At 40.9% G+C, this 243793-nt stretch overlaps 1 protein-coding gene across 1 annotated transcript; it reads left to right on the top strand.

The window, feature by feature from the left end:
- The first annotated feature begins 108625 nt into the window (after window positions 1-108625).
- Window positions 108626-243535, top strand: ABI3BP (ABI family member 3 binding protein). Its single transcript, XM_063127713.1, has 52 exons — window positions 108626-108689; window positions 110461-110640; window positions 123639-123707; window positions 124982-125114; window positions 130090-130271; window positions 133549-133598; window positions 139367-139418; window positions 141717-141788; window positions 142482-142571; window positions 144280-144357; window positions 144859-144933; window positions 145762-145836; window positions 149605-149676; window positions 149998-150069; window positions 155204-155278; window positions 156902-156979; window positions 158159-158233; window positions 159389-159463; window positions 159857-159931; window positions 161239-161313; window positions 163680-163757; window positions 166499-166579; window positions 170714-170755; window positions 171283-171354; window positions 172779-172826; window positions 174355-174423; window positions 175751-175819; window positions 177689-177757; window positions 180584-180652; window positions 181504-181572; window positions 183076-183123; window positions 184084-184158; window positions 185700-185774; window positions 189777-189854; window positions 192762-192836; window positions 194621-194695; window positions 195114-195188; window positions 197039-197110; window positions 197600-197653; window positions 199236-199301; window positions 201352-201426; window positions 207196-207303; window positions 210066-210176; window positions 214373-214504; window positions 216022-216087; window positions 219410-219622; window positions 221942-222050; window positions 231474-231553; window positions 232110-232139; window positions 235727-235888; window positions 238646-238768; window positions 241747-243535. The coding sequence occupies exons 1-52, from the start codon at window positions 108626-108628 to the stop codon at window positions 241860-241862; spliced, it is 4401 nt and encodes a 1466-aa protein (XP_062983783.1). The 3' UTR covers window positions 241863-243535.
- The last annotated feature ends 258 nt before the right edge of the window (window positions 243536-243793 follow it).

Consider the following 243793-nt stretch of genomic DNA (forward strand, 5'->3'; position numbering starts at 1 on the left):
TAAATTAGGCCCAAGTGTAGTGAAACCTGGCCAAAGTGCAGAGGAAATGACGCTAGTTGTGTGTGGCCGTGCCCACCAGACATCATATGGTTCATAGAGGGCTGAGTGGGGTGTGCGTCATCCACTCCGCACCCAATTTTGGTGCTGCACTCCTGCCTTAAATGGAAAGAGCTGGGAGCCCAGGGAGATCCAGTTCACTGGTGTTTTAAGCAGAGTTGAAACTAGAAGGTGAGAATAAAAAGTTACAACTTTCAATGAAATATGGCCTCCTTTTCTCGATTACATCAATGGTACAGATGTGGCATCCAACTCTGGTTTAACAAATCTTCCTCTGACCACAGTAAATTGAAGGAAACAAGCTCGGTTCAGCATCTACAGAAATCGTGTTTGTGTATTTATTAGAAATGCTGTCTGACTTGTATGTTTTTATATATATATTTAACTTTTTTAACCGCTTTGTTAAATAGAGTTTAATAAAGAATATATATATAGAAACTAGAAGGTGAGAATAAAAAGTTACAACTTTAAATAAGCTCAATTTAAACGAACTCCGATCATGATAGTCTTAACATTTTACTTCAAAAATTCTACACAGGTAAAGGGGACTTTATCCACTCACTGTTGTCAAACCCTAAGGGAATCTAGCTCTCAGCTATTTTATTTTATTTTATTTTATTTTAGAGTATTTGTATACTGCCCTTCAGTTCAGTGGGCCAACTTCCAGGGCAATACCACAAATACACCAGTATTGTGGGGATAGCTGATGGATAACCTATTAATTGACCCTTAAATAGTCTCCCTTAATTGCCCCAATGTCAGTATCAGTTCCTCCATGAAGGGAGGTTTAATTACTGGTTTCTTTCTATTGCTTTTTATTTCCTTTTTAAAAACAGCTCTATTCTTTTTTATTGGTAGGGATGTCTGTCGCTGGGAAATCCAGTTCTTTTTTGGCTTGACAGAGTTCTGCATTATGCATGACTCATTTTGCGGCTGTGAACCAAGTTGCAGGCTGTTCCACGAACTCCAGGAACTTTTTTGCTCATTTGTTTGGAAGGTTCTGCAATTTGCACAAATTTCTGAGCAATTCTTGTAAATTATGGTCGAATTTGCACAAATTACAACAAATGTGTGCAAATTATGCAAATTCAGCCATAATTTGTGCAAACTGCAAAAAGTACAAAATTCCTGGAAAATCCATGAACTGGTCCACTTGCTACAGACTGAGTTGGGTGTTTCAGCAGCAACCAAAACGAAGTCTGGTGGGCGACAGCCTAGAAAAACTCATCTACCTCTACCCCACAAGTGGATTTCTCTGACATCCCCATATATGAGTGCTCAGATTCCCCTTCTGAAATGAGGTCCTGATCTAATTCTGGGGCTCCTGCTGCTGATTTTAAGAGGGGGGAGAGGCATTGGGATAACCCATCACAGATCTCCCATGTGTGGCCCTCACATGCAGCAAGAATCTCTCTAGCTGCTCCTTAGCATCCCCAAAGGCTTGTGGAAAGTGAAAGTCTAACCCACTCCCTTCCCCACAGCCATTGCATGTAGCGGAGGACTCAGCAGAGGGGAGGAATTTGTAGTGACCACAAACACTGGCTGGCTACAAAGGCCAGCCAGCCAAAAAGTGTGGATTCCTGCTGATTTCAGGCACGTAGAAATCAAGGCTTTGAGGATTATATGTTGTGTCATGTGCTTAAAGGCATTGTCTGGGTTTATGAACTTGAAATAAATCTTGTCTTTATTTTGTGTGTCCCGCTTTTTACATAGTTGTGGTTTTGCCATATTCAGCACTTTCTTTTCCAAGCATGGAACAATCAACAATACATTTGACACGTGTGGGTGGATATGAAGAAAACTGATCCACAATTAAAAGTGGGGGGGGGGGCTCTTTTTAAAATATCCCATTGGTTATAAACAATGGTTTTGCCAGGCCATTTCAACTCCTGACAAACTCATAGCAGACTTAAATGTTAATCATACTATGTTGCTTTTTCAGTTCCATAGAGTGGCTATAATTGTACGCCTCTTGTAGGATAGGAAATGAGTGTAATTCAATGTTAGGGTGTGGACCTGCAGCTCAGTAAGTTGAGCACGTGCTTTGTGTGCAGAAGTTCCCAGGTTCGCTTCCCAGCAGTTCCAGCTAAAAGTGTCTCCATCTGAGAGCTGGGGGAGCTGCTGCAAGTTAAAGCAGAAAATACTAGGCTGGATGGACAAACAGTCTTAGTCCGGGTTTGGATGATCAACAAAGGGAACAACAGAATATCTATTGTCTTCCCTGCCCCTGGGCATGTCTACACCTAAGGGTGTAGCGGGAGGGAGGAGGAGGATTACAGACTTACCTACTTCCACAATCCTCCCCCAGCATCTGTACAGCTGCTCGATGTCCTGGAAGGGAAAAGGGATATCATGGGCACCTTTTTAAAAAAAAGAGGAGTCATGCATGCGCAGCGAAAAAGTAAGTAACTTCCAAACTCTGCACTCAAGCCCCCCATCCCAGAGATGGTGAAATTGTTGCCACACACACATACACCCCATGGGCATGGAGCTCCATACCTGTTTGAGGACCTGGGAGGCTGCACCACACCAGCCGTGGACCTTGGGGTTGTCCCAGGATCATGGAAGAACTAGGAAACCCTGAGTTCAATTATCCTGGGGAAAGTCTCTGGTCATCCCTGGTTGACCCTGGGATCCCCTGTGCATCATTTGGATGCACAGGGATGACCTAGAGACAACCCTGGGATAAATGGATGGTGTAGACATGCCCCCCGTGTGACTAGCATTTACCTATGCAAGCCGGTGGGTTGGTGTGTGGCAGGCATGGCTTCTAACCCACCCCACAACCCATGGCTTGATGTAGTGGTTGAGGGGTAGATTAGAAGCCTGAAGTATTCTTTTCTTATTTTGTACTTCTTTGTCTTTTACAAGAAGCATTTACAAGATCACCGCACAAGCCCCAAAGTCTTTTGCTTTTGCTTTCCTCTCTGTGATTTTATAGTCAAATATGTTCATAGTTGTCCCGGGTGCTGTCAATCATTCTTTCATGGATGAGCAAGAAAGCATAATGCTCAGTGGGCTTGATCAGTCTTGGCAACCTGTCCATCTGGATCAGGAGAGACAGGAGACTTTATAAGTCCAGTCGGTACACAGCTGTCTCTCTACCTCACAGTAGGAAGGCTGTTTTGAAGTCAGGTTTGTCTGTGTTGGAGTCTGACGGCAGTGATGAAAATGAGAATGTGCAGGAAAAGTCCCAGGAACTGGAAAAACAAGAACCGTGAAGACAATCTTATTAAAGATGTTTTAACCCCATGTGCACCCATAAAAGAAAAGTGCAGAAGGAAATGTGAATATGTCAGTATATACTTGAAGCAGGTGGTTTGGAGAGGGATAAGCTCCTGGAGGGAACCACAGGTGAGGAAAAATGCTTTAGATATATTTTTTCCTCATACAAACCCCATAAAGGCCTTGTCTGATGGGACCAGGCTCTACAACTGACTCCACAGGAGGGCCTGTAATGGGAGTGATCCAAAGCTCCTGAGTTATGGAGCCAAACCAGATTGAGATAATCTTAGTTTGAGATAATAAATTATTAGGATGATGTAAAGAATAGAGAATTCCTGGCAGTTACACTGAGTGAATCAGCTGTGGTAGTCCAGCAGGATATACCTCCAGATAAAAACTTGTCAGGCCCTTGAATCTACAACTTGGGCCAGGGCCTGAGTTAAAGTGGGCCAGGAACAAGTTCATGAGGGACACTTTTCAGAACTGGCAGGCAGACTGACTGGCAAAGCCCAGGTGATCCTCCGGCTACGGGAAAGTTATCAAGACTTGGCTGCATTGTCTGTGGAACCTCAACTGCTGGATTCAGGCTCCACACAGGTGTTGCTAATATAAATGATTTATTAACACTGTCCAATGCAGTTCCTTGGGAAGACTTTCTAACCAGGGTCCACACAGCATTTTTCCTAGACAAAGGGGGAAGGAGTCTGCTTGGTTGTGCTTGGGGACAGTGCACAGCCGCTCTTTCAGCGTGTTGGCTTATGGCAGCTCGTCTTCCTCTTTTCCCCTTTCAGTAGGGGTCCCGCAAGGCTCGGTGCTTGGCCCGTTGTTGTTTTCCTTATACATGTTGCCCTTGGGTAAGCTTATTCAATCTCACGGCCTCCAATATCATCTGTATGCCGATGATACACAATTATATCTCTCATCTCCGGAACTTTCTCCTGATGTTCACGATCGTATCTCGGCATGCCTTTCAGATATCTCAGCTTGGCTGCTTCATCGTCGTTTGAAACTTAATATGGCAAAGACTGAATTGCTTGTTTTTCCTCCTAAACCTTCCCCTCATCTCTCATTCTCTCTTACTGTCAATGATGTTACGCTTACTCCGGTCAAGGAAGCTCGTAGCCTTGGCTTTATATTTGATTCCTCGCTCTCCTTTATTCCTCATATTGAGGCAGTAGCTAAATCTTGTCGATTTTTCCTGTATAATATTGCCAGGATTCGATCATTTCTGTCTGTCTCTTCTGCCAAGACTCTTGTTCATGCACTGGTTATTTCTCGGTTGGACTACTGCAACCTTCTTCTCACTGGCCTTCCTTCTTCTCACATCAGTCCATTGGTCTCGGTCCACCACTCTGCCGCTAAGATCATCTTCTTGGCTCGCCGCTCTGATCATGTTACTCCACTTCTGAAATCTCTTCATTGGCTTCCATTTCACTTCAGAATCCAATATAAACTTCTTCTGTTGACCTTCAAAGCTTTTCACGGTCTAGCTCCTGCCTATCTCTCCTCTCTCATCTCACACTATTGCCCCGCTCGTGCTCTTCGTTCCTCTGATGCCATGTTTCTCACCTGCCCAAGGGTCTCGACTTCCCTTGCTCGGCTTCGTCCATTTTCTTCTGCTGCCCCTTACGCCTGGAACGCTCTTCCAGAACATTTGAGAACTACAAGTTCAATCGCAGCTTTTAAAGCTCAGCTAAAAACTTTTCTTTTTCCTAAAGCTTTTAAAACCTGATGTTGTTTGGACTCTATACTGTTAGTTTTACCCTACCCTGTGCCTGTTTACCCTACCCAGTGCCTGTTTGCATTCTCTTCCCCTCCTTATTGCTTTACTATGATTTTATTAGAATGTAAGCCTATGCGGCAGGGTCTTGCTATTTACTGTTTTACTCTGTACAGCACCATGTACACTGATGGTGCTATATAAATAAATAATAATAATAATAATAATAATAATAATAATAATAGTAAATTGTAATTGTAATTTTGGAAAATTGGCATCAGCTGGGAACTAGTTCAAGGCAGTATAAGAAAGAAGGTTTATAGCCCAGGTGTACTGAGATACCTGCAAGGAAAGGCTTGAGTGTTTTGATAGGTTCGTTGTAAGAGGGGATTGAGGGATATATGGAGTATTCAGGAATATATACCTTAGAAGTTTAAGGTTGAAATCCTATCAAACCTGAAGATATCCAATCATCCAATACAGGGTGGGAGGAGCGGCAGAAACGATCTTCATCTCCTGGTCCTCCCACCCTGCAGATTTTACTAGATGGGCCTTTTGCCCATCTAGCTGGGGTGCTTCGGAGAGGGTAGGAAGGAGGCTGGAAGAGGCTCAGGAGAGGCAGCCAACGTCGTTCTTTCTGTGCCAGTTGCAAGGGGTGGGGGAATGTATGTAGATCTCCAGCACCCTGTTCCAAGGTCAAAAGTCTGTCTCTGATCTTGGAAAGATTTTATGAGCAATCCTAAGGTCTCTGGGATGCTTTCCGAGGGACCATAAGATTACTCTGTTTTTGATGTTCTTGAGCATTGGCAGAAAGTATGATCTTATAGAGGCTAGACAATTTTTATACAGTTGACAATAATTTAATGGTGGAATAGGGGGAAGGCATGCAAATGTTGCAGAATGCAGATGTTAATGGAGATGTCTGTGGCTGTGCCTAGACTCTGCAACTCTGCCAAGACAGGCCAGCTTTTCTGATTGTCTTCGACAGCTGCACAAGTACCCCTGTTTTTGGCAAACTGTTGACTTGCCAAGTCACTAATTTTGATCTCCCTATTTTTAGTCTCTCTCTTTTTTAGCTGTGATTGTTTTGTATTTTACCTCTATGCCAACCTGAGATCCCAATGATACTTTATTTATTAAAACAAATGTTTTAATAAATAAAATTCTCATATTTTATTGATGTTTTAAGCTGCCCTCTCTCCAAATCTTGCAACCTGCTTTGAGCACTTTTTAGTGGGAAGTCATGGTAAGAATATTTTAAAACCATAATGTCATGTTGAAATCCTAGAAGTTTTCATTCTTCAGTCACACAAATGGATTTCTCTTATTGTCCTTGTCCTACCCACATTCCATTCATCTTAGAAAATGGACTAAATATTTGGATTATGAATGTTCAGGTTAAGGACATTCTAGCTTGTGTTTGAGAGAAGAAAGATTGCAAGAAGGAACACTGGGATGTTTGAAGAGATACCTTGTCATCAAACAACCAGCTGTACCCAAAACTGGGACTATGGTTTTGTGTAAAGAGTAAACACTGGAGACTCTGTTTGTTTAGTTAGTGGTGAATATTTTCTGTAATAGCCGGGAAGGGATTAGTCTGAAGGGGGAATTGTTTTGTCTAGAGGAAAGCATTTATTGGTGTTGAGAATGCTGATTGCTCTTTCTGGGAAAAGAGAAAATCCTTTGCCAATATATAAATTCCTAGTCATGTATGTTCTTAATTTTGGTAAGCCTGTCAATGTATCTTCCTTAGATCAATGAGACATACTCTTATCTATAGTTTGGTAAAAATGTCTTCTTTGGGGAGAGGGCTGGTGTTCTACATTTCCATCACATGATTAGTGTTTCAGTGGGATCGCAAAGTTGATGGATTACATTTCCCAAGAGTGCCTACTGTGATGAATGGGCCAAATCCAATTAGGGCCTTCCAAATGTGGCCAGCCCTGCCGGCCCTAATCTGTAAGCAGCCCTTATCGCTTGCATGACATGATGTTGCGCTTTCAGAGGCAAACCCCAACATGAGAGGAAACATTTGTTTCTGGAAGTGGGGAGATTGCTGGAGCCCGGTCCCTTCCAGAATTGGAATTTATGCATTAGGGTGCATGTGTGTCTCTCTCTGTGTGTATGTATTGGAATGAATAGGAATTTATATATTGGCTTTTCTCTTTTCACAAAAAGAGCAGTCACCAATCAATGCTCTCTTTTAGCCAAAACAATCTGAGGCCTTTTCCACTGAATATAGTGAGTTCTCGGAAAACATGCATACCTTAAGGTACTCTTTCAAGCTGATACAAAGAATTCCGAGTAAAATGCTCAATTTCCATACTCATCTGAAAAAATAAAACTGAATTGACTTTAATACTGTGTGCTTCACAATGACATTTTAAAAGCCTGCTTTCTGCCTTGCAGAAATATCCAACCATGGCTCTTGCATAAGTTCCTGGTAGACAGCTGGTTGGCCACTGATCCAGCATGGCTCTTCTTACGTTCTTAGTCATGTTCCTCAGTCTTGTATGCATCTCCAAGGACTGATTCACACAAGGATTTGTACACCTTTGTTTCTCCCATGAGATTGCTCCCTAACGTGCTCCTTCAAGTGATTAAAAATGCATGTGTGAATAGGCATCGACATATTCACTTTTACAGGATTATGAACACCACCACCACCTCTCTCTCTCTCTCTCTCTCTCTCTCTCTCTCTCTCTCTCTCTCTCTCTCTCTGGCAGAATTGGGAGTGAATCCAAGTTTTGAGCCCTGCTCTAGAAATGTTCCACCAGAACTTCAGAGAAGATTGCAGCATCTGGAATAGATTCCACATTCTCCTCAAAATATATGCAGAGAGACTTCTGTATCAGTGCTGCTTCCTTGTTATAGTCGATCTCATCATAGATGAGGTGATCTCCCATCTTAACTACTAGGCCTTGGGAACATTGGCAGGCAACAATCAGCACACTGGAAGGCTTAGAACAGCCTGGGTGACCATGTAGGCCTTGCCTTGTTTACTCTAAGACAAGGGTGACCAACTTTGGCTTTCCATATGTTTTCGAACACCCCCTTAACTATTGCCTTCCTGGGGCTAATGAGACTTGGGGCCCAACAACATCTGGAGATTCCCCACCCCTGCTCTAAGTAGGGATGGATGTGAAATTTGCTTGGTTCATATTTCAATAAGAACTCACCAAATTCACACAACTGGACCTACACATAAGAAGAGCCATGCTGGATCAGACCAAGGGTCCATCCAATCCAGCAATCGGTTCACATAGTGGCCAACCAGCTGTTGACCAGGAATCCACAAGCAGGACATGCCCATGTTTCCCAGCAATTGGTATAAATAGGCTTACTGCCTCTGATACTGGAGGTAGCCAGTATCAGGACTAGTAGCCATTGATAGCCTTCTCCAGGAATTTATCCACCCTCCCTTTTAAACCCATCCAAATTGGTGTCTAACACTATGGCAGGATCTACATTGCTGCTTTAAAATGGTTTATAACAGTAGTGACAACTGTTGGTGCCCAGGACACACTCCATATACAGTTTTCAAAACATTTTCAAAGTATTGTATCTTGCTTAGTGTAGATCTGGCCTGAATCTTATGGTATAAGAATATGAACCAGAACTGGAACACATTTTGGTGCTGAAATACATACATTTCTGATGTTTGCAATGCAGTTTGCAAATAAAATAAAATAATGCATACGAAACATGCATTTATTTGGAAAAAGTAACACAAATGCTTTATTCACATTCCTTTGTAGGTCAGAAAGCACTGCAAACGTCTGGTGTCCTTGTATTATATATCACATTATATACCATTATACAAGCAGAGCACCTTCAGAAACTACCTTGATTTCATTTCTACGGAAGAATCTGCACATCGTCCCCCAGGCTGATTCTAACTGACAGGCAGTAGGCAGCTGGTTGATTTGCCATGGCTTTCCTTGAACAGCTGCTCCTGCGTTCGTTGTATGGCTCCTGCTTTGCTTCCCAATGGGATTATGCCATTTCATATCCTGGCACCACCACTGCTCCCAGCCCTGCGGGGTCTGATGATCTAGTACCGCAAGGCAGCCAACAGTTGCCTCTTTAGGGCCGTAGAAAAACTCCAAAATGTTCCCATTGGTAGCTTAGCAATACTGTGCAGCTGAGGTAGTGTGAGGCGGAGTCTGTCTGCCTTTCAGCTTCCTTAATTATCTTTCCATGTTTTAGCATTTTCCTAAATTCTATTTTTAAGTCATTTGGGTGACATTTGTTCAGGAACTGGGCCAGCTACTTAGCTCTGTTTGTAGCAGAGGCCTGTTATTTACAGGCAAGGAGCCCATTAATACCCCGAACTTTGACATTATTAGGACTTATGAGGGAGACACAAAGGCCGCCTGCAGTTCCAAAGGTACTTCAGCATGTAACCCATTAGAATCCTGAGAATTTCAGCACCTCTTTGTTCTAAACACGGACCATCCACAAAGTATGTCACCGTTTTAGAGTCCTTTTTCCTCCCCTCCATCAATCTCAAACCTTGCCACAATTTAGCCAGTACAAATAACCCCCTCCTTTGTCAGAACTAGGGCAACCCCTAATCCCCTTGATTCATGACATATTTTATGGATGGGCTCACAATAACATTCGTAGCCATCATGGTGGCTAATGAACATATTATTATTATTATTATTATTATTATTACTACTACTACTACTACTACTATTATTATTATTATTTATTTATATAGCACCATCAATGTACATGGTGCTGTACAGATAACACAGTAAATAGCAAGACCCTGCCGCATAGGCTTACAATCTAATAAGTTGTAGTAAACAATAAAGAGGGAAGGAGAATGCAAACAGGCACAGGGAAGTGTAAACAGGCACAGGGTAGGGCAAAACCAACAGTGTAAAGTCAGAACAAACTCAATATTTGAAGGCTATAGGGAAAAGAAAAGTTTTGAGCTGAGTCTTGAAAGCAGTGATTGAGTTTGTAGTTCTCAAGTGTTCTGGAAGAGCGTTCCAGGCGTAAGGGGCAGCAGAAGAAAAAGGACGAAGCCGAGTAAGGGAAGTGGAGGTCCTTGGGCAGGCGAGAAGCATGGCATCAGAGGAGCGGAGAGCCCGAGCGGGGCGATAGTGTGAGATGAGAGAGGAGAGATAGGCAGGAGCTAGGCAGTGAAGAGCTTTGAAGGTCAGTAGGAGAAGTTTATATTGGATTCTGAAGTGAATTGGAAGCCAATGAAGAGATTTCAGAAGTGGAGTGACATGGTCAGAGCGGCGGGCCAAGAAGATGATCTTAGCGGCAGAGTGGTGGACAGAGACCAGCGGACTGATGTGAGACGAAGGAAGGCCAGAGAGAAGAAGGTTGCAGTAGTCCAACCGAGAGATAACCAGTGCGTGAACGAGAGTCTTGGCAGAAGAGACAGACAAAAATGGTCGAATCCTGGCAATATTATACAGGAAGAAACGACAGGATTTAGCTACTGCCTCGATGTGAGGAGTAAAGGAGAGCGAGGAGTCAAATATAAAGCCAAGACTACGAGCTTCCTTGACCGGAGTAAGCGTGACATCGTTGACAGTAAGGGAGAATGAGAGGTGAGGAGAAGGTTTAGGAGGAAAAACTAGCAATTCAGTCTTTGCCATGTTAAGTTTCAAACGACGATGAAGCAGCCAGGCTGAGATATCTGAAAGACATGCCGAGATACGATCGTGAACATCTGGAGAAAGTTCCGGAGATGAAAGATATAATTGTGTATCATCGGCATACAGGTGATATTGGAGGCCGTGAGATTGAATGAGCTTGCCCAAGGGCAGCATGTATAGAGAGAACAACAACGGGCCAAGCACCGAGCCTTGCGGAACCCCAACTGAAAGGGGAAAAGAGGAGGACGAGCTGCCGTTAGCCGACACGCTGAAAGAGCGACCCTCTAGATAGGAGGCGAACCAGTTATAGACAGAGCCACAGAGTCCAAGGTCGTGGAGGGAATCTAAGAGAAGATCGTGATCAACCGTGTCAAAGGCTGCGGTTAGATCAAGGAGAATAAGAACAGAATAATGGCCTTTAGACTTGGCAGTAAGAAGATCATTGGTGATCTTGGTAAGGGCTGTTTCAGTGGAATGCAAAGGACGGAAGCCAGATTGAAAGGGATCCAGAGCAGAGTTATTAGAGAGAAATACCACCCCAGAGCTGAAGCTCTCTGGGTGGTTTACAAAGATAAAAACATTGAACATTAAAAGCCAATATACAAAATTTAAAATTGTAACAAGCATAAAAACAGACTATGTACCAACTATCCAGGGGTCAGTTAAAAACTCAACATATGCTGTTAAACGTCTGGGAGAAAAGTCTTGACCTAATGGCAAAAAGATAACAATATTGGTGCCGGGCAAGCCTCATCGGGAAGATCATTCCATAGTTGGGGGCCACCACTGAAAAGGCCCTCTCCTTTGTTGCCATCCTGCGAGTTTCCCTCGGAGTAGGACCTTAGATGTTGAGCGTAGTGTACTGGTAGGTTCATGTCGGGAGAGGCGTTCCATCAGGTATTGTGGTCAGAAACAATTAAATAATGGGTCAGAAACAATGAAACTAATACAAAGAGCCACTGTCTTGCTTTACAGCATCCCTGATTTCTATGCTGTTTACCTAGATTTTAAGGGCAGACTCACATTTTTCACATTTGACTGGAACGGTAGCCCTATGTGGGTGTTTGCCTACAACCTGGATATAACTAAAGTGGGGATGAGAGGTATGCAAGACACACACACCATCCCCAAAGATTCCCAGCTGCATCAAAGATCTTCATGCATCAAGCATGAATATTTGAACGTAATACATGTAAGTGCCTTTGTCTGAATACGTTTACAGAGCTGCCGTGATCTGGAATTTGATTCAGAACCCTGTTCCTGATTGCAGACATTCTGTAAGTACATTTACATGAACACAGTTACAAGACCTTATTCAGATGTTTGTGTTCAACATGCAAACATCTTTTGTTGTTGTTATAATTTTTATTAACACAAATTAAAATACATCAACATCACATTAAAACAATCAATCGAAAAGAACACGAAAGAAAAAAAAGAAAACAAAATATTACATAAATTTGCTCAACTATTAACATTTGTAATTTATCATTATTCATAATCAAACAATACAATTGCTCCCCTTCACCCTTTGAGTTCTATTCCTGCTTCCAAAATCTCATTACTTCTTCTGGTGGTGGTTTTCCACTTCCCTTAGAGAACACATATACCAGGAACTGTTTCCAAATTCCCTCAAATTCATTCATATTTGTTATGCCTCTTACTTTTATATTACATGTCAATTTATCATTAATGGCAATATCCCAAATTTCCTTATACCATTCTTCAATACGATAATCTCCTTGAACCTTCCAGTTCCTAGATATAATTAATCTTGCTGCTGTCAGCAAATTTGTTATCAATTCTTTAATTTCTTTATTACACTTTAAATCTCCATATAATGATAGTAATGCCACACTAGGTGTCTCTTCAATCTCCATTCCAACAATTTCTTTTATCTCATTAAACACCATTTTCCACAATTTTTGTACATATTCGCATTCCCACCACATATGTAAATATGTTCCTTTTTCCCCACAACCTCTCCAACAATTTGCTGAATACAGCTTATTTATTTTATTTAATCTCACTGGGGTTAGATACCACCTCCATATAATTTTATAATAATTTTCTTTAATTCTCACCGACATGTTTCTCAACACTTTGTCTCCATATTCCCTCCCAACTCTGTTGCCCTATCTGTACCATCAAATCTGTTTCCCAAACCATCTTCCCCATATTCTCTATTTCCCCCTTCCCAACCAATATTCTATATATTCCACTCATTAAACCTTTTATCCCTTTATTTTCTCCCTTTTCCTTTTACATGCAAAGATCTTCAACCTAGCCATGGACATGGAGATGCTTGTGGGCAGGGCATGTGTGCTCAAACATGTCCCATCCACACTTTAGCCAAACTCAGATTGCAATGTCAGAGATAGAACCTGTGGCGGCTGGGGGCTCCAATTTCAGCTGTGAATCCATTCTTGGTTTTAGTCAGAACCAGCCAGAACTCTAAAGGAGCTATCCAAGGTGCTGAACCCAAAATAAGTTCAAATAGGTTTAAATATTTTTATACTGTAGTTTTAAACTTTTATATTGTGTTTTATTGTTTGAGTTTTATTTTATAGTTTTAATTGTTGTGAACTGCCCAGTTTGGGGGTATTCCTAGACCCAGCTTTGTCACTTATAGGGCCAGGTGGCCTTGATGACCCAGAGTTGGTGCAGAATGTGACCAACAGAATGATGGCTGGAATTAGCCAACTTTATGCATGTAACACCAATGTACTTCTGCCTTCAAGACTGGCCCTGATCAACACAGTTTAGTCTTCCTCTGGAGCCCTCCAGATGATCTGGACTTCAACACCCGTGAGCCCCATGCACTATGGCAATGATTCGGAATGGTAGGAGTTGTACTCCAAAACATCTGCAGTGCACCAGGTTGAGGAAGCCTGGTATAGATTATGTCAAATGTTGTAAATGTGACCTACGCACACAGCATCTGGGGGCCCCTTGCCTTGCTCCATTTCAATAGTGTTCTTACCTACAAGAGTATCAACCAGCTGTTTGGGGTAGGGGTGGAAATGATTCCAAAAAGCCCCCTTTCCCCCTTTCTCCAACAGGTGGGAATCTTCACATACAGCAGCTTCCTGCCGTATTTGTGCTTCAGGCTGGACTCTTGTTTTAAAATATCTTAAGCTGCAGTGAATCTACCTAGTCCCCTGAGACTAATACCAGTCTTTAATTACCATTACTGCTACACAGTTAATGTTTTATTTTGAGGTTGAATTAGTCCCAGATTAACTTCCAGCTGCTGAGCTCTGTTATGCTTGTGTCTGCAAAAGTGAAGGAGCTGTTGCTGCCACATAACTAATCTATATTAAGGTATACATAATGCGCCAAGATCCCTTTTCAGCCTCAGTTTTGATAAATTCAGTAGATTGAATTATTTAGGGCTCCCATCAGGAGGCTTGTTTCTAAACTTTAAGGCTGCAGTTTTATGCACACTTGGAGTCAAATTCTTATTATCTCAATGGGCCTTATTTTTCCCCAAACCATGCTGGGACTGGACTGTAGATCACTTATGGAAACTTCATTTACTTGCACAATTTCCTTAATTTCTGGAACTGAGCAGTGTTCAAACAACAGCATTCCTCATGCTCTATGAAAAGATCAACCCATTTTCTAATTTCTATTTTAAGAACATATGAAGAACCATGCCGGATTAGACCAGAGTCCATCTAGTCTAGCATTCCGTTCACACAGCAGCCAACCAGTTGCCTGTAGGAAACCCAAAAGTAGGACATGAGTGAAATACATGTCCTCTAGCAACTGGTGTACTGGATGTAGCATATAGATGCTAGATGTAGCATATATACATCAGGACTAATAGCCATTGATAGCTGTATCCTCTATGGATGTGTCTACTTTATATTCTTCTCTTCTCTTCTTATATTCTCTTCTCTTCTTATATTCCAAAGAATTGCATTGCTTCATTTTGCCATGGCATTACCCACAAAACTCATACTGAGGTAATAATTGAAAATTATCTCAGCTAAATCACTATTTTTCAAGCTGTAGGTCTATTCACCTACATAGAATCATGGAATAGTAGAGTTAACATTCCAAGGTTAAAAGTACTATCCTATTTTGTTGGAGGTTGGTAAGTCAAGAACACATTCTTTTCAGTCTTTTATCAGACTTTATTATAAGATGTTATGAATTATCACTTAGCTGGCAAGGAATAGTACCAACTCTCAAAGAGGATAGTGAAATAACAAGAGCCCATGGCTGAGGCTGATGATAATTTCTATAGCATTTTCAAAGCTTCACAGTTAGTGAAAGCAAATGAAATAAAGGAAATAGAAAATTAGTTGCCTGTGATACAAATTATTTTAGGATGCAATCATATGTTCATTATGATTAATTAGGAGCAAGTCCCACTGAATCTAGGAGGAGTTATTTCCAAGTAAACATGTGTAGCATTGGGATGTTAGAAGCAGATGTAGAGTGATATTTCTTGATACAGGGGAAATTGTCACAAAATTGTAATGATTTGCTTCATTAAAGGCCAGCTTAGTATTTCCTTCCACTGCTGCTCTCGTAAGTTATTTTTAGGTGAGAATGAGGTGCGAATCGTAAATCTTACATTGTGGGTAGAGGTGTTTGGCCTGGATACCTAGATCGGTATTATTGTTGTCAAATATATGTGTTGTAAAGAGATTTTCAAAATGGGAGGAATGTTTCAGGAAAACCATATTATATGAACACAATGTTTGTTTCAGTCTTTGCCAAGAAGATTTCAGAGTTCTAAATTGGAAATGCAGAAAATTTGAGAGAGGTATGATTTCATTTTATTTAATAGCTGTAATTGACACAACATGAGCAAGTTCCAGAATTATAGTGACATCATTTTTCTTGTTGTGTAGAAGGATACACTAGACACTTCATTAGCTATAGTAGCCTAGTATATCCTTTGCCCTTTCTCAATAAGAAAATGAGCATGGGGCTATCACTGGTCTTCAACTAGTAGGTCACGACCCAGAAGTGGCTCATGAGATCAGTCCAGATGGGTCAGTGCAAAGCTGTTGCCACCATGTTGGACAATTGTGAAATTGTGAAAGTGGGTCTCATGTTGCAGCTTGGGAGTTCAAGGTGGGTCTCAGATCTGGACCAGTTGAAGATTATATACTTATTTCTATGCACATGCTTCTTGTTTCTTGCCTCCCTACCCTAGTGGCTTCCCCTTCCCCTCTTTCTTTAAAAATGTTCGTCATGCTTTGTTGATCCAGTCAAATGCTAGGCATCCTCAGCGGCTCTTTGCGTCCTTCAATTCTCTCCTGAAGCCTAATCCACCATCTCTCCCCGCCTCTCTGTCTGCTAATAACTTTGCCTCTTTTTTCAATGCTAAAATCCAAACTATTCGCTCTGATCTTGCCAGCTCTGCTCATCTTCCAGCTCCTGTTCCTCATCTGTCAGTTCCTCCTGCAAATTTCTCTGCGTTTCCTTCGGTCTCAGCTGATGATCTGTCTACAATACTGCGCTCTTCGAAGCCTTCCACTTGTTCTCGTGATCCGATTCCCTCTCGCGTCTTTATTAACCTTATCCCTGCTATCCTCCCTTCCTTGCTTCATATTATTAATTTTTCTCTGTCCTCTGGTTCATTTCCTTCTGCTTTTAAACATGCTACAGTCTCTCCTATTCTCAAGAACCCTACTCTTGATAGGCTACCTCTGTCTAACTACCGACCTGTCTCTTTGTTGCCGTTTGTTTCAAAGATCCTGGAGCGTGTGGTCTACTCTCGTTGTCTTGATTTTCTTTCTAGTAACTCTGCTCTGGATCCTTTTCAATCTGGATTCCGTCCTTTGCATTCCACTGAAACAGCCCTTACTAAGATTACCAATGATCTTCTTACTGCCAAGTCTAAAGGCCATTATTCCATTCTTATTCTCCTTGATCTAACTGCAGCCTTTGACACGGTTGATCATGATCTTCTTTTAGATTCCCTTCATGACCTTGGATTTTGTGGCTCTGTCTATAACTGGTTTGCCTCCTATCTAGCGGGTCGCTCTTTCAGCGTGTTGGCTAATGGCAGCTCGTCTTCTTCTTTTCCCCTTTCTGTAGGGGTTCTGCAAGGCTCGGTGCTTGGTCCGCTGTTGTTTTCTTTATACATGTTGCCCTTGGGTAATCTTATTCAATCTCATGGCCTCCAATATCATCTGTATGCCGATGATACACAATTATATCTTTCTTCTCCGGATCTTTCTCCTGATGTTCACGATCGTATGTCGGCATGTCTTTCAGATATCTCAGCTTGGTTGCTTCATCGCCGTTTGAAACTTAATATGGCAAAGACTGAATTGCTTGTTTTTCCTCCTAAACCTTCTCCTCATCTCTCATTCTCTCTTACTGTCAATGATGTTACACTTACTCCAGTCAAGGAAGCTCGTAGTCTTGGCTTTATATTTGATTCCTCGCTCTCCTTTATTCCTCATATTGAGGCAGTAGCTAAATCCTGTCGTTTTTTCCTGTATAATATTGCCAGGATTCGATCATTTGTGTCTGTCTCTTCTGCCAAGACTCTTGTTCATGCATTGGTTATTTCTCGGTTGGACTACTGCAACCTTCTTTTCTCTGGCCTTCCTTCTTCTCACATCAGTCCGTTGGTTTCTGTTCACCACTCTGCTGCTAAGATCATCTTCTTGGCTCGCCGCTCTGACCATGTTACTCCACTGCTGAAATCTCTTCATTGGCTTCCAATTCACTCCAGAATCCAATATAAACTTCTCCTGTTGACCTACAAAGCTTTTCACGGTCTAGCTCCTTCCTATCTCTCCTCTCTCATCTCACACTATTGCCCCGCTCGTGCTCTTTGCTCCTCTGATGCCATGTTTCTCGCCTGCCCAAGGGTCTCTACTTCCCTTGCTCAGCTTCGTCCATTTTCTTCTGCTGCCCCTTATGCCTGGAAGGCTCTTCCAGAACATTTGAGAACTACAAGTTCAACCGCAGCTTTTAAAGCTCAGCTAAAAACTTTTCTTTTTCCTAAAGCTTTTAAAACTTGATTTTGTTCTGACTTTATACTGTTAGTTTTACCCTACCCGGTGCCTGTTTACCCTACCCTGTGCCTGTTTGCATTCTCTTCCCCTCCTTATTGTTTTATTATGATTTTATTAGAATGTAAGCCTATGCGGCAGGGTCTTGCTATTTACTGTTTTACTCTGTACAGCACCATGTACATTGATGGTGCTATATAAATTAATAATAATAATAATAATAATAATAATAATAATAATAATAATAATGCTTTGGAAGTGCATGAGAATGTATATATTTGGAATTTCATGAATGTTAGCCTGGGTTTGTTTTTGTATGTTTTTGTGGTTTAAAATTTTTATATATTGTTTTTAAGTGTTTTTAGCCTATGTAAACCACCCAGAGAGCTTCAGCTATGGGGCGGTATACAAATAATAATAATAATAATAATAATAATAATAATAATAATAATAATAATTCAGTTTGGGCAGGTCCTTGTATTACATTTGGTTTTTTTTATTGCTAGTAACAGGAATGCTCTTCCAACTTGGCTTGTCTCTTTACTTTCATTCTTAATATAATAAGAACATCAGTGATCCAAGAAAGTTATAAATGGATACCTTGTTGGGTATGATTTTAAACAGGAGGGTATAAATCATCTATCATCAACATCAATCCGCACTGGATCTGGTTAGTGTCTCCCTTGAATGTATGTGTAAACTATTCTGTTGGCACAATCTTTTGAAAGCTATCTGGAGTCTGAAGAAATGGCAATGCAATATGAATTTGCTGGATAGCAGTTTAAATTATTGGCGCTTGGTTCTTTTGATGTTTATCATCAGCAGTGTGTATCAAAAGCTGTAGCATTCATGAATAATGGCACAATTTTGCTTTAGCTGCTACTTAAAACTTGAAACCTTGAAGATAACATTTTCCTGGACTGCCACTGACTGCAAAAGTTTAGAATACAGCTTTGCAGAATGAAGAGATAATGTTAAAAGGCCAACCATGCAAGCTAATTTGAGTAAGAATTTGTATGACAGCTGCTCACTTGGCTGACATACAAAGGGATTGGACATACAAACATGGACCTTCCGATTTTCTGTAGTGGTTGTTTAGCCCTCCAACAAGCCATGCTTGTGTCGCCTGGGTCCAGATGACACTATAAGGCCTTAGCTAGACCTAAGGTTTATCCCGGCATCGTCCCGGGGTCATCCCTGTTCATGTAAATGACACACAGGTTATCCCAGGAGCAGGCAGGGCAACCCCGGGATGATCCCAGGATAAACCTTAGGTCTAGCTAAGGCCTAAGCCGCAGCTGGGTGGTGATTATGGAAATCATGCTGGCTTGCGCTATGGCTTGTTTAAGCCATGGTGGCTTGTTTTGATAATATGAACAGTCTATGTGTTGCTGTCAAGTGGCAGAGAGCTAGGAAAGTTGTAGACTCCTGAAGAAATGAATGATTCCTGGTGAGCAAGCTTCTTGAGGTTTATCTGTTGCCATTGGGTTGGATGGGGGTATCTTCCATGGTTAGTCTGTGGCTTGCCCTGATTAATGTTGCAACCTGGCAGAGATCAGGATATGTACTAGTAATTTCTACTCCATCTCACTATTTGTATGAAAGGAGATTAATCCATGGAACTGAAAACGCATAACAGAAAGGCTGCTATAAACAACAGGAATAACAGCCACTTACCAGAAGCACTGAGGGAAAGAGAGAGAAAAATGCAGGACACTGATTTAGGAAGGTTGGCAAGACACATTTCTTAACTGTAGAAATAGGAAGACAGCAAAACTAATTCATGAAAATCATACCCTTTTCCTTGCTGGAGGGATTTAAGAGGGGACTAAGGCCGTTGCTAGACCAGGCGTTAGCCCGGTGTGAGGCCCGGTCTCCCTCCTGTGCATCCAGATGTCGCACAGGGGATTCCGGGGTCAGGCCGGGCTAATGCCTCCCTTAAGCCAGGATAAGCGGATTCGCTTATGGCCCGGCTTTTCCGCAGCCCCGGCCTGACCCCTGAGGCCGGGGCTGCGGAAAGTCTAGCAGGGTCTGTGGCTTTTCCCAGCTGCTCGCTCGTGAGTAGCCAGGAGAAGCCACGGACTGGGCACAGCGCTCATAGGAGCGCTGTGCCCATCAGGCCGGGGGGGAATCATGGGGGGGGAGATAGGGGCCAGGGGGAAGGCTGGACCCGGCAGGAGAGGGGGGGAGAAGGACAGGGCATCGGGGAAGGGGGATGGGGGAAAGAAGGACAGGGCATCGGGGAAGGGGGGAGGACGGGCAAGCGAGTGGGCAGGGGGGCATCTGGAATTGTGGTGGGGGAAATCGGGCAGGGGGAGTGGGGGACCCTATATTTATTTATTTTTTAACTTACCTTGTCCAGCAGTGGTGCGCTCCTGCGCACATGGCCCTTTAAGGTTCAAATAAAATGGCGGACTCAACAGGGCTTCCCCTTGCCCCGTCGCATCTTACGTGTGGAAAAGGGCGACGGCGCACGCTAGTTGCAGCGCGCCATCACCCCGACTCCCGGCCGGATTATTCGGCAGGTCTAGCAAGGCCCTAAATGAGCGTGCATTGTGGATGCTTTACTTCTAGATGTTCTCACTACTACAGCATGATCTGTCCAGAAATGTTGTTGTGAGTGAACCTAAAAGAAGGGTGGGTGGGGTAGGGCATCATTGTAGGTAGCCTAATATGTCTGAAGTAATTTAACTGTATGAAGTATTTAATAAAATGGACTTTTGTAACAGTTAACAATATGGGCTTAATGCTTGTAAGTTATCCTAAATCAGTAGTATGCATTGGTCAGAAATACTGGAAGACAAGAGCAACTTTACTTCTTAGTGTGCAGCTGAGGAGAATACCACTTGTGTGCTTTCCCTTTTATTTCCACAAGTAAAAGGGCTAGAGATTTACAACACAATTAGTTAAGTCCCACTGTGTAAAATGGTGTTTACTCCCAGGAAACTGGATATAGGATTTAGGAATGAATGAATGAATTTGTCAATTTCTCATTTTCCCACTCTTAGGTTCTATTCATTTTAAACTTTGAGATTTTTTCTAGTCTCAATTTCAGTTCTTCCAAAAAATTTGAGACTTCCCTTTTTAAAAAAGTGCCCATAAAAATGTACACACATTTTTGTGCTCATTTCTCCTAACACAAACATTTTATATGCATTTTTGCCTAATTTACACTTTTTTTGCAAACACATTTCCTAATACAACCCATTTTGAATATTATTTTCACTAATACGTGTGTTTTTGTGTGCACTATCTCCTAATTTATGCATTTTTGTACACATTGTTTGATTGAAGAACTCCACTGCAAAATGTGGAGGCCTGGATTTCAAAGGTGTACTGAGTTTCAGTTCATATATTGGCTCGAAAGTGCAAAACATGGTGAGTTCGCATTTAAATATGAACCATATTAATTTCTCTCCCATCCCAAATTGGACTGCAGGCTGAATTTTTAAAATTAAAGTTGAACATTCATGGAGGGGCCTGGAATAACGCTCAGAGGAGTTGTCCCCATTTGACTGCAGCCCTGCCTGAAAAGTCTGTATTCCTGAACATAGGGAGCTTTGTAAGTGTATTCAGCCAAACATGCTTACAAAGGCCTTGCACAAATTGCAGGCAGATCTCTAAGAGCAACCAGACATGCAAGGACATGCAAGGAGTGCCAGTTATCGGCTACATGTGTTGCAGGCTAATGCCTGCATAGGGCCCAATTCATTGAACATACCCATTCCCGCTTCCCAAGCCATTCATTTACAAAGGACCATCACAGCATCTATAATTAAAACAATTTGAATAATACCAAGCATTCCCTTTTCATTGACCCTCACTTGTAAATGTAATTGCTTCCCCACTTTTTTCTTTTTCTTTTAACTGTTTCCTTTCCATGAGCAAACAGTAAAACGGAGTATTTCAGTTTGACTATGATTGATGAAAGCAAGGTCCTGGTGGCATATGTGAATTTTTATTTGCACAAAACAACTTTGCATGATGTAAATATTTGTCTTGAAAACGCCTGTGTCCTTTTTCAGCTGAGGCACAGAAACAGAACCATGTGTGTATCAGATTAACTACATATAAGTAGCACAACACTGCTTTCATGTCTTCCCAACCCTCTTCTAGAGTCTAAAAGAACAGCGAATAGTTTGTAAAACAAGCTTGAAAACTGCATATGGTCATGGATGTTGCAAACATCTTGTTGGCTGTTCTGCAACAGGGAGATTGCGAAAGAGGATATTTCATTTTATACTTTTTTGCTCAGATATCATCTTTGCCAACTACCAGTAAAAGCTCAGCATTTTATGAATGGAAATAATGCCCTGTTTATATTTGAGGGTTCCATGCCATTTTGGGGCCAGAGGTTTGGTTTGATTTTTTTTTAAAAAAATGGAGAGACTTCCCAGAACTTTATTTGCTGACATGATCAGTATTTAATTATCGGAAGAACAGGACATATTGTGAGATTTCCAGTGTTTTCCAATTCCGGCCCAATCAGAAATCTAATGGAAACAACCTTATAAATTGGAATTTAATGCTTCTAGTTGAAATCATAATTGAAATGAAAGTAACATTGTATGAATTAGCAACAGAAAAGGAAATCAAACAGTTTTATATGGGCAACATTTTAACATGCATAATAATACTAGGGAGTTCTGTGTACCAGATTAATATAATCTTAAAAACTTAGATTTAAATACTGAATGCAACTGTTTGAGCATTATTATTATGTCTTACTTCTCAGGCCATTGTCTGGGCTCCCAAAGTGGCTCACAGTTCTAAAAACCAAGACAAAAATGTCAAAAAATGACTCTCTCTCAAAGCTCCATCCGACGAGTGTTTTATTGCATGCTCATTACTGGACACTCATGGAGTTTGCTCAGGTCCCTCATATGATGTTGTCTGCCTCCCACCCCTTCTGGCTTTCCTTGCGCAACAAAAAAACCCTCATTAAGTCCGATATATTTTTAAACTCGGAATTGCTGCTCTCTCCTGCTGTGTGCAGGAGAAGCGGCGCCACTAGAACAGCGAAGTCAATGGTCCTCATGCTCGTTCTGTACTTCCTCTTTTGAAAGAGGAAGTAACTGAGCAACGAAGACACAGGCGGAGAAGTGACAGTAGGGAGCGTGTGATAGAGGTTTCACACACATGCAATCCCAAAACATTTAAACTGTGCTTAATTCTGTAAGATTCTAGGTATTGTGTCTTTTTAAAATGTATATCACATAGGCTTGATATGTCAGGACAAATGTATGGGTAGAATGGACTTAAACCCATACAATATTCCAAATAATGACTATACTGTTACACAAACCCCAGTTCTCTAAACAGTGAAAATTAGCTGTGTTTGTCTTCCTTTGGAATGAGGTCACAGGCGGCTTACAAAGTTTGGTAATATTTGCAAAATATTTGTAATATTTGCAAGATATACAGGCTGTTCATTAGTGTAGGTGTATAGCTTAACACTGTAGCAGGCAAGGCCAGTTCCATCTACAGGCGTTCCCTTTTTACTGTGTAAAGGGGTTCCCTTTCTACACAGGCACTTGGGGGCTGTCTATATGCTCTGGAAGCCCCAGGGTGGCTCTGAATCCACACATCAGTTATATGATGCTGCCAGCATTTAAGAGCTACCATTTACCCTGACTTTTCCTACCCGAGCGAGGTCAGAGCTGCTGTTCCCTGTCTGTCCGCACTCGGGCGCTGTGCTGGGGGGGGGGGGAGCATTCCCGGGTGAAAGGCGACCTCTTATTCGTCGCCGGAAGCCATCGGAGGGAGCAGGCCCAGCGAGTGTAATGGCTGCTAAAAAGCCCGCACTGCCTCCCTCTCTGTAAATAACTTGCTGCCACCCTACACCAGTGATAATGTGGAGACAGCCCCTTGGATTACAACATTCCTTAGCAGGAATGGGGAAGAGGCATCCCATTCGGCTATTTGCTGACCATTAAGAGCCACAAGCTGATTATAATAGGTGTGTTTAGGCTAGACCTGTCTGAAAGGTTTCAGGTTCATTAACCCTCTATCTGCGGGCTCATCTACACCAAGCAGGATATTGCACTATGAAAGTGGTATATAAAAAGCAGGAGCCACACTACTGTTTTAAAGCGGTATTGAAGTGCACTGCAGGATCTACACTACTGCTTTATAGTGGTACTGAAGTGCACTGACAACTGTTGGGGGCCAGGACACATCTACACCAAGCAGGCTATAACACTATGAAAGTGGTATGAAAGCGGTATATGGTATGTGTCAATGGGCCCCAACAGCTGTCAATGCACTTCAATACAAGCAGTAGTGTGGCTCCTGCTTTTTGTATATCGCTTTCATAGTGCAATATCCTGCTTGATGTAGATGAGCCCTTCGAAACAAGGCCCACCAAACTGGAAGGGATCGCAGGAGTTCATTTATTTGAATCCCTAACCTTCTGACAATATTATATTACACACAAATGACCTGACACCATTATTTAACAATAGGGTACTACATACTAAAGGATGCACATGACCAAAAGGTAAAAATATCATATTTCCACCTTTTGCAATAACAAACTGTTCCCTGGCTGGATGATAACCTATATCAGACAACAGACTGGGGGAGAGTGTCTCTGTTGGTTGCCTTGGACCACTTGATATCTTTTGATACCAGCCACCATGATATCCCCCTGGGCCTGGCTGGGATGGTACTGGGGGACACTTGTTCTGTCATTTCTATAAGAGCTTGGGGTGGCAGCAAAAGGCCTGGTGGCTGAGATCAATAAAGGACTGGACATGGGCTAAAAACTGAAATGAAATTCAGGCAGGATGGAAATACTATTGATTAGTGAAAGCTAATCCAGGACTAGGGCTTCGTGCATATGTACACAGATATATTATCTCAATGGATAATACTAACATCATTTTGTTGAAAGAGCCATAAAGCTGCAGTCTAGTCCAGCTGCCCCTGTTTTACAATGTTTACTAGTTGTGAATTTTCCTCATTTTACAAAAAAGCACAAATTCCATATGTATGATAATGCTTTACTCTTTACTCAGCTCTTTTCTGCACAGCTGCCACAGAGGCGGGATCTACACTACTGCTGTAAAATGGTTTATAACAGCAGTGACAACTGTACAGTTTTCAAACCGTTTTCAGAGTGTCATATCGTGCTTGGTGTAGGTCTGGCCTAGGTTTCAACCTGTCCTAGAAGGCTGAGCTCTCCTAAAGAAACAGGTGCACAGCTTGGTGAGGCACTTGGATCCAGTTCTGGTTTTGGAAGTCCAGGTGCCAGGAGTGCATTTCCCCAGGTTAAGGTGCTCTAGCTGTGCCTGCCCTGGTGAGACCTAACCTGGGCATAAATGTAGATGCCTTGGAAACATCCAGGTTAGGTTTCTATTCTTTCTATGTAGGGATACCTCTGGAAAATATTTGGAACGTCAAATGGTCCAGAATTCAGTTATGGGAGTTTCTTTTGCTGTTTTTGCTTTTCTTCTCTGTTGCTTTAGTTATTCTGTTATTATTGGTTTTGGGTTGTTGTTGTTGTTGTTGTTGTCGTCGTCGCCGCCGCATAGTCACATAGTTTTGTTCCCTGATTTAGATGTTTATTTCAAACAGAAAAGGAGAATATAAGATTTTATAAACAAATAATCTGGAATTTGGGGTTTATGAAGAATTTTGACTCACTGAAAATGTGGGAAGTATGAAGATTGGTGAAAGAACAGCCATGTTGCAATGCTGACTGTTTTGCTAAGTAAAGCAGCTCTATCCCTTTGGCCACTGAAAATCCCATGAAAGGTTTTCTCTGTCTTCTATGTTTTATCAAAACTTGGCATCAATTATTCACGTTTTTCTCTTGACTAGAAACATTTAAAATGTCAGTTTCCAAGATTTTGCACATGTTTTTAAATTCCACATTAGATGCCGTCTTTAGACCTATTGTGGTGCAATGTAACCATGAGAGAGGTAAAGAAAAAATCTTGTCCCCTCCTGCCACAGTGTTATGAATCAAAAATCACATCAAAATAAACTAGAATCTGTGGGAACTGCCTGGATAATAATCATATCACTTCACATACAAACCAGCACTGTTCCATCCAAAACAGTTAGTCTGTTTCTAGATGATAGAGGGAGAATTTGGATGAAAGAGAGAGAAATGGTGCCTGGCTAGCTTTTGTGGTCATTTATCAAAACTTTCTTGATGGGATTAGTTGCATTTGACAAAATGGGCTTAGGCGAGTTACCAAAGATGAAGATTTGTCCAGTGAGAACCAACGTGAGTAATTATTGCCACATGGAAAGGTGGGTTTTTTTTACTACTGATGCTAAACTTGAAAGTATCTATTGTTTATGTAGTATCCAGCAGACTGACAAGGAAACTGAAGAGCCAAAAAGAGACAAGCTATGAGCAAATATCAGCCAAAGAACAAAACAGTATTTCTTACAATGTTTGGCTTATCTTTGAGAATTCTTTCAGTAAGAAAGGTGCTAAGAACTTGGCCTTCCTGGGAGAGGGTTTGCTGCTCCTGCTGTGAAAACAAAACTAAGACTTTAATTTTTCAGCACTAGCTAAATATTCTTTTATGTGCAATCCATACTAACAGCTGTTGGTGTGTGGGAAGGGGGGAGATCTAGACACCGAAAGCATATTGACCATAGCCCAGAACTTCATGGATGGCTGCAAACTGGGATTTTTGACTCTTGTTTTCAAAGAGCAGTCAATCCGCTGTAGGATGCTGAAAACCAATTACAAATTTTCAAAAGAAGGTGAGTGCATAAATAGGTTATTGGGCATACCTAAAGCAATTCTCTGGATTGTGACCAATAGCTACAATACTTAACCTGAACATGGTACTTGCCAAGAAGTTCATTTACTTCATTTCTATAATCCCGAATAACCAAAGTTCTCAGGGTGGGTTATAAAATAAAGGTTTTTAATACTAAAATAAAGAATAAAATAATAGAATAGTAGAGTAGGAAGGGGCCTATAAGGCCATCGAGTCCAACACCCTGCTCACTGCAGGGATCCACCTTAAAGCATGCCTGACAGATGGCTGTCCAGCTGCATCCAGAATGCAGATTAATACAGAGCCAGTGTAGTGGTTAGAGTGTTGGGCCAGGGCTTGGGAGAAGCGGGTTCTAGTCCTCACTGAGCCATGAAGCTCAGTGGGTGACGTTGGGCCAGTCACTGACTCTGCCTAACCTACCTCACAGGAATTTTGTGAGGATAAAATGGAGAGGAGGAGGAGGAGGAGGATTCACAGACAACTCTCTCACTTCATTTGATGGGGGCCCTTGAAGGAGGGCCTCAGAAGATCTCGGGGTCTGGATAGATCGATACAGGAAGAGTAACTTATCCTTTGGGTAAGTTGGTCTCATGCCATTTAGAGGTTTAAAGATTAATTCCAGCACTTCAAATTTGAATCAGAAATGAACTGGAAGCCAGTATAGATGGCAAAGCATTGGCATAATATGTTCATTATTATGTTGAGACTGAAGGCATAGAGACCCATATAATTTACCCATTTTAACTAGAATTGAATTAAAATTTTCCATCAGTATGAAATTTGAATGTCTGGCAAGTTGCAACAAAAATTACTTGAATTTCTCTCTCCAGCTTAGTGGTTAGAAGAAGAAAGATTGCTATTTGAGTTCTGAACACTTTATCTTGACAGATGGAATGTAAGTTACCCCCCGCCCAAAAAAACCCCATACATATTAACATATCCTCAACCAGAGCCACAGTTTGCTGTGTGAGTAGTTCCACTCCATGAGTGTTTTAATAGGGTTGTTGCCTTGTTCAATCACTAGTAATCAGTAGGAATTCTTTCACCCTGGTTGTTAGAAATAATCATTGTACTATCATTCTACTGGTCTAACAAGCAGCACTAAAGGAGGTTACACAAAAGTGCAAGCAGAAATATTTAAGGGCAGCTAAAGTAGGGTGACCAACTGTCAGGATTTCCCCGGATTTGTCCTGGTTTTTGTTCTTTCTATGGTGTCAGGGGGGATTTTCTATAATTTTCAATAATGTCCTGGAATGACACACCTTCCTCTTTAAGGCTGCCATTAGAATGGCAGGAGGGAATGACATGCTTTCTTGAGGCACATCATTCCCCCACCCCGAGCTCCAATTGAGGTCTTAAAGGGGAAAGTGGGTCATTCGTGGACATTAAAGAAAAGGCCCCAATTGGAGTGGATGGTGGTGGTGCAGAATGAAATCCTTTCCCCTCCTCCACTCCGGTTCTTTAAGGTGGCGGGGAAATAACGTACTTTTTGCAGGACTCAGAAAGCTGCTTCCCCCCACACACACTAGGTGTCCTCTTTTTTGGTTTCCCAAATATGGTCACCCTAAGCTAAAGGGTAAAGATAAACCCAAATAAATGGGTTATGTTTGCATTGTTCATATAAATTACTAATGGTCCTTCTTTACAAAGTAACCTGTATGTGCAATTCCTGGTGTTAATTGATATTGCATGGGTTGTAAGCATAGAACTTGCTGTACAGAATGTTGAACAGAATGTAACAGGACAGGGTTTATATTTAGAAACACTACATTTCAAAAAGTATAAACATTTAAGAAGTTGAAAAAATTGTTTATCCTTGCATGCACTTTCAACTTTAATGAAAGAATTAACTGCTTAACTTGAAACCATTATTAATGTCATCACACACTTTCAATACATAAACGAGAAAGTAAAACTGAAGCAGAAGGAAGTTTTTCAGAAATTTAAAACAATTTTGATACTTAAATTAGGGATGGCAAATTTTCCTCAGCTTGTTTTGGAATTGGTTCAGCATATACGTACATTTTCAGTGCACATTAGAAAAAGCTCTTTTGTTCCCAAGGATTCTCTCCCAGTCCATCACACCAAAATAAATAAACAAAACCAAGTAATACACAGCACCACAACAAAACAGACAACACCCACACCCACAGAGAGGGAGAGAGAGAGAGAGAGAGAGAGAGAGAGAGAGAGAGAGAGAGAGAGAGAGAGAGAGAGAACAAGAACACAAAGGCCGTTTCTACTCCTGCCTTTTTTCCAGGGATCATCCCGGGATCATCCCTGTGCATGCAAATGACACACAGGGGATCTGGGATAATCCTTAGGTGTAGAAAGGGCCAAAGGCAAAATACTTCTCTTCACTTCCCCACTGGGATTCTCCCTACCACCTCCCAGTACCATTTTCTTTTTTCTTGGCAGGTGGGCATACTTCAAAACAAAGGATGGTGCTACAGCTACCCACCACTTTTATTTTCTAAGAATGTTTCTGGGGCTAGGTTAAGTTGACTAATTTGTTCTGTAATTTAGGGTGCAATCCTATGTAGTATTAGACAGGAAAAAGTCCTACAATGTCCTGCATTCCCCAGCTGGGACTTGTAGGTCTTTTTCCTGTCTAAAGCTCCGTAGGTTTGCACCTTTAATCACTGTAATGAGACCTAGTCATGAATATTATGATTCAAGTTCCATTCACTGCCCCCTGCACTCTAGAATCTGGAAGAACCTAGTGTATGAATTAGTTCTAGGATTTTATGGTATCATCTTTGGATTCCTGACATCTTCCATATGCATTCCTCTGAGTTAGATTAGAATTATCATAGTTACAGTTTGTGTGTGTGTGTGTGTACTTCCATGGCTATTTGAAGAAGAGGCTGGGCCTTAAAACAAAATGTTGGAGTGTAGAATGCCAGGTTCAGGTTCTAGCTAGCCATATAACTAGAACCTGAACCGGTTAGATATTCCATTGCATCCCTTCTCTTATGTCCCAAAACTCAACATTCCATGCTCAGACTTTGTTGGGCCATTTTTGGAGTCTGTAAAACTTGGGATTTTCTCAATGTTGCTCTCTTGTAGTTGGTAATGCTTTGCTACATAAGGATCCACATTCAGAGAATTATTTTGCTACTAGTGCATAGGATGGCCTTGGATCAGCATGTCAATTACATGTTTATTTGAGCAGAATAGGAATTCTGCTTCATAAATTCTGCCCTAAGAGAGACTATGCCCCCATGAAACTCTCCCCCAAACTTATCTTGACTACTTCTGTGGCTGTCTGGAAGATGCAGAAGCAAGACAGCAGTTCCCACCTTCCTTGGGACGTAGCTAGGAAGACAGGAAGCATTGCCTAGTTGTTTGATTCCATTGCCAGTAGCAAATGTATTGAAATAAAGTTATTTTAGAGTTGGCATGTAAAGCATGACCTCCCAAGTCAATCCCATCTGTTATTTACGTGGATTTGGGTGGTTATTTATATTGAGTTTATTTTTACTTTCTTATTTTGGCATTCCATGGTCCTCCTTGACTTGTTAATTGTATTTTGTGATGAACCTAACCATGACTTTATAGTTAAGAGAATACAATGAAAGAAACATGTCCCTATAACTAAGATGAGATTTTTATGTATGAACAGGGCATCAGGGAAGCTGCTGAAAAGATAAAATTAGGGGAAGCTGAAGAAATGGGAAAATATGATGGGATTCAGGAAAATATATAGATAGGAAAATAGTTGCAGTGATGACTCTATCATCATCATCATCATCATCATCATCATTATTATTATTATTATTATTATTGAGAAGCCCTTCTTTCAGTCCCACCTTCTTCACAGGCACGCTTGGTGGGAACAAGGGAGGGGGCCTTCTTGGTAGCTGCTCCGGTGCTCTGGAACTCTCTTCCCGGGGAAGCTAGGCTGGCTCCCTCCTTGATGGGCTTTCGGAAGCAGGCTAAAACTTTTTTGTTCAAGCAAGCCTTTGGAGAATAATCCAGCCCTCCATCTATGTTAATGTCTTATAATTTTGTTGTGTATTTTTTAATTGTTTATGGTTTCGTTTCCCTCCCCCTCCCCAATGTATCTTTTAAACTTTGTAAGGCCGCCTTGAGGCCCAGCATTGGGCAAAAGGCGGGATACAAATAAATATATTATTATTATTATTATTATTATTATTATTATTATTATTATTATTATCCTTTCTATAATGCCCCATACCCAAACCTCTCTGGGCAGTATACAAGCTCTTTGGGTGGTTTATGACAGAACATACAGATTAGCTATCTCAATACACAAATAGACTAAGGGCATGTCTACACCAGCCCTATATCCCGGGATTGTTCCTGTGCATCCAAATGCCACACAGGGGATCCTGGGAGCAGGCAGGGATGATCCCTCCATTTTCCTGGGATAACCCTTAGGTGTAGAAAGGGCCTGAGAACACTAGTCCTAGAGCATACGTTCGTTCCTTTTTACTCAGTATTTAAATTAAGCAATAAAAAAAACCCCACCCCTTATTATTGCTAAAACTCAATTACATATTTTGGGGGGTGGGGGAGGGAGAAGGGAGGAACTCCCATAGTGTGGCACTGGAGTGCTAAATCCTTTCCCAGGACTCCATACCTTTCTCTTCCTGCCCCTTTCGTGGATATTACTCATTATAGAAGGTTCGACCATATAACACCTGCTCTGGCCCACTTGCACTGGCTGCCCATATGTTCCCAAGCCCAATTCAAGGTGCTGGTTTTGACCTATAAAGCCTTACACGGCTTGGGACCACAATACCTGAGGGAACGCCTCTCCCGACATGAATATACCCAGTCACTACATTCAACATCTAAGGTCCTCCTCTGGGTGCCTACTCAGAGAGAGGCTCCGAGTGTGGCAACGAGGGACAGGGCCTTTTCGGTGGTGGCCCCCAGACTGTGGAATGATCTCCCTGACAAGGCTCGCCTGGCACCAACACTGCTATCTTTCCGGCGCCAGGTTAAGACTTTCCTCTTTGCCCAGGCATATAGCGGCACATCTTAATCACCCACATGTTTAGTTTTTTTTAATGGTTTTTAATGCTTTATGTGTGTATGTTCTGTGTTTTAAAATTTTAAATTTTGTATACTTGTTTTTATTTCAATTTTGGAATTTCTGTAAACCGCCCAGAGAGCTCTGGCTATGGGGGTAGTATATAAGTGTAATAAATAAATAAATAAAAATTATAAGGAATTTGAAATCTGACACTAACACCGGCCTGGTTTCTCATTCGCTTCAGTGAGGGTGATGGCTGTCTAAAGTAACTGAACTAGCTATTACTTGCTGTCAAGTATTGACGATACACAACTGCAAGAGGAATTAATTCTAAAGGAGAGATCAGATTTTTGGTGTTGTTGTTTCCCTCTCTCCCCCCACCCCCACCCCATTCCTTTTTGGAACTGGAACAATAGAACCCTCTGGGATTGTTCATACATCAAAGTATTGATTTGTCATTCTGAGCTCTCTCTTTTTCTTACTTTCAGGGATTAACATCTCAAATGAGGGGAACATTAGCATTTTGCACTGAGCATTTGTAGATGTATATAGTCTTTGACTTTTGGGAGGCAGGCCAGTTCTAAACACAAGCCAAGTGTAACGTGAAGCCTCTGAATTCTTCTTTAAACATGTTTTCCAGATGAAGATCAACAAGTGAAAAACAACAGTGTAACAATGTTAAAATGATTAGACAAATTCATGGAGGGTCAAAATTATCATGAACTCTGGATACTCTAGACTTTTTGCCTCTTTTTCTCTCCCTTTCTCATTTCTCTGGTGCCTCACTACATCATCAATTGCCCTGCTGCTGTCGCAGCATGACTGCATCCTCTCTCTTTCAATTTCTCTGAGCAAAAAAAAAAGGCATCAGAGAAGGGGCTCTGTCTCCAGTGACTACTATGGTAGGGGAAGCAATAGTTGGGTGCTTGCTTGCAAAGCGGAGAGAAACTTCAGCAAAAGTGACATTGTAGTGAGGCATCAGAGGTGTAAAGGGAGGTTTGTGGGAGCCTCAAGCAGCCAGGGGCATGTCTACATGAAAGGTTTGCCCGGGGGTGGCTTCCCAATAGTGGCAAGTCATCTACATGATGCAACCACCATTGCAAAGCCATCCGGGGGCAAACCCCAGAAACTCTACTAAAAAAAAGTTGGGCACTTACTCCAACTTTTTTGGCAGCAGAGGGTTGTCACAGCCTATGGTGCCCCCTGATTGGTTGCCATGGGCTGGACAGGGAGGGGGCTTGACCTCCAGGAGCTCAGGAGAGCTCTGTGCCCCGTGGTCAATAATAATAATAAAAAACAGTGGGGAGGAGAGGAAAGGGGACTGTTCCTTCTCCCTCTTTTTAAAATTTTATTATCTGTATCTGTGCAGCTGCACAGATACAGATAATAAAAATTAAAAAGGGGGCTGGAAAGGAATGGGCATCCAGAGGGAGGTCAGAGGGAGGAGAGGTGGTTCAGGCACCTGGTGTCCCTCTCCTTGTCCTCCTCTGGCTGCCTCGTTCATGCCCCATCCCTCCTGGTGCTCAGTGCCTCAGGGAAAGTTCGCACTTGTGTTCCTTCCCATGCAGTTGCCAGGAAGGAATGCAAGTGCAGGAGCCAGGCACCTCGTGGTGCCAAAGCACTGCCATCAAGATGGGAGCCAGGATTTAGAGCTAGAGAAGGGGGGGGGGGAGAAAGAGAAACCAAGGCCGGATCTACACTACTGATTTAAAGCGCTTTATAACAGTTTTGAAAACGGTATATGGAGTGTGTCCTGGGCCCCAACAGTTGTCAAAACTGTTATAAAGCACTTTAAAATGCTTTACAGCAGTAGTGTAAATCCTGCCCAAGAAAATTATTGTGAAGAAAAGAGGTGAGGAGACACAGAGTGATGGAATGGGGGGCAGAGTGTAGTCCCCATAGTGTAGTGGGTAGAGGAAAGGAAGATCCAGGAGGAAATGGGGAATGAAAACCAAAACACCATCTGGGAATAGGGGAAGGCTGGAGTGAATATGGATGAGACAATAGCCAGGAGCCCTTCCTTCACTTCATCCTTCCTCTATGAAATATCATATTATAGAATAGATCATCTGTCCATCTATGCTAGTTCCCAACACTTGTTCACACTCTAGTGTGATCAGGAAACATAATCCAGCAAGGATAAGAACAGGATTTGTTCTTAATGGTTAGGATTAAAGGGCACAAGAACTGATTTAGCATTCACCCAGGTGTTCCTCTCAATGCACCTCTATAGTTTTTCACATTTGCTGCTATGGGGAAAATGCACATGCTACCCTCAAGGAGACTTCTAACACTGGATGGCCCCAACTTCACTGAGAGAGATAGGGCTTCTCCACATGGGGCTTTCATCTGGCGATTGAGATTGGTTCCTTATGGACATTTGAGGGTCCTTTACATAACATCATCAACTTCAGGGAAATAACGTGGTAACAAAAAGATCCAATTTCAATCCATTTGTATTTGTCCCATGTAAAGAGGAAGTGCTGCTATAACTATAGCCACTAGAAGGCATTATTTAATGAAGCATATAGAACTCGCAGATAAAGGGGGGAAAGAGGGAAGGGAGCAGAAGTCCTGGTAAAAATCAGGGGATGAAAAACCTCTGTGTGGAGAAGATCATAGAAAGGAGAGCAGTATGAGGAGAAGATCATAGAAAGGAGAGCAGTATGAGGAGAGCACTGAAGATATAACAGACACCTGCTCATTATAATAGTGGACATTTTGCTAGTAATCTGTATTTGCCAAGCCCATCTTGTACTCAAGGAAAATGTTACTTTAAATCTAAAGAAAGATATACTCTTTCTGACAAAACCATAGCATTTCCCCTAATAAAATGTTTCCAGGTGCATCAGAGTGGTAACATTAAACTGTTCAAGAGAAAACAAACAAACAAAATTGAAATAAATAAGTACTTTGGTTCATTATAGATCCCAGTAATATTTTGCTTTTGCTTTTCAGTGTGTAGCTGTGTTCCATTAAACAAAACTCTGTTGGAGAATTTTTATGCATGGGAGAAACTGAAACACAGATGTTAAATGGAATTTGAGATAGTGTAGCTTAGCTGCTGAACAAAACTGCCTCAACCCCCGCCATTGCTCTTTCCAGGAAACTGACTCCTTCTTCATCTCTGCCCGATGAAGGTTCAATGCCATAAATCATAAGGCTGCCAAGAATATTGATTGCTATATTTGCTGTGTTTCCAGCTTAACCCTTTACTAAAATAGGCACTTTATTCTCCCTAATCATATTTTTGGTGCCACCGATGCACACTTCATCTTGATAATACTGATGTTAACATATTATCTATCCAAAAATATCATCACTATTCTTCTGTGAATACATATGTGTGTGTGGCAGGGAGATGTCCCTCAAAGTTATAGTTCTGTAGGACTAGACAGAAACATTATGAGGAGAGAGAAAGAATTTAGAATATGAAGAACTATACATAAAACAAAACTTAAAGGGGAGAATGAGCTGTTATTGTTTTATTTAGAAAATAAACTATCACTATGGTATCAAAACTGGATATGGGTGAGCTTGGAACTGTCCCCCACTTGTCTGCTGGTGAGCAAATCACTGGGAATGCATCCAAGCACAACATGTGGGATAATTCAGCTAAGAATTTATTTCATGGGTAAAAATAACCCTAAAACCACATAATGAAACTTCCACATTGGAAACACCCCAGTTTTTCCAGATTGGTTATAATTGGTTTTTCTAAGGAAAGATGGCTGAGGCAATAATGCAGAATATTTTGATGAGGCACATGGCACTTTTTATAGCAATCTTGGTGAAAAATATTTAATCATATGCCTTTTCCATGTTTCTGAAGCCCATAGACTTCTTCACTCCTGCTGATGGTGTTATGTCAATGAGACTGACTGCCTTCACAACAGGTTGCAAAAATCACCTCAGAAATGAGCGGAAACACTCATTTCCGGATCGGGACAACAAGCATTTCTTCTCCTGTTGGGTTGCTTTTAGAATCACTAAGGGCTTTGCTAGACCTGCCGGGATAAGCCGGCAGGGAGGTGGGGCGACAGCGCGCTGATGTTAGCTTCCAGACACGGGACGTGCAGGGACGTCGGATCCCTGCAGCGTCTGTGTCGTCTCTCCTTCTCCCTATTGGGATCTCCCCCGGCCGATGGGCACAGCGCTCAGCGCTGTGGCCAGTCCGTGGCTTTTTGCGGCTACTCACGAGAAGCAAGTAGCCGCAAAAAGCCACGGAAGTAGCTAGACGTTCCCCAGCCCCTGCCTCAGGGGGAAAGGCGCACCATAAGCGACTTCGCTTATGGCGCGTTAGAGGAGGCTTCAGTGCAGCCTGGAGCCGGATTCCCCTGTGCGTCATGTGGAAGCACAGCAGGGAAACCGGCTCTCAAGGCCTCGTCTAGGAACGCCCTAAATCTCTGTTGCATTAGTAGTTGGTCTTGCTGGCACATGGACCCAATAGGATACTGCCCCTTATACTGAAATAAAATACTGAATGACTTGAAAATAGTAGATAATCCATATTTTATGTTTAAAATGGGGAATATTGCCCTCAAAAATAGAGTATAGGTAGTTAAAATATGTATAACTGAATTGCTAGGTGGAGGAAACATTCTCAGAGCTTGAGGGGAGCTATTGACAGCTGCTAAATAGAGAAAAACACAAATGGTTTATTTTGTTTCTTCCTACTTTGTCCTAGATTATTCAAATGGATAATCCCTAAAATCAGGCATCGCACAGTGGATAGGATGACATCATAATGCTATACAGTCAATCAGATTTGGCTAAGTGATAGCATCTCTGAGGGGAAATGAAAGTAAAGGCATGCAATGTAGATGCATAAATCAACATTTTCACAAGGAATGTAGAAAATAAATACATCCTGAGGTTTTTTTTTCCAGGGGCAGGGGGTGGGGGTTCAGTGCCACTGAGTATTTTAACTTCAGCTCTACTCAAAATGTGTATCTTAACTTCTAAATTACTGTGACAGACTGTAAATTAATTATATTTCAATAAACATTGTTCCACAGATTCATCTGTGGAATCTCACAGAGTTGTTAGCCCTATTCAGGCATTATAAATATGAATAGGTTTAGCACACTGAGAGAGGGAGCACGGTAGATCCCCTCCATCTTAGTGCCATCTTCTACTTGTAGAGGGCGATGTTCTGAAGAGGAGAGCCTCCCATATCTGTGGAGGCTCTACGTGGAATTAAGAACAATGATTTTCCATCATTCTGGATTGCATGGACAGCCTCCACACATACAGGAGTCTCTCCTCTTCAGAAAGTCATCCTCCACAGGTGACGGAACACGCAAAGAAAGCGGCAAGTTTAACACACCCTCTACTCAGTTGATTTTCTTTCTCAGATTTATAATGCCTGAATAGGGCTCTTGTGATGTTTAAATCTGTAGCATTTTTAGACAACACTGGAAAAAGTGAATTGTGCAGCACCAGTTGTCTTATCAGCAAGGTTGGCACTCATTCATCTGAAATGGAGCTCCAAGCTGTACATTGCTCAAAATATTTTTTCAAAAAAATGTCCATGTTTCATGATTACATTCCCTTATAGCACCCAGGAGAACTGCAGGTACTGGGTTGGATCCAGATGTAGTGATACTAGGAGAAGACCCATTGAAATTAGTTATGCCTAATTTAAGTCCCATTGATCTCAATGAGTCTACTCTTAAATATGACTAAATCTGGATGCAGCCATTGTTTGCAGGAAGGATTCTTCGTGTGTATTTTTCATTTGTCCCTCTGGAATTTTCCTAACCATAATGATTATGGCACAGTACAGACAGTTGTCCAAAATTTGCACAAGATAAAGTAATATTTTCCCACACGATTTAGTTTTACTTTTACAGCTAGAAACCACCACAGTTTTTAGTTTCCAGTTATTCTATCCCACACCATCTCCAGCTGTAGATGCCTGAATTGTCCTTCATATAAATTATTCTGAATCTCTCCTGCCTTATCTCATAGAGTATATGTACAGATATGTACTCCAAGTAGCAGTGGGTAAATGGACCTTTAATGCCAGATGTATGTAGTTCATGAGCTGAGAAAACAATGGTAGAAACTCAAAGTGAACAGGAAACCATTTTAAGCTACTTTACTAAACTTAGAGTTAAATAGCAAATGAGAAGTAAATCACAAAATAGGGTAAATTTTAAAGGAACAGTACATTGCAGGATCCAGTTAAGTTTGCCAGCTCTGGCAACTCATTGCAGCAATTTTGGATTGGAGAACACACTCTACTGGTCTGGTTCCAAGTACAAGCAGCCATTGTTCTGTTCTGGCCCTGACAAGGACAGTACAGCATGCTGTGATGTTACACGTCTGACCATACTGAGTTTATGTTTATAACTGTTTTTTCTTGTTGTAGATCTATGGTTTGGTAAGTCTCTACGGTGAGAATGGTGGAGTTGCAGGTGTGTACATGGCTGGCTTCCCATTTGATTGGCTGAGAGTGAGGAGGAGGAGGTGACGTGCGTACTCTATGTTATGCCTGTGTGAGACAAACAGGGATTTGATGTGAGATGGTTTAGATCAAGATAGGATAAGAGAGGGATTAGATGAGATTTGGATTAAATCAGAGATAGGATTTTCGGTTTCAGAACTGAGAGGAGGCGGTCTGTAGTGATTGTGTAAGGATTGTTTGAGAGAGTGATTTTGAAGTATTACGTGTGAGAGAATCTATATTGATAGAACCACTTAAGAGTTACTTGTTTAATGTTTATTATTCAACAACTTATTATTGTAATTAATACAGCTTTCTTTGTTTATAAATTCCTGCGCCTCGTGCTCATGACTCCATAAGGGGGCTTATCGTTTCACAAGACGTGAGACTGATTTTCAATCAATTTTTGCTAAGTCATTTTCCTTTGGCTGAAAGGGTAGTAGTTTGGATGTCTCTATAGCATCCTACTTTTTAATATAGATGTACAGACTGAGTAGGTATTAAGTGGTTCAAAACAAGCACATGCAGCGTTCATGGTTAGGGCTTTGTAAACCACGGTTTACAAATGGGAAGCCAGGAATGTACACAGCCAGGAATGTACACAGCCAGGAATGTACACAGCCAGGAATGTACTCTGTTCTACTCACATAAATTCTCTCCTAACATCACCTTTCCCTTGACATAAGAGTGGTTCAGTTATAGACAGTATCTGCAGTGACTCTAATCATGTTTAATGCTAGGGTTCCCATCTCAACCAAGCTAAGTTAGCTTCAGTCATGGTTAGTATCAAAGCAGAAGTATTTCTCAACCCTAACCACATCTGAACCAAGTTCAGTTTATCCTAAAACTGTCATAGTATTTTTTTTTCAATGACCCTGTTCAGATGACACGATAAGCCACTGTGGTTAAGCATTTTGAGCTAAACATTATGGCTTAGTGTGACATGTGAACCATGACTTACCATGTCGTGTGAACTATTTCTAACCATGGTGGCTACATAACCATGGTTTAAAATGCTCACTGACCATTTGCAGCAAAAAGGTTAGCTGTGTAACCATGACTTAGGGCTGATCTACACCAAGCAGGATATTCCACTATGAAAGTGGTATGAAAGTGGTATATAAAAGGCAGGAGCCACACTACTGCTTTATAGTGGTATTGAAGTGCACTGCAGGATTTACACTACTGCTTCATAGTGGTACTGAAGTGCACTGACAACTGTTGGGGCCCATGACACATCTACACCAAGCAGGATATAACGCTTTGAAAGTGGTATGAAAATGGTATATGCCTTGTGTCATGGGCCCCAACAGTTGTCAGTGCACTTCAGTACCGCTTTAAAACAGTAGTGTGGCTCCTGCCTTTTATATACCACTTTCATACTGCTTTCATAGTGGAATATCCTGCTTGGTGTAGATGAGCCCTTAGTGTGTAGTCTGAACAGGCCCTCTCAGTCCAGACTCCCCAACTCATAGGTGTCCATGCAATTTCCAGGTGCATTCCAAACAGTTTTTGAACAAATGTTGAGATTCTGAATTTGGAAAAATGCTGCTTTTCATCAAAGAATGGCACTTTAATCTGAACTCCAGGAGAAGGTTCCAAAAAGGAGCCTTTGCACATGGGGCACACTTTTAACCCTTGCACAAGTCATATGCCTTAACTGGGCTCTTCTCCAATGTTTCACAAATGAAAATAGGGGGGAATTATTCGTAGAGCATCATCAGATGAGCGTTTTATAGCACGCTCATTACTGGCCACTTATGGATGTTCACGGGTCCTTTTGATGACATTGTCTGCCTTCCGCACATCTCCTCCTCCTCCTCCTCCTCCTCCTCTGTTTTTCACAACAAAATCAGATTTTTTTTTATTGAAACAAAACCTGCTGCCATTTTGTGCTGTGTGCAGGAAAAGTACTGCAATAGAAGTGCCCACTGAATGGTCGGTGTTGCTTCCTCTTTCTTCCCCATGTGATGAAAGAGGTAGCTGCTTGTCCCTATTGTGGGACAGAAAATCAACATTTGTTCCAAAACTGATTGGAATGCAATGGAAATAGCATTGATTAAGTGGTATTTTGTTAATTTACGCACATGAGCAATAGTGACCCAGTTCATAAGTAATGACTACCTATAGTTTGTCAGGAAGCAAGTGAGTGCAATGGTTAATTAATCCATGGTTAGTCAGGACAGTGTAGGAGTGTGCTTTGCTTTGCTTTGTTTCCCCCCTCAATAACCCGGACTTCTGGGTTCCAACATCATGCTGAACAACACAAGAACATGGTGTTCCTGGGTTGTTTTCTCAACCAGATACAAAGAGGAAGTGGTGAGTAGGCATGAGCTAGTGTACGTGCTTGCTCTTGCACAACCCCAACAATCTATGGATTAAACAACCCATGGGTTGTTGATACATGTGAACTGGATCACTATTGCTCATGTGTATAAATCACAAAATATCACTCCAATCACTCAGTCAATTAAATCCTTTAAAAGGCACCTGCAAAATATTCCAAAAAGCAAAATAAGGACAGCAATTCACCAGGGAAAAGCACTATAAAACAAGAACTGTCAATTGTATCTAAAAATAGAAATGTAAACAATAAGGATACCCCACAATTATAAACGCCACAAATATAAAGACCCAATGATATATAACTAGTACATTTTACTAATATATACAATGAGATACATAGATGTTTTAATACATGCAAAACTTAAAGTTCAATATATACAATAGATACTATCAACCTCTACATCATTTTAAAAATTGTATGTATTGAAATGTATGTTTTTATATTAGTTCAATATAGGTACTAGTTAAATAACATTGGGTCTTTGTATTTGATTATCATTTACCAATCTGACATTTGCATAGAACATAATTGTTTAATTTGTTAGTTCAGTTAACAATGTCAAGCTGTAGTGGAAAAACCTGTCATGTGTTTATCCTAACATAATAATGGCTGTATACTGCCTATAGGATGAGAAAAAGGCTCATTTATAAACAGTTTGATTTTGCATCTTTATTAAAATATTTTAAACCAGTTTTTCCATGTAAAAATGATTTTACAGTGCCAAAATCTGAAACACCAATTAGTAGATAACATGTAGATAGCAAAGTAAAACAAAACAAGCGAACAATGATCACAGCAGAAAATGTCCACAGTCTGTATCAAATTTTTCCTCAGAAGCCAAATTTTGGCTGCACATCAAAAAGCTTCATCAGACAGAATGCAAGGCAAATGGTAGTTTAACTGACTTAACTATCTCAGGAGCCCAAAATGTTCTGAGGTAACTCTGAAATAAATAGATTTAAAAATATTCAGTTTCCATAGGCAATCCAAACATTTTTTTTTAAAAAAAAGGTTGTTCATTGATGTGAAAAAATAATATCATTTGTCTCTAATTCCCCACTGAATACAAAGTCTTCCATATTGGCCTCCCCTCTATTTCTCCGACCATCATGGGCAGAGTGAGGCGGAAGGCCCACCTGGGCATGGGCTCTAGATTTTCTGATCTGTGCCCTGAATTTTTAGAACTGTGGGATGGATAAAGGTAGCTGAGATGGCACGGTAAGTTATGTGGGGTGTGGAAATAATTGAGGGTACAGAGAGATCTGTGGATAGGGAAACATGTTCAGGATTATATCAAATGTAGTGTGTATTCCTAAACACTGAGTACTTTCAATGGGATTTTACTCCCAGGTAAATTATTATTATTATTATTATTATTATTATTATTATTATTATTATTATAATACCACCCCACAGCTGAAGCTCTCTTGGTGGTTTACAAAAGTTAAAAACAGTGAACATTAAAAAGAAATATACAAAATTTAAAACCATAAAAAGCATAAAATACAAACAAAAACAGACAATATTCATTTAAAAACAACTATTCTGGGATTAGTTAAAAAACTCAGCATATGCTGTAAATGCTGTTAAATGCCTGGGAGAAGAGAAAAGTCTTGGCCTTGCGCCGAAAAGATAACAATGTTGGCGCCAGGCGAGCCTCGTCGGGGAGATCATTCCATAATTGAGAGGCCACCAATAGCTCTGGCTATTGGGCGGTATAGAAATGTAATAAATAAATAAAATAAAATAAATAAGAAGGAAAGGAAGTCTGTGTCCAAATTGCAGTACTGTGAATGAGGGGTTGGGGAGGGGAATAGAGAGGGAAAAAAGGGTGGCCCGCCCACAATGATGCTGCATCAGAAAAACACCCTTTGACCAGGTCACAGCTAGGTCACAGTCACAACCCTAGGCATACCCAGTATGCAGGATTTATTTCAGGGGACGGAGCACACTACAGTGGAACCATGCAGGAGCAGGGTTTAAGGAAAAAAGACACACTAAAATGACTTTGTGAAAATGCACATTTTTGAGAGGGAAGTTGTGCAGAGTGGTGACGATGCCATGTGTCATGAATGACTGTGGCATGCTCTTTCTCCACACATTGGGCATGTCTAGATGAGGGCTTATTCCGGGGATCACCCTTGGATCATCCCTGTTCGTCCACATGACACACAGGGGATCCCGGGGGCAGGGAGAGATGATGCCTCCCTTTCCCCAGGATAAGTGGGACAGCTTTAATCCTGACTTTTCCCGTGGTCTTGGGATCGTCCCAAGACCGCGGGACGTGTGGGCAGCCATCCCGGTTTCTTCCCAGCTCCTTGCGAGTAAACACGAGGAGCCAGGAACCGGGCATGGGGTACTGACCTCTTCAGGAGCTCTGTGCCCATCGGGGGTGTGGGGAGAAGCGGGATTTTTTTTAAAGCCTACGTTTTCGATGGAGCGCTCAAGCACTCGTTTTTTATTTTAAAAAATCCAAAATGGGGGATGCAACAACCTCTTCCTCCTGGGACGTCACGTGCTGTGTGTGGACTGAGGGGGAGGATCTCACGATCACCATATCGCAAGATCCTACCCCCTCCGCTGGTAGGTCTAACCATGGCCTACATCACCTGTGTAGATTGGCTCCCTGATTCCTGAGGGTCTTTTGAGGTAAGTGTTTAGGGATGTGAGTATGGTTAGATTATATTTCAGTGAAAACTTCTAAGAATATACTTTTTCATTCCTTTTGAATATTTACCAGAAAAAATAACAGTGGAATCAGAACAAACATGTTCCCAGAAGAGCTTGTAAAGGAATACGCTCAGTTACGCTTCCCACCCCCAATTGCATTATGTACAAATGTTGGCTGTCACAAGCAATATCTGATTATAATCAATATGTGCTCTTCAGCTAGCTTAGGTTTTTAAACTTGGGGTTGAAAAAAAGTACATCAAAGAAAGTGACAGTATTCATGTTGACAAAAAAAAAAAAATTAACACTGGCCCCAATCCAAAGAAATCTCACTGGCTTTAAGTTCCATTGAAATAAATGTGATCCATTAGTCAGAACACAACTAATACAAGTCTACTCACGGTATTCCTATTTGGATACTGGGATTTAATGCCCAAATTGAAACAGTCCAACCTGTATTTCTTAGAAAACTACTGGGCCTCCCTTCCTGTGTGGTGAACGCAGCTATTTATATGGAAGTGGGTATTAGATCAGTTGATTGCAAGGCAAGGATCGAGGCCTTTAAATGGTGGCTACGGCTATACTTCCTTGCAGCTCCTGGTAGCTATCTCTTTTTACTGCTCTCAGATTCCTATGTCACTCGTTGGATGAGAGGGATGGAGAAGAAGCTACATAGGCTGTGTTTCTCTGTGGAAGTTGTGGGCAACTATGAGCTCCAGAAGGCCCAATCTCTTGTTGTTCAAAGACTAATAGATCTAGATTTACAGCATTAAAGAACTGCTGCTAACAAATCTTGCTCTCCACTGCTCTACAATAATTTTAATAACTATGGACTCACTGCAGCTTCATATCTGTATGCTTTAACCATTCCCAAGTATAGGAGAGCATTTACCCTTGCTCGCTTTAATGTGTTGCCATCAGCGTTACTAGAAGGACAATTTAGTAAGATCCCAGTTAATGAACAGATATGTCCCTGTGGTTCTGGAGCAATAGAATCTGTTGAACATGTCATTTTGCATTGTAACATGTATGAGGAATGCAGAAAAAAGTTAATCTTTCCTTTATTAACAGCCTTTTCTGGATGTGACCCCACAATGTTGGTATTAATCTGTTTAAGGGTTGTGTCCTCCCATATTACGGAAGGGGTCTCTAAGTTTCTCATGACCTCAATGCAAATAAGAAAAATAACGCAGCAATCCCTCTGAGAAAAGTAACTCACTAAGCTGTATTTTGTTTTTATGTCACTTTTTATCTATCCTTTGCATGTTTTGGTGTTGATTTTGCTGGTCTGCGACCGTAATAAATAACAATTTGGAACTAATACAAGTCCCATTGAATTTTAGCAGGACTCAAATTTAACTATTTCAGGACTGAGTCCATTTTGTTTGAGTATTATTATTTTCAATAACTGTTTTAGTGGGTAATCTTGTGATAGCAAGGTCATCATGAATGTCGAATATATTGTGTTGTACTTATTATCAAAGAGAGAAAAAACATTTACTGTCACAGATGTACGGTAGATGAAATTTCATAGTCCCAGAGGTGTAAGTTTATCACTTTTGGCAATCAGCTGAGTTCTTAGAAGTTATAGGAAGATGTTTATATTGATGTATTTGACTGTCTATACAGAACATTTTAAGCTCTCTGTAAAAATTAATTCTATTTGTTTAGATGTTCAACTATTCCAAAATCATAAGCTAAGGAAGGAAAGATCAGGAAACAAGCTTTTAAAAGCAGGGATGTGAAAATTTATATTATCAATAATTATTTCAAATTGATATTTGTGTGCAAGATTGCAGGTCATTCACTTTCAGATGGAATGATGTATTGGGTATTATATTCTTGGAAAGAATATGGTATCAGGCTTAGAAACAGTGTCTTTTTAATTGGTCTTCTGCTCTGAATCATTTGATCATTGGCAGCTTGGGGTTGAATGTTGCTCATAGGAGTATGCATGCCATGACAGTCATAAAAAAGTTTAAAGGCTAGTTACCCATCACTAAATCCCCTTACATTTTTAGCTTGGCTCACCATTAGTACTGCCATAAAATATTATGTTGATACACTAGAGGATAGGCTTGTCATGTTAACTGTATGTGTATTTTGTTAGAGCAACTTAAATTGGACAGAAGTTGCAACTTGAAATTTATTCATTAAGGGATTTATACCCCACCCTTCATCAAATTGCAAGGGCAGCTTACAAAATGTTAGAATTACAATAAAATGAAGACATTAAAACACAACTCAACAAAAGAACAGGATCCAAAAGAAATAAAACAACCACAAAACAGCATAAAATAATTTACTTTAAAATTGTGAAAATAGAATGGTTTTTATCTGGCCCAAAATGACATCAAAGACACCAGGGGGAGCCTTCCTTGGAAGAAGATTTCACTCGAATGAAGATAAAGGAAGCGCAAAGTTCACACTCAAATCCTATACCTTGGTGCTTTGAAGGCGGAAAGTAAAGAGTTGGATAGATGTTTTTCCATGTTAGAGCAGTTACAGTTACAGTTTATTTACTGTATTTCAGTCATGGACCAGCACAGCAGAAAACATCATCAGCACTAATATTAGAAAACCCCGACAATATGCATACAATAAAATACATCAGCTGTTGATTGCTTTACCTGTAGGAATGGCGCTTTCAGTATGGGGCTTTTAACTCCAGGGCTGACTGGCCAGTTCAAACTGGTGCCTCTGGCCAAATCTATACCAAGTGGGATATGACACTGAAACGGTTTGAAAATTCTACATGGAGTGTGTCCTGGGTCCCAACAGTTGTCACTACCATTATAAACCATTTTACAGCAGTAGTGTAGATCCTGCCTCTGTGGCGGCTGTGCAGAAAAGAGCTCAGTAAAGAGTAAAGCATTATCATACATCTGGAATTCGTGTTTTTTGTAAAATGAGGAAAATCCACAACTAGTAAACATTGTAAAACAGGGGCAGCTGGACTAGACTGCAGCTTTATGGCTCTTTCAACAAAATGATGTTATTATTAACCATTGGGATAATATATCTGTGTACATATGCACAAAGCCATGTGTGACTATAAAGAAATGGTAGTTTTATTTGAACATGAGTTAGTGAAATGATGTATTGGAAATGTACATAATTGGTCCCACACTCCCCTAATTTTTCTTTTGTTTTATTTATCTCAATGTAGTAAAAGTGATTGCAATGTGGGAGGGTAAAATTCATCTCTACTTCATAGGGTTTAATAAACAAGTCCAAGACAAATTGCCAACATCGCATGCATACACAGATTATGGTAAAAGATCTTTGAGAATTGGTAAAAATGCAAGCACACCACCAATATATTATTAGATAAGAGGGAGGGTATTTTAAAAATCCGTCTTAAGTGATTGACAGCCCATCAAGTATAATATAATTTCATTTTATGGAATTATGGAAGTGAAATATATTAGACGAAATTATATGAAAATGAATCAGTGTGCATCTGAAGTAATTTCTATAAAATCTAGGAAAGGAAAGGAACCTCTCGTGCAAGCACTTGAGTCATTGCTGACTCCTAGAGGGATACCTGCTTCCGCTGACGTTTTCTTGGCAGACTTTGTAGCGGGGTGGTTTGCCATTGCCTTCCCCAGTTGTGGCTACCTTTCCCCCAGCTAGCTGGGTACTCATTTTACCGACCTCGGAAGGATGGAAGGCAGAGTCGACCTGAGCCGGCTGCCTGAGAACCAGCTTCCACTGGGATCGAACTCAGGCCGTGGGGAAAGTTTCAGCTGCAGTAACTGCCGCTTATCACTCTGTGCCACATGAAGCTCTTTTATAAAATCTAACTAGGTTTAATAATAATAATAATAATAATAATAATAATAATAATAATAATAATAAATTTATTTCTTCCCTGCCGCTCCATTTTGATCGAGGCAGGGAACAGCATGATAATTTAATAATTAACAACATGATAATTTAATTTAATTTATTTTCTATAAGGGGATAACCACAATTGTATCTGTGTAACTGAAATAATTGCATTTTGCCCTCTGTTTCCCCTTGCCTCCATTTTCCTTGCCTTTCTATGTTTGCCGTCCTTATGTTAGAGCCTTGCTAGACCTACCTTTGAATCTGGCCTTCAGGCGCGGCGAGCCCGTGCTACAATTAGAACGGGCCGTTGTGCCTATCCAGACGTCAGACACAACGGGGAAAGGAAAGCCCCTTTCGCGTCCTGCATTTTTTAAAAACAGTTAAAGGGGCCGTGTGCGTAGGAGCGCACCAAAGAAAAGGTAAGTGTTTTTTTAAAAATAAAGGGTTCCCCGCTCCCCCTGCCTCTGATTCCCCCCCCCACAATGTCTGATGCCCCCTGCTTGCCCCCTGTTCGGCCACTTGCTCACCCTCCTGCTCCCCCGCTCGCTCGCTCGCCTGCTCGCCCCCCCGCTTGCCCACTCACCCGCCCCCTCGCTCAACCCCCCCGCTCACTTGCCCGTTCGCCCGCCACCCCTGCTCGCCATGTCTGATGCCCCCTCCACCACCACCCTGGCCACGATCTCCCCACCCTGGCTCCGCTCTTCCTCCCCCCCATCTCTCCTGCCAGGTTCGCTCTTTCCCCCTTGGCCCCCATCACTCCCCCCCACGATTCCCTCACCACCAGCCCAATGGGCACAGGTCTCGGCTTCTTCTGGCTACTCGCGAGTAAATGAGCAGCCAGGAAAAGCTGCGGAACCAGCTAGACTTTCCGCAGCTCGGGGCTCAGCCCAGGGCTGCAGAAAAACCGGGCCACAAGTGGATCCAGTTATCCCAGGTCAAGGGAGGGTTTAGCCCGGCCTGACCCCGGGATCCCCTGTGCGTCATCTGCACGCACAGCAGGGAGCCCGGGCCTCGCACCAGGCTAAACCCTTGTCTAGGAAGGCCCTTAGTTTATAAATTGTAAGTCCCTTGTGACAGAGACCTGTCTTCTCATACTTTGAAATATACAATCACACAGAGGGTGCTGTATAAATAATAGCAACTTCATACAATTATTTGTGGCTATTATGGCCCAAATTCAGCTGAAGTTTTCATTTTCCACTGAAACCAACTGAACAAGTTAAACTGCAATCCTATGCACACTTACCTGGGAGTATGTGTCATTGAACACAATGGGATTGCTTGCTTAGACATGCCAGTACTTTCAATATTTTACTAGCAAATGGGCCCAGCTTTGCACGGGTTGAAATATCCTTTTGTGTGATACAGCAAAGCCTTCAAGCAAACCTATGCAGCTTTCAAACAGAATTGGATACACTGTGCTCAGCCTACCTGAATGAACCCATGCCTGCTGGCACCCCATTGCATCAGTCATGATGCACCCTTATTAGACCCCCGAGGGAAGAGCATGTCCACTCCATTCCCCTGAAGAGGAGTTGCCCCACAGTGGTGCGAACGCTGTTATAGCTGTATCCCTTTGACCAGATGTAGAAAAGAAGGTAGACCTCTAGACGTTTTGGGCCTCAACTCCCAAAAGCCCCTGCCAGCATGGCCAATGGTCAGGAATGCTGCGAATTGAAGTCCAAAACATCTGGAGCTCTACTTTCTGCCCACATCTGGCTTGGACTACTTCAGACTGCAAAACTATGGGCTGGTTAGTGAAGTCTGCCACCTGGTGACTGAAGATGTTACTACAAGCTTCAAGTACACCGACCCATTAATGTGTTTTAAATACAAAATAACGCTACGATGCACACCCCTAGGTGGTGGTTGTTGCTGTTGTTGTTGTTGATTTTGTATGCATGTCAAGTTTCAGGTGTCTTGCTGGTCTTGAGCTATGTGGCTGGATATCAGACACACATCCTGTTTTATTATTATAAATTTGCTATCATTCGTTTACTCCATTCTGCATTGCACTTAACGGAGAAATACTGTACTTCCCCCAAGTAGTACATTCATTGCTGTTGTTGTCACTGTATGGAACTTGGCTGGATAATCAATATGGGCAGCTATTTGATATTGTTTGTGATACAGTACAAGACAATCTCCCCTGCCCCCCTCCCCCTCCCCCCACCATCCAATACTATTTTGTGACCTTCTGAGCGGCTGGCTTTATAAAAAAAAATATCTTTGGAGATTTCTGTACAACTAGCATAACAACACACATTTTCCCAGATAGTTTTAAAAGTGGCAAACAGTGGCAAGGATTAAATGAACTGGGGGGGAAATAGTTGGAAACTGTATGTTCTTTCACTGTATGTTGTTGATACAGGGATGCATAACTAGCCAGATTTTTTTAAAGGGTGTGCACAGAAGCAGGGCTGTCTGATCCCTCTAGATGTGTGGGATTACAACTCCTATCATTACAGCCAGCAGGGCCATGGGTCACCTGGCTGGGGATAATGGGACTTGTAGTCCCACACTTCTGGAGGACACACGGGGTAGTATCCAATAGGGGCTCTGCACACATGGCCAGCCCCACCAGGCCCCAGTTCAAACCTGCCAGCCCAGGTTCGTGCATGGCCCTGATATAACACTTCTGGGGGTAATTCCCAATGCGAGCAAAAATGCTCATTTCTGTAAAAGGTGCAATCTGCCCCTTCCAGAAACCAGGAAGTCCTATATTGTAGCTTGTGTGCGGTAGGTTCTGCACATGGACTTGGGCTCGCAGGGTGGGGTGCGCATGAGCCAGGGATGGCAAGGCTGGCCGCATGGGGCACAGTCCACTATTGGATACTACCCTAGATGGAGGAAGGCTCATCGACACTATCAAAGCAAGATAGCATAATAGCATGCTGTATTTTCATGGAAAATACAATTGCTGGACTATGGTGCAAAAGAGATCATGTGTAGCCCAGAAGAAGAAGAATCCTCATCCTTTCCATAGAGTACTACTGGTGGAAGAGGTACCTTGGGCCAGCAGCAGAAGGAAACAATCATAAAGGTTCTGAGTTCTGGCAACCAGCAGTTATCTATTTGGGCATTCACAATGGATTTGCAGTATATGTGGCATCTGCAGCCATAGAGGAGAAATGAATGTACTCTACTGTTGATAAATTTGGTTCATTGAGTCTCAATGGTGGGCTGGAAAGGAGTCCACAGGGCTTTGAAATGGACTATATTAGAGTAAGTGGGAGTAAGAATTTGAAGAGGGATTCTCTTGGACAGTCATTACTGTAACCTCAAGTTCTAGGTGTCTTCCCTATAATTTCAGAAGAACATTCTGTTTCTAAATATTAACTGTTTGCTGCTAATTAACATACATATCTATCACTCTGAAAAATAGTATAAAAATGGGCAGTTTGAACTGCTGTTTTGAGATGTAGAGAAACCCTTTTCTTTCTTTCAGACTCAAGAGACTAAATATTTCTTGGATCAAATATAAGATTGCATCAATTTTTTGGATGTGTTCACTGCAGACTCTTTGGAAAGTCCCTGTGTAGATTGCATATTTTTTTCTTTCATTTCACATGATTTTCAGAAAATATATTCAGTTTCTTTGGAATCCAATAATTCTGTTTCACTAGCCACTACCATCAGTGAAGAAAACATAGTATATCTGAATAGTGTAATTTCTACGATCAAGTTTCTATTGCTATTTTCTTTGTGGCAATGCAGACATCACACTAACCCACACTCAGGGTGGCTGTTCATGCAACACGCTAAACCACACTCAGTGGTTGAGTTTGGGTTGTTTTGAACTGTGGGTTGTTTGTTGAACCGTGGGTTAGTGTGTTATCTGAACACAGCATGTTTTCTGCAGAGTGGGTTATTGTGTTGCCTTAATGCAGACAGTGAGGCCTGTTAATCATTAACTGTGGCTTGTTAACTATTCTGAACAACCCATCAACAAACTATTGGTTCTCAAGGTAGCTTGCTCAAGAAAAAAAGTCACACTTCATGATTAACAAGCCACCCTGGATGTGTTCAGACAACACTTTAACCACTTTTCAACAAATAATCCAAGGTTCAAATTGAGTGTGGGTTAGCATGTTATGTTAACAGCTCCATGGTTGAGTGTGGATTGTTGTTGAACCATGGGCTGTTTGTTGAAAAATTGGTTAGCATGTTGTCTGAATATCCACAGGGTGGCTTGTTAACTATGTAGTGTGACTTGTTAACCACCCTGAACAACCCAACAACAAATCATGGATTGTTTGAGAAAATAAGCTGCAGTGCATGCAGGGCCAGCGCCAGACTATTTTGCGTCCTAGGCAGGCACGCCATACTGAAGCTGCCTCCCCCCCCCGCTTCTGGCTTCGGGGGTTGGGGGGCAGGGTGGTGGCTTCAGAATGGCGCACCCAGGTGTGTAGTACTGAAGCCGCCTCCCACACCCGCTCCTGGCTCCGAAGCCAGGACGCTGGGGTTGGGGGGCAGGGAAGAGGCTTTGAAGCAGCGCACCCGGAAGTGGCTTCCGGGCGCGCTGTTCAGAAGCCACCGCCCCTCAACCCCAGCATCCTGGCTTTGAAGCCAGGAGTGGCTTCCGGCCGGGCGCTGGCTTTGAAGCCAGGACGCTGGAGTTGGGGGGCAGCTGGGGTGGCGGCTTTGGAACAGCGCACCCGGAAGCCGCTCTAGGAGAGCAGCTTCTGGGTGCACCATTTGGGGCCCTCCTTTGCTTGGCTCTCTAGGCTGCTGCCTGAGCTGCCTCTATGGCAGCGCCGGCCCTGATTGCATGGTTAACAAGAAACCCTGTGGATATTCAGACAAAACACTAACCTAAAGTTCATCAAACAACCCATGGTTCAACAACCCACACTCAACCACTGAGTGTGAGTTAACGTGTTGACTGAACAGCCCCTTTTAGGAAGAATAATTGAAATATTTACCCTTTCCCTTTCAGATTTTGGTGCTACAACATGTCTACAGCTAGCATTCCCCCTTCTTTTGCCCATATGTATTTATTTCTGGTTGTGTCTGTCCATTAATATTCTTGCCATATGGTCTCCCTATTCTGTCCCTCACTTTATCTGGATGACCTGGCAAGCTTTCTTGGGATACTGAACATGGAATAACGTACAATGTTTTGTCCCTTTTCATTTTCTTTTGCATGGCTTTGATGCTTATGCAACGTAGCTGCTCACAATGATAGGTGGGTGGGTAAATTTACTAAGAACTGTTTTCCTAGAGCATCTGTTTTAGGATGCAGGTTCCCTTGGTTGCCAAAGGAAACTGAAGATCTGAAGATTGCTTTCTTTGATCACTGTCCAAGGTGATGCCACAGGGCAGCATCTAAATGGCAGTTGTTTGAGTCCTAGACACTTGCTACTTGGTTAGGAGTCTGTAGAGAGGGCCAATCAGCTGTCTTCTCGCTATCATGGATTGCAGCTTCAATGAAGTAAAGATCAAAAGATTTAGCTTGGAAGGCGTTCAGAATACAGAATCTGGTTGAATTTTTGGATTTATTTGTATCATCAGGTATTGTTTTATGGATCTTAGTGTATTTCCATGAGCCCACACATGTACTACCATGACATGATAGAACCCAGATATGCATGGGCTGGGGGAAAGAGCCTTGGAAGGGTAGATATATATGACTTTCCTTTGCTGGCTTTGTTGCCTACCCTTGGCCAATGGTAACATAAATGGATTGTGAATCATTCTAAGTGCCATCACCCTTAAAAGATCTTCCAGTGGATTGTGATTCTTGGATGGAAGGGACTGTAATATAAATGTCAATGTTTATTAGTAGTATTTTACTATGTTAATATTTTAACATGTTCTCCAGAAATGTGGTAACAAGCTTGGCATAAACACACACACACACACACACACACACACACACACACACACACACATATGCTTCAAACAGAGTTACATAACAATTTTAGCTCACATGTTAAAAGTTAAAAGGTGTAGAAAATATTTTACTATAAAATATTGTTTTGGATTTGTATCATTTTATGTGATGTGCTTTCTTTTGATACAGGCAAATAACGCAAGAACTGTTAAACATGTGCAGTGCAAAACATTTGTGGCAGTCTCTTGAGAAAAAAGAATGGGAATGAAAACTGAAAGATGGTCAGGAATAACTGCGGAAGAAATGTTGATGCTATCTACTGCATACTTTGGGGATAAAGTAACTTTTCCCCTTTTGGATGAAAGTCTAGAATTTCTGCTTGAAAAGAAGTAGCTTATATAATTATTGTTTTTTTAAAATCCGGGTATGGTTGTTTTTGCTCAAAAATATGTACATGGGGTGAGGGGTGTCCTCTCCATATACAATCTTATCTTGGTTCTACCGCAATGAAGTGCTTTATGCTGCAATGTCTGCAGAAAACATTTTCTAAGCCATGGTAAGTCACAATGGGAGGAGAGCACTTTTGAATAATTTATCTCTTACTCGTATGTACATCCATCATGTCTACTTAGCATCGCCAAGGAAATAATTTCTTTGTGGAAAGAAGTTTGGTCCAACAATCAAATCATCACAGACAATGAGAGACCTTTATAGAATGAAAACCTTCATCCCCATCCTGTCTAACTCTCTGGGTCTTTCTTATTCCTCATCCAATTGAGAGCTTAATTGTCTCAATAGCCATTAACCAAAGTTCCATTTTTATTATTAGGGCACAACCGTATGCATGTTTAGACAGAACAAAGCCCTACAACTTCCAGCATCCCTCAGCCAGCCAGCATATCTGGCTAAGGAATGCTGGGAGTTCTGGACTTTTTTCTTTTTCTTTTTGTCTAAGTATGCATAGGATTGCGCCTTTAGTCAGCTTTCTTCTGCCTGTTGTCTTCAGCTTCTGCAATCCCTTCGTCAGGGTATATTTGGTGGGGGAAATTTATCTGTAACTCATTGCAGAATATTGCATTGGAACAGTACCTTTTCTGAGATTTATTTTGATCCAATGAGCCATACTGTACAATGTCAGAATAAAGATGTGACTCAGCCCAGGAATATTTGCATTCAGTGAATGGGTGGATATAAGGAATGGGATCACGCCCTCCAGCCCCACTCCCAACTTAAATGTATGCCTGTACATTTGCATACGATTGAGGACCCTGCCTTGTCCAGGTTTTCCAACTGTCCATAGAGACTCATCTGTTTGCACAGTTGTAAATGCAGGGTTCATCTTTAACTGAATGCAGGACCCACCTTCAAATGAATGTGCATAATTTTGCAGCAGAACCCGCCATGACAGTCCCATACCCCACACCTGCATTCATTCATTTGATATCTAAGAGGGACTAAACTAATGAATGAACAGAGGCTGGGTGTGGGGACAGGGCGTGTGGTCCCAATTGACCCCTCTAATACTTCCACTGAATACTTGAAAAAGGTTATACACTAGAGTGAAGTTATATCTGTCCCACACTCACATATTTATCTTCTAGAGATCTGGGAAAGAGAACTGAAACTGGATGAGTTCCAGTGCATGCATGAACACACTAGCAATTATTTGTTTAAAAGGCATTTCCAACATCTCCCTGAAAGACAAAATAGGAACAGTGTTTTTCTAGGAGCAGATAGTCAAAATTGGGGACTGTCTGTGTGAAATCGGAAGAGTTAGAGCATATGGATTGGCCTGCTAGTGAGTCATCCTACTTCAGTAATGGAAGGCTGTACGAGCCAAGAAGGAGGCAAACAGGGCGCACCCTACCCCTCCTATCAACAATTGTGAGGCACAGCTGGGTGTGAACTGACCCACCACACACAAAACTCATTCATAGGACAGCATGCCAATAATTTAAGCCTGTGTACACTTTCCTCCAACAACAATTGAACCAATAAAAGAAACACCCATAGCAATTTAGCGCAATAAAAGATAGAGCCGTAAAACCTTTTGCTTGGAGGTATATTTTACTATGAAATATTGTCCTAGAAATGTTATTAAATAATAGCAAAATACAGACATAAAAAGTTGGTATTAATTATAACTTTTGCATGACTTTACTGGATTTTCTATTTGAGTTGCAACATTTAATATTACATGCTATTTTTGAATAATAATAATAAATATTTTTGTCACAATAAATATTAATTTATATTAATAAACCACCCATGAATATGGTCATTTTGCTAAGTTGTATTTGAACTGCAGATAAAATCCCTTTTATCTCCTTTCATCAGTAGAGTTTAATGTGTTTTCATTCCTTTACCTGCAAAGTATTTACTTTAGCTCAAATCAGTAATATCCTTATATTTCTTTGTCTTGCTGTGTTTATGGAAAGTATTTAAAATGTAACAACCAACATTTTGGAAGATTCTCTTTATGAAAATTGTTCCTAATGCCTTAAAATTACTTTGATATTGCCCTCTAGTGTCAGGAAAAACCTGCTTTTTCTAGCCCTGATCCGGGGGGGGAAATGATGCAGTTGTGATTGGACGTTGGAAGTAATGATAATACAATATAATGATAACTGATGTTATAGCTACAGAGGGAATTTGCATGAATGTGGTCATGAAATGGCAAAGTACTGGAAATCAATGTTTAGAAGTGAGTGCATAATTCAATTATCACATATATTCTTCAAAATTTCATCACTATCTCTTTGGCTGGCACATTCCTTTATGCATATGCATTGATTTGGTTAGTGTTATCTCCACCACCTGGCTGTGGGTTGGCAAGGCAGTGGCACTACGTGTTAACGGAGCTTAAGTCTTCCTATATATGTATTCCTATATATGTTATCAGTTGACATTCACAGAAATATTGCCAATGCCTCAAACAATTTTGCCTGCCAGGCATCTAATCATAATTTAGTCATCAGTTATCAGTTGGATGATCACTGTCTGTTGAATGTTAGGGTGGGGGAAAAAAAATCTCTTTCCCCATTTTACTATCCTATTTGCAGGTTGTAAAATTTGGGAGGCCATTTTGGAATTGGAGGAGGTAAAATTTCTCCCCTAGCAGCTGATGGCAGGTGGTGGATGCCGTGATTTTTATTTGTCTTACCCAGCTTTGGCTGCATTTAAGTAGACAGTGTACAGAGGAAGCTGATTAGCTTCCTCTCTGTTAAGGAAACCCATTCTAACTGGTTGCTCCCTAGAGTAGGAAGGGGGACAATGGTAGTGCTGGAGAGGGACCAGTGTGCTGAAGTGACTCACAATGCCTGCATGGCTGGGGGAGCCACACCCAGATTTCCAGCTGTAGCACTGGGCAGAGCTTCCCTTCAGCCGTGCTCTAATGCATAACAGTGGTGTTTTTATTGCATATCTCTAGAGACACTTAATTTTTCTTTTAAACCCCTTTTCCAAAGCAGCATGTTGCCAAGGATGTTAACTCTCACAATTAAAAAAAGCCAAATGGCAAATGACAAAATCAACTCAGCCGGCCACTTTCCGGAAGCATCTTGGCCATCCCTCTTTATGAGAAAGTTGTGCCCATCCTATTTACATATGCTATTTCATGTATTCCCCCACCCCCATCCCATTCTTATGTTTTGGGTTTTGCAAAATGTGATTACCATCTCTAGGCCAGCTGTCTCCAACCTGGTGTCTTCCAGATGTTTTAGACTACAAATTCCAGCATTCCTGATTTCTGACCCTTGTTGGGATTGATGGGAGTTGGAGGATAACCCACCTGGGGGAACTAGGTTGGCACATTCTGCTCTAGGCTTTATATACATTCTTAATAGCACGTTATGTGGGATTAATGGAGAATTGTCAAACCAACTTTTAAAATACCTGGTGAAATGAGGAGCAAGCTGTAAGGTCAAACCTGACTTAGATTATGCCAATTTTATATAATGCAGGGGTTGGGGTTGGGGTTCTTTTCCTGCTCAAGCTTTTCTCCATACAATCCAATTTATATCATGCAGGGGTTCCCATTGGCTATGGGAATGGGGATCTTTTCCTGCTCAAGCTTTTCTCCATACAACCCAGTTCTTCCCCCAATAGGGTTTACTTTTGCCTCAAAGCTTTGTTGGAAGAACAGCTTGGGTGAAGCAATGGCAAAGGGAAAGCAGACAGGAGTGGGGTTCAGGTTCTCCCAACTACCTGGCCATGCTGCACATTAAATTCCCCCCTCCCAGTGTCCTGCATTATGCTGGTTCACACATGTTTTGCATATATCTGTTGCAGGAAAAAAGAAAAGAATCTGAGCAAGAATCAGACGGGCGAATAACGTTTTTGTAGCTTATTGGGAAGAAACCATCTTGGGAAATTGCAAGAGTATGCATTTGCCAGGGCTGGCCCTACCATGAAGTGAGACAATGCAGGTGCAGCAGGTGGTGGAGTATTGGAAGAGTGGCACTCTCCCCCTCTAAAGGGGTGGCCGCTTCTTGGGGCTTTGCTAGACCTGCCGGGATAAGCCGGCAGGGAGGCGGGGCGACAGCGCGCTGATGTTAGCGTGCGCCGCCCGGGCTTCCAGACGCGGGACGCACAGGGACGTCGGATCCCTGCAGCGTCCACCATTTTTAAAAAAAGTTTAAAGGGGCCACGTGCGGCCCGAAGACTGCAGAGAAGGTAAGGGGGTTTTTTTAGTTAACCCCCCCCCATCCACTCCTATGTCATCTCTCCTTCTCCCTCCGTGTGTGTGTGTCTGTGCTGTGTCGTCTCTCCTTCTCCCTCCGTGTGTGTGTGTCTGTGCTGTGTCGTCTCTCCTTCTCCCTCCGTGTGTGTGTGTCTGTGCTGTGTCGTCTCTCCTTCTCCCTCCGTGTGTGTGTGTGTGTCTGTGCTGTGTCGTCTTTCCTTCTCCCTCCGTGTGTGTGTGTCTGTGCTGTGTCGTCTCTCCTTCTCCCTCCGTGTGTGTGTGTGTCTGTGCTGTGTCGTCTCTCCTTCTCCCTCCGTGTGTGTGTGTCTGTGCTGTGTCGTCTCTCCTTCTCCCTCCGTGTGTGTGTGTCTGTGCTGTGTCGTCTCTCCTTCTCCCTCCGTGTGTGTGTGTCTGTGCTGTGTCGTCTCTCCTTCTCCCTCCATGTGTGTGTGTGTCTGTGCTGTGTCGTCTTTCCTTCTCCCTCCGTGTGTGTGTGTCTGTGCTGTGTCGTCTCTCCTTCTCCCTCCGTGTGTGTGTGTCTGTGCTGTGTCGTCTCTCCTTCTCCCTACCAGGATCTCCCCTGGCCGATGGGCACAGCGCTCAGCGCTGTGGCCAGTCCGTGGCTTTTTGCGGCTACTCGCGAGTAAGCGAGTAGCCGCAAAAAGCCACGGAAGTAGCTAGATGTTCCCCAGCCCCTGCCTCAGGCCGGGGCTGGGGAAAAAGCACTCCATAAGCTACTTCGCTTATGGTGCGTTAGAGAAGGCTTCAGTGTGGCCTGGAGCCGGATTCCCCTGTGCGTCATGTGGAAGCACAGCAGGGAAACCGGCTCTCAAGGTGCACTAAGGCCTCGTCTAGGAACGCCCTTGGTCTTGCTGGCCTCCTGCATGGCATGTAGGCAGCTGGCAGGACCAAGAAGCAGCCGCTCACTCACCCACGCACCCCTCTCATGTACCTCCCATCCCTGCCGGCCAGCTGGCTTACTTTTCCTGGTGGTGCCACGTGCACCTGTATTGCCAGTGTGCTGCCTATAAGGTCTTTCTGCCTACAGCAGGCATACAGAGCCTGCATGAAGTTGGGTAATCATGAGAAATCCCAGAAGTTCTGGGTTCTTTTGTGATGATATGCCAGAGGTGCAGGTGCCACAGAAGATAAGCTACCTGGTGGCGACCTGTCTTGGGCCGAGCCTGGCAGTTGCTTTTGAAGAACTAAATCTGATTTAAAGACAAGCACTACTTGCCCCACTGTCTACTTACTTGGTCTTGCTCACTTTGCATAGATTACAGATATACTACGAAGTTGGGAGTGAGTTGGTCATTGCTTTTTGACTGCCTTCTGATTGACTGATTCTCATGTAACTACTTCAGTGGGAAGCTCTTAACATGCAGATTCCATGAAGAACAATGATTTCCACTATAATTCAAAGTTGGGAGTTTATTTATAACCGTTTTCTCCATAAACTGTGTTCATGAGGAACCAACTGCTTGTATTACATATAGTAAACAAACGTGTATTGAAAGATCATGTCTCCTCCAGCACTTTCATCTTACAAGGAAACTGATTCTTTAAAGCTGTTCCCTGAAACTTCCTATTGCTGAAGGAAGTGTGGAGCATGAAATATTGAGTGTTAAGGCTGAACAGAGGAACAAAAACTGGATAGAATACTAAAATGTTTTATAAGCAGTTTAAAAAACTAGGCAGGACACAATACTATTACTTCCTTTCATATACTAGGGTTCCTGCCCCTCATTTTAACAATGCTTCCTATTTAGTATCTGTATCTGTGCAGGAAATTCAAAGGTCATGCAAATCCCAGTGAAACCAGATGATGTGATCTCCAGTAAAAGTGGTCTGATTTGTGTTCCAGATGCAACTGATGTGAAATGGAGATTGGTTTTATCACATTTGCTGTCATCCACTTTTGCTTCTTGTAGAGCAATACAGTAAACATTCTTGGAAATGGCAGTACAGGCAGCTCTGCACTGTGAGGGAATGCCTTGGCATTGCTCTGGCCCTGTTTGCTTACCTGCGGGGAACTCACACCAAGGAAGTTAGGAGAAAGGGCTGCTTGTGGCATGTTGCCATTAATCATGTCTGCATTTCCCACTTCCGGAGGTGGATGAAAGCCATGTTGAGATGCCAGTGATGTGCTTTGCAGGAACTCTGTATAAATATCTCCGCAGGATTTAGTGTGATGCACCGTGGCATTGAGCTTTTTGTACTGCATGTACAATGAACGTTTTAGGAGTGTATGTGTTAGCTATTGCTTCAGGAGGGGAAAAATAGTTTTTCAATTGAAAGCGCATTCAATTATTAGTACATTAAGGGAGAAATCCTATCTAGATGCCCTTCAGCCTTGGCACTTGGAGGCTGAGTGGGAGATTACAGAGGCGATATTTGCCTCTGGCTTCCTCCCTCTCAGCATTTTTGCTAGACGGGCACTTTTGCCCATCTAGCTAAGGCTTTGCAGAGGGGGGAGCTTGTATCTCCAGTCCCCCAGTCCCCTTCATTCTCCACCCACAGAATCTCCCCTTTTCTCTCCAAGATCAGTTTTGCAAGCTTGGAGAGACAGCTGATGTGATTCTTTCCACACTGGCTGTAAAGATGAGAGGTGGAGAGCCTGACTCATGGGTCTGAGGTCCAAGTGCTGTGTCTAACCTTGAATCTAGGAATCTGAACTATCCTATGGCCACCCAGATGTTGTCTTGGGGTCATAGGATTGCTCTCCCTTGTATATGTATAAAGAACATTAATTTAGTAGGATATGGAAGGATATTAGTTAATCCTGGGCCATTTTCTTTTAGTATTTAGCTCTATACAAACTTAACAACATATAACATCTAATCATTATCAACCCCAAGAATTATTTGGAAAGCTTTTTGCTATGTTCAGTGGAGGAATATTCAGAAATGAAGCCCTATATCTATAATAAAGGCTTTAGAATCTAAGAATTAAAATTCTAAATATACACTGGAGGTTTTTTGATATAGTGCCATCCTGCTGTGCCAAAGAATTGTATGAGCAACCTGCAATTGTTTTTTTTTAAAATCCTGTTTTATTTAGGATAAATTAAAGGAAGTGTTTTACACAGCATGTTGTAAGCCAATGGAATTCACTGCAGCAGGAGGTCATGGAATGAATACTCTGCTAGATGGGGCTGAACGCTTTTAATTGCAATATTAGTGCCAAGACTCAACAAACATGTTTTGGAGCATAAGAACATTGCTACATAGACAAAGAACGAACATAAATTTCTCCTGCCTATTTTATGCTCTCTGTAATTGCCTGTGGCCTCTTTTCCGGCTGTTATAGAATCATGTAGAGGATGTGCACATTTCAAAAAGCAGAGCAAGGAAAAGATTAGCATGGCAGAGAAGGAACTAGGTGAGCAAATATTCAAAAGGAGAAAAGCAGTATTCACTACTTCCTGATGAAGATAGGACTGGAAGATCTTAAGGTTTTTGGAGCACTATTATATTAGAAATAGCTGGTGTGGGAACTGAAAGATATATATGGAATGGGGAAAATGGGGAAAGGCTTATTTACATTCTGAAATGTAAAGACTAATGAGGAAAAAATAATGGGGAAAACAGCACTGTAAAAATGTAAATAGCAATTTCTCATGAGAAGATAGTGGAAATGATGCTAGATAAATGAGCCATTAGCAGAGATTAAGGCCACAGCTAAACCTAAGGTTTATCCTGGGATCATCCAGGGTTCGCCCCTGCCTGAGCACTGGATCCTCTGTGTGTCACCTAAATGAACAGGTTTGACCCCTGGATGATCCAGGGATAAACCTTAGGTCTAGCTATGGCCTAAGTTGCCAAAAGACAAGGAATGGTAATCCATTAGGATCATCAAGCCAAGTGTGTGATGAGACATCAGGATCTGATGACAAGGCATGCAAACGTTCACAATGCAAAACAGCTTCAAGTGGTGTAAAAAGCTGGATTCAAATCAAGACTCAGGAACTGTAAAATTACTCATAAAATCTGCAGCCTTTCTTTACCGTCAGTACGCCTGACAATTCCATCTTTCACACTACCTTTGACATAACTTGACTGGCTTTTAGGGTGCTTCCTGATGGAGGGCTCCTAGCACTGCCAATTGAAATGTGTTGTGCTTCTCTTCCATATTTTCCTCCTTAACATTTTATTCTGCTAAGCAGAAAAGAGAGAAAAGCAATGGGAAAACATGGCAGAGACAAAAAAAAATAACATATGACATCTGCCCACTCCCCAACCTTAAAATTCTGTGAATGAAGCAGGGTAATTACGTAAGAGAAGCCTCATCTTCTCTTACGCCCAGAGAGCTTCGGCTATGGGGCAGTATATAAATGTAATAAATAAATAAATAATCTGGAAGCATCCTTGGTGTCACTTTACCTCAAAAGAGCATAACATCATAATGTCTTGGTTCACACAACATGCTAACCCGCCCAGTGTTGAACCATGGGCTGTGCTGTCTGAACGCAGCACATTTTCTGCGTTGTGGGTTATTGTGTGGCCTGAACAGATCACTCTTTTCTGCTGGCTGGGTTATCGTGTTGTCTGAACACAGCACATTTCTGTAACTTTGCTCATTAACCGTGCAGTGTGGCTTGTTAACCACCCTGAACAACCCAACAACAAACCATGAGTTGTCAAGGTGGCTTCTTCAAGAAAAATAAATCACACAGCATGGATAACAAGCCACTCTATGGATGCTGCATTCAGACAACACAATAATGCATGGTGGGTTGGCATGTTGTGTGAACCCACTGAATATCTCCAGTCATTATCTCCTTGTTCTACATTGTTGGGCTTATTTTCTTTAACTTATAATGTATGTGGCACTTGGATCAGATTACGATCAAGAAAGTGGCAATAACTCATATTTAGCATATTATTTATTACATTTCTGTCCTCCAGGCAGTGTATGTAGTGTTCTAGGCACCGAGCAGACCGGTCCTGCTTATCTTCGGCACGGTTACAGCATCATATATCTTTAGATCATGCCATAATAGATGCTAGGCACTTTCCTCTTTGCTACAGCCTCTTTCAGTGCTCCAAAACATACCGTCAACCCCTGGTCACAAGAGGTGGTTATGATTCCACTTCACAGCTTGGGGAAGTATGAATGTGCCAAACAGGTGAAAATCATGGACTGTGCTGGGCAGTATTGCCACATTATCAGTTTGAAAACTTGGCCTCAGCCCCAAAATTCTTGATGTTTCAAAGTCAGAAATCTCATACAAGGGTGAAAGGGGGGAGAATCTTAACCTTCTCCATTATTATTATTATTATTATTATTTATTTATTTATTTATTTATATAGCACCATCAATGTACATGGTGCTGTACAGAGTAAAACAGTAAACAGCAAGGCCCTGCTGCATAGGCTTACAATCTAATATGTACAACCTACATTCCATTATCTTTCTTTTGCAGCAACACTATAAGCACTTTCATCTCACAAAACCGTCATGGATGCCACATTCCTCAACAATTTCCCCTTCTAATCTTACCTCAGCAGCAGGGCTGGCCCATGACATTTTGCTGCCTGAGGCAAAGGACAAGATGGCGCCATCCATTTCATGTACTGAAGCCAGCAGTAATTGCAGTTAAATCTTGCTGCAACACTGGCAATGAGATAGTATCCTCCACCACACAGGGTAATTTAGGGGACAGCAAGCAGGCTTGTTTAGTGAGGCCAGGCCAGGCAATACGTTTCACACAGTTCTGTTTTCCAGGAGAGAGGCATCTCTGAGGGAAGAAACTTAGGAGGAAAGCCCCCTAAGCACCAGCTGCCTGGGGCAGTTGCTTCACTCTGCCCAATTGTAAAGCCAGCCTGGATTGGCCATGGCCACACACCTAAGAATGCGTGAAAAATGTGACATTTTCAAATTCCTATATGAAATGACCTGATCTGTATGTTATGAACCAATGTGTGGATCAAAACTTTGCTATCATCAAATGTCTCATTTCTTTGAATGCTGCAACAAAGTTCTTGGCAATTTACAAGTATCAAAATACACATCAGAATATGTATTCTGAGATGGAAACGGTATACATTTCAACACATGTTATCATATAATTTTGAGTTGAACCATTTTAATAATTCAGATTAATGAAGAAATGGAATGCAATTATGGATAAAAATAATCAAAACTGTCATGAAGTGAAAATAGAGAGATTCATCCATTTTAATTTCCTACACCCACCCAGCCTATTTAAATGAGTACAGGTTTCCCTTTCTACATGACGCAGCTGCCATTGCGAAGCCATCCGGGGGCAAACCCTGGAAACTCCACTCCAAAAAAGTTGGGCACTTACCCTGACTTTTTTTGGCAGCAGAGCCCATGGCGCCCCCTGATTGGTCACCATGGGCAGCCCTGTGCCTGTAAAAGTAAAAAAAAAAAAAACCATAAAAACTTTTAAAGAGGGAAAGTTCACACTTGTGTTCCTTCCCGTGTAGATGCCAGGAAGGAACGCAAGTGTGGGAGCAGGCGCCTTGCAGCGCCAAAGCAGCACTGTAAAGATGGGGGCATGTTCACATTACACCTGTGTCAAAGGAATTGTTCTGACTGTCTATTAGCTATAGAGCCATGTTCAAAGTTACATTGTTGACATAGTGGCCCTGTTTAGATGACATGCTAAACCATGGTAGTTAAGCATTTTGAGCTAAACATCATGACTTAGCTCGTCGTATGAACCATGACTTAGTATGTTGTGTGAACCACTCCTATGGTCACGACGTAACCACGGTTTAAACATGCTCACTAACCATTTGCTGCAAAAGGGTTAGCAGCCTATCCATGGCCAGATCTACACCAAGCAGGATATGACACTTTGAAAATGGTTTGAAAACTGTATATGCAGTGTGTCCTGGGCCCCAACAGTTGTTGTTATCGTTATAAACCATTTTAAATCAGTAGCGTAGATCCTGCCCATGACTTAGTGTGCTGTCTGAACAGGCTTAAACAACTTCGGACCAGGATACTTAGCAAACCTCCTTCCCCTATAAACAACTAACCAACCTTTAAGATCTTCAAAGGAGGCTTTGCTGGTCATTCCATGACAAACAGAATGTTGCCATGAAATATCTCAAAGTTGGGCCTTCTCAGTGGCGGCACCCACTCTCTGGGAAATCCTCCCCTATGCCGTTTGGGATGCAGAAAATGTGGGTGTGTTTTAAAGCCTTCTGAAAATGCACTTGTTCACTCAGATGTTCTCTGGCTTACAATTAATTAATTCGAATTAATCATATTCTGCTCTATCTCAGTGTTCGTTGTATTGCTTTTATTATTGTAGTTGAAATTGTTTTTAGTAGTGTATTTTAAATGTGCATATTAGTATTTATATATAAATCATTTAGAGATATCATTATATTAAGCAGTGCATAAGTATTGTTAATAAATAAATTCAATGAAATAAAATATTCTTCTCATTCAAGTTGCTCTTTGCCACATTAAGGGAAATGTGTGTGTCCAAGAATTCTGACACATACAGTAAGACTGATTTAGTGTGATGCTGTTCTTCTTTGCTCAGGAATAATATATTTGCATAGCATAAGCCCCAACAATGGTGTTATGAAGGAGTCTTCTTTTTTTACTAATGGCCGTTCCCTAGTAACCATGCACATATTCTATGGGAGGCCTAAATCCATGAGTTCTACACCCATTTTACTTCTATCAGTACTAGACTTAGATAAGTAGTTGCTTGGAATAAGGAGATAAAATAATTGATGGGTTCTGCTGTGAATATTTAAATATATTTTATTATTATTATTATCTCTTTCTCACTCATGGTGGTTTTTCTAGATGGACATGACGGGCACTGCCAAGACATGCTGTCTTTTACAGATTCAGGAATTTCCTGACAATTGAGCATGTTTTAAGTATGACTGCTTTCTGGATGTTGGTGTGGATTTATATTGTTGTTGTTGTTGTTGTTGTTGTTAGGTAGCAGATCTGAGGCAATGCTCTTTGGCATCTATATTTTCCTGAAACTTTTCATCCCATCCCATGACAGATTTGTGGCAAACATAAGAAGTCCAACAAATAAGTCACATGCCATCGAGGTCTCATTCTATTTAATGTTTATTTAATCACAAAAGGCCCCAACATATGGGATTTGTAATATATACAGAACAGGAAGTACAGTCAAGTCCATTTTGGAGGAACAGTAGTAGCCACCTGGTGCACATCATGGTCAGCAAACATGACAAATAGAAAACCTCCGTGATATCCAGAATAGACTGAAGCTACATTTTTCATACAAACTAAGTACAATGTATTATATATGATTACATTAGTGTATTATTATTATTATTATTATTATTATTTATTTATATAGCACCATCAATGTACATGGTGCTGTACAGAGTAAAACAGTAAATAGCAAGACTCTGCCGCATAGGCTTACAATCTAATAAAATCATAGTAAAACAATAAGGAGGGGAAGAGAATGCCAACAGGTGCAGGGTAGGGTAGTGAATGGAGGGCAGCACAAGGAGCCCAGTGGACACACCTGGGAGCCTGGATGGGGACCAGAGCATCTGCTGTGTTGCCAATCCCTCTACTAGGGTATCATGTGGCAGAACTAGATGATCACAAGGTACTATTTGTTGTTATTGAGCTTGCCAACTCTTGAAAGACCAAATTCTAATACCCAGGCAGTGCCTTTGGGTGGACCTTGAAAGCGTATGAGCTAGGTCTTTTTTCTTCATTTCTTTCTCTCATCTCTATTTGTTTCTATAGTGTTCTTATTTGTGTAGTTTATTTCCATCCATTCTGTATCAGAGGGTGCCTTTGTTGATCTCAAAGGCACTTTTTCAGAAGTGTTCCATTTGTGGTAACAACCACCCCTCCAACTGATAGACATGCTATTTTGCTGATCCTGTAGGACCTAAGACCATTCTTCCCTTGTTCAGCACCTGCTCCCAAATGGATGGCACTAAAGAACCCAAGGGAGATTCAGGTCATTAGGTCCATGCGCAAAGGGGAGATAAGGGATGACACCTCTCCCAGATGGACCAATGGTTCCCCCCCCCATCATTTTGACTCATACTTAGTTGCTCACCATCTTTTGCTTACATGTCCCTGGAATCAAGGAGTTCTTCTCTTTGGTCTTGGTTATCCAGGGACTGTTTCCACTACAGACAAGACTATGCATCTACTTGGAGTATCTGTGGGATACCATCCACAGGAAACCCCATCAATACCAGTTCTCTCAGCCCCTGTCATACCATCAGGACTGCAGATACCCACAGGATTTCAGTAGATATACCCTGAGGCACAAGTACTGACTTTATTGGTTTCATTTATGTTAGGATGGAAACACTTGCTGCTGTCATAGGAATAGTTTTCACTTTTCACTGTCTAGCTCCTTCCTATCTTTCCTCTCATCTCACACTATTGCCCCGCTCGTGCTCTTCGCTCCTCTGATGCCATGTTTCTCACCTGCCCAATGGTCTCTACTTCCCTTGCTCGGCTTCGTCCATTTTCTTTGGCTGCCCCTTACACCTGGAACGCTCTTCCAGAACATTTGAGAACTACAAGTTCAATCACAGCTTTTAAAGCTCAGCTAAAAACTTTTCTTTTTCCTAAAGCTTTTAAAACTTGATTTTGCTCTGACTTTTATACTGCCTGTTTGGTGCATTCTCTTCCCCTCCTTATTGTTTTATTATGATTTCATTAGAATGTAAGCCTATGCGGTAGGGTCTTGCTATTTATTGTTTTACTCTGTACAGCACCATGTACATTGATGGTGCTATATAAATAAATAATAATAAATAATAATAAAATAAAAATAGTTCTTTTTTCAGCCACAGAGCATCTCACCAGTGTTAATTAAATACCCAGACTGTTTTAACTCCCTTCCTTGATACCATTTACCACACCTGGGAAATTAGCTTCTATTATGGTTACAGCCTCATTGCTGCAGGCTTAAATCTACTTCATTTCCTCCTCCTTCTGCCATCTCATAATTACTGACTGCACACACTTCAGCCATTTTGTCATTACTTACTCTGATCTCTGTCCTGATGTTTTCCGTATTGACCTCGGTACTGATGTCAGTACAGTCTGTGTCCTTGGTACTGAAGCATCCAATTCTGCCTGTATCCAACTCTGTGAGTATCCACTCTTTTCGGTTTTTTTTGCATTGGTTAAGTCATCCTAGAATATGTTGCTCCTTCATTGGGTGCCAATTATAAGTTATTGGACATGGAGTCTCTCTCCCCAGATGTCAGCTGTAGCTCTTCACCTAGAATCAATGTTAGGGACAAGACTCTTCTTTCATCCATTGAGGACAGTCAGTAACTGCTCTGTAGTAATCAAACAGACCCTGTCATTTGTTAAGGACCAGGCATTGGAGCACCAGTTGGAGCACCCATCACCATCACTATATCACCCGTATACAAGTATGACTAATAATAAATAAATATATAGCTAGAGAATTTTGATAGAGTGAGTGTAACAGACAAGCCAACTTCAATACAACTTTCTGCTGCAAGCATCCAACCCTGAATTCCATCATTGTGGACGCCATTTAGGGGAAGTCACAGCCAAAACCTCACTCAGCCCTGCAGATATTTATGGAGACTGCACAAAGACCATGAAGAAGAAAACAGTGGTAATCTGTGCAGTCACACAACCTATGTTCCTTCACACTGCATTTGTCATTTTCACCTGTGCTTCTTTATATCATTGCCGTGGTAGTCTGTTAGGCAATGAGCAGGAAAGCAGGCACCAACCCCATGTGAGTACACACACTGAGAATCGGGGTGGGCTTCCGGCCAAAACTCTTGCCCAACTCTGGAAAGTTCTGAATGTTTCTCTATGCAGGCCCCATTGTTGCACAGGTCACCACTCAAAGAACCCCAGTTACAGGTAAATAACCTTTTTTTCAAGACATGGAATGCTTCTGAAATTCCAGAGATGAGGAGTGTATTTATGCATCAATAAAATGCTGTTCAAAATTAGCCTTGAAACAATCATATATATGATCTCCAGTTTTTGCAGTGAGAGGCAAAAATTGGCCACAGTTCAGTTCACTTACATGACCTTAAATCGCACTGAAAACCATGGAAATTTAGCATGCCTTTGTTTTAACTTGTGGTCACTGGCCATATGATAGTTTGCTATTTCCTATTTTTGTTCATCTTTCATTCAATATTGTGCTTCTGATTAACAGTGGTTGTTTCTCCTCATTTACTACTTAATACAGATGGTTGTATTTGTTACAGGTATTGCTTTGTTTTGTGTCCATATGTCATCCGCACCTGCTAATTCCCCCCTTTTACTGGTCAACATAATTACATCACACCTTTCTCGGTCTTTTATGTGTTCAGAAGCCTGTTTCCACTCATAACTTAATTTTTTCCTAGTATAATTATTTCTACCAACTTCTTAATAAATAGACAATGTGAGTGGTTGTAAGTTAAAATGTCATTCGTCTTAGAGATGGAGTGCTTGTAACAGCAACAGGCAAGAGATTCCTAGTACAATTTATATTGTATTTCCCTTCTCTTTTCCAGTGAAATGGTGTGATGTCATACTGTCTCCTCCCACAGTGTAAACTAAACTCCTGTCAAAGTTTTGCTGCCTCTGTGACAGAGAGAACAGTTCACTTTACTGCAGCTGCATTACCTTGTATGACACTCTCTCCAGCATCTTTAACTGTGCACGTTTGGGTTTGAAAGCATGATATCAAGGCTGGTCTTTCTACTTTTCTGTGGAAATATTGCACTAAACCTTGGAAATGCTCAGAAATTGCCCAGAGGCAAGTAGATGTGATATTTTTATACTTTATTTTTGGGGAAGTGCTTGGTCTTAATGAGACAACCTTGCTTTCAGCATGTATGAAAGTATTAGGACATTGTGTGAGAGAGATGTAATGGGGAAAGGGGCAAAATCACATAAGAGAGAGAGAGGGAGAGAGAGAGGGAGGGAGAGAGGGAGGGAGAAGGAGAAGTTTAAAACTATTTGTATAAACAAACCAAAGGATTAAAATAGCCCTTTTGTCTCAGGATTCAAAAGAGAACATCCATACGGTAGACAAATGAAAAGTAGTTTTATATGTGTTCTTGGGTATGTACTTCTTAGGATAATGTATGATGTGACCACTAGGAAACTGTAAAATGACATTTTTATCATGCATTGGGATAAACATTCTGGTTCCCCATCGCCACCCCACCAAGTACTTATTCTTAATTTCTATTGAAATCCATGTTGGTATGATTCTAAGAGGCAAGAAGTTTACAGACACTGCACTTGATGCCCTCCTCTGCAGTCCAAAAGGAAACATGAAAAACCTGAGGTACCTTCCTTTCCTACCTCAGCCCCCTAAACTTTGATCTGCATTTGGTGCTGTATTTTTAAGCTCTTTGGTTGCTTGGGGCAGGGGGGAAATAACAGAGCAATGTAAAATTAATACCATATTTCTAAATCTAGATCAAGAAGTACTTTGTAACACCTTGGCACTAAAGCAGCACTTCACAACTTTTTGTGTACTTCACATTCTCCTGTTGACTTTGCTGAAATGCTTTGTAAAAGCACACTGTGTGCTTTTTAGATGCACACAGTGTGTGCAGAGAGCTTCAAGTGGGCAATTTATATGAGAGTTCTGTGGAGGTTTTTTTTTTTTAATGTTCAGCTGCTTAGAGGAATGCTAAGTCAAAGAACAGCATCGTTGAAGATGTCTGTATGACATCGCTAAGGTCAAGACAGTAATTATCTTCCACTTGTACCATAATGAATGACTTTCTCTCTGAAACTTTGCATTTTGGAATGTTTATCCCCTACCTCCTAAAACTGAAGTTATGCTCATTATCCTTCAGAATGAAATAGACAGTTGCATGGACTATAGTGTTCCATTATACTAGGAAAGCATTCCTTTGGCATGGAACTATACCTCAAATTGTGAAACCTCAAAGAATTAGAAAAATTAACATAGGTTGACTATTAGCATTACACTCTGGGGTTAAATAGTATGTATATTGTCTGCCTTTGGAACATGGACTATTTCCAAAGCATAAACCTTGCAGATGGTTTTATTTGTTTTTCCTATCCACTTTTGTGGGACTATAGCCATAACTATCCTGAAGTGTGGAATTCTGGCAAAGACAAATGCTTTACATTTTATGCTTCAGTCGGTGGGAATATTCCCCTAGTAGAGTAAAGCAAAACCACAGGTCTATTTCTCAAATTACATTGTAGCAGAAGCCTATGTGTTATTTTTCTTTGGTTTCAAATTAATCTGTCTTTTGCAAATTAATAAACATAGACAGTTACTCCAATAGGTAAAGCTGTAAGATGAGTTTATTCTTATTGGTTCAGTCTGCACATTTGTTGCTGTGTTGGTCATTGGAAGATATTATGAGGGTATATGTCTTTTGTTAAAGGCATAGACCCTCGGAATATGGCTGGAGGTGCATTCTAGAAATAAGATTTGTCTTTTTGATCCACTTTGAACCATAAATAATGCACACTTCCTTCAGTATTGTCTAATCCCATCCACAGGTTTCACATATAAACACTATGTAAGGACTCTAACTGAAGAGAGTACTTCAAAGTCACTTCATAATCCCAGTGAGAGCCTCCTGCCAGATTTATTTTTGGGTAGACTTAACAATTTCAGTGTCTAAACTTTCTCATGCTCACTATGGTCCTAGAGTCCCATTACTCTGTGTTTTCCACTCCAGGATGTGAAATCTTCTTATTTCTGGCCTTATGTCATGAAATTGGATTTCCTTTCCCTGGTACAAGCAAGGAAAGAAAATTTGCTTCCTGCAGCTGTAGGAAAGAAAGCCAACAAGACTCTTTGGATGCCAGTTACTTGTGGACCATTGGAGAAACTGTTCACACAAATATGCTGTTCCTAAAGCAGCAACATGGAGGTTTTGCTTTTTTGAGGTGCTGCCACTTCCACAGGCACCTGACTGAATGTATCTGAGAATGGGAAACATCTGTTTCAAAATATCAGTTCTGGATTTGTCAGCAGAGGAAATACTACTTTCTGTAGGAGTTCTTGGAAAGCTGATTTGATACTTAGAGAAGTGCAGTGGAAAGAGAATTAGTGGTTACAGTCAAGTCACTACATGAAAAACAAATTATACAACAGCAAAAAGCAGGTGTGCAATGATTTGACCGTTATATTTGCATGTGTGTGATTTTGATAGCCTGAGATAGCACATGTATGGTTTGTGACAATATTTGTAGCTGGAAGGCATGGTGGTAGGTGTACTAATTTTTATTCCCTCACTTGGAACTCTTCAAGCGCAAGTGGTTTTCTCAGGGGGATTTAAGAATCAAGACTCCATTGGCCAGATAGTGCCATTCATATTCAGCTGTGAGAGAATCTGTATTTCTAGTATTAGACTGCTAGATACATTGACTGGAAAAATGTTATTCTTGACTTAGCAAGCCATATGAACACACAGTTTCCTGTGAGAATGACAGTTGTGCTAGTGTCATGGACATCTATTGAATAGTGCCTGTCATAATCATTGGATGGTGCCTATAATACCACACAAGTCCTTCAAACACTTAACCATTTTATACTCTACATCACTTTAAAAAAAAAGCTTCTCTTCATTTTTATTTTTATTTTTCTATGTCGTTTTGTCCATTGGTAATACACATGGCTCTAGAAAATGTATAAGAACATCAGAATAGCCATGCTTGATCAGACCAAGGTTCCATTAAGTCCAGCGCTGATCACACAGTGGCCAACTAGCTATTGACCAGGGACCCACAAGCAGGACATGGTGCAACAGCACCCTCCCATCCATGTTCCCAGCAACTGGTGTACATAGGCTTACTGCCTCTGATACTGGAGGTAGCACATCGCCATCAGGACTAGTAGTCATTGATAGCCTTCTCCTCCAGGAATTTATCCAATCTCCTTTTTAAAGCCATCCACACTGGTGGCCATCAATACATCTTGTGGTAGTGAGTGCCAGAGTGCTATACAATGTCATATGTATCTCCCAGTCTCAAGGCTAACATTATACCCTTGTATTCTGCAGGAATGAATCAATTACATGAGCATTCAGAAGGGGAGTGGTACAGCCATTTTAGACATCAAAAACATAATGTCAAACATTTAAAAATGATTTAGGGGGAACGTCCTTCTCAAAGTGGCACAGGAGGGAGAGTGTGTCATAGAACACCTGTGATGTCACAGGCACCAGAGAGTAACTGCCCATGACACTTATGCAACCACCGTGATCAAACTGTGGATAAAAATAATAATAATAAAAGAATTTGAGTATTAACAAAGGAGAAAATGGCATTTTCTTAGCTACAGCAATTTCAGGTTTGAGTACTGGGGAACATTTCCCCACAACAAAGATGCTAAGGAATAAATATATTTGGATTTTGCTGCAAAAATAAAAATACAGTATTTTGGACAACATCCAGACCCCTTTTTCCAGCTGTGTAGGCAGAGTGTGTTCCAAGTGTCAAACCCACCCACCCCAACATGAGAATGCCCTAATATAACATAGGGACCAAAACTGGTAAAAGTAGCATTGTTGATTGTGGGAACACAAAAAAGCACATAGAGAAGGAGCATTGGTGTGAATAGTAATACTAGTTTGTCGCTCAGAAAACAGGTGAGAGAGAAACATAGGCAGAAAAAAGAGAGGGCAATGATTTCCTAAACCAAGATTATGGCAACCAGCTTGATTGATAACTGGCAAATAGAGGGAGAAAATTTGGAGGCAGTGACAGACTTTGTATTTCTGGGCGCAAAGATTACTGCAGACGCTGACTGCAGCCAGGAAATCAGAAGACGTTTACTTCTTGGGAGGAGAGCAATGACAAATCTTGATAAAATAGTTAAGAGCAGAGACACCACACTGACAACAAAGGTCCGCATAGTTAAAGCAATGGTATTCCCCGTAGTAACCTATGGCTGTGAGAGCTGGACCATAAGGAAAGCTGAGCGAAGGAAGATAGATGCTTTTGAACTGTGGTGTTGGAGGAAAATTCTGAGAGTGCCTTGGATGGCAAGAAGATCCAACCAGTCCATACTCCAGGAAATAAAGCCAGACTGCTCACTTGAGGGAATGGTATTAAAGGCAAAACTGAAGTACTTTGGCCACATAATGAGAAGACAGGATACCCTGGAGAAGAGGCTGATGCTAGGGAAAGTGGAAGGCAAAAGGAAGAGGGGCCGACCAAGGGTAAGATGGTTGGATGATATTCTGGTGGTGACAGACTTGACCTTGGGGAAGCTGGGGGTGGCGACAGCCGACAGAAAACTCTGGCGTGGGCTGGTCCATGAAGTCACGAAGAGTCGGATACGACTGAACGAATAAACAACAAAAAAGCCAACATACTACATTAAGCTACATGTTGCCCAAAGTGGTCTCCATCAATGTGAAAGTGTGCATAGCAACAAGCTGAGTGTCACAAAACCGCCATTAATATCTTCTCAGCTTGCTGGTTCAGCATTACATCAGTTTCAGTTGGACCTTTGGTTTCCTACAGATAAATGTGCACATAGCTGCAGGTTGCTTGCTCAAAGTAAGGACGAAGCTATGTTACTTTTTTTCTCTGTGGCATGCATGCAGCCATGCTCACCTGTGTTATACCTTTCCTCATTGTGAGAGACAAGCATAATCTGCCTTTTGATTATTTTCGCATTTAGTACAGTTCTGAATTTTGGAGTTCAGTGTGCAGTTTAGTAAAATAAGCTACACTGCAATCCAATGCATATCTACTCAGAAGTAAGCCACACTGAGTTTAGCATCACAAGGAAGTAAATCCATCTGAACTCAGGGGCACATCCTTCATAGTAAGCACACATAAGCCTGGCCTGTTTGTGACTACTTAAGCTAGTCGTTACTAACTCAGCCCATTGATTTCAGTAGGTCTGCTCTAAGCATGACTACATCTGGATCCAACCCATATTGCAGAGTGGTACTTTCTTTATTCAGTTTCTAATTGAACTAAATACTGAAAGTGACTTGCAAACAAATTAAATATAAAACATCATGAATACATGGAAAAATAAAGAAAACACACTGAAGGTAAAAAAAATTTAAAGACAATAAAAGAAATGTATACACCAATAGCAGCAGGAAAAGGCTCACAGAAACCAAAATGGTTTCTCCATTAGCAGAAACAATAGAGGTGAATAGCCTGGTGGAGTGGGGAGTGACACAGCAGCAGTAAGGGGAAATAGGGTGGGGGCAAGACTCAGGGTTCATCTACACCAAGCCGGATATTCCACTATGAAAGTAGTATGAAAGCAATCTATAAAAGGCAGGAGCCACACTACTGTTTTATAGTGGTATTGAAGTGCACTAACAACTGTTGGGGCCCATGACACATACCATATACTGCTTTCATACCACTTTCATAGTGTTATATCCTGCTTGGTGTGTCTCCTGAGCCCCAACAGTTGTCAGTGCACTTCAGTACCACTAGAAAGCAGTAGTGAAGATCCTGCAGTGCACTTCAATACCACTATGGCCTTAGCTAGACCTAAGGATTATCCCAGCCAAATGGAGGGGTCAACCCTGCCTGCTCCCAGGATCCCCTGTGTGTCATTTGGATGCGCTGGGATAATCCTGGGATATAGGCCTGGTCTAGCCATGGCCTTTAAAGCAGTAGTGTGGCTCCTGCCTTTTATATGCTGCTTTCATACTGGAATATCTTGCTTGGTGTAGATGAGCCCTCAGTAGCAGTGAGGCGGTGGAGGGGGGTGGGAACGCAACACAGCTTTCTCAGCTGGCAGGTCATCTTGCACCAGGGATGGATGAGGATATGATGGAGAAGGTGAGGCCAATAGGTGCAGCAGCCCTGCTCTCCCCATCATGTGGTTCTAATTGTATGAGGAGTGAATGCCCATATACGGTTACACTGAATCTGAAATTATGTTTCCATTACAGTGCAAGCCTATGCATACTTACTCCAAAGTAGGTATCACTGTGTTCAGACGGTCTTAATCGCCATTAAGTATATTTAGGATTGCATGTAACATAGCTGGCTATATTGAATCTGGTGTTTGTTCTACTTACTAAACTGTGTTATACAACATAAATACTCAGTGATGAACTGTTTGTGCATATCTTTTGGGTAGCTTGTGTGATCATCAGCAAATACACTACACTTTCTGTTCCATTAAGTTTTCATTAAACACATTGACCTGGTTTGTAGGACACGACAAACTTCCTGACTGTTAGAGCAGTTGTCACCATTGTTTGTTTCAGGGTGGCTTGTCATGATGTCCAAACCCGGTGTTTTCCTCACTGTGGTTTATTAAACACTGTTGTGTTTCTAAGTCCTCCCACTGTGATGTGAGAAAATAAAGAGGTCTGTTAAGTAATCTACAAAACTTTATTGAGCAAATAAACATCTCTTTACATCTGAAGAGCGTCTAAAGACTAGGAACCTTCTTCTAGGCTAAAACTTGGCTGGCTAAGCAAGACAATTGTCCTTTCAATAAAAGGGAAGTTTTTTTCCCTGAGCTACTTTACTTCAGGGAGGGTTCCTCTGAAGAAGCTTTTGGCGAGAAGCTAGCTGAGCTAATTGCTTCTCGCCTTCTTTTAGCTCCACCAGTTTGAGTTTGTGACAGACTCTGGGATCGGTCAACTCTGAAGTCCCTTCTCCCTTTGAGGAAAGCTGAGTTTCCACAGACTCTGAGTTGTTAGAGTTTTCTCTGATATATTCCGGTGAAGATTCATCCCTGGCAGCTGAAGAGCTTGGGAGAATCTCCTCCCCCGCTTCCTGTGTTGGCTGGTACATTTCTAGTCCTGTTTCTTCTGGTTCATCATCTGATTCCGATTGATCTCTTGAAACTCCTTCCCCCACACTAAGGGGAATAGGCAACCACACACAAGCCGCCCTGAGAACCTATGGCTTGTTTCTGGGTTCTTCAGGGTTGAATGTTTTCATGGTGGCTTTTCATGAACCAGTTCATTGTGGAGTTTGCCCACTTCACAACATCCTGCATCAACCAATGCATGACAGTTTTTCTCTCTCTGCCTGGTTCTTTGTCAGAATCTTATTGACCATGTTTAGACAACATGCTAAGCCAGGTTAGGCCACTAACACTTTTGCAGCAGTTGGTTAGTGAGCATGTTTAAACTGTGGCCATATAGCCACCTTGGTTAGGAATGGTTCATACAACATGCTAAGCCATAATGTTTAGCTCAAAATGACCAGGGTCATTGGCTTTCAGTGAACTAAGAAAATGGCCATTGTTACCTCTCAAAATAATAACATCAAATAAACTACTATGCTGTTTTCAGGTAACTATTGCTATGACTTAGGCATTGCAGACATCAAAAAGTTGTTCCATGAGCATGAATTCCATAAGCTCACATAGCATTATGATCTATAAAATGTTGACTGAGCTATGCCATTTGTTGAACACTTAGGCATGCAACAGTGCCAGCAGTACTCATTAGTCATGCCAGCACACATGCTGAGTTCACTGTCACCAATGCTGCTGCTGCTAGCATCCTCACCATCTGCTACTATGTTTATGTAAGTGCTGCGTGTACTGTGGAGTGAATGTGTAGTGTCGCAGGTGGTTTAAGTTGGCTGTAAGGAGTCAACTTCATTTCATGCTGCCGCACAGATATATTGATAGAAGCAACTTATCAGCTTAGAGACATGGCATTAATCCTTTGTCCCAAAGCAATTTTGAGGATGACAGAAGGAACATACTGGTATTTGTCTCAAAGGAAGGTGACATCCTCCAGACAAATATTCTGTAATATTCTACAGATTCAGAGTGGTGACATGAGCATTGTTTCAGATATAGCTATTAAGGGAGCAATCCTATACACATTTAGACCGAAAACTCCTGCTATTCCCAGCATTTGGCATCCAGCCATGGTGGAGATGAATTCTGGGGGTTGTAGGACTTTTTTTGTTTTTTGTCTAAATGTGCATTAGCATTTGAAAATATGGTGGTGTGGCTACTGGTGATAGGTCAATGACAACTGTTAAAGAGATGGAAAAACTAGCACAAATTATTAAGTGGGATTATATGTAAAATGTGTGGATAACTGAAGTGTTACTAAAGAGCAAAATTTGGCCACCATTTTATGTTTCCCAGCACATTGGCTCAAGCCATTTTCCATTTTTGTCTGCACAAATTAAACATTAACTTTTCCTGCTGAAAACTCTGTTTAATATGGCCACAGGAGTAGGCCCACCCGCTATTCAGCTAATGTAAGACCTCCTGAGATTTAAATGCCCAACCTTTCTCTGTTTCCACTGTAATTTCCACTACTGCTTTATAGCAGTAGTGAAGTGCACTGAAAACTGTTGGGGCAGTATCCACATTCCATATGCCGCTTTCATAGTGTTATAGCCTGCTTTTTAATCCACACTTGTAATTTATTTATTTATTTATTTATTTTATTACATTTATATCCTGCCTTTTTTCCACCTTAAGAAACCCAAGGCAGCATACATAATCCTCCTCCTTTCCATTTTATCCTCACAACAACAACCCTGTGAGGTAGGCTGGGCTGAGAGTCTGTGACTGGCCCAAAGTCACCATGGCTGAGTGGGGACTAGAACCCAGATCTCCCAACTCCCAGTCCAACACCTTAGCCACTATGAATTGACACAAAGGCTGTATCTACACTACTGCTTTAAAATGGTTTATAACAACATTGTTATAAAATGGTTTATAATGGTATTGGCAACTGTTGATGCTCAGGATACATTCCATATACTGTTTTCAAACTGTTTTCAAAATGTTATATGTATAGATCTGGCCAAGGTGTAGATCTGGCCACAGTCTCACTATCAATTAGCTACTGAGAACCCCACAAAGTAAAGGGTGGTTTACAAGAAATGCTGTAAATCCCACTTTAAAATCTATTTCTGGAAAAGCTCTGACTTTTGTCTCCACTACTCTTTTGAGTACTATATGGGAATACGCAGCACACTAGTACAAACTTTATCTTTGGCTAGAGTGCTTATTTGTGCCAGCTGTACTGGACTGACACCGCCTGTTTTCCAGTGCAATATAGCCAGGGTTGTAGTGAGAAATGATTCCCCTATTATTTATTTATTTAGACTATTTATATACTGCTCCCCATTGAAAAATTTCAGAGCGGTGTACAAGGTAAAATGAAAATAAAAACAGAATAAAACAGTTAAAACAAAATTTTAAAGAAGCAAAAATCAGAAATCCAAGGCTGCATGTTAAAGAAAGGCTTCTTGGAATAAAGATGCTTTCAGGAGGCACCGAAAGGAGTACAAGGTCGGAGCCTGCCTGACCTCCAGAGGCAGGGAATTCCACAGGAGGGGCGCCACCACGCTGAAGGCTCTTCCCCTGGTGGATTCCAATCGGAGGATGGATCTAGGTGGAACCACCAGGAGCAGGCCCTCAGATGACCTCAGTGACCGGGCAGGTTGGTAAGGGAGGAGGCGCTCTCTCAGGTATCCTGGTCCCAAGTTGTTTAGGGCTTTGTACACAAGTACAAGAACCTTAAACCTGGCCCGGTAGTGAATAGGCAGCCAGTGAAGTTCCCTCAGCAGAGGAGTTACATGCTGGAAAGGGGCAGCTCCAGACAACAGCTGAGCTGCAGCATTCTGCACTAGCTCCAGCTTCCAGAGCACCTTCAAGGGCAGCCCCACATAGAGCACGTTGCAGTAATCCAATCTTGAGGTTACCAATGCCTGTACCACCATGGCCAAGCTATCCCTGTCCAGGAGAGGCCGTAGTTGGCGAACCAACCGAAGATGGTAAATGAATTACCATAGTACAACATTTGAGCTAAATTAGCCACTAGTATTTCATGCTCCATAAGAGCTTATGTAGTGAACATGAAGATGTGATCTGTAGATGTGTTTAGAGACACATCCCAGAGTGCAGGACACGGAATAATGGGCTCAAGTTGCAAGAAGCCAGATTCCGGCTGGACATCAGGAAAAACTTCCTGACTGTTAGAGCAGTACAACAATGGAACCAGTTACCTAGGGAGGTAGTGGGCTCTTCCACACTAGAAGCATTCAAGAGGCAGCTGGGCAACCATCTGTCAGGGATGCTTTAGGGTGGATTCCTGCATTGAGCAGGGGGTTGAACTCAATGGCCTTATAGCCCCCTTCCAACTTTACTATTCTATTATTCTATGTCCCAACCAAGCATAGAAACAGTAGACTTGCAGAAAAATACTGGGTTTTATTGAATTAATACAAGGTACAAAGACTCCCAACTGCCAAGGCTAGTAAAAAAAAAATTAGAAATGGGGTAGCCTGGAGATAGAGTGGGTTTGATATGTTAGGTTAGGAGGTAAGGGCTCCCTGAACACGGGCTGGCAATGTGGAGGCCCCCAGGCCCCCTGAGTGCACCCGCTGGACCCCTCCACCAAACACCTTCCTTGCCTGTCTGCCTTTTCACCCACTCACTGCCACTTCCCCTTACCTCTTCAGCCAGGAAGCCTCATAATCTGCCAACTTCCTGCTTCCTCAGAAGTGGGCTGGTGGAAGGCCACCATTAACTTGAGGAGTTCCATCTGAATAGGCATGCATCAATGGCACCTTCTGGGACTATGTGGGTTATTGCCAGAGAAGCATTATGCACAGGGACCTGTGAAAACATAGTTACAATGGGAGAAAGAGTAAACTGCCAACAAATTCAGGCAGTTCTCACTGCATTAATTATGCTTAGTCTGCATTGGTGCTTAAACAGTTTTGCCCTCTGAACCAATCGGGAAGGGCAATCTCACTGTGTTGCTGAAGTACAACAAGAAACTTTTGTTAGTACACGTTTTCCAATATACAGAAACATTACCATAAGCAATTTCAAATGAAAACAAATGTTCAAGTTTTTCCACGGTGCCTCATATTTTCATCCTCGGGCTGATCTTACAAGGGTACCACCCAGAGCTCTAATCAACAATACAACACTAACTTGACTGACCTAAAATGGTTTCTGTCTGTGAAAGGATCAGCCAGCAAAGAAGATGGGATGACAGATTTATCTGACATAACTGATGAAAAGTACAAGGCTACTTGAATTAAACCTGGAAGATTACGCAACTTACATGTCTCAGCTTGGTAAATGTTGCAGAATAAATACTATACAGCTAAAAAAAAAGCCCTATAGAAACAAGACTAAGCAAGTTGGTTCTAAGAACACATTTTATGTGCTGCCTTGCACGACAGCCTATTATTCTCTTCTCCTGGATCTTATTTTGTAATGCTGGTAAAGGAAATGTAATCCTTTTGCTTTTGTGGTTGGCATTACAACATGAGTAGATAGATAACCATTCTCTTGTGTATTGTGAATGTTGTATATGGTGGGAAGCAAGATGCTATCTGTGAGTGCAGTGCAAGGCAGTCATGTTTGCACTGGAACCAATAAGCAACAAAATGTAGGTCAACCTTTTCTGACACTTTCCCAAATGACTGCAACCAGCCAGCATTTTAGAATTAACGACAGATGATCAGCCTAGATCAGCCTGTTCATTATCTTCTATTCTCTTTTGTTCCCATAAGGTCCCATTTTTCTTGTCGTTTCATAACCCTTTTGTAGTATAGTTAAAAATATGGAAGGAAACCTTTATTTGTGTTAATAAATTCTGTTATACAAATTTATTTATTATTATTTATTTATAATATTTATATCCTGCCCTATATCATTAAGATCTCAGGGCAGCTATACCACACAGGTATAGCCCCTTTTCATACACTGCCTGTATAAAAAGTGTGTGTGTGTTGGGAAGGGGGGCAGCAGGCTCTTTCCCCTAACGTATGTGTGTTCAGTGTATTGTCTGAAAAGATCTCCGTGTGCATGTACAAATACGTATACATGGAAAACTCTTCTCTGCACATTCAGGAACTCTGGAAAAGCAGAGATCCCGGATGCTCAGAGAAGAGCCTGCTACGTATACAGTTATAAATATGGGGATCCTTTTATAAATATGGGGATCCTTTCAAAAAGTAGAGTGCATGTCAGGACCACCAATGCGATGCTATCTTCATTGTAACACCACCATTATATACATGGATAAAGTATAACAAAGGCTCTTGTGGCAAAACTACCACCATAATTGGTTTAGCTGAAGGAGCTACAGCTTTAAAGCGCTTTATAACAGTTTTGACAACTGTATATGGTGTGTGTCCTGGGCCCCAACAGTTGTCAAAACTGTTATAAAGTGCTTTAAAGCAGTAGTGTAGATCCTGCCCTGGTCATGTTTAAGAAGGGTAATGTCAAAAAGTACTACCTGTGACTCTCTTACTGAAATAACTGTGTGCTGTAGTATCCAACAGTATTCACAGTTCTTAACTGAGGGTATGCTAGGAAATACTGTAAATACTGAGGTTACCATTTTCATTTTGAATTGTAAAATGGGCAGGCTTTGATGATCCAGGTCCAAACCACCAATATTAGGAACATAGGAAGCTGTCTTATATTAAGTCAAACCATCGGTCCATCTAGCCCAGGATTGTCGACACTGACTGCCAGTGGCTCTGCAAGATTTCAAGCAGGAGTTTTCCCTGCCCTACCTGGAGATGCCAGGGACTGAACCTGGTATCTTATGCATGAAAACCAGGTGTTCTACCACTGAGCCACTTCCCCTCCCCATTTATGTAGGCTTTGACTGAAAAGCGCTTCTTCCTGTCAATGGCTGCTGTCCCCAGTTTTCTCTGTCCATTACAAATTGCTTGTTATTTTGACTCTTTCAAAGGGTATGGCTAACTTTAACCAATTCTACATTTATTGCCTCTGTTGCATTAGGCATCATTTGTCCTTAACCTCAACATGTGTCTTCATTTATTTTTGTCCAACAATTCAAACAATTCTAATTTATAGTTGGCTATACTATGACAGTTGTATCCCTTGGTTTTGTTTTGTTTTGCTGAAAGCTTTTTTTGGATAAATTGCCCTATTCAGGCATTTGGATAAGTGGTGAAGCTCAACACTCGAGCAGGAACAGGGCTGCCCTGAAAAGCCCTGCACCCCAATGTCATAACACATCATAGCCCTGGCCATAAGTGTCCATGTGTACTGCACGAATGCCTGTAGTGGGGAGGCCTTCATGCATTCAACTTTGCCCGTGCAGCTTTTCCATGTGATTCAGAAGAACCCTGAATGACTCAGGTTTCAAATTGTATGGAAACCTCCACATGTAGAGATGTATGCATAAAGGCCTCCCTGCCACAAGCGTTCATGCTGTACATATGGACACTCATGGCTAGAGCTATGTTGTGGTGTGACATCAGGGGAGGATCTACTCGGTGTGGCCCCATCCCATCTTGTGCGGTTAAGATTAACACCTGAATAGGGCCATATATACCCTATATTTGTACTCTACACACACACACACACACACACTGGTGGCTATAAGTTAGGAACACAGGAAGCTGCTTTAAACCAAGTCAGACCATTGGTCCATCCAGCCCAGTATTGTCTGACAGCATCTCTCCAGGATTTCAGAGAGGATTCTTTCTGCCCTGCTTGGAGATGCAGGGGACTGAACCTGGGAGATTTTCTGCTCTGCTAGTGAGGCTCAACCATCTCTGTGATAATGAATTCACAGCACAATGCTATGCATTGCGATAATTAATCATACAATCTAAGTCCCTTTGTATTCAGTGGGGCTTACTCCTGGGTAAGTGCACATAGGATTGCAAACAGCCACACATTCGTTCTATAATCAGTATCTTTGTAGTGAACTCATTGTTTATTTTCGTGCTATCCACTTTCCATGTTTATTTTTATTGAAGCCCTTGCTACATTCATGTATATTGGAACATAAGAACTGTTATTCTGAGGTTGAGTTCATCTAACAGAGGATTTTCTTTCTGGCTAAGGATAGTACTGGAGGTTTCAGTGTCATCACGTGATGATGAAGGAATGATTAATCCCCTCTTGTATGTGCTGCATGAAGTATTTATTTTTACTTGTCTTGTGACTGAATACTACATCTGTGAAAATGACCAAGAGCCCCTTTCCCAGCGAGTTTTCAATAAGCAAGAGTTAAACAAATTTCTCTTGTGCAAATATTTCAAAGTACACCAACTAATTTTAAATAAGTAGCAGCCACCTTTCCGCACTGGCCAGCCAGACATTATCAGTGAACCCCACAATTAGGACATGAAGGCGATAGACTGTATTCATAATTCATGGTGGCTAATAGTCATTCAGAAACCTATTCTCCACTGACATCTAATCCTCCTTTAAAGCTATCTAAGCTAGTGGCTGTCACCACGTCTTGTAGCAGTGAATGCTATAAATTCATTAAGTGTTGTGTAGAGAAGGGCTTTCTTTTGTTTGCCCTCCATCTGCTCCCAGTTTTATTGGATGACGAGTGAATTCCAGTGTTATGAGAATGAGAAAAATGTCTTTCAATCCATTTTCTTGACAACATGCATTTTCTATTTTCAAAGCTTTCTATGATTAAAATTGCTCACATTAAATTACCACAGAGATCCAAATGCAGCACCAAAACTTGTGTGTATGACTTACCAGAGTTTTCCGCCAGCTTCTAGGCCACACAACTGTGCCATGTAGTGAATCTACTTTGGACAGGGGCAACGGTGATTCAGGCAAAAAAGCTGCTTGCAACCCTTAGCAAGGAATCCTAAATCCTTGAGTGGGTTCTTCACTTGATAGTGGCAAGTGAGATGTAGGCACCCAGCTCTGCATCACTTGCCTTCCTTGGTATTTATTTATGTAGTAAATGCATACCACAGCACTCTGGGCAGCTCCCAAGAAGTTGAAAAACAATGGCAAAAAAAATCATAAAAATGAAAAAAGCAATAGAAAGAAGAAACAATCAGAACAGATAAAACATCATTAAAATAACCAGTATCAGCTCACTAAAAACCTCTACCCAGCAGGTCAAATGCTTGTCATAATACCTGTAGTCTTAACACAGCGACTGGATTCACACAACACAATAACCCACATTCACTCTTTGAGTATGCGTTGAGTGTGGATTATCAGTGAACTGTGGTTTGTTGTTGAACTGTGGGTTATTGTGTTGTCTGAACCATGGCTTGTTATTCACAAACAACCAGTGGGTTCTCAGAGTGGTTTGTTTGAGAAAAATAAGCTACCTTGTGGAAAATGTGCTGGGTTCAGATGATAACCCATGGCTCAAAAACAACCTACAATTCAATAACAAACCACAGTCAACCCATATTCAACCACTGAGTGTGGATTATCATGTTGCGTGAACCCGTTCAGTTTCTGCCTTGTGTTATTTATTTATTTATTTATTTATTTATTTATTTATTTATTGCATTTCTCTACCACCCAATAGCTGAAGCACTCTGGGCAGTTAACTACTCCTGTGCATGCTGGTCACGTGCCAGGTGATTTCCCTAATTACCCTCACCAAGCGTGGGTTGTCATGATGTCAGAATCCAGTGAGGTGAGCAGCTGGAGTGGTCAACAAACCATCCAGCACCCACAGTGTGTTGTATGATTGCTGGGTGGTTTGTTAACCATCCCAGACACCCACTATCACCGGGTTCAGACATCATGAAATCCATGACTAGTGAGGATAATTAGGGAAATCAGCTGGCATGCAACTGGCATTCACGGGGGTGGTTAACAAGCCACTATGGCTTATTAAACATCTTCGTATTGTGTGAACCAGCACTTAATAAATAAATAAATAAATAAATAAATTTATTATTATTATTATTAATTAAACATGGTTCTGTGAGTTAATTATCATAGGAAATGTTATAGCTCAGTTGCTGAGCATCTATTTTACATGCCCCAAACTCCCGGGTTCAATCCCCTGCCACAATGCCTTCCAAGCAGTGACTCTTTGTAAAGGCCTTGGGCAGAGTAGGTTGAAAAGCTCACCCTCCTAGCACAGACTCTCCTCTGGCACAGTGCCTTCAAGGCAGCAGCTTCTTATAAGGGCCAGAGCTTATGTGGGTGGGGGGGGAGAGAGAATTGAGGGCGGAAGCAGCAGGTGGATCAGCTCACCCTCGATGGGCTTAGCACCATCTCCCAAGTGCCACTTTAGCTGCAGTGGTGCCAACCTGCGTTTGCTCCAGTGAAGTTTAAGCGATGTCTTACTGTCAAGCTGTAATTCAGCTTTTATAACATTGTTCTTTATATAACAAGATAAGTTCATGTTGAGGCTTTTCTTAGTAAGTAGAATTTGGCACGGGATATGGAAAAATGTAACTATTCATTGCTGAGTGAGCTTATGAAATCTCTCATTTTAAGCATATTCTGTTATTCACTATTATTATTATTATTATTATTATTATTATTATTATTATTATTATTTAAGATGCCACACTTTTTTTGATTGAAGGAACTTGTGCTTAGTACCAAAACACAAATAAGAAAATAAACATGAATTTCATGAAATATGCTTGAAGCCATTTACATATGCTCTAGCCAGACTACTTTATTCCATGTCTCATTTCAAATATAAGCAACTAATTTTGAATATTTGTAAAGTAAACTAGCTAGTAAGTAGTCATGAAAAATGCCCCAAACAGTGATGCTTGTCATTTTAGCTTCCTTTAATCAGTGTAGTAATGCACGGTCTCTAGTGGGCTAAAAACTGTTTTCCCATCTTCTATAAGCAACCCCAACCCAGCCATTGGCTATGTTGTTGTGATATTATGAAATGCTCACAAACATCTTCCTAACCACTGAGGGAGGATAGTCAGGCTATGGAAATGTGACAATGAAATCACAATAAGATCCAAATTCTCCACTGAGTTGGGGATGTAGATGGGGACCAAGAAGCCTGTGGATCCAAAGGATCCACGTTTTCTTCATCCCCACCACTGCCAAACTCCAACACATCTCCCCCTCCCACACCATCAGGTCATCCATTAGCATAGCTCGGAGAAATGCATACTTCCTAGAGGCTCTGGAAAGTGTGCATTCTCCTCTGCTGTGTTAACGGCAGCCCTCATTAATGCAGCAGGCTAGTGTGGCTGGGCACCGAGCTCTCACAAGTGTCATGAGTGCTTGGTGGGAGCTCGTGAGGCCTGGTTCATGGGAAAGGACTAGAGTAAGTTCTCACCAAGTTCAGCTGCCCCTACTGCCAAATGACACTGGTTTAGCACCGAAACAGCTTCCTTGGAATTGGGTGGAAATGAGAAGTAGAGTTGGGAGTCATCAGCATACTGGTGGCACCAAACCCTAAAACTCTGGAAAACCTCTCCCAACAGTTTCATGCATATGTTGAATAGCATGGGGGACAAAACTGAACCACGAGGAACTCCATAGGCCAACAGCCAAAGGGTTAAACAGAAGTTCCCAGCAAACCCTGGAGGATCCAACCCTTCAGGAATGAATGGAGCCACTGTAAAACAGTGCCTCCAAGTCCTATCCCAGTGATGTGGCCTAGAAGGATACCATGGTCAATGGTATCGAAAGCAGAACCAACAGGGACACACTCCTTTTGTCCGGTTCCCAGCGTATGTCATCCACCAAGGCAACCAAAGCTGTTTTTGTCCCCTAACCAGGTCTGAAGCCAGATTGAAATGGATCTAGATAATCCATCTCATACAGGGATCCCTGGAGTTGGGAGGCTACCACATGCTCCAATACCTTGTCTAGTAGAAATGGAACATTTATTTATTTATTTATTACATATTTATACTGCCCAACAGCCAAGGCTCTCTGGGCAGTTTACAATTAAAAACACGATATACAAACATTAAGGTTTAAAACTTTAAAAATTTTAAATGTCATATAAAACTAGATGAGTTATAGTCCAAGGAAAGCTTGTCTAAAAAGATATGTTTTCAGGAGGGATTTGAAGGACGGCTCTCCTCACTGGACTGGGCAGACCGGACCGGCTAGCCGAGGCCAACAGAGGCTCCTCGGCGCTGCGGTATTGTTACGTTTAGGGGGGATCTGACTTAGAGGCATTCAGTCATAATCCCACAGATGGTAGCTTCGCCTCATTGGCTCCTCAGCCAAGCACATACACCAAATGTCAGAGAAGGACCACCGTCAAGGTTCTTCATGATGACAGTCTGTTCGTCTTGGAATGATGACAGTCTGTTCGTATTGGAGACCGGCCAGTAATTGTCCAATATGGTGGGGTTCAAGGAGGACTTTTTCAACAGAGGTCTTACCTCTGCCTCTTTCAGGCAGGCCGGAACCCTGCCTTGGTGAAGGGAGGCATTAACCACTCCACGAGGGGGACTCGGCCAGTTCCTCTCTGGCTGCTTTTTTGAGCCAGAAAGGGCAAGGATCTAACACACATGTGGTGGCTCTCACTCTCCAAGGATCCTGTCCTCATCCTCGGGCTATACAAATTGAAAAGTATCCAATAACACTGGATAAGCAGGGGCCAAAGTTACATCCACTGGGTCTGTATCAACTATAGTGTCCAAGTCAAAGCAGATTGCACTATTAATCTTGCTATTTTTCTTTTCCATCCAGATACCAGAAATACATATTATTGTTATCTACAATCCTAAGCATTATGTTGAATTTGAGTTCTGCATTTTTCATACAATAATTTGTATTAACTGCTTTTACCAGATATGTATTCCTTTTAGCAGACATGTTTCTTATGCAGGCCTGGAACCACCCTCTCTCCTCCTGTCCTCTTTTCTCCAGCAGCATATCAAGAGTCCCCTTACTCGAATCACTTTCACAGTCTTTAGGTCCTTGCTGTACCATTCTACAGATTAAAGTGTTATAAGGTTGCACTGTGGGATGAATGGAGAGCAGACAAAAATGGGATGTATGCCAGCATACAATACTTGATATTCAGTAGGTAATATGGTATTATTGGAAATACAAAGAGTGATCAATGAATTGCCCTTGTTGTCCCTCCTCTCCTTTCCCTCTCTCTTTCTGTTGCCTCTTCCCTACTGGCAATGCGTAGGTTGTCAATTTGTCAGAGCAGGGGACGTGTTTTCATTTATGTTACTCTACAAGCCTATTCAGACAACACACTAAGCCTTGGTTAGGTTGCTAACCCTTTTTCAGCAAGTGGTTAGTGAGCATGTATAAATTGTGGTTATTCAGCCACCATGGTTTTAAATCGTTCACACGACACACTAAGTCATGGTTCACATGACATGCTAAGCCATAATGTTTAACTTAAAATGCTTAACCATCATGGCTTAGCGTGTTGTCTGAACAGGGCCTGCGTATATTAATGGTACTATCGAAAATATAATACCAGCAACCATTTATCCTGCCAACTATTCTATCAGTTGTAGCTAAAAGCCTCTGAGTATTTTCCAGTGTAACTCTATTTAAAGCAAGATTCATATCTGATTACTCCCTACTATCCAACGCAACCTGTATCTTGTATGTGAATCAGGAAATAATTTCCTCTCAAAATCTGGAAGAAAACGTTGTCACTCAAATAATTAACTACGTTTGGCCAGATCAATTATTACTTTCTTCAGTTATGGAGTAATAGGTATTTAAGCATCACTGATTATTTTCTACAGTTGCTTCTTGGAGTTAAAGAGGTTTGATGTGTGAATTTTATAAGGATAGATTATATGTTAAAATAGTATCATTGCCTTACAGTAAGGGGCCAGGTCATCAGGATCTTGGGACTCATTTGCTCCAATAACACAAAATGGGTTACGTTTACCCAGCTGTTAAAATCATATGCATTTCAAGCCAGCACTGGCAGAATTCAAATAGATTCAGCATATGTAATTCATGTGAGAGTATATTCAATTGAATGGAGAGGAAGATTAAGTTAAAGTTGTTTTGGGGGTTGGTTTTGTGTTCGTTTGTTTGTTTTGTGTGTGTGTGTGTGTGTGTTTGTAATTACTCTTCTGAAAATATGAAGCCAAAAAAAAAAAGGAATTTATCTTAACATGTGATTAAGAAAATTTATAACCATAGACATGTAATTGTTTTGCCAGTGTACTGCAACATGGAAAAACAGACATAGAAAATAGATCACTACTTTCATTTGAAGCATAATATTATTTCATTCAAGGATTATTGTAATACCACTGATAATTGACAAAGCAAAAGGAACTTGTATTTTGCCAAAAACCATAGGTTTTTTTTCTAGATTTCAACCAGGACATGATACAAATTAAAAATTAATTTTTTTTCAGACACAGTTCAGAGATGTAATTGCTTTATCAGATGAGGTGTGATTGAAAATAGGGTACAATATATCCTGTGATCGTATCATATATCAACCACACTGTAAGTATTATAATGAAAGAAGTGATCTGTATAGAAGCTACCAAACCATTAGTAACTACTAGTATAGCAATCACATTCAGAAACTCTAAGAGTGCAATCCTATGGCCAATAGACACTGTCTAGTGGACCATAGGATTGTTCGGGTTCTGGGATTGTTGAGTTTCTCAGAAACCCCACTCCCTGATCCCTCATAGCTGGTGTGATTCTGACTGCACTGGTTATGCCTCCATGTTCAAAAACAGAGTGCAGAGAGCGCAAAAAGGAGGCAGTGCCAGGGGCAGGGACAACACAAACCGCTTTACGCAGCTTCCTATTGGGTCTCCAGGTCCCTAACCTCCTTCCACCCTGAAGCTGCATCTGGATGGTGAAATCCACACTAGGAAATCCACACTCCCCATGAAGTCACTGACCAATAGGATCATGACTGCCATAAGTCCCCTGCACTTGGGAACAAACCAAGACCCCAGGCCTGGTGGATGGACAGATGGATCTCTGGATCTCCTGAAGCAGAAGAAGCATAATGGAAGGGAAGGGGAGTGCCCATCTTCATTCCATCTCATCTTCTGCACCCACCATAAATGATGCAACTCCCCACTTTTCATTTACAGTCGCCATTGACATTCAATGTAGCAAACTGATCAATTTTAGCACTGTCAATTATTTTGAGACATTTCCTTGCAGTATAAGAAATAAAAGGTTTATAGAAAGTACATGATAAGAACATACGAAAACAAGAAGAGCTGTGCTGGATCAGACCAAGGGTCCATCTAGTCCTCCATCACTCTATTCACACAGTGGCCAAGCAACTGTTGACCAGGATCCCACAAGAAGGACATGTTGCAACAGCACCCTCCCACCCATGTTCCCCGGCAGCTGGTGTTTATAGGCTTACTGCCTCTGATACTGGCGGTAGCATCTATCTATCAAGATTAGTAGCCATTGATAGCTTTCTCCCCCAGGAATTTGTCAATTCCCCTTTTAAAGCCATCCATATTGGTGGCCATCACCACATTTAGTTTAACTAAGCACTGTGTGAAGAAGTACTTCCTTTTATTTGTCCTGAATCTCCCACCAATGAGCTTCATGGAATGGCCCTGGGTTCTAGTATTATAGGGAATGGAGAACAATGTCTCCCTATCCACATTGTCCACAACATGCATTATTTTCTACACCTCCATCATGTCTCCTCTTACTCTCCTTTTTTCCAAGCTAAGTAGTTCTGGAAAATACAAAAATTAAATGAATAGCAGACTAAATGTAAATATACATTAATAAACAACATTCCCTACAACCATACTGTTATACTGTTCTGGCTTTCATTGTGATTCATTTGACTTTGGTGTTATTTCAGCTTCAAATTTTCATGTTTATTAATAGGCTGATTACAATTAGACATTAAATGGTCAGGTTTCTGATCCAGACATTTAGAAAAAATAAAAAAAATAAGTCCTTTTCTGAAGGCACTGCATTTTATACAGTGTGTGTGTCAATATAGGAAAAATAAGTAATTGTGGTCAAATTGTAGCTGAGATTTGTCCTCATTCCAGTAAACGTGCAACCTGTGCTTGTAGTCAGAACAGCGAAGGATTCCTAGACATTGTAACAGGCAATAAATTTTAATAGCTACAACGTCTATGCTTCCCTCTCATTTTCCAGCTACTGGTTAAGTTTCCAAATGTTGCATTATGTGATTTCTTGAACCTGGATCTTAATAAAGAGGGCAAGAGGAGTGGTGAAGGAAAGGGGCATATGGATAAGCACGGTTTGTCACATGCCAGGAAATGAATTAATTATTTGAAAAGGAGGAGCTCTGGGGAAAGAAGATTGAGAGTGAAATGTCATAAAGTAGAAAAGAAACATGTCACTTTTGCCTGCAGTCAGAAATAAGTAGTTCATCAAAATGCTTTCCAAAGCCGCTTTCCAATGGTAAGCGCTCCCAACCATCCATCTTTTCATTAAATCTTCAATGTCAGCATTTTGCCAGATGATCATCTTTCTTCTTTGATTTGGATTTTACTTGCTGTGTCATGTTAAATATTATCATTACGTGATCTTGAGGGAAAAGCCAGGTCTAATTGCAGCAGTGCAATGGCAGAGCAATTAAAGAAACTTTTACTGAGGTGCAGAAATTCTTTGGCTCTGTCTTTGGAAACATAAATTACAGGTGCAGCATGTGTCTCAAGGTGGCACATTGAGGACTGATGAAGTGAAGATTTGCAAAGACTTTGGACCATAAAAACATGGGGATAATAAACATGATTTTGAAAAATAATGGAGAACTCTTAAGAACTGCTTTGAAAGTATGTTACCTAAATACACTAAGGGTCAATTAGGAAACATTTAAAAAAACTTTTATTCATACAGTATATTTCTGCATACAGATATACAAGTACAAATCTTTGCATTATTCATCTAGATGCTTTCCCAGATTAATTTGTTAATTAAGAATGGCTCCATGTGAACCCAGTGCTCTGAGACAATGAGCTTGAATCGCAAGTTATAGATATGCCCATGTTTTTAGTGTACAGTATCTTAGGGTGTATTTGGAGAATTCTAAAGTGATTGCAAACATATGGACATAACTCTGGGGATATGGCATATAGCAAGGATCAGTGATCAAACTAAAATATCATTAAGTTAGACTTAGTCCTAAGGTTGTTTACATAAGGGCTTGCATGCTAAATTGTAGGGGGAGCTATTTCTAGGGATGTATGAGAAATTAGCTTCAGTTCTTTTTCAATCAAGGTTTTATCCATTTTGCACCTTCTGGTCCATACACAGACTTGAACACCATCGGCTGTCAAAGTCCATACATTTCCGTGCCTTCAATATGATTTGCGGACCAATGAAAATGTATTCTACAGCATTCATACATTTGAAAAATGTGGTGAAAAATGCATGCCATTGAAAAATGGGCACAAATATGCTTTAATCAATGGGAGAACAATGCATACGTATCAAATGCATGCAATTGATGTGTACATTTGGAGAAATATGCACAGATTTTCATGCAAAAAAGAGGGGGGAAAGCTCGCAATCTGATACAGACAAGCTGAAGTTGACAAAATTTGGGAAATTTCAGCAAATTCATGCTTTGCTGATTCACAGATTTCAAATGTATCACTCAGCTGTTTATTGTTGTTGTTATTGTTGAATTCAGAGTTGTGAAAAGTGTAATTTATTGTGGCAATACTTAGGAGTAGAGATATTACAGGAGTAAAGTTCCATTATACTCTTTTAAAAAGTTTACATCAAGAATGGCATAATGTACTTGAGTAGTCAGATGAACAAAATCTGATTTGCAATATATTGAGTAGTAAATACAGATTGGGTCTGTTCAGACAACATGCTAAGCCATGGTTAGACCAATAACCATTTTGCAGCAAATAGTTAGTGAGCATGTTTAAACTGTGGTTATGTAGCCACCATGTTTAGGAATGGCTCACATGACAAGCTAAGCCATAATATTTAGCTCAAAATGCTTAACCAGTGTGGCTTAGTGTGTCATCTAAACAGGATCATTCTCTCTTTTCTCTTTTATTTTACTGAGCTAAAAGTTAACATGTAAATTAGAGAGATGGCAATGGATTTAGTCCTGAATTCAAGTGAAGAGATTTCCAAGCAGAGTGGTTAGAACTTCATGAAACTCTCTGCCTAATATATTGGTTTAAAACCTCGTAACACTTAATTCTATATTGTGCTGGTCTTTCTTAATTCCTTTCTGAAATGCTCTTAATCAATGCAATATGCTCCAGCTCCTTAGAGAAAAATTCTCTGTGGCACTTGCTTTTTAATCAACATTTGGAGTTTAGTGTTGGGAACTTTACATGCCGTTCATTTTATTTAACAGAGAACAACAACATGACATGCTCAGGGTCAAACTATGCAGCTGGTATTCTGTATGTGTGATGGATGCTGTGTAGCGAGAAACTGTGCCAAACACTGGTGTTTCATTAGAAGATGAGGCCACGAGCAAGGAGAAAGCTGCTGTTCTTTAATAGTAGAATTTAAACAGGAATCCTTAAAAGGCTTGACTGGCTGGCTGCTGATCCTCCTGTGTACATTGTGCTGTTAAACTATTAGGTACCAGGATTATTACCTCAGCCTGTGCCTGGAAAAGGACTCATATCCTCTACTCCAGTGGTCTTCAACTGGTCCATACTCAAGACCTACCTCGGACTCCCAACCTGCAACATGTGACCCACCTTCACAATTTCACAATGGCCCAATATGGCGGCAACAGCTTAGCCACAACCCATCTGGACTGATCTCGTGAACCACTTTGGGGTCACGACCCACCAGTTGAAGACCACTACTCTACCCCTTGCAATAGCTGCAATTCCTGCTCTGTTCCCAGCATGTGTTATTTGTGTTAGATTCTGATTTGAAAAGCAACATTTTAATAGCTCCTGAACCTGTCACTTGTATCATACTCTTTGGATATTTATTTTATTTTATTTATTTTTTATTTATTACATTTTTATACCGCCCAATAGCCGAAGCTTTCTGGGCGGTTCACAAAAATTAAAACCATCATAAAACAACCAACAAGTTAAAAATACAAATACAAAATACAATATAAAAAGCACAACCAGGATAAAACCACGCAGCAAAATTGATATAAGGTTAAAATACAGAGTTAAAACAGTATAATTTAAATTTAAGTTAAAATTAAGTGTTAAAATACTGAGTGAATAAAAAGGTCTTCAGCTGGCGACGAAAGGAGTACAGTGTAGGCGCCAGGCGGACCTCTCTGGGGAGCTCATTCCACAACCGGGGTGCCACAGCGGAGAAAGCCCTCCTCCTAGTAGCCACCTGCCTCACTTCCTTTGGCAGGGGCTCACGGAGAAGGGCCCCTGTAGATGATCTTAAGGTTTAATTTATTTATTTATTTATTTATTTATTTATTTGCTACTGGTTGCATGCATTCTGGGTGGATGGGGCACCTGGAAATCTAGCATTTGCCAGAAGGGCAAGTACGTGACACTATGTTTGGGCTGACATCTGCAGCGTTAGCCTAGAAAAGGGACAGTCCTTTTGCTAGGAATTTCTGACCGAGCACAGAGCCTGTGTGGATAGTGTTATATTGTTTTGTTGTTTGGTGGCACAGACTTCAATTGAAGGGTGAATTCAGAAGCTCTGTGTTGCTGTTCCGTTTTTCTTTAAGAGAAATAATAAAGCTCTTGACACACTGCCTGCCCAGTGCATCCTCTAAGGCTTCCATGGCAGAGCTGCATGCAGCAGCAAATGTGCTAAATAAGTAATCTTCACATCATGGTTCCCCCACACCAGTTTTGGATATATCATGAACATGTACACATGCTGCTGTTTGCTTCAAATTGTAGCAGTCCAGCCTTCATCTTAACTGTCATGGCCTCCTCATATGATGGACTGGAGACTTCTGAGCCAAATGTCCCTAGGGAACAAGACATTTCAGGGGATCCTGGGGCAATCAAGAAGTCCTCACGAGAGAGTTCAGACCATCCCCCTCAAAAGGTGAAAAGTTCTGCTTCCAAATCAGATGGGGTGTTGATCCACCACCCAGCCAACGAGAACACCAGTGCCTGAAGGTACAAGCTCAGACTATGGCTAGGCAAAGGAGTGCCCACTTGCAAAAACAAAAAGGGGGGGGGAAGGACTCCTCAGGAGAAAGTGACTCCTCATGCATAGTACTCTGGCCAGAGAACTCTAATGTACTGCAGCTGAGCCTGGGTGGGGCTCAGCAGGCCCTAGTGATAAAAGCCTTCAGTGTTTGCCAAGCCAGTACTGGAAACTATGGCTTATCTGCCTTGTGTTCTGTTTTCCTGATCTTGCTTTACATGCTATTGACCTTGGACTCCTGCTTGACTCTCTTTATGGACTGTGTAACATATCTGATCTCTGCCTACTATCTTCACCCCTCCTGACCCCATGGATCTGACTTAATGCCTGTCCTTTGATCTTTGCCTGGTTCATTACCTTGCTTTGTGGTTAGCCCCTTCACTCAGTCTGCTGCAGTCAATGCAGGATAATAGCAAGCAATTTTAATCAAAGCTTGGCTGGGCCATGAGCAGGTAGTGTGTCTGTGTACCAATATTGTTACAGTGGCTATTGCCATAGCTGCTACCTGGATAAGCTGTTTGGATTCAAAATTCTGACTTTTGAAGGAGAGAGTGGTGAATAATGTGGTGATGGATTTCCTACCTTATTTCTGTGAGGAAGACTAGGGGCCTGTTCAGATGCACACAGAGGTAGGCAGGGGAACTACAGAAAAGGGGTGGGTATGCCCACCCCTCCATAGTTGCATCACTTATCTGTGTGGTTTAACCGTGAATCTGGCCATCCTCCTTGCCCTGAATGGCTGCCTGGCAGCCACTATGTTGAGGAAAATGGGGGGTGGGGTGGCCAGTGATGATGGAGAAAGACCATGGCAGCAAGAGCGTCAGCAGAAGTGATGGTCACCCTTGCTTGCAGACTCTATGGTCTCCATAATTTTTTTCTGTTTTTCACTGGAATGAAGCCACAAACCCACAGGGATATCGTCAGATGACATGGGAACCACTATGGAAGCCCACTAACCATCCTTCAGTAGGTGGCTAGTGAGTAAGTGTACTCTGCCCATGGTGGAGAAATCTCCCTTCCACACCACACACCAACCCACCATAGATTACATTTTTAAGCAATCTATGGTGGGTTAGTGTGTCGTCTGAACAGGCCATAGGACTATCAGGGTTGCCTCTCAGGCAATACCTGGTGAGAGCCACAGACTAGTTGACAAAAAGAGAAGAGTGACTGTCAATAGTTGTTAGGAACTGTGAGGTATCTGATGAGGAGGAGTCTGGGGATGAAGAGCCGCAGGCTGGACCCAGTACTAGCATGGCTGGGCAGCAGCCAGCAGAGTTGTCTAAGGTTTAGCTCACTTTCTTCAAGTATCTGCTCAGTTTTTTTGTCTTTTGACTTGTAGTCTGGATTGGTTTAAACAGCCCATTTCCCATGTACTCCATCCTTGACCCAGTGGGATACCCCACAGCTGGGCTGGTATCACAGTATTTCCCAAACCTCTACAAATCTACCTATCCACCCCTGCCAAACTTAGGCGGGATCTACACTGCTGCTTTAAAATGGTTTATAATGGTATTGACAACTCTTGGGGCCCATGACACACTCCATATATCTAGCCACAGTAGTCCATGCACTGGTAATTTCCTGATTAGACTACTGCAATGCACTCTACGTGGGGCTGCCTTCGAAGAGGACTCGGAAGTTGCAGCTGGTGCAAATGCAGCAACTAGACTGCTCACCGGAACATCCTATAAAGACCATATAACACCGGTCTTAAAAGAATTGCATTGGCTGCCTATATGCTTCCACTTGGAATTCAAGGGGTTAGCAATGACATTGAAAGCCCTAATGTCTTGGGACCTCGGTACCCTACAAATGCTTGCCCAAGATGTGAGATCTATTGGAGGAGCCCTCCTTTCTGTTCCACCAACGCAAGACATACATTATGGTGAGTCATGGGAGAGGACTTTCTCTGTTGTGGCACCCCAGTTGTGGAAAACCCTCCGCTTGGAGGCACAACTAGTGACAACACTGGCTTCATTTTGGCGCCAAGTTCAAACATGCCTTTTTATCAAAGCCTTTATTACTTTTTTAAAAAAATCTGACTTAAATTTGTTAACAATTGAATATGTTTTTAGCGGTGTAAATTATTTATGTTTATATTGTTCTGATTTTATCTGTACACCACCCTGAGATTCCAGTGATAATACAAATGTTTTAATAAATAAATAAAAAATAAAAAATAACAGTTTTCAAGCCATTTTCAAAGTGTTCTATCCTGCTTGGTATAGATCTGGCCCTGCCAGCTTTTCAAGATCTATTTGGATTTTCCTGCCTGACTCAAAACATAAAAACAATGTTGAATCAGTCCAAAGGTCTATCTGGTCAAGCATTCTCTTCACAAAGTGATCAACCAGTTGCCTCTGGGAAGACCACAAGTAGAACATGAGTGCAAAAGCAAATTGCATTCCCTAGCAACTGGTCTTCAGAGGCATACTGGCTCTAGTACTGGAGGAAACACATAGCTAGTACATGACTAGTAGCCATACATAGCCTTATGCTCCAAGAATTTGTGTAAAACCCTTTTAAAGCGTTCAAAGTTGGTGGCCATCACTATATCTTGTGGTAGCAAATTCCATAGTTTATCTATTCACTGTGTGTAGAAGCACTTCCTTTTCTCTCTCTTGAAACCCTAACCATTCATCTTCATGGGATGAGCCTGGGTTCAACACTGAGGGAAAGGGAGTTTTTCTCCCTATCCATCTTCTTCTCCGCATGCATAATTTGGGACTTCCTTATCACATCTCCCCATACTCACCTTTTTTTCCTAAGCTAAACAGTCCAAGATGTTGTAAGCTTTCCTCCTATTTAACTATTACATTAGGTTTTGACCTAAAGTGTTCATAAATAAATCCTAACCATGTGGGTAGTATACAACTGTTTGCTAACATAGCTAGCCTGAATACCTACTTTCTGCCATGGACTTTGCCTTCCTTTATGCATATGATTGCATTTCTGAAGTCTAGATGGTAAGAAACATTCTGAAGATGGAATTTAATAAAGCCATCCACCTCTGTATTTTCTCACCATCTGATCAGTTATCAGAATGGTATGGCCCCTATTTGGGCCCTGGCTTTTCCTCCTAACCTTCTGAAAACTGCCAAGTCTAGGATCAAATAATTTATTTCTGGGACTAGTTACACTAAGGTTTCAAGTCAGTGACTGAAATGTACTGTAGCACATGAAATTGAAACCAGACTCATAAAATATAAGTTTTAAGCTACATATAAAACAAGCAGAAGTCACATAAATCAGGCTGTTATTATCCATAATTAGATAACAATTAATCATTATTATTATTATTATTTATTTATATAGCACCATCAATGTACATGGTGCTGTACAGAGTAAAACAGTAAATAGCAAGACCCTGCCGCATAGGCTTACAATCTAATCATCCTTATTTCAGTCAGCTCTCTTCCCATTATACTGAATCCTGTAGAAGTTGTGAACATCTATTTCAATACATGGTAAAAAAAAAGAGAGAGAAAAGAAATCAAAGGAGAATTGCATTCTAATTATTTATATATTTATTATATTTTATTTCTTTATAAAAGAGTTTTTAGCTAGCCTTTCTGGGCACAGCCTTCCCAAGGTGACTAACAGAATTAAAATAGCATAAACAATTACATTTATAATAATTACTCCACCCCAATCTAAAAAGAGCTGTAGTTTAAAATCCCAGCACATCACACTTCAACCACGCATAGGCCATGCCTACACCATGCATATATCCTGGGGTCATCTCTAGGTCATCGCTGTGTGTACAAATGATGCACAGGGGATCCAGGGTCAAGCAGAGACAACCAGAGACTTTCCCCGGGCTAACTGGGACCGCAGATTTCCCATTTTTTCCACAGTCCCGGGACACCCCCGACTGTGGCACGCGATTATGGGTTGTCCCTTCTTCCCCGTGAGCAGTGGGACTCTGGAAATGGGCACAGAGCTGTGCAGGGACAGTCCGTGCCCATTGGGGTGTGGGAGCAGTTTCAAGGGATTTTTGTGTTTTTAAAATAACTTTCTGTGGAGAGCAATTGTGCTCCATTTCCAGGTGGGGGGGATGGCACCCGCAACGTCCCTCTTGATTTCCAGGATGATGCACGGGTGTGTGCATGCAGGGGGACGATCCCAGAAGCTGTAAAGCCCAGGATACTCCCCCCCCTCCCGGAAGGCTCATAGGTGTAGGTGAGCCCATAGACTAAAACAAAGGTCAGTACAGATGGGACCTGTAGCAGGAAGAGCCTGTATGCCCCCCCACACACACACACACAAACTTGCCTGCCCAGTCCCTCTTACTTTCCAGCTCACAGTGGCTCCAGATGCCCCCAACCCACAACCACCAATCTCTCAGGCATCTGCCATGCAGCTGGGATAAGCAAAACAAAAGCCCAGTGAAAGCTGGCATCTGGCTGGAGAAATATGGGAAATGTTGGGGACAGCAAAGGTGAACATGCAGGTTCATGCTATTAAAAGGACCCTTTTCTTCCAGGATGGGCAATGGTAGAGGCAAGAGGCATGGAACTGCCCCATCTCTAAAGCTTGCCAGGACAGTGAATGGGTAAAGCTCCTGGCTTTACCCATTCCTGCATTGAGCAGGGGGGTGGACTCAATGGCCTTGTAGGCCCCTTCCAACTCTGCTATTCTGTGATTCTATGATTCCCATCACAGGGTCAAAGGTACCTTTCTGTGGGAGTATAGTTATGGGGCCACCACTGAAAAGCCCTTGTCTCTGGTACCTGCCAGCCCAATGGACCTTACCAGTGGCCCAGAAAGCAGAGCCTCTAAGGCTGATCTCAGGACCTGGACAGGGTCTCAAACCATTTAAGGCTTGAAACTTTCAGTTTAAAGTGCTGAAAATAAAATTTAAGAGCAGCATTTTCAGCTGAGTTTGGGGGGAAAAAGGCAGCCAGTGCAACAGGTACATTATTTTATTTAGTCATCTTTATTTAATTATTACATTTATATCCAATATTTTTCCTCCTTAAGGAACCCAATGAGGTGTACATAAACCTCCTACCCTCCATTTTATCTACCATTATTGGTGTAATGTAATCTGAACAACTGGCCCTACTAGTAACTGCAATCTGTAGGAGTTTCAGTTTTTAAACTGTCTTTAAAGGCAGCCCCACACAGAACGCATTATAACAGTCTACTCTGGGTGTAACCAGAGCCCATATAACTGAGGCAAGGGTTGCTTTCTCCAGAGAGGGCTACACGTGGTGAACCAGCCTAAGATGGTAAAAGGCACTCCCAGCCACTGATGCTAACTGCACCTCCATATATAGTGTTGATTCTGGGAGCACTCCCAGACTATGTACTTGGCTTTTGCGGGGTGGTGGTGGTGACCCCATCTAAAACTGTTTGCAAACTAGGGATGTGCTCCGCTTCTAATCGGACCGGCGAATTAGAAGCGGAGCGGGGGGCTTCTCCTGCCCTTAAGGCGGAGGCGAAGAGGATTGGGGGACCGGCGGAGCGTGGCGAAGAGGATTGAGGTGAAGGCGGATCCTTCGCCTCGATCCGGAGCTCCGCCGGAAAGGTAAGTGGGGTTTCCCGGGCCCTGCTGCTGTCGTGTCGCCCATGCGGCGACAGCGGCAGGGCCCAGTAAACCCCCCCGCCCTCCTCTCCCTTACCTGCCTCCGTCCGCGGTCCGTCGGCGTCTTCAATTGAGCCCGCGGTTCAACCAGGAAGTCTGGGCCGCTTGCGGCCCAGACTTCCTGGTTGAACCACGGGCTCAATTGAAGACACCGACGGACCGCGGACGGAGGCAGGTAAGGCCCCCCCTCTGCCTTGGTCCCTTACCGGGCTCTGCCGCCGTTGCCGCACGGGCGGTGATGGCGGCAGGGCCCGGTAAACCTCCTGCCCTCCTCTCCTGGCCTTACCTGGCGCCACTCCCCTCCACTGCGGAGCTCCGATTCGGAGCCGGAGCTCCGCGGCGAAGAGGAGCGGAGTATGGGCGGAGCGGCACGTAGCAGAGCAGGCCGATCCGAAATTTTCGGATCAGCCCGCGCGGCGGAGCAGGGGGTCCGTGCACACCCCTATTGCAAATCTCCATCCAGATCAGAAGATATCCCAACTTTCAACACTTTTGTCCTTTCTGAATTAAGCTTCAGCTTGTTTGCTTTTGTGCATTCCAAAACTGCCTCTAGACACCTGTTCAGAATTTCTGCCATCTCCCTGGAATAAGGTGGTTGAAAAGAGAGAGGTATGTCATCCATATACTGATGACATCTAACCCTAATCCAAACCTCTTCTGACAGTTTCCTGTAGCTTTTAAAAAGCATGGGAGAAAAGGTGGAGGTCTGAGGCACTCCGGAGGCCAACAGCCATTAGGTGGAACAAGCTCCCTAATATCACACTCTGGATTTCTTCTTCCAGATAGAACCAGCAGCACCATAACATTGTATCTCTAAGTCCCAGAGAGAAAATCCATAAAGATATCGGAGTCAAGGGTATCAAAACCCGCTGAGAGGCCCAGGAGAATCAACAAGATTGCAATCCTCAGTCCATTCCTGGCTATAAATAAACTAGGCAATTTCTGTCCCAAAACCAGTTTAAAAGCCAGATTGGAAAGGATGTAACTAATTAGTGTTGTCAATACTGCCTGGAGCTGAACAGATAACCATCTACTCTATGACCTTGCTCAAGAGTGGTAAATTCAGTATTGGATGAAACTCGTACAGTACAAAAGTGTCTAAACCTGATTTCTTCAATGAAGACCACATTATTGCCTCCAGAGATCACACATGCCTGAATGTCCACACTTATGTCCTCCAGACACTGGAAGCCGAGCCCTGCCTGATTTTATAACCCAAGGAGGGCAAGATCCTAAGAGAAGTTGCAAGCTTCAATCTCCCAAGCAGCTTGCCTACATCTTGTTAGGTTTTACTCTGGTTGCATTTTATACTGCAGTTTTAAGCCATTATATTTTATATTGTATTTTATGCTGCATTTTTTAAATTTTTGTGAATCACCCAGAGAGCTTTGGCTATTGGGCAGTATAGAAATGTAATAAATAAATATAAATAAACCTTCAGGCTACATAAGTTGAAACGATTCCATCATAACCTGACCAGATGTCCAAGGCCATAGCTAGACCTAAGGTTTATCCCTGGATCGTCCAGGGGTCAAACCTGTTCATCTAGGTGACACACAGGGGATCCAGTGCTCAGGCAGGGGCGAACCCTGGATGATCCCAGGATAAACCTTAGGTCTAGCTGTGGCCCAAGTCAGAACGGATGTGAACAACTTTATCTGGAAACTGTAATGTAAACTAATCACGTTGGGCCTTGTAAATCCAATTTTGAAGCTCTACGTTGGCAGAGGGGATCCTCTGACCCATGGGCTACATGTGGCCTACAGGGCCTCCCCTTCCCACCCACTCCAATCTTCACTCCATTTGTCAGGTGCCTGGCCCTTGGCTTCCTTTGCAGCCAACCATGTTTTTAGTCAATTGCTTTTATTATGCAAACTACAAACAAACAGGCCTTACTACAGACTGTATCCTTATGCAGCAATTGACAACAAGCTTTCCTAGCATGTTTTTCATAATCCAGCAGGCTTCAGGAGCTACTCAGAATAAAGCACCATGAATGAGGGTTGCTGGTTACTGCTGCTAGTTACTCCAGACTCCTCTTCTCAGACTGAGGGGCCTACCAAGTCCTGCCTTCAAGGTGGGTCTTTCCCCAGGGACACCTCTCTTGCTGCAAGTCTCTTGATGTGCCTCCTGACCCTGCATTGCTCCTCCCTTTGCATCTGAATTGTGGGTCTCTTACTCCCACCCCTCCTCCTTTTTGTTAAGAGCCTGCATTCACATGGCTTCAGGGGTGGGCCTGCCTTTTATTGTTCACCACCCCAGAATTGGTGTGGATGTTGAGTGGTATAAAAACGTTGTAAATTAAATAAATAAAATAAAGTTCACACACACACACACACACACACACACACGGCAAAGTAGCTTAAATTAGAATCCCAATGGGATGTTTTTTCCAAGGCTAATTGCTGTGTGAGTGTGAGAGACAGACAGACAGACACCAAATGTGTTTGTGAATGAATAAGTGTAGGTGTACAGATGAGTGGGTGTGTATGTGTGTGTTTATGGAGTTTGCAGCTGCATGTAGATATGAGAAAATGTGGAGTGGTCCCACCTACTTTTGCTTTAGCCTCTTGCACTGCTAGCAGAAGGTATTGGGAGGGTTGGACTTATCAAGGTTCCCCAACCTTTTCCATTTGAAAAAGCTCTGCTGGCCATTTTGCAGATGCAATGGTGACAGAGAAGTAAGTTGACTTCACCTCCATCACAGAGTAGGCCCTAAAATGTGCTCTGGCCTAGGTTTGAGTGTGGTCGCTTCAAGTCTTCTTCCACTGCACTCCAGTCATCAATCTGATTGTCTCACTGACCAGAGCTCTTAAGAATTCAAAGGAGCCAATTACTGGAGCCACAGCTGTGGCTCCACAGCTGATTGCCATATTTTATTGATAGGGCAATCAATAAAATAAAAGTTCTGTAAGGTTAAATGGAAACTGGGGGACTTGTTCTAACATTAATAAAATTGAAAGAGTTTCCCAGAATTTGCATGTACCAGAAAGAAATGTCTATTTTACATGAATTGAGAATTTCAGGAAGGTTGGTTAAAGATTGAGGGAGAAAGGGCAGTTAACAGAAAAAAGAAGGGGGGAAACTCGGCCATGCAAAAGTGTTCCTGAAAACATGTATTGGCAACCACATGGGAATTCATAACATGGCACATTATAGATCTGGGACTGAAAAACCCAGGAAAGTCTGGGTGTATGGAGTGTAAATTGTAAGCAAGCACAATTGCACAACATCATGGCTGATCATGGGGCACGTCACATAAGACATCAGCCCTAGCTTTCAATTCCCTGGCTTTGTGAAGTTTGGAGAAAGACTTATCTTCTGCTCTTTTTAAACTGGCAGGTTTTTGATGATTGAATATGGTTCTGTGATTCGGCCAATGATGAGAATGATCAAATCAATGTCCGGAGTCACTCCCTCATTCCAAGTTCTGGCTAAGGCTTTGGCCTAGTGAAATGTTGAAGTAGCCAAAATATGCAGAAAACTTCACAGAACTGTCATGAGGTATTTTGGCACTGAAGCTTCCAGGCCTTGGTGTCTCTCTTTGCATGCCCCCATCCAATGTTGGCTTTTGAATCCCAGTCAGATAACTTTCATCTGTCCATACTCACAATCACCTATTCTCAGAATCACCTGGTGGTATCCCTCAGACTTTCCCCCTCTGAGGAGAGAGTACAAAGGACACTTTCTTCCTCTTTTCACTCCCTATTCATTTTGAAATGGGGTCTACCTTTTGATTTGACTAATTCATCTTCTCTCCAGTTCTCAGCTGCTCATTTCTCATATTCTCATTTCTCATATTCTCAAACACAGTGGTTAGATCAGTTTGTTTTGAACCTAGAATAATGTTATGAATATGCATATCTCAATGTTTAATGGAGGTATTGAACTTATCTAAACACAGGAAAAACCCCATGCCTTGCCGTGGGTTTCATCTAGGCATGTGCTCAGCTCCGATTAGAAGCGCAGAAGGAGGAACGAATTGGCCTGCTCCGCCTTGCTCAGAGGCGGAGTAGAAGCAGACTGCGGACCCCTAGAAGCAAGGCGAAGAGAAGCGCCCATTTTCGGAGCGCTCCAGTTTCCGCGGTCCGATACGATCGCCATCTTGAAACATTTCGCCCATAGGATTGCATTGTGAAAAAGAAAGGGGGATAACTGTGTTGTTTTTGAAGCTATCTTTCTGAAAATTCTTGTGCCTGGAGAGTAGCGGATGGGGGTCATTTTGAGACTACTCTCAGCTCTCTGCGTGCTGCGGTTCGTGTGCTAGAATTTTTTTAAAAACCAGCGGGAAAATACCTTTTCCGAAGGGCTTAGGGGCAGAGTCAACTCCCGGTCATGATCACATGATCCCAAAGTTGGAGGAGGGGATAGGCAAAACGGGTAACTTGGGATTCTGGGAACTTCTCTTTCTTAGTCTGAACGGACTTTTCCCAGTGTTTTTTAAAACAGTAGCCCCACCAAATGCACAAACACAACCTGAAATCATATACTAAGCCAATAATAAGAGATAGAAACACAGCACTGCTACCCACCCTAACTTTGGGGAACAACTGAAAAGATGTGGTGCAAGGGGATGAGCTCCCCTAGGGCATCCCAAGTGCATGTGCCCCCACTCTCTCCTGTACTTGGAGGGCAATTAGAGCCCTCCAAAGAGAGTAACCCGGTGGAGCAATGCCTATCATGAGTTGAAGTGGGAGCTCTACTCCTCAGCTCTCGTGGTGAAGCAATGGCTTTCATGAGTTGAACTGGTAGCTGCTTCCCCCTCCCCTGGGCACGTCCCCCTATTGCTGGTAAAAGACAGATATAGCCTTTTTTTAAAAGTTCTTCTTGTTGTTTATTCAGCAACACTGCTGCTTTTAATTCCACCCCTCCTTTGTTTATTTATTTATTTATTCCATTTTATATACATTACTGGCTTATCCTTGGCTCACTTCCTTATGCCCCCAGAAATGTCTGCTGCCTGCCTGCCTGCCTTCCCTCTCTCCTCCCCTGCCTGCCTCGCAGGGATGTTGTGTGTGTCTGGCTTTGACTCAGGGGAGAAGTCCTTCCTGCTCTCACTTGGAGTTTTGGAAGTTCCAAATCCATTTTTCAAGTGTGGAAGAAGATTCATATAGGTTTATCTCTACTCCCCAATTCATGGCATGTTGGGATTTCCTTTGAAATGGCCCCATTGAGATGTCTGCAGGTTTAAGCCCCGCCAAAAATCAGGGGATGATGGGACTGCCTTGAGTCTTGGCATGCATGTGCATCCCTGGATAAGCTATCATGGTGGCGAGTTTGAGGTTTTTAACGTGCAAATTGACGGAGCTATCGAAAGGGGTGTGAATGGGGTGTTGGATTTTCATAAATTCCCCAAAAATCAGGGGATGATGGGACTGCCTTGAGTCTGGGCGTGCATGTGTGTCCCTGGATAAGCTATCATGGTGGCGAGTTTGAGGTTTTTAACGTGCAAATTGACGGAGCTATCGAAAGGGGTGTGAATGGGGTGTTGGATTTTCATAAATTCCCCAAAAATCAGGGGATGATGGGACTGCCTTGAGTCTGGGTGTGCATGTGTGTCCCTGGATAAGCTATCATGGTGACGAGTTTGAGGTTTTTATCATGCAAATTGACGGAGCTATCGAAAGGGGTATGAATGGGGTGCCCGATTTTCATAAATTCCCCAAAATTCAGGGGATGATGGGATTGCCTTGAGTCTTGGCGTGTGTGTGTATACCTCTATGAGGTGTCATGGTGCCAAACATGAGGTTTCTAACTTTCACAGAAAAAAAGTTGTATACTTTTTTAGCTTAATGCAAGCCTATGAGGGGGAAACGGAGCTCCGATCCGGATCCGGAGCTCCGCAGCAGAGCGGAGCGGGCATGGGCGGAGCGGGGGCGGAGCGAAGCGGCCCGATCTGCAAATCGCCGATCTGGAAGTGAAGCGGAGCGGGGGTCCGTGCACACCCCTAGTTTCATCCTGGCAGTAATCCCACCGTTGTGATGTGCTCCTTCACACATGACCATATGATTTGTTACCTTCTCAGAAAGGCCCCATTGTGTTTTAATGAGACAGCAATGTCCAGATAATACCACATTATCTGTGTGTGATTTCAAAATTGTGATTTCCAGGGACTAGCGTGGGAGATGTCCTGGCTGTTGACGACATCCTGAAACAAGACCTGCAAATTTCCATGAATGACCAATCATGAGCATGGAATAAATCACTCATTTAGAGAAGCTCATCAAGGTCTTTCCTTCCCCACTTGAAAATGGGTGGGAGAATGGAGCTCAGTTTTTTATTTGAAATCTAAAATTATGTCTTTAATATACGCCAGATTTCATTGTAACATCTCAGTCTTTAAGGGAGATATTGCATTACAAACCAACAAACACAAGACCAAACTCTTGAGTTGAACCAAATGCTTTACAAAATTCAATCACTTATATAGATTGTATTGCTAACTGGCTTGACATACGGTGTTAATTTCCTTCATCCCCAGCGGTACAAGAGAGAAAGCAAAACAGGAGAAATACAAAGAGTGGAAAGCCCCCAAGTCTTAACTACAGCATGAACTTTAGTATGCTAATTTCAGCAGCTATCATGGGAATTGTACAAATGGACTGTTAATGATATATAAACAGTCCAGATGTCCTTTTTGTTGATCACCCTTTCTTTGCTAGCTAACTACTCACAGCTGGTTTTAGAAATAGGAAAGACAAAATTCTCCAGTAATTTCTTCTCAATGAATGCAGACCAGCTCCAGAAAAATGAGTGGGATTTTTTTGCCACTGACCTCAATAAGACATGAACTGAACTTTTCATGTTTCTGTAGCTCTGTGTTTTGGCCATAATATTTTTCTCCACTTGATTTCACATTCTGGTGCAAAGGCAATGCACCTGAATCCACTTATTCTTAGCTAATTGGGGCATCTTCTATAGGAGCAAAGTAGCACTCTTCAAATACTTAAAAGGTTGTCACACAGAGGAGGGCCAGGATCTCTTCTCGATAATCCCAGAATGCAGGACACGGAATAACAGGCTAAAGTTACAGGAAGTCAGATTCTGGCTGGCATCAGGAAAACTTTCTGACTGTTAGAGCAGTACAGCAATGGAACCAGTTACCTAGGGAGGTTGTGGGCTCTCCCACACTGGAGGCATTCAAGAGGCAGCTGGACAACCATCTGTCAGGTATGCTTTAGGGTGGATTCCTGCATTGAGCAGGGGGTTGGACTCGATGGCCTTTAGGCCCCCTCCAACTCTACTATTCTATGATTCTAGTGGTGTGCTTAATGAGGTAATATTAGTATATATGCCACAAACACCTAGCATTAAGTCATCTGGCACTTGTTACTAGCCAATATTGGCTTTCAATTTTACATCTGAAATCTAGAATGGCCAGTTAATAATTAAAAAGAAAAGGTGAGGGACTTATATAAGTTTTACCTATTTTGTGAAACACTGTTTATATATAGTGAAGTAGAAAGCAACGTAGTTGACTATTAGGTTGCTTTCATACTAACACAATAGTCTGACATTGGCATCTTTGTTTATTATTATTTTCCCAGAGAATCTAGGCAGTGTTGTTGCCAGCCCATTTCATCACTGTTTTCTGAGTTGTTCTGTCTCATTGCAGACCAGTTTGTGATCATTTCAATAAATATAAACACAACTGCAGTGCCAATCTGTCCAGAGGCAAAGCACAGTTGAGGCTTTCCAGGATGGCTGTGTCTTTAATTAAGAGTTTCCTGCTTGGCACTTTTCTGTCTTTTACTGCTTCCCATTGAGTACAGCAGTTAGATTATTGATTAACATCCCCTTGATTGCACCTTGAAGAGCCTGGTCTCCTTTCATTGTTCATTTATTTTCTTTGTTATTGTAAAATAAGACTATTTCTCATTTAAAAATGGGAAAGAACAGATTAAGGTCTGCTTAAGTATAGCACAACTTCATTTACATTTAGTTCAGTGAAGTAATGAGTTAGGTTTGTACTAGATTTATAGATTTCTGTAACTGGGATCATTTTTTAACCATCTAATATGAATTAATTATTATTCTCTGGGTCAAGTAGTTTTTCAGTTTGACACAGTTGTAAAGTTCTAATATAAAGGTTTGTGGAAAGAAAGCAGTCTGACATAATTTAAGACCCAATATTTGGTGACATGCCTGAATTGGAACCAAATGCCTTATATGGTTTCGTTAGAAAACTTTCTAATGACTATGTGTGTATGCCTGGATACTGTACAGGAGCCAATAAAACCCATTGCTACACAAAGTAGTAGCTATCTCCTACAGCAAGTATTATAAAATAGTCACCTCTTAAAAGTGGGCTGTTCATAACATCTACAGTTGCTGCTGCCTATCTAGAAATATTTTTGTGCCTTTTTTGCAAGTTAATATTATAGCAGGTTACTCCAGTTTGTATCATGATATATGTAGCTTGTTGCCCAGGTAAGACATATGTGAACAAGCCTCCAAGAGCCTAAAGCTCATGCACTCCCTTTCTCCTCTCCTTTTGTTTTCTATGCCACACAAGGGGATTGAACCTTTCTGCTTTCTATTTTGACCTAATCAAAGTTATCCATGATGTCCAAATCTGACAAAGTGGCTTGTTTAAACTATGGTTTGAGAACAAAGTTTGAAATCAAGGTTTGATCCTGGTTTGTTCTTGTAAGTCAGGTTAGTAAGGCTAGAGTGGAAGTAGGCACCAGCTATTGTTTTTGTTTGTGTTAGATGGCCTTGTGATGGGGGAGAAAACAGCCACCTGGAGCTGGACCAGGTGCCTAGTGCTGTCATTGCCTGCTTCCCTCTTTGTCATATTCGTTCCCATAGGACAGTTGATATTAGATAGTAGAGGGAGAAACCCAGCCAAAGAAGGACCAGGTACCTAACATTGTCTTTCCCTGCCTCCTGTTGCCAAAAAAGCACATCCCTCAGCATCCTGACTCAAAAGTTTCGGTTGAGAAGGTGAATATTACCTGAGTGATCATGTAAGGCCAAATAGGTCACAAGTGTGCACATGCTCTCCACTATTACAGGAATGGAGAATCTCAGGCCTGGACACAATATTCACTCTTCTAGGGTCCCGTCTGGCCCTTCAGGGTTCCCCAGATGGCCATGCCCTCTTTCCTTGACCCCTCTCATTGATCACTTGGTGGTTTCATAGCTTTTGTGCAGTTTCCCCCTTCACCATGGGTGACCTCAGGGACAACTCCAGGCCACAATGCCTGATTCTTAGGAAGGACTTCTCAAGCCAGGTGTCATTTGTATGCATGCAGCACCTGGTAAAATCCCCTTTTCATCACAACAATTAAATCTGCAGGAGCCCTACCAGGTGCTCCATGCATACAAATGACACCTGCTGAAATTCCCTTTTTTAAAATGAAATTATTTATTGATAATGCTCATGTTATGCATTACGAAGATAAGTGCTGAACTCGTGAGTGCATGTGGTTTTACTTCAGAGCCTAAGTTTTCTCAGTATTTTTCTTTCCTACTTTTAGACAACACAGTGACAGTCAGGCTGCAGTCCATTGTCTACTTTCCTGAACTCAACTGGACTCACTTCAGAAAAGACATGTACAGGATTGTGCCATTATGAGATGGATTGAAGTATACCTGTTTCATGACAAGAGTATTGTCCAGAAGAATAATTTATTACCTGCCATTTGGTAATAGCAAGCAGACTCCAATAGTCTGTGGTTTATGTGGCAGTATAGTTTAATTAGAATGAATGTTTATGTAAGGACTAAGCAAGATGGGGTAATGTTACTGAGTATGACAACACTGGCTCTGGATACAGTAATGTGTCAGAATGATAAATAATCTGAATAGCTTAACAATGACCAGATTTCTCAATCAAAGTTTGATGCTTCGAAGCCTGTGTTGCAGTAGTGAGAATATAGTTTTTGAGGCTGGTTGATACTCTTCTGTATTTTACATCTTATATTTTTCCCCTGTTCTCTCCCCTCCACCCACCCACCCCTGCACTTCACAGTTAAGAGACAAAGCCTGAGAGTTCAGATCAATGCAACTGGTGATGCAGTGTGCATGAGATATATTCGACCGAGTCCAAGCACCAAACTGGAAGGCTTCATCTTGGGGTACGGCAGCAGCTCCTTCTCTAACCAGTATATTTCTCTGCCATCAGATGGAAAATCGTACATAACTGAAGTTGGTAAGGCAATTTGTAGAACTGTATTTTGGAGAGATGGTTGTGGGATTTGAAAACATATTTACTTGTTTTCATGAAATTTCAACGGTGGCAGATACTTCTGTATATTCTGAATCATTTCTTTTTTGTTTCTTTGTTTGCATGTTCCTAATTACTAATGTTTTCCAAAGTCACTGAATATGTAAACGAATGAGCCTAATTTGAAACTAATGCAATCAAAATGTTGAACAAGCCATCCAAACAGCGCTTTAATATATAAGGATGCCATGTTATCCAATGGATAAGCCTTTGAAGACAGTCCGGAAGCTGCAGCTTGTGCAAAATGCAGCGGCCAGATTGATAGCTGGAACAGGGAGGTTTGAGCATATAACACCGATTCTGGCCCGCTTGCATTGGCTGCCTATACGGTTCCAAGCCCAATTCAAGGTGCTGGTTTTAACCTATAAAGCCCTACATGGCTTGGGACCGCAATACCTGATGGAACGCCTCTCCTGACCTGAACCTACCCGTACACTGCGCTCAATATCTAAGGTCCTCCTTCGAGTGCCTACTCCAAGGGAAGCTCGGAGGATGGCAACAAGGGAGAGGGCCTTCTTGGTTGTGGCCCCCCGACTGTGGAATGATCTTCCCGATGAGGCTTGCCTGGCACCAACATTGTTATCTTTTCGGCGCCAAGTCAAGACTTTTCTCTTCTCTCAGGCATTTTAACAGTATTTAACAACATTAAGTTTGTTTTTAATGGACCCCAGAATTGTTGTTTTTAAATGGATACTCTTGTTTTTATACTGTTGTTTTTATGTTTATGATGGTTTTTTAAATTTTGTATACTTTTTTTAATGTTTACCATTTTTAACTGTTGTAAACCGCCCAGGGAGCTTCAGCTGTGGGGCGGTATATAAATGTAATAAATAAATAAATATTTGTACATTTGTAAATAGAACTATCAGGTATAGACTTAATCATTAGAAGTGAGTCTAAACTTCTTTTACTGTTCACAGATCTATAATTTCAAGATTAATTTCAGGTAGAAAGAAACCATGGGTTGTTAATCACAAACAACGCAGAGTTCACAATCCAACAACAAACCCATGGGATCTCTTTTCCTGTGTTGTTCATGGTCAACATCCCATAGTTAAACCATAGTGCAGGTTTTGCATGTAACGACAATCCATGATTCAACAAGGTTTGTTTTTATGTTAGTTGTTTTTATGCTTTTCATGCTTTTAATTTTTGTGAACCACCCAGAGGGCTTCGGCTATTGGGCGGTATAAAAATACAATAAATAAATAAATAAATAAATAAATGACACAGTATTCAATGACAACCCGTAGTCTGGGTAATAATAATAATAATAATAATAGTCATTACGTGCACACCAGGCCATTGTGGATGTTTCTGTAGTCACAATGTAGTTGCTCTGCTTCTGTGTATTCTATTCTAACACAATCAAAAAAGGAGATACAACCTAATTTGCTGAAGAAATTAACGTCGTCAGAAGTGTCATTGCATAGTATCTGGTCATTGTTGCCGAAATTCAGGCAAAGGTGATCAAAAGCCAATATATGCGCAGAGGGCAAAATCTGTCACTGAGTTGCCAATATTGAATGTTTTACATTTGGTCTATCTCATCACTAACTTTGGGATTTTATCTACTTGCCTTTCCATTCTATTTACTTTTATCTGAAGTGCAACAAAGAGTTCATGTCTTTAGCAAAAGATATATTGGATCAGGATTTTGGTTGGTAGAAGGAGAGTTCCCTGCCCTGTCTTCCCTCCAGCCCCCCTGAAAATGGTACACATAGGGCCAGGGAATCCTGCTGTATGGGATGAGCTATCATGTGGGGGAAGGTGAGATCCCTGAAAAGCAGGAGGAGGCACCTTCCATGAATGGAAGCCTTTCTTCCACAAAAGATAGGCCCTGGATCAACCCAAAGAAGATAAAATTGACAGAGGTTCATTTCTAAAGGAATGTGAAACAGATGGACGTGGAACTGCCTCTTCATTTATTACAATGGTTTACATAGGATGTTTCACCTACCTGAAGATAATCTCTGCTAAATATACATGTATTCATTTTGCTGGGGGAAGATTTTGGGAAGACAATCCAAACCCCATATGTAAACAAACATAAGATTATTGTGATTAGCAAATGATGTCATAATGTGGAATAATCCAAGGGAGAACAAGGACATGTATCAAGATAATACTTAGAAAAAGCAGAACATAAATTCATAGATAGAAGTCAACAATAAGGAAACAGGATTATGAGTCAACAATAAGGAAACAGGATTGTAAAGTAATATACTAACTTAGTGAAGATACTGAAACGGCAGTAGGCTGGGCCAAAATGTGTTACTAGTGTTTATTTTACTTAACACATGGCTTCCAAGTCTGTTTCTGGCTAGCGTCCTTTTGGATATGCTGGTTTGTGTCCATGGAAACAGGTACAGCTGAGCAAAACTGACCACACCCTCTGTCAGAAAAACAAGGCTTAGATGGGAAAGGGCCATTTGATCAGTACAATGTCACACTTGTGTGTGATTAATTATAAAGTACAATGTTGATTATCATGTAAATTAGTTACATGGACAGTAAATGGGCTCAAGGAAATCTGATTGCTCTAATAATCACTATGTTGCAAAGGGGCTCACTTACTTCTCTTCCCTTGTCTGACTGAAGGCTTAAGCCCAACACCAGGGCCAGATCTTCACCAAGCAGGATATAACACTTTGAAAATGGTATATGAAATTGTCAAAATCATTATAAACTGTTATAAAGCAGTAGTGTAGATCCTGCCCTGAATTGGAATTTGCTTGTGGCACAAAACAGCTTTTACAGCAAAACTTATACTTTTAACAGCCCTTATCCAGACCAACCCCTGACTATACCCAAGAACAATTTGCATGGTGCTTAACTAGAAAAGCCGACTAGGACATGTGAGGCTCCTTGTGATCATCTAGTTCTGCCACATGATACCCTAGTAGAGGGATTGGCAACACAGCAGATGCTCTGGTCCCCATCCAGGCTCCCAGGTGTGTCCACTGGGCTCCTTGTGCTGCCCTCCATTCACTACCCTACCCTGTGCCTGTTTGCATTCTCTTCCCCTCCTTATTGTTTTACTATGATTTTATTAGATTGTAAGCCTATGCAGCAGAGTCTTGCTATTTACTGTTTTACTCTGTACAGCACCATGTACATTGATGGTGCTATATAAATTAATAATAATAATAATAATAATAATAATAATAATAATAATAATAATAATAATAATACAACTGCTCCTGCACCTTTGGAGGGCACCGGTTTGGGGAAGGGCTGCTCTAAACAAACAAAAAAAGAGAAGTAGGTGGCCCTAAGTTGTTCGTCATCAGTTTTCCACAACCCCACAGTCACCTCTGCATATCCTATTCTCCATCCTGTCCTCATGGTTTATCTGCTTTGGGAGAATGAGAATTCCACCTCCACTTTTTGCCTCCTTAGGAAGGATGTGGAGTTAAGGCTTGTGAGCCTTAGCTCCCAATTTCCCTGCCTTTTAGTCCTTTGTTGAAAACTGTAGAGCCTTAATGTTGTTTTGTAAACCGTAGGTTTTTTGTTTAATGAATAATATATTAAATTGGCTTTAGCATGATATGTCAAACTGTCTTCTCTACTAGGAATTACAACATTTTAGACACCTGGTTTCAAAACAAAAATGAAGCAGAAGTACGTCAGAAGTTTAGCAAAGTGCTCACATTTCCTTAAAACTGCTGTGGTTAAACGAATCCGAGCAACAACAATGAAGGTTCGAAACAAGAGATTAAAAAATTACACAACTAGTTTGGAATTAAGTGATCTGTACTCCCTAATCTATCTAGACACAACAAAGCAGCACCTGCTGACCTTTTCAAAACATTTTTGTATGCTTCCATTTTAGAGTTTGTGTGGCCATGCTTCACCAAGACTCAAAACCCATACTGGTATATACAGTATGGATGCACTACATTGCCTGTAATTATGTTTTAAGACATTAAACATTTTAAATAGCTGTAATCCAATGTGCAAAAAGTTTTCCACACATTACTAAGGAATTTACCATGTACAGGTTACTGCATTTGCTAAAGGCTATTGGGTTCGTGGCTAAACTGCTTATTTTCCTGCATTTGAAGATAATAGATTCATTTAAGTTAATAGTGCTATCTCTGTGGTGGAGGTAGGCTGATCTCCCTCTGACAATTCCCCCTTCTCTATGCCCGATCCTTCCTGGGAATGCTCACCCAGGTTGCAGGCCATCTCTGAGACTGCTTTTCACATGCTGCCACCCCCAGCCATTAGCTATATCTAAAGAAAACGTGGAAGGCAGGTACAAACTTTGTTTCCCCCTGCTCTCTAGCTGACTTTGGCTTTTGGAAGGAGGAGAAACCTTGAGGTTAAATAGATAAAACGTTACTTAAAATGCCCCATAAGACTATTTATTTTTACACAATTTTTTTTTAATGTTCCACAAATGCTTATGTCCTACAGTCCAGCTGTTTCTTTAAAATTCTTTCCTCATATATGTCAACATGTCTGCTTAAGGCAGATTACTGTAGGTGAGACACTATGGTTGATGTTCCTTTAGATAAGGAAAACACATGACAGTTTACTAATCCTAAAATCAGCTGTTGGCATACATCAGACCAGCCACAAGGATGTTACTGGCTTGAATAGTTGCCCACAAGTCTGTATCTGACAAATGTTCATAGATGGAGGAACAGCTGGTTCGGAGCTTTCAAATAGCCTCTAGCTATTTTGGGCAACTTTAAATGTACTCATGTGGTGGGCTTCTAAGGCTGCAATGCTTCACACATTTACTGAATAGACGCTTACCATTGCGTTGCACATCTCTTAACCATGTTTTATATCAAACCTGTGAGGGAAACAGTTTTCCTACTTTTAAAAAGAATTTCAGTTCATAACTCTGGGATTGGGATACTTGGCTCCCAATTAAATGTTGTCCTCTAGCACAAAACTAACCAGACTCATAAAATCAAGCTAAACTCTCGGCAGATGGATCTGCAAAATCCTAAAACGACAAAAGAGATTTTAAAAAAACAATCATTTTTTTTAAAAGGAGGGAAACAGCCAAAGTTTAGAACTCACAATCTTCATAAAGAAAGCAGAATACAATTTATAAGTTCAGCAGGATCTCCTGTAATAGAAATAGTTCTACCCTGGTGAGTGAAATAAATATATGATGACAAAAATTAAAAGAAACATGTGCAAATTGTCATTGCATAAAAATTAGAAAGTATTATCATCCTAAGGGAGGAAGTTAGTGGAGCTCAAAGCGAGTTTTCCAAAGTTTCCTCTTGTGTTTATATTTTGGACAGCAGCATGATTGAAACTGATGCCAAAAGGAAAGAGCTGTGCTGACCTTTCAAATGTGATTGAATCAGATAGAAATAGTCCAAACCGTAATGGCAAATTGACACTATTTGGAAAAATAAGTGACCACTTCCAATTTTTAAGGCATTTTTTAAAGGCTTCATGTAGTGTTAATAGCAAAATCTGTGATGATGGTGGATTTGCCACACTTCATCATAGCAACATAGGATTTGTAAACATCCAAAACCACATGGGTGAGGATCCAGAAGATATTAAACAAATCACCTGTCTCCTTGTGGTATAAAATCTATCTATGTAATGCCAGAGTTACTGAATAACTAAGAGTTCATAATGTTCTGGATGGCTAGAAACAAGATACTGAGGGGTATAAAGCGCTATTAAGTGTGTTGGCGGTGGTGGGGGAGAAAATGACATTTGAAAACTTCACAACTGGTTAATCATTCATAAGCAAAATTCAATAAGATGAATTAATAGGGCAATTCTATACATGTCTACTCAGATGTAAGTCCCACGGAATTCAATGGAGCCAATTCCTAGGCAAGTGGGTATAGGGCTGCAGCCTAGCCCGCTTCCCATCCAGCCGGAACGACTTGGGCGGTGGCAGCTTTTGCAGGGGGAAGGGGGGAGAAAGATGCTGCACGTGTAATGGCACATGGGTAGCATGGGGCATGAGCAGGACAGAGCATATAAAGGACTGCCCTGCCAAAGCTTGGACTCTTTTCACTTCTTGGCTTCCACCCTCCCTCCCTTTAACTAGTATGGCATTGGCCAGTCGCTCCCTTTGGAGGGGGGCTGAGTAGGAATTTTACCTGCCATTAATTCATAGTTGTGTACTTTTTTTTTTTTTTTTTTTTTTGCTTACTCCATACTGGAATTACGAGTAGTGGAGGGTGAGTAAATAGGTAGATTGGATTGGATAGACGGGTGTGGGAATTTGCACAATATTACAATAGGGATGGTGAGCACTCCGGCACGTTTGGGTGATTGGCATATCTGGAGGACCTGCTCCTCGGGGGCTGTGCAGCTCTCGTGTCAGGATACAATTTGCCTTTGGGGACCTTCCTGCCTCACCTATTCGGAGCTGTGCAGCACCAGGCGGGGGTGATGCAGCTTCTGGCTTTGGAGAGTGGCTCGCCCATAATGGCAGGCTAGGTGCCTGATGAAAGGATCTAATTGATTCCTGCACTTTCACATGCAGATCCAGGGAGGGGTGAAGTTCCTTTGTTTAAATAAAGAGGCCCTAGTTTATCCCAACCTCTGGTGTCTGTGTCTTTATTCCATGCTTCCTTCTCCACTCACAAAGAGTTAAATTGTGGCATGTTGACCTCCCACTCACCCAGAGTTCATTTATAGGTTGACATCTTCCACCCACTATTCAAATATGGTCAGTATTTAGCAGTCAGAATGACAGCTTTCTTCAAAACCAGTATTTGCATTTCTGAACTTCATACAAAAGGGAGGATCAATATAGTCATTGACAAATTATGATTTATTTAAATTGGCTCAGAGTATCAGATGCTCAGCCAGATGCATTAGATTTAGGGCCAGTAATGAAAATATATCAAGTGATGGGATGTGTGTATTTTCTGCACAGAGTCTTTGAAATTATTGAGAAGAATCAAAAGGAGTTCTCCTCTACTTAGTGGTATGCACTTATTTCTTCATAAAATGAAGCGTTCCTACGTTCTTTTGTTAATTAAATGATAATTGTAGTTTCAAGAAATTGACAACTGAAGTGCATGCTGATGTTATGGCACAGGCATGGCTAACACTGAAAGCAGGAACTCCATACCTCCTCCTGTCTCCCCTGGTAACATCTAGCAATACAAATATGACATCAGCATGTTGTGAGTTTTCTTACCCTCATAACAGGTAGTCAACCAAGTGGGGCAGTAATTAAATCAAAATGCAATGTGAACTGAAAGATTGGCATGATGAAACTGGCCCTGGCCTGGCCCCTCCATTCAGGAGCTGGCCCGGGCCCAACCCTCAACCCACCACCCCTGCCCAGTTTTCTGGTTTCTGCACAGCACTGCCACTCTGGTTCCAACCCTCCTCCAACCCCAGTAGGACCATTTGAATCACTTATAGTGGTGGTGCAAGATGAAAAGGACCAACAGCAGTGTAGTGAAGCAGTGCAGCTGGTCACAGGTCCAGGTCTGTTGGCCCTCATATTTGTGGCACACTGCCTGTGAACTCAGCAACTCAAGGAGTCTGTCAGAGAGCAACAACACTACAGAGTTCAGTCTTTCCCATGCCACCTCCTATTGGGATCAGAGAGCAGCCCTCTATTTGAAGGCTTCCAGAGGAGTGTCCTCTGTTTTGAAGGCATCCTCTGTTTAAAGGGCTGCCCAGTCTGGCCTAAAGATAAAGAACCATCAGGAGGAAGAGCTGGGCCTTGAAACTGCCCATCAACTGCACCTGGACAGCAGACTGAGGTCACTTGGTCATAATCTTTCACATTCTGATGAGATTTACAGTATTTCCCTTTAAATTATAATAATTTCTAAATTTGCATCTATATAAATTAGCATATGCACATTTTATGCAGATTGGTGTGCTGTTTTATCCTCTGTTTGGATGATACATTTCCTGTTTTTTGGCAATCTGTGACCACCCTACCTGTGACTCCGTTTCTGGGGAAGGCCCTGATGGTGAAATATGTATGTCCTTGTTAATGACTCACCTGTTTCTTCAGTACTGCTCATCACATCTCGAAAATGAGCCTGCAAGTGTGCAGGAATCTCATGGAAGAGAAAGTAATACATTTGAGAACATGGTGAAATAAGTCATATGCTGTTTCCTGCCAAGTCTCAACATTGCTGGAGTACAGCGACTTTCCACATGGTATACTGATGGGAAAGATTATGATTAATGTCAGCTTTGGACAAAACTCAAGTGTTTCTTCCAATGTTGTTCAGTGAAACCAAACACTGCAAACAAGGAAGTTTTACTCTGCAAAAGTTGACAAAATGCTGTTTGATGAATTCATTGTTACCATTCTTACAATCCCTTACTGATCTGATCTGAGCACAATTTGAACCATGTCTGTGAGTCCCAGGTGTTAATGGCTTGCTATATAGATAAATTTCTTGTGGTTTTTATGTACCAAAGCACACCCAAAAAAGCGAGGGAAAGAACTGAATGATTCACATCTTTGTGTGAAACAGTGAATTGTGTGCATGTTCCTGCATGCAAGTATATCTATAAGTCCATCTCCTACAAGCAACTTACATAGGTAGGACTAACATAGTGCTGATCACGTATTAGACTGACCAAAGGACAAGCAAGAAGATTCCCTGGGAAACTTCTCCCCTAATATTTATTATTATTGTTACTATTATTTATTTGATTTGATTTGTTAGCCATCCAATTACAAAGAGTTCTCAGGGCAACTTACATAAGGGTGGATTCCTGCATTGAACAGGGGGTTGGACTCGATGGCCTGGTAGGCCCCTTCCAACCCTGCTATTCTATGGTTCTATGAAATACATATAAAAATCCAATAAAATACAGACACAGAAGATCAACATTAAAAGCCGCACAAGGAATCCATTTATAAACCAGTAGAGGCTAAAACGTATCAGGCAGCAAAACCAAAAGATCTAAAAAGCTACACAGAGATCAGGACACATTAAGGTACAAATAGGGCAAGAAATGGTATACAATATGCAAGTCATTAAAGAGAGAAGAAGAAGAAGAAGAAGAAGAAGAAGAAGAAGAAGAAGAAGAAGAAGAAGAAGAAGAAGAAGAAGAAGAAGAAGAAGAAGATTTAACACTCATCATTACTGGTGGAGGGAGGAGAGTGCCAACTGATGTGCTTAGCCTCTAGGAAGCAGAGCCAGATCTACATCAAGCCCAGGTCATCTGGAGGCTAGCGGCTCCTATTTCAGTGAGGTGATGAATCTGCTATAGGTTTCAGTCAGAACCACTCAGAACTCCAAAGGAGCTCTCCGAGGTGTTTCCAAACCATCCCCACCCTAACAACAGATAGTTGTGTGATAGCTGTGAAAGAGAGGAGAACTGCGCTTTAGGCTTTGGCCTACCAGAATCATAGTAGGGTGATCTGAGCTAAGGCACTGTTCCATGTACCATGATTTTTCATGGGTACCTGTTTGTAAGCCATACTATTTAGTCCTAAAATATTAACCAATGTTTAAACCTATACTCCATCCATACAGTTTTGAAATCCACTAGTCAGATTCATGTATTTCTTTGTATGCAATAACAGTTTGTTAAAATGTTCATCCGTTGAGAGGTTTGATGAACCCAAATTTGCACAGCTATAATGGGTTTATTAATGGGATCAGGTATTCAAACTCTTTCATCATGCCATTGCCCCAGATGATGTGAATGAGCGTAAAGTGTATAATGGGTCCCAAACTGTCTAAATATTTGAAAAGGATGGAAAGACTGAAACTCTGGGCATGTCTACTCCATAGAGTGTGGAGAGAGGGATGGGGGAGGATCATGGACTTACCGGCTTCCACAATCCTCCCCCAGCATCTAGATGGCTACGCAATGTCCTAGAATGACATCACAGCCACCTTTTTTTTTTTAGAAAGAGGAAGAAGGAGCATAACTGTGCTCCCCCACAAAAAGTTTAAAAACCCGCACAAACCTGCTCCCCACCCTCAATGGGCATGGACTGCCCCCATGCAGCTCCATGCCCATTTTACGGTACCTGCTATATGTGGGGAGGACCTGGGAGCAGTGACCACACAGCCCGAGCTCTGTGGAAAACTCAGATTTTGTGCAGTTCCCTATATCCCAAGGAAGCCCTTGGTCATTCCAGATTGCCCCCGGGATCCCCTGTGTGTCATTTGGACAGACAGGGACATTCCAGGGACTACCCCGGGATATAGGGCTGGTGTAATCATGCCCTCTAACTCTTCTTAACGGAAGAAATGCATTAAACATAAATACACACACACACACACACATACACACGTACCTCCTCTTTTCAACAACAAAATCTTTTTCTTTCCTAAGCACTGTTTTAATCAGTTTATTATGATCAACACTTGGATGAAGTTAGCTGGTTTTCACTAGAAACATTTCCATGAACTTGTGGCCTCTTACCACATAAGCATGTTTCTTCCAAATCATATCAAATGTACTAAGAATTTGTTAGCTTGTAAGTAAAAATATCAGCCTGTATGGCTTTGGTTTACTTTATTTCATTGTTTCCAACTACAAACAAGATTTCTGAAGAACATGTAAGCTGGTTCTCTGTCAGTACTCCCAGCCAGTGATTTATTCCGATCAAAACATTTGTACTCAGGTTTATATTAGCATCCTCTGTTTATGCAAATGACTACTCTTGTAACAGAATTGTGACACATACACACACACACTAACATGTGGTCCACTCCAAAATATTTGCAACTTGTTAAAGAATGATTAGCTAGCTGATTCACTGCTTAATCTATATTGAAATGGTGCTTCCACAGCAGCTAAATTACACACTATTTTTTAAAGGTTGTAAATTTAGCTTTTTTTCATCCTTCCCTGATTATAGACTTGGAGCAGTCTAATATAGGATCAGTTTTCTTATGGTATTAAGAGATAATCAGAAATGTATGATGTTTTTGTATCAATGTGTTTGCCTCAAAATTTAAAAAATGAAGAAAAAACAGATTACAGGATGTTTTATTTTAGCATGATGAATAAAATGTTTAAGACAAGGTGTTCAGATATTTACTTCTCCAAATGATTTCTAAAAACTGTACAGTATCAAGACTATTACAATGTCTGTGCACCAAGGACAAGCAAGTCCTAGGTTGCAAACTGAGACTACAACTCTCAAATGCAAGAGGAAGATGAATTTCTGCCTCTAGGGGGCATGTCCATGGAAGCAGAGACTGAAACTAATACTGATAGCTATAGGTCAGAAAATGAATCTGATTAAATTTCATGTATATTCATTGAATCTTGGTTCCCCCCCCCCATTTTTCTCAGTTGTTTTTATGGGAATGGGGGCTTTATGTCTTGACACTGGAGGACTAGCAGAGACATAAATAATTTTCTTTGTTACTAATGTTGGTGGTTTCTTCAGTTGTTGTTTTTTAAAATTGTTTTTTGCCTGCTCCTCATAAACTGGCAGAACCAAGTTCAGATGTTCCTAACAGTTCAGGAGCTTGTAGCTCCATTTGTTACCAAAAAAAAGTAAATTAAATTTGTAATAATTGTTTGAATACACTACTTTTAATATACCAAATGTAATAATTTTATGCCGAACCAACTTGGACATAAGTACATTTTATGTTCCTAAAGTAACAAAGTGACTTTCAATCTGTAAAAAGTGCTACGATTGCATTATTTCAATTTTCCCGAAAATTTCCGTCCCCCCCCAAAAAAAATGGGGGAAAATGTTTTTTTCCCCATGGTTTCAAAATTTCTGGAAATTTTACATCTCTAGTGTCTACTACTGGATCTCATCACAGCATAGAGTAAGCAACTGGACCAATTTGGACCAAGGGCAGGGATTCCTACTCAGCCACCATATTAGGTGACCAGCTTTTCCTGCACTGTCAATGATGGGCAGGTGGGTGCCAATCTGCATGGTGAATGCAGCCAGGAAGATGGCACTGGGCTTTAGGGTGGATTCCTGCATTGAGCAGTGTGTTGGACTTGATGGCCTTGTAGGCCCCTTCCAACTCTGCTATTCTATAATTCTATGAACAGTTCAGCATTCCTCACCCATTGGAACTCCCTGCACAAGAATTGAGTGGTCCATACGAGAACATAAGAAGACCCATGGCAGATCAGATCAAGATCCAAGGGTGTGTGTGTGTGTGTGTGTGTGTGTGTGTGTGTGTGCGTATGTAGAGCTAAAGTTCCAAGGGAGCTTTTCTGGTAAAGGTTCATTAAGGGCCCATAATGAACAGAACATCCCAGGCCTCTTTTCTATAACAGCCAAGCATTCCTATAAAATTCTATTAAATGTCAAATAGTGGGATACCATTATAACAATTCTAGTTTTCTTGATAACAAAATTAGAAAATTAAAGGTTAATTGAGACAATGGATCAGTTCCCACATTATAATGCTACCCTTGCAGGATGTAGGTTTCAGAACTGGTCTGTGCATCAGATGTTTGTTTACCATTCTGAGATCACATTCATAACCATAAAGTTTTTGTCCATGGAGGCAAAGGTGGCTTATTTGATACTCCTCCTCTCCATTTCTTCACAACAACCCTGTGAAATACATAAAGCTGAGAGTCAGTGACTGGCCCAAAGTCACCCAGTGAGCTTCATGGCCAAGTAGGGACTGGAACCCAAGTCTCCCCAGTCCAGTCCAACACTCTAAGCACTACATCACACCGACTCTCTGTAAACATGTCAGTAAAGACACCTTCAGGTTTTCAATGAAATATTGGAATAGGACTGCCAGAACTCAGGGTTGGAGAGCTTTACACAAGTAGAAATGCCTTTCCTCTGGCACAAGGCACCTTAGATAAAAAAAACAACAACAATATGTTGGTATGGTCTTGATATATTTTGAAAGTGTATTTAAATAATCCAAAGTAGCCATACCATAGACCATAATAAGATGTGGCATGCACTCTCGATTGTAAACGTGTGTGTTTTTACTTATCAAGTTTTACAAATGGGTCATCCTAATATTTTCCAGATGCAGAGCCAAGATACTTGATTGCTGTGAGGCCAGCACCTGCTGCAAATTACAAGAAACCCTGCTCAGGTAATGTAACAGTGCAAAACATTTTTCCATAAACAGTTGGGAGACACAAACATTTCTCAGTTGAGATGACAGAGCCTGCATTTGGGCAGCAGCTAAACAAAGTGCAATAATAATTCAACTAATTCTTTCTGTATGTCATAAACTCCCTTGAACATTAAGATAGACCCAGGCCGTTTCTACACCTGCCTTTCCCCAGGATCATCCCGGGATCTCCCTGTGTGTCCAAATAACACACAGGGGATCCCAGAAGGGACGATCCCTCCCTTTGCCTGGGATATGGGATAATCCTTAGGTGTAGAAAGAGCCCTATTCAACTTTAAGATACAGCACACATTTTAAGGTTTGGTAACTTGCCCGACCTATTTACACATTTTTAAGGGGGTTGGGCAGTAAAGTATTATGCCCTTTGGAGGAAAAGATAATAGTCAGTTAACTGAAGCTCAACAGTATCTTGCATCTTCTTATGAAGGAACTCTTTATTTTCTGATTGTGAGCCAAAGTGTACAATATGGGCGGTATAGAAATGCAATAAATAAATAAATAAAAGAAAATAAGCAGGAACTTATTTTTCTGTTTTGTAAATTACCTGGGGGAATGAACTAGTCCACTGTGGCTGCAGTGCTGACTTACTGAAGATTCCCACCGAGCTAAATGAAGCCTCATTTGCCTCCCTGTACTAACCTATGGCTTCATGCTGGCAGTGCAAGTGGCTTTAAGAGGAATTGAAGGTCTGTGTAAGTTGATCAGCGCATTAGTAATTTGAATCAAGATGAGAGGAAGGACAGGGTTGGGATATTTCAATTATATTGGGATATGGGGTGCCTGTAGCCTTGCTGTGTTGGATTGTGCCCCTGAAAGTTTAGGTGCTATAGAAATAAATACATGGGTTATAGAAGTTGAAAGGAACAATGTAACTGTTTTGATGCCATTTGAGACTCTTTGCCCAGCACTGTTGCAAATGTAATTACACACCATGAATATTTGTCCTTGGTCTCTATTGCCTTGAAATACAATAGATGTAATCCTTCAAGTCAGACTCAGTTTTACTCTTGGTCTACATAGTAGGTGACCCACTAAGATGACTGCAGCCCACCAGCCATGGATTGTGTTTTGCTAGGTGCTTCACAACACCCCCGTTTATGCAATTTCAGGCAAGGAAGAAAAACAAGAAGTCCGTTGCGCTTTTGTGGATCATACGTTGAGCATGCTCTTGAGCTGAATCTTCTAATATATACAGTTGTATAAATTGAATTTTCCATGCCTTTATTATGCAGGTAAAACGAACAAACCAAAGCCCCTTCAACTGGTAATAGGCACTTTAACTCCAACTTCTGCCTTCTTGTCGTGGGGTATCTTAGTCAACCCAAAGCATGACTGGACAACAATGAATAACTGTGCAAATGGCAGGTAATTCAGTAAAGGCTTTTATCTTGTGAGGATTATGGGATAATGTTTTACTCTTTGGCCTTGAGCCTAAGTTTTTGCTTTATGAATGGAAGGAACGTGCATTCATGGAAGGAGACATGCACTTGTGGAGGCGAAGGGGGCTGCAAAGGGAAGGGGAGACAGAGAAAGTCCCATCACACACAGAACTGTTTAAGCCACACACAACCCTATGCTGTTTAACATATACATGAAGCCGCTGGGGGAGGTTATCCGGAGATGTGGACTGAGGTGTCATCAATATGCGGATGATACCCAGCTCTACCTTTCCTTTTCATCAAACCCAGGTGAGGCAGTGGCTGTTCTGAACCAGTGCCTGGGCACGGTAATGGACTGGATGAGGGCTAACAAACTGAGACTCAATCCAGACAAGACGGAGGTACTGTTAGCGGGTGGTTCATCTGTCCGGCGAGGTGATGTTTGCCCTGTCCTGGATGGGGTTGCACTCCCCCTAAAGGATCGGGTCCATAGTTTGGGGGTGCTCTTGGATCCAGAACTGTCACTTGAGGCACAGGTGAACTCAGTGGCAAAGAGCACCTTTTATCAGCTTAGGCTGATATACCAACTGCGCCCTTATCTGGACAGAGATAGCCTAGCTATAGTTATCCATGCTCTGATAACCTCTCGTTTGGATTACTGCAATGCGTTATAAGTGGGTCTGCCTTTGAAAATGGTCCGGAAACTTCAACTGGTACAAAACAGGGCAGCACGTTTACTAACAGGGACTGGCTGATGAGACCACATTACGCCAGTCCTTTTCCAGCTTCATTGGCTGCCAGTCCAGGTCCGGGCCTGATTCAAAGTGCTGGTATTAATATTTAAAGCCCTAAATGGCTTGGGGCCAGGCTATCTGAAGAAACACCTCCTCCCATATATACCTGCCCGGACCCTAAGGTCATCCTCAGGGGTCCTTCTCCGCGAGCCCCTGCCAAAGGAAGTGAGGCAGGTGGCTACCAGGAGGAGGGCCTTCTCTGCTGCGGCATCCCAGCTGTAGAATGAGCTCCCTAAGGAGGTTTGCTTGGAACCTACATTATATGCTTGCTTTTAGACGCCAGGTGAAGACCTTTTTATTCTCTCAGCATTTTAACAGTCTATAAATAAATTTTAACTTAGTGTTTTATATTTGTAATCTTGCATTGCTGCTGTTTTTATCTGGTTGAGTTTTTATATTGTATTTTATAAATTGTATTTTGTATTATATTGTATTTTATAACAGGTTTTATACTGTTGTTTTATACTTTGAATGTTTTTAATTTTTGTGAACCGCCCAGAGAGCTCCGGCTATTGGGCAGTATAGAAATGTAATAAATAAATAAATAAACAAACAAACAAACAAACTTTTGATTTCACCTGTTTCTGCTATTGCTCTGCGCCTCTGAACTATTTTCCTTCTTTTTTGCTGTCATGGTCCTCAATCTAATTTGCCCATACTATTGCTTCGGTGACTGTGGCATTATCCCACAGTTCTGTTCCCTTAGGTATGTCTGATTTGTATGTCTAGTGAGTGCAGAATGTTGGACTGAGTGGATGTGGCTGATGATGCTGTGAAAGGGGGGAGGAGTATAAATGGGGGAGTCTAAAGCTTGGGAGTTAGTTGGTTGGGAGTTGGGAGTGTCAATTAGCATTGTCAGTGGTGTGGAGAGTGAAAGGAGATAAGATTTTAAGAGATTTAAGATTACTGTTATTAAAACTAGTAGATTAAGCAGGTTAACTTGAAGTAACTAAGATCTGTTAAACAAAAATAAACTTTTTTGTTGTTGTTGTTACCTCAAACCACGTGTCTGCTTGGCTTTATCACCTGCTCTATAGTTACTATCGTAAACACCTTATATATAACCTTCAGCTTATTACATACACTGTAAAACCTTTTCAGATTCTAGCCTTTACCCTCTCATATGAGGGAAAGGTTGTGTTTTACCCTACCCTCAGGTTGTTCAAGTGGTGGCGCTTGGCTTGAGGAGGGTTTGTGTGCGACAAGGCCTGGTGTGTGAGGCCTGTATCATGACAGTGACCCACATGATTTTTGGCAAAGATGTCACAATATTATCTCTGAGATGATAACATAACAGATGCTCAAATCCCCATTGATCACTGCTGCCAAGTAAGTTAGTGTGAGAAAATGAGGGCTAGCAGTTGAGGAATGGGAGAAAGTAATTCTAATAAAGAGTAATAGCTGCGCAAACAAAAGTGCTCAGCAGAAAAAATTTGAATACTTGGCAAGCTTCTTTTTTTTTAAAAAAATAAACTGATCTGCTGTGCCAAATATGCTATTTTTAAATTTTATTTCATTGACATAAGGGAGAATATCAGACATTGCCAAAATTTGGAAATCATTAATGTAACAGTTCTGTATTTTAAGCCTCCTTCCCAAGATACTGTTTTATATAATTCTTAATTGAATTTATCATGTGATGTTTGCCTATGCTCCTTGTTAGGCAGCTGTTCATATGCTCATGTATATATATTGCTATTTCAGCCTATACTTCATATAGTTGTCATAATGCTGTGGGGCTTGATTTTTATCTCAGTATAAATCAGGAAGTACAGCTGAATTAAATGGAGGAATTGGCATAATTCGTAAAGACATTTAAGTTGTCTTCACTTTTTTATACCTGGAGGCCAATCAGTTACTAAAATTATATGATAACAACCAAAATGAGTATCTGTTATTTAATTTGTGTTGATTACATTTGTTCTACAGAAAGATAAGCGGATTAGAAAACTAGGTCATAATTTTAAGGTAGGAAATTCTAAAGAGGATAATGAATTGAAATATATTTGCATCAAGCATAAAAATGAGCTTTAAACAATATCTTCCTGAGAAAAGAATTTATGAGAGCCAGTGTAGTATGGTAGCTAATAGCATCATCAGACGGGTGGATTTTCATGTTTCGCTACCGTCGATATGGCCTCCAGCTGCTGTTCCAGAATAGCAACGGTCTCTTTACATGGGGAGAGAAAGAGGGAGCAGCAATGACCACGTGGCCCATTCATGGCCCATTTATATCATGCTGCTTTTCCTGCACACAGCAGGAAATGGTGGCACATTCCTTTTTTAAAAAAAAAGACGTGATAAAAGGGGTCTATTTTGTAATGGAAAAACAAGCGGAAGGCGCGTGAGAAGTGGACGACGTTGTCTGAAGGACACACTAACATCTGTAATTGGGCAATAGTGAGTATGCAATAAAACACTCATCTGATGATGCTCTAAGATTGGGTTCATACAACACACTAATCCACATTCAATAGTTAAGTGTGGTTGATGAACAATGGGCTTGTCCGAATGCAGTGCATTTTCTGCAGGGTGGCTTATTAACCACACAGTTATTCTCACTCTCTTCCTTTTCTTCTAAGATCCCAGATTGGTGCTTTCATTTTCTGACCAAGGAGAACCACAGAGCTCTTTACTTTGCCTTTCATATTTTCTGTGCAGTTATTCGTCTGCGTATCTAGATGCTATGAATGTGAAGAAATTGAAATTCAATGTTGTATAAGTGGAAGACTGGCTCACACAATGAATCTTTCCCAGCTCTTCTCCCATGTGCAGCCCCTGTATCCTCCCAAGTCCCTCTAGAGGGACTAGTTGGTGGGATCTACCAAATATTATGGGATGTATGTTACAGGACTGCAGTGGGGAGGGGACCACTAAACTTGAGAACCTTGTGTGAGTGCTGCAAGATTCCTCCCACCAATTTGGGACAATTCCCACTCCCAGTGCAGCCTCATAAGGCACAGCACATAAGGTTCATTATCCCCTCACCCTATGGAGGAGCTTTTCTGGAGGAGTATAGATGGGTTCCAGGGGAGGAAGGGAAAAGGCATATCTGTTGCATAAGCTGCCTCCTGCTTGTGCAACACTGGGATTTCACCCTAAATTTTTCACTTCATTGGTTTTGCTGCCAAAATTTCACTTCATTGACTGACCAACATTTTCTACAATTCCCTCCCTGAACAGATTGCTCTATAAATCTCTAATATTCCATACATCTCTCTCAATATCTTGCATATTTGGAAACCAAAGGACACCAGCATCAAATCAATATAATGGTTTCTGTAAATGCTGCTGAATATCACGTCGTAAAGCCTGAATGCTTTTTTACAAAACTTTTAACATACGTCAGGCTTTTCAAAGCTTGTTGTTGATATGGGGAAAAGATGCACAGAATTTATTTGAGAAGTTGATAAATGCATTGTCTACTATATGGTTATGTCCACACTTGCCTCTCTAGTTGCATTTCCTATCATTTTATCCGAGATTGCTATATTTTTCTTCTGCAGCTATTATTTACACAATCCCTACTATAAAGCTAGAATCAATTTGGGAAAAAATGGGAAGAAAATTACCCTCAAGCAAATTGTTTTCATGCTAAAATGCCTATTGATATTGTTTGTGTATATATATATATATATATATATATATATATATATATATATATATATATGCCTTTTATAGATGGTGTTACATTTATGAAGAGTCTACAATTTTGGCAATTGAGTACTTAATGTTATCACCTTAAAACTAATCCAGAAGATGATAAATGTGTTTTGTTTTTTAAGTAGCCTTTGAAATTCAAATTTTGAAAGGTCCTTAAAAGCTAAGTCTGTGATATATTGCTTAGTCATGCCAATTAATAAGTTAATATTCTAGTAGAGTTTAGCATAGTGGCAGTAAGCAACTGATCATTTTACCTACTCAGGAAAGTCCATTTCCAGGACCTCAAGGGAGTCGGAAAGTAACAGAGAATCAAATATTTGCACAGAGAATCCTCAGGATTCCTGTAATAAATTTCAGTTTGCTTTTTGCTTGAAGCCAAGAAGTACAACATTACTTACTATGCTGTTCTTTAAATGAAAGGGGGGAAAGCATTACAGTTCTCTGTAGTTAAATTATCATTATTTTTCTTTGGTCAAAAGTATACATTTGCTTTTTATTGACTAGATTTTATACAGTTCGCTACAGAGAAAAGGAAAAGGATAAGAAGTGGGTTCTTCAGCTTTGCCCAACTACAGAAACCGTGGTGGACAACCTGAAACCTAACACAGTTTACGAATTTGGAGTGAAAGACAATACAGATAACGGGATCTGGAGCAAGAATTTCAATCACAAGATGGCTGTGTCTAGTAAGTAATTTGTAGCCATTTATAACTTTTACTGGTTAAAGGGCCAAGCTAGATGTGATGGGGCAGGCATGCTATTTTATGAATGTGTCTTCCTTTTTTGCTTATAAGAGGTGGGGGGTGTCGTCTATTCTTTACATATGCCTAATCTACACCAAGCAGGATGTAGCACTATGAAAGCAGGATATAGCACTAATCTACACCAAGCAGGATATAGCACCATTGCTTTAAGCAAATTTTCAGCCTGCCTGGCTCACATCCGATATTGGAGCTGACCTGGGATGGGGGTGGGGTGTAGTGGTGGGCAGGAATGCTTGAAGCGGCAGAGAAACATGAGGTAAGGCAGGGAAGTGGAAGGGTTTCATGTAAAGAATGGATCCCTGACAGCTGCTTTATATGAGAACAAGGGAGATAAATGCACAGCTGCCCTACCACATCCAATGGCGACTCTGACATCAGTGGATAGCTTCTTTAGAGTTCTGGATAGCTCCTTGAGAGCTCTGACTGAAACTTGGACTGGCATTACCACCCCGCTGACATTGGAGCCACCAGCCTACACTGGCCACATCTAGCCTGGCCCTAAGTTACTGAAGGAGAAAGGCCATTATACTGGCACATTATGCAGTCATCCAATTTATGAATTTCAGTACCTGCCCTTGACTGTAGCACATGTTGGGAACCAGTAACACTTAGAGCATATTTTTAAAAGTTGTTTTCCACAAATTTAATATCACAGCACACCTCAAAAGACATATGGCCTGCTCTACAGTCTCTTGTCAACCGACTTTTTTCTATACTGTTGTTAATCTACCCTCTGAGGACTTCAGCAAACTCACTGGCTGATTCCATGCTAGCTTTTTTCTTTAGAAAACACCCTTTGTAGTCAGATCACTGCAGTGTATTGTTTCCAGTGCAATGTTCTCCCCTCCCCCATGCAGACTTGATTTCTGGTGTGTGCTGTTGGTGTTGTTTTGTGCAATAAAATGCAGCGCCAACCTGTCTAGTATGAACATGGCACTATTGAAGCTTGATGGGGCTCCTGTACCTTAATTAAAAGTTTCCTGTGTACAGGACCTGCTTGTTTTATTTTTCCTGTTGTTGCCCTACTATCGCTTCCTGTTCCTGTGGTGGCTAAGGGGAAGGCTCTAATCAGTGGTTTCCTTGCATTAATTTTTTTTGCTTACATTTTTATACTTAATAATACTATCTCATCCATCAATTTGTACAGCACTCCTCATATCAAAAGGCTCTCTAACCAGTACTATACCTATAGCCTCTGCAGTGCTGTTACTGCCCATACTATATAATTGGAGAATCCCTGTTTCCACACATTCACCTGAATAAGTAAGGGCCTGAAGGGGCATATTTACTTCAATAGTCACTTCATAAATCTGAGCTATGATTATTACTTCATTTTATTTATGGCATACAAGGTTTTGTGTTTTTTTTAACTCTCATTTTTGAGAAATAAAATGCTTGGCGCATGGAATGGAAAATGTTCATGCCTGTGTGGAATGTTTCCCTGTCATAAGAGAAAATAGGAAGTCCCAATGCATGTAGAATTATGGATTGTAGCCTACTTTATATTTTAAATGTTGATCCCAAGCTTTGGGGATGTTGCAATTGGATAGCAATTTACTTAACATGTGCTAAACTAAAAACAGATCTGTGGACTTAGACCCAGCCAGAAAAGCCAGCCAAGAGATGCCCAGGCATTAACTTTTTCCAAGTCTCATCAAAAGCCTAGTGCAGACATAGCACTCCCCACAGAGTCTATGGGATTGCATGTTGCCTCCGCCAGACTTTCCCCACTTGTGGGCAAATTCCTCCTAATCCATTTTCCCCTTAACCAGAGCTTACAAGCCTGATTTCAACAATGGTTTCAAGCCATAGATAATCATGGTAAACAATGGTGCAGCCATAACCATTAACCACAGTTAGTGCTTTCAAGAGAAGTTTGGGGAGAATTTGTGCATGAGAAGCGAGGCTTTGGTAGAGGAAGCATTTGATTCCAAAGCCCAGTTTTTGCCCTATACCTGTGGTTAGAGATTTGGAGTGTGGGGTCTGCAAGAGACAAAAGTTCCATAGTTTTGGGGGTACCTCTAAGAATACCCATCTTGAAGTTAGGACTTACAGGTACATAAGTACATGATCATAGTTATATGATCAGACCTTTTTGCCTTCGATGCTAAAATGTGATATATGGTTTGTAAATTCTAAATACCACTAGTAGTCAACTTAAAACAATGAAAGGCAAAGGTCTCTTTATTGGGATATAGATGCTTTTGAACTGTGGTGTTGGAGGAAAATTCTGAGAGTGCCTTGGACTGCAAGAAGATCAAACCAGTCCATACTCCAGGAAATAAAGCCAGACTGCTCACTTGAGGTAATGGTATTAGAGGCAAAACTGAAGTACTTTGGCCACATAATGAGAAGACAGGATACCCTGGAGAAGAGGCTGATGCTAGGGAAAGTAGAAGGCAAAAGGAAGAGGGGCCGACCAAGGGCAAGATGGATGGATGATATTCTGGAGGTGACAGACTTGACCTTGGGGGAGCTGGGGGTGGCGACACCTGACAAAAAGCTCTGGCGTGGGCTGGTCCATGAAGTCACAAAGAGTCGGAAGCGACTGAACGAATAAACAACAAAACAACAACAAGTTGTACCTAGAATACTATAAGAAGTCTTCTAGAGCAGTATGTGAGCTCCTGTGACAACAGCATTTTCACTGGTCTAAGTATCTTCACAACCTTGTCAAATAGCTCTAGTCTTGGCAGCTCCTCAGATTTCTGGTCTCAAGAGGCCCAAACACCTAGCGTTGCTTGGCCTTCCCAACCTCTGTTCACTCATGGCCCCGTTATGCTTTCTCCTGGTCACAGGAGATCACAGCCTGGTAAATGAGCTATCTTTAACAAGGTCTGTGGCAACCTGTATGGACATATGGTAATGTCCCTTGTTATAGGTTGCTAGCTTCAAGATGACAATTTGACAAATAGGTGTTAACAAAGAAAAAGCAGCACATATGCTTCAATCAGTCAAAACAAGAGACCCAGATGTGGATATTACAGCCGCTAATTATGTGCACATGTTGTCTCCAAAGCAATTGTGAAAAGTTAAGATTTAAACTTAAGTAGAGGAATAGGAAAATAAATCCTTAACTGTTTGATAGCTAAAAGTCATAAACATTGGGATGCAGTTTGAAAGTATCATACTACATTTGTAAACTGTTATTTTTTCTTTGCATTAAAGAATTCAAAGTAATTCTGCTGTATTTTTATAGTAGGTAAAATAAAAGAAAATGGACAACTCCAGAACAACAGAGTACCACAGGTATGCAATGAAATTTATTTCTCTTGGCTAGTATAATTTATGTACAACTAATACGTCAAATATGGTCAATTTTAATATCAACCACATTAGTGATTGTTATTTTAATATTGTATTGGTTTTATATGCTCTTTTAACTAGTTTTATGTATTATATTGTATTTAATGTTGTTCCCTGCCTTGATCCAGAGCGAGAGGCAGGTAAGAAAAAAATTTATTCTTATTCTTATTCTTATTATTAATCTGAGGGTTTTATTTTAAAAAAAAAAACCCCAATAAAATTGGGCGAATTATGCAAACAATGTTATTAAACATTTTCAAAGAAAGCCATTTCTAATTTCTCCTCAAATTAGAAGAGTACCCAATCCATAGCAATTTCATGCAAAAACTTGATTTAATCAGCCTATCGGCATTTTTATATCAAATCTGTACCGGATGGTAGATGTGAATTCTGGGCAGAGAACAATAATATTTTTGGAGATGAAACACTTCTTTTCTAATTACTTAATTCTTGCACATTTGACATGCAAATATTATCCTCTCAAAATAGGGAACCTCCATTCAGTGCAAGATTACATTTGACTATTGGTAGAAATATTGTTTGGGAGAAAGAAAATCTGATATGTGGCTTTCCTTATCCGCCAACCAATGACCAAGGTCAGACTAGATGGATGTGGAAGTGGATGACTTCGACCATCCCTGTTTCCTTGTTTCTAAAGCAGCGAACTTGGCAGTAAAGGGACCTCCATTATTTTCCTTGCCAACATTCAATCTAGGCTCTCAGAGTGCAATCCAGCACCTATTTTAAGTCAGTGGCAAAATTACCTTTGTAATTTATTTAATATTTATATTAAATAATGCAAATAAACATTTTTTAAAAATCATTGCAAAAGACCTATAGCCTCACAATAGCTTTCCACCTTTATGTAGATGATCTTATACAGGCTGTATCTTGTTGTAAGAAACTTTCCTTCAACCCAAAGCTCTTATCAAATTACTTTGGATTATCTTGTATATAATCAAGCTGCTTGTTCATAAAATGATATAATGTTCAAAATGCAATTAGTGGGCAAGTCCAGGATTCACTCTGGGTCTTTCTGTTCATGTAGGAACATAGTTAAATGACTTTTAAATTAAAATATGAATTCTGATTGTGGGTGAAAGTGTTGCCTTTTGGGGGAAATGAGAGGAGCATTGCTTTCTTTTGGAAATGAGGAAGAATCGTACATCTCACCTTGGATTTGGGGAACCCCATTTTTGTGTATCATAATAATAATATACACAATAATAGATAATATGCTGAAAGAATCAGCTTAATAAATACTTCCCTTTGGGCTCATTTACCTGAAGGAATGTTTATTGGGGAAAGTAAGCAATTCAATAACAGTGACTAGCATAATGGACAAATTTAGTTCTGTCTAATAATGTATGGTATCTCAACAAAATCAAGATTTGAGTTAATCATTGCTAAGCCAATTCTCAGGATATATCTTAGCAAAGGAGATAATAGTTGAGGGCCACCTTTATAACTTTCCTGAGGTCCATTTGGGGCAAGTTTTATAGAGTGTAAAAGTGCCCTAAAATACATCTGGAGTCTTTTGGATCAAACAGCTGGCAGCTAGAGATTGACGAAATGCAGGCACCCTGGCCACATTCTCTTTGCCTTGTTTTGGAATGGTTTTCTACAGAGATCTGTGATGCAACAGCTGCTTAATAATTTGCCAAGATGTTGCTTTGAGCCTTTGAAAGAGTAAGTCATCTGTAGCCTCTGGCCTTGCAGTGTGGTGAGTAGCGTTGTAACAGAAACAGCAAAAGAGCCTTGACCATTCTAGCATTTATTGCGGCAAGAGCTTTCAAAAATCTACTTCATCAGATGGAAGTGTTGTAGCAGTTGGGTCACTATGCAGCTGAAGACTACCAGCTTAGGTAGAGTTGTCATGCAGACACCACACCACAGATGTTCATGCCAAGCCCCACAAAATCTTCTGCATGTGATGTTCTCATCAAGGAACCACTAAATTAGCACCTAAGCTATCAAAGGATCCCCCATTATTCTCAAAATATCAAAATATTTTGAGAATAGTTGTAGTGATTTCCCATCTCTTTTGCCAGGGTTTAAGGAAATGTCATAATCATGAGCCCCCTTTTATTAAAGCCAGAGGATACAGTGGTCACACTGCAGTGATTTAGTTAATTTATAATAGACTAGTAAATAAAGCTTGCATTCTGTAGGCATGGATGCAAATTTTTGGCTCCTACAGTAAATTCCCTCTCCCCTATTCCACTACTGATTCAAGTGTGCAAAAAGGCACAGCCCAACATTCCATCTCATATGCAACTTGGATTGATTAGAACCGGCATGCTGGTTTCTGATGACTGTTTAAATGTTCTGTTTTCGTACTACTGTAGCACTCAGAGTGTTTCTGCGTGTGTGTTGAATTACAGCTTTGTATCTAATGTAGAAGGATGTTAAATTGTTAACCATTTTGGAATATAGTTTAAACCCCCAACTTTGAAGTAAAGAATAACACATGCCCCGTGTTTAGGCTCTTTGTCTAATCACCATATTTTCAATTATTTTCTACTAGATTTCTTTGAGAGTGCCAACAAATATGTAGACAGGGGTGATCCGGTGGACATTGTTTACTTGGACTTCCAAAAGGCCTTTGATAAAGTCCCCCACCAAAGACTCCTGAATAAACTTAGCAGTCATGGAATAAGAGTAGACGTCCTCTTTTGGCTCAGTAACTGGTTAGAGAGAAAGCAGAGAGTAGGAATAAATGGTCAATTCTCCCGATGGAGGGAAGTAAATAGTGGGATCCCACAGAGATTGGTACTGGGACCAATTCTTTTCAACTTGTTCATAAATGATATGGAATTAGGAGTGAACAGTGAAGTGGCCAAGTTTGCTATGACAACAAATTATTTAAGGTTGTTAAAACACAAAGGGATTGGGAAGAGCTCCAAAGGGATCTCTCCAAGCTGGGAGAGTGGGCATCCAAATGGTGGTTCAATGTAAGCAACTGTAAGGTGATGTACGTTGGGGCAAAAACACCCAACTTCAAGTATAACTGAGCTGGTGGTGACCAAACAAGAAAGAGATCTTGAGATTGTGGTGGACAGCGCAATGAAAATGTCCACCCAGTGTACAGCAAACTCCATGTTAGGCATTATAAGAAAAGGAATTGAGACTAAAACAGCTAAACATACTGCCTTTATTCAAATCTATGGTGCAACCTCACTTAGAATACTTTTTACAGTTCTGGTCACCGCACCTAAAACAGGATATTATAGAGCTGGGAAAAGTGCAGAAAAGGGCAACTAAAATGATTAGGGGGCTGGAGCATCTCCCCTATGAGGGAAGGTTACATCAACTAGGATTGTTTAGCTTGGAAAAAAGGAGGCTAAGGGAGACATGATAGAGGTGTACAAAATTTTGCATGGTGTAGAGAATGTGGATAGGGAGACATTTTTCTCCCTCTCTTAAAATACTAGAACCCGGGGTCATCCCATGAAGCTGATTGGTGAGAGATCCAGGACAAATAAAAGGAAGTACTTCTTCACACAGCGCATAGTTAAAATATGGGACCCCTGTGTGTCATTTGCATGCACAGGGATGATCCCAGGACGATCCCTTGAAAAAAGGCAGGTGTAGAAATGGCCTTAGAGTTGAGAGATGAGCGCTGCAATTTTTAGAACTAAGGCCTCACGGAGTCTAAAGCTAGGTTGGTGCATGATTCCTAGGATTGCCAAGTGTGATGTTAGATTATGTCAGAAGAACTGGCTGCCCCTTTGGGAGGAAATTAGATAAGTAAACTAAAAAGGGGAGCAGCTTCCAGCCTTTTTGTACTAAGAATCTTGAAAGATATATTTAACTACCAACTGAGACTCGTAGAAGAGGTGGAGTAAACAATCCCAAGACTGTTGCTCTTTTGTTTCGAATAGATGTTTGGCTTTTATATACACACTTATTTTCTGCTGCAGTTATGCCTATATCACTGGGGAAGAGGTTGTAGCATAAATTTTCTTTCCTGTACTTTAATCATTTTCTAATTTGCTATAGGACCTTTCATACCATGACTGTTTGTTTGTTTTGAATGCCTTTTAGACCTTAACAAAAGTTACTGAAATTCCAAATGTAGTAGATCAAGGCAGGATCTACACTACTGCTTTAAAACAATTTATAACAATAATGACAACTGTTGGGGCCCGGGATGTACTCCATATCCAGTTTTCAAACTGTTTTCAAAGTGACATATTCTGCTTGGTGTAGACCTGCCCTTGAATCACCTCTATCCATATGCATGTTGACCTCAAATAATTACATTAGATTCGTATAGAATTTCTGCCAAGTTCTGCTAGAAGAGGCTGTTTTATTCACATGCCGTACTGGAGGCTTATAATTCTAGGCTTATTTGAAATCAGGCTTTTTGAGTGAGTGATTGAAACATTATAATTCATGCATTGGGATGAATTTGAAGCAAAGGTTTGAACAGGGATTCTGTGTGTGTTCATTTATCAGGAAACCAACTTTATTAGGGTTTCTGATCATGGTGTGGGATTCTAAGCATGTTCAGCTGAGTATAAGGGTCTAAAATCCTTCTTTAGACACTTGTACTTGGTGCATTCTGTGATGTTGAGGGCGGGGCTCCATGCATCCTTCCCCCTCCTTCCTTTAACCCACTTCAATACATCTATAACCCCAGTATATTTCCAGGATGAAAAGAAGGACTTAACAACAATCCTAATTGTTTCATTTAACAATTTCTTGTTAATCTATTCATATATTTCTGTTTCATTGTTCTTCAGATGTATCACCTGAACAGATGAATTTATCTGTGCTCTGCTATGATTATAAAAGAAAATTCTGTCCTTGTATGCTCTTTTCATATTTATAAACTGTCTGATGGTCAAATCCCAGAAGAATAGCTGTTTTTGAATAGCTATGTCCTGGCATCTGCTGAAGTATAATCTTGGTTATGGAATCCCATGACGTAATAAATTTGTTAGTCTTTAAGATGCCATGGGACTCTTTGTTGTTACTTATACCAATTAACCTTAATGCAGGCCTGGACATCCAAGATTTTGATGTGATAAGAATGGCTCCAGGTTTGAGGGGGCCCAGGGAAAGGTATCCTCTGGTGGCACCCTCCTTTGTTGGAGGGCTTGTTGAGCTTAATTGATGGGCAACACCTCTTCAAGAAGCATTGCTACCAATGTTTAGTGGCTGTGTTAAGTGCCATTCAAATTTCCCACAATGCCCTGGGGCAATTTTACAGTGGGGGTATTGTGGGAAATTTTAATTACAGAGCTGCCAGACAGTGCTTAGAGTACTAGGCTGAGGTGAGGAGGGAAGATGACATCTCAGTGTGCTTAAAACTTCAAAGTAACAATCTGTTTCTCTATCTTGCCTAAAACGGGAGGTGGTACTTGGGTATGAACTGTAGTTTTTCTGACCATCCAGCATGTGGACAGTATGCCGATAGCTTCAGTTCCAAGCTGAAGATCCAAGCAGTTCCTTCAGCAGCCAAGATGGGCATGTAGGACATGTATTTATGAAGTACTACGTTTACTTTAACACAGAGAGATAAATGCTGTATAGCTAGATTAAACTAAAGCAGTACTGCTGTTTTTCTGTGCATCTGAAAGCTATGTCTGCTCTTGGGACAAGTGAGTTTTAGACATAAGGAAGTATATTATTGCATTATCAACAAAAATAAGTAATATTATGGACTAGATCCCAATTCTTATATAATGTTTTCCCCATTTCAGTTTATACCAGGAGACTCAAAAGTTCGAATTCCAATCACAGTAATCAAACAAGGTAATTTGTGTGACTTCTCATGCTTGGTATATATAGAATGAAAAACATTTCTTTGCTCATGAAAATAATGTGTCAGTGCAGCTTGGCTAGTTTTGAGGAGGAGGGTGGAACAAAAGAATATGCTTCTGTTAGGGTTGGTAGAAAACTCAAATTTCACCTTCTTGAGCAAATTCACTGGTCTCAATGAATTCCCCTCAGATGCAAGACTAAACTTGTCTTAACTCCTATAGAAGAACTTGTCACCTGTGTAGAAAAGAAAAGAGTAAATGTACCTTATTTTGTCAGTGGTTTGGCAATAAAGAGGGATCCCTGCCCATATTTTGTAGGCAGGAACAGCCCAGCTTATGTTCTTTGGCTGCACAAAATAGAAGGTTTTGCAGATGCATGTCCTGTGCAAAGCAAACAAAGTTACCAGGCATCAATTCTCAACAGTCTTTTTGTTAGTAGAATTTGATGAGGATCTTTGTTTTATATTCAGATTTGTTGCTTCTCTCCCAGTAGGGAGACTGTTTCCCACTTGATCAGAAAGGGTAGTACAGTATTTTGTACATTTTCTAAGAACCCAGTTTTCCACGTCTCCAATGGTATTTCAGAGGCCTGAAGATCTCTTGCCGAAAACTTAAGTTTGAATCTTGGAAAGGTATACCCAAATTGAATTGGAAGGATCTTGTAGCATGATTCATATTCTTATGGGCATCTTACTTCCTGATGGTGAGAGTTCCATCAGTGCTACCTTTGGGAGGAGGAATCATTGGAGTGAACATGTTGCACAGGTTCTTTAGCGGTTTGCTAGTCATTGAGGATCATTTGCCTGTAATTTCCCAAATAAAATATGTGCCTGACAACTTGGTTGCTAACTATTAAGGACCTTTGCACAATTATTCTGGCCCCTACTAATGTCTCATGTCCACCCCCAAGGCTTCTTTGCAGCAATCAGATAGCAACCCCAAAATAATATTTTCATTATTTTCAGTGAGTCTCATCCATCCAACTCTACTCACCAACATAGAAGTGCTCTGTCCTCATTCTTTTCAAATAGTGAAATGACTGCTACTTTATTGATTTTATTTCAGTTTATGTCCTGCCTTTCTGTCATAAAGGGTGCTCAAAGCAGCTTGATGACACCTCCCCTACTAATCCTACCCTTTTTCAGCCCCTCTGCCATCTCTGTTCATGATTTCATGCTGTTAAGTGCCATTTGAGGAAACCAAAAGACTTAGCTGACTTTGTCCATTTTAAATCCATGGCTGCCACCCCCTCCATCATCTTTCTGGGCAAGCAGCATTATTACACCACCTTGATCCATGCCCCATTTAATAATCAACTAATGTCTCTTCACTACTTTGAATGTTCCACTAAGTCCAACCCACCCCCACACTTTCTGCATAGAATTCTGTCTCCTTCAACAAAAAAGCTGAAATTAATTGTTTTAATCCCTTTGCCTAACTATCCCACTGTAAGCCCCCTTTTGATGAGCCCACCACTTCTGTCAATCATTTATTCCTCCCACTCCCTGTTATCTCTTGATGAGATAGTCATGCCTTTGCCTTCACTTAACAAACCCACATATTTCCTTGGCAATATCCACTCTTGACATCTGGCTGTCATGCCCCCTGTCATTATTACACCACATCATAAACCTTTCTCTCTCCTCTAGTTCTTTCCCCATTACATTCAAATACACAACTATTTCCCCGATTCTCAGAAACCCCTCCTTTGGCGCATTCTCTCCCTCTCATGGCAGTTGGAGGGCCAGAATGGACCAAGGGATGGGAGTTCAGTCTTCATTTTCTCAATTTACCACGAAATGGTGTTTGCCCCGCTACCTTGACCTTCTCTTTTTTAACTCTTATTTTGATCCCTGCAATCTGGCTTCTGCTGAAACTAAAATCACCTGTGATCTCTTCACTGTACAATCTAAAGGGCTCTACTCTGTCCCTTACTGACCTTTAGATCTCCCTTTTTGCTAATTTAAGGCCCTTTCTACACCTAATGGAGGGATCATCCCTGCCTGCTCCCGGGATCCCCTGTGCGTCATTTGCATGCACAGGGATGATCCCGGGACGATCCCTGGAAAAAAGGCAGGTGTAGAAACTGCCTAACTTGACAGCACGGTGGTGGTGGTGGTGATGATGATACATCTCACTGGCTCTGATAATGTGTGAGAGAACTTGATTTGTAATTTTGCAACAGCATGGTGGCAATGTTGGTAATGAGACTGTTCAAGACAGTTGCTCTCAACTTATTACATGACAACAGTCCTATTGGTTTCTAAAAGTTCCATTCTTGTTTTCACAGTACTCCAAAATGTCACACATCTGACACAGTCTAAAATTGCAGATAAGTCTCCTTTAGCAGGACCAATACAAGGTGACTAAGAAAATCATAATTCCTGATAAATGCTCTATCTTTTCCTTTCGGCACTTGTCTTTTGAAGTTCTCTTTCCTTTGAATGCATATAATGAGCTGCTTTGAGTCTTACTTACTAGTATTGAATGTGAGAGATGGGGAAAGATATATCTTTATAGATAAAATTATCAGTAAATGTTAATGGAAACCTTGCAGGTAAAAATCAATTATTATTATTATTATTAATAATAATAATAATAATAATAATAATAATAATAATAATAATAAAATAAGCCACTTTTAAATATAAAACCTACTCATGGCAGTGTACAGGGAAAAAACCAAGAAAATACATGCAGGCAATATATATACAATAAAATATAAAATACTAAATTATTATTATTATTATTATTATTATTATTATTATTATTAAGTAGAGACAAGCTTTTAGTTTGAGATACTGACATCTCTTGCAAGTAAGTAAAAACGTTTTCCTTGAGGAAACCTGGTTGAAGCTTTGAGGTGGCCTGTTTTTAAACATTGAATTTTCCATGCTTACAAGATAAAGCTAGTACTTTTATTATGAGTTGTACCTCCATTTCTTCTAATTAATCTATCCCCAACACTAATCCTTTATATTAGTCTTAATTGCAACCTTTAATTTTTTTAAAAAAAACAAATATAACTGAACAGCTCATTTACCTTTATCTGTAGTGCACGTTATCATTCCAGAAAGTGGAATTCCACAGAAACTGCCTCCTCCCTTGACGCTGGATATATCTGAAAAGGCAAAGAAAACATTGGGTAAGCAGAAACAAAGTTACATTGTAAGTGGCAGGATTTCAGGCTGAGCATGTAGGTAAGGCCTGCCCATATGTATTATGGACTGCTACATGTTCGATAATGTCTATGCTTAGCACTGCCAACCCTGATACTACCATATATAGCTAATATCTATGGTTGGCTTGCTAGTCAGAACTTATGCATGTCTAATGCAGATATTTATTTGTCCTGAGCATGTGATTTTATTTTATGTTACAAAACAACAAACACACACAGAGAGAGAGAGAGAGAGAGAGAGAGAGAGATGTAGATGCATCAACATGGAAAGATCAGGAGTTTGTGATTCACCCATTTTTCATCTAATGAGGTTGAGCTGGTATCTCTCTCTACTGATTTCCTACAAGAAAACAAGGAAGTTCCCATTTAAGGCTAGATCTACACTAGTGTGTTTATCAGTAGGGATGCCACAAGTGCCCGGCTGGGTTCAGGAGTCCAGTGGACTCTACTCCACATGTCCACCACCACCCCAGACCCAGTCAGGTGCCATCAGTGGGGCCTTTAAGGCAACCATTGACATGGGAGGAATGTGCACTTTACAGAGGCTCTGGAAAATGCACGATTCCCCCTATTACATCAATGGTGGCCACCACTTACACAGGGAAAAGAAGTGAGAGATTTCGGTGTGTGGGCAGGTGGCTGCCAACCCTCAGAAGAGGCTTGTACAGCCCAGTGGGTGGTGGGGCAAGCACATGCTAAGGTGAGTGCAGGCGGGTTTGCCCAGCCCTATCCTCTCTGAATGGATGCTGGACCGTTTATTTATTTATTCATTTATTTTATTATTGCATTTATATCCTGCCTTTTTTCCACCAAGGAACCCAAGGCAGTGTACATAAACTTATCTTCACAACAACAACCCTGTGAAGTGGGTTGGGCTGAGAGTCTGTGACTGGCCCAACATCACCCAGTGGGCTTCCATGGCTGAGTGGGGACTAGAACCCAGATCTCCTGACTCCCAGTCCGACACTTTAGCCACTACACCACACTGACCATTATGAGCTCATGCCCATATTATGTAGATAATTTGATTTCAAACTGTACAACAATTCTTTTCAAAATAGGACTATAGGCAGACTTGTTAAATTAAAAAAAGACTTCTTGTAAGTCAGTAAGTTATTATTTAATTATCCTACATTTCAAAACACATTTTGACATTATGTGGAAAGGCTACATCTTTTGCTTAAGCTCCAAAACTGATGAGTTGCTGCTGAGGAAGATGAAGTCCAATTGCAGATGAAGTCTAGTTGACTGAAATTTGTGGTTGCATGTGGTGTTCCAGCTCTATTTGTTAATGCTTGCCCTGCACAATTAAACATTCAGGGTTGGTTTGTTTTTCATTTCCTCCGTTAGTATGTGCCTAGGTCCATCTGCCTAGCTTGTATGAAACTTACTTATGATTTAGGTGTATCTGATCTTGTCAAAGTTCTGATCTGGTTAGGAAGGGGTGTTCAGTTGTCTCCAGTTCTGAGACTAAGTGCCACAATAGTGTTTAGAATAGTCATGCTATGTCTTTTATTATTAGAAAAAGGAAGATATGAGATCTTACTTTCCAAAAGTTTCAATCATTTGCTTCTTATCATATTCTTTGCAGGCATAGTAGATAGTTATTTGTGTTTTATTTTACAACAAAAGTCCCATATGTTTAATAAATCCTACTTTATGCCTAATATAGCTAAGAATGAATCTCAAGAATGGCCTTCAGAATCCAAGACAGCAGAACTACAAGAAATTTCTCCACAATCCCAGCCCGGTGATTATTATTTTTGTTTCTAGTGATTTGAGAAAATAGAATTGTACTTATTTTTCTCAGACAGTTTGTTCCCTTAACCTAAAATAAGGGGGGAAGGTTACATTCAGTCATGGGCAGGATTTACACTACTTCTTTAAAATGGTTTATAACAATAGTGACAACTGTGGGGACACAGAACACACTCCATATACAGTTTTCAAGTCGTTTTCAAAGTGTCATATCCTGCTTGGTGTAGATTTGGCCCAGGACTAGTTATTGTTAACTACACCCTTGTCTATGTACAAGGAAAATTGCTTTAGCACAAGGTACTGTGTTTTATGAAGAACTGTACACGTCCTTTCTAGGTTTTACACCATCAAAGGGTACTGATGTTGAATAAAGACCTTATATCTTGAAACCAAGTTTGTTGTGTTCTGTACAACTACCTTAATCTTCTTGACCTAACTTGATTATACCAAGTTATTCTATATTGTTATACTAACTTTTTTTTTAACTCTACAGCTATGACTGAACTAGAATGGGAAAGCAGTAAACCTACAATTCCCAGTATCTCAGAAGAAACAAAGAGTATTCCAGGTAAGAGATGCCCTCTTGTGCTATACTGTACATGTTTAGGTACTGATAGAATGCCATTGTTGATATTTTTCAGGATATTTGCTTTCTAGGGTATAAATCAATTCCTAATGAAAAAATAAATATGTGTCAATCTTATGGGCCACTGTGGGCAAACCAAGTGCTTAGGGAAGGGCAAAGTACTGCTTATCAGCATAACATTACTCAGCATGACCAGTGTTTGATAGCAGTGTATTGTATATCACTTTGGTAAATTCCTTTGTTAAGCAGTAAATACATTTATTAAATAAATAGCACTGCTTTAATCAATTACGATAGAATTGTAGCTGTTATACTGGCAGAATGTAGGGTCATAGGAAAGGAGAATAACTTTTTTTTTTAACTTACTCTGAAATTAAACTGAAATCTTCAAAACCTAGCAATAACTCCTGCATAAATTTGAAAGCTAATAATAACTGCTGTGTACATTTGTGATTCATGAATTTATTTTAAAGTACTCTTGAAATATAATTGCTAACAGCCCAGTCCTATGCCTATTTACTCAAACGTAGGTCCCAGGTAAGCAGTCAGTGATTCTTTAACTGAAATTTTGAAAAAGAAGGGGGCAAAAGTGCATACTTGCTGGGAAAAAGATGTAATCTCTCTCTCTGTGTGTTGTTAACTACATTTTCTTCAGCATATAGATCATGGCCTGTTGGAATAATAAGGCTAGAATACAAAATATTACCTTTTTGAATTTGTTCTCATCACTCTTCCCTAAAGTATGCTTTGCATATGGCCCCAGTGTAATGAATGTGTAAAGAAAGGATGTTAACTCTCTCTTTTTTTTAGCTCACACTGAGAGCGAACTGAAGACTTCAATACCTAGTATAACTCCTATGGCTGAATTGCCACTTGACACACTGGGTAAATACTTTATGGTACTTCCATTGCAGACTTAGGGCTACTGAAGGCTACTTCTGTGGGTGGGTGCATATTGTTTAAAGGCATACAGTTTCTTGTATTCCTGATGGCATAACTGTCATACGATAGATAAGCAAGTAATCGCTGCCATGCCCCCCAAAAAATGTTAATATGAATATATGACCTGTTCCACATATTCACTACTGCAACCTCGGCAGTATGGCCTGTAAAGTAACTCTCTCACTGAATGGTTTAAATATGGTCTTTCTAGTAAGTAAGATGAGTAAATGAACAAGAACATATTTTGATTGAATTAAATGTGAGCAGTAATGGAGGGTTATGTATCTTATGAACAAATGGTCTCTGAAAAGTAAATTCAAAATTATTATTTTGGGATATAGAGGAAAACTTTGGGCATCCAAGTGAAGTCTTGGGTCCTTACATCATTGATTTGTCAATGTTAAGACAATAAAAACAGCCCAATCTATCTTTGGAATGTGCTAAATCCATCATTTTGTTATTACATAGAGTTTATGGTTAAATTAAAGTGTTTAGCATATTAACTCTGACATTCTTGCATGACATTATTTCGTGATCTTCCAGTTACAGCTTTTAAAAAAGAATTCCCATCATGTATGGGGAACCCTTTCAGGCCTTGGGCCAAATTGCAAAATGGGAAATGGCTTGGCAAATGTCTGGGCAAATGTCCATCTGAAGATGAGGCCAAAGGCAAATGAACAGAGACAAATACGATAATTACCATTTTAGATCAATTTAAATGTAAACGGGACAAGGCTTTTGCATATCTACTCAGACGCAAGCACAACTAAATCACTGAGCAGCACTTTCAAATGTCTACTCCCAAGTAAGCAGGTCTCCTGCCTGCAAAGAGCACACTTCAGTGTGCACAGCAGTGCTCCGGTCTGCAAAATGCACAGTTCAAAATGTTTGCAACAGATAGGCTTTGTTCAGTAGACACCTTAAACCACGGCTTTAACTATGGTGAATAAGGCAAAAAGCCTTATTCACTATGGTTGAACCTTGGTTGAAGGTGTCTTCTGAACAGGGCCATAGATTCTACAACAGAAAACTTAAAGGTTAATTGTATTTAAATACTTACTTATCTCCCATCAGTGATCAAAAATAACTTCAAAACAAGAGCAGGATGATCCGTGCGTAAACCAAAAGAACAGGAATCAACACTATTGTTAGTATAGGAATCTAGATTAAAAAAACAAAGAAGAGACTGTGAACTTGAGAGCTACAGTTTTAAGTCTTAGAATATATCACTTAAAGTTGTTTAGAATAGTATGGTATTACACTGAACATAAACAGAAAAGTACAGGGATTAAAAGTGAAACCTATGTTTCTTTTCCCAGCTGACAATGGGCAAGAAAGTGGATTCCAAGAAAATAATATTCCTCTTATGAACAAATTGGCAAAAATTCAAAACACTGGATAACTAAGTTGGCTGTTTCTTGGGCCTTAGCTAGACCTAAGGTTTATCCCGGGATCATCCCAGGGTCGTCCCTGCTTGCTCCAGGGATATCCTATGTGTCATTTACATGAATAGGGACGATCCCGAGATAAACCTTAGGTCTAGCTAAGGCCTCAGTCTCCATGTATTGCTTTGCTTTTAATATTACTAAAAAGGAAAAAAAATCCTGAAATTTTACTTACAAGTATACAGGTTATTCCACAGACAATAAGTTAAACCCATCCACTAAGTTTTCTTTTAGATATCATTTTAATCACAAAATATATTATAAAAGCTTCTGTTTTATGATATAATACTATTAAACAATATCACACACTGCCACTAAAGAGAGAGGATATTGTGAACCTAAAATATACAACAGATCCAAAAAGGTTCATTAATTCATAGAAAAAGAAAGAGAATAATAAAGTTTAAGAGAACTCTGTGTTCATTTTGAAAAAACAACAACCAGTTTCTGGAACCATTAGAAATATACAGTGGTGGCCAAAATTGTGGACACTTTTATGTTTTGCAACTTTGCATGCTTATAGAAAATGTTCTGTTTCACAAAATTCAAATATTTATATATCAATTGAAAGAGAATTTAATGCTGAATTAAATACAAATAACAGAATGCATATATCTGCAGTACAAAAAAACTTATGCCTATTCTAGTCTAAAGACAAACACAGGTGTGATTGAGTGAAGAAGCGGAATGGAATTGCCAACCCTACTGGCCAATCACAGGTCTTTCAATTGATATATAAACATTTGAATTTTGTGAAACAGAACATTTTCTATAAGCATGCAAAGTTGCAAAACATGAAAATTTCAAAAAGTGTCCACAGTTTTGGCCACCACTGTAATTGGCATAAGATACAGAATATATCAGCAAGTTTGCATCTGGAAAAATTGGTATATGGAAATAATCACATATAACCTGATAATTAACACTCTCCAAATTTCTTATTTATAGTTATACTTCCTTATTTTTAATTAAAGTGTTTTTACTCAGCTCTTTAGCCAAAAGAGGCTCTGTGAGCTGCCTATAAAGTTCAATAATAAGACAATTATAGTTATTAGAGAGTCCAGAAGATAATGTGTAAATATTATCACAATCCAAAAGACAATCAAACACACTTAATCTCATTGAAATAAATAATCTAAATCATGATTAGCTATTTTGGATTGTAGCCAAAGTGCTTTTTGAATTTCCTTAAGCAAAATAAATTTTATTTTCTTTAAAATTGACTTACAAGTTCCTTTTCTTCCAGTTCATTGCAGCATGCAAGAGTGTCCTACTCCTTGCTATCCAAAGGGGATGGGATTAACTGTTGCCTTCTAGGAGCTGGGCAAGGCACATCTCCTTTTTGCCTCAGTAGTTGGACAAAGTTGATTAAGCCTGAAGTCCAGTCCAACTAGGGTAAAATTCATTGAAGTGTTATTCACTCAGGGCAAGCATTGTTTTGCATCTGAATGTGAATTCTGAAAGTCAATTGGAGTTATGCCATGGTCTTTACAATCATGCTCTCAACATAGGACAGGTGGCAAGAGTGGACTGTTCATATCTAACATTCTGAAAGTCAATTGGACATCATGCATCTTATAGGCTCAGTTCAGACAACACATTAGTCAATGCAGTGCGAAAACTCCACTCAGTGCTTGAGTTTTTAGGGGATACTCCCCACACAAGATGTTCTAACTCCACCATTGTGTGACTGTGGCCTACCGTGGAGTTGAGTAAAATCCATCACAATGTTTGATTGACAGTTCTTCCACCCTCTCTCCTCCCCCAGCCCTCCTGATCATATTCCATCAGCCATTGCAGCAAAAAACCAATCCCGGTGGCTCTCCTAGAGTGGCACTCGCTCCTTTTGCCACTCTTGTGAGGGAACTCTATAGCCAGTGGGAAAGGTCAACTCAACACAACTGAAAACTCCATGGAGCCCACCACACAATATGCAACAGAATGGTTGTGCAGGAACTCTCCTCTGCCCAGTGTGCATATTCTGCGTGAAGTGTTTTCCCAAAAAAACCCTCCACCATTGCATAGAGTTTTCCCGCCAGACAACACATTTCTCAACGGTGGTGTAAAAACTCCACCACATAAGATTCATCTTGAGTAAACACTTCATTATCTATACTCACAAAACAATTTATCACATAACAGCTAAGTCTTTATTTTCCATCTAAAAATATAGATGAGCCTTAAAAATATTGTAAGTACTTATTTTTCAGGATTTGGAGTATTCATATGTTGGGCTTTTCTTCTTTTCTTTTTTTCCAACTTTTAGCTCCACGCAAGTTTCCAGAATTTCCTATAACTAAAACACCACCTCCACTCCAAATGCCCACAGAAACATTGGGTAATGGTGTTTTTTTCAAAGCTTTCTTTTGATTTCAATTTTACTTTAAGATTTCTTGGAAAGGGTTAGCATTCTTAGAGCATGAGTTTGATAATACAAAGACAGCATTGTGATATTGTGATGGTATTTGCTTTTGTTCTGGTTCTTCATAGGATTAAGTAAATTTAAGGTTCTGCTGATTTCTTTCAAATATTTTTACATTATTTGCAAAATTACTCTCCAGAAGTCCCACTGTACCAATGGACCTTACAAATATTCTTTTTGCAAGATGAATTCTGTACCTATTACCTTTATAAAACACGGTCATTTCTTTTGCTATAGCTTCAAGTGAAATGCAACCAGTTCCCTCAGAACCCCAAACGCCTGCTCCAAAACACACACAGACAAAGCCAGGTAATTATGTCCCATCCACAAAGCTGAATTTGAATAATGCAGTTTGACAATAAAGCCATTTGCTACTTTATTGTCAAATTGCATTATTGTTGAACAACAATAGGCCTACATCCCACAAGTATATATGTATGCAGAGAAACATTATATTAACATGAAGAGACTCTCTCCCATCCTTATAAGCACATTGTGCTGAGAAGTCATACTGGATCCGTTCACACAACAGCCCATGGATTCTTTAAGGGTTGTTGCCCCTTCAAGCAAGCCCTGAGTAGGGCTAGATGAAACACGATTGGCTCCTCAGGTCCTGCTGGCCTGAAGTCTGCAGCACACCTGCTAGGAGTCTGTATTTTCTGTTCTGTTTGTTGATATTCACAATAAAAAAAAAAGTGAGCCTGCACAGTGGTGCTGCAGAACAACAAAGATTAAGCCGAGAGTTCTCTGCACTTGCTAGCTGCCCTGGTTGCATAAGGAGTTGTGAGAGTCCCCTGTTTGAGACACCTATTGCCTTACGTTCTGGATTTGCAAAGAACTATCAAAATCCTATTGTTGCTGTCTGATGGGTCTTGTTACGGTATTACAAGCTGCTTTTTTTTTCTTAGAAGGAAAAGGGATAAGTATTCAGAGCATGCTGGAGAGGACTGAGACATGGTTTAGGAATATATGAGCCAAACTAAACATGATGTTTATTTATTTATCACATTTCTTACACGTGTTTTAACATTGTGCATGTTTACTTATTTACTGTATAGCAGCCAGTGTGGGGCCCATCTAAGTTTGAGACCGTAGTTCACAGGAAGGGGGTTAAGTCTTTCTTCCCATGCTATGAACCCTTCCCTCAGCGTCTCTTTGGCATGCGAGGGAAGCTTCTATTGGTGCAACTTCTCCCAGGGAAAATAGGGCCTGAAGGTGGGCAGCTTTCGTCAGGGAAAGTATTTACCCTCCCATTCCCACATGCCATGGTCCAGCACCAACCACTTGTATGGAGACAAGGTGGATTCCCAGCACTTTCTTCCCCAAATAGGTGATCTGCATTTGTCAAAGATGAAAATACCAACCATATGGCAAGAATCTCTCTTGACTGGGGTCACCAGTTCCTCCTTGCATATGGATGGTACAGTTTATTTTTGGTTACATATTTTGGTGTGCACACACTTTCCAAAGCAAACATTTGCCCGTAAGGTATTCTTAACTAGATTTTCGTAATTGTATCCTTATTCTCTCAATGTCCTTACCTGATTTTGAAATCCACAAATACTGTTATGACATCTGGAGGCAGGCTCATCAGATGTTACTATTTACCTGGCATCTCAGTTAAGTAAATTTTCTTCGGAGGCTTCACTGAAATTTTCCATAGTTTTCTTCTGTAATATTTTTAAGTATTTCAGCTATACCAGGGGGAGATATTTCTTTTTCATTTAGAAACATTCTGGGTGGCCAGTTTATGGTGGGTGTTAAGTTTCTAAAAAGACATCTTTGTTAAATTGGTTATTATATTTTTCACAGGCCTCTGATATCTCTGAATATATATAAATAGAATGTATGCTTCTTCCAAGAGCTATGAATCATGCAACTTTTTCCTTTTAACATCTCCAAGGTTGCTTGTTTTCTTTCTGCTGGCAGGGAATCATTTTTCCAAGTCTGCAAACAAATCCTTTAATTCAATTTACATAAATTAATATGTTTTGTGGGTAGTGTATATTTTTTGTATTACACATGGAACATGAAACTGCGGCTTCCTTCCATGTTTTTAGGATTTCTTCTAGTGCTACTTTTTCATTCACGTGATTTCATCACGTTTTCTTTTTAGATTTTTAAAAAATACAATAGAAGTAATCCTAAACTTGTATGGAAGGAAGAATTAGTTTCCTGATTTATGTACTGTACTTTATTTATTCCCATTTTTTCCTCCAGGTCACTCTTATTATTTCCAAAAGACTTATATCCATGTCTGTTCATTGCTTAAATCCATGCCAGGGCTCATCTACACCAAGTATGATATTCCACTACGAAAGTGATATGAAAGAAGTATATAAAAGGCAGGCACCACACTACTGCTTAATGCACTGCAGGATCTACACTATTGCTTTATGGTGGTACTGAAGTGCACTGACAACTGTTGGGGCCCATGACACATCTACACCAAGCAGGATATAACACTATGAAAGTGGTATGAAAGTGTTATATGGTAGGTGTCAATGGGCCCCAACAGTTGTCAGTGCACTTCAAAACCACTATAAAGCAATAGTGTGGCTCCTGCCTTTTATATACCACTTTCATACTATTTTCATAGTGGAATATCCTGCTTGGTGTAGATGAGCCCCTAGTGTCCTCTACATGTCTTGAACTGCAATTCTTGCAAGCCCCAGCCAGCAGAGCCAATGATCCAGGCTTATGGGAGTTGTAGTCCAAAATATCTGGAGGGTATCAAGTCGCCTATCCCCTGTTTTAATGCTTCCATTTTTGTCACGAGAATAACATGTAGGCCATTGCTAGACCTAAGGTTTATCCCTGGATCATCCAGGGGTCAAACCTGTTCATCTAGGTGACATACAGGGGATCCAGTGCTCAGGCAGGGGTGAACCCTGGATGATCCCAGGATAAACCTTAGGTCTAGTTGTGGCCTTAGTGTATTCCTAGGAGTGAAATTAGTGGTGCTAGACTTGGCCCAAAGACTATTCCTGATGTTTCTTGGACATAATCCAGCAGCATATTTTTTTTCTGTGAAAAAGGAAATGTCAGCAATAGGAAATGTGTATATAGCCACAGAAAATGTCCCTCTAATAGGGAGCCCCTGCACATGGGTTCTGATTACTCTCAAATTAATAAACTTTCAGTAAACATTTAGATACCTGAAACTGGTTAATCCAGAAGTCAGTAAAGCAGATCGTGACATTTTTGCAGTGGTTTGTTTTGCTTTTTATGTATACAAAAAATCAGATCAGGACTGCATTCGTTTATCTTGTCAAAATGTGTTCTTAAGCTTCCTTTGCTTTCTCTATGGAACACATTATGGAATTTCCTATTCATTCATCTGTTCCAGGATACATAGAGAACACACGTATTGTGCAACTCGAATGCTGTGCATGATTTTATGATTTTCTATGTCTTAATTATCTGGAGTTGGTGAACAATATGCAGTTTTCTTTAAAAAAAAATACTTGAACATCCCATCCAGTTTACCTTAGGTGTTTGGAGCTTGCTGGTTGTTGAAAATTTTGTAATGCTCAGAAGATGTAAGCAGGGCTGGTATTGCAGTGCCATAGGGCAAATAAAAAATGAATAAAAAGGCTTGCGTAGATGTAGAAGACTGTTAATACACCGTGTGAATGCTGGCATTAACAAAGAAGATGGTTAGATTCTAAGGCAAAACAACAGACAGCATAAATCCAGAGGACAATATGAAATCAAAGCCTTTAATTGGATGAATAACAAAGATAAGAGGTAACATCTCGTAAGTACAGGTACAGCATTAAAAAATAAGCCAGGTATTTTGCATGGGAACATAGTACTACTCTGTTGGAGCAATACCTGGAACTGAAACACTGGAAATCAGGGTAGGTGTGATAGAGTATCTAGAAAATGGAATAGGCACAATTTATCTGGTTCCTCAGTCAACATTGTAACTCTGAGTAATGCTTAGGGAACATGATAGTAACATGCCAAAAATACATCTCAGGAACTCAGAAATTTTCTTTTGGCTATGCATGAAATATGTACTCAAAGTCTGAAGATGGCCACAGAGTTAATTTGATAATTACAGCTTACTATTTCCAATGGGTCATTATCCTTTAATTCAGTTTCATATGCTATAATTTGACATTCCACTTTGCGGTGAAGAGTATATTCTCAATGAAAAGTTAAAATATTCTTGGGGGTGGGTGTCAGTAGGCAACATTTGTAGCTTGATAAAGAACAGTCGTTTTCAAGACGTGAGCTGCAGTCTTCATGCAAGACACTGGTTAGACCTCCTGGGCCTCACTATCACCATGTAGCAAATGCATTTTGCAGGGCATGATCAGTAGTGATGGGAAAGCTCTTTCAGGAAGCTTGTCAGCTACTACTGTTCTTTTCGTTGAGCAACCCCCTGATAACACCCCTGTAGCCAGCCTTCCTTATTAGGTGGGGCAAATCAATTTCCAGACCCCTCATCATCAACTTTGGATGTTATGTGTAGCAACAAGCACATCACTGAGCCAGTGACCATAAAACTATGAAGTTGTGCATTAAGAAATGAGAGTACTCAAACATAAGCACTCAAGACATTTGGTGTGGGGGGATATATTGGGGGAAAGAACTGAATTAGGTATTGTTTTTCTTGTTCTGTTAATCTTGTAAAAGGCAGAGGGCCAAAATATTGGGCCTATAATTCTTCCCCACACTGTTGCAATGCTCATGCTTCTTCTCTGCTCTCACTGTCAGCACATGTGCAAGAAGAGAACCAGTGTAGTCTAGAAGATGGGAGTTTTGTGAGGAAGGACATGTTACTCCTGCCTAATGCCCACTTGTTGTTATTTTCAGTACAGCATAAAGCAAGTGTTTTATGAGTAGATTCTGATAATTGAAGGCAAGTGAGCATGACATTGCTGAGCTGAAATTAATATCAGTGAGTAGAATATTACTAGCTTTTCTCCACGGAAAGAAGGTTCCTATCAGCGGGACATGGGGGTGGGGGGATTTTCAGTCACTCCTCAGGAGCTGATTGGGTGCATGGGGGGACTGAAAGGAGGGAGAAGGGGGAATGGCTGAAAAATTTCCCTTTTCCCATTCTGCTGATGGACACCTTCTGTCGGAGGAAAACAAGTTGCATTGCACCCAATATGTAAGTTTGAAGAAAAAAGAAGATATTAAAATGCCTTTCCTATCATGGAGAGGTGGCTGTAGTAGTTTTTTTCCTATAAAAATAAATAAAAGAACTGTCTGCTTAGTTTAAGATCCTCAAAGACATTTCCACTGAGATTTTGCAATTTATAAATATATTGAAATTCGTCCAGTTAATCGATTGATCCAGCCTAATCAAAACTTTATTTAACAAACTTGGTTACAGATACAGTTTATACTAGTTACCTCAGACTATAAAATTTAGTTTAGAAAGAAATCGTCATAATTGCAGTTACTATCAATTTATTATTTTTAGTTTACAGCAAAACACAACCTGCTCTTTCAAGCACCACAACATATGATGAGATTGACATATCAGACGTCAAACCAGGTATAGTGCTGTCATCCTATGTGTGCAGCCTTCTACCTATTTACCTCTATTTACCACTGAATTCAGTAAAACTGCTCTTAAGTCAAGACCTCTGAGACCTGCACTTGCCTCTTTCACTTCAATAGAATTTGTGTAGGCAGAGTCTTCTGAGGACTGAATCATATCCGAAACAGAGTGAATCTACCAATCAAAGACTATAGAAAGTAATTCTAATTCTGTGAACTGCCCAGAGAGCTTTGTCTATTGGGCAATGTAGAAATGTAATGATTAAATACATAATAGTTAACTCAGTCCGGGTAGCTCTGCCATATGTCATATAAAGAAAGGAAAGCATGTGGCATAGAGTTTTGTTTTCCTCTTAATATTCTGCATAAGAAATTAAATATAGCTATAGAAAGCAGTGTTTAGAATAATTTTGCTTTTCATTCGAAATTGTGCAAGGCTGATGTAACCTAACATTTTGAAAGAGTACTGGAAATATATGAGATTTTTAGATGAAATGGAAGCAAAGCTTCGCTTGATTCTCCAAGACAGTAATAACAACTTGGATTTGCCACCAAACATTTAGGCCAAATGTTTTAAGCTCCATTGGTGTCAATGAGTATGACATTGATGCCATGATCATATATATGTTTCTACTTCTCTCTCTTCCTTTAAACCCCTCCTCAGATACACCCTTTTCTTCCTGCATCCTTGAGAAGGCGTCTCTGTTGTGTAGACTTCTACTGTTACTTTCTACTGTTAGTTTTACCCTACCCTGTGCCTGCTTACCCTACCCTGTACCTGTTTGCATTCTCTTCCCCTCCTTATTGTTTTACTATGATTTTATTAGATTGTAAGCCTATACGGCAGGGTCTTGCTATTTACTGTTTTACTCTGTACAGCACCATGTACATTGATGGTGCTATATAAATAAATAATAATAATAATAATAATAATAATAATAATCTCCCTACACTTCTCTCCCTCTCCCCCCCCCCCCCGCATCTCTCTTTCTCCTGTTGTTTCTTTAATGTCTGTTATAGACTGTAAATTCCTTGGGGCAGAGATCAGACTATTTAAGACACCATGTAGTTTCTGCATTGTAGACTGATAATTGGTGGTAATTATAATAATAAGCATGTGGTTAACTCTCTTCCATTGAAACAATAAGACTCTAAAGTGCCCAATTTGTTCTTAGTAATAGGCTGATTTGCAGTACAATTTGTTCCTTATGACAATCATACTTGTTACTCTGTACCACTCTAGTTAAATAATGCAACTTTAGCAGCGTTGTTCAAAACTCCTAAAATCCTATGTGTGTTCTACGTGTGGCAATGGTTCAGATAACAAGATTTAATCCAAAACTATGACAGTACAGGGTGGAAGAAACTAAATAGATGATCATAAAGCGGTTGTTCAAATTCACATATAGTAGGAGGAAGGGAGTAGTGTGATTTAAACAGATTACTTTTTCTATAACAGCTACTAAACTAATAAACTAAAAAAAAAATAACACCAGCCAATAGTCAGGGAAACACTTCAGTTTTTCTTACAGTGAAATAAGTTTTCTTCATGCAAATGTTTTTTTCCCCCCAGGATAGCTTTTTTTATGTTTCTTATACTTGTCAACATTTTTCCTAGCAGTAACAAATGAACCCACTCTGGAATTTCTCACACCTAAAACATCTAAACCTCTTGACCAGCCAAGGGCAACACTGGGTAATGTTGTTGTTTTTACTGTGAATGCTCACACTACATTTTATGTTTCATCAGAAACATTTTCATTCCATGTGAATTCATTTCCTCCAGAATATAATCACCATCCTTTCAGTACTGACCATCATCAAACTTCTGGCTTCACCAAAGTCTCTAAACTTTTGTAGGAACGTGGTTCATACTTTTACTTTAAATTTCAGTCATGAAAGCTGCATGGATCATCTTTTTATTATCCTTCACTTTTCACCAAAGTTTATCTACAGCTGTCTTAGTGGAAAATTACCACTTGTCTTTGGAATACTGAGATGTGTTTAAGAAAATTGCAACATGATTTGCATCTCCACCATGTTCATCAGCTGGCTGGTCCATTCTATTCTGAACTCTTCCTTCATAATTGCAAGCTTGTTGCATGTGCTGTTTGTTTAAATTGTTTTTTTTTAATGAATTCTGAAGAATTTTAAACTTAACTTTGTTACTCTTTTCAGCTCCATCTGAAATACCATATATTCCTTTTAAATGGAATCCTTCTGCCACCCCAGAAGGATGGCATGTGAAACCTGGTAATTAAATAATTTATGAATACAGACAGTATTTTCAAAAGTTTTCTGTATTCAATTGTGAAATAACTATTTTCTGTGATCAGTTGAAGCACTTGATTCACTCCCAAAACATTTGTTCTCTTTATTTTTCTCAGGAGCAGCAAAACCTGGATATGAGTTTGGTAGTAAAATGCAGATTGTTGACTGATCTATATTGCAGTCACATGAATCACTTCAGATCAATCACTTTGTTTCATTTAAATTGATTATGAACAGGAAGTAGTTGTGTATAACCTGTTATTGATTAATACATTCAATTCATTTCTAGTTGTTTCCTGCTTTCAGGATCTCAGTAACTAAGAATTTATTTTCTATTGAATATAGATTTGGTATGAATGGAACCCCAATTGATGCTGAATTAGTGGGTCTTTTTGTCAGAGGGAGGGAATACTGATGTCAGCTTCATACATGAGAAATGATGAAAATGTCTTCTTTGTACGATTTAATTATTATTAACCTTTTGTCTTGAGGGTTCCCCCCACACACAATTCAGTCTTTCTGTTTCCATGTTAGATGTTTAAATTTTATCAGCAGTTATATTTGTCTTTTTCTGTTCAGTGTTCGAATTCTTTTATTTTTCTAGCCCCTAATCTACCACCTTTGAAGCAGGATACACCTAAAACATCTAGGATTACTGAACAATTAAAATCTACTCCAGGTAACAGTTATCTCCTGGGCAATATATTTAGCTAACAGAAGCCTGAATAAAATCCCATCCTAGCTAATCCCTGAGAATTTCCTTTAGAAACATCTTAAAATTCATGTAGAACTGAATTTAAGATCAAAACAATTTGCAAAGTTCAGGAGGAACCAAACTTTAGACTAGAAAAATGAGAAACTGAGCAAAAGGGAATGAGATTTCAAACTAGCATTTGTGATTTGTTCCAAACCACACTTTCCCATTGTATCAGAATATGAGAATCTCACTTGACTTTATATAATGTTAACAAACCAGAATATTAAACCAATATATCCTTGATTGTGAGCTACAGTTTGTACATACCACTATGGTTTGAACAGTTTTCTATAGTTGAAATAGATGTGAAATGGGAAACTGCAGTTGGTTCCAAACCACAAAGAGAAGCTTTATATCTCCTCCCTTCATGTGCAAAGGTGAGAGGAAGGGAAGAGGCAAAGTCACAAGATTCCCTGTGGCACATTGTCATCACAACAAACCATGGTTTATGACACATCTGAATTGGATGCTAAATGTGTTGTTCTGAAAATTCTGGGGAAATGCTTCTAACTATTTGTTCCCATGGTTATATATTAGCATGTAAAATTCTATAACTTTCATAAGAATTTTGCAAATTTGCTCTAAACATATTTCTGGTATAGAAAAAAATATTCTTGTAAGGGTTGCAGTAAGATTTTTCACTAAGCTTCAGTTTTGGCATTATATAATTGGCACAATCAATCATTGCATAATTGGCTAAAATATTATCTAAATTATTTTGCTATCAGTAATAGTATTTGTAATGCACTTTTGAGAGTTCAAAGCACTTCACATAGATTATATTAGTAACCCTTACATTAACTTTATAAGGTAGGCCAATATTTATTACCCTGCAGGCAGGAAGGGATGGGTCACCTATTGAGTTAATGGGAAAGAATAGATCAGTATTGTTTTTGCTGTTGTTGGTGATGTTTTTTAAAATAGTTAATTTTACAATTTATTTACAATTTATGTAAAATCTTGTTTCACCTCCACTTTAGCTCATATGATTCTAATTTCCAAGGAAGCAAAAAAAACCAGAACAAAAAACAGTAAGAAACAAAAAACAAAAAGTATAATACAGCCTGTGTCTTTCAGCTCCTCCGGAAACAAAATTTGTTCCTTCTACACCCAAACCTTTTGCCCGTCCCAAAATACCAGAAACAAAACATGGTAATTACATTTCATGCCATTGATTACAATCAACATTATTTTTTAATTCGTGCATTTTATTAAGTTAGCCTGTATGAAAGAAGCTATGTTGTTTCTCTGAGGAAATACAAATCTTTTTTTTTCCTTTTGACTATGTGGCTCTGAGTCTTGTTGTGTTTTACCTCAAAGCTTTCAATGAAAGCAGTTCTAATAACAAAACCATGATCAGAAAGAAAGCATTTCTTTACATTCTTTCCTGTTATGTAGTGATTCTGGATAACAGAATTTTTTAAATAAGCTTTTATGTAGAATTTTTTTAATAAGCTTTTATGTAGAATTTTTTTAATAAGCTTTTATGTAGAAGTGTTTAACTCCCAGATCATTTATTAGTGTCTTTTCCCTCTTTTTCATCAGCAGAAAAAGAACCTCAATGGGAAACCACCACTGCTAACATTTATAAAACCCCTGAACTGCCAAGAACAACACTGGGTAATGGTTAATTAGGATTACATGAAGTTACAGGGGAGCAATCATAATAGTTAAATATCGATTCACATGTCTTCATCATTCCATAGATGGCCATATTGTGGCAAATTGGCCAGATGGCATCAACAGTGGAGGGATTGTGGCACAATTAAATAAGAGCTAGAGGCCCCTGGCTCTGGCTAGAGGATAGAGTTAAGCCTTTACTTCTGTCTGGCTCTCCCGTGCTGCTTATTACCTGCTCTTCCCCTCAGAATTCTAGAGGCAAAATCTAGATATATAATATACTGTGCTGTGCATTAGAGTGGACTTTCTCATACCTTTTACTTGATTTGTAGTTACATCAGCTTAAAACCTGTATTCTGTTAATATATTCTATCATTTTTCTTTGAAGCTAGACATGCTTAATATCCTTAATTGAATATTTCTAACATGAATGTTGAAACGTTCCTTGCAAGCCCCCCAGTATTTGTCTTTCATTGCATCTGTTTGCTGATGTTTGACATTCTTCTTGGCATCTGTTCATTTTTAAACTCCCTCATTCCTCTCTGATTAGTTGGGGATATGACCCCAGCCAATTGGGGATCATGTATGGGTCTTTCAGTCTGAACTGTCTTTGTGTTGAGGCAACATCACAAAACCAATTTAGACTAAGGGGAGGGGAAGATCCACAATACTAGTTCTGTAAACTCAAAGATCCTTCAGGGCGTAATCCTATGCACCCGTACCTGAAACCATGGACTTAGCTAGACCTAAGGTTTATCCCGGGATCGTCCCGGGGTCATCTCTGTTCATGTAAATGACACAGGATATCCTGGGAGCAAGCAGGGACAACCCCAGGACAATCCCAGGATAAACCTTAGGTCTAGCTAAGGCCTAAATCCATTGAAATTAACTGGACTTACTTCTGTATAAGCTTGGATAAGATTTCCCTACAGTCTGTTCTCCTCAAGCAGCAGCCCCTCCATCTCCTTTGGCAGATTATTTTTGAATCTCACAGGAATAGCAAAAGGCTTTTGTGGGGAAGTCAAACAGTAAAAGAAAGAGAAAACCTGCCACAGGCCCATTACAAGTCTGTAGAGTGAACTAAGCAGCATTTTAATCTCTGTCAGTATTTGTTGTCAGTTTGGGATAGTCTTATATAATTTTGGAAATAGGGGCACAAAAACACTTCCATGGAAGGATTTACATTCATTTTAAGGAAGCTCGTACAGGAGCAATTCTCAGTGGATTGTGTTATTTGTGTCTTTATGGTACCAACTAATGTTTTCTTAGACACACAAGAATGATATTTTCATTTTTATTCTTTCCAGCTCCCAGTAAAACAAAAATCCCTGTTTCCAAGCCCCAAATCCTTCCCCATCTGGAAGAGCCAAAGATTGTACCGGGTAATTGCTATGTACTTTCCTACAACTATTTTGTTCCACAGCATGGATCAAGCTTTCTTCTGACTGATTTGGACAAGAATTCCATAAAAACAGAACACATGTTATTCACATATATTGTTTTTCTTATATAATATTAGAACATGTAATATGGTAGCATGCATAATCACAGGTACACTTCCTGGTCAAATTTCTAGGATTAAAAAATGGCTTCTAAACATCCCATAAGATTTCAGTGTCATATCAAAGCTCACATTTCTATCATTTTATCAGTTAAAATCTAGCACTGAAGTGAATTAAATTTACATTATCCAATTTGTTCTTTTAAATTTGACTCAGGTTTGCCAAATAAAGTTAGTAAAATTTGCTTATGTAGGCCAGTCACAATTAGCAATAAATAATAATGGAGATAAACTTCTAACATAGAGTAGAAAGGGACGAATTGAATTTTTTTGTCAAGTCCCAGATGCAGCCCAGAGGCTACCAGTTGGCTATCCATGCTTTAAATGGAATATAGAGGATTTGCCCAAAGTATTTTCTAGTGCATATTGTTAGTTTGGGGGGTTGTTTTAAAGTCTCTCCTATATATGCATATGAAAAGGGGGAAAGCCATCTGGAATTCTGGTCTACTAAGGGCAATATGTGTATAATGCGGATTTGGATTGAGAATACCATATGCTGTGCATATGGTTCCTGGGATTGTCTTTCCATTCAGTGTTACTGTTGTTCATGACTGTTGACTCACACACAGTGCTGAACTGATGCTTGGCACAGTCAGCTTTGATACTATTGATCACCTGTTTGAAAACACTGACTGAAATGCCATGCCTCCCCAGTCCTCTTTTGGTGTCAAAGGAGGAAGATGTAAGGCAGGGTTAGATTCAAAGCACCTTTTACTCCTAAGTAGGTGATCAGTGCCTTGAAAGCTGAGAGCACCTATCAGAAACAGTTCCAAGCCTTCATAAAGGACAGAAACAGAGACAGGCAGTGAGGTACAGGACGTAAAGAGACATTCGCAGTAAAGAGGAACTAAAAATGCAAAATATTGTTTCAAACAGATTCTAAACACACACGGTCTTTCACTCAGAAGTACTATTGTGCTCTGTACAGCATGGCTTCAGAGGTAGCCTCTATAAAGATTAATCAAGGGATTTAAATGAAAGGCTACATATTTGCCTTCTGCAATATAATATTAATATGTTTTATCCTCTTCATATTTTTCTAGAGTTGGGAAAGGTAATAGAAATTCAGTAAGACTGAGAGGTGAAGAGGAAAAAGTGAGCTTTAAAATGATGTGTTGCATTCCACTTAATTAGATGCCATACATCTATTTTTGATTATGAGCAAGAAGTCTCCTAATAGTCAGCTACCCTACAGTATACCCAGCTGTAAATGCAAACTTGATACATTAGCTTGGGGGAGTCAAAAGCAGTTGGACATTATGCTGGTGACATTGTTCCCTTGTGTACTGTTTGCCTTGAGCATTGGACTAGCTTAAATATACCAGATTGACAGGGTGTGTGTCTTAGAACTGATGTTGACAACTGATATATTATTTTTCACTTCCTTCAGATAGTTAATGTACGCTGCATGCTAAATATATCACTCCCCTATTTCTGTTTAGCTAACTTCTAGGATCGTTCCCCCCGCCATTCTAAACAGTATCCTGCAGTGTTGGCCATTGTCTTTCGCCTTTAAAAACTTTTGGAAGTTATACAGCATTTTTGGTTCCATGGATTGCAACCTTTGACTGTTTTCCTTAAGGTGCTCAACTGATGAAAGCTTCATTTCTTCAGTGCTGCTTGTACTCTAATACACCTTTAAGGATAAGGCTGTATGATTCCAGCTATAAAAGGCAACACCTTCTGCTTTTCATTGTTTGCAGTATAATTCAATCACATGGTAGTCTAGTCTAGTTTTGGAAAAGTATAAATTCTACTCCAGATGCATCTAATTAGGAAATTGTCAGCAAATATGCATGTGCTTTCAGTCCCCTAAGAATTCCCCTTGTAGCAAGCCCTGCTATTTTATTTTTTTTACCATATTTGTATACAATCCTTTCTCCAAGATGTTCAGGGTTACATACATCAGATTAAACTATTTTATCCTCATAACAGTCTTGATATGCTGAGATATGCCTAAACCCAATGAATTTGTGTCATAGATGAGCAAGCATTTCAACCCAGTCCTCTCCATTTCAAATACAACGTTACACCATAGTGACATTACACTAGCTGATTATCTTTATGATCAGACAGACAGTCCAGAAATATGCCATTAAAAAAGAACATGCAGTACATTCGTAGTTCTAAAATCCTGAATCCTCTGATTTTCCTTTCTCTGTCTCAAGATAATATCCTTTACTCCAGCAGTTACCAGCAAATTGATTCCAGTTCCAGCCACAACTAAGATTTCCCACAGTATTGGACATCCAGTGGCAACAATGGGTAAAAACTTTTATTTCACCTAGTTGTCACCATCCTGGCTCTTCTTTTAATTTTTTTCTCATTACTACGATGAATCTTTCACCTACTACAAGTGCATTTTATGGCAACACATTCATCATTCGAATTTTAATAGCCTTTTAAATAATAGAATTAGTTAATCATGTTGTAAGAATATGGTTCCAACTTCTACAAGAACTTTTTCAAGTGTCTAGTTTATTATCAATGAAATTCTGGAATACTGAAACATACCTACAATATGGATGCTACAGTACAGGTGTCACATGCTGTCAACTTTTATGGCATGTTGAGACAAAAACAAGAGGATCCATGGGGCTGAGTTTGATGGAGCTAGGCCTATACTTCAGGCCTGTCTCTTCTGAACTGCATTGCTACTTGCTTGCCAGCTAGGTAAAAAGGAGGACAAACCACACCAAGGGTCAGGGAGCCTATATGGTGTACCATAGTCTGCACTAGAAAGGCAGTATCTTAGTTTTCAGTCTTCATCTTTTAGAACCCTTGCCCCCAAAATGTGGGCATATTTGCACTAAAACCAGTTGTAGAACTTCTACTGAGAACAGAATAATTCAAACCAAAGTATTGGAAAAGAGTACCACATGTCTTTAAGAAAAGCTTGATAGTTTAACTTTGCTTCACTGCTAGTAATTACTGTAGATACATCTAGCTAGCATCTGAATCCCACAGTCCTAGTCTTCCTCATACACTGTCCCAGCTGCCAAGGCCTCCAGCCTGTCAGCTTTTATACTTTCACTCATTGCCAGCAAGTGTATCTGGTAAATCTACAGTGAACATTTGTAAGCTGCATACATTGAATTAATTTTATTTTCCAAATAAAACAAACACCAGGATAGTCTGTCTGATTGTATTTGTGTTTTCCTATTACATTCATATGCCTTCTTCAATATTTTTTATTTAAAATATTTAATGGACACAAGGCCATCATAGAAGAATGCTCCAGGATCCAGGAATCTTCCATAATTAGGTTAGAATGTTGATGGTTTGAATCAGATGGTTATTCAAACCAGACTGGCTGAGAAATTGCTGCGACATGGAGGTTAAACAGATTATGCCCCTGAGAAAGTATAAGTGAGCTCTGTGATGTACTGAGTCCTGTTGCTTTAAAAATATTCAGCCCAGATGAGCAGGAAGGGTGTTTTCTTTGGACGGAGGAGTCCAGCCCAAGGAAAGGAGCTTGTAGACGGGGCCATTTTGTTCCGGCTGTCAGTGGAAGAAACAAAGCTGAAACAACCTGCCTCAAAACAATCTTTAGCTTTCTGACATAATATGGCAGACTTGAGAAGATGCTTCATTTTAGGCATGAGCAGTAAAAGCATCTCCCTCCTACTGTGAAGTAAACCTGAGAGTCCTGAGAAAGGGAAAGGCAGAAGAGATTGAATGTTTGCTCAGCATGCTGAAAGGACATGCAGAGAGTAGCTGAGAGGATGGAAACTGCCTTGAGTCTGCACTGAAAGGGCTGAAACTAGATGAAAGGGCTGAAACTATAAGGGCTAAACTAGACGTGTGGGGCAATCAAGACGGGGTGGTGTGGTGGGTTTTGCTCCCTTCCCCCACATGCTCTGTGTAAAGAAGAGACTTCCTAGCTCCACCTTTATGCAGGGACAAGGCATTTGTGTTTATCATACATGTGATTGCCTCACATATGTAGTTAGGTACTAAGGGTGAATGATGCTTGGCATTGAAAAAAATAGTTTGCCTTCTATAACATCTGGCCTCCCCAGAACTAGGCAAATCTGAGACGTGTTTGAATGCCAGGAAAGAGTGGCAAGCTCTGGGTACACCATTTCCACAGCATACCCACCTTTATCCATTTCCTTTACTGCAGTGTCTGATGCAGAAGCCACTAGAATCAATACTCTAAAACAGCCTCTCCAACTTGATACCCTCTTGATGTTTTGGACTATAACCCATTAGCATCAGCCAGTAAAGCTAATGGTCAGGGGATGGGAGTCATAGTCCAAAACATCTGTAGGGCATCAAGTTGGAAGGCTGTTCTAAAAGGTTTTGCTGAATCATTCAGACACCAGTTTCTGCTTTCACCTATTCCCCCCTTCTCCATGGTGCTGTCTAAAGCAGGGTGCTTCACCCTGCCGTATGCCAGGGCAGACCCTGCTTTATGAAGAAAGTCTTCTTTCCTCGTTCCTTTCACCCATTCTCTGTCCTCCTTTGTTTATTTGAGGTTTTTTTATAGAGCTAATGGCCAAATGGGAATGGGCTGGTGGAGCAAATTAACACATTTGGCCAAGGATCTTGCATTCATACATGCAGTTCAACAGCTCAGTTAAACCGAGTGACTGGATTTAAATCAGTGTGGTCCCATTGACCCCAGTAGGACTGTATCAGCTTAAAATTAGTACTTTTACCTTGGTCAGGGATCAGCTTTAAATTTTGTAGAACCAAATGTGAACTCAATAGAATTATTCCTCAAGTACTTAGCTCATCCTTAATATATTTCACCGATCTCTTTTTTGAAACTTACTGTGAATGACATTTCATAATTGCTCATCCCCCCCTTTTCTGCACTGAAGTAAGTTTTCCTGCAGTTTAATTTTCTTCCTTAGCATGCTGTATTGGACTTCTTATTTTATTATTTTCTTCTTTCAGACTATTGATTAAGGCAGTATACCTACCATACAAGATTTTGAGTGTGTGCATTTTTAGGTCAATGGAGTATGAATTAATTCTGGACTGGGACTTTTTTTCAGCTTCTTATGAACCAAGCTCTGTTCCTTCTAAATCTAAAGAATCCAGCTATACCATGCCAGAAGTGCCAGATAGCAAACCTGGTAGAGTAACCTTTAAAAATATATTTTAGTTATTTGTGGTACAATATGAAATTGTCTCTTGATGTTACATTTGTACACTGCATTGAGAACAAACAAATATGAAATCCAGCACTTTTTAATCCATACTTTAAAAACTGTATATGTGTTAGATTTATTTATCCAGTGATGGACCAACCATTGCGGACATCTGAAAGACATACGTTTCATAGAATTGGTTTAGAACACCTCAGACACCATCACACCTGCAACCGCTATTGATGTTGTGTAAGGATTGGTTTCCACTGTTGTAACATTAATCATGCTAGCACATGGACAACATTGGATCTTTTCCTAAATATCCCAATCCAGTGGTTCCCTATGGAGACCCTGATGCACACATGGGGCCTCTTCACACATAATGCTAAGCAACCTTGGGTGTGTTTGGAAGTGAACCATGGTGGCTTCCTGTGTGGCATGGGAAGAAACCCCCACCAATGATAGCTAATTAACCACCCCAGGTAGCCACCTCCAGCAATGGGATTATGAAATCCCAGGGCTGCTTACGGTGTTGTCTATTGGGCTCCCCATGGTTTAAAATGGCAGTTCCACATGAAACCACAGTGACCATAGGGTCAGCTGCCTTGAGTGACTGCCTCTTCTGGCAATGATCTAGGCATCATGGCCAGACTCTATTGTCACTGTTACATAACAACAGAAAGAACAACTAGGAGCGGGACACCAAGGGACTAACTATGATGTGGGGGAAAGTAAGTAAACCAACCGCACCATCAGGTTCCTGGACATGTGACAGGTGCACTCATCATGGTTTGGGTAACGTTCCCTGCTCCACAGTTTCCCTACCCAGCCTTCCCCCAGTTGCATCTGAATAGGGCCGTGAAGTTCCCGCGTGCACAACCAGCTTAAGGCAAACTAGACTTGTCTAAACGTGTCACTTGTGGATGCATACCTTTTTTCCTTTTTTAAAACAATTCATAGTAGGCATAGGGCAATTTTCAATGGAACCTTTCCTTTCTCACTAGAACCCTAACAAAAATTGCCCTTCTGCAACTGCTTTTAGCCCTGCGTGGGAAGCTTTTATGACTGCCAATGGAAGCTTGCCTCCTGGGCATAACAGCAGCATGAGATGGGAAATTTTGTCAGGACTGCAGTGCAGGAGAAAGTCGGTCATTATTACATAAGTTTTAAAAGTTGTTTGCCATATTTTAAGAAGCACAAGTTCAAAAGCCGTTTGGGCATGTGGAATTAGTCTCCGAATTCTTTGGTTCCAGGCCTTATTAAACATACTTACTAGAGCATAAGCCTCACTGAAGACAGTAAACTCACTTCCAAATAAATATGCATAAGACTACACAGTCTTTAAAATGAAGAACACTTGCACCATACTCCACAGAGGTAGCCATAAACATGCTTGAATGATTTGCTCCCCACCACTATGCCCAGCTTCAACTGAAGCAGATCATTTTTCTTCTAAGTTTTCCACAGCACAAGAACTTGCATTTAATAAATCTCATAACTATGTGATTTTTTAAATGGTGTCTAATAAAACCCTATGTGATGGGGTTGTTAGTGACTGTATTGGTGATGGGTGAAGAGATAGTATGGAAAATCATAAGCAGTTGAGTAGCAACCAAAACAGAGAGAAGCTCACACTAATGGATGTCTGAACAAGGCACACAAAGCAGAGGGCAGCTCACAGAGCACCATGCTGGTGCACTGTTAAAAAATGGCCAGCAATGCCCTCCCTAACTATGGGCTTATACTACATGTCTTCTCTAAGGCTGCCTTCAGCATGATGGATCACAAGTTATGCAGGCTTACACTACACCAAACTGGTTCCTAACTTACTATTTGTTTTCAGATTAAATCTTTGGCAAACTATTATATAGAAAGGTATGTTGTCACAATGAATATAGATAATTGGCATTTGAGTTCTACTATGTCTTCTGTTTCCTCACAAGTCGTCACATGTTCATGTTTTGTGTGAATGTATTAACGTGTATAGGATCAATTTTAGTCACGCACATAAGCACTTTCAAACAAAGCCATGACATGAATGGAAATAATGCGTATCAACTTAACTTGAATGAGGCACATTGCTACATAAAATCTGGTATCACAAAAGGGCAAAGAACAGAGTTTGACTGAACAGTAGCATATTTATAGTAGCAGAGATCATTTCTTGCATCTTGACATAGACTCTCTCTGTAGGCAATTGTATCATATAATTGTAAGCTGAAAGTTTTAAATATAATTTTCTCTCATTTCAGTTGGATGATATAATGTTTACACATGTGTGAACAATAGCTGCCTGTTAATCCACAAATATTTATGTAACTGTCTTTTCGTTACAACACATCAGAGAGTTTTTGCAGTCGCCTTATATGTGCAACTAAAGCCTCAACCAAGTTGTGGTATACAGACCATTTTCTTTTCTGTATCCCAGCCCTGTGAATGCCAAATACAGTACCGGGAGAAACAACATACACATTAGGATAAAGCACAACAAACCAATAGACATCAAACTAGATACTGCTAGTACCAGCCACAGACAGACCATTGTGTGCCTGTAGCCCTCTTCACACATTCATTTTTTCCATGTTGAATAAACGCATGAGGAAAGCTTCATCTCAGCCCCTCTGTCATCACATTCATCACCTTGTGTGCATGGAGAGCGGCAGTCTGAACAGGAGAGCCTCTTGTATTCATGGGGCCTCTCCATCCAACAGGGCATCCTCTTGTATCTGTGGGGGCTCTCCATGCAATGAGGAACCCTGATTTTCCAGGGGTCCTCATTGCATGGAGAGCCCCCACAGATACAAGAGGATGCCCTATTCAGACTGTTGCCTTCCACATGTACAGGTCAATGGAGGTGATGTTGGAGGGGGGCTGGGTCTGAAGGCGCTCCTTTCCTCACACGTTCTCACACAGAAGAAGGAACACCTGAAGAGGGCTTATGTACAACATAGAATTATGTACAACCTGATCCAGAACCACTCTTAAAGCTCTGGTGGCACAACTACAGATATTCCATAGAGGCCATCTTAGTCCACTTCCTGTCTGGATTCTTAGCCATCCAGGTCTAATCATTTTGACACTTCATATTTTTAGAACGTGAACAATCATATGTTTTAGCTTAAGAGTGTCAAGCAAGCACAGGCCTGACTTATAGTTAACAGTTTAACTATTTAACCATTTCATCCTTTCCAGGCATACTTGAAAAATGTGGAGGGCAGTTTTGATTGAATAACAGAACAAATCTAGTTCAAATCAAGATAATTAGGATGTATGGGTCTCCCAACGAGATTAATTTCAGTGTTAGGATGAAGAAGGTATTAGATGTTTATGTATTTCTTTAAAATATTTCTAACCTGCCTTTCCCATTGTCAGGAAAACATAAAATTAAAAAATAAATTTTTTTAGACACTGATAATTAGAAAATAGAATGACAACATAAAAAACAACCAGCCACAGCATAGAAGGTGACCTCTATCTCAAGACTGCCTTCAAGGACATGGTTGGGCACCTCTTGAGGGCCCATACCCAAGTAGGGGCCCACTGACAAGAGACCCTTGGAGGGTTCCCCCCCCTTTTTTTTTTACCATTGCAGCCTGCTTGTTTACCTGCTTCTCACTCTGGCCCGGACAATGGTGATGGTGAGAAGGAGGAGCAGTAGATGCTACTGCCTACTGGCTCATTGCCTCCCTGCCTTTCAAGCAAGCAAGTGCTAGCAATGATGAGAAAGACAATGTGGAGCAATAGCAGTTGCTGACAAAGGGAGTAAGAATATAGACACAATAACTGAGGGAGCCTATTGGGGTGGGGAGTCTTCCCCATGGGCCCAAAGAAACCTGGAGCTGCCACTGCCCCATCCAACTATCCCAAGGCCTTCTCTAAGTAATGGACATTATAAAAACACCTAAATCTTAAAAGGGAGGAACATACTTCCTGAGATAGGTTATTCCGTAATCGATGATGATGATGATGATGATAATGATTTTCAAAAGTTAACTGACCTAGTTCTAAGATTTTGTGTGAAACCCTACTTTTAATGTACCTGTACTTCAGTTAATGTAGTAGTTAAATTCATTCTGAAAGGTTTTCCTCATTTTAATCGTTCCTTTTTTCCCGGTACAGTCTTGGACCCTATTACATTTAGCAATGAACTTCCAACAGTAGGTAATGGTGTTTTCCTAGTGCACTGACTGATCTTCTTATTTTACTTTCTTGTCTCAGAAACCATTTGCATTTTCTCCCTCTGCAAGATCATCTAACATCATCCATTTTTTTCCATTAAAATTCAAACTTTCTCTAGGTATGTTGTTCATTTAGCATTGAAGACCTTTAACCATTTTATTTATTGTTCCACAGCATTGCTTTTTCTTTCCTTGCACAGTGAGTCTGTCACCTCTGAAAACAGCTGGAAGTAGCCATGTTACGCTGCAGTCCAGTCTTCAATGTTTGTGATTCATTTGACTTTTAAAGCTGGGATCCAGAAATTGCCATGAATCACATAATGCACCTATGCCAACCTTTATACACATATTAAGGCGATCCTTTCTTCTCAAGTCTTTTGTGTGGCTGCCTTTGTACACTTCTTATCCACAGCATGATTTTGTTCCTTCACCTGCATCTTCAAATCTGAAATGCCAGATCTGTGCTTATACATGGCTTAATAATTTTGAACTATTTTCTCTCTCTTTCAGCTCCAGAAACCAAACATCATGTTCCCAGCCCTAAAACAACAATTAGCCCTCATGTGGTACATACCAAACCTGGTAAATTTTCTAAACCATCATGTTTAAATTGCATGCGTGTGTGAGTGTGTGTGTGTGTGTGTGTGTGTGTTTTAAATTAGTATATATAATATGTCAAAATACAAAGCTGGCTCCAGGACCTAATCTACACCAAGCAGGATATTGCACTATGGAAGTGGTATGAAAGCAGTATATAAAAGGCAGGAGCCACAACCAGCAGGATATAGCACTATGAAAGCGGTATATGGTATGTGTCAATGGGCCCCAACAGTTGTCAGTGCACTTCAATACCGCTATAAAGCAGTAGTGTGGCCCCTGCCTTTTACATACCGCTTTCATACCGCAAGATCCTGCTTGGTGTAGATTAGGCCCAGGTTTTTGAGGATTTGGGGACAAGTCAGCTTTCCTCAGTGAGACCACCTTCTCACTGCTATTGTCACTATCCTCTGCTGTTCCTCATCCTTTTTCTTGTTATTGCTACAATTCGCTTGCTTGACAGGCAGAGAGCCAGTGAGCAAATAGCAGTAACTACAACTCCCCTTCTCACCCATCACCATTGTCTGGGCCAGAGTAAGAGGCAAGTGATCAAGCAGGGTGAAGACAAGGAGCAAGTCCAGGAGTCAACCCCTGTTGGGGGGGTCAATTTTTGTCAGGTGCCCAACCATACCAGCCCTTGACACTGGCCTTGATCAAACAGCATTGGTGCAGCCTTGCCCTCAGGCAATCCCACTCCGCTGAAAGAGAGTTATGGATGTGTAACTGCTTGTATTCATTAGTACCCTAGCACGGACCGAAGGCATTTCCCCTTGTGCAAGAGTGGGGACTCTGATTTTTCCTAATTCCCCTCTAGTTTCAGGCCTCCACCAAACACCAAATCTGGAGGGTGTTTTTAAAAAGACATGGATGCTAATAGAAAGACATGGATGCTAATAGTAGATATTGATCATCATAATTATGCACTAGTTCTATTACAAGTTTCTGTTGTCAAGATCATACCTACCCCTGCCATTGCCATTTGCCACTTCCATTCCTAATTATTACTGCCAATCCTTTACCATTTTCCTTCCTTCCCCAACCTGGTTTGTGCATTACAGTTACATGTAGAATTTCCAATGGTTCGAAACTATTTTTGAAAGAAACTCATTGAAAATACACTTTAATAAATAAATAAATCCAGTAATCTATTTTTTTACAAATACATCATCGGAGCTTGATTTTTCTTTAGTAAAATTTAACCAGCAGAAATAAGTAATATTTTCAGAGAAAATTATTATTTACCTTTGTGTTTTCATTATATTATTCATTTTGTATTTTTGCTGCTTGTTGTATTGTATTATCTTTATTTTTACATTGTTTTTATTGTTGTGATGTTTTGTTAGATGCTGTGACAAGAATGGTGGGATAAACATTTTTAAAATATTTTTTAATGTTTTGTTTCTGTACAGTCCTGAATATTATTGCACTTAGAACTGAGCCACCAAAGACAGAAATGGGTAATGATGTTTCATTAAGCTGACTTTATAGACTTGTTCAGTTGTTGTTGTTGTTGTTGTTGTTGTTGTTGTTGTTGTTGCACTCTATATCTGGGTCACTATTGTGGATGAAATCCTAGGTACACTGTATTTGGAAGTCACCCCCATAGCACCAATAGCATTGAAGTGCCCACTAAGAAGTCCAGGTTTATAAATGCAAGATATATTATTTTCAAATGAAAATAAAGATTCTTCAGTCTTTTTAAAAAAAGTTAGTAAAATTTCCCCCTTTCTTTTTGTAGATTTTTCCTGGTCCATGATATTGCAACTAAATGAATTGTTTAGTCGGAGATTAGGTTACTACTGATATTTTTAAAATTGAGCCCATGTTAAGACACTAGGGCTGTTCACACAACACACTAACCCACATTCAGTGGTTGAATGTTTTGAACTGTAGGTTGTTTGTTGAACTGTGGGTTAGGATGTTGTCTGAATGCAGCTAGGGTTGCTCGTTAACCATGCAGTGTGGCTTGTTATATTTAATTATTTATTTTATTTATTAAGACATTTGTATCCCACCCTATATCACAAGGATCTGAGGGCAGCATTCAGATAAAACCATACAACCAATATAAAACAATAAATATACACAGCTAAAAACAAATTAAACCGTTAATAAGCTAAAACCAGTACAGAACTTAAAAACAGTAGAACCAATTAAAACAATTAAAACTATGTACAGGCTTGGTGAATTTAGCCATCAAAGGCTTTGTTAAAAAGCCATGTCTTAACTTGGCATCAGAATGAAACCAGTGCCGGTGCCAGTCAGACCTCCAAGGGGAGGGCATTCCACCCTCAACAATCCAACAGCAAACCATGGGTTCTCAGTCATTTGTTGAGAAAAATAAGCCACACTGCATGGTTAACAAGACAATCTGGCTGTGTTCAGACAACACAATAATACACGATTCAACAAACAAACCATGGTTTGTTGCAACCCACATTCAACCACTGAGTCTGAGTTAGCATGTTGCATGAACAGGCCCTCTGTGTGTGATTTAGGGAACTAGGGCTGCTATGCTAACTTTAAGACCTCTTTCAGCACATTCCTTAGGGCCATCTTCTCCTCCCCCAATTTTTTGACTGAAACTCTAAATACGAACTGCAGGCAAGGTATGCTCTACCTTGTCATCCCCCTCCTTCAACCCTACCATGATTGCTCTAGCCCTGGGGCTGAGCAAAATTAAGGATAAGTATTAAGAGTAGTATGGATCTCCCTGAATCAGCATTTGTGTTTGATTGTCTTGATCACTGCCCCAAAGGCATCCAAGCAGTTTTATCCATGTAGAGCAGAACACATTTTTTTCTTTTAAATTCCTTTGCACATCTCTCTTTGTTCCTCCTTCATAATCTATAATGTGAATTTATACTCTTTCCCCATGCAGTCAGATGCATGCCGCATCTACGTATCCTCAATGCATCTGGTGTGAGGCTCAAATTTCTGAACAATGAACCCATTTATAACGTGCATCCTTCATTTTATTTCCAGAAGAGAAAGACCCTGTGCCTTTGAGACCTAAAACTCAGCTCGATCCTGACGTGCCACAGACCAAGCCTGGTAAATTCATCTCTGCTTTGCATGACTTTTGTTTTTATACAGTCCCGAAAATGATTACACTTTGAACTGAGCCATCAAAGACAGAATTAGGAGTGATGTTTCACTAAAATGTCTCTACAGGCTTCTTCAGTTGCCTTTGCACTCCATGAGCGTCATCAGACAGGGGGGAAATCCTGTTTCCTTACAATCACTTCCCCCCGCCCCGCTTCTGTCCCACGATGCTTCCTCTTTACTTCCTCTTTCTTCCCCCATGTGAAGAAACAATGACCATTTGGCCCATTCAGTGGGTGTTTTTATCACACTTCTTTTCCTGCACACAGCAGGAAATGGCAGCATGTTTCGCTTCCCCCCAAAAAATCGGATTTACCAGGGTCTTATTTGTTGTGGAAAGAAGACCAGAAAGAGTGGGAGATGGGAGGGAGGCAGATGACATTTTATTTATTTATTTATTCATTTAATTACATTTATATACCGCCCCACAGCCGAAGCTCATCATCAAAACAAGTAATGAGCATGCGAAAAAATTCTCTTCTCAGGATGCTCCTCATCTGTGTCTCTGGGCACCTCTACGTGAAGGGTTTGCCCCAGGGTGGCTTCGCAGTAGTAGCAGGTCATCTACATGACATAGCTGCCATTAGGAAGCCATCCTGGGGCAAACTCCAGAAACACCGCTGAAAAAAATTGGGCACTTACCCCAACTTTTTTGGCAGTGGAGGCTTGTCACAGACCATGGCACCCCCTGATTGGTCACCATGGGTTGGACAGGGAAGGGGGAGGAGCTCAGGAGAGCCCTGTGCCCTGTGGAAAATAATAATAAAAAATGGGCAGGAGGGGAGGAGAGGAACGAGCCCTGCGTCTCTTTAAAAATTAAAAATTAAAAAACGGGGGGAGGAGAGGAACAGGCAGCTGGAGAGAGGTCAGAAGGCCTCTCCTCATCTTCCTCTGGCTGCCTCATTCCTGCCCCTTGTTCCTTTCCCCCTCAAGTGCCATAAGGAAAGTTCGCACTTGCGTTCCTTCCCGTGCCGATGCCAGGAAGGAATGCAAGTGCGGGATCCAGGCACCTTAGGGGCACTACTGTGGTGAGATCCCAGATATATTGTATGTGGAAGTCACCCACATACAGTGGCATTGAAATGCCCACTAAGAAGTCCAGGTTTAGAAATGCAAGATATACTGGTTATTTTCAAATTCTTTAAAAAAGAGTCTTCAGTCTTTTTTCTTTTCAAATTAGTTAGTAATCTTTCCCCCTTTCTTTCTAAGAAGTGTGAGGCCCACATTTCTGAACAATGTTCCCATTTGAAACTTGCATTCCTCATTTCATTTCCAGAAGAGAAAGACGCCGTGCCTTCAAAACCAAAAACTCAGCTCAGGCCTGATGCGCCACAGACCAAGCCTGGTAAATTCATCTTTACTTTACATGACTTTTGTTTTCATACAGTCCCAAAAATGATTGCACTTAGAACTGAACCATCAAAGACAGAAATGGGAATGATGTTTCATTAAGCTGTCTTTATAGGTTTGTTAGGTTGCATTTGCACTCTATGAACTCCATCTGACAAGCGTTTTATTACACGCTCATTACTGGGCACTCACAGAGTTTTGCGGGTCCCTCTTATGATGTCGTCTGCCTTCCTCAAACCTCCTGCCCCTTCTAGCCTTCTTCACACAACAAACAACCACCCCAGTAAGTCCAACTTATTTTTAAAGATGGAAGTTGCCTCTATCTCCTGCTGTGTGCAGGAGAAGCAGCTCGATCAAAATGGCCCACTGAAGGGGCCACTTGCACGTAGTTTACTTCCTCTTTCAAAAGAGGAAGTAAGGAGGGACAAATGCATGGGCAGAGAAGCAACAGTAAGGAAATGTGATTTTCTCCTTGTGATGATGCTTTATATCTGTGTCTGTATTATTGGTGAGTTCCTAGGTACGAAAGCACCCCAATAGCATTGAAGTCCTGGGCTAAATCTGCACTACTGTTTTTTAGCAGTATTAAAGTGCACTGATAACTGTTGGGGCAAAATCCACATTAATAATAATAATAATAATAATAATAATAATAATAATAATATATTTATTTGTTACCTGCCTCTCCCTCTGGATCGAGGTGGTGTACAACACAAATAAAAACACCATAAAGTACATACAACTAATTCAAACGTTTAAAACCAGTGCATCATTAAAAGCAGCACACCATTAAAAAAGGCATCTTAAAATTCAACTGGGTAAGCCTGCCGGAAGAGATCAGTCTTTATGGCTTTCTTAAATTCTGGAAGACTGTTAAGTTGATGAATCTCTCCCGGCAAGCCATTCCACAAACTGGGAGTGGCAGAAGAAAATGTCCTCTGGGTAATAGTTGTCAGCCTTGTTTTTGTTGGCTGGAGTAAATTCTTCCCAGAGGACCTGAGTGTGCAGGGCGGATTGTATGGGGGAAGTCAATCCCGCAGGTAGCCTGGACCCAAACCTTTAAAGGTGATAACCAACACTTTATACTTCACCCAGAAACTAATTGGCAGCCAGTGAAGAGATTTTAAGACTGGTGTGATGTGGTCAACCCAGGTGTACCGGTGACCAACCTGGCTGCCATATTTTGAACTAGTTTAAGTTTCCGGACTAGGCACAAAGGTAGCCCTATGTAGAGCGCATTGCAGAAGTTGAGCCTCGAAATTACCAGCACGTGCACGTCTTTAGGTCTTCTGACTCTAGGAAGGGGCGCAGCTGGCGTATCAGCCAAAGCTGATAGTAGGCACTCCTAGCCGTCGCATCTATCTGGGCTGTCATTGGAGCGACAGATCCAGAAGCACCCCCAAGCTGCGAACATAGTCTTTCAGGGGAAGTGTCACCCCATCCAGAACTGGTTGACACACCTCCAAACCCAGGTTATGACCTTTGACAGCAACCACCTCCATCTTGTCTGGATTCAGCTTCAGTTTGTTTTTCCTCATCCAGCCCATTACCGCCTCTAAGCATTCATTCAGAGAAGACACACTATCCTTAGCTGACGCTGTTGTTGAAGGCATAGAGAACTATATTTGGGTGTCATCAGCATACTGATAGCACCCTGCCCCGTTTAATAATTTGACACAAGGTTTAGATCGTCTCCAGGTTTATAAATGCAAGATATACTGGTTATTTTCAAATCAAAATAAAGATTCTTCAGTCTTTTTTTCAAGTTAGTTAGTAAACTTTCCCCTTTCTTTCTATGGAGCAACAGGCCCAGCTCTCCGAACAATGTACCAATTTATAACGTGTGTCCTTTATTTATTTCCAGAAGAGAAAGACCTTGTGCCTTCAAGCCCTAAAACTCGGCTCAGCCCTGATGTGCCACAGACCAAGCCTGGTAAATTCCTCTTTGTTTTACATGACTTTTGTTTCCATACAGTCCAAAAAATGATTGCACTTAGAACCGAGCCGGCAAAGACAGAAATGGCAGTGATGTTTCACTAAGCTGTTTCTATAGGCTTGTTCAGTTGCCTTTGCACTCTATGAGCATCAACAGAAAGGGGGGAAATCCCGTTTCCTTACCATCTCTTTCCCATCGCTTCTATCCCATGATACTTCCTCTTTCTTCATGTGGGGGAAGAAAGAGGAAATAAATAATGACCACTTGGCCCATTCAGTGAGAGTTTTTATCACACTGCTTTTCCCGCACACAGCAAGAAATGGCAGCATGTTTCACTTCCAAAAAAAATAATCAGTTTTACTGGGCCAGATCTACACTACTGCTTTAAGACCCATGGACTCGCCAGGTGTACTGTCTCCCTGGAGCACAGATTAGAGACGTGACTGAAGGGTTACCGAAGCTCATAAAGCCCACGGACACATACCCCTTTCTTCTCATCCATGTGGGAACAAATGATGTCACCAAGCAGAGCTACGAAGAAATCATTTCAGACTTTGAAGCTCTGGGAAGGAAACTGAAGAACTTTGGGGCCCAAGTAGTTTTCTCATCCATCCTCCTGGTTCTTGGAAGAGGATTAGAAAGGGAAAGAAAAATACTCCGGATGAATGACTGGCTACGAAGATGGTGCCGACATGAGAGTTTTGGATTCTGGGACCACGGGCTACGCTACTTGGAAGATGGACTGCTGGCAAGGGATGGGTTGCACCTCACAAGGGCTGGAAAGAATGAGTTCGGCCACAGCATGAAGAACTTGATCAGGAGGGCTTTAAACTGAATCTCACGGGGGCGGGAGACGTAAACTTCAAGGCAACAATGGATGAAGGCCCATGCACCACAGTACAGAGAACAGCTCCAATAGTGCCCCAAAATAGTGTCCACAACAATGTAGGAGCAAAGCCAGACTAGAAAACACATGGTCTTCGATGTCTATATACTAATGCCCAGAGCATGGGAAACAAACAGAACGAAGTTGAACTTTTATTACATGAAGGCAAATATGACCTGATAGGTATAACTGAAACTTGGTGGGATGACTCCCATGACTGGAATATAGCAATTGAAGGATATAACTTGTTCAAAAAGAACAGAAGAAATAGAAAGGGAGGCGGAGTTGCACTATATGTTAAAAATACCTATCCCTGCACAGAAATACAGGCGGATCAGAATGGGAGCCCCATTGAGAGCACCTGGATTAAAATAAATGGAGCAAGGAATAAAAAGAACATGATACTCAGAGTCTACTACCGACCACCCAATCAAGGAGAAGACATGGACAAAATTTTTGAGAAACAAATTGCCAGTGTTTCAAGGAAGTGTGATGTAGTAGTGATGGGGGACTTCAATTACCCTGATTTTTGTTGGGAGATAAATACTGCCAAAAGCGGCCCTTCCAAGAAATTCCTGACATGTGTGGGTGATAACTTTCTCCTACAGAAAGTGGAGGAAGGAACTAGAAGATTGGCAATCCTTGACTTGATATTGACCAATAGGGATGACTTAGTGGGTAAAGTGGCAGTTACGGGAACTCTGGGGGAAAGTGACCACGTCATACTTAAATTCTTGATTATAAAGGAGACAAAAGCTGGACAGTGGAAATGCTGTGGACGTCACATATCTTGATTTCAGCAAAGCTTTGACAAAATACCACATGACATTCTGATTAACAAACTAGCTAAAAGTGGGCTAGATGGAACAACTATTAGGTGGATTCACAGTTGGCTACAGAATCGGACTCAAAGAGTACTTATCAATGGAACCTTTTCAAACTGGGGAGAGGCATCGAGTGGGGTACCGCAGGGCTCAGTCCTGGGCCCAGTGCTCTTCAACATTTTTATTAATGATTTGGATGAGGAGGTGCAGGGAACGCTGATCAAATTTGCAGATGACACAAAATTGGGTGGGATAGCTAATACCCTGGAAGACAGAAACAAACTTCAAAGTGATCTTGATAGGCTGGAGTGCTGGGCTGAAAACAACAGAATGAAATTTAATAGGGATAAATGCCAAGTTCTACATCTAGGAAATAGAAACCAAATGCACAGTTACAAGATGGGGGATACTTGGCTCAGCAATACTACAAACGAGAAGGATCTTGGAATTGTTGTAGATCGCAAGCTGAATATGAGCCAACAGTGCAATATGGCTGCAAGAAAGGCAAATTCTATTTTGGGCTGCATTAATAGAAGTATAGCTTCCAAATCACATGAGGTACTGGTTCCTCTCTATTCAGCTCTGGTTAGGCCTCATCTAGAGTACTGTGTCCAGTTCTGGGCTCCACAATTCAAGAAGGACGCAGACAAGCTGGAGCTTGTTCAGAAGAGGGCATCCAGGATGATGAGGGGTCTGGAAACAAAGCCCTATGAGAGAGACTGAAGGAACTGGGCATGTTTAGCCTGGAGAAGAGAAGATTGAGGGGAGACATGATAGCACTCTTCAAATACTTAAAAGGTTGTCACACAGAGGAGGGCCAGGATCTCTTCTCGATCCTCCCAGAGCGCAGACACAGAATAACGGGCTCAAGTTAAAGGAAGCCAGATTCCAGCTGGACATCAGGAAAAACTTCCTGACTGTTAGAGCAGTATGACAATGGAATCAGTTACCTAGGGAGGTTGTGGGCTCTCCCGCACTAGAGGCATTCAAGAGGCAGCTGGACAACTATCTGTCAGGGATGCTTTAGGGTGGATTCCTGCATTGAGCAGGGGGTTGGACTCGATGGCGTTGTAGGCCCCTTCCAACTTTGCTATGCTATGATTTCATTTCCAGAAGAGAAAGACCCCGTGCCTTTGAAACCTAAAACTCAGCTCAGCCCTGATGCGCTACAGACCAAGCCTGGTAATTTCATCTCTGCTTTGCATGACTTCTCTTTTTATGCAGCCCTGAAAATGATTGCACTTAGAACTGGACCATCAAAGACAGAAATGGGAATGATGTTTCACTAAGCTGTCTTTATAGGCTTAATCAGTTGCATTTGCATTCTATGAACTGCATCAGACAAGCGTTTTATTGCACGCTTGTTACTGGGCACTCACGGATTTTTGCGTGTCCCTCTCATGATGTCATGTGCCTCCTGCATGCCTCCTGTCCCTTCTAGCCTTTTTCACACAACAAAAAAACATCCCAGTAAGTCCAACATATTTTTAAAGACGGAAGTTGCTTCTATCTCCTGCTGTGTGCAGGAGAAGCAGTGTGATCAAAAAGACCCACTGAACGGGCCACGTGCATGTTGTTTACTTCCTCTTTCAAAAGAGGAAGAAATGAGGGACAAACACGTGGGCAAAGAAGCAAGGGTAAGGAAACACGATTTTCCCCATGTGATGACACGCTATATCTGTGTATCTGTTATGAGTGAGTTGCTAGGTACATTATATTTGGAAGTCACCCCCATAGCATTGAAGTGCCCACTATAGCAGTATTGAAGTGCACTGATAACTGTTGGGGCGCAATTCACATTCCATACACCACTTTCATTGTATTATATCCTGCTTAATAATTTGACACAAGGAATAGATCATCTCCAGGTTTATAAATGCAAGATATACTGGTTATTTTCTAATCAAAATAAAGATTCTTCAGACTTTTTCAAATTAGTTAGTAAGCTTTCCCCTTTCTTTCTATGGAGCATCAGGCCCAGATCTCCAAACAATGTACCAATTTATAACTTGCATTCTTCACTTTATTTCCAGAAGAGAAAGATCCTGTGCCTTCCAAACCTAAAACTCGGGTCAGGCCTGATCTGCCACAGACCAAGCCTGGTAAATTGATCTTTGTTTTGCATGATTTCATTCATCAATTTTGCTTTTTATCTATTTTAGCATAACTTGGAATACATTTCATTCCTTTTCTCAAAAATGTGATGCAGTATTCATAAGAGCGTAACATGAAAATTGTGTGTCTTATAGATTGTGTATTGATTGGTTTATATGTTCTCATTTAAATTACTGGATACTGAACAGAGTGATTTAACTCAGTGAGTTATTACTTCCTTATGTATGTTTACATTGCTAAAGTTGACTTCAGATTTTTTTTTAAAAAAAAAACCTTTATTAAAGAAAACAGAAAAGGCATACATAATTTCTTTGGTTTGTCTACCATTTTAAATCCATTATTTAAATCATCATGTTGTAATAGAAATGCTATCCCAGTGTGCCAAATGAGGGTGATTGCTAATGAGCACCAATGATCTTGAACCCAGTAGGCAACCCAGTGCCCTCCAGAAGTTTTGGACTCCCATCAGCTCCAGCCAACATGGCCAATGGTTGTGGATTATAGGAGTAGTAGTCCAAAACATCCATAGAGCACTAGATTGCCCTACCCTAGAAGATGCTTTTTAATGGCTTGAAGATGTTTCTTTGAAGAGCATTGACAGTGGTAGCTACTAAGCTAGGACACAGCCCACACAGTACACAGTAGACAACTATTAGGAGTTACATCTGTAGCCATCAGAAGAAAAGTAAGCATGACTATTGAGCATCATGAGATGGTAAGGGAAATCGCATTTCCTTACCATCACTTCCCCCCCCCGCTTTTCTCCCACAATACTTCCTCTTTCTTTACACAAAGAAAGAGGAAGTAAACAACAACCACATGGCCTATTCAGTGGGTATCTTTATCCCGCTGCTTCTCCTGCACACAGCAGGAAATGGTGGGACATTTTGCTACAGCTGAAAAAGTTGGATTTTCTGGGTCTTCTTTTGCGATGGGAAAATGAGCAGAATGGGTGGGTGGGAGGCAGACAGCATTGTCAAAAGGACCCATGAAAAATCGTGAGTGGCCAGTAACGAGCATGCAATAAAATGCTCGTCTGATGATGCACATTGTCTCTGGCTAGGAAAGGATGTTGTTTGCTTTGGTGGGTAGACTACCATTCTCAGCCTGCCAGCTTCCCCTTGTCAATACATACATTTTTAAAAAATAAACACACATTAACAAAAGTATATTATATTTCCAATATTCTCTCCTCGTGAGGAAACACACCCTATAATGCCTGCACTTGCTACTTCCTCCTGCTTGGGGAAATGGCTGGAGCACCAAAAACAATACTCCCTTATGCAGCAACCACTTTACAGCGTAGCCAGGGGACACATTTGTACCCTGGACCTTAACTCAGTACATGAAGTTGGTCAAATAAGCTCCACATATCAGTTGTGTACTATTTACAGATGAAGCAGAAATATGTTTTCATTTTATGTTTCATAATGATTGACAAGATTATTACTGAATATTTGTGTTTTTATTTATTAATCTTATCAATGCAGTCATGGAAGCAGTTACTTTTCGAACTGAACAACCAAAATCAACAATAGGTAAAAACATTTTAATTATCCTATTCATTGTTAATTACAAATAGACTGAATTACAGGTTCTATCTGTACCATGCCATCATATTTTGTCATCGGTTTTAGCAAGATATTCAAGGTTCTTTGCTGTCGACGCTTCATCCATAACATTACTAAAATGAATTTGCCGTGCAAGGCTTAGAAAAAGTTTATATGATACTGAAACCCCGCATACTTCAAAACTGGGCTGATATGAAATGTAGAAGAGCATCTAGAGTACATATTCATTAGAAATCATAGTGTAGGAGTCGTCAATGGTTTGGAATCAAAGATGCTCTTCTGCTAGCAAAATGCCACTTCTGCTCATGGAAAGGATGGCTCCAACCTAGTAGAAAAGTGTTGCTCGTGTGAAGGAACCACAAATCCAATGACATTGTTTCCAATTGTGCGAGCTTTTGCACAAGAAGTGAGCCATAGTAGAAATGGGGGATTTCAACTATCCTATAACATCTGCTGGAAGTCTTAGGCAGAATCTACACTATGGCTTTACAGAGGTATTGACAATTGTTGGGGCCCATGACACATTCCATATACCATTTTCAAACTGCTTTCAGAGTGTTTTATCCTGCTTGGTGTAGAGTTTGCTAAGAAAAGAATATCCAAAGAGGTGTTGACTTGTTTTGCTGACAACTTCATCTCCCAGAAGATGAAAGAAGGAACTAGGAGATTTAACCTGGACTTTTAATCCTGACTGATATGCTAAAGTCGGAGGTCACATTAGATATGGAGCTAAACACATCATTAGTATCCAACATCTGTGTTTTTAAATAAATTAAGAGTGGGCATGGTTTTCCAATTTTTGTTTGCTGATCTAGTTTACCAATTTTTGTCAGAACTGCAAAATGCAGGGAACAGAAATTTAACCCTAACCACTACACTAGGGTTAGGCCTATTATACTAAAAGGACTTGTGTTCAATTCCTTTCAGCTCCTAAAGAAACACATAGAGGTTCTGCCAGACCAAAAACATCTCCCAGCCCAGGTATAACATCAACAAAACCCAGTAAGTGTTTCATTAACTTGAATTTTTCCAAAATTGTATTCAATTTGTAGCATCTCTATTTTGGCACATCTGTAAATATAAGAACAAATATGCCTATATATACAAACACAGTTTGCAAGAAACACCGATGTATTGCAGAAATGTACTATCAGAATAAAAAACTGGACAAAGGTCTGTTTAATACTTTCCCCATTTGTTTTATGTAGAGTTTTTGCCAAATGCATTCCCACACACATAAAAAATACCACATATAAATAAACATAAACACTTGATAAAATATTTTCACAGTGTAAAATACATGATTAGTCAAAAATAACAGCCAGTTATTACTTTGTTTATTCTCTTTCTTATCTGTAGAATATGTAGAACAAACAGGCCAACTGAGTATAAAAGAAAAGGATGAATCACTGCTTAGCAACCAGAGCAATGTTTTCCCTTTCTAATCACATGTTTGGCTAACTGGACAAGAACTTTTTCTTGTAAAGCCTTATGCAAAAGACATTTCCATACATAATGTGTTCAGTCTTCTATTTTCTTCAGTGCACATAGCCATTTTCTTCTTTTAAGAAATACTCTGTGTTATATTGCCAATTTCCATCTGGTTGAAGCAAACTTGCAATAACAATTTGGATTGTGCCCAAAATATCTTTAAAATGGGACAGTGCTCAACTGATTGAAAACTATCACGCTGTCCTTTATGTAATACATTTGGTTTCTTTCCATCTTTTCTCTCTGTGTGAAAATATTTATTATTCTCTTTAAGTGCAATACAGTTTAATTTTATTTAGCCACTAATCATTTTTGACTGATTTTTTATGAACATCCGTAACATATATTTTAGGTTATCTACTTAGTAAATAAATTTTATTTTCATAACTAATAGTTAATACTGCCGATTTGATAACTTAGTAAGCAATCTCTGCCTAGATCATCTTCCAGTGGGAGAGTTCTACATAAATAACGTTTGAGAGGGGGGAAATGTATTTAATACTCAGAGACAGATGCTTTTTCTCAATGATTGTTCCTAGAACTTTGATCGAAATGTTGAAAATATATGTAATTTCTTTCTTCGAGATATTCCTCAGGATGTCTGGACAAGCATCCTATGGAATACTATCATCAGATCCAGTTACAAATAGGAAGACTGCACTTTGTCAAATGGAGCAGCAGGGTGGGCCCTTCTCCTAATGCGTACATGCACTGATGGGAATGGTTCTAGTTTGCCATTTTACACAGATGATCTTTGCAAATGGATCTACTGGGAGGAGGAGGTAGCAGCTGCAGTCCTTAATGGCACTTGCATGCCATGTGAATCCATTGGAGGCTCCCTATAGCATTCCCTATTTCCCAAACAGATCCATTTGCAAGGGAAGGCTGCATTTTGCCACATGAAGTGGGAAGCTAGCCTGGAGCCCTTTCCTGCATCCAGGCAACAAGCAGGTCTTTGGAGAAGGGAACTCAAAAGAGATTGTTCCTCATCCTAGGAAGTAATAGGGTGATATGGGCACCAATTAACCTGCAGTTTTGTTGCTTCCTTGCAGGTCCAAAAGGCAGCCGCCGTGATCCATCAAAACCTAAAACATCACCAAGCCCAAAAGTACCTAAAACCAAACCAGGTAAACACATCACTAACTATTTATTTTACCTCAGGGAGTGCCGGTGATCAAATCTGTGTCATTAAACTTTTTCCCTCACCGGATGTGCCAAGTTGCTCTTGGACAGACAGATTGTGTTTTGGTTCCCTTCTCCTTCTCTAATTGTTTAAATACTGGTATTTTCTTCTGACTTAGACTCATACATTATAATTTTCTCACAAGACTAACTTCTAGAATCATGCTAATGTGTTACAATTTAGAGATTAATTTGATCTGTAGCTCAGCCCTAATGTGTGTTTACTGTGACAGAGTATAGGTCTTCTAAAATAATAAAGAATAAGGTGTTCTTGAGCATGTCCAGAGTACCTTTTCTTTTCCACTAAATAACTACAAGCATCCCTCACCCCATCTAGGATTAGCATCACGGTCCTGCAAGACAGAGTGTGTTATTTCTAAGGAAGTTTGATGTCTTTCAGAAATCGTATTGTTAAAAATCATGAGATGGGAAGTGGACGTTAGAGGAACATTTAAACTAAAGAGTATAGCTGTTATAATTCAGCTCTCTTCTGCTGCTGATAGAATATTTGAATGAAATGTAACAGTGTGTCTGTATTTGTATCTATATTCAAGTATTTAGGGCACAATGCTTTCCATGTTTAGACAGAAAGAAATTTAAACATGCTTGCTGGGGAATGCTGGGAATTGTAGGCCTTTTTCGGTCCAAACATACATAGGATTGCAGCTTTAGTTTTCTAGCACATTTGTTTTTTAGACGAGCTTTTTATAAATAGAAAGATTTCCTGGTGAGGCAATGTTGAAATAAGGTAGAACTGATTTATATTCTGTGAAGACTGGAATTCTAAATAAGCGTCATATTTTCCACTATACTGTAGTCTGAAGAAGGCAGCTTGTGAACATTCTTCTCAAAAAGGAACATTTGTTTCAATACATTTAGCTGTATGAGAGTGTTTATCCACTGGAGCTATTGACCTTCTGAAAGCAAGGCTAAGTCATAAACCGCTATCAAAATACAATGGTGGAAATGAAGCCCAGGCTTCAACACTCTGTCTGCCTTGAACAAATAGCATGGTTCCTAATGACGTGAATCCTTAGTAGACAGGGTCATCTTCTATTTATTGTGCAGTAAGGATTCATATCCTTATAAGACAATATAGGCAACTACTCTGGCATTTTGTTTATTTATACCTTGACTTTTAACACACACACACACCAAAATAAGTATGCATTTTCCAACAAATAAACATTGTAAAATCATTATAACTATTGTGACTCGTGCAGAGTATCTGTGTGCTAGTATGATACTTTTTCAGCTTTCCGTGGGTGCCCGGAAAAGCTGGGTGCAAGGCTGACCAGCCTCCTCTATGAGCTCCCCACTCCCAGCCACTCCCCTCACTCGCACCACTCCCTCCCAGCCACTCCCCCCACCCACTCACCTTCCCACTGACTCGCGGGACTTACCTGAGGCCTCCACGTGAACCATTTCAGCAATGAAATGTTTCAATGCTGACGCTTCCCCTTGCTCAATCCCAGCCACTGTCCCCCCGCTGCCCACTCGCCTGAACACCAACCTGTGGGACTTCCCTGAGGCTTCTGTGCAGGCCAGCGGGCCACACAGCCTCCTCTCTGGGCTTCCCCCCCCCCCAGCCACTCTCCTGCACTCCTTCCCAGCTGCTCCCCCCTCCACTCCCAGCTGTGTTGATCTATCCTGTTACTTAGCAACACAAAGTTCTTAGCTCGGAACCTCCAGTTTTCCACGCATTGCTATGCGCCATGCTTTCCTTAAGCATATATATAGATTCAACAAAAATATGGAGGAAGTTGCAAGAAATCAAATAGGGTTTTTTTTTTGCAAAAGCAAGTGCTCCTGTTCAGCTCCTTGTGCTTGCAGGTGCAAACTGAGCCACGCCCTACTTGTAGGTGCTGTGAGAAGGACCTACTCAATTTGATTCTCAGGTGTGACGCTCTGTTGCTCCATTTCCATGCTCCCCCCAAAGGGCCCAGCAATATAGCTATGGCACCAGAACAGGGATAGTAGTATCCAATAGGTTGTGCCTCTTCCTGAAACCAGATTTTTTGTTTTCATCCAAGCTTGGCCCCAGAAGCACTGTATCCCGTACGCGCATGGTAGGGGCTGCACATGGATCTGGTCTGGCAGGGTGGGGCCAGCAGGGTGCGTGTGCATGGCCTCTATTAGGTTTTATCCAAGGAGGCTACTCCAGCTCACCTCTGGGGAGCATCCATTCTCAGATAAGCAAAAGAGCTATCCAGGCCCCTTAAAGTAAAGACAATAAAGTAAGAGAAAGGGGTGGATCGTATCACTATCCGTGTTCACATATACTACAAAGGTGGATAAGTATTATAAAAGCCTTTTAATACATTAATAAGTTTCACTAGTGCAGAAAAAAAAGTATATTGCCACTGTAGGGCTGTGTAGTCTGACATTTAAGAACACGTTAAGAACACATTAACAAATACTAGGAACCCATTAAAAAAACACTCAAAGTCAAGGATTTTTTTTTTAAAAAAAACAGACCAAATGCGTTTCGACCCTAAAGGAGGGTCTTCCTCAGTGGTCACATATACTGTATAGACACTTAGAAATACTGGGTAGTTATTTAGAAATTGCCAATACCACTAGATGTTACTGTCCCTTGCCACCTTGGCAGCTGGGACAGGAAGCGGTATCTCAAACCTGGGATACTGGCTGAAATATACTAGCCCAATACCTACTTTAAAAAGCAAGGGACGGTAACATCTAGTGGTACTGGCAATTTGTAAATAACTACCTAGATGATGTAGTTTTATTGATAACAGCATTAAAAACAACATCCCTGTTTCACCTGGTGCCTAAAACCTAATAAACTTGGTCCCATTGAAGGCAACATGTCATTCCCACAAGAAAGCCCAACTCATTGGCCACTGCTGGTTAAACAGATGTTAAAGGGATTCTGTAGGAAGACAATGGGGTTTTTATTTTATCTTATTTATTATTTTTATTTTATTTATTACATTTCTATACCGCCCAATAGCCGAAGCTCTCTGGGCGGTTCACAAAAATTAAAACCATAATAAAACAACCAACATGTTAAAAGCACAATTACAAAATACAGTATAAAAAGCACAACCAGGATAAAACCACGCAACAAAATTGATATAAGATTAAAATACAGAGTTAGAACAGTAAAAATTAAATTTAAGTTCTTCACATGAGAGAAATAAGTCATGCTCATGACTGGCCACTCACAGAAGTTCACGAGTCCTTTTGATGATGTCGGCAACCTCCTACACCTCTCCTGTACCTTCCTCTGGTAATCCCATTTTTAAATCATCATCATCATCATCATGCAGTATCCTGATTTTGCTGAAATGTTTTGGGATTTTCTACCATGTACAGGAGAAGTTGCACTACAAATCACCGACTAAAGGGTGCTGTTCCATTCTGGGCTATGAGCAGCAAGAGGATGGGAAGTTTTCCATTATAAACCACACAGGTCACTCCTCTCCAACCGTGTAATACAGCCCCATTATGATTGTGCAAAAGAAGCAGGAAGCAAAGCAGGAAATACAATTTCCTCTTAATCTAAAGAAGCCCAGTGAAATAGCAGAGAAGTTAAATAAATTAATTGCATCAGTATTCTCTGCAGAAGATGGACGGACGAGCGATTGGGGTCATATCATCCAGTCTGGTCTGTTGCCCAGTCCCAGTGCAGACAGAGCAAAGTGAAGGGTGGCGGGGGTGGGGGAAATCTCCCATGCTAATATAATTCAAGGACATTTTTTCCTGCAGTAAACTGATAAACTTATATGTGTGTATGTGTGAATATGTAGTTATTTCCCTTCTTCCAAACTATATTTAATGTGACATGTAAGAAGATTTTGCTGTCTTATATATTTTAGCATAATGCTTACAGCTCTTCGGAACACTCTTGGCAAACTAAGGCAAAATAAATAATTTTATTAATTTTCTCCAGTACCCTCATGATGTATCTCCATTTTTTCCAGCAGAAATTATTCCATTATCTCAAGATCCTATCAGTACCATGATACCTCATGCTCCTGACAAGGCAAAGGCAACGCTTGGTAATCATATTTACTCACAGTCATGTTTTTCTCTTACTTCTTGCAGGAAAAGAAATTCCCAGGAGCAGATTGTGTCATACTATTACAACTAATAACCAGTCTCTCTTTCCAAATACACAACTACCCTTTGGCACAAAACATGCAATATTTGTAGATCTTCACACGAAGAAAGTATTAAAGCATTGGCATTTCCACCTCGGTCCTAACCTTTGAGTTTGAAGAGACAGCAAGATTAATTTTCCTTCAACATAATTTCTATATCTTCATATAACCTTCACACATCATGATTAGCCTTCGATATGTGTATAAATAGATTTATTTCGATACAATGGAGTATTCAGAATAGGCTACAAAATTATCTTATGGCACCATCAAGATACATGGAGACAGGCTTCTGAATTTTTCCTGTGGCAATTCCTCAATTATTATTATTATTATTATTATTATTATTATTATTATTATTTATATAGCACCATCAATGTACATGGTGCTGTACAGAGTAAAACAGTAAATAGCAAGACCCTGCCGCATAGGCTTACATTCTAATAAAATCATAATAAAACAATAAGGAGGGGAAGAGAATGCACCAAACAGGCACAGGGTAGGGTAAAACTAGCAGTATAAAGTCAGAACAAAATCAAGTTTTAAAAGCTTTAGGAAAAAGAAAAGTTTTTAGGTGAGCTTTAAAAGCTGCGATTGAACTTGTAGTTCTCAAATGTTCTGGAAGAGCGTTCCAGGCGTAAGGGGCAGCAGAAGAAAATGGACGAAGCCGAGCAAGGGAAGTAGAGATCCTTGGGCAGGTGAGAAACATGGCATCAGAGGAGCGAAGAGCAATGCTGAGGAAACACTGCTACTATTCAGTTTCAAAATCAGTAGGTCTTGTCAGCAGTAAGAACTGCTACTGTGAAAAATGTCAAATAAAGCTCTGTGGCTACACTCACAGTTGTCTCACACATGCAGCCCAAGCAGTTTATTGGGGTGTGAATTTCCAGAGTCAAAAACCTTCTTCATCAGGTGCACGAAGTGAAAAGACAAAATGGTGGGTATAAATACACATGGTTTGGAGTTTAGAGAAGGTAATACAAGTTAAAGAAATAATGATAATTTGTACATGAAACACAAATGCAATGCACTATCAAACTATAATTGGCATTTGCTGTTAGCAGAAAAGCAAGAACCTGACAAGGGTTGAGCTGTGTGGAATCTTAGCTGAAAGATACCCTGGATAAATCACACTGGAGTCTCTGGGTCAAAGGAATAAGAAAGCTTGTATTTTATTGCAGGAAATACATGTTGTATAGTGTCAGGGTCCAGGGCGTGGGTGGCAAGGCCTCAGCGCAGGAACATCTGGGCTGGGATGGACAGCAGTGGAACCAGCAAACAGAGTCCAGGCAGGGCTGGAGGCAAACAGAGTTCAGAGTCCAATAGCACCAGGGTTCAAGCAGGGCCAGAGGCAAAAGGCATGGTCAGTTGAAGCAGAAGGTCAGGCAAGGTCTGGAATTGCAGGAAATCAGGAACAGGAGACTGTCTTGCTGCAGCAAAGGCTGGAGTGGAAATGCAGTTCTTATATAGCCCTTTCCTGGCTGCTCCCAGCTGGTCTGCATCAGCCTATCTGGGAGTGCTCGCTGATATGAGCCTGGATCCTGCAACTACTCTGCAGCCGGCAGGGTGCACTGTGGCCGCCAGGTGGTGCTGCAGACAGAACCTGACATTTAGGAGGGTCCACGACTCAAGATGGAGAGAGACCTAAAGAGATGTCTCATCTCTGAGAAATCAGAAACCCTAAGATTATCAGCCTACCATGGGAAGAAAGGTCAGCACAGATCAGAGGACAGCCTATGCAGCTTGGAGCCCCTCCCCCCCCCGGGTCTCTCTCTCTCTCTCTCTCTCTCTCCATGTCTACACCAGCCCTATATCCTGGGATCGTTGGGATCATCCCTGTGCATCCAAATGCCACACAGGGGATCCCGGGAGCAGGCAGGGACAATCCCTCCATTTTCCTGGGATAACCCTTAGGTGTAGAAAAGGTTCCTCTCTCCAATCCTGTTCCATGCAGACACATCAGCCTTTCTCTTTTCGCTTTGAAGCTAGCTGAGTTGCACCCACACTTCCAACATTTGCTTGGGCATTAAAGCATGCTGTGACACTCAATTTTAAATTATGTATTATATAACTTCTACTGCAAAGACAAACATGGCTATTCTTCTCAAATTTGTTAAAATAAATAGGTGAGTCTTAAGGTTCAGTCAGGCATGGTGAGCATTTGGGAAGATAATATCATTTAAGGGACCTGTTCTCTCAACCGTCTAAGCACAAACAAAGATATCAGCCTGTTCAGACCTCCAGATGCATCAGCTTATGGAAACATTGGCTGAATCCACCTATATGTGTAGGATTTAAGTTACATTTGGGAGTTATTGCATGCCATTACAAGCCACCTAAAAGATAGGTTAATACTGCAGGGCAAAAAGCCAGTTCTTAACTTAATCTTGTCAAGAATTGAGCCTGTCATCTGAATAGACCAAACTGCCATTGAGTTCATTTACAAAAGTTTTATGTGAGTAATCCTAATTAAAACTTTCGCTAATATTGTCTGGATGAATCTTCTTCCTCTAACCTAGCTATGGAGCAGTTCCTAACTTTCTTCATTTAATATTTCTTTGTCTTCTTCTTTTCTCCCATGACTGAGAACACTTTGAGAGAATACTTGTTGTTCCAAAGTTGATAAAGATGCTGATGCCAGCAGCAGCAGCAACAACAACAACAACAACAACACAATAGCTGTCTTCCCTTTCTGGAATAATAATAGTTGGCTTCCACAGTTGCTTTAACATACTTAGTTTCTTTCAGGCTGAGAAGCAAAGACGTTCATGCAAGCTGTAATCCAAGTTTAAATTTTTATTTCAGCTTCAACAGTGGAACAGTTCATTCCTAATAAATCAAAACCATCCACCAGGCCAAGAATGCTAGAGACCAAACCTGGTAATTGAGTCACTTTTGTAATTCTATACATTCATAGAATTATATTGTTAGCCAAACCTCACTTCCTGTATTTTTAGAGAAAAAATAGCCAAATTCCTCCTGGTTATGCCTGAGCAGCTACACTCATAAGGGGAAAATACAATATTCCCATCCCTTGTCTTCTCTGGAAACTATTATATTGTTCCCAGATTTAGCAAAAAGTCCCAACCTGAGAAGGCAAAAATGCCAGCAGAATTATCTTGGATAGTCAGGGCTTTCTTCTTCTTTCAAGGTTATTTTAAACTTCAAGTGCCAAACACTTTGAGCAATTTGAAGTAACTGCAGCAGCGAATTAAAGCTTTTTACTGGTATCAACTTCCTCCAAGGCATACCTAAGTAGCTAACAGACTAATCTTATGGTCCCTGGAAGAGCATCCCAAGAACCATAGGGTGGTGTGGATTTCAACCACCCCACTGTGAGACCATAGATGTAGCTACAACCTGGCGGGGAGGGAGAATCAAAGTGGGAATACACCCACCATTGCCCTCCCATTGGAAGAGGATTGAGGATGGAGAAAAGAGGGTGGAACAAGGGGAGGGATGGGGATGGGAGAGTAAAGGAAAGGTGTGGAGCCACTAGGTAAACCACTCACTCCATTGCCCATGCTGACCTGTCCACCAAGAGGTAAAGAATATGTTTTTTAAGGTGGAACAGAAGGTATTTTCTCCTCTATCATTCCACCCACTTTGCCTGCAAGGCTTGGGATGGGTGGAAGTCTCTGGTCCTGGAGCCCTGGTCCTAAAGAGTGGCAATCTTTTTACATTGCACCCTATGCTTGGAACATGATATGGGACTGTCACTACTAAGCTTGTGGACTTCTGACAAATATTTCTGCTTACATATTTGGCATATACCACATGTTTATGTAAGTATCCCTCTGTGTGTGTGCTATATATTATGTGTGTGTATCTAGAAAGCTCCTTCAGCGTGCATAAGCGGCTGTGTAGATATTGGGCTCCATCACACCTTCTTTTCCCCCCAGTTTGCCTCCATGTTCCGCTTCATTAGTACATCAAGCTAATGGCCCATTTCATGTGGGTTTGTGGTATCGCGCTATACAGATGAAGCCTCCCTTTTGCTGCCTCCATTTCATTGGTTGTAACATTATGATGAGCCTGGGCTCCTTCCCCCCTTGCTCTGGCTTTGTTGTCTAGCAATTTACCAATTTAAAGTTTCATTGGCTGGGCTCTGTTTCTGCGAGCAATGAGAACGGGGTTGGAGCAATAAAGGTTCATTCAACTGACTCAGCACAAGTCCGTTGGTTTGACACCCGGTGCTGGAGAAAGAGAACTGCCCTGCCCTCCCCTTTTGTCAGCAATCTCTCCCTTCAAAGCACATGCCCCCAACAAAGGAAATAGCGAGAGGATGGCACTACACAGGGGCTGAAGGGCACTTTAATTCTGTTTGGGGGAAATAATCCAGCCTTTCCCCAGTCTAGGAAAACACAAAAAAGAGAGGGAAAGAGGCAGGGTGTCTGCAGGACAGGCATGGCATCATATGAATGCCATGCTGCAAAACTGCAAACCAGGCATGACAGGAGTGCGATAAAATGCTGGTGTGATGGAGCCCATTATGGAGCTTTTCTTTTTATTATCAGCCTCCAGATTGTTCAGCAAATGACTGGGTAAACTCTTGCAAGTTTAAAAAGCTGCTCCTACTCTCAGTGTCATTTTAATTTTTCCATTATGTCTTATATTTCCTTTATTTCAGCTTTGTAAAGATGTTCACTTTTTCCTTCCAACAGCAGTACATCAAACAACCTCACAACCATTTATAATCAAACCTACTGTTTCCTTCGAACGACCAAAGTTAACTATGGGTAAAAGCCTCCTTAGTGAAATGAATACACTGTTTATTCTCTCTTCAGCACAAATATCTTGTGTCGTTGTTTTGCGTTGTGACATCCCATTACTTTATTTACTGCTTCTCAATATATGTTTTCATTTTGCTCTGATCTCATGGTTTCTCTATAGCACAGAACACCACTACTGACATCTTACTTTCTCTCTTTCAAAGCTGAGATGTTGCTCTATTCAAAGCTTGAGCATTTTTCCTTATCAGTCATCATGTATCATCACACTTTTCTAATTTTCCTTTTAATCAGCTATCAGAAACACATGGAATCATTTATTTATTTTTACTTAATGCTTTTAAAGCATGCACTCTCAATAGAGCTAAACATGGCACGAAGCTACAATTCCAAAAGAATACAATAACAATCCCACTCTTTTTTCCAGCTCCAAAAGGAACACGGTTTGTACCTTCTAAACCCAAAACATCTGGCAAACCGGAAGTACCCCAGACTAAACCTGGTAATTGCATATATATATATATATATATATATTTGTAACATTCGGTGTAGGTAAGATTTCAGCAGGCTTTAAAAATGGTGCAATAGTTCATATAGACTTAACAGATATGATATCTTAGTTCACTAATAGCGTCTTCTTTAATTCGAATACATGATGGGTTCTAATAGAAATACTTCAAAAGCAGGATTTGCTAAAGCAAGATATAGGTCTGCCATTTGTTAACAGTGATGTGGCCGGATCTACACTACTGCTTTGAAGCACTTTATAACGGTTTTGAAAACAGTATATGGGGTGTGTCCTGGGCCCCAACAGTTGTCAAAACGGTTATAAAGTGCTTTAAAGCAGTAGTGTAGACCCTGAGAGCACGTTTTCTCCATTTAAGCTACCCCACCTTCTCTTCCTATACCTCTATATGAGCACTTTAATCTGATTGGGCCATAATGGGAAATGAGGAAAGTGGGTAGAGCAGAGGGAAGAAATAGAAACTGCCCTTTCCCTTCCCTTCCTCTTTTGTACTTCTTTTGCTGAAATCCAGATATTTCAGGCTTGGTGGCATAAGCAGCAGGACTATTTGCATATCATATTTGTGGAGACACTGGGCAGGATCCAATGGTGCCCTTGTGCAGGCAGCCAGGTCTGCTGGTTCTGGTGCATGTGCGGCCCCATCACTGGGGGCTGCAATGTAGGGCTTCCAGGGGCAAGCCCTGAAACAAAAGGAAATGCTTGTTTCTGGAAGAAATGAGTGTTTCTGCTCATTTTGGGACTTGTTCCTGAAGCACTACATTGCGGTCGCAAGCAGTAGGGGCCATGTGTGCACTGGGGATGGCTGCGTGTGCACCGGAACCAGCAGACCTGGCCGCCTGCACATGGGCAGCATCAGATTCTGCCCAACATGACAAACAGCCAATTGCTGCTGCCTCTTGGTCTAGAACTTTCTGAGTAGCAAAGTTCTGGCACCTTCTTCCTCCATGCGAGGAGGCAGGCGGAAGGATCCCACAAGGGATGGTTGAATGTCATCTGCTCTTTTACCTTCACTGCTAGGTCACTGCTAACACAGATGGGGAGAAGTAGTTGACCTCTCCCCCGTATACATTTATGTGGCAATCTGAAGGGGTAAATGAGCATGTAGCATTGAGCCAGATGGCGATAATTGTGGTTTGCATTTCTTTGCTTATTTATATAGTATCTACATCTAGTGCATTTAGAGTTAGAAAAACGTCACAAAGGGCCCTAGCCAAAAGCTTGTGATCTAAAGGACTCAACATGTCTAAAGACAGCATTGGTGGCTGATATTTTTCTGGGCTCCAATTAAATTGCTGGCCTTAGACCAGGTTATTTAAAGACCACCCACTCGCATATGGATCTGCATGGGCTTTAAGATCTGCTTCAGATGTCCTGCTTTCTGTGCCCTTATTTCTGGCCATCAGGCAATTGAACATGAGAGACAGGGCCTTCTCAGTGGTGGTGTCATGACTGGAATATCCCCTTCTCAGGGAAGAATCGTCAGGCACCTTCTTTACTGTATGAGGCAGAAATTATACAATTAATGTGTAATCCTGATGCTGTTTTAAACTGATTGCTGTATTAGATTGTACTGTTTTAAAATGTAGATTCTTGTAACTTTTTGTCTTTGTTTTTTTATTGGTGAAATAAGCTGCTTTGAGTGCTCTATGGGCAGAAGAGAAGGATATACATATAAGTAATACCATATATTGCTTATAATTGTATACTAGGAAATGAGCTTTTTTTGTGTGTGAAGTACACTTGTTTTGCCTCTTGTTCTCATCTCGTATCTAACTCAGACAAACTCTACTTAATTCCAACTGATGAACCTGTTTTGTTCCCCATAGCACCAACTGCAACATACCTAGGATCAATTAACCTTCACATCCATGTTCTCAATGATCCCAAAGATACTTTGGGTAATTTATTTATCTATTTATTTCCTTGAAGTTGGCTGAAATGATCTTTTATCTATTCAACTTACTTACAGGGTTAATCAGCCTACAGGTTTATTATTTTCTTCTTCATAATAATAATAATAATAATAATAATAATAATAATAATAATAATAATGATGATGCTTGGTTTACATCTTGATTGTGCTAAAATGTTGTGCTTCTTGCAATTGCTTCCAAACCATTTCTTTGCTGTTCCATCTAGGGATTTCCACCTCAGGGTACAAGTCCTGATTGTCATTAGAACACTACTTTTCTATCTGAGCTTGTTAATTCTCAATATTTTCCTGGTCTCAAAAGTTCCATCTTCCATGAAAGCATGATTCACAGCACTGGGTGTTTTAACTTCTACATTGCTTTGCAAAAGTCATTCTTGTTTGTTTCAGCTTCATAGCATTCCTTTTAAAGGAGACACTGATTACACTTAACAAGTTCAAATGCTTTTGTTTTTAGCTTCATTCAAGCCCCACAGCAGTGTAACAACTGAAAGTCCACATTTGAAAACTGGTAATATATTTGTTACTGTTTTAACTGAATTAATCTTGAATATTTCTGAAGCTCATTCTGAACTTTAACTCTGCATTTCGCATTAATGGGCTAATAATACATACTTTAAAAAAACCCAAACTGCTTTTTAATTATATCATTGTAATAGATAAAGCTTTTTCCTCCTCCCCACCAAACATTCTCAGCCCTTGAAGAACAAGCTGAGAGCACTGACCAGCTGTTAGATGATGTGTGTGTGATAGAAGAGCAACACTCAGGCTTAATCTACACCTGCAGCCCTTTGGGGGAGTGGGGAGAGATGATAACAGGGTTTCCAGCTTCCGAGATCGTTCCTCAGGGGCCACACGTCAGAGTTCTTCCAGAAGTAAAAGAGAGCTATCCTGGGCAAAGTTTTGTTTTTTACTACTCCTAACGCTTGAGCAAGAGCAGAGGTGCCTCCTGCGCAAAGCAGCAATGGGTTGTTGTTTTTAAAAAAGACCAAACACACTTGGCACTGGAACATGCTGAGATCCCTCCAAAAATATGGTGAAAATGCTCTCCCTCTCACCCCCAATACCCATGGGCTCTCCCGACTGATCCCCGCAACTCGCAAGGAACAGCAATAACCTCAGTAGGGGGGGCACATTGCCCACAGACCTGGGGATTGTCCTGAGAGAGGGGGGAAACCTGGGGGAAAGCAGGCACCGATATCCCAGGAAAATGGAATGGTTCTCCCTAGATTACCACGAGAGTAGGTGAATGTCATGTAGCACGGTAGGGACGACCTCAATACTACCTTGCGATAAATGGCAGGTGCAGATTACGCCTCAGTGTGCAATCTGAAGTGCAGAAGGCAAGGCTTTCCCCCATATAGTATTCTTTTGAACTTGCACATGTGGACTGGCTTTTTTGGCTCAAGGTGAATGCGTTTCAGACACAAATGACTGGAAATCACCTTTCACTGTGGGTGGGGCAGGGTTCCACACGACTGTAGGAATATTTGATTCTAATTCACGCACGTTAAAGAGCATATCTAAAAGGCATTGACCTTGATCTACACCAGTCCTCCAGCTGCTTGCAAGCTAAAGAAGTTACTATCCACCAAATCCATGCATGGTAAAAGATTGCCAACAACCCACAGTTAACAAACAACATCCAAACCATGGGTTGGTGGTGATGTGCGAACTGGTTTGTGCCATAGGCAAGAAAATACCTGGGGCTTCACAGCTCATTCTCTTAGCCACTGCATTTCAGTAGCATCATTTATGCAATGCATGAAAATACGATTTTAAAAAATGCTGAGCTTCTCTGGGTTATGTGTGTGTTGTGTGACGGCTAGAGAAACTCCTGAGATTTGTAATAACATGTCAAATGTTTGGGATAATTATTTTTTTTGCAGAAATGGTGGGTTGGGTTATATAAATGCTTTGAAAACTTGTATAATCCTTTAATGTAGATCCTGTATAATGATAGAAATTACAAAGCTGATAGATGTTCATTTTTCCTGCAGTTGCAGTACTTGTATCCTCTTTCATGCTGCATATTGTCTTCATTGTTTTTCATATCCTTAAATACTGAATTTGTTTTATTGTCTTTCTAACAGCACCACATAAAGTGTATCACACTACTGCAAAGCCTAAGACCACTGATAAGTCACAGGCCAGGCCTGGTAATATATGATTCTTTTTGGATGTTCTTTTAAGTTAGTCAATATATATTGTTTCATTGTAATTATTATTGAGAGTTGTCTAATGTAAGTTTGTTGACATTAGGATAGCTTAAGTGAGGCATATGCTGAGCAAGCTTTGCCCTGCTTCTTTTAAGAACATGAGAAGAGCCCTGCTGGATCAGACCAAGGGTCCATCCAATCCAGCCTTCTGTTCACACAGTGGCCAACCAGCTGTTGACCAAACAAAGCAGGACACAGTGCAATAGCACCCTCTCACCCATGTTTCCCAGCAACTGGTGCACACAGGCTTGCCTTCAAGAGACAGCTGGACAAGCATCTGTTGGGGATGCTTTAGGGTGGATTCCTGCATTTAGCAGGGGGTTGGACTCGATGGCCTTGTAGGCCCCTTCCAACGCTGCTATTCTATGATTCTACTGCCTCAGATACTGGAGATAGCACATAACCATCAGGGCTAGTAGTAGCCATTGATAGCCTTCTCCTTCTACAAGGTCTTCAATCCTTCTTTCTACAGTTTCATCCATTGTTGATGTACACTGGAACTAGGGTGACAAGGCTGCTTCATGGCCTTTAGTATGTCATGCTAGAAGCCACAAATAGCCCTGATCCATCTCCATCCCCGAATGGAGTCTTTTGCCCAGCATCAGTGCAGCTGATGTGCCATTCTGCCCACTCCCAGGGCCCTGCAGCTTATCCTGTGCTTTGCTGCTTCATTGCAACAGAGCATAATGTGAGGTTCCAGTTTGTTTTATTGCTTACTTTTCTCCCCAATTATATGAGTTGCTGTATTACTTAGCTGGCTTTGATGTAATTAATTGCAAAAGACTGAAAATCTAGTGTTACATATTTCTGAGATAGTCCAGACCATCCTTCCCCAACCTGGTGCCCCCCAGATATGTTGGACTACAAATTCCCAAATTATGGGAGTTGTGATCCAACACATCTGGAGGGCACCAGGTTGGGGAAGGATGGTCCAGACAATGGATTGGATCCAGATGAAGGCACAAGGAATGAGGCTGGCTGAAGCAGATTTCCCCACTTCTTCCTCCCCATGGAAGTTCCTCCAGCTTCTTGAAAATACTACCTCCTGGGGCTGTTTTCATGTAATGGCAACATTTGGTGGCAAATCAAGGGTTAATTAACCACAATCTATGATTTGTGGAGATGTATGCTGCAAACGAGCCATTTCTGATTTTCAGCAACAAGCTACAAACACCACATTTGTTATTCATGGGGTAAACAAGCAAAATGTAATCTAAGAACAAACCATGGGTCACTGCAAACTGGAAGTGGTGTGCATCCTCATAAATTGTGGGTCCATTAACCCTTAATTTGTTGCTGTTATGTGTGACCCAGGTCACAGTCTCCCCAAAATGGTAAACTTTCCTCCCCATGGTAGCTCTTCCAGCTTCTTGAAAATACTACTTTCTGGGGCTGTTTGTATGTAACAGTGGCATTTGGTAGCAAATTATGGGTTAATCAACCCACAATTAATTAATACATGATTTGTGGGGATGTGTGCTGCACATGAGCCACTTCTGGTTTGTGACAAGAAATTACAAAAATCGCATTTGTACATTGTTAGGGTGATGTCCAGACCTGGACACTTTGGGTTATTCATGGGCTAAACAATCCAAATTTAACCTAAGAACAAATTATGGATCACTTCAACCTATGGGTTAACTGTAAGTGATATGCATTCCCACAAATTGTGGGCTAATTAACCCCTAATTTGCTACCAAATACCATCATTAATGCAAACCAGGTCACAGTCTCCCGAAAATGGTATACGGCGCTTCAGGAGACCCTGCTGAATGGGGTAGACTGTAGTGCAGAGGACTGAGGAGGAAAATGAGATCCTCCAAAATCAAGCAAAGGCCATTTTTACAGAAAGAGGGAAGCTCACAACCATATAGCCATAAAACTCCCCTTCTACTTTCTCTCTAGAGCAACCAGTAGGAGAGATAAATGTGAGTATATTGTTGTTTTCCATCAATTTTTAACAACCTTTGCAATTTGGCATTCTTTTCAGTTGTAATTAAAACAACACCCACCCCTGGTAGAACAAGAATGCCTGGAGGATTAACCGGCGGTAAAGTATCAAGAGGTAATACTTAGATATTATTCTTAACTTGGGCAGGGGATTGTTTAGTGGTTGCATTTTTCCTTTCCTTTCCAAGATGTTTTAGTCTTCTGTATGTTTTTATTGTAACCCTGCCTCAGTTTTCCCATGGAACTGGATGAATAGAAAGATAGAATTAATGTTTGGCTGATATTTTTGCAATTAGTGGGAAAGCGAATTAAAGGCAATCCTAAACCAAAAGTAAGCCTGACATTATTAGGCCTTACATATAAGTGTATTTAAGTTCTGGATATGTGGTTACCTCCATATGACTGTGTTTGCGATTGGTCTGCAAGATAAAATCTAGTGGTTTTTATATGGGCCATTCTGCCACGCCCAGCATGGCCTGGGTGTGGGGAAGCATTTGTGTGGGGGGGCACAATGGAGACATGCCCTGCTGCTATTGGTGGTGAGCAGGTGGTGCCACTTAGTGGGGAGGGGTATAATATGGGCCTATAAAGAGGCACTTACCCCTCCCAGCTTCCATTCTTGTTTGCCTGGCTCCCTCCCTCCCTCCCTATATGCAGTGTGAGTTCTCTGGTCGCCATTCGGGGCCAAGTAGGAATTTTTTGCTCATGTTCTAAATTGTTCGTGGGTTTTTTCGCCTACTCCATACTGTAAGACAGCCTGGGAGTATAAATAGGTAGATTTGGCATTAATTGTTAATTTGGTCACATTTTATGACAGGCAGGAAGGAACAGGCATCCAGAGGGATTTTGTAATGGTAAGCATTCACAGGCACTGTTGCAGTGACTGGTAATTCCTGAGGGCTCCCAGTGTTGAGCCCTGTGGCCAGGCTGGGAGATAAGGCTTACCTCTGAGGCCAACCTTTCTCACCCTCCTTGAGCCTTGTGGCCTGGGTTGGGGGTGACACCGGAAGGTCTCCCTACCCCAAAAGGGGTGGCCTGTGGGAGGGTGAATTGTATAGTGCCAACTCCAACCCACAGGCCATGAATAGCTCGCCCTACTCAGAAAGGTCTGAAACTCAGGCCAGACTGGATGTCCCTTTAGGTCCCCCTTTACAGATCTTTAATAAATGTGGCCCTGTTTAAACCCAAAGTTCTGTGTGTCGTCTCTTTATTTACTGACCTCCGTCTCACAAAGTTAACTGTAGTCTGAAAACTGATATTCCATCACATCCTATGAAGAGAGTATATATGATATGCAGCACCTTTTTGAAGTATACATAAATACGAGAATTAATGAAGATAAGCTGAGTTAAATAGTTCAAGTTGTTTGGATTTTAAAGCTTCTTTTTAAATGTGTTGGTTAAATCATTCCAGTCTGTGAGATGTAGTACCTGTTTAGTAATTTGGCTAGTTACTTTTATGTAGTCTTTTTGTATACTGCTGCCACTCATTAATAATCTTTGCCAGAGCAAAGGAATTTTCTACCATAAAACATTTTATAGGCAACAAATTAAATGCTGTAGGACAAAACCATTACAACTGGTTAAGCATTAAAGAGTTGGATCATTCAGAAGCACTGTAGTAATTAAGCTCTAGTCTAATAGGAGACAAATTAATAAGTGTGTGTAAACTTTAATATTTTATTTTCATGTCTTCTTAGAAGTTATAATCCCCAAGAATACAATAGACAAAATGCAATTCTATGTAGAGCTAAGACTGCAGAATGTTTTTCATTTTCCCTTTCAGACCACATGCCTGAACTTCTAGGAGATGCAAACTAAGCAGAAAGATTTAGAAAGATCTTAACTGTCTATCACAGATTTCATTGTCAGATAGTCAGCTAAGGGCTAGCCATAATCTCAGCAGAGCAGCTTCCCATCCTTCACTGCAATTACAGGCTGTCCCATTAATTTCAAATGAGAAAAATTAAACAAATTTTAATTTGTCTATTCACCAAATTCTTAAAACACTTGAAAGAAAGCTGGTGTTATGTAGTGGTTAGTATAGTAAACTTTGACTAGAGAGTTCTGTGTTTCTATCCCTGCTCTCTGATGGGATTATTTAGTAATTATTTCTCCTGTTAAAAAGGGAATTAGCAGAATAAAAGCAAAAGGCAAAACAGAATGAGTGTTTACCAACCTCACATGCACACAAGAGAAGGAGAGACCACACCCTTCTTCAGTGAAGAAAAAGTAAAACAGTTTACTCATAAATATTCTTGCATATATAATGCAAGTACTGCGTAGCCGTTCAAAAGGTGTTTGTTCAGTCTATTTTATATTCCATTACACTGGCAATGCCAGTGTGGTGTAGTGGCTAAGATGTTGGATTGGGAGTTGGCAGAACTGGGTTCTAGTCCCCACTCGGCCATGGAAACCCACTGGGTGACTTTGGGCCAGTCACAAACTCTCAGCCCAACCTACCTCACAGGGTTGTTGTTGTGAGGATAAAATGCAGAGAACGAGGTGGATGTATCCTGCCTTGGGTTCCTTGGAGGAAAAATGGTGGGATGTAAATGCAATATTAATAAATAAATAATTAAAAAGTCAGGGAGTGGGGGAAGAAGTAGAGAAGCAAAAGGGGGAAATCACAGAAAACTACATTGTAGGCTGTGGAAATCCTAAGGCTAGCTGTGGTCAAAATCCCATTGAACTAACTGAAACCCTGCCCCCCTTCCGGTAACTTGCAGATGAGGTTGCAATATTTCCAACACTTTCTCTGGGCGACCTTAACAATGTCTCAAACTAACTTCTCAGGGTTATTGTGAGGATAAAATGGCATAACCTCCATGTACACCCTGAGCTGCTTGGAGGGAGATACATAAATGTGATAAACAATAGATTTCATGTTGTCCTAGGGGTCCATCCAGACAACTGCACTTTTTCACAATCCTAATCATGCTGTAATGCAGGGCCCGGTCATCTTCCCCTCCGCTAGTGCATCCTCTATACCAGGGGTGGGCAGAAAGTAGATCTGTTTTTATTGTTTTAATCACTATTTTATTGTGAACATATTTTTATTGCTTTTAATATTTTATTGCTTTTAATATTTTACACATTTTATTGTTGTAACCAGCCTTGTGAGGGCCTCTGCCCTGAAGGGCAGCCAAAAAACGTTTCAAATACTTAAATAAATCTCCAGATGTTTTGGACATCAACTTCCAGCATTCCTGACCATGCCCTTGCTGGCAGGGGCTTCTGGAAGTTGAAGTCACAACTTTCTGGAGATCTACCTTCTGACCACCCCTTTTCTGTAGAAATGCACCAATATGGGGGTATCCAGAAGGTATCTTCCTCCCAGGTGGTGTGTCAACTGCTTGAGAATCATGCTTTTCCAGCACCCAACCTGCCATTTGCTGTTATGGGGAAAACCTATCCAAACACAGAGATCCTTTCCTCAACCAATGAAGAGGACTAGCACCGAGCTTAAGAGGGTTCTGTATAAAGTTCTTCTGGTGCCCCCCTCCTCTGTCAGTGGGCCCTGGCAGCTTACCTGGGTGTGGTGGTAGCACTTCAAGCATCCCTAGCCTAGACCAGAGTGGCTGATCTAGCATAGGGATAGGAGAGAAATTAGTTTGGTTCGCATTTGAGAGTGAATCTACCTAATTTCACATTTTCAAACCAGGATAAGAACTAAAATTCAGGTATCCTTCGAAATTCACATTTCTCCAAATTTTGGAACAGAGCTCTCCACTCAGAAGATGCAAATGTCAGGGATGCTTTAGGGTGGATTCCTGCATTGAGCAGGGGGTTGGACTCGATGGCCTTATAGGCCCCTTCCAACTCTACTATTCTATGATTCTATGATTCTATATAAAATGTGCATATTAGGGAATAATGCACACTAAAGTGCATATATTTATGAAAATAACCTTCGAAAATGCATTCCATTAAGAGAATTGCTAAAAATGTCAACATTGAGCCAAATTGCATACAAAAATGCATATGAATTTTCATGTGAACTTAAAAAAAAATTCTCAAAGTTGAGGATGAACTGAACTTAAAATTTGAAAAATGAGAAACTGAGAGAAAGAAAAAATGACAGAGTCATTGATCCATTGCTACCTTTTCAATAACCCACAATGCCCCAGAGCAATATGTACTTGGGCCCAGGCAGCTGCCCCAAAATGCCAGGTGCTGGTGCCTACCTTGCCAATGAAAGCTTGTCTGTGTAACAATGCTCGTTTCAGATTGGTGGTCGACATACTGTAAGCTTTCAATTTTCAGGCTGTGTTAACATACTTGTTCTATATGTAATATAATCCAGGGAAAGGTTATTTACAATATTTCCCAAGCAAGCCCTACAAACAAATAAATCAAGGCACAACTGAAATTAAATGTCAACTTAGTTTACCAGAAGTAATCATTGCATGACTGATTGTTGCATGGGCCTTGAGAAATATATAAATATTAGAAGATGGCAGCTTCCCACGCTGCCAGTTTTGTGAGATAATGCTAATCTGGAAGTGTGCAGGGAGGGATCCCACTCCTCCCTCAAGCAGCCCAAAGTTGCTGTCAGTTTTGTACACCACTCCCTTGACAATCTGTCATTTGGACTGTGCTACCTATACTGATGCCACAGAGATTAGTCAAGGGATCAGGACAGCCACAATCCTCATATAACTTGCTAGTATCCAGTAATTGAATAATTGTGCCTGATAGTTGAATAATATTGTGTCTTGAATTGCCTTATGTTTATTTGGCTGCTCTTCTGGTGATGGTGATATTCCAGCTAGCTTCACATTAAAACCACAGCAAGCTTGCTTCAGGCAAATTTAAAACCCAGCAAGGAAAGGATATAGATATCTCTTTTAATTCATGGGCTTGGATGAAGATGGGGTTTGGGAGAAGGTGACTTTCTCACACCTACCTCCCACCCTAGAACTCCCTGAAATGCTTCTCCCAATCCTGAGTGGAGTGAGCTGTGGATGTAGGGAAAATGTGAAATGCCAAAAACTGGGTGGAGGCAACTCGCATGGAGGTCAGGGCATCAGACTGGGACTGAGGAAGCCCACTTTCAAATCCCCAGTAAACTCATTGTGTGACATTGAACCAGCCACTACCTCTAAGCCTTGCCTACCACACTGGGATCGTCATCAGATGGGTGGATTTTCACGTTTCCCTACTGCCGCAATGCCCTCCTGCTGCTGTCCCACAATAGTGACAGTCTCTTTACACTGGGAGAGAAAAGACGGATTAAAGGGGGTCTATTTTGTGACATAAAAATGAGCAGAAGGAGTGGGAGGCACGTGGGAGGCAGACGATGTTGTCTAAAGTACACACAAACATCTGTAAGTAGGCGGTAGCAAGCGTGCAATACAATGCACGTCTGATGACACTCTGGGTCCTGAGGATAAAAATGAGCAGAAGAAGCATGCACCCCACATTGAACTCACTGGAAGAGAGGTGATAAAAATAAAAGAATAAACAAGCCATTGAATATAGGGGGATTTAACTATCCAAGCACAACAGAACCTTAAGAAACTCTTGTAAGGACCGTACAGTTTTTTGTTGAAAATATCTAATGTTTTAAAGGGTATTACAATAGTAATTAAAATAGTATGTTTAAGTTGTCTTTGCCAATATTTCAATATTTGAATATTGACTGAAATGAATAAATATTTCTGAATTTTAATTTATATGCTAACAGTATATGCCAAACACATACCTTGTGAATTATTAAAATGATAGGTTTACAGTACTGAATATGTGCCATAACCATTATATGATTCACTGGTCTTTTTCTTTAGTTTTAGACATCCATCAAGTGTCTGTAATTACCCTTGTAATTGTTTGGACATGCACTGTAACACCTAAGTTTTATTATTATTATTATTGTTTCACAGTTGACAAATTAACAGACCAGGATGCTACCCGGGTTCTTAGTACAAGCTCTAGTACAAGCTCCAACCCATCAATGGATTCCACAATGGCAAGAAAAAAACCAGAACCTGGTAAGATTTGTTTCCAATGGTAGATAAAAAGATATTCCTTTTTCCAGCAACATAATTTACTGGAAATAATTTCAAATATAAATTTAAACTATTATATTTAAAAGACATTAATATAAAACCAAACATGGCAGCACTGGTTGTTCCCATTTGTATTCATTGGCTGACAAGAATACCCAGATTTTAACAGTCAAATAGTCATATCACACAAAGAGTAACAAAAAACAAAATCAACCATTGGGGGCCCTTGATCACCATCATTACTACTCCACTGAAACCTTCAGGATGGAATGGGCTACAAATAAAAATAAATACAAAATGTTTTTGCTGTTAACGGATTAATTGGAAATCCAGCGATAGAAAATGGCATATACTTTTTCCATTCTCTTCTATGGTCATTCTCTGCAGAATACAGGACAGAGAAATGAGGAGGAGTTACATCTGCTCTGCTGTATATCTACTCCATGGCTTTAACTGTTGTGATGAAGAGGAAATTTCACTAGGCGCTGCATGCGTACAAATGACATCTGCTGAAATTCCCTTTTCTATTCAGCTGTTAAAGATACAGGAGCTCCGTCCTCCTTTTCAGATGCCCCCCCTACCCTCTACAAATGGAAAGGCTCCTTCCATTCATGGAGGGGACCAGGATCCAGCAGAAACTTTCCACTGGAGGAAGGGAGTATGGCATCAATTTTCTCCAGTTCCCTCTGCAGTGCTCTACACCACTGCCCATGCTGTTCAAGAGGATCTCCCAAGCATCTGGAATAGCATGGCAGACGGCACCATGGGCTGCAAGGGAAAGAAGGCATCTGAGAAAATGGATGTCTTGCTCCCTTCCACCAGCACCAGCAGAACTTCACTGCATGCAAGTCTGGATCCAACCTATTAGATTCTTTGGGTTGAATCCAACTGAGCACTAGTGTGAGCAGAGCACACTTTTGCTTGCCAAGGGGTGAGGGGGGCACATTATTGCTGAATTTCCTCACTCCGGCTGCATCTCCGCACAATGCATTAGAATTAGTTCCAGACATCGCCCAGTCCCCAAGAGCAGCTTTTTAAGGGAACTGCAAAGGAGTCGAGGAGGCAAGCTATACCCATTCCACAGATGGAACACTGCTTACAATTTTTAGGATCCAATGCACTTCAGTCTAGTAGATAAGTTTGGTTAAATAAAGTAACAGTCTAGTTCTAAGTTTGTTTACTTGGAAGTAAGCCCCACTGAGTCTTAATTGGACTTGCTTTGTAGTAAGTGTGCATAGGTTGAAAACTTAATTCCTCTTTATTTAGATGGATGATTGTTAATCATCTTGTTGGGAATATGTGCTTCTGTTGAAAAGACTGTATACATGATATTAATTTGCATTCATCACACTAGTCCATACTACTTAGTGCTGCTTTGGCATTTCTATTTGCTGGCCTTTAATTCATGTACTACAATCTCTCTGAAGCTATGCATGAGCTTGATATACTGAGTGTTTTGAAAGCTTTCCCCATTGAATTCTATCTAGTATTTAAACTTGGAAAGTATGCATGGAAAGAAAGGCTTTTAAAATTATAACTAAAGATTTGTTTAAATCCCTATAAAGGCTGGTGAGATTCATTTACTTGAGCATAAAAGAGCTGACTGCTCCAGTTATGACACCCACGTAAACAAAAGAACAATTGCAATATTTATCAATTAAGGAATTGCAGTATAAATCAACTTTGAACAATTACAAATACATGACATTTATTTATGTTGTGTGATGTAGGGGAAATCAGAGAATACTTTTCATCATACCCTTCATTAAATTATTATAATCCCTGAAATGAGATTAAATCCAGCTACTACTACCTTTAAAAATATACAGCCCACTTTCATTTGATTCATATGACCTTCTGCCCCATGTCTAGGAATATCAGATGGTTTAGCATGGGCAACTAATTATCATTTAAGAAGACCTGAGAGCAGGAAGATAGGATTGGCCTGACTTGCTGAGAGTACCAGGAGGGTACCAAACACATAGAAAGATAAGGAGAGCATTCTTCTACCCACCAGCCAAGACATGGATGGGTTAAATGTTCTTTAGCAGAGGCTCCTCATTGATTCATGTTAGATTCCTCAAGATGACTGCTTCTCCACTTGATCCATCATCCCAAATTGATTTGGGAAGAGCTGCGGGCTTTTTACTAATGTTTTTTCCTCTGGTTGTGGTTTTAAGAGGGATTAGATGTCATGTTATGTTCCCCTGACAAATACCAGTGTTGGATTGATGCCCCAATCCTCAGATCTTAACATTAGTAGTAATGGCCGTATCCCTAGAAAACCAAACAAATGAGGAGGAAAGGCATCAAAAAACCACATCCCTAGAAAACAATGGGCACTGTTCTCGCCTTGATCTAACTCCCTTGCCAGCACTGTTGAATGACAACAGCTGATTCTGTTTCCTATCATTATAATGCCATGCAAAAAGCCTGGAAGGATTCTTAACTCTGAACAAGAAGCATACTTTTTTCCCTTTTGAATTAGCTTAGCTGCCTTGCTGTGCTGTTGTTTGGTTTGATGCTGGAAGCATGCACACATTTTCATGCAAGAAATGTAAAAGCTCAAAATAACTCCTTTCAGCTCTTCCCTGTCTATGTTTTGTGTTCTTTTGCAGTTCTTATCGCAGAAGCTCATGCCTTTAAATTTTGCTTGAGAAGTGTAGCTATTAGCCATTTTTCTCTGTCTGATTACGTGGTGTGAGGTTCCTCCGTTAACCGTGGTGTCTTGTAACGTTATACAGTAGCTACACCACCTGACTCTCCACGACCTCCCTTAGCTCCTGCCAAGCCTACACCAATGCGAAGAAAACCTTTGCCACCAAACACTGTGACTGGTAAACCGGGACGTCCAGGTATGTTGGTTTCTCAAGCAGCAGTTTTATTGGGGACAAAGGAAGCTCCCTTAGACTTCCATTATCTTGCCCAGTATTGTTGGCAGCACCTCTCCAGGATTTCCGACAGGGCAGAACTTTTTCCAGCCCTACCTGAAGATGCCGGGCATTGAACCTGGGACCTTCGACATAGCAGCACCCCCTCCTCAACAATACACCCCGCCCTGCCCCAGTTTATGAGCATAAATCCAGAGAGCTTTCTTTAGTTGTGCTCAAAGCATTACTTTCATCCACTGGGGCTTTTGTGATTTGTTTTAATGAAAAACAGACTTTATATCTGTCTCAGTGTTGGAACAAATACGATTGTAGAATGCCTCACAGGCATCCAAATAATCAGGATTCTTTTGCACTCATTTCAACTATGACAATGCTTTGTAAATATCCTAGGAAATAGTGTAATGTGTTTAAACCAAATCTTTCAGGCGATCATAAGCCCCAACCACATAGGGAAAGGAAATACTCCTGCACATATGGGTTCTTTGCTCATAGAAGAAAAAGGAACACCGCAGAACTATATACCTATGTACACTGAATCCAGCCTATTACCCCTTCCAACAGTTCATCTTCACTCTTGCCCCCACCCCTTCATGTGAACACCTGGTAGCTGGAGAGAGAAAGAGAAAGAATACAGCAACTTTGTGGGCAAAGTGGATCATGTAAATCTCTCCATTGGATTGCTACCCTCCCAGAGAAGAGAGTGTTGATCAGATGGGAAAGTACCATATAACCTGCCCCAGCCACATGGTTGCAGTATAGTATACAATGGAATGTTACAACAGAGAACCTGTTCCCAGGCAAATCAATGTAATATTATTATTATTATTATTATTATTATTATTATTATTATTATTATTATTATTAATTTATATAGCACCATCAATGTACATGGTGCTGTACAGAGTAAAACAGTAAATAGCAAGACCCTGCCGCATAGGCTTACAATCTAATAAAATCATAGTAGAACAATAAGGAGGGGAAGAGAATGCAAACAGGCACAGGGTAGGGTAAACAGGCACAGCGTAGGGTAAAACTAACAGTATAAAGTCCGAACAACATCAAATTTTAAAAGCTTTAGGAAAAAGAAAAGTTTTTAGCTGAGCTTTAAAAGCTGTGATTGAACTTGTAGTTCTCAAATGTTCTGGAAGAGCGTTCCAGGCGTAAGGGGCAGCAGAAGAAAATGGACGAAGCCGAGCAAGGGAAGTAGAGACCCTTGGGCAGGCGAGAAACATGGCATTAGAGGAGCGAAGAGCACGAGCGGGGCAATAGTGTGAGATGAGAGAGGAGAGATAGGAAGGAGCTAGACCGTGAAAAGCTTTGAAGGTCAACCGGAGAAGTTTATATTGGATTCTGAAGTGAATTGGAAGCCAATGAAGAGATTTCAGAAGTGGAGTAACATGGTCAGAGCGGCGAGCCAAGAAGATGATCTTTGCGGCAGAGTGGTGAACAGAAACCAACGTACTGATGTGAGAAGAAGGAAGGCCAGAGAGAAGAAGGTTGCAGTAGTCCAACCGAGAAATAACAAGTGCATGAACAAGCGTCTTGGCAGAAGAGACAGACAGAAATGATCGAATCCTGGCAATATTATACAGGAAAAAACAACAGGATTTAGCTACTGCCTCAATATGAGGAATGAAGGAGAGCGAGGAATCAAATATAAAGCCAAGACTACGAGCTTCCTTGACTGGAGTAAGCGTGACATCATTGACAGTAAGAGAGAATGAGAGATGAGGAGAAGGTTTAGGAGGAAAAACAAGCAATTCAGTCTTTGCCATATTAAGTTTCAAACGACGATGAAGCAGCCAAGCTGAGATATCTGAAAGACATGCCGAGATACGATCGTGAACATCAGGAGAAAGTTCCGGAGATGAAAGATATAATTGAGTGTCATAGGCATACAGGTGATATTGGAGGCCATGAGATTGAATGAGAAGTATAAATGTATATGGGAAATGGGTCAGTTTCTCCAAATGGTAGACTAAAATGTTCCCCCAAATTTTCCCAGGCTATTTTTTCTTTTTGATTCTAATTACATTTCATATTCATTTAACATAAGTAAACTGTGAATCCATTTATACTTCTTTTTTTAGATTCAAGTACTCTTTAGAAACATGAAAGCCAGTTTATATATAAACTAATCTGTAGTAAATTCTAGAAGAGAAAAGGAAAGGACCTATAATATGGGGATTTCATATTTCTCTTAAGAGAGAGTATACCAGGCCTAAAATATATTTCTGTGTAAGAAGGCTTTCTTCCTTATACATCTGGTTGGATTTTCTTTCTTTCATAACCATCTCATTTTTCTTTCCTGCAGTTTGTAAAAAGAATCTTTCATTTATACACAGTATGAAAATAAGGGAGCAATCAAACATTTTAATAAACCTGCCTTCAGCTTTTGAATTTTACCTTAGGAGGACAAGAATGTTAATATACTCCCTCTATTTATCTTTAACAATAAAAGATGTCAATCAACGTTTAAACAGAACTTTTGTTATTTTGAGTATACAGAAAAGTACCTATAACATCAAATAGCTTGCAGCCTCATTCAGATTTGTTAAAGGACTCAAATAAATATATACAACACTTCTTCAAGGTTCATTGAGTTATAGGACAGGTATATGTTTATAGTTTATCTCCCATTTTGAACAGGAGGAAGAAATCAAGTTTTTGTTTTTCATTCTGATAGTTGTTATTCTTTTTCCAAGGAAGTTTCAATAATTCAACACTGGGGGAACACAGGGGGAAATGTACATTTATTTCAGATACATGCACTTAGAAGAGTAGAGTTTTTTGTGGGTTGTCCCAACGATTTCATGGAAATTGTGTGCCTTGAAAAGGGATTTTAAGGAGGCAAAAGAGGTGGCATCACACTGATGTTCTTGGACGCAATTCCAGGCATAAGGGGTAGCAGCTGAGAAAGGGTCTTCTGGGGGGCCCAAAGACATTTGCAGATAGCTGAGGCTTGCAGAGCCTGACAAGTGAAGGTCATTTATTTGGATATACGAACACAGATATAACTGGGCAGGCCAGCCAACAATGCCTTTCCCACTCATTCCCTCGAAACCTCACAGCTTTGCAGCTTCAGGGTGATTGCAGGAGGGAGTGTGGGCTTTCCGGCTGATGCCCATTTGGCTCATTGAGCCCGCCCTCTGGCCTGCCTTCCTGGCTTACCGTGACCTGCCCTGGAAATGCCCCCAGCTTGAACCCAAAGCGAGTTCACCACCGACAGACAAAGGAAAGAAGGTGGTGACCTCGCAGCAAAGGAAAAGCTGCGGTAGGTCGACAACTTTTAAAGCACAGAGTTTCAAGGGATAAGCCTGTGGTGGATGCAAGTTGGTGTCTGTGTCATATAAATGATGCAGCCCCACTGCACAGCCCCCACAGGGTATACAGGGCATATGGACAGCTCCCAAGGAGCATGTGTTAGTTCCAGGAGCAGACAGGGAACCAGTGTAGGAATTTTTGGTTTTGCATGTGACTAGTTCCTCTAGAATTAGGATGGAATGTCCATTAAGAATAGGCGTTCCACTGAAAGCAATCAAATGTGAACAGACTGAATCTACCCACAGATGTGGAGTCCAGTGTGCATTTGGATTCATATTCCATTTTTGTCTGTGTTTCCTAATAAGAGCGCAAAACACCTGCTTATGTCCATGGATCTATTTGATTCAGCCTTCCCCAGCCTGGTACCTTCTAGATGTTTTGGAGTTCAACACCCATCAGCCCCGTCAGCTTGGCCAATAGTCAGGAATACTGGGAGTTAAAGTTCAAAACATCTGGAGGGCACCAGGTTTGGGAAGACTGCTTTAGCTCCTTTCCTCACATGGCTTATGATAAAAAATAAACCTAGAAAGTTGGACAGATATGGGATAGAAAGAAAAGTACATTTCTATCTTTATTTATTTATTTTATTTATTAGATTTATACCGCCCAATAGCTGAAGCTCTCTGAGCGGTTCACAAAAATTTATCTTAATCATTTTATGACTTGAACATTTCATCTTCAGGTGGGAATCTATATCTGCCTGTATATCTCTAGAATAAATCAAGAGGGTTGCTTTAAAAACTGGATCGCTCCTATGACTTATAAAACGGTTTATTTCAAGTCAAGACAACATTCATTCCAACTAGACATTCACGTTCACTTTTATTTTCAAATAGGAAATGTCGTGATGCCACGAGCCCCTTTTATTTCCCCAACATCTTCAGCAGCAAAGCCTACAGGGCCAACTTCTCTTGCCAAAACAAGCTCACCAAAAAAGCCACCTACGGCAGCTTCTTCTCCAGATTACAGTAAGTACTTTAGTTGTACATTTCTGGGTTTTCTCTGTTTTTGTTTGTTTGGTTTTGGTTTTTTAGTATGTCAAACTAGCAATCTAATCAATAACTTAATATTCCACTTGCACCAAGAGTTACAATGGCAGTGTGGTGGATGGTCAGGTAACAGCCACCCTCAAATATTAACTTGAAGGTCATTTGTAAAGACACACATCACTCCACCACATGGGTTCGGCTACTTTCTCAGAAATAATAATAATAATTATTATTATTATTATTATTATTATTATTATTATTATTATTATTAATAATAATATTATTTATTGCATTTGTATACCGCTCCATAGCCAAAGCTCTCTGGGCGGTTCACATAAGATAAACTAGTGCAGCTCTACAAGTGATGAACCAATTTGGACGTACTATACACCACAATGAAGACAAAGAAGTGTGCTTCGAAATATATAATAGCAGTTGACACTCACCTTTGACAGGGGGAGTGTGATTAGGGCTCGAGCATAACAAAAGAAGCAGCAGAAAGGTATACTATTTTAAGCATCATCTGGGTGCAGTGGATTCATCATCATACATAATTACCATCGTTATTAATACGATGCAGTTTTGATGACATGGCTGTGGAATGGTAAAGTCAGAATCTACATGATATTTATAGCATCTATTTTTCATCGTGTAACCTGAGTCTTAACATGTATGCCTGTACACCCTATTTACTGTCATAACTTTCTTCAGATGAATCCAATTTGAACATTCCATGCATCAAATTATAGGAAATGAATTGGCCAACAAACATCTAATAGGCTAGAAATAGCTGGGTGGGGATGGGTTGTGCTGAAAGACTCAAATACTTTGTGATGAAACCTTGCATTACTTCGAGGCATTTCAGAATTATGTCATAAAAATTCCATTTTAATTCATACTTCTGTAGAATCTATATATTTTAATTAGTTCAAAATGTGGCTCAATACATTTATTACTATAGCTACCAGCATAAAGTAATTAGTACTAGTTTGGTGTGACATATTTCCATTGGCTAGCAAAATGTGTGTTTGTGTATTTCCCGAGCTATTAAAGGACACAGCATGCTTTAAAAAGGAGAATTGGCTCAGATTTGCCTTCAACATTTTTGAGGGCTGCAATGTGCAAAACAAATCTGCTCCCTGAGGAGACGGACAATGAGTTAAATGACTGGAGTATCCATGAAACACAAAAAGAATCTTTTTTAGAGTGCTAAGGGGGATTTTGTGTATTATACACAAAGTGAATCCAAGAGCAATAATGAGCTCAGCCATTTGAGTTATGATTATCTTTATTTTGCCAATGCAAAGAGGCTTTTATTTTCCATCACAGCCAAATTCAGCTCACTTCTAAGAAAAAAAGCTAACATGACTTCAAGTATGCACCAAAGAGAGGATTTAAGAGACTGAGATGAAAATGAGAGATGAAATATGAAGTGTTATTTCAGTATTGCAAAGCAGAGTTTTATTAAATTTTCGTGGTGGTTCTCCTCTCCTTAGGTAATCCAATGTTCAGCTCACTTCCTACAACAGAGACTGATGTTGCAGGCACACCAAGGTATACAGGTATGTCTAAAATAGCAGCAATTATTTGGTACTGAGGAAATAATATTTAGCCATATCCAATTTCCAAAATAAAGGATCCTTTAATAAGTCTTTAGCTCATTTCCCTCTACTTCTTCTCTGAGCTTACAGCCATTTTCACAAGTTCTCACTCTCTTGAGGTTCAGTATGTAGTTTACCTACTCGGGGAACTATCCAGGCCATGTATGCAGCAGCTAGGAAATGCAGGTGTGCAGCTGGCCACAGCACTATTTCAGGCTAGGGGGGTCATCCCAATGCAGGTAGGTAGCATCATAGCCCTTACCAAGGGATTAACACTAACAAAGGAAGGTGACACTGGATGCAAGGCCATCCTGGAGTTTCTGCAAAAATGATCAGTCCTCCTTCAGTCCCACATCCCATGGAACAGTGCATGATAAACATTAGGCTGTGCTAGCATAGGCCATAAAGATGTATCTGTGCATCCCAGCATCTGTGCAGAAGAGCTGCATCTCTCCATGTTCATTAAATACTAAGGCATACTCACCATACATTCTCACTTATGAACTAATGTACTGTAGTACTGGCTGCCTATTTGTTCCAACGCCAGGTTTAAGTTTCTTGTACTACCATACAAAGTCCTAAATAACTTGGGACCACAACACCTGAGAGAGCACCTTGTCCCTTACCAACCTGCCCAGCCTCTGAGGGCATGTTTTTGGTGATTCCACATGGACCTATGGTCCAACTGTAGTCAACCAGGAGAAGAGCCTTCAGTGTGGTAGCCACCTTCCTATGGAATTCCCTACCTTTGGAGGTCTGGCAGACACCAATGTCATATTGCTTCTGGTGCCTTCTGAAAATGTTGTTGTTTCTGGAAGCTTTCCGTGAATGACTGGCTGCTGGTTTTACCAGTACTGGGGTTTTATCACAACGTTGTTCTTTTTAAAAAATGCATTTTTAATATGGTGTTTTTATTGTTTGGTTATTTTTGTTTACTGTTCTGAAATCTTTGGATGGGAAGCTGTATATAAATATTGTAAATATATCAATAAGTACTAATAATACCCAGCCAACATTTAAGATCGTCAGAGGAGGACTTGCTGGTCAATCCGCAACCAACAGAATGTCGCTATATAACACCCTGGTGCCGTGCCTTCTTGGTAGGGGCATCCACTGTCAAACAGTTGCCCTTCACATGTACAGAGTGACTAAAGCTACAGTGGAGGGGTTGGGGTAGGAGGGCTCCCCCTCAGCACAGCTTGAGAACGTCAGAAAAGGGCTTTATTCATATCCAGTACCATCAATGAGCCTACATTCAATAGAAAATGTACTACTGCCCTCTCAAGATAAAAAAGAAAAGAAAACAGTGATATTTATTACAGTAGCTGGTAGTTGAGTATCATTCAAGTTAACATTATACTAAAAATAAATTTTAATCTCAGAAATACATTTCGTTTGAATATAATTATTAGTACTATGGTATAGTACAAGTAGTCCCTATTTTAAACTAATATTTTTATTTATTTATTTATTTATTGCATTTTTATACCGCCTAACAGCCAAAGCTCCCTGAGCCCTACTGAAACCAAAGTTATGCATGCATTCTTGTGTAGAACTGCAGTCCATATACCCCAGACGTTCTTTAGCCTAACAGCGCCATTAATCCAACTAATTATTGCAGAAATATATAATAATTAATATTATTTTGCAGTCCAAATGCTTTTTCATTCACTTGTAGTTCTGAATTTATTAGGACTCAAGGGCAGTTCTATTGAAGACATGAGGAGGATTCAGACGAATTACACACATGCGTTCGAAGAACGCATGAAGGGAATGGCTGCAGGGAATAGCCCTGCCCCCACTCCCTACACATCCACTGGCCATACCCTACCTCCACCCTTCATGCATTTGGCATACATGAGAAAGGAGCGGTACATGAAGAGCTCCTCTATATGAGGGGAGCTCTTGATTGGGCCAGGATCCCCCTATTGCTGGAAGAGCTCTATGTCCACAAGTCAGTCCACATGTCAGTCTCACTCTCATGCACGTTGAATGCATGAACAGCAAGGGTGTGGCCACTGGGAGGGTGGGGCTAGCCTTTCCTCACCTAAGGAAGTGAGGCAGGTGGCTACCAGGAGGAGGGCCTTCTCTGCTGTGGCCCCCCGGCTGTGGAATGAGCTCCCTAAGGAGGTCCGCTTGGCACCTACATTGTATGCTTTTAGACGCCAGGTGAAGACCTTTTTATTCTCCCAGCATTTTAACAGTCTATAAATAAATTTTAACTTGGTGTTTTAAATTTGTAATTTTGCATTGCTGCTGTTTTTATCTGGTTGAGCTTTTATATTGTATTTTATAGTATGGTTTTATACTGCTGTTTTATACTTTGAATGTTTTTAATTTTTGTGAACCGCCCAGAGCGGTATAGAAATGTAATAAATAAATAAATTTACATTCCCACAACCCTCTTCACACACTCCTTGAACCTAATGTCTGAACCCCTTTGAAATGTGCTAAACAAGATGAATTATGAACAGGTGTAAAAATAATGTTTTCAAACATGCTTACAGAGTATAATGTATTTTAAAATATGTGCACGGGAAGAGGGCTTGAATGTTTGGCAGGACTGCTCTACGTTGCTTTACCTTATCCATTTTAGAGTTTAAGCATGTTTCAAGGATCTGAAGATTCCTCTTAAGATTTCAGGTAGCAGATAGTGGCTCACATGACTGAATGATTCTATATACCCCCCCCCAAGTAAAATAATAATAATCACTATTCATAATAAAAAGGGGGGAAAGAACAAGATATCAAGGGAAGGTCTTTTAGCTTAGCACCCTCTCTTGGACACACTACTTTACTGTTCAAACTGTTTAAACTGTTTTCTATTATGGAAACCACCACCTGAAATAGTACACTTCATTCATACATTCATTCATTACATTTCTATAGATTAAAAACCATTAAAAAATAAATTACACAAAGTGTAAAACCATTTACATAAAAAGACAGCACACACACACACACCACATATGTCTAAAAAAACATTTTTTAAAACAATCAACCAAAGACAATCCAGAACCTGATTAAAACTCATTATGCGCTGCCAAATGCCTAAGAGAAGAGGACAGTTTTAACCTGGCACTGAAAAGATAATGATGGTGGCGCTGAAAAGATAGACATGTTGGCTTCATCAAGGAGGCTGTTCCATAATTGGGGGACACCACCGAGAAAGCCCTCTCCCTTGTTGCTACCTGGAGGCACCTGGAGGAAGGCCTTAGGCAGCTTTACCATTTCATTTGCTGTATATAAAAACTAGGCCTAAATGCTGGTGCTGTTTTTCTAGGTGACCATGTGAAGTACATTAAAAAAGGAGAAGATGTACCATGTTCCATCACAGATACTCTCCAGCACTTTCCAACAGAGGAGGGGGAGGGCTTGGATAGAGCCACTAGCCCTCCACAGAAGCCGCCTACCAACCTTACTGTGGTGACCGTTGAGGGCTGTCCGTCCTTTGTCATAATAGATTGGGAAAAACCGCAGAACGAGACTGTTACAGGTTAGTTAAACCTTTGTCCTCTTAAAATAAAACCCCAAGTGTCATAACTCAGGCCTGGTAGAATTTTGTAGAACTGTATCCCATCTCACACCCCATGATTATTCTTGCTTGATTTGGGGTAGGGTGGATGGAGGATTGATTGGCATTATTTAGGCCACTTTATTTAAGCTCCTTATAATTAAGACATAAGTTTAAGGCTGCCTGGTTTCTGTATAGACTCTGTATAGACTCCTGTGTGTCTATTCTAATGAACAGACACGTTTGGGACTTAGGGCTTCCACACAGCCCCGACAGCCATCCAGTTCCAAGGTAGTGATAAAGCTAGAATTGGATTTGTTTTGTTGTTGTTGTTGTTGCTGCTGTTTTTAGAGGATAGTCAGGGAGATGAACCAAGTGTATGCATGTGTGGGTCTAGTTCTGTTTGGAATGATTTTGGACAGAAATTAGCATAATTTCAGTTTATTTGTTTTGCATCTGCACTCTTTTGCTCATTTGTTTCCTAAGTGCTTTCAAAATATTAGACATTCTTAAAATGAAAATGTTATTTAATCAGTGGAAAAGTTTGATCAACAGTTGACAAGACTGTTGTTACATTTCCTCCTAAAATGAAATAAAAGATATTTGACTGTTGCTAGTAAATTGTTCTTTAGCACTTGGCTACATTTTGTTTATGATTCCCCCCCCCCATTTTTTTATTGCAGAAGTGTCATCTTCTAATTAAGAGGTTTCTTTATATTTTAAACATCTGAATTATTTTAAATGTATGTAGATTCCAAAGATCACTAAAGGTGCAATCCTATGCATGTTTAGACAGAGAATAGGCTATGATGGCTGGGGTATGCTGGGAGTTGAAGGCCTTTTCTCTATCTAAATATGTGTAGGCTTGCACCTTTAATATGTGAAGCTGAAATATGGGGTGTCTTAACGGCACCGGGTTGGCGCCACATCCCTCAAAAGCTCGGCACTTCCCCTCCCCCGAGGTGGCGTTGGGTAATACCGAGGCTGAGGAAGGAGCGTAGGGTCACAGGGTGGCCATCCAGGGACTGGAGTCACCCACGCCTTCTTCCTGGGCTGGATCTACACTACTGCTTTAAAGCACTTTAAAGTGCTTTATAACAATTTTGACACCTGTATATGGAGTGTGTCCTGGGCCCCAACAGTTGTCAACACTGTTATAAAGTGCTTTAAAGCAGTAGTGTAGATCTTGCCCTGGTGAAAGGTGACCAATTGCAGCTCGCCTTCCACCAGGCACTGCTCAACCATGCCTCCGCTGCAGTTCCGGAGCAAGGCTTTGGGACTGTCTTGATGCCGTCTTGCACATCCTTACCTCACTCCAGATAAAAATGTCAGGGTAAGTCCCTGACTTTTTTTCTCTGCAGCTTCGGTGGAAAGCCCCAGGGTGTGTGTGTGCTTGTATAATCGATGTCACGCCACTATGCACCCACCCCGGGGCTTTCCGGGTGTTTAGACAGCCCCACTTGTGAAATAGCTCTGTAGACAAAATACACACACAGTTACTTACGACCCACCTTATAGGTTTTGCTCCCATTCTTCTAAGATAGCTATTAGTCAGGATAATATTATCAGATAGTGACGATCATGATTCTAGACATAATTAAAACAGTGTTTTGAGGATATACATTATATTTCATTATTCTGTAGCCTGCTGTGTTGTGTTCACTTATTTTCCTATCTCTTTACTTCTTAGTGGGCAGTCGTAACCCATTGTCTAATTGTATTATGGATCGGGAAATCATGAGAAATTGAATAGCAGTGCTCGCAGAAGTGAGCACTTGTGTTCTTTTCCTCACAAGAAATTGTATGTTAAGCTGGGGGCATTTGACCAGGCCTGCTACTGCTTTCGCCACCTCTGCCTGCCCCCACCCCCAAAGGCCAACCCAACTTACCTCAGCAGCAGGAGGGAAAGGCTGTGGCAGATGGTCCAGCTCCCAAGCAGAACATCCATTCCCACTAGGGAGACGACTGGGAGTATAATTTCCAGCATCCCCAGCAAAAAAGTAATGCTATTCACATCTGTTTCCTTAAGGAGAATCCCTCCTGATGTTTGCATTGCCAAGAAGAAGGTGAAAGGTACCCTTCTATTTGCACATACAATACTAAACCGATTATCCCATGACTCTTCAATATTGAAGACACAAGCAAAGATATATTTGTTTCCATTGAATTGAGTTGTAAAAAAGTTTTTCCTGTTAACAAATACATTACTTAATCCAGATTTTACTTGGCTTACAGTAATATCATGTTAATGAGGCAATGGAGGTGTAGAGAATAGCTGAACAAGGTTCTTCTTCATTTCAGAGTATAAAGTTGTATCAACTGAAAATGGTGGCCCTGTTGGAAAGGACAAGTCCATTATAACTACAAATCAAACGCATTCTACAGTGGAAAACCTGAAACCTAACACAAGGTAATGCACTCAGAAAATATTACCAAGGAACCTTGCTGTAATACTGAGCTTCTGTTCACAAGTATTATTTATTTATTTATTTATTTATTTATTTATTTATTTATTTCTTATATACCACCCCCATAGCCAGAGCTCTCTGGGCAGATTAAAGAAATTCTAAAATTGAGATTAAAAATTAGTATACAAAATTTAAAATTCTAAAACACAGAACATACACACATAAAGCATTAAAAAACATTTTAAAAAATAAACAAGTGGGTGATTAAGATGTGCTGCCATATGCCTGGGCAAAGAGGAAAGTCTTAACCTGGCGCCGGAAAGACAGCAGCGTTGGTGCCAGGCAAACCTCATCAGGGAGATCGTTCCATAGTCTGGGGGCCACCACCAAAAAGGCCCTGTCCCTCGTTGCCACACTCCGAGCCTCTCTTGGAGTAGACACCCGGAGGAGGACCTTAGATGTTGAACATAGTGACCAGGTATAGTCACGTCGGGAGAGGCGTTCCATCAGGTATTGTGGTCCCAAGCCGCGTAAGTACCATTCGATGCAAACATTTCTATACCTTATTTTCTCCCAACCATTCACTAAATCATTTTAGAATCAATGACAGGCTATGTAGACAGAAGTAGTCGCTCTTAAAGTTGGTTCCATTATATTTATTTCTGCATAATCAGAGGGGAGGAGATTCTCCTCCCTGTCCAATTCCATCCTCAACACATTTGAAAGAGACTCCTCATTTCAAGGACAGACATTTCCAGAAGACTGAAGATGAGAAGCAGTTGTCATCAGCTAATGGCAGGGCCAGAGTCAACATTAGGCAGAGTCAACATTTGCTGGGGGGCAGGGATCAGCAGCAAAATGTTGAAGAAAATTGCTGTGTGTGCCATGTAGTCTGCCCTGCACCTCCTAAACGAGCCTGCTGTCTTCAGATGTGCTCTCCCAGTAAGATTCAATTGGCGTCTGTACATGGAATTGGGGTGTGTGTCTGTTGGTGCACGCGCCATCTTGCCTTTCACCTCTGGCAGCAAATGTCTTAAGCTGGTCGTGGCTGTTGCAGCCCCAGCCACTCTGGGGAAATCAACTCTTAGATTAGAAGCAAAAGGTTAATACCTCAGTGCTTTAGGGCTCTCAGTCCTGCAGGAATTGAAACACAGTTTTTCTTCCAGCTTTTGCTCAGCAAGCTGGAAACAATGATTCTTTGAACAGGGGGAAGGACTCCTTCCCTTGAGGATTAAGCTTCCCAAGCAGTTGGAAATGACTGCTGATATTTTCTGTGTAAGCTTTCACTTTATGTTTAGTTCAGATTCCTGAAACCAGTGCATGGTTTTCCATATCAACTAAACTTGACTTCTTGGCTCTTTTCTAACATTATTAATTCTACTAGGTACTTAACCTGACAGAATGTTTATGTGCACACAGCCTGAATTTGCACTTTTTGCAATATAGGGAGGCATCTGGGTGGAGGGATAAGCTGTGACCCCAATCCAAGGCAAGACCCCCTGTAGCTGCTTTTAACCCTTAAAAGGGTTGCAAGATCTGATAACAGATCCCTGTGTGACATGTAGTTTTGCCAGCAGACACTGCAAAGAGATGTCCCCAGATTAATGCACAATCGATTGCACATATGCCTGGTGGAACATTTTTTCTTAGACCTGAAGAGGAATGTGCAGGGGATATGTTGAACCGTGGGTTAGCGGGTTGTCTGAACAGCCAGGGTGGCTTGTTAATCATGCAGGGACCCTGTTCAGATGACATGCTAAGGCACAGTGGCTAAGCATTTTGAGCTAAACCTTATGGCTTAGAGTGTCATGTGAACCATAACTTAGCATGTCATGAGAACCATTCCTAACCATGGTGGCTTCATAACCATGGTTTAACATGCTGACTAACCATTTGCTGCAAAAGGGTTAACTACCTAACCATGGCTTAGCTTGTTGTCTGAACAGGCCCAGCATAGCTTACAGTATTTTCTCAAACAAGCCACCTTGAGAACCCATGGTATGTTGTTGGGTTGTTCAGACAATGTGCTAACCCACAGTTCAACAAACAACCCACAGTTAAAAACAACCCACACTTAACCACTGACTGTGGGTTAGCATGATGTGCTGAGAAGGAAGGGGATGCTGAGAAAGAAGGGGTTAGAAGCATCCAGGAAGAGACTTCTTTTGAAGTGTGTCCCCTTCCCCAACTCCTACTCCTGTTGATTGCTTCAAAATGTCCCTTCCTCAAGCACTATCACTGTTCTTTTATGCACCTGAGCTTGGTACACATCTAAGCATGCTAAACATTTTGTTTTCATACTTGAAGACATGAATTTAAGTGGACTGGGAGGCTAAGGACAGTGATCCATGAACTGATTTTTCTGCCTGACACTGGTGCTTCAAGGGGTGTTCATGTTGCCCATTAGTTTTTCAAGACAGCAACAATCTTTAAACTTGCTGACACCTCCTTGTTTTTTTATTCTGTAGGACAGCTGGGTTGCTGGAAAATTCCATGTTAAACATACAGACCTGATGCAGGTGTTCCATTCTCTCATAGCAACACATGCCTGATAACTAGAACTTTTCATTGGCTATTTTAATTTTTTTTCCTTAGGTGAGGAGTGTTTTGGCATTTGAACCTGGAACACTATCAAAAATAATGTTTGCAGTGTTTCAAGAGTAAGGAAAAATAACATCTTTAGACTGGATGAAATGCAAGCAACTAGGAAAATACAAAACATTTTACCCATAATTTGGTTCACTCAGCATTCTTCAATTTGTTAAATGTTCCTGTAGTAAAAAAAAATTGGCTGGATAGTCATTCAAAACAACACTGCACATTATGCATCTTCATATTTAAATGCCCCGGTCTCCGACAGTTGCTTTTGTCTGCAGAGCTTGAACCAATTCATAAACAATAAATGAAATCTTCACAAAGGATAAGATATAGTTGACTGACTTAAAATAATGGTTGGACCATCAATACGTTTTATGCACTCCCAACAAGCCATGTCTAGTTATGTTTCTTGACTGCAATCCAATATAGACTTAAGCAATACAGACTTGAGTCTGTGTTGGAATGGACCTTTTGTAATTCAATCCATATTGGATAATGCTGGATTAACTATCAGGCACAGTCACACTGAGATGAAATAGGAGATAGTAATTGTTGACACATTATATTACCTTGGATTCTCTGGCTTAGCAACAACCATAGAATTCACCAGCTGGAACTACTGGTTCAGATTCTACACATTGTGTATGCCAGTGAATTGTTTTCAGTAGAGCCATGTCAGAGATTGTCACATATTCACTTTCATGGATGATAAAATTAGTAACAGTAGCCAGTGAGGTGGGGCAGAGAACAGTAATTGGCCACCATCACTGAGCAGCAATCCAGGGTGGGTGGGATGCTTTTACCAGCTTGGCAGGATCTACACTATTCATTACACCGTTGTTTAAGTGCATTGTTGCGTCCTCCCTTGCTACGTTACAAAATGCAACTTGAGCCCAGTCAATCGAAATACCTTTTCTTCTATCGTTTTACCCGGGCACACTCTTCTTTAGAACGTTCTTCATTATGCTCATACCGGCTCTGAAGTAAACCTCCTTCTTCCGGTGACTCTGAGCTAGACCTGCCGGGATAAGCCGGCAGGGAGGCGGGGCGACGCGTAGGGACGAGGGAAGCCCTGCAGCGTCTTAAAGGGGCCACGTGCGCCCCGAAAGATAAGCGGTTTTTTAAAAAAATTAAGCCTCTGTCCCCTCTTTCACCGCCCTCCCTCCCCCTCCCCCTCCCCCTCGTCGCGTTGTGCCAGCTCTCCCTCCTCTAGAAAAGCCCTCACTTGTCCTAATCAGGAAGCAAAGACCATGGTCACGAGACATGACTTTGAAAGACGGCATTGAATACAACGAAAGGTTGGGGCACATTGTTAGTTTTAAAACGATTTTAACAGAAAGTGGAACGGTTTTAAAAGTCAGAAGAAACGTAACAACAACAGCATCACGTGACTGCTGATGTCATCTCTGCCAACTTGTTACGTTTCATCTAGACAAGTGTAGACGGGCTCCTGGTCTCCCAAGTAGCTTTGCAGGCATGGGTGGCTGAGTCAGCACCATGCAACCTTGCAGCTGCTAACTGCCCAGCAGTGCCCAGTGTTTGTTGGTGCTGTCAATGGCCCATGTGTGCACTGGACACTGCTGTCCACTTAGAAAGTGTATGACTGCATGATGGGCAGCCCCTCCTGCCCCCTCAATCACACAGCAGCCAATCTGGCCCTCTAGCCCACCTCATTGGCCACTGGGTACAGTTATTTCCTGTTGTCCCATCTCCTACAATGTATTTTTCTGAAGTCTCTCTTTGTATACTCCAAAATCCACGACGTTTTGCCCTTCTTACATTTCAGCATATTCAGGATCAAAGCTAGAAGTCACGTTCAACATTTGTTCTTGCCCATGGAAAATTCTCTGGATTGTATAGCTCTTGACTATGGGGTGTTTTTTTCATAATGCATCTCAGATTTTGCCTAGATTGTTAAAAATACAATTTTAAACCTTTTCTTTAAATCTCTCCTTCATGTTATAGCTATCCTTTAGTTCCAGAGGGAAGTGCCTACATGCCCTCTTCAGACATAAAAAGTACAGGCTGAGTACTTTTAAAAGAAAATCCAGTTAAATTATTAGTCTCTTTACCGTCTTAGTTCTGTAAGTTGCCAATGTCTTATGCTTAAAGAGGAAGAGAATGCCAACAGGATCAGTCTTGCTGAATGCCTGCTCAGTTGACACTGAATTGGAAAATTGCTTTCTTTGGGCCATAGATTAAAAGCATAATGTTTTAACAATTCACATTTGTCTGCCTATAAACTGGGCACAAGGCTTAGCAATAATAACAGTGTCACATTTCCATTGATACATTTACAACAATCTATGTTACTTTTTGTTTTTTAAGTCTGCCAACACCCATGGGTTCGGGTGAAACATTATCTTAATTGCACAGGCCACACATACTTTTCCTGTTCCATTGCATTGTTTTGCTGGAAGGGCAGTCAGTTCCACACACCAATACAAGTCAAGAAACTTTGCGGCAACGTTCTCCACATTTTGACGAAGTTATTCGAGTGTTGTGAGCAGAGATTGACTGGAAATTAGGGGAGATACTAAGTCTGACTTTCCTCAGCATCCAAATACTAGAGGTTAAATTAGTTTCACTGATAACATGATTGGAAATATTTCTTGTTGTAATGCTGGAAGTTTGAATAAATAAATCTAAATTAGGATCTTTACATAGCAGGGCTGCAAAATGCAAGGTTGCAGCCCTGCACCCTGCACACTTACAGAGTGGAGAGCTGCGAGGTACTGGGCACAGGTTCAGCTGGTGGGAGAAGGGATGGTCATGCTGGATTCCAAATGCCATAGGGCCATCCCTTCTCTCCCCAGCTGAACCTGTGCCCAGCACCTCGCAGCTCTTTAGAACATGCTGGCCCCATTCAGAAGACACCTTAAACCACGGCTTTAACCATGGTGGTTAAGCCACAAAGCCAGGCAGTGTTCAGAAGACACCTTAAACCACGGCTTTAACCATGATGAATAAGGCTTTCTGGCTTAACCACCATGGTTAAAACCATGGCTTAAGGTGTCTTCTGAATGGGGACGCTGTGATTTGGCAGGCCATGCCTCTCTTGCCAAGGCCCTCACATACCTGTTCTTCAAGCATCCCAGTGCCTGGTCTTCCCTAGCCCCACATGTTGATCTTCTCCTGTTTCTGGAACGGTATTCTCTGAGTCCACTTAAGGGGCCTTTGTTATTTGTCATCTGAGCCATCCTCCCCACATGCCTTTAAAGTTTGCAGACATTTGCACAAATATGCCAAGAATCATTTGACTGCATATTCCATTTGATTTTAATTATGTTTAACTGGGAGTCTTATTATTACATTTGCCCAGTTCTTTAAATCAAGGAGAACCAAAACATTTGGTGACAGCTAAAGTTGAATTCAGGCAAACCTCTCCTTTGAAGGAAGATTCACAGAATTTCCATCCAAATGATCTCTGATATATGTCGGGGAATTTGTCCAAATTTGCTGTGGTGTGCTGAAATACCAAAGCTACATTACATTTATATCAATTTCCAGATGTTGTCAATGTGGATGGTAGCTACTAGACAGAAGATAGATGGAGCGTGTGTTTTTACAGTGCATACATGGCAGAGTAGATGTGCATCAGAAATGTGTGACATTGGCATTGACCTGAGGTATATTTACAGTGTAAACATGACCTGAGTGCTAACCTATTTTTATTATTATTATTATTATTATTATTATTATTATTATTATTATTATTATTATGGGGCACCGTCAGGCTTTCAATAAGATGTTATTTTCTTGCATGTATTGTATAGTGACATAGTGCTGGGGGCAAGAAGGTGCATATAGTTCAGAAAATCAGATAACATGGCAAGGGATTTTATCATGGTAATATGCTGGCATTAATTGGTGTTATAGAATGTTCATAAACATTCTGCTGGGGGACTGAAGCTGGCAGCAACAGACTGCTTGCAAATAGGCCAGTTTCTGTAAGAAAAGTAAAACTTGAGTTTGGCTGAGAAAAACCTTTGTGGGCAAGGACTATAAATCAAATTGATTACATGCAGTGAAATGGAGGGGGCAGAGAGCCCAGGGTAAAGGTGGCTAAAGGAAGCAGAATAGCCAATGAGCTGAAAAACAACATAAGGGAAGGGTTGGTGGAAGAGACATAGCTCTGAGGGAAGATGGGCAGAAAGTACAATAAATGAATCGACAAGGTCCTAATGAAAACCTAACAACTGGAGAGGCAGCATATTGTTAGCAGAAAGCAAGGCTGGCTCTGCCTTGCAGCCAAGTGAAGTGATCTATTTCAGACAGCACCAGGGAGAGGAGGGACAGAGCTGAAGGCAGGAGTAAATTTTCTACTGAGATATATGCTATACACAAGGAATGTTTGAATGGAGTGGGAGAACAATACACTAAATGTTACACACTAACATACACTGGGTAAATTGTTGTGAATACTGTTATGGAATTATTTGCATATTTTTCTGCATACTGGGAAAAAGAATTCAGATCCTTCTGGAACGAATGACACCGCACAATCTGTGAAACACACACAGGACAGATTTCACAAAATCTCTAGATTGAAGCTGTGCTGCAGTTCTGAAAAAAAATTAAAGATTCCCACTCTAAGCCTGCTGCCTCCTGCCCTCTTAACTGAGAGTAAGTAACACTGAAGGGATGGCCCTATGGCATTTGGAATCCAGCATGACCATCCCTTCTCCCACCAGGGATGTAGAGGATGTAAAAGACATAGCCAAATGTTTCCATTTGCACTGAGTGTGTATTACACTGGCACAATATTGAATTACTCTTGCAGCAAATATTTTAAAATGTAAAGGACTGGTGTTTTCCCAGGAGACAGTTTCAAAGCTCCATCACACCGGGGGTTAACACGCTCCCTACCTTCACTTCTCCACCCATGTTTTCGTTCCTCAGTTACTTCCTCTTTCAAAAGAGGAAGTACACAATGCGCACGAGGCCCATTGAGTCCACTGTCCTAATGGTGCTGCTTCTCCTGCACACAGCAGGAAAGAGCAGCAATTCAATGTTTAAAAATACATCAGACTTAACCAGGGGTTTTTTGGTCATGCAATGAAGGCCAGAAGGGGCAAAAGGCACACGTCATGTGAGGGACCTGAGCAAACTCTGTGAGCATGCAATAAAACGAGCATGCAATAAAACGCTGGTCGGATGGAGTTTTCATATAGCAGGGAAAATATGAGTAAAACCCATAAACACTTTTAGGTCCCATGGATTTCAGTGAGAGAGGTTTAACCGCCCCCTGCTCCCACCAGCACACTCACACACAGTTTGAAATTAATGGGACACATAGGTGTTTAACTTCAGCCAAATTATGCCATATGTGTCTGAAGAGTTCCTTCATCCAGCAACCCAAGTACCAGGCATCATCTCCTTCATGTATTGCAGATTTAAAAAATCAATATTTCCACTTTAAAATGAATGACTTTCTTTGTTTATTGTTTCAAGTTTGTTGCAACCCATAGAATTGGTGGACCTGACATCACGCAACTAACAATAAATTAAAAGCAACTATTAAAACATTATCTAATCCTTTTTTCAATTAGGTTTTTTTTTCAAAGCTGACAGTTTAAGTCCTTCTTTTCTTTTCTATGCACTAACATTTCTGTACTGTTACATGCTTTGGAAAGTAGTGTGATTCCTTCTATTTGCCAAGATTCCATATGGGATAGCAATTTCCAATGGAAAAAGTCTTTACTGTAATATAAATAACATTCACTTAATCTGTGCAAATGCATTTATTATCATGCGTGGCATTGTTGGCCTGGTATGGTCTTTAGCCTATTTTACTAACTGAAGGCAAAGGAAGTACTAAATATTTAGTATACCTTGCATTAGTGGATCTTTCGACTTGTAATCTAACTTACTCCTGGGTTGCAGATTGCATTTCAGTCAAGAGTGTAAACAAAGTCCAGCACGCTCCTCATTGCTCAGGCAGCTGCACAGGCTGCTCAAAACTGGTTTCAGGACTTTGAACCTGCAAAAAACATGGGCGGAGCAATCCTACCAGTGGGTGGATGGTGTGTGGGAAATCCAAAGATGGAGGAACCACTTTATCCAAAGCGCTGATGGACTTGAGCTAGTAGGATAGATGAGAATGGCTTTATTCTTCTTGCCCCCTTTCATTTTTTTTCTTTGATGATTTCCCTCCCATTGTTTGCATTTCCCCCAATTCCATATCGAGGGGGGAGCAGGGATGGGAAGCCTGTGGGTCCAAACCTTCCTTGATCCTTCCCTGATACACCTAAAGACCACCCCTATTTAAATAAAGCTTTGGAGGTCCACAGGTGAGTTCAATATGCAAGGAATTCTTTCACAAAACAAGGGAGAAAAGCCTGTGCATTGATCCAAATGTTGTTAATATTATCATAAAATCTTAGGCATATGGGAACCCCTTCATCCAAATCAAATGTCATATACAGGCATCACTTTGCTATAAAATTTGCTTGTATCCTACATTTACATCATCACATGTGACCAATGCATATGGCTCTCCTTTGCTGTGTGTCTACAGCAAGATGGGCTTACTAATTGTGCATTTCTGTAGCAAGTATGCATGGCAAATTAAAGCCATATGCATTGTTTCATGTGATAGCATATATGGAGAGTACATACAATGTCTAACACAGAAACTATACCACGTAGGGGGAAATGTATTTACATTGCATTTGTTTTTTTCTTAATGTTCAAAATATTTCACATATGTTAACTTAGTAATCCTTACAACAGCCCTTTAAGGTAGACCTGTATTTCTGCTTTATGTGAGATGCTTCATATTTGTAGTCAGGAACAGAGTACATTTTTCCTCATTTTCTTCCTAGTTATGAATTTGTTGTGATACCAAGCAACCCCCTCGGTGAAGGTCCAAGTAGTGACTCAAAGCCATTTAAAACTGAATCAGGTAAGAGATTCAAAAAATGTATCAATTGCGACAAGTCTCTCTTTATCATTCTTAGCATCTAGCCCTGTAGGGGAAAAAACAAAGCTATCAGGTGTATAGCATAGCATTTGTGCAAGTTTTCCGTAACAGGACCCTAAGTTCTTAAAACTGGAACTTTAAAGTGCTGCCAACATGCAATTAATCTTTTTTATTATCATGAATCAGAACAGTGCTGCTGTGGAATTTCTTTTATCAAAAGAAGCACTTACTCAAATTTAAAAAGCCATAAACATGTTTACATTCAGAACTGCTCTACATTCACTCTAACTTGGCTAGAAGCATTAGATAAACAGTACTTTAAAAAGTGCTACCCTGCAGTAGTCTGAAGTAGCCTTTGAGTATCTTATCTGTAGAATGCCAGCTTACAACAGTTCTGTCCTGATTTCAAACAACATTATAATTGTACAGATTTTAATTCATGCCAACTACAAGGAAAGAAAACCAATTTCTAGCATATTTCTAAAATGCTAGAAGTTATTTTTCAATCTGACCCAGTGCTTGTTTTTTTCCCCCTCAGCGGACCCAAGAGTGACTGAGCCAATTCCAAGTAAGTCCTTGATGCATATAGTATACTCCGTTGAGAACATTTTTCTGAGGTGAGATCATGTACTGCTATATGACAGAATGGATTTGGAGGAGAAAGACATTTTGCACATGGTTTTACTTTTTCAACCTGTGCTGTTTGCAAAAGAATTCCTGCCAGTCTAAATGTTTACCTGAGAACTGCCCTATCAACAACATGATGTGGCGCTCCAGTGATTCTCCAGAGGCTCAGGACCAACAGGCAGAAATGAGCCAGGCACAGCTTGTATTTTCTCGGTCCTGTCATTAAATTAAAAGGCAGGCTTGTGAAATGAATAGGCTGTTTCTCACTTAATAAGTGATTTCACAGAGCACACAGCAGTGTTCTGCCACTGTGCTATAGAAAATTTGCCATTGGCTTCTGCTGAAGTTGGATGACAGTGAAAAAACTGCCATCAACTTATATTGGAGAAATATAAGTTCCTTATAAGGTCCTTTACAAGCAAAGAAGGATCCAATATGGTCAAGAGGGATACATTTCTTCATTTAGGAGACAAATGTTGAATAATGTGTAAAAGTGTTCTTTCTTTCTTTCTTTCTTTTTTTCTTACGCATCTTACTATGTTCATTACATATATCCTCTCTGGGCAAAACATTTTCCGTAGCATTTATTCTATTTATTAAATCATTTTACCCCACCTTTCAGTCCCCAAAGGGGCCTCCGAGGCAGCTTACATCATCAATTAAAGCCATGGTATTATTAAACAATAAAATGAACTAAGGGCTAAAAACCAGAGCCAGATAAAATAACAGGAGAAACAGGGGCAAACAAAGATTAAAAGAATCCTTGTTGAAACAGAAAAATTTTTACCAGAGAAAAAGCCTATAAAGGAGGGCAGAGTTCCACAATCTGGGTGCTGCAACCAAAAAGGCTCTTTCACTCATCCGATCTTTCTTTCATATAATTTTTCTCTCTGTAATACATTAAGGGCCTGTTCAGAGAACACGCCAAGCCATGGTTAGGCCTCTAACCCTTTTGCAGCAAATGGTTAGTGAGCATGTTTAAACTAGGGATGTGCTCCGCTTTTAATCGGACCGGAGAAGCAGGAGCAGAGCGGGGGGCTTCGCCTGCCCTTAAGGCGGAGGCGAAGAGGATCGAGGTGAAGGCGGATCCTTCGCCTTGATCCGGAGCTCCGCCGGTAACCCCCCTCCCCGCCCTCCTCTCCCTTACCTGCCTCCGTCCGCGGTCCGTCAGCGTCTTCAATTGAGCCTGCGGTTCCACCAGGAAGTCTGGTCCGCTTGCGGCCCAGACTTCCTGGTGGAACCACGGGCTCAATTGTAGACGGCGACGGATCACGGAGGGAGGCAGGTAAGGTCCCCCTCTCCCTTGGTCCTTTACCGGGCTCTGCCGCTGGGACTGCCTTGAGTCTTGGCGTGCGTATGTATCCCTGGACAAGCTATCATGGTGGCGAGTTTGAGGTTTCTAAAGTGCAAATTGACGGAGCTATGGAAAGGGGTGTGAATGGGGTGCCCGGTTTTCATAAATTCCCCAAAAATCAGGGGATGATGGGACTGCCTTGAGTCTCGGCGTGCATATGTATCCCTGGACAAGCTATCATGGTGGCGAGTTTGAGGTTTCTAAAGTGCAAATTGACGGAGCTATGGAAAGGGGTGTGAATGGGGTGCCCGGTTTTCATAAATTCCCCAAAAATCAGGGGATGATGGGACTGCCTTGAGTCTCGGCATGCGTGTGCACCCCTGGATAAGCTTTCATGGTGGTGAGTTTGAGATTTTTAACGTGCAAATTGACGGAGCTATGGAAAAGGGTGTGAATGGGGTGCCCGGTTTTCATAAATTCCCCAAAAATCAGGGGATGATGGGACTGCCTTGAGTCTCGGCGTACGTATGTATCCCTGGACAAGCTATCATGGTGGTGAGTTTGAGATTTTTAACGTTCAAATTGATGGAGCTATGGAAAGGGGTGTGAATGGGGTGCCCGGTTTTCATAAATTCCCCAAAAATCAGGGGATGATGGGATTGCCTTGAGTCTTGGCGTGCATGTGTATACCTCCATGAGGTGTCATGTGCCAAACTTGAGGTTTCTAACTTTAACAGAAAAAAAGTTGTATACTTTTTTAGCTTAATGCAAGCCTATGGGGGGGGGGGGGGGAAACGGAGCTCTTATCCGGATCCGGAGCTCCGAGCGGAGCGGAGTGGACATAGGCGGAGCGGGGGCAGGACAGAGCGGCCCGATCCGCAAATCGCGGATCTGGAAGTGAAGTGGAGCGGGGGGGTCCGTGCACACCCCTAGTTTAAACTGTGGTCATGTAGCTACCATGGTTAGGAATGGTTCACAGGACATGCTAAGCCATACTGTTTAGCTCAAATGCTTAACCACTGTGGCTTAGCATGTAATCTGAACAGGTCATTAGCACTTTATGAGTTGGAACATGTAATAACCTGAACTTTATATTAATGTACAAATCGGAATTAAAGTATAATGAGCATATTAGGACTGTTGCTGTACCCTAACTCTGAATTTAGGTGAAGTTACTCCACTTTTGCACCAAAGTGTTGTGATCAGAAATTGGTGCAAATAATCCATCACTGGTGAAGTGTCTGTTTTCACACTTGCCTGCTCACCCATTAAGGGTCATATGATTTATGCCAATATCTCATATCCTGGGATATCTGAAGGAGTCCCTTCTCCCATATGAACCTGCCCATCAATTACGATCTTGAGAAGCCCTCCTGCAGGGGCCCCTGTCCTACTTGAGAGGGCTTTTTCTGTGGAAAATTACAGAGCATGGGACTTGTAATCCCAGTCCACAGCAAGTAAAGATGCTCTGCCAGGACCTGGGTGCACCCATCACCACCTATATATTTCTGAGCCTTGGGGTTGGGGAAGGAGGCGGCACCAATGGTTGGTGATTTGTAAGCCCTCTTGAGCCTTTGTCAGCATTAGGATGGGATGCTTGGAACGGCTTGACCCTGTTCAGGGCAAGCAGTGGGATGCATCTGCATCTCAATGATATATGACAGAGCCAGGTGAAGCAGCCACAGCTCCCATCGATGAGAGGATGTAGAGCAGGTGGCGCTGTGGTGAGTCCTCCCTGATTCCCCCGCACAGAGGCTTGTCCCCCACTGCATCACCCCACTATTATCTCTGATCACAGACCGGGCATGACAGCCGGGTTCCTCCAGGAGCTGATGCTTGGAGACCTAGCTCTGCTTCCTGGATGAAGCCAGGAAGGCCCAGTGAGCCAGATCTGTAGGCTGGATTAAGCACAGGGACCGGAGATTCCTGTCCACTGGAACATGAGACCTTTTAATGGCCTTTTATCTTTTATCTGCCATTCTTGCATATTTTCCTTCCTATCTGTTGCTTTTACTGTTTTATCTTGTTCTGGAATGTATGGGTTTTATTTTATTTTATAAATGTGAGCAGCCTCGAGACTGTTTTGGGGGTGAAAAGCGGGGTAGACATTTTATAAACAATAGATTTTTGGAAAGTGGTTATTTGTTCTTATTTCATTTTCACTTCATTCCAATGTTTATGTCACACACAAATGCTTGCCCGTTGCAGCCAGTCACTTATGTTTCCCTTTACAGTGGGAAAAGATGCAATTTGGACTGAAATCAAATTTAATTCCGATACCTATTCCGAATGCAAGGGGAGGCAGTACGTCAAGAGGACCTGGTACAAGAAGTTTGTCGGTGTACAATTGTGCAACTCTCTCCGATACAAAATTTACCTCAGTGATTCACTTACAGGTATGAAATCGAAGGCAGCTGCAAGTAAGTGTATCGGATGTCTAGTCATATGAGCTGAGACAGGTTATCATGCAAGCAGAGCAACTTCTGTTAATGCCGATAAACTGAAAATAGCTTCCCTTAGCAGATGGACATTGGGGACATTGCTGCAAAAGCAGTTATGTGGTATGGCACTGGACAGTGACTGGGTACAACTGCCAAGCCTTATGTGAATTCACCTATGTAGGCAGAAAGCCTATATACACCAGGTGCTCGGAAGCATGGGTGAGAGGGTGCTCTTGCACCATGTCCTGCTTGTAGGTCCCTGATCGACAGCTGGTTGGCCACTGCGTGAATAGAGTTCTGGACTAGATGGAGCCTTGGTCTGATCCAGCATGGCTCTTCCTATGTTCTTATGTGTGCTTGAAAAGCCTTCAGCCACTACAGAGCCAGCTACATCAGTATCCTGTTTTAATGTTTGCATGCAACATGCAAAGGGGTAGGATAGATAGAATGCTGTTGTAACTTGTTTAGCTTGGGGGGAAAGGCGAGTAAGGGGGATTATGATAAAGGTGTACAAAATTATGCAAGGTGTGGGAAATGTGGGTAGGGAGACATTTTTCTCCCTCTCTCATAATACTAGAACCCGGGGTCATCCCATGAAGCTGATTGGAGGGAGATTCCAGAAAGATAAAAGGAAGTACACAGTGCATAGTTAAACTATGGAATTCACTACACAAGACAATGACCCCATTCAGAAGACACCCTAAACCATGGCTTTAACTATGGTGAATAAAGCAAAAAGTCTTATTCGCTGTGGTTAAAGCCATGGTTTAAGGTGTCTTCTGAACGGGCCCATAGTGATGGCCACCAATTTGGATAGCTTTAAAAGGGGGTTGGGAACAAATCCCTGGAGGAAAAGGCTATCAATGGCTACTGGTTCTGATAGCTATGTGCTACCTCCAGTATCAGAGGCAGTAAGCCTATATACACCAGTTGTTGCAGAACATGGGTGGCAGGGTGCTGTTGCTTGTGGGTACCTGGTTGACAGCTACCGTATTTCTTCGATTGTAAGATGCCATCGATTGTAAGACGCACACTAATTTCAGTACCACCAACAGAAAAAAAAACCCTAAGACACACCAATGATTCTAAGACGCACCCCATTTTTAGAGATGTTTATATGGGAAAAAAGTGTGTCTTAGAATCGAAGAAATGGGGTAGTTAGCCACTGTGTGAACAGAGTGCTGGACAATGGATCCTAGGTCTGATCCAGCATGGCTCTTCTTATGTTCTTATCTTCCTCATCAGCACACACTACTCCATACCTCAACACAGCTATGCATTCTCATAGGAGTGGATTCTAGGGACATTCTAGGGTGTTCTTTGTAGTATTCTATTATTATTATTATTTATATAGCACCATCAGTGTACATGGTGCTGTACAGATTACACAGTAAATAGCAAGACCCTGCCGCATAGGCTTACAATCTAATAAAGTTGTAGTAAACAGTAAGGAGGGAAAGAGAATGCAAACAGGCACAGGGAAGTGTAAACAGGGAAGTGTATACTCTAGCAGTATAGAGTCAGAACAAACTCAATATTTAAAAGCTATAGGGAAAAGAAAAGTTTTTAGCTGAGTTTTAAAAACTGTGATTGAGTTGGTAGTTCTCAAGTGTTCTGGAAGAGCATTCCAGGCGTAAGGGCAGCAGAAGAAAAAGGACGAAGCCGAGTAAGGGAAGTGTGTGACAATGCCATATTGATGCTATCCAAACTGAAGACAGGGTCCTGCAGGCCTCAGTACCTATGCTGCTCTCACTGAAAGCAAATGTGCATGTATTAATCATACTCCATGGTTTATTTTAGTGTCTCCAGTAATGTAAATATGCCAGCACTGGTCCTATAAAACAGCAGCCACTACTGATCTCATTTAGCAAACCTGTAATGTAAGCATTTCAGGAAAAGAGCAATTACAACAACAGAAAAATAGAGAGCCATTTAAATTTCAATGGTTGTGAAAAGAACCCTGAAACTTTAAACAGCTTCAATGAGCCTAATGTCAATCCGAAAATGTAATCACTGGGAGCCATTTCCTACACCAAAGCACACGTGCAGAAAAGGATGAGGGCTGTCAGAGATTAGAGTGACTTGGCATGCTTGTCAGTTTCAGAATTGCTTAAGGGACCCTTTGGAGGATCCATGATTGAGATATAGTGGCCGAATTTTCTTTTGTGACTACAAGTAGGCATCATCACCCCACTGCTTTCTTTACATTCAGCTGATAAGTACTTCCAGGGTATCCATAACTAGGGCTGTGCAAATCCAGGCTTCAAATTTGAATAATCGAATCACATTGGCCATTTTATGAAGGATTCACCATTTTAACGTAGAGCCCTAGACCCCCATACAGCCTACAACTCTGAGCATGCTGTGCCTGGGAGGGCTGTACTTACAGGGGCCCAGGAGCAGAGGGCCTACATGTACTCACCGCTGCCATCGCCCACTGCCGGTGAGATCAGCCTCCTCCTCTGCCAGATTGGCCTCCTCCTCTGTGAGGTTGCTGGCATCAGTTGCTTCCCATCAGCAGGATAGGGAGCAACGAACTGGTTTAGCCAAACACATTTACACGGCTACATGCATGTAATCTTGGGTGTTGTACATGTGCACTGTCGGAGTGGAGCTCATCAGTTTTAGGAATCTGAGTTTTTAAAGGAAGGTTACAAATGTTTCTCTAATTTTTTTTAACAGTATTTAAAAAGGTGTTCTTAATATTTTCAGGTACATTTTATAATATAGGAGACCAGAGAGGACACGGAGAAGATCATTGTCAATTTGTGGATTCGTATTTAGATGGAAAGACCGGGCAACAGCTTCCATCAGATCAACTACCTAGCAAAGACGGTACATTGTCCCAATCTCTCGTAGCCGTCCACTATACCTCATTTGGCAGTGGTACTCAGAGTTGATGATCTCAAGGCATGGGTAGCTATATATGGGAATAGGCTTTATAAAGATTGATGACCCGAACCATGAAGGGTTTTAAACGTTAAGACGAACCCTTTGAATTGGGCCTTTAAACAGAGTCATTGAAGATGATGAAGCTCTGGCATATTATATAACACTCAGTCCCAGTTAGCACTCTCATAGATATAATCTGTACCAAAGTTTTCTGAACCATTTTTAGAGGCAGCCCCACATATAATGCACTGCAATATTTCAGACAGGATTACTGCTTTCCACCAACCAAGTAACCTGCTTGGAGATAGTATTGAGTTCAGATGGATTTTATGTTTTCAGAAATGGAGGGTCTACAAATATCTGAGATTTCCTTCTACCCAGGGGTCCTAGGGACACTGAGACCTGAAACTATCACGTCATTTGGCAGAGCCCAATATAAATGTTTGCAACCCCATCTCCATATAGAATCATAGAATAGCAGAGTTGGGAGGGGCCTACAAGGCCATCGAGTCCAACCCCCTGCTCAATGCAGGAATCCACCCCAAAGCATCCCTGACAGATGGTTGTCCAGCTGCCTCTTGAAGGCCTCTAGTGTGGGAGAGCCCACAACCTCCCTAGGTAACGGATTCCATTGTTGTACTGCTCTAACAGTCAGGAAGTTTTTCCTGATGTCCAGCTGGAATCTGGCTTCCTTTAACTTGAGCCTGTGTCCTGCACTCTGGGAGGATCGAGAAGAGATCCTGGCCCTCCTCTGTGTGACAACCTTTTAAGTATTCGAAGAGTGCTATCATGTCTCCCCTCAATCTTCTCTTCTCCAGGCTAAACATGCCCAGTTCTTTCTGTCTCTCTTCATAGGGCTTTGTTTCCAGACCCCTGATCATCCTGGTTGCCCTCCTCTAAACGCGCTCCAGCTTGTCTGTGTCCTTCTTGAATTGTGGAGCCCAGAACTAGATGTAATACTCTAGATGAGGCCTAACCAGGGCCGAATAGAGAGGAACCAGTACCTCACGTGATTTGGAAGCTAAACTTCTATTAATGCAGCCCAAAATAGCATTTGCCTTTCTTGCAGCCATATCGCACTGTTGGCTCATATTCAGCTTGTGATCTACAACAATTCCAAGATCCTTCTCATTTGTAGTATTGCTGAGCCAATTATCCCCCATCTTGTAACTGTGTGCTTGGTTTCTATTTCCTAAATGTAGAACTTGGCATTTATCCCTATTAAATTTCATTCTGTTGTTTTCAGCCCAGCACTCCAGCCTATCAAAATCACTTTGAAGTTTGTTTCTGTCTTCCAGGGTATTAGCTATCCCACCCAATCTTGACTGTAACATCTAATCAGCCTTTTCCCCAAGCCGATAATCCCCCACTCCTGGCCAGCTTGCTTTTTGTAACATCTAGCCTGATGATAAGATCTGGAGATCTCGAAAACTCGCACAGTTTTTACCACAAAAATAACAATCAATCATTTATGACTAATGTGGTTCCCCACCTCAATCCAGGGGGTGAGCCGGGTAATAAATAAATTAAATAAATAAATATTGTTGTTGTCATAGACCAACAAAACACAAAAATAACAGTATCACACACTATGGATTTCTAAACAGGAGGTTATTATTCTGTCCAATAGCAAAGTTAGATGGTCCGTTTTGAAGGACAGGAGACCAATGTGGGATATCATAGAATAGTAGAGTTGGAAGGCTAAACATGCCAGTGAAGAGAAGATTAAGGGAAGACATGAGAGCACTCTTCAAATACTTGAAATGTTGTCACACAGAGGAGGGCCAGGATCTCTTCTCAATCATCCCTGTAACTGCTGAACTTTCCAACTAAGATTGTAGTGCCTGAGTTTGCTTTCCTTTTCCCCCTCCTCCTCCTCCCTCCCAATCCCCTTTCCTTTTGTGTCATGTCTTTTAGATTGTAAGCCTGTGGGCAGGGACTGTCAAGAAATACTTTTGTAAGCCGCCATGAGAGCCTTTTTTGGCTGAATGGCGGCATAAAAATCCTTAAATAAATAAAAATAAAAAAATCCCTGAGTGCAGGACACGCAATAATGGGCTCAAGTTACAGGAAGCCAGATTCCGGCTGGACATCAGGAAAAACTTGGAAACAGTTACCTAGGGAGGTTGTGGGCTCTCCCAGACTAGAGGCAGTCAAGAGGCAGCTGGACAACCATCTGTCAGGGATGCTTTAAGGTGGATTCCTGTATTGAGTGGGGGGTTGGACTCGATGGTTTTATAGGCCCCTTCCAACTCTACTGTTCTATGATAGGATAGAGCAGTACACAGAATAAGATTGAGAAGTACACAGCGAACACATTGTGTCAGTATGCCCTTAAAAGAAAAAGTATTTAGAAAACTACTGGCTTAAGGTAGATGTTATTTGGCCAAATCTAAGTTGAACAGTTAATTTGAAAGAAATTTTGCTGACATGTTTTTAAAATGACTTATGTATTCAGAGCACACTGCTACTTGGACACCACCATTCAGATCTGCATGTATACAGTATGTAATCCACCATAGCCACTAAACAAAATTTGTAGTCTTGAATCGTCTATACATTAATATATGCCAAATTCAAACTATTGTCTGTCAAGCTCTGCTTCTACATGCACATGTCTGTCATACTTGATGGGGCTTATGCACCCAAGTACAAAAGGTAAAGTGAGAACTGGTCCTCCCTCTCGGGATCTCTTCACAGATTACATGGTGAAGCATACTTGACAGGGAACACAGCAAATCTTCCTGCTAATCATTGCATACAATCTACATTTGCAACCTGAAATCTGTTTAAATGCTACATTTTCAAGTCTACACTTAAAAAATCTTTAGCTGTACCTAAACAAATGCAATATGTGATTCAGCTCTTCAGTGTTCAGCCTCCAGTAAATGTTGGGCTTTTCCGCATTTTGTTTTAACCAGGCTTTTTTAGAGCTGTTCGACAGGAACCCGTCAGCTTTGGAAAAATAGGGGCCGAGACACACACTAACTATGTTCATTGGTACGAATGTGGGACCTCAATACCTGGAAAATGGTAGAACAAGAGATGAACTGAATACTGAAAGATTGCATCCAGCTACGACTATCACAGACAAGCTCAGACATGGAAATATGTCATGGTATTATAGTTGTCATGCAGAAATCTAATGACAATACTGTTCAATAGCATTGGCTGCTTAATTATCGTTGTCCAGATTTACGGATATGTTGCAGGAAGTTAGAACGTGTCATAAAATGATGTCTTGGGAAGCTGGCTCCCTATTAGTTTCTTCTGGTACCATCTTCATATTTTAAAAGATGTAGTTTATTATTATTTATCATTGTTGTGACATTTTGAGGCACTTTTACTGAAAAGATAACAAATATGTATTCTGAATTTTATTGATGCATACTGCCAAAGTTCACGTTCTGATTTATTTCCAAACACACTTAAATTATTCAGTCAGGTTAGCTCCTAAATAACTTTTCTGCCACTTTATATGTCCAGTCTGAAAATATCCAGTTCTATAACAAATGGGGTTGTAATTAACACTCTTGATGATGCTAGATAGGTCTGCACTCAGATAGTCTGCACCAATTAAAACATTGCAAAAATATGCCATAGAACTGGGTGAGAGCGCATACCTACAACCATTGTGCCATGCAGATGTGTGGTAAAATCTTTGTTAATACTTTGCAGGATAATACAGGTAGCCAAGCTACCTTGGACTGAGATCTCACCTGAGTAGTTTGTCTGTACGGATTGTTAACTCTGCATGCCCAACTGGACTTTGAGTTATCATGGCAAGAGCAGTTTACTATGTGGCAAGTTGAGTTTTGCACACCAGGAGCTGGCTATTAAAGGGATTGTGCACACATTTTCTTGTGGCATTTACTTTTGGGGGTAATCAGAAGACAGAGACTTTTGGATCTCGACAGTGAATTAAGCTGAACTCTGCTCAAAAGTTAAAATGCAACCACTTCTAGGAAAAATCTTTTGTTACAGCAAAGAAGAGCTAAAATATTATATGCACAAAATTTAAAACCTGTAATCATTACCATCATAATGGATCAAAGCACAATTCCACTTCTCAAAATGTTGCGTGCGCTTGTATGGATATCCAAGTACAAAGTACACATGTACTATGTCACTTATGAAGGATATGTGACAATTTTAAGGACAGCTTCTTCCTTAACAATACATGGACAGAAAGATTCAATCACTCTCTGCTTCCAGGGAAAGCTGCCTTCAAAACATGCATGCACCATTCATAATTGATACAGTATACCTAAGAAACAGCCAATAGACTGTTACATCAAGAAAAAGTCAGGTTTAAATGTACCCTTGACAAACTAGTATGATCATGCAGTTTTATCTGAGTTGAATGTAGATCAATGCAGATGTTAGTGAAAGTGTATAGAGTAGATTATTGCCAAGTCATAGAAAACCACCTACATTTTAGTTGTATTTAAACCGTGATTATGTTTTCTTTATATAAAACTGAAGAGTAATGTGATCTGCTTTGTAGAATGGAAAATAAAGGCTGTTTTTGAAAATGTTTCCATTCTTCCCCGCTACACAAAGTGCTGTATTTGTATTGCTTAAACATTTAAACATTATATATAAAGAGATGTAGGTTTTTAATTATTCAATGTATTAAAATATAAAAAAAGGACAAGGAATAGTGGATTGGTTGTTTATAAAAAATTGTTTAAGTACATTGCAGGTACACTGTACTCTTAATAAAGTATTTTTAATCATAAATAGCATTTGCTCCATTGATATATTCAGCGGACACACAACTGAAAAGTACCAGCTACATGAGTCTTGAAAAGAAATCAAATATTTTACTGAGATCTGCTTAAATGTGCTGCACTTATACTTTGGAGTAGGTTCAGATTACATTTTGAAATTATAAAGGTAGATCTTTGGCAGACAGGATCTTGTTTGAATATTCCAGTGTAACTAGTTGATGGCAAGATCAGAATA

The sequence above is a fragment of the Elgaria multicarinata genome, chromosome 5, assembly GCF_023053635.1.
Source record: "Elgaria multicarinata webbii isolate HBS135686 ecotype San Diego chromosome 5, rElgMul1.1.pri, whole genome shotgun sequence".
NCBI classification, from domain to species: domain Eukaryota; kingdom Metazoa; phylum Chordata; class Lepidosauria; order Squamata; family Anguidae; genus Elgaria; species Elgaria multicarinata.

What these genes read in the sequence shown, in the direction of transcription:
- ABI3BP (XM_063127713.1), top strand. Translation starts at nt 108,626, where the DNA reads ATGCCTGAATTGGAACCAAATGCCTTATATGGTTTCGTTAGAAAACTT. An exon ending in AGAAACAAAGAGTATTCCAG is followed by an intron (nt 144,934 to 145,761) that starts GTAAGAGATGCC and finishes TCTTTTTTTTAG; the next exon opens with CTCACACTGAGAGCGAACTG. An exon ending in CGGCGGTAAAGTATCAAGAG is followed by an intron (nt 201,427 to 207,195) that starts GTAATACTTAGA and finishes ATTGTTTCACAG; the next exon opens with TTGACAAATTAACAGACCAG.